This window comes from Ranitomeya imitator, chromosome 2 (genome assembly GCF_032444005.1).
Source record: "Ranitomeya imitator isolate aRanImi1 chromosome 2, aRanImi1.pri, whole genome shotgun sequence".
Lineage (NCBI taxonomy): Eukaryota > Metazoa > Chordata > Amphibia > Anura > Dendrobatidae > Ranitomeya > Ranitomeya imitator.
Window position 1 is genome coordinate 385,816,881 of NC_091283.1, and position 288,358 is coordinate 386,105,238.

Sequence of the window (288,358 nt, forward strand, 5' to 3'; positions counted from 1 at the left end):
AGATGCATAGTGAGCACTTTGAACTCCCAGGTGCTTCACAAATTGATCCGTAAAAATGAAAAAGTACTTTTTTTTTCACAAAAAAATTATTTTAGCCTCAATTTTTTTTCATTTTTACATGGGCAACAGGATAAAATTGATCCCAAAATATGTTGGGCAATTTCTCCTGAGTAGACCGATACCTCACATGTGGGAGTAAACCACTGTTTGGGCACACGGCAAGGCTATGAAGGGAAGGAGCGCCATTTGACTTTTGAATGAAAAATTAGCTCCAATTGTTAGCGGACACCATGTCACGTTTGGAGAGCCTCTGTGTGCCTAAACAATGGAGCTCCCCCACAAGTGACCCCATTTTGGAAATTAGACCTCCCAAGGAACTAATCTAGATGTGCGGTGAGCACTTTGAACCCCCAAGTGCTTCACGGAAGTTTATAATGCAGAGCCGTGAAAATAAAAAATAATTTTTCTTTTCTCAAAAATTATTTTTTAGCAAGCAATTTTTTTATTTTCACAAGGGTAACAGAAGAAATTGGACCCCAAAAGTTGTTGTCCAGTTTATCCTGAGTACGCTGATACCCCATATGTGGGGGGGAACCACTGTTTGGGCACACGTCGGGGCTCGGAAGGGAAATAGTGACGTTTTGGAATGCAGACTTTGATGGAATGGTCTGCGGGCATCATGTTACGTTTGCAGAGGCCCTGATGTGCCTAAACAGTAGAAACCCCCCGCCCCCCCCATCCCCACAAGTAACACCATTTTGGAAACTAGTCCTCCCAAGGAACCTATCTAGATGTGTGGTAAGCAATTTGAACCCCCAAGTGCTTCACAAAATTTTATAACGCAGAGCCGTGAAGATAAAAAATCTTTTTTTTTTCCACAAAAATAATTTTTTAGCACCAATTTTTTTTTTATTTTCCCAAGGGTAACAGGAGAAATTATACCCCCAAAGTTGTTGTGTAATTTTGTTAGGGCTAGCGGAACGCACCGAGTAAATATACTGTAGATGTTTATTATTATTGGTGCGTTCGCAGCCCGGGATCCACCGTGCAGGAGGAACCTGCTGCTAGTGAATGGTAGCACTATTTGGCGGTATAGGCTAGCTCTGTTACTTCACAGAGTAGCCGTGAAAGGAAACCACTGCGCCCTGTTAGACTCAAAGGAGCACAAGCTAACTGCAAAACTGATAGCAGTCAGTGGTAATGCAAACACACAATCTCCTCACCGGAGGTGCCGGTATTCTAGGGGCTTATTTCAGCCGGGTCCCTGAATACAATCACACAATCTCCTCACTGGTCCCTAGCACATAACTTGGATTGATACAAGCGCATGGCCGTGTGTTTATGCAAACCTTTTATAGCTGCAGCAAGTACAGGACCTTCCCAGAAGGACCAATGTGAGGCTGCCACAGAAGTTGAGCACCTTCAGGACCTTCCTAGAGGACCAATGGGTTTAGCTGCAGTATCTAAGCATGTGACCCTTGATCTCCAACAAGAGATCTTACCCTGGGCATGCTCAGAAGGGGAAAAGCAGGACTTAGTCCCAAAACCGTCTGCTCGCCGCTGCCCAGTACTGGCTACAATGGCAGAAGCTGGAAAGGCAGCAGTAACCCTTTGCACAGAGTCAGACTGAGCGGGACGCTGGGACCGACGTCTCCGCTGAGCAGACTCCACTGCGGCAGGAGAAGAATGGGAGACCGCAGCGGACATGGCCCGAGATTCCCCCTGTGCAGAGGCGGGAACTCGACCCCCAACATTACCCCCCCTAGGGCTCCCCCCTGAACCCCACCATGCTCGAAGGCAGCAATGAGGTGCGGAGCCTGAATGTGCTCAGCAGGCTCCCAGGACCTGTCCTCAGGACTATAACTCTTCCAGTTCTCAATAAAAAATTTTTTGCCACGTACCACCTTGCACCCCAAAATAGCGTTCACCTCGTAATCGTCCGTAGACGAACCCGATGTCCTTGCAGATGACTCGGAAAACCGGGACATGTATACGGGCTTCAGGAGGGACAAATGAAGGTGTCGGTGATACCCAAGCGTGGCGGAAAGGCCAAACGGTAGACCACAGGGTTGACCTGTTCGAGGACCTTGAAAGAGCCAAAGTAGCGAGCTGCAAACTTAGTGGACTCAACTCGCAGCCTGATGTTACGGGCGGAGAGTCACACTAAGTCGCCAGGAGCAAAAGTCGGAGCGGGGTGCCGATGTGCATCGGCGGAGGACCTCATTCTCTCCTTGGAGGCCCGAATGGCATCCTGAGTGCGGTCCCAAATGTCCCGTGCCTCCACAGCCCAGTCTGCCACCCTGGAGTCGGCGGAAGACACGGGCATAAGCACAGGTACCCGCGGATGCTGACCATAGTTAAGGAGGAATGGGGTCTGTCCAGTGGAGTCGGCTATGGCATTGTTCAGCGCAAACTCCGCCCATGATAGCAAGGACGCCCAGTCATCCTGCCGGGCTGAGACAAAATGTCGTAGATATGTGACCAAGGGCTGGTTGGCCCTCTCTACCAACCCATTTGTCTCGGGATGATATGCAGAAGAGAGATTCAACTCAATGCTGAGAAGACGACAAAGCTCTCTCCCGAACTGAGACGCCAACTGGAGATCCCGGTCACTGACAATTTTGTCCGGCATACCGTGTAAGCAGAAGATGTGTTTTATAAACAACGCTGCCAAGGCCCGTGCAGAAGGTAGCTGTGGAAGCAGCACAAAGTGCACCATTTTAGAAAAATGATCGGTGATAACCCAAATGATGGTACAGCCACGAGACTTGGGCAAGCCCACCACAAAGTCCATCCCGACCATCTCCCAGGGCCTGTCTACCACCGGCAAGGGATAAAGTAACCCAGCTGGCCGTTGTCAAGGAGACTTATTTTTGGCACAGGAGACACACGCCCGAATATAATCTCCAACGTCACTGACCATGTGCGCCCACAAATACGACCTCGCCAGCAGCTCAGATGTCCTCTTTGTCCCAAAATGTCCACCCACCCTGGACGAATGAGCCCAAGAGAGAACCTCCGGTCTCAAGTTAATAGGTACAAAGTCGTGCCCGGAGGCACTGACTCTAGCGAAACCGGAGCTACGGTTCTCAGGCTCTCAGAAGGGACAATAAGCCGAGGCTCCCCTTCCTCCTCCTCAGAAGACACAATGGAGCAAGAGAGGGCGTCAGCACGAATGTTCTTCTCCCCAGTGAGATAATGGAGGGTGAAGTGGAACCGGGAGAAGAACAAGGACCATCTAGCCTGACGAGAATTTAGCCACTGGGCTGTTTGTAAATATACCAAATTTTTGTGGTCCGTGAAGACTTGGAAGGGAAAGCGAGCCCCCTCCAAAAGATGTCTCCACTCCATAGTTACATAGTTATTAAGGTTGAAGGAAGACTATATGTCCATCTAGTTCAACCCATAGCCTAACCTAACATGCCCTAACATGTTGATCCAGAGGAAGGCAAAAAAAAACCATGCGACAAAGAGTAAGCTCCACATTGGGGAAAAAAATTCCTTCCCGACTCCACATACGGCAATCAGACTAGTTCCCTGGATCAACGCCCTATCAAGGAATCTAGTGTATATACCCTGTAACATTATACTTTTCCAGAAAGGTATCCAGTCCCCTCTTAAATTTAAGTAATGAATCACTCATTACAACATCATACGGCAGAGAGTTCCATAGTCTCACTGCTCTTACAGTAAAGAATCCGCGTCTGTTATTCTGCTTAAAACTTTTTTCCTCCAAACGCAGAGAATGCCCCCTTGTCCCTGTTTCAGGTCTACGATTAAAAAGATCATCAGAAAGGTCTTTGTACTGTCCCCTCATATATTTATACATTAAAATAAGATCACCCCTTAGTCTTCGTTTTTCCAAACTAAATAGCCCCAAGTGTAATAACCTATCTTGGTATTGCAGACCCCCCAGTCCTCTAATAACCTTGGTCGCTCTTCTCTGCACCCGCTCTAGTTCAGCTATGTCTTTCTTATACACCGGAGACCAGAACTGTGCACAGTATTGTGTGGTCGAACTAGTGACTTGTATACAGGTAAAATTATGTTCTCCTCATGAGCATCTATGCCTCTTTTAATGCATCCCATTATTTTATTTGCCTTTGTAGCAGCTGCCTGACACTGGCCACTGAATGAGTTTGTCATCCACCCATACACCCAGATCTTTTTCATTGACTGTTTTGCCCAGAGTTTTAGAATTAAGCACATAATTATACATCCTATTACTTCTACCCAAGTGCATGACTTTACATTTATCCCCATTAAAGCTCATTTGCCATTAATCAGCCCAAGCTTCTAGTTTACATAAATCATCCTGTAATATAAAATTGTCCTCCTCTGTATTGATTACCCTACAGAGTTTAGTGTCATTAATAAATATGTTAAAAAGAAGGCCCAATACTGACCCCTGTGGTACCCCACTGCTAACCGCTACCCAGTCTGAGTGTGCTCCATTAATAACCACCCTTTGTTTCCTATCCCTGAGCCAGCTCTCAACCCACTTGCACATATTTTCCCCTATCCCCATTATTCTCATTTTATGTATCAACCTTTTGTGTGGCACTGTATCAAAAGCTTTTGAAAAGTCCAATACACTACCTCAGGGCCAGACTGGACATTTGGCAATTCTGGCAAATGCCAGAAGGGCCAGTCTGGTTGTGGGCAGCCTTGTGTGCTACGTTGTTAACAGAATCAATGTTTTCAAGACCCCCATACTGTTAACAGTTGTGACGGAGCACAAAGCCGGTCACTCCATCACTTACCTCAGCATGCCGTGGGTATAATTAGAAATATTGGTCTTGTAGTAAATCTTCCTTTCCTCCATCCAGGGTAATATTAGTAACATATCCCATCTGGTTATTGGGGACGGGGACAATATGGGCCTGTGTGAGTTCAAACGCCAGGGCTGAATTTCATCCCCAGTCCGTACCTGCACTACCTCCACTGGGTTTCCTTGGTCCAATCCGGAACTTACCTCTTCATAGAAACTGATCAAATTAGTCTGACATGAACGGTCCCTAGTAAACCCGTGCTGATACTGGGTCATGAGGTTATTCCTCTTCAGATACTCCAGTATAGCATCCCTTAGAATGCCCTCCAGGATTTTACCCACAGTAGAGGTTAAGCTTACTGGCCTATAATTTCCGAGTTCAGTTTTTGTTCCCTTTTTGAATATTGGCACCACATTTGCTATACGCCAGTCCTGTGGTACAGACCCTGTTATTATGGAGTTTTTAAAGATTAAAAATAATGGTCTATCAATGACTGTACTTAATTCTTGCAGTACTCGAGGGTGTATCCCATCCGGGCCCGGAGATTTGTCAATTTTAGTGATTTTTAGACGCCGCCGCACTTCCTGCTGGGTTAAGCAGGTGACATATAATTGGGAATTTTTATCACTAGTCATTTTGTCTGCCATGGGATTTTCTTGTGTAAATACTGATGAAAAAAAGTCATTTAGCATATTGGCTTTTTCCTCATCTTCATCCACCATTTCACCCAGACTATTTTTAAGGGAGCCAACACTATCATTTTTTAGTTTCTTACTATTTATGTAGTTAAAGAATATTTTAGGATTATTTTTACTCTCTGGCAATGAGTCTCTCTGTCTCAATCTTTGGTGCCTTGATTTGCTTTTTACAGTATTTATTTAATTTTTTGTATTTATGTAATGCCTCCTCACTACCTACTTCTAATTCTCTAAATGCTTTCTTTTTGTCACTTATTGCGCCCCTTACAGCTCTATTTAGCCATATTGGTTTCCTCCTATTTCTAGTATGTTTATTCCCATACGGTATATACTGTGCACAGGTCCTATCCAGGATGCTAATAATAATAATAAATGTCTCCCATTTTCTTTGTGTATTTTTGTGTCTCAGGATATCAACCCAGTTAATTGCACCAAGATCCTCTCTCATCCGTTGGAAATTTGCCCTCCTGAAGTTTAGTGTCCTTGTAACCCCTCTATTACACATCTTTTTAAAGGATACATGAAAACTTATTATTTTGTGATCGCTATTTCCCAAGTGACCCCCAACCCTTACATTTGCTATGCGGTCTGGCCTGTTGGTTAATATTCGGTCTAGCAGTGCCCCCCTTCTTGTTGGGTCCTGAACCAGTTGTGAAAGGTAATTGTCTCTCATAGTTGTCAAAAACCGATTACCTTTGCTGGAACTACAGGTTTCTGTTCCCCAATCTATTTCAGGGTAGTTGAAGTCCCCCATAATAATGACTTCTCCTTGAGTCGCAGCTTCATATATTTGCTTTACGAGGATATTCTCCATTGCTTCCATTATTTTTGGAGATTTATAACACCCCTTTCAGTAATTTATTATTTTTCCCCCTCCCCTTATCTCCACCCACAGGGATTCTACATTTTCATTAAATTCACCTATATTATCACGCAGGATGGGTTTTAACCCCTTTCTGCCAGCTGACGGAATAGTACGTCAGCTGGCAGATCCCCTGCTTTGAGGTGGGCTCCGGCGGTGAGCCCACCTCAAAGCCGCGACATGTGAGCTGTTTTGTACAGCTGACATGTGCGCGCAATGAGCGCGAGCGGAATCGCGATCCGCCCGCACCCATTAACTAGTTAAATGCCGCCGTCAAGCGCTGACAGCGGCATTTAACTAGCGCTCCCGGCCGCGCGGCCGGAGGTGCTCGCACTGCGGACCCCCGTCACATGATCGGGGGTCAGCAGTGCATCGCCATAACAACCAGAGGTCTCCTTGAGACCTCTATGGTTGTTGATGGCCGATTGCTTTGAGCGCCACCCTGTGGTCGTCGTTCAAAGCAACCCTGCATTTCTGCTACATAGAGGTGATCTGTACTTCACCTCTATGTAGCAGAGCCGATCGAGTTATGCATGCTTCTAGCCTCCCACGGAGGCTATTGAAGCATGCCAAAATTTAAAAAAAAAAGTGATTAAAAATATAAAAAAAATAAAAAATATATAAAAGTTCAAATCACCCCCCTTTCGCCCCAATCAAAATAAAACAATTAAAAAAAAATCAAACATACACATATTTGGTATCGCCGCGTTCAGAATCGCCCGATCTATCAATAAAAACAAAGGATTAATCTGACCGCTAAATGACATAGCGAGAAAAAAATTCAAAACGCCAAAATTACGTTTTTTTGGTCGCCGCTACATTGCATTAAAATGCAATAACGGGCGATCAAAAGAACGTATCTACACCAAAATGGTATCATTAAAAACGCCAGCTCGGCACACAAAAAATAAGCCCTCAACCGACCCGAGATCACGAAAATTGGAGACGCTACGGGTATCGGAAAATCGCGCATTTTTTTTTATTTATTTTTTTTAGCAAAATTTGGAATTTTTTTTCACCACTTAGATAAAAAATAACCTAGACATGTTTGGTGTCTATGAACTCGTAATGACCTGGAGAATCATAATGGCAGGTTAGTTTTAGCATTTAGTGAACCTAGCAAAAAAGCCAAACAAAAAACAAGTGTGAGATTGCACTTTTTTTGCAATTTCACCACACTTGGAATTTTTTTCCCGTTTTCTGTTACATGGCATGGTAAAATCAATGGTATCGTTCAAAAGTACATCTCGTCCCGCAAAAAATAAGCCCTCACATGGCCATATTGACGGAAAAACAAAAAAGTTATGGCTCTGGGAAGGAGGGGAGCAAAAAACGAAAATGAAAAAGCAGAAAAAGCTCCGGAGGTGAAGGGGTTAAGGACGATTTTACATACAGACACACCCCTCCCCCACGCTTATCTGTACGGTCATTTCTGAACAGGCTATAGCCCTGCAAGTTAACAGCCCAGTCATGGCTCTCATCCAGCCACGTTTCAGATATCCCCACCATGTCATAATTATGCTCCAACAACATTAGTTCTAATTCGTCCATTTTGTTGGCGAGGCTTCTGGCATTAGTATACATGCACTTGATGTTCCTCTCTGTACCTCTATTTCTTAAATTATTAACTGTTCTAACCCCACCCCCCCATGCCACCGCCACCCACAACTTCCTTATTTGTGCCCAGGTCTCTATCTGCACTATCTTCCCCTCCTATAAAATGAATACACTCCCTCCCCCCACCCCCCCCCAATTCCTAGTTTAAACACTCCTCCAACCTTCTAGCCATTTTCTCCCCCAGCACAGCTGCACCCTCCCCATTGAGGTGCAACCCGTCCCTAGCGTAGAGCCTGTAGCCAACTGAGAAGTCGGCCCACTTCTGCAGGAACCCAAACCCCTCCTTCCTACACCAATTCTTGAGCCACTTGTTAACCTCCCTAATCTCCCATTGCCTCTCTGGCGTGGTACAGGTAGTATTTCGGAAAATACCACGTTGGAGGTCCTTGCTTTTAGCTTGCGGCCTAATTCCCTGAAATCATCTTTAAGGATCTTCCACCTACCTCTAACTTTGTCATTTGTGCCAATGTGCACCATGACCGCTGGGTCCTCACCAGCCCCTCCAAGTAATCTGTCCACCCGATCAGCGAGGTGTCGGACTCGAGCGCCAGGTAGGCAGCACACTGTTCGACGATCCCGGTCTTTGTGACAGATTGCCCTATCTGTTCCCCTAATAATTGAGTCCCCCACTACCAGCACCTGTCTGGCCTGCCCTGCTCTCCTATTTCCCTCCTTACTGGAGCAGTCACTCCTCCGGCTTTCAGAGGACATGCCTGGCTGCAGCAGTGCTACCCCTGTACTGGCACCCCCCTCATCTGCCAACTTAGCAAACTTATTGGGGTGTTCCAGATCAGGACTAGCCCTCCTGGCACTCTTCCCTCTACCCCGCTTCCTAACTGTCACCCAGCTTGCTGCTTCACCGTCCTGCAGCTCCATCCTACCACCCCCCCCCCCTCATCTATCCCATTGAGCGTCTGCTCCGTGAGCAGAAGACTCCTCTCCATATTGTCTATGGATCTCAGTGTTGCCAGCTGCACATTTAGATTCAGAATCTGGTTTTCCAAATGCACAACGTGCTCACATCTCGCACAGCAGTATGCACCCTCGATCGGCTGCTCAAGGACTGCATACATGTGGCAAGATGTGCACTGGATGGCTTTAACAAGAGAGGAAATGTGTTCCAAATAGGGATTGCACCAGACAGAAAAGTTAAATTAAAAAAAAAAAATAAAATAAAAAATAAATACAAAGTATTAATAAAAAACAGACAGCAATTCAGTAATTCCTCCCTTGGAAACTCCCTGAATCCAAAGTCACTGAATCACAAGTCACACTTACCGCCGTCCACACTTACGCTAAGCTCACACTCAGCTCGCTCACACTCGCTATGCTGAAGATTTATAGATTTTTTTTTTCTCTAGTTCCCTTAACAGCATTCCACCTTGCTGTTCAAATGCACTTCCAAAAAGTGCTATTAACTCCCTGTCCCCGATGGAATAATTCCTCTCCGCTGGTGTGAAGGTCTTGGAGAAGAAGAAGCAAGGATGCTTCTGACATTGAGCATCCTTTTGGAAGGGGACTGCTCCAGCAGCAACGGATGAGGCATCCACCTCCATTATAAACGGCTTATCAACATCGGGACGATGTAGAATGGGAGCGCTAGCAAAATGAGACTTAATAGAAGAGAAAGCCTTGGAGACCTCCTCAGACCACAATTTGGGATTTGCTCCCTTCTTGGTGAGGGCTACCAAGGGAGCTACCAAAGTTGAGAAGTGGGGAATGAACTGGCGATAGTAATTACTAAACCTCATAAAGCACTGCACCGCTTTAAGAGAATGGGGTTCTTGCCAGTCCATTACAGCCTGTAGTTTGGCAGGATCCATAGCCAATCCCTGGGCAGAGATGATATAGCCCAGAATAGGTAAAAACTCCTGCTCAAACATACACTTCTCCAACTTTGCATAGAGAGATTTTGCCCTTAAGAGGTCGAAGACTCTGCCAACATCTCTCCGGTGGGAGTCAATATCTGGAGAGAAGATCAGAATATTATCCAGATAGACTACGACCGAGGTGGAGAGCATATCCCGGAAGATATCGTTAACAAAGTCTTGGAAAACGGCTGGGGCATTACAGAGTCCAAAGGGCATCACTCATAGTGCCCATCCCTGGTATTAAAAGCCGTCTTCCATTCGTCCCCCTCATGGATGCGAATCAGGTTATAAGCACCCCGCAGATCTAATTTGGTAAATACCCTTGCTCCCCATAGCCTATCAAAGAACTCAGAAATCATGGGCAGCGGGTACTTATTCTTAACGGTGATGGCGTTAAGACCCCTGTAATCTATGCATCGGACGTAATTCTCTGTTCTTCTTATACACGAAGAAGAACCCTGCCCCTTCAGGTGACACTGACTTCCAAATGAACCCTCTTGCCAAATTCTCCTGGATGTATTGGGACATAGCCTCCGTTTCCAGGAGAGAGAGGGGATAGACCCATCCCCGAGGAGGTTTTGCTCCAGGCATGAGATCAATAGGACAGTCATAGGGGCGGTGAGGCGGAAGGGTCTCCACAGCCTTTTTGGAGAACACGTCTGCATAGGACCAATAGCACTTAGGAAGGGAAGAAAGATCTGCGGGTATCTCGGTAGTGGAAACCTGAACGCACTCCCTCACACATCTGCCCTTACATGATTCACTCCAACCCAATATCCTCCCAGAGGTCCACTCAATATGTGGGGAGTGGAAACGGAGCCAGGGTATTCCCAGCATAATCTCATCCATTCCCTCGGGAAGGACAAGAAGGAAAATAATCTCCTGGTGGGAAGGGGACATGGATAACGTGAAAGGGACAGTCTGGTGTGTGATTTGTGAGGGAAGTGTCGACCCATTCACTCCTCTAACAGTCACTGGTTTGGCGAGCATCACCGGAGGTATTGCATGGCGCAGAGCAAAAGCAGAGGACATGAAATTCCCCTCTGCTCCAGAGTCCACACAAAGCTCGACTGTTAGAGTGGATGAGCCAAACGTGATTGTCCCTTTAAAAGACAGCTTGGAGGAAAATGCCGCTGTGTCTAGTGAGCCTCCTCCAATGGTTACTAGACGCAATCGTTTCCCGACCGCCGTGGACATTTATTGACATAATTTCCTAGCTGTTGGCAATTTTTACAAACCACGGGTACTCGAGCGGTCCGAGACTTTGGTCCCGCTCAAGAAACCTCCATGGCCTCATGGGAATCGAACGCCTGAACGGAAGATTCTAGAGGTCTGGCGAAGGTGGGAGCCAGCCAAAACCTGCCTATACTGGGTCCGCTCTAACCTCCGCTCGTTAAAACGGAGGTCGATGCGGGTAGATATTGAAATGAGCTCCTCCAGTGTGGCGGGAATCTCCCTGGTGGCCAAGGCGTCCTTCAAATGGTCTGCCAGTCCTTTCCAGAACACCAGAATAAGGACTTTATCCGGCCACTCCAGCTCAGAGGTCAGAGTCCGGAATTGGACAGGCGAACTGGCTGACCATGGACGAACCCTGTGTAATTGCCAACAATTGGAGCACGGTATTATGGGTGACACCAGGTCCTAAAAAGACCTGTTTCAGAGCATCCAGGAAGAGAGGAGCACTCTGCACCATACGATCATCACGCTCCCACAGCGGCGTTGCCCACTCCAGCGCCCTGCCCGACAAAAGGGATAAAATAAATCCCACTTTCGCCCGTTCTGTAGGAAAATGTGCAACCAGGAGCTCTAGATGTATGGAGCACTGACTCATCAATTCCCGACATAGCTTACTGTCACCAGCAAACTTGTCTGGAAGCGGGAGAGGGGATAAAGTCGGAGCAGGGGTCGCAGAGGACAAACTGGCTGCAGCTACACTCGCAGCCTGAGCAACGACTGCGGTAACATCCACAGCTGAGGTTGTGCGTTCTAGAGCCGCCAACCTACCCTCCATCTGCTGGATGTACCGTTGTAGACGCTGATCGTCCGCCATTTACTAGCCAGACCCTGGCGCTAGTATTCTGTTAGGGCTAGCGGAACGCACCGAGTAACTATAGATGTTTATTATTATTGGTGCGTTCACTGCCCGGGGTCCACCGTGCAGGAGGAACATGCTGCTAGTGAATGGTGGCACTATTTGGCGGTATAGGCTAGCTCTGTTACTTCACAGAGTAGCCGTCAAAGGAAAGCACTGCGCCCTGTTAGACTCACAGGAGCACAAGCTAACTGCCGAACTGATAGCAGTCAGTGGTAATGCAAACACACAATCTCCTCACCGGAGGTGCCGGTATTCTAGGGGCTTATTTCAGCTGGGTCTCTGAATACAATCACAAATAACCACACTGGCGCAAGGCACATAATTTGGGTTGATAGTAGCGCATGGCCGTGTGGTCATGCGAACCTTTTATAGCTGCAGCAAGTGCAGAACCTTCAGAGAAGGACCAATGGGAGGCTGCCACCGAAGTTGAGCACCTGCAGGGGTGCTTTTGTGCACTATTATTCGTGTACATTTATTCAAAGTATTTTTCTAAGTGCTGACAGTTATAACATGGCAGTTAGACAGGGCAGGAGACAGGTAAGACAATCTAAATCTATTCCCTGTTCATTTAGAACAGAACAAATATTCACCATATACATTTATATAATATATATCCTCGCTGCCGCATTCACTCACATTCACCGCCCTTGCATTAAATCTCTACACTCCATCCATATTGGCCCCTCTGTCCTTGCCTCTCCTATGTATAGCACTCACGCTCTGTTCACATTGCTTAACAGCGCATATCCATTCAGTCCCACCATCCAACACAAGAGACGCTCTCACAAATCACTTAACCATCTGCTCACTCTTTCTATCCTTCTCCTAGTCGCTGGAGACATCTCTCCCAACCCCGGCCCCCCATGTTATAGCCAGTCAAACCTCCCAACTGCTACACTCAGAAACCCCTCTAACCTTAATAATATTCCATGCATGCCTTCTGTCTTTTTCAATTATGCCCTTTGGGATTCTAGCTCTGTGTGTAATAAACTCTCCTTCATCCATGACTTCTTCCTTTCTAATTCTCTTAATCTCCTGGCCCTTACTGAAACCTGGATCCAGCAGTCAGAAACCACCGCTGCTGCTGCTCTTTCATATGGTGGACTACATTTCTCTCATACCCCAAGATCGGACAACAGAGCAGGTGGAGGCTCTGGTCTGCTCCTTTCACCCAAATGTACCTTCCAAGTTATCCCCCAAGTACCCTCACTTGTCTTCCCTTCCTTTGAGGTCCATGCTGTCAGACTCTACATCCCCTTCGCCATGCGAGTGGCGGTGGTGTATCGTACTCCCGGCCCCTCTCATCAGTTCCTGGATCACTTTGCCACCTGGCTTCCACACTTTCTCTCCTGGACATTCCCCCCCTCATCATGGGTGATTTCAACATCCACATTGCTTCTCCCCATCTGCTTCTCACCTTTTATCTCTAAACTCCTCTTTCGGCCTCTCACAGCATACTAACTTTCCAACGCATGAAGATGGAAACTCCCTCAACTTGGTCTTCTCCCGGCTTTGCTCAGTTGATGATTTCACAAACTCCCCTCTCCCGCTCTGACCACAACCTTCTTTCATTCTCTATCAAGAACTGCAATCCCGCGTAGGTCACCCCCACTTTCCACACTTATAGAAACATACAGGCCATTAACACCCAGAAACTTATGAAGAACTTGCAGTCTTCATTGGCCCCAATCTCCTTCATCTCATGTCCTGATTCTGCTCTGATGCATTACAATGAAACCCTGCAAAGTGCCCTGGATGAAGCTGCTCCTCCTATACATAAAACAACTCAGCACAGACGGTGACAACCGTGGCACACGCTGCAAACACGTTTCCTTCAGCGGTGCTCCAGGTGCGCCGAACGTCTGTGGAGAAAATCTAATCTACCCGAAGATTTCATCCATTATAAGTTTATGCTTAAAACCTACAACTCTACCCTTCACCTCTCTAAACAAACCACCTCGCTATCCAAAAACCCTAAACGTCTCTTTGACACTTTCCAGTCCCTACTCAACCCACGAGTGCAGGCCCCAACCACGGATCTCCACGCTGACGATCTGGCCAATTACTTCAAAGAAAAAATTGACCACATTCAACAGGAAATCATCTCCCAATCTCTTCATACCATGCACTATCCTCCCTCCCCCACTGCATCTAGTTCACTCTCTGACTTTGAACCAGTTACAGAAGAAGAAGTAATCAGGCTCCTTGCATCTTCTCACCCAACCACTTGCACCAGTGACCCCATTCCGTCACATCTCTTCCAGTCCCTTTCCCCGGCTGTCACCTCTCACCTAACAAAAATATTCAACCTTTCTCTCACTTCTGGTATTTTTTCATCCTCATTTAAGCATGCCATCATACATCCATTACTTAAAAAAACCATCCCTCGATCAAAACTGTACCGCTAATTATAGACCTGTCTCTAATCTTCCCTTCATCTCTCTAAACTCCTCGAACACCTGGTCCACTCCCATCTTACCCGTTATCTCTCAGATAACTCTCTTCTCGACCCTCTTCAATCTGGTTTCCGCTCTTTACACTCTACTGAAACTGCCCTCACTAAAGTCTCTAATGACCTACTAACAGCTAAATCTAATAGTCACTACTTCATGCTAATTCTCTTGGATCTCTCCGCAGCATTCAACACTGTGGATCATCAGCTCCTCCTCACTATGCTCCGCTCTATCGTCCTCAAGGACACTGTTCTCTCCTAGTTCTCCTCCTATCTCTCTGACCGCTCCTTCACTGTATCTTTTGCTGGTTCCTCCTCCTCTCACCTTCCCCTTACTGTTGGGGTTCCTCAAGGATCAGTCCTAGGCCCCCTCCTCTTCTCTTTGTATACTGCCCCTATTGGACAAACAATCAGTAGATTTGGTTTCCAGTACCATCTTTATGCTGATGACACCCAATTATACACTTCTCCAGATATCACTCCGACCTTTTTAGTAAACACCAGTGATTGTCTCACCGCTGTCTCTAACATCATGTCCTCCCTCTATCTGAAACTGAACCTGTCAAAAACTGATCTCCTCATGTTTTCTCCCTCTATTAACCTACCTTTGCCTGATATTGCCATCTCCGTGTGCGGTTCCACCATTACTCCAAAGCAACATGCCCGCTGCCTTGGGGTCATACTTGATTCCAAGCTTTCATTCACCCCCCCACATTCGATCACTGGCTCGCTCTTCTTATCTGCATCTGAAAAACATTTCTAGAATTCGCCCTTTTCTTACTTTCGACTCTGCAAAAACTCTTACTGTTTCACTTATTCAGTCTCGTCTGGACTATTGTAACTCTTTACTAATCGGCCTCCCTCTTACCAAACTCTCCCTGCTCCAATCTGTCCTGAATGCTGCAGCCAGGATCATATTCCTCACCAACCGTTACACCGATGCCTCTACCTTGTGCCAGTCATTACACTGGTTACTCATCCACTCAAGAATCCAGTACAAAACTACTACCCTCATCCACAATGCACTCCATGGCTCAGCACCACCCTACATCTCCTCTCTGGTGTCAGTCTACCACCCTACCCGTGCCCTCCGCTCCGTTACTGACCTCAGGTTAGCATCCTCAATAATCAGAACCTCCCGTCTCCAAGACTTTACACGTGCTGCGCCGATTCTTTGGAATGCACTACCTAGGTTAATACGATTAATCCCCAATCCCCACAGTTTTAAGCGTGCCCTAAAAACTCATTTGTTCAGATTGGCCTACCGCCTCAACGCATTAACCTATCTATCCCTGTGTGGCCCATTAAAAAAAAAAAACAACCATAATCAGGTTCCTCGCATCATGTTCTCATACACTTTATTCAGTTAATAGCCCTCTGTGTCTATACTGCTACATACTTAGGCAGTTAACTGGTTCATGCAGCTTTACATGAACACCTGAACCTTAAACTATGGCTGGTCCGACTAAAGCAATTGTTACCATCCAACTCTTGTGTCTCCCCTTTTCCTCATAATGTGTAAGCTTGTAAGCAGGGCCATCATTCCTCTTGGTATCTATTTTGAACTTGATTTCTGTTATGCTGTAATGTCTATTGTTTGTACAAGTCCCCTCTATAATTTGTAAAGCGCTGCGGAATATCTTGGCGCTATATAAATACAATTATTATTATTATTTATTCAGGACCTTCCTAGAGGACCAATGGGTTTAGCTGCAGTATCTAAGCATGTGACCCTTGATCTCAAACGAGAGATCTTACCCTGGGCATGCTCAGAAGGGGAAAAGCAGGACTTAGTCCCAAAAACGTCTGCTCGCTGCTGCCCAGTACTGGCTACAATGGCAGAAGCTGGAAAGGCAGCAGTAACCCTTTGCACAGAGTCAGACTGAGCGAAACGCTGGGACCGACGTCTCCGCTGAACAGACTCCACTGCGGCAGAAGAAGAATGGGGGACTGCAGCGGAGATGGCACGAGATTTCCCCTGTGCAGAGGCGGGAAGTCGACCCCTAACAACGCTTATGTCCCATATGTTTGGGTAAACCACTGTTTGGGTGCTCGTCGGGGCTCAGAAGGGAGGGAGCACCATTTGACTTTTTGAACGCAAGGTTGGCTGGAATCAATGGTGGCGCCATGTCGAGTTTGGAGACCCCTGATGTGCCTAAACAGTGGAATCCCCTCAATTCTAACTCCAACATTAACTCCAACACACCCCTAACCCTAATCCCAACTCTAGCCATAACCCTAATCACAACCCTAACCCCAACACACCCCTAACCCTAATCCCAACCCTAACCACAACCCTAACCCTTAATCATAACCACAAGCCTAACCCCAACACTCCCCTAACCCTAATCTTAAACCTAATTCCAACCCTATGGCTATGTGCCCACCTTGCAGATTCGTGTGAGGATTTTTCCACACCGTTTTTTTAAATCCACAGGTAAAAGGCACTACGTTTTACCTGTGGATTTACCCCGGATTTCCAGTGTTTTTTGTGTGGATTTCACCTGCAAATTCCTATTGAGGAACAGGTGTAAAACGCTGCGGAATCCGCACAAAGAATTGACATGCCTCAGAAAATACAATGCAGCGTTTCCACGCGGTATTTTCCGCACTATGGGCACAGCGGATTTGGTTTTCCGTAGGTTTATATGGTACTGTAAACGTGATGGAAAACTGCTACGAATCCGCTGTGGATCCACAGCCAAATCCACACCGTGTACACATAGCCTAATTCTAAGCCTAACCCTAATTCTAACCCTAATTGCAACCCTAACCCTAATTGGAACCCTAACCCTAATTGCAACCCTAACCCTAATTTTAACCCTAACCCTAATTGCAACCCTAAACCTAACCCTAATTGCAACCCTAACCCGAGTTCTAACCATAACCCTAGTGGAAAAATAAAAGTAAATATATTTTCTTTCTTTCATTATTTTCCCTACCTATGGGGGTGATAAAGGGGGAGGTTATTTACTACTTTTTTATTTTGATCACTGTGATAGTTTGTCACAGTGATCAAAATGTACCTGGAATTAATCTGCCGTCCGGCAGATTCGGCGGGCGTACTGCATTTTGGAAAATGGCGGCACCAATGGAGAAGACGGACGGACACCGGAGCTCGGTAAGTATGGGGGGTGGGATCGGACCACAGGGGGTGAGATCGGACTGCTGGGGGAGCGTACAGGAGGACGGAGGGGAGCGGAGGACAGCAGAAGATAGGACGGGGGACGGAGGGGAGGATATCGGTGGCAGTGGCGGGGGCAGATCGTGTTCTCCAGCCATAGCCGATGATATTGCAGCATCGGCCGTGGCTGGACTGTAACATTTCACCACTATTTCACCACTCCCCCTGTTGTGAATTCTGCTTTTGGGCTCCCTCCGGTGGTTGTAGGTGGTAATGCAGTTGTCCCTGGGCTGCAGTCCTGGACAGGTGTATCTGCTGATTGCAATTCTGACTGGGGTATTTAGGTTTGCAGGACTCATTAGTCCTTGCCAGTTGTCAATGTTTCTTGGGAAGTGTTGGACCTCTGTCTGGCTTCTCCTGCTTAGCTGCCAATTCAGCAAAGATAAGTGTCTGTTTCTTTTTCTATGGCACACAAGCTATGTGCTTGTTTTTTGTTTGTATTCCTGCTCTGAGTGTAGGATTCTCTGGAGTTGCAGATATACGTTCCACGTATTTAGTTAGATGGAGGAATTTTTGTATAATCTGCTGTGGATATTTTTGGAAGGGTTTTAATACTGACCGCACAGTACTCTGTCCTATCCTTTCCTATTTTAGCTAGAGTGGCCTCTTGTGCTAAATCCTGTTTTCTACCTGTGTTTGTCTTTCCTCTCCTACTCACAGCCAATATTTGTGGGGGGCTTCCTATCCTTTGGGGTTCTGCTCTGAGGCAACGTAGAATTCCTATTTCCATCTATAGGGGTATTTAGTCCTCCGGCTGTGACGAGGTGTCTAGGGTTTGTTAGGTACACCCCACGGCTACTTCTAGTTGCAGTGTTAAGATCAGGATTTGCGGTCAGTATAGTGACCACCTACTCCAGTGAAAGTTTTCATGCTGCTCCAAGGTCACCGGATCATAACAGTACAACTGGCCCATAATGAGTTAAATGCATCTCAGAAGAAGGGAAGAAAGGTGTTGAGCCATTTTTTTTCTTCAGTCTGCTTTATCTTCTCTTCCCTCTTTATCTCTGGGTGGCTGAGGAGTCCTGTGCTAGCATGGATGTTCAGGAATTAACTTCTCGTGTAGACCAGCTTGCTGCTAGGGTACAGGGTATTTCTGATTATATTGTTCAGACTCCTGTTTTAGAACCGAAGATTCCTACTCCTGAATTGTTTTTTGGTGACCGGTCCAAATTTTTGAGTTTTAAAAACAACTGTAAACTGTTTTTTGCTCTGAGACTTTGATCCTCCGGTGATTCCATTCAGCAGGTTAAAATAGTCATCTCCCTGCTGCGTGGCGACCCGCAGGATTGGGCGTTTTCCCTGGAATCTGGGAATCCGGCTTTGCTTAATGTAGACTCCTTTTTTTCAGGCTTCAGGATTATTATATGATGAACCTAATTCTGTGGATCAAGCTGAGAAGACCTTGTTGGCCCTGTCTCAGGGTCAAGAGGCGGCAGAATTGTATTGTCAGAAATTCAGAAAATGGTCTGTGTTGACTAAATGGAATAATGATGCTTTGGCGTCAATTTTCAGAAAGGGTCTTTCTGAATCCGTTAAAGATGTTATGGTGGGGTTTCCCACGCCTTCCGGTCTGAGTGATTCTATGTCTCTGGCCATTCAGATTGACTGTCGCTTACGGGAGCGCAGAACTGTGCGCGCTGTGGCGTTGTCCTCAGAGCAGATTCCTGAGCTAATGCAGTGTGATAGGATTCTGTCTAGAACGGAACGACAAGGATTCAGACGTCAGAATAGGTTGTGTTACTATTGTGGCGATGCTTCTCATGTCATTTCAGTCTGCCCTAAGCGGACAAAGAAGATCACTAGTTCATTTACCATCAGTACTGTACAACCTAAATTTCTGTTATCTGTGTCCTTGATCTGCTCATTGTCATCATTTTCTGTCATGGCGTTTGTGGATTCAGGCGCCGCCTTGAACTTAATGGACTTTCCGTGGTTGCAGGTACATAATCCTGTGTTGGATTGGAAGTCCATGTCTGTGACTAGTTGGGGTTGTCAGGGGGTTCATAATGATGTTCCTTTGATGTCAATCTCCTCTTCTTCCTCTTCTGAAATTCCAGAGTTTTTGTCTGATTTTCAGGATGTATTCGATGAGCCCAAGTCCAGTTTCCTTCCACCACAGAGGGACTGCGATTGTGCTATTGACTTGATTCCAGGCTGTAAGTTTCCTAAGGGTCGACTTTTCAACCTGTCTGTGCCTGAACATACCGCCATGCGGAGCTATATTAAGGAGTCTTTGGAGAAAGGGCATATTCGGCCATCTTCACCGTTGGGAGCAGGGGTTTTTTTTGTTGCTAAAAAAGATGGTTCCTTGAGACCCTGTATTGATTATCGCCTCTTGAAAAAGATCACGGCCAAGTTCCAATACCCTTTACCTTTGCTTACCGATTTGTTTGCTAGGATTAAGGGAGCTAGTTGGTTTACGAAGATTGACCTTCGGGGGGCATATAATCTTGTTCGTATTAAGCAGGGTGATGAATGGAAAACTGCGTTTAACACGCCCGAAGGCCATTTTGAATACCTTGTGATGCCATTCGGGCTCACTAATGCTCCATCTGTTTTTCAGTCCTTCATGCATGATATTTTCCGAACTTATATTGATAAATTCTTGATTGTATATTTGGACGATATTTTGATTTTTTCCGATGATTGGGAGTCTCATGTGGAACAGGTCAGGATGGTATTTCAGATCCTTCGTGACAATGCCCTGTTTGTGAAAGGGTCTAAGTGTCTCTTTGGGGTGCAGAAGGTTTCTTTTTTGAGCTTCATTTTTTCTCCCTCGTCTATAGAGATGGATCCGATTAAGGTTCAGGCCATTCATGATTGGATTCAGCCCACATCCGTGAAGAGCCTTCAGAAATTTTTGGGTTTTGCAAATTTTTATCGCCGTTTCATTGCTAATTTTTCCAGCGTAGTTAAACCCTTGACCGATTTGATGAAAAAAGGTGCTGATGTGGCGAATTGGTCCTCTGCGACTGTCTCTGCCTTTCAGGAGCTTAAACGTCGATTTACTTCTGCTCCAGTGTTGCGCCAACCGGATGTTTCTCTTCCGTTTCAGGTTGAGGTTGACGCTTCTGAGATTGGGGCAGGGGCCGTTTTGTCTCAGAGGGATCCTGTTGGTTCCTTAATGAAACCGTGTGCCTTCTTTTCCCGTAAGTTTTTGCCTGCTGAACGCAATTATGATGTCGGCAATCGGGAGTTGTTGGCTATGAAGTGGGCGTTTGAGGAGTGGCGACATTGGCTTGAGGGAGCTAAGCACCGTATTGTGGTCTTGACCGATCATAAGAATTTGTTTTACCTCGAGTCTGCCATACGGCTGATTCCTAGACTGGCTCGATGGTCCTTGTTTTTGTCCCGTTTTGATTTCGTGGTCTCGTACCTTCCGGGTTCTAAGAACATTAAGGCTGATGCCCTCTCTAGGAGTTTTTTGCCTGATTCTCCTGAGGTCTTAGAACTGGTCGGTATTCTGAAAGAAGGGGTGGTCCTTTCTGCCATTTCCCCTGATTTACGACGGGTTCTTCAGGAATTCCAGGCTGACAAACCTGACCGCTGTCCTGTGGGGAAACTGTTTGTTTCTGACAGATGGACTAGTAGAGTGATTTCTGAGGTTCACTGTTCCGTGTTGGCTGGTCATCCTGGCATTTTTGGTACCAGAGACTTGGTTGGTAGGTCCTTTTGGTGGCCTTCTTTGTCGCGTGATGTGCATTCTTTTGTGCAGTCCTGTGGGACTTGTGCGTGGGCCAAGCCTTGTTGTTCCCGTGCTAGTGGGTTGCTTTTGCCATTGCCGGTCCCTGAGAGGCCCTGGACGCATATTTCTATGGATTTTATTTCTGATCTTCCGGTTTCCCAGAGGATGTCGGTTATCTGGGTTGTTTGTGACCGGTTCTCTAAGATGGTTCATTTGGTGCCTTTGCCTAAATTGCCTTCCTCTTTGGATTTGGTTCCGTTGTTTTTTCAGCATATGGTCCTTTTGCATGGTATTCCGGAGAATATTGTGTCCGACAGAGGTTCCCAGTTTGTTTCTAGGTTTTGGCGGGCCTTTTGTGCTAGGCTGGGCATTGATTTGTCGTTTTCTTCTGCGTTTCATCCTCAGACAAATGGTCAGACCGAGCGAACTAATCAGACTTTGGAGACGTATTTGAGATGCTTTGTGTCTGCTGATCAGGATGATTGGGTGGCTTTCTTGCCATTGGCCGAGTTTGCCCTTAATGATCGGGCTAGTTCGGCTACTTTGGTTTCGCCTTTCTTTTGTAATTTTGGTTTTCATCCTCGTTTTTCTTCTGGGCAGGTTGAGCCTTCTGACTGTCCTGGTGTGGATTCTGTGGTTGACAGGTTGCAGCAGATTTGGGCTCATGTGGTGGACAATTTGGTGTTGTCTCAGTAGGAGGCTCAACGTTTTGCTAACCGTCGTCGGTGTGTTGGTTCCCGGCTTCGGGTTGGGGATCTGGTCTGGTTGTCTTCCCGTCATGTTCCTATAAAGGTTTCTTCTCCTAAGTTTAAGCTTCGGTTTATTGGTCCTTATAGGATTTCTGAGATTATTAATCCGGTGTCTTTTCGACTGGCGCTTGAGGCCTCTTTTGCGATCCATAATGTCTTCCATAGATCTTTATTGCGGAAATATGTGGAGCCCGTTGTTCCCTCTGTTGATCCTCCGGCCCCTGTGTTGGTTGATGGGGAGTTGGAATATGTTGTTGAGAAGATTTTGGATTCCCGTTTTTCGAGGCGGAAGCTTCAGTACCTTGTTAAATGGAAGGGTTATGGCCAGGAGGATAATTCTTGGGTTTTTGCCTCTGATGTCCATGCCGCTGATTTGGTTCGTGCCTTTCATCTGGCTCATCCTGATCGGCCTGGGGGCTCAGGTGAGGGTTCGGTGACCCCTCCTCAAGGGGGGAGGTGTTATGGACCTGGTGGTTAGGAGCACCCGAAATGACCTGATGGTTAAACTCACACAGGACAAGCTCTGGGAAGTGGGAGCTCTGCTGACCACAACCCCTAATCCTATCACACAACTAGAAATAGCCGTGGAGTGTACCTGACCAGGCCTAGATGCCTATTCACAGCCTAAGAGCTAACTAGCCTCAGAGAAATTCCACAAAGGAAAAGGCAGCCCCCCACATATATTGACTGTGAGTAAAGATGAAAGTCACAAACACAGAAATGAAACAGGTTTCAGCAAAGGGAGGCCAGACTTACTAAACAGACTGAGGATAGGAAAGGTATCTTTGCGGTCAGCACAAAAAACTACAAAAGACCACGCAGAGTGTGTAAAAAGACCTCCGCACCGACTCACGGTGCGGAGGTGCCACTCTGCATCTCAGAGCTTCCAGCTAGCAAGGCAAAATCATGATAGCCAACAGGACAAGGAAACAATGAACAAATAATTAACTAGCAGGGACTTAGCTTCTGCTGGAGTAGACAGGTCACCAGAAAGATCCAAGAGCGAATTGAACCAGTACAAGAACATTGACAGCTGGCATGGAGTAACGATCTGAGTGGAGTTAAATAGAACAGCCAGCCAAAGAATAAACTACGTCACCTGTGGAAGGAACCTCAGAAGCAGCAGCTCCACTCACAGCCACCAGAGGGAGTCCATGGACAGAACTCGCTGAAGTACCATTCATGACCACAGGAGGGAGTTCGAAAACAGAATTCACAACAGGGAGGTACTGATGTGAATTCTGCTTTTGGGCTCCCTCCGGTGGTTGTAGGTGGTAATGCAGGTGTCCCTGGGCTGCAGTCCTGGACAGGTGTATCTGCTGATTGCAATTCTGACTGGGGTATTTAGGTTTGCAGGACTCATTAGTCCTTGCCAGTTGTCAATGTTTCTTGGGAAGTGTTGGACCTCTGTCTGGCTTCTCCTGCTTAGCTGCCAATTCAGCAAAGATAAGTGTCTGTTTCTTTTTCTATGGCACACAAGCTATGTGCTTGTTTTTTGTTTGTATTCCTGCTCTAAGTGTAGGATTCTCTGGATTTGCAGATATACGTTCCACGTCTTTAGTTAGATGGAGGAATTTTGGTATAATCTGCTGTGGATATTTTTGGAAGGGTTTTAATACTGACCGCACAGTACTCTGTCCTATCCTTTCCTATTTTAGCTAGAGTGGCCTCTTGTGCTAAATCCTGTTTTCTACCTGTGTTTGTCTTTCCTCTCCTACTCACAGCCAATATTTATGGGGGGCTGCCTATCCTTTGGGGTTCTGCTCTGAGGCAAGGTAGAATTCCTATTTCCATCTATAGGGGTATTTAGTCCTCCGGCTGTGACGAGGTGTCTAGGGTTTGTTAGGTACACCCCACGGCTACTTCTAGTTGCGGTGTTAAGATCAGGATTTGCGGTCAGTATAGTTACCACCTACTCCAGTGAAAGTTTTCATGCTGCTCCAAGGTCACCGGATCATAACATCCCCCTGTCTCTGCAGGTCAGGTGAAATTACAGTTAACCTTTTCACCCAATCTGCAGGAATGCGATCATTCTGTGACGCAGCATATGCGTCACAGGTCGGATTGACACCGACTTTCACTTTCATGACGCATATGCTGTGTCACAGGTCGGGAAGGGGTTAATGTTGTGAGTTATACATTAAACCTGTCAAGTGAACATATTAAAGAGACTTTTGTTTGGAACTTTGCTGGGTAACTGCCTCATCACTGCATAGCATGGATAATGCTGCACTACAAATTGTAGGTAGTGTACAGTGTTGTAAATTTTAACTGACTACATGACTGGTGTCCAACTAAGGCTGGTTTCACATTTGCGTTTTTTGGCGCAGCGTTTTAGCGCAAAAAAAGCATGCGTTTTTTTCCCTATATTTAACATTAAAAATGCATGCGTTTTTTTTGTATGCGTTTTGCCGCGTTTGACGACGCATGCGTCGTTTCTCTGCATGCCTTTTGTTGCAGAAATGCAACATGTAGTAATTTCTAGATGCGTTTTATTGCGGCAAAAAAACGTATTACTGTCTATGTAAACGCATGCGTTTTTAAGCACATGCGTTTGGTTGCATTTTTAAACGCATGCATTTCCATAGAAAAAAGCAAGTCTACACACTGATAAGCCACCCCCCACCATCAAGGTGATAAAGGGATCCAAACCCTAACCCTAAAGGGATCCAAACCCTAACCCCCCACCATCAAGGTGATAAAGGGATCCAAACCCTAACCCTAACCCCCCACCATCAAGGTGATAAAGGGATCCAAACCCTAACCCTAACCCCCCACCATCAAGGTGATAAAGGGATCCAAACCCTAACCCTAAAGGGATCCAAACCCTAACCCCCCCACCATCAAGGTGATAAAGGGATCCAAACTCTAACCCTAACTATTTCACATTTATAGTGTACTCTGCTTTCGACACAGTCGATCATTGCCTACTACTACAGATTCTTTCTTCCATTGGCATCAAAGACCTTGCCCTGTCCTGGATTGCCTCATACCTTTCCGACCGCACATTTAGCGTTTCCCACTCCCACACCACCTCCTCATCCCGCCCTCTCTCTGTTGGAGTCCCTCAGGGCTCTGTCCTAGGGCCCCTACTTTTTTCCATCTATACTCTTGGCCTAGGACAACTCATAAAGTCCCACGGCTTCCAGTACCACCTGTATGCGGACGACACTCAGATCTACCTCTCTAGCCCAGATGTCACCTCTCTGCTGTCCAGAATCCCGAAGTGTCTGTCAGCCATATCCTCCTTCTTCACCTCTCGCTTCCTAAAACTCAATGTAGACAAAACCGAACGCATCATCTTTCCCCCATCCCGCGTATCCCCCCTACCCGACCTATCTATTATGGTAAACGGCATCACGCTCTCTCCCGCACCTGAAATCTGCTGCCTCGGGGTAACTCTCGACTCTGCCCTGTCCTTCAAACCGCACGTCCAAACTCTTGCCACCTCCTGTCGCCTCCAACTCAAAAATATTGCCAGAATCCGTTCCTTCCTCAGCCCACAATCTACCAAACTCTTGTGCATGCCCTCATCATCTCCCGCCTCGACTACTGCAACACCCTCCTCTGTGGCCTCCCTGCTAACTCTCTTGCACCACTCCAGTCTGTCCTCAACTCTGCTGCCCGGCTAATCCACCTCTCTCCTCGCTACTCCCCTGCTTCTCCCCTCTTCAAATCCCTCCACTGGCTCCCCATTCCCCAACGAATCCAGTTCAAACTACTAACACTGATCTACAAAGCCATCCACAACCTGTCCTCTCCCTATATCTCTGAACTAATCTCCCAATATCTTCCCTCACGTAATCTCCGATCCTCCCAAGACCTCCTACTCTCCTCCACACTTATTCGTTCCTCACACAACCGCCTCCAAGATTTCTCCCGAATATCCCCCATCCTCTGGAATTCCATGCCTCAACACGTCCGACTATCCACCACCCTCGGCTCCTTCAGACGGAACCTGAAAACCCATCTCTTCAAGAAAGCCTGCAATAACCATTCTGCCGCCTCACCATCGCCAGAGCTGCCGCCTCGCCATCGCCAGAGCCGCCGCCTCGCCCCTACCTTCTGTCTCTTCCCCACTTTCCCATAGAATGTAAGTCCGCAAGGACAGGGTCCTCTCCCCTCTGTACCAGTCTGTCACTGTAAACCTGCTTACTGTAATCGATATCTATAACCCTGTATGTAACCCCTTTCTCATGTAAAGCACCATGGAATTAATGGTGCTATATAATTTAATAATAATAATAATAATAATAATAGTAAATAATAATAGTGGGTTTTCTAGTTGATTTTGATGATTGGCAGCTGTCACACACTTCTCATCATGCGTTTCAAAAACGCATACGCAGGAAAAAAACGCATGTAAACGCGTCAAAACGCAGCGTTTGCACGCATTTACATGCGTTTTTTCCACCACATGCGTTTGCGTTTTTAACGCTGCGTTTTTAATCTCAAATGTGAAACCAGCCTAATGTGTTTGAAATCACTCATTTTTCCTTGGCACAGATGGGCTATAACATCAGATGAATAGTTCCTGTGCCACCATCTATCATGTGTCATCATTTAAATGGAACCTGTCACCCCCAAAATGGAAGATGAGCTAAGCCCACCGGCATCAGGGGCTTATCTACAGCATTCTGTAAAGGTGGCTACTTTGAAGAACTTAGAATACAAGACATATTTTCAGTTGTTTCACACTTTTTTGTTAAGTATATAATTCCACATGTGTTAATTCATAGTTTTGATGCCTTCAGTGTGAATTTACAATTTTCATAGTCATGAAAATACAGAAAAATCTTTAAATGAAAAGGTGTGTCTAAACTTTTGGTCTGTACTGTAGTTGCTGGAGATTCCCCATTGCTGGGGCAGGGGACATTAACCCCCTCAGTGCTGAGCCTGTGTTAAATCTCTGTATGTGACTATAATGGGATTGTGTGTTATATCGGGGGCAGTACGGGGCCATGACTGGATGTAGTGATCGTGTGATGCCGGTAACAGCTCCGGAGGTTTATTACATCATCTTCTCCCCATTCAGGTCCCTACAATATCGGATCCTCTCAGTGGAGATCTTCTATATAAGAGAATTCTCCTGAGTGACCCTACAAGGATGGATAGGGACAGGGACAAGATGGCGGAGAGGATATTACACCTCACCCTAGAGATCCTCTTCCGGCTTACTGGAGAGGTGAGAGATTCTGATGACGTCACATTACATAATTCTTATCTATGGGAATAACAGATGGACAGAACTGGAGAGGTAAGGACTCTGGAAATGTCTGTAGTGAGATTTATTAATGTGTCTCTGCATAACCAGGATTACACAGTAGTGAAGAAGACCTCTAGTGAGCACTGTCAGGCCCCTGTGTCTGAGGGATGGGGAAGACTCCTGAGCCCACCTCACCCCCTGATACATAAGGACATCAATTACCTGAAGATCCTAGAACTCACCTACAAGATGATCGAGCTGCTGACTGGAGAGGTGACACTGCTGGGAATGCTGGGACTTTATACAGTAGCGCTATGGAGGGATCGGGGGATGACGGTATCATTGTATGTGTCAGGTTCCTATAAGGTGTCAGGATGTCGCTATCTATTTCTCCATGGAGGAGTGGGAGTATTTAGAAGGACATAAAGATTGGTACAAGGACATCAAGATGGAAGTTCCCCAGACCCTCACATCACCAGGTAATAGACAGGACTAAATACACACGGCCTATAATTATCTGTATGTAAAGAATGAATTCAGTCCTTGTATGTGTTTCTTCCAGTTCTATCCAGTGAGAGGACAACACCAGAGAGATGTCCCCTTCCTCTTCTTCCACAGGACTGTAAACAAGAAGATCTCAATGTTCCTCAGGATCATGAGGTAGATGGAGAGAAGGTGTCATGAAATCTCCCCTATGATGTGTATAAGGCTAAGAAGGTCTTGTGATCAGACTTGTTTTATCCCCCAGTATTATACACCGAACTGCCAATTTATTAGAAACATAGACACTTTCTTTATCAAAACTTTCCTGTATAGAGAATACTAATAACTAGTGTAATATAAAATAAAGTGATCATTTTTCAGTCTGAAACCACATTAGAATGGGAATTTTGAGCACTTTACCTAGGCATGGTTGTCAGGGAAATTTTGAAAAACTCCTAACCTCTTTAGTTTTTCTTCTCAAAAGTATTAGTACTGAGAACATTATGATTGAGGGAAAAATACAATGTAAGGGGATCCATAGAACATACACGATTTTTTAAGGAGGATATTAGTAATATGTGAGGCAGTGACTGGTGTTAAATGTGAGGGTCACTGTATTTTCCCCCAGGATGCGTTTGGAGGCGTATTTAGGCCAAGGGAGTGCATTGCAGTCACAGGCGTAGCTGTGATTGCAATGAAAAATAAAATTGAGTGTTAGTCTTGGACAAGCTATTTGTCCAGGGCAGATTTAAGAAAACCTGCTGGACTTTTGTTTTGAAACTGACTACAGAATGTTAGTGTGGCAGTCCGTTTCCTTCCTGGCCTGGTTTTCCATGTGGCCGAAGGCTCCAGGTTCTTTGGTTAAAAGCCTTGCAGTAAAGGGTTTGGTTGTGTCAGGGTCAGAGTTAGGCCTGGGTCAGTCATGCGAAAAACTTGCCCAAGTCTCGAATGTCAATACCTGGCACTGCCGCTGGCAATCGGGATCGGAGCGTGCTTCTGCATAGAAATACATGCAGTTGCACGCTGCTGTCCGAGTGCCGGCGGCAGTTCCGGGTATTGACATGTGAGACTCGTACGAGTACGGTAGAAGGACAATGCACCATGACACAATGATCCACTAGTCAAGGATTGATTCCAGGAATATTAGAGAGTTGTTGTTGCTTCCCTGGGCTCCATAGTCCTCATGTTTTAATCCTATAGCGCATCTTCAGGATGAGATGAAATAGACTGTTCACAACATATCAGTATCTCCATATTATTTCCGGATGTGCCAATTATCCCACAGAATTACTTCTTCATCTAGTGGAATCTATTACAATATGAATTGCTGAGGATCTGAATAGACATCGTGGGTGTCTCTAATAATGTGGCCATTCAGTGTGTGTTTTATGCTTGGTGGAGATGACAGGGTAAAGCTGATCATAGACATTAAATGTTGTCTGGATCTTCCCCCAGTTTTCTGGTTATGATTTTTTCATCTTTCTCTGACTCTTAATATTTTTCTTTCAGGGTAAATATCTGCCCCATATTAATACTACAGAGACATATATGAGAGGTGATGAGCGGTGTAAAGAGGAGATTCCCACAGATAACCGCACGGGTGAGTATAACCTAAAATCAATCAGTGCCAGGAGCGCACATTGGGTTGGCTCCATCCCAGAGGGAGCACAAATCCATTATGGGTATTTATTTATGCGCCATGATTGTGCTTATAATAATATATGATTATTTTGTGACATGTTCGGACATTTCATCTCTTGCACATATCTGGTCAGTTTACTTTATCTGTCTTGCAGCACATGATAATTATTATTATATTACATTATATGGTGATCTGCTGCAGACTTGTGCAATGTCCGGTATAACCCTGTTTTTTGTAAACCTACTACCATCCACTCTGATCATTACATAGTATATTTTTCCCTAATTAAACACGTTGATTATGTGTCTGTATTCCTAAATCCTAAACAGATTTTGGTTCCCTTCCTCATTTTTGTACAAAAATCATGTTCTTACATTCTGACATCTTCCCTCTTGTATGTAGTCATTTTTTTTACATTACACTTGATCCATTTTTTTACTTTATATTTTACATATGTGATAAAAGATATTGATGGCTTTTAATTCACTCTTTTACTTCTAGTAGTGATTTTTTTTTCAGTTATAGCTCTATAATCATGGCCCTCTTTTGGTAGCATGAAATGTCAGGCACTTAACCTTTTTAGGTCCTTTTATTTTTGCCACTTTTGAAGCAGAAGAGATACTTCTGTATTCACAGTCCTGTTTAATACAGGACACTCAGTGGATGTCTCTTAATATACTTTTGAAGCTTGACAGTGTTGGGGATCTGAACTCAAGACCCCTGATATGGAAGGTAGAAACATTACTAGGGAGCCACAGGCTGTACTGTTCTGGAGAATTTTCTCAGCCTAAAAACCTCAGAAGCATTCTTCTTTACATGAATAATATAACATTATATACAGATATCATGCCAGAACATTATAAGTGCTGAAAAGTAATCACCAGAGATTTCTAACTATAGAATTATTTTCAAAAATTATACAAAATCATCATAGTAAACATGGATATATGTTGAGTCCCTGTAATTGTAACAACATGTACAATATAGTGATTTATGGTGATCGGTAAATGGTGTAAATAAAAATGACACCTTTGTTTACATTCATATTATATAAATCCATATTTTTTAATGGCAAAAAAAACTTATCACTCTAAAGTTTGATTTCCATTCTAAAAAAGAACACATGTAATAAACAATAATAATAATAATAATAAAGGAACCCAGACGGACCACAATTAATAGGCCCACTCAGCTTCTGTTTGCTTCAGTTGTGCAACAGATCTATTTTGGACATAAATTCCATTTTCCTGAAAAGAACAGTCAAAACTCAGAAACTCAGGTGTGAACACACTTCAAAGCTGTCTGGCAAAAAATGGATACATGTCTGGGTTTGATCCGCTTGATTGAATTTGCCCATTCAAGGGAATGGGTCTGCATTTTCAGATCGTACTCGCATGTCATCCAGAATATCCTGGTTCATTAACTGACTCAGAATATTGTATGTTGACATTTCTTTCCTCGTGAACCACCAGACTCCAATATTTTTACGGTGGAGAATATAGTGTGAATATGTCCCATGGAGAGGGGAAGAATGACAGAGAAATCATATACCTGCCTGGCAGTGAGTGTGCTTGGTTGTGGTAAACAGCCATAGAAGTTGAAGAAGGTGGGGGATAATGTAACTTCAGCTGTGCTAGTTCATGAGAAATCTAAACATATCATATGAGCAGAGCTGGAGAAACATCCCGAGAGGAAAAAGGTTGAATGTGGAAGAAGTGAAAAAACAGCTAAGAAGGTTTCTGATGAGCAGAATAGTTCCATGCAAAAACAGATATGTGAAACTTTATTACCACAGAGGCTTAGTCACATATGTGGTTACCTATTTGTTGTGCACAAAGGTGTCCGTAGCCTTTAAGCTAGGTGATCTTTGAAAGAACCAACAACTGTGAACCATGGATTACAGAGGACACTGCTGCAAATTCATTTTCAGATGCCCAGTGCTCCCATATTCATGATGGAATCCAATGCTTTCTGTTGAGTTCCAATATATATATAAAATAGTATAAAAAACTTCTCATATCTTGTATCTATCGCTTAGTTTCTTTTAATAAAAAAAAAATACAAAACCTACACTTGCATAAAAGCCATTGCTTATTTTTACATGACCATACTGCTGTGCTCTCTGCTAGATGCAAGTATATACCTGTCAGGAAGTGTATGAGAGATGAACACTATCTATTAGCACTGACTTGAAGTTAAATTGATAAGGGTCCACTGAACATGAAACTGCAAATGATTGGTGACAGGTGAAGTGAAACCAGAACCTACAGAGAATACGGCTTCAACTAAGATGTGAAAATATTGAAAAAGCACAACTTGGTGGCCTAACATCATAATCTACTAGTCCTTGGGTAGTAGTCTCCTGTCTTAGTCATACTATATAGATAATATAAATATTAATATAATTTCAATGCAGTGTTATTGACAATTAACAATTTTATTCTTGGCAGATGACGGTACCAGGAGCTCAGAGGGACATCTGATATTTTCAGATTTTGCAGCAGGGGATCAAGGTATCACATCAGATACATATGAAGACCATGTAGTCATCACAGATATACCTCAAGCCCTTCTTAGGAAAAATCTATCATCTGATCCTTTTAAATGGGTCCTTTCTTCTACTTCATTAAAGGAAAATATGAAAAACAAAAACCACAAAAGTACTGATGAACATGAAGTAGCTCACATAGGGGAGAAATCATTTTCATGTTCACAATCTGGGAAATGTTACAATACTAAATCGAGATTTCTTTCACATCAGATGCGTCACTCAGGGAAGAAGCTATTTTCATGTTTAAAATGTGGGAAATATTTTAAAAGGAAATCAGATCTTGTTTCACATCAAAAACCTCACACAGGGGAGAAGCAATTCTTATGCTCAGAATGTGGTAAATGTTTTGGTGAGAAAAAAAATCTTGTTAAACACCAGAAAACTCACACAGGGGAAAAAACATTTTTATGTTCAGAATGTGGGAAATGTTTTATAGATAAATCAAATCTTGTTACACATCAGAGAACTCACACTGGGGAAAAGCCATTTTCATGTTCAAAATGTGGGAAATGTTTTTTACATAAATGCCATCTTGTTACACATCAGAGAACTCACACAGGGCAAAAGCCATTTTCATGTTCAGAATGTGGGAAATGTTTTATAGATAAACCACATCTTGTTGTACATCAGAGAACTCACACAGGGCAAAAGCCATTTTTATGTTCAGAATGTGGTAAATGTTTTATGGATAAAACACATCTTGTTACACATCAAAGAACTCACACTGGTGAAAAGCCATTTTCATGCTCCGAATGTGGGAAATGTTTCATTGAGAAAAAAGCTCTTGTGACACATCAAACAACTCACACAGGGGAGAAACCGTTTTTATGTTCTGAATGTGGGGATTGTTTTAATCAGAAATCAAATCTTGTTAGACATCAGAGAACTCACACTGGTGAAAAGCCATTTTCATGTTCAGAATGTGGGAAATGTTTTAGACATAAATTTGATCTTGTTACACATCAGAGAAGTCACACAGGGGAAAAGCCATTTTCATGTTCAGAATGTGGGAAATGTTTTATAAAGAAATCATATCTTGTTAAGCATCACAGAGCGCACACAGGGGAAAAGCCATTTTCATGTTCAGAATGTGGGAAATGTTATAAAGATAAATCACATCTTGTTACACATCAGAGAACTCACACGGGGGAAAAGCCATTTTCATGCTCAGAATGTGGGAAATGTTTTAATGAGAAAAAAGCTCTTGTGACACATCAAATAACTCACACAGGGGAGAAACCGTTTTTATGTTCCGAATGTGGGGATTGTTTTTATCAGAAATCACATCTTCTTAGACATCAGAGAACTCACACTGGTGAAAAACCATTTCCATGTTCAGAATGTGGGAAATGTTTTATAGATAAATCAAATCTTGTTAGACATCAGAAATCTCACACAGGAGAAAAGCCATTTTCATGTTCAGAATGTGGGAAATGTTTTATACATAAATCACATCTTGCTAAACATCAGAGAACTCACATATTGGAGAAGCCATTTTCATGTTCAGAATGTGGGAAATGTTTTAAAGGGAAATCAAATCTTGTTTCGCATCAAAAAACTCACAAAGTTCAGGTAGATGCTATTTGATTAAAATGGTCATCTTTCCAAAGTTGTTATACTTATTCCAAGCTATTCCGCTGCTATTGTCACAACCAGATATCAAACAATTAAATGCAGCATTTAGGAGGTTCATATAGGGTGAGAAGGCAAGAACGCTTATGGGATTGCTCAAGCTACAATTGCCCAGAAGAGAGGGAGGAATTAATTTTCTGGATATTGGAAGATACAATCTGGTAGCTAACTTTAGGTGCATTGTGGATTGGATTTTCGGGGTCTCCCATTTTGCCAACGTACAATTGGAGGAACCCTCGGGTGTCACTAACTGCTCTGATCTATCTGGGTAACGATGAGCTCCCTGATGATATTAGAGAGCACTCGGTTTTGTGGCAAACTATTTTGACATGGAGGAGGGGGAGAAAAACCTGTGGAGGGACAGGTGATCTGTCTCCCTTTCAGCCATTTCTAAGCAATCCTAAATTTATGAATAATTGTCTTACTGTACATTATGTAACCTTGGCAAAACAGGGATGCACTAAGTTGCTTACGTCTCTTCATCAGGCTATGAGGGCTGACATGTTGGATCAGAATTTCTCCCTACTATCTTTTGAAACAATAGCACAGCTCTTTCCTTTTTTTAGACACAGGCAATTCCTCTTCCTTTAGGCACGTAGCCTAACCTAAAAATATACTAGTGTTAGAAAAAATAACGCTTCCTTACTTTTTCAAGTAAGAGCACAGTGAGGATAGAAAGGAAAGCAATATTGAATTGTGTGGATAAAACAAATCTTGTTTAATGTCTATTCAAAAAGTGATTACAAAAATGAAGAAAAGTAAGTTCATATCACACAATATTAAGGTTCATCTGTTGCCTCTTGCCTTCCGTCTGAAAAGCGATGGACTAGGATCCTGAAAAGACTGTAAACAAGCATGAGTTTGTCTTTCATATTGCATAAATTGAGGAAGAACATATGTGGCCTTATAATCTACCTCAATTTGTATGGGAGACAATGACCGTAACCAATGAGCAAATCTCTGATGTGACACACCTGGGATATTATTCTCAAAGAGAAGTTTTAGTGTAGAATGAGGAGTTTGCAAAGTGATTTTGTTGAACCCAACAATGTGTTCAGTTGCTTTGACTGCAAAGTAAACACCAGGTGTCTTGCACATGTCTCAAACCCTCTTTCAGCAGGTGAGAGAAGCTTAGAAAAATAGCCCAAAATTCTCCACTCTTCTCCTTGCAACTGTAGCATTACAGCAGACACAGATGTCTCTGATGTGTGTACTTGCAAAGCAAATGGAGCCGAAGGGTCTACTGTGGACAAAATCTCTGTTTTTGGATGTTACTGTTGGTCTAGGTTTCAGCTGAACGTCTTCTTTCTCATGAACTACAGCTATTTTAGCCTTGACCTGATTTTGTTCCATGGATCTCCTTACTCTGTCGATAAAAACTGTTGCTTCTTGCAATGATCGCTGAGCACTAGCCAATTGCTCTGAGGCAGGATCTAAATATTTGAACTTTTTTACAAAAAATCTGATCGTGGATGCTGGCTCCTGATGAGGCCTAAGATCCATCACCATTCTATAGGCCTGCTCAAATTTTACCAAAAATGCAAATGGTTTATCTTTAATATTGGTTCGCAACTGTTCCAGAACATCAGCTGTGGGAGTGGATTCGCCTGTAAAGAACAAATTTAATTGCCTAAGTCTGTCTTCTTTTGTACTATGAATCAATTCATCCTCATTTTATCTGGGTGTGGTCTGTAACCTTTTTCCCATATGTAAGGGTAAACATACTTTGAATATTTAGTTTTTTTTGTTCATCATTAAGATTGAATTGATCTGTGTTTGATTAAAAACTCTCTGCATTATAAAAGGCATCCATCTTGTCATTGAAGTTTGGAATGTCTTTTACAATTTTCATTAACGTGTATTTTCAGAATATTGTTGTAATTCATCTGCCTGTAAATCTTCTACTGAAACATCTGGATCTTGTGTGTCTGGTATAAATGATGTGGTGGCATTGTCTTCATGTTTGTTTGATCATGTAACAACAGAAGCCTTTTTTATATCTTTGCGCAATTTGGACAATAATTATGTTCGAGTATCAATTTGATCTTCCAATTGTTTAATATGTTCTGACAATATCAAAAAATTTGGACAATCGAAGTAATCCCCGTCAGATTCTTGTGTGTCACCTTGTGTCATTATGACCAATGTCTTGTGTGATAGTACATGCTTTATGTATTTGTGTTTCAGTTTTCTCAAAAACTAAATTATTGTACACTCGGACCATGTGCATTACATTTTGAAGCTTCCTTTGTAACCTTTTTTACTGAAAAAAACCTCTTATCAATTTTAAGATTCTCTGCTTCACATTGGCTATACAAACTAGACCCTAATTGTGCATCTGTATGGCTATGAGCAAACTTAAACTTTATATTACTTTTCTTAGAATAATCATGAATAAAATCCATTTTCTTACCTATGGAATATCTTTTCCTCTCCTGGATTGATCCAACCGTCAATGGATGGTCCTCTGTAACTTTTTACTAATTCCTCAGACCTCCGTCTGTACGAGACGTGCAGCTCTTTGAAGACATAAATCCTCACTCGTCTGTAGGCTCTATCTGACCCTTGTGACGTGATATAGTGGAATTCTTGCGCTTTGAACAACAGGTGTTTAGCAAAACTCTCCTCTTTCCCCAGTGTGCAAGGGAAAGGATTGCACTAAAATAGCTAAAAAATAAGATGTGGCTGAAGCTCGCCAATATTGTTAGAAAAAAATAACACTTCCTTACTTTTTCATGTAAGAGCACGGTGAGGATAGAAAGAAAAGCAATATTGAATTGTGTAGATAAAACAAATCTTGTTTAATGTCCATTCAAAAAGTGATTACAAAAATGAAGAAAAGTAAGTTCATAGCACACAAAATTAAATATTAAAATTATAGAAGAGAAATCAAGCATTCATTGATCTTACATATGATGTGGTCCGTGTGGAGATTCTCAAGGTATGAGCCATCTCCTGAACAGAGTCGGGTCTGCTTTATATACCATTTTGACCCACTTACATTGATTTCTATTTTTCTATCTCATAACCATATATGGTGACCTATTGCTATGTTCATAACTCCTACTGTGGCACCCCAGGAGTTCGGGTACCACAGTAGTGCTGCCTTCCTCTCGGGGAGGGTAGTACTATGCCTGGAGACAAGTGAGATTCCCTTTGGTAGGTTACCACACACACAACACCTTCCAAATCCAGGCCAGAAGAGAGAGCTCAAAACCCTGTTTTAGGGCAGCTTCCCTGAATAAAGATCCTAGTTTGGAGGAGGAGCTAATTCAGTTAGTACAGAGAGTCTGTGTGCGAGGACAGACAGGGACGTACAGTGGAGATACTGGACTCCAGGAGGGGACTAGATAGGCCCCTAGGGAGTCAGAGCGCAGAGAATCCAGGTACCGGGAGCCAGAGCCTTTTGTGGAATATAGGACAGCAGAACCGGAGGGCATTAAATTACATGGACTTTGCCCATATTCACCTGTGGCACAGCAGCACCTTGGAGCCTGGAGTCGCCGTGAAAGGACCCCAGTAGGCACAGAGCTCAAGCTGCCTGCCATACAGGTACCTTTCCCTGGACAGGAGAACGATTAAGGACTGTGCTTAGGACACTTAGTGGAAGCAGGGACCTCATAGACAATAAACGCAAAGTGGAAGGCTCCTACATGACCTGCCAAGGAGATTACACTTGTCTCTGGACTACCCGGACTTCTACTTCACCTGTTGCCGGTGCCCTGGACTGTGGCCTGTCACCAACAAGTAAACCAGGTAAAGACAACCTGTCTCCTGCATTTATTCCCCGGCTATACCATCTGCGCCAAACACCATAGGACCCCTGGGGACCCCGCTTCACCTGGGGGAAGTGTAACATCTGCGCTGCCGCAACATCCCCCAGGGGACCCCTCTACTGCAGCGTCAGTCCCCCCTATTGACCAAACCCCACAGGTGGCGTCACAACAAACTTTGAACATTTAACCCCCTTTAACATTGATGTCCAGGGCCACGGACCGGGTCGCACCCACCGTTACGTCCCTCTTTGCGACCGGACCCGGTACCGAATACCCCACTGCCCTGTGGGCGTGTCACTACCATATTAGAAGAACACTAGTAACTTGCAGAATATGCATATCAGTTCTGTACATTACCTCATTTTAAAATGCTTAAGTATATTGCTTGTGTGACCTTTAAAAGAACCATTTGTTATCTCCATATAGCCACATTTTGGCAGTTCTGACAAGTGTCCTTTAAGTATGACATACAGAGCACAGATGTATCTGCTAAAATCCTCAAAATAACTCAGTCACAAACTACCCATAGTCTCTGCTAGTCTCTCTCTAGTTGGACTCTGTATCCTTTAAGTAATCTTCTATATTTTTATTATTGATATTAATATTTTACAACTAGTGGTAGGAAAGACACAGCTCAGATGAATAACATGGAGGTCTTTCTTAAAACCTTTAGATTGCAGAATGCTTCAACGAGCAAAATATACTCCATACTACGTCAGCGTTGGTCTTGGGAGGGGAGAGACACTGGGCCTTCTAGATGGGTAATTTAGATGCTACGATGACACAGAAGAAATTTATTCCCTATAGTAGATACGCGGACATGGCTTTATTGATTATCCAAAGGGCATACATCACTCCGTCAATGCAGGACAAAATTTCACCTACAACATTGTATGCATGCTCAAAATGTGGAAAACACAACACAGACATCCTCCATTACCTGTGGAGTTGTCCAGGAATACAAGATCTATGGCTTAGGATACATATAATGATGAGCGAGTATGCTCGTTACTTGAGATTTTTGAGCATGCTCGGGTGATCTCCGAGTATTTGGGGCGTGCTCGGAAAATTAGTTTGTGTAGCTGCAGCTAGATGATTGTTATGCTCGTGCCCTGACTTAGTGGCGTGAGTGTGGGAATGTGGCCCTAATGTGCCACAAACCAGACTACCATGGAAGGTGTTATGATCTGGTGGCCTAGCAGCAGCATGAGACGTACTCTGGAGAAGGTGGTACCTGTACTGAACGCAGACCCTGAACTTAACAACACAACTAGATGTAGCCGTGGGATGTACCTAACGCTCCCTAGACACCTCGACACAGCCGGAGGACTAAATACCCCTAAAGATAGAAACGGAAAACTATCTTGCCTCAGAGAAAATCCCCAAAGGAAAGACAGCCCCCCACAAATATTGACTGTGAGAGGAGAGGGAAAAGACATACGCAAACTGAAATCAGAATTTAGCAAAGGAGGCCATTCTAGCTAAATAGAAAGTATAGTACAGAGAACTATGCATTCAGTATTAAAACACTAGAAAATATCCACCACAGAAAATACAAAACTCCACATCTGACTAAAGACATGGAGGGTATATCTGCATCTCCAGAGATACCGCTTGGCTGCAAAAAATCCTTTCACAGACAAGCTGGACAAGACAATACATGAAAATGCACAGAACTATAAGGCCCACAGCATGTGGACAGCAAACACAAAGCCAGGACTTATCTTTGAAGAAAAGCACAGCAAACAGGAGAGACCAGAAAGGGATGTGAATCCTCCAAAAACAATGGACAACTGGCACTGACTAAAGGATCAAGCAGGTCTAAATAGCTGAGTTCAAATTGCAAAAAGTGAACACACCTGATAGATGCTGCGATCCACAGACAGCAGCACTACCACTCATAACCACCGGAGGGAGCCCAAGAGCAGAATTCACAACAGTACCCCCCCTTGAGGAGGGGTCACCGAACCCTCACCAGAGCCCCCAGGCCGATCAGGACGAGCCAAATGAAAGGCACGAACCAAATCGTCAGCATGAACATCGGAGGCAACAACCCAAGAATTATCCTCCTGGCCATAACCCTTCCATTTGACCAGATACTGAAGCTTCTGCCTCGAAAAACGAGAATCCAAAATCTTCTCAACCACATACTCCAACTCCCCATCAATCAACACCGGAGCCGGAGGATCAACAGAGGGAACAACGGGCACCACATATTTCCGCAACAAAGATCTATAGAAAACATTATGAATGGAAAAAGAGGCTGGAAGGGCCAAACGAAAAGACAGTGGATTGATAATCTCAGAAATCTTATAAGGACCAATAAACCGAGGCTTGAACTTAGGTTAAGAAACCTTCATAGGAACATGACGGGAAGACAACCAGACCAAATCCCCAACCCGAAGCCGGGAACCAACACACCGACGACGGTTACCAAAGCGCTGAGCCTCCTCCTGAGACAACACCAAATTGTCCACCACATGAGCCCAAATCTGCTGCAGCCTGTCAACCACAGAATCCACACCAGGACAATCAGAAGGCTCAACCTGCCCTGAAGGAAAACGAGGATGAAAACCAAAATTACAAAAAAAAGGCGAAACCAAGGTAGCAGAACTAGCCCAATTAGTAAGGGCAAACTCGGCCAATGGTAAGAAAGCCACCCAATCATCCTGATCAGCAGATACAAAGCATCTCAAATAGGTTTCCAAAGTCTGATTAGTTCGCTGGGTTTGGCCATTTGTCTGAGGATGAAATGCGGAAGAAAAAGACAAATCAATGCCCAGCTTAGCACAAAAGGCCCGCCAAAACCTAGAAACAAACTGGGAACCTCTATCAGACACAATATTCTCCGGAATGACATGCAAATGAACCACATGCTGAAAAAACAACGGAACCAAATCAGAAGAGGAAGGCAATTTAGGCAAAGGTACCAAATGAACCATCTTAGAAAACCGGTCACAAACCACCCAGATAACAGACATCCTCTGGGAAACCGGAAGCTCTGAAATAAAATCCATAGAAATATGCGTCTAAGGTCTCTCAGGGACCGGCAAGGGCAGAAGCAACCCACTAGCGCGGGAACAGCAAGGCTTAGCCCGTGCACAAATCCCACAGGACTGCACAAAAGAACGCACATCCCGCGACAAAGAAGGCCACCAAAAGGACCTACCAACCAAATCTCTGGTACCAAATATCCCAGGATGGCCAGCCAACACAGAACAATGAACTTCAGAAATCACTTTACTAGTCCATCTATCAGGAACAAACAGTTTCCCCACTGGACAGTGGTCAGGTTTATTAGCCTGAAATTCCTGAAGAACCCGTCCTAAATCAGGGGAGATGGCAGAAAGAACAACCCCTTCCTTCAAAATGCCGACCGGCTCAAGAACCCCAGGGGAATCAGGAAAATAACTCCTAGAGAGGGCATCCGCCTTAACATTCTTAGTACCAGGAATGTATGAGACCACAAAATCAAAACGGGAGAAAAACAGGGACCATCAAGCCTGTCTAGGATTCAGCCGTTTGGCAGACTCGAGGTAAATCAGATTCTTATGATCCGTCAGGACCACAATACGGTGCTTGGACCCTCAAGCCAATGTCGCCACTCCTCAAATGCCCACTTCATAGCCAACAACTCCCGATTGCCGACATCATAATTGCGTTCCGCAGGCGAAAACGTCCGAGAAAAGAAGGCTCACGGTTTCATCAAGGAACCATCAGAATTCCTCTGAGACAAAACGGCCCCTGCCCCAATCTCAGACGCGTCAACCTCAACCTGAAATGGAAGAGAAACATTCGGCTGACGCAACACAGGGGCAGAAGTAAATCGGCATTTAAGCTCCTGAAAGGCAGAAACAGCCGCGGAGGACCAATTCGTCACATCAGCGCCTTTCTTCGTCAAATCGGTCAGAGGCTTAACCACACTGGAGAAGTTGGCAATGAAACGGCGATAAAAATTAGCAAAGCCCAAGAATTTCTGAAGGCTCTTCACAGATGTGGGTTGAATCCAATCATGAATGGCCTGAACCTTAACCGGATCCATTTCTACAGATGAGGGAGAAAAAATGAAGCCCAAAAAAAGAAACCTTCTGCACTCCAAAGAGGCACTTCGACCCTTTCACAAATAAAGCATTATCATGGAGGATCTGAAATACCATCCTGACCTGCTTCACATGAGACTCCCAATCATCAGAAAAAATCAAAATATCATCCAAATATACAACCATGAATTTATCAAGATAACGCCGAAAAATATCATGCATGAAGGACTGGAACACAGATGGGGCATTAGAGAGTCCAAATGGCATCACAAGATATTCAAAATGGCCTTCGGCGTATTAAATGCAGTTTTCCATTCGTCACCCTGCTTAATACGAATAAGATTATATGCCCCTCGAAGGTCAATCTTAGTAAACCAGCTAGCCCCCTTAATCCTAGCAAACAAATCAGTAAGCAAAGGCAAAGGGTATTGAAATTTGACCGTGATCTTATTCAAGAGGCGATAATCAATACAGGGTCTCAAGGAGCCATCCTTCTTGGCAACAAAAAAAAAACCTGCTCCCAATGGTGAAGAAGATGGCCGAATATGCCCCTTCTCCAAAGACTCCTTAATATAGCTCCGCATAGCGGCATGTTCTGGCACAGACAGGTTGAAAAGTCGGCCCTTAGGGAACTTACAACCTGGAATCAAGTCATTAGCACAATCACAGTCCCTATGCGGTGGAAGGGAACTGGATTTGGGCTCATCGAATACATCCTGGAAATCTGACAAAAAGTCAGGAATTTCAGAAGAGGGGGAAGAGGAAATTGACATCAAAGGAACGTGACCATGAACCCCCTGACAACCCCAACTAGTCACAGACATAGATCTCCAATCCAACACAGGATTATGTACCTATAACCATGGAAAACCCAGCACAATATCATCATGCAAATTATGCAACACCAGAAAACGACAATCTTCCTGATGGGCTGGCGCCATGCGCATGGTCAGCTGTGTCCAAAACTTAGGTTTATTTATAGCCAACGGTGTAGCATCAATGCCCCTTAAAGGAATAGGGTTCTGCAAAGGTTGCAAGGGGAAACCACAACGTCTGGCAAATTCTAAGTCCATTAAGTTCAGAGCGGTTCCTGAATCCACAAATGCCATGACAGAAAATCATGATAATGAGCAGATCAAGGTCACAGATAACAGAAATTTAGGTTGTACAGTACTGATGGTAACAGAACTAGCGATTCTCTTAGTACGCTTAGGGCAATCAGAAATAACATGAGCAGAATCGCCGCAGTAAAAACACAACCCATTCTGAAGCCTGAATCCTTGACGTTCAGCTCTAGACAAAATCCTATCACACTGCATAGGCTCAGGACTCCGCTCAGAGGACAACGCCACAGTGTGCACAACTCTGCGCTCGCGCAAGCGCCGATCAATCTGAATGGCCAGAGACATAGAATCACTCAGACCAGCAGGCGTTGGGAATCCCACCATAACATCTTTAACGGATTCAGAAAGACCCTTTCTGAAAATTGCCGCCAAGGCATCCTCATTCCATTTAGTCAGTACAGACCATTTTCTAAATTTCTGGCAATACGATTCTGCCGCTTCTTGACCCTGACACAGGGCCAACAAGATCTTCTCAGCTTGATTCATAGAATTCGGCTCATCATACAATAACCCCAATGCTTGAAAGAAAAAGTCAACATTAAGCAATGCAGGATTGCCAGTTTCCAGGGAAAATGCCCAATCCTGTGGGTCACCACGCAGCAGGGATATGATGATCTTAACCTGTTGAATGGGATCACCAGAGGACCGGGGTCTCAATGCAAAAAACAGTTTACAGTTATTTTTGAAACTCAAAAATTTGGATCTGTCACCAAAGAATAAATCAGGAGTGGGAATCTTAGGTTCTAAGGCAGGAGTCTGAACAATATAATCTGAAATACCCTGTACCCTAGCAGAAGCTGATCCACACGAGAAACTAACTCCTGAACATTCATGTTATTACTAGGTTCCGTAGCCACCCAAAGATTAAGAGGGAGGAAAAGAAAAAACAGGCTAAGGAAAAAAAAATAGCTCAAAACCTGTCCTCCCTTCTTCTGAGATGCAATTAACTCATGGTTGGCCAGTTGTACTGTTATGATCTGGTGGCCTAGGAGAAGCATGAGACGTACTCTCGAGAAGGTGGTACCTGTACTGAACGCAGACCCTGAACTTAACAACACAACTAGATGTAGCCGTGGGATGTACCTAACGCTCCCTAGACACCTCAACACAGCCGGAGGACTAAATACCCCTAAAGATAGAAACGGAAAACTATCTTGCCTCAGAGAAAATCCCCAAAGGAAAGACAGCCCCCCACAAATATTGACTGTGAGAGGAGAGGGAAAAGACATACGCAGACTGAAATCAGAATTTAGCAAAGGAGGCCATTCTAGCTAAATAGAAAGTATAGTACAGAGAACTATGCGTTCAGTATTAAAACACTAGAAAATATCCACCACAGAAAATACAAAACTCCACATCTGACTAAAGACATGGAGGGTATATCTGCATCTCCAGAGATACCGCTTGGCTGCAAAAAATCCTTTCACAGACAAGCTGGACAAGACAATACATGAAAATGCACAGAACTATAAGGCCCACAGCATGTGGACAGCAAACACAAAGCCAGGACTTATCTTTGAAGAAAAGCACAGCAAACAGGAGAGACCAGAAAGGGATGTGAATCCTCCAAAAACAATGGACAACTGGCACTGACTAAAGGATCAAGCAGGACTAAATAGCTGATTTCAAATTGCAAAAAGTGAACACACCTGATAGATGCTGCGATCCACAGACAGCAGCACTACCACTCATAACCACCGGAGAGAGCCCAAGAGCAGAATTCACAACAGGAAGGGTCGTGACTAAGCAGCTACCTTGGTGTTCACTGGAGCCTCTGATGGTGAATTCAGGCTTGTGCGGCAGGTAGCTGCCAGGTACCACTCCAGGGCATTGTCTGGCTGTGGCAGCTGATCCCACTGAGGGTGAAACCCTAGTCACAGGTGCAATCTAGTACGGATGGGCACTGCTGGCACTCTGGCAGGCAGGCGGGCCCAGCTGGCACTCAAGGCAGGCAGGCGGGCATGGCTATCAGGACTGGAACTGGTCCGGGTAGGACAGGAGCATAGGAAGGCATGAGTAAGAATAAGATAGGAACTAGTTCAGACTGGAGAGACACGGGAACACAGGCAGGAATGAGTAGGATAAGGAAGCAGGCAGGAACCAGTACAGACTAGGGAAGCAGAACCACGGGAGGCAGAGCACAGCAAAACTGCAGGAGGCGGAGCAGGACCACAAGAGGTGGAGCAGAGCAGAACCAAAGGAGGCGGAGCAGAACAGAACAGGATGCACAGCAGAGAGCAGAGCCGCAGGTTGCGAAGCAAAGAGCAGAGCCGCAGCTTGCGGAGCAAAGAGCAGAGCCGCAGGTTGCAGAGCAAAGCAGTAGGTTGCGGAGCAGAAGGAGTCAACACAAAGGAACGCAGCAGGATAGAAAAGGCTACACACAGGGATACAAACAGACACAGTTATAGGACTTAGTTCAGACAGGGTCAGGTAAGGGACAAGGCACAGAAACAAGAATTCAGACCAGGGTATAAAGTCCCCCGCGTGGCTGAAACAAGAGACACAGGTACAGGCCAGGGTACGAAGTCCCCCTGGGTAGCTGAAACGAGAGACACAGCAAGACAGGACCTGGCAAGTCAGAAGCAAAACACTAACTGAGAAAGTACATTGCTCAGGCATCCCCCTAGGGGTGGAGATGCCTTAAGTACCTGATACTTCTTGTCAATTGGCTGGGGACACCTTAGGAAGGTGCACACAGTCTGTTCAAGAAACAGAAAGTCCCGGGGCTGCCCTAAGCATACATCAAGCAAGGACATGAGGCACAGAGCACGGAGCCGGCAGAAGACAGAACTCACAGCATGGCCCAGAGTGGTGACTAAGAGGGGAGATGGGAAGCCATGCAGTTATGCCAGCAGGGATGTTACAATGATTTGCTGCTGCTAGACAGCCTGAATACATGTATGGATTGCCTGTTTGTTAGGGAATCTCCACATTTGTTCAGGCTTTCTAGCAGACGCAAATCATGCAGCTGCGGCGACAGAAACTAAATCTCCGAGCACACCTAAAACACTCAAGAGATCACCAGCGCATGCTCGGAAATCTTGAGTAATGAGCACACTCGCTGATCACTAGATATATGTAGAACTAGAGACTACCTTTCATATTTCATTCTCACACCGCAGTGGGCAATCTTCAATATGTTGGAGGAATCTCAGCAATCTCTGCCCAAGCATATAAAAGCAATTTTTGCAATATGGGCTTCGGCAGTTAGGAAGAACATATTACACCATTGGTTGAAGTCTAATATACCATCCCAATCACTAATACAGACAAAAATAATGTTCCTATTCAAAATGGATTGGTTGGAAACATTAACCAACAGAGAGAGACTAACGGGGAAATTTCTCACGACTTGGTCTTTTCTTATTCCTACATTATCACCAGCTGAGAGCTCAGTTGAAGGACACCTGATGGTATCTCCTTAATGTATTGATGGACATTACCCAATTCCATGTTCAGAATGTGGGAAATGTTTTACCCAGAAATTCGATCTTGTTGGGTCACTTTGGTTTTAAATCATTACATTGTTACCATGTAACAGAAAAATTATCATCAAGTAACGTCACTTTTCTACAAGAGAAAGGGAAAGCAACTTAAAGCTCTAAATAATAGAAAATGAATATAATTACCAATGACCATTTGTTCAATAAAGTAAGTACAATCCTAATTTCTATAAAATATTGAATATTTCTATGTACTATTTAACTTTTAGTTGCGAGGAGTCCATTGGACCCCAATCAAATTTGTTTTGGTCATATTTCTGAAAGTATGGAAGTAAAAAAAAACAGTAAACAGCCAAAGATGCTTTTATCTGTCACACCTCCAAACAAATACACTATCCAAGGTGCAGCGGACCCAGTTTAAGATGGCAAATACACCGATGCAATAATACCGATATGGCAGCCAGCCTACAATCAGGGATTGGCCACTTGGTGTACCTGTGCAAACAAATAATCTGTATGTGGCATGTTCACACAGGAATGCAGAGCATATGGCTCAAAGCCTATTAACCCCTTCCCGACCCATGACGCCACGTAGGCGTCATGAAAGTCGGTGCCAATCCGACCCATGACGCCTATGTGGCGTCATGGAAAGATCGCGTCCCTGCAGATCGGGTGAAAGATTAACTCCAATTTCACCCAATCTGCAGGGACAGGGGGAGTGGTAGTTTAGCCCAGGGGGGGTGGCTTCATCCCCCCGTGGCTACGATCGCTCTGATTGGCTGTTGAAAGTGAAACTGCCAATCAGAGTGATTTGTAACATTTCACCTAAAAAACTGGTGAAATATTACAATCCAGCCATGGCCAATGCTGCAAAATCATCGGCCATGGCTGGAAACACTGATGTGCCACCCCCCCCACCCCACTGATCGCCCCCTTCCCCGTCCACCGATCTGTGGTCCGCTCCCCTCCGTCGCCCTGTTTCCTCCCCCGTCCTCCTGTCCGCTCCCCCGTGCTCCGATGCCACCCCCCGTGCTCCGATGCCCCCCCGTGCCCTGATCTACCCCCCCTCATACTTACCGAGGCTCCCGGTATCCGTCCGTCCTCCTCATGGGTGCCGCCATCTTCCAAACGCCACTACTTCCCTTCCGAGTCCCGACGTGTGCCCTATCAGTGGTTTACCCCCACATATGGGGTATCAGTGTACTCAGGACAAACTGGGCAACAATAAGTGGTGTCCAATTTCTCCTGTTACCCTTGTGAAAATAAAAAAATTGCTTGCTAAAACATCATTTTGAGGAAAGAAAAATTATTTTTTTATTTTCACGGCTCTGCGTTGTAAACTTCTGTGAAGCACTTGGGGGTTCAAAGTGCTCACCACATATCTAGATAAGTTCCTTGGGGGGTCTAGTTTTCAAAATGGGGTCACTTGTGGGGGGTTTCTACTGTTTAGGCACATCAGTGGCTTTGCAAACGTAACATGATGCCCGCAGACCATTCCATCAAAGTCTGCATTCCAAAACGTCACTACTTCCCTTCTGAGCCCCGACGTGTGCCCAAACAGTGGTTCCCCCCCACATATGGGGTATCAGCGTACTCAGGACAAACTGGACAACAACTTTTGGGGTCCAATTTCTCCTGTTACTCTTGTGAAAATTAAAAATTGCGGGCTAAAAAATAATTTTTGAGGAAAGAAAAATTATTTTTTATTTTCATGGCTCTGCGTTATAAACTTCTGTGAAGCACTTGTTGGTTTAAAGTGCTCACCACATATCTAGATAAGTTCCTTGGGGGGTCTAGTTTCCAAAATGGGGTCATATGTGGGGGAGCTCCAATGTTTAGGCACACAGGGGCTGGGCTCTCCAAACGCGACATGGTGTCCGCTAACGATTGGAGCTAATTTTTCATTCAAAAGTCAAATGGCGCTCCTTCCCTTCCGAGCCTTGTCATGTGCGCAAACAGTGGTTTGTGACCACATGTGAGGTATCGCTGTACTCAGGAGAAATTGCCCAACAAATTTTAGGATCCATTTTATCCTGTTGCCCATGTAGAAATGAACAAATTGAGGTTAAAAGAATTTTTTTGTGAAAAAGTACTTTTTCATTTTTACGGATCAATTTGTGAAGCACCTGGGGGTTCAAAGTGCTCGCTATGCATCTAGATAAATTCCTTGGGGGGTCTAGTTTCCAAAATGGGGTCACTTGTTGGGGAGCTCCAATGTTTAGGCACACAGGGGCTCTCCAAACACGACATGGTGTCCGCTAAAGATTGGAGCCAATTTTTCATTGAAAAAGTCAAATGGCACTCCTTCCCTTCCGAGCCCTGTCGTGCGCCCAAACATTAGTTCCCCCCCACATATGGGGTATCGGCGTACTCAGGACAAATTGTACAATAACTTTTGGGGTCCAGTTTATCTTTTTACCCTCTGGAAAATAAAAAAATTGTTGCTAAAAATCATTTTTGTGACTAAAAAGTTAAATGTTCCTTTTTTCCTTCCATGTTGCTTCTGCTGCTGTGAAGCATCTGAAGGGTTAATAAACTTCTTGAATGTGGTTTTGAGCACCTTGAGGGGTGCAGTTTTTAGAATGGTGTCACTTTTGGGTATTTTCAGCCATATACACCCCTCAAACTGACTTCAAATGTGAGGTGGTCCCTAAAGAAAAATGGTTTTGTAAATTTTGCTGTAAAAATTAGAAATCGCTGGTCAACTTTTAACCCTTATAACTTCCTAGCAAAAAAAAATTTTGTTTCCAAAATTGTGCTGATGTAAAGTAGACATATGGGTAATGTTATTTATTAACTTTTTTGTGTCACATAACTCTCTCGTTTAACAGAATAAAAATAGAAAATTTGAAAATTGCGAAATTTTCTAAATTTTTGCCAAATTTCCATTTTTTTTCACAAATAAATGCAAAAATTATCGACCTAAATTTACCACTAACATGAAGCACAATATGTCATGAAAAAACAATCTCAGAACCGCTAGGATTCGTTGAAGCGTTCCCAAGTTATTACCTCATAAAGGGACACTGGTCAGAATTGCAAAAAATGGCCAGGTCATTAATGTCAAAATAGGCTGAGTCATGAAGGGGTTAATGACGCCATATGGTGGGCTTAACCAGTGCTGACTAATGCATCCCGTGTGAACAGAGCCCACAGTTTACAGAGCCATCTGGGCCCAACTGCACCCTGACGGTGATAAGAAGAAGCTGGAAATAATAGACTTTTGCAATAAAACCCAGGGTGGCATTGATACAAATGTGAAACTGAGAAACTTAAAACTTTGTATGAAACAATAGGGGCACGTTTAAGTCTCCTCCTATTATTAGTGTACCTTCGACAAAGCTATCTACTTCTTTCATTACTCTAGAAAAAAAATGTCTTGTTTGATATTGGGCGCGTAGATATTACCGATTGTTACTAGTGTGTGTGCAATTTTACCCTTAATAAAAATAAATCTGCTCTCCTTGTCGCTAAAAGCTGTCAAACATCTGGAAGGGAGTGTTTTTAGATATACAGTAGCTATCGCTACTCCCCTGGCCTTCCTGGAAGTGAAAAAGGAGTGAAACCATCTGTTGTAATAATGTTTTTCAAAATTAGGAAGCTTGTCCTGGATGAAGTGGGTTTCTTGTAGTAATATAATATCTACCCCAAATTTATTGATGTGTGCGAGTACCTGAGCTCTCTTGATTGGTGCGTTTAAACCTCTTACATTGTACGACGCAATGGATGTCGCTTGAGTGGGATCGGCCATTTCAGATCTGAGTAGTGTCGGGACTCTGAGGATGGCGTAGAATCGTTTGTCGGCAGGGATAGGTCAGGTGGGGGGGAGAGTAAAGAATAGAAAAGAAAGATGAGAAAACATTAACTTTAAAACAAAAACGGGCATGTTGCCCAAACACATGTTATTTTTGCAACAGGAGGATCTACTAAATGATAATGTCACTTTTCTGGTGGGGTCCCCATAATTATGCACCTGTCAAATTTTGTTTGAATGCAGATTGCACATTTTCTGTTAGTACAATAAACCTCATTTCAAGGCAGAAACATTACTGTGTCCAACAGTTATTAGATACCGCATATGAAACTGAAATAACTGTTGCAAAAAATTTTTTTTTATAAAACATTAAGCTTAAGATTAATAGGGGTGCCCAAACTTTTTCATATAACTGTATATATATATATATATATATATATATATATATATATAATGAAAAATAGAATAAAAAAGGAAGGCAGCACTCCATTTCTTCAGTAAATGAGTAGGATTTATTTAGAACCACATATCAATGCGACGTTTCAGCTCTAGTGTGCCTTTCTCAAGCAGTGGATACAGCGTTTTAGGGCATATATAGTGTTAACCTCCCTTAATTGCAGCCATTTGTGATTAATTACATACATATGTTACATTATACTTAATAAAGTGCATCTGTGCATAGTTGTGCCATATATGTGTATAGACTGAACTGTTCTTACCACCGTATGGACCTGCTAATAATGGAGGACGCCATCAGGCTTGTCGGCGTTCTTAGACGCCTACTGCAAAAACAAAAAAGAAAGACTCCACTATAAAATGCACACCACCCAACACAATATAACAAAATACAAATTTTATTGGCTCAAAAAATTTAAAACACAATTAAAAACACAATAGTGCTTGCAATCTTACATGGTACAAAATAGCTACAAAACATCCATATTACAGCCTGAGGCACAGATACAAACTTAATAATCTGTATACCATATATGATTTAGAAGTGCCCTGCCTAATGGCTCATGGGGAGTCCAAATACATATAGACACTGCACATGTCTGTTACATCATAATACCATAATACCATGTTGGACTGCCGGCCAATAGCAGGGATCGGTGCATGCGCAGTAGCGCTAAATTTCGCCATCTTGGTGGTGGCATTATTCCTTTGCCTCTATAAAGATGTATAAACAGGCGAAAAAGCGTCCAGTGGCGCTGAGGGACTGAGGGGAGTGTTGAGGCGGAGGTTAAGTGAAGGTCTATTCTTGAGTAGGATTTTTGTGCTGGGGAGTAGTATGTGTACCCCCTTATGGCCCCATTCATCTCCCTCCACACGTCCGCAATGTGTCTCTCCCTCATCAGCTGGAGTATTTTCTTCCTATCAGTTTTTGTTATGTTTGTCCTTTTCAAAGAACTGCTATCGATTGATGGATTCATAGTGAGGTTAAAGTCTCCACACCACACAAGGTGGTGGTATGTAAGTGAGATCAGCTTAGATAGGATTAGCTGAAAGGTGTGGGTCTGGGCAGTTGCGGGGGAGTAACTATTAACGATGCAGATGTCTAGGCCCTGGGATGTACCAAGTAGAATGATGAATCTACCCTCAGGATCCAGATATGTGCTGGAATGATGGAATGGGAAATTATTTTTAATAAAGATGGCTACACCTCTTCTCTTACGGTCCCAAGATGACAGGTAGTGTTGTGAGTAGTGAGAGTCAAAGTATTTAGGGTATGAAGAAGTGGTGAAGTGGGTCTCTTGCAGGCAGATTATATCAGGCTTATGTTTCTGGTAGTCAAGGAAAGCCTTTCTACGCTTTAATGGTGAATTAAATCCCCGGACATTATGGGAGAGAACCCTACACATAATTAAACATGAGACTATTGCTAATAAGTGTGAGGCTAAGTGCTGTGATCAAAGCTTGGTTCACCCTATCTCTGCATTTGGTTAATCTGAGGGCAAAATATCTATTGTTGTAAGGAAACAGTAGGTGAGAGACAAATGCGGGGAAGACAACGACAAGCAAAACAAATAACATTTTCAAAAGGACTGTAAGTCCAACAAGTATGGCGATCTGGGTTCCCATATTAGGCAGCAAACCAGGGGTCGCCAGTTCTGGGCAGCATGCCATAACCCCAAGAGTCCCAACCCTTGATACATAAAGAAAAATAATAAAAAGAAAATAATAAAAGGGAAAATAATAAACACAAAAAAAAGAGAGAGGGGGGGGAGAGGGATTGGGGGGAATTTAGGGCGAGGGAGGTAAGAGGCGAAGGGAGGATTGGGGTGGGGGAGGGTAGGAAGGGGTAGATGAGGTTCAGGTGGGTTTAGTAAACCTGTAAAAAGTAGGTCAGGCGCAACATGGCTGATTACTCATCCGGGTTCAGAGTATTTTTCACAAAGGGGAGTTCAACCAAGACGGAGGTTTCTGTTTTCAATAAAGATGGTCTCAGTAGACCTAGTTCTCTTTCCTTCACTTAACTGCAGGTCCACATCAGGTGATCCGTGTATTTTGACTCCTTGTTCTGGGGGAGTCTTTCCATTCCCTTGTTGGTCTGGATTTTCTCTGGGGGAGCGAGGGGGTGTCAGTGTTGATCGGTATTCCTGCTTTAATCAAGGCCTGTTTTCCCTCCTCCAGAGGGAAATGATTGGGAGTTGGCTGTGAAGTTCAGTGCGAAAGGGAATCCCCAGCGGTATTTAACTTGGGCCTTCTGAAGAGAAGCCGTGATGGGTCTGAGAGATCTCCTCCTGGCTAGTGTGGCCGTAGCTATGTCCGCATATATATGCACAGAATTTGGCAAGTTAGGTAAAGGGGAGCGGTCCCTGGCCGCCATTAGGATCAAATCCCTCGTTTCCTCGTAGTGCAATTTCAAAATCACATCTCTAGGCATGTCAATAGAACGAGGCTTACCCAGAGCCCTGTGGATCCTGGTAATATGGAGGAGGGATGGATCTGTATCAGGCAGGAGAGCTGTGAAAAGTGCGGTCGCTGTGTTCTTAAGGGCAACAATGTGCTCAGGGAGACCTCTTATTCTCAAGTTGCTCCTGCAAGACCTGTTTTCGTAGTCCTCGCAGCGGAGTTCCAGTTCATTGATGCGATCTGTGTGATTTCTGAGTGCCTCGTGGTCCTCCTCCAAGGCGTCTGTCATTGCCTCCATTTTTTCTTCTAAGCTATTTGTACGCTGCATGATGTCCTGCAGCTGAGATGCAATGCCCTGCATGGCCGCAGAGAGTTCTGCTCTGAAGGTCTCCTGCAGTGATTTTGTGAGTGCTGCTGTGGAGATCACAGTCTCCATGTTTGAGGCAGTTTCCCCCTGGTCTGTGTCCTCCTCTGCCTGCGGTGAGGGGGACAGGGCTGCTGCGGCGGCTATCTTGGATATATTACTGCTCAGAAGAAGGTCCGTGATGGAGCGGCCTGCGGGCTGAGCTGCGTTCCCCTTCTTCGGCATCACCGGCGGCGCCACTCCAGGAGGTGTAGGCGATCTGGTGAGTCAGTTGTGCTCTGACGGCTAAATAGGGCTGCGTGGGATCGGTCGGGAAGCAGAGCTCAGTGCAACATGTCCACGCATGCGCCCACAGATGCACTTTTTTAAGTATAATGTAACATATGTATGTAATTAATCACAAATGGCTGCAATTAAGGGAGGTTAACACTATATATATGCACTAAAACGCTGTATCCACTGCTTGAGAAAGGCTCACTAGAGCTGAAACGTCGCATTGATATGTGGCTCTAAATAAATCCTACTCATTTACTGAAGAAATGGAGTGCTGCCTTCCTTTTTTATTCTGTTGAATGTGGATAACCATGGACAGGTTGCCTGGAGGCTCTGCACCCAGAGATAACTAGTGGTGTGCTGTTCCTTTTTTGTGAATATATATGTATATATATATATATATATATAGTGGGAATATGATTCAGCAGGGATCTTTTGCTTTGGCACAAGCAGGTGGCTATGGAGTCACAAATAACAGATTGGCGAGTTCCATGTAGGCATGAGCCAGTGGTATTTTATTGTGCATACAATGTTGCACTTATCAAACATAAAATAAATGTCTAAGGCCGTCTGGCCACTAACTAACAAGAAGATTCTAACTGCAAAATAAACCTACAAATAACAAAGAAGTTCATACAATCTTAGGCTGCCGTCACACTAGCAGTATTTGGTCAGTATTTTACATCAGTATTTGTAGCCAAAACCAGGAATGGGTGATAAATGCAGAAGTGGTGCAAATGTTTCTATTATACTTTTCCTCTTTTTGTTCCACTCCTGGTTTGGGCTTACAAATACTGATGTAAAATACTGACCAAATACTGCTAGTGTGACGGCAGCCTAAGACAATACGGTCCGTATATTACGGCCGTAATACGCTGAAAAGTCCCCAAAATAGTGGTCCGTAGCTCCTCCGTAGACAGGGTGTTTCAGCGTTTTTTGCGCATGGCATCCTCCGTATGTAATCCGTATGGCATCCGTACTACGTGTTTTTCTCGCAGGCTTGCAAAACCGACATACGGCTATACAAGGGATCCATGTGTTAAAAAAACCCCCAAAACATATATACTGTAAATATATATATATATATATATATATATATATATATATATATATATATGTCAGTAGACACATATATGTATATATATAAATATTTCATACAGCGCTAGATAGCTTTAAAGCCGGTAATTCAATTGCTGGCTTTTGCTATCTCCTTCCTAAAACCCGACATGATATGAGACATGGTTTACATACAGTAAACCATCTCATATCACCATTTTTTTTGCATATTCCACACTACTAATGTTAGTAGCGTGTATGTGCAAAATTTGGCCGTTCTAGCTATTAAAATAAAGGGTTAAATGGCGGCAAAAATTGGCGTGGGCTCCCGCGCAATTTTCTCCGCCAGAGTAGTAAAGCGCCTATTCTGGCACTTGGCCACTCTCTTCCCATTCCCGTGTAGCGGTGGGATATGGGGTAATGAAGGGTTAATGCCACCTTGCTATTGTAAGGTGACATTAAGCCAAATTAATAATGGAGAGGCGTCAATTATGACACCTATCCATTATTAATCCAATACTAGTAAAGGGTTAAAAAAACACAAACACATTATTAAAAATTATTTTAATGAAATAAAAACAAAGGTTGTTGTAATAATTTATTCTACGCTCAATCCATCTGAAGACCCTCGCTCTGTAACAAAAAAAAAATAATAAACCAACAATATACATACCTTCCGAAGATCTGTAAGGTCCCACGATGTAAATCCATCTGAAGTGGTTAAAATATTTTGCAGCCAGGAGCTCTGTTAATGCAGTGGTGCTCCTGGCTGCAAAACCCCGGGGAATGCAGGTAAAGTAGGTCAATGACAACCAGCAGAGGGAGCAAATGAAGGTAAATATAGGTCATTGACAGACAGAGCGAGGGTCTTCAGATGGATTGAGCGTAGAATAAATTATTACAACAACCTTTGTTTTTATTTCATTAAAATAATTTTTAATAATGTGTTTGTGTTTTTTTTTAACCCTTTACTAGTATTGGATTAATAATGGATAGGTGTCATAATTGATGCCTCTCCATTAGAGTTGAGCGACCTTGACCTTTTTAGAGTCGAGCCGGGTTTCGCGAAACCCGACTATGTCAAAAGTCGAGTCGAGTGGAATCTGCCGATTATCGCGAAAAGTCGGGGATCGACCGAAACACGAAACCCAATGCAAGTCAATGGGGGAGCATAGTCGGCAGTGAGTAGAGGCCAGGAAAACATGTACAGAGCCCATTGTATTGGCAAAAACATCCATTCTTGCTACTGAAGCTTGTCAATCGTAATTTAGATTATAATAATTGTAAGGCATTTGAAATTGGGGGTCATTTGGCTAAAGTTGTGGGGGGTACGGCTGGTTCAAGCAATTAGTGGGCCAAGGACATCAGGACCACGTCACGGCAGTGGAGCAGGGAGAGGTAAGTATTTCAACTTTGCAAGTGCTGTGATCCTGAGCAAGCAGGGGGGGCCCACTCGTTGGCATTGGCACTGGCACAGGGCCCATCAAAGTACAGCGGTGTGTTTGCACGGCGGGGGCGCCTCCCACCGGCAGCAACACTTTTGCGTACTATGAGAGGCCCTGTGCCAGTGACGTCGCCAACGAGTATTCCTCCCCCCACCTGATGAAGGAACCTGCACCTTCATCTGCACCTTCCTCTTTGTCCCCGTGTAATGTGGTATGGTATGCGGGAAGGGGGACCTGACTTTCAGCAGGGTCACAATCTTGCAGTGTAGCGTGCATGGGGAATGTTGCGTTATGGGTCAATGTACCAGCAGACTCATCTATCACTGGCTGGGCAATGGGCAGGATGAGGGGGAAACAGATATGGGCCCAAAGAATAAAGCTAAATGCAGTTCAAAATTGGTAACAGGACTAATCAGGGGGCATTGCTTTGTTCAGTGGAGGACAACTGGAATGAGAGGCTGACACAGAGAGTAGGCCCAAATCAGTAAGTAATCTAAATGCAGTTCAAAATTGGCAACAGTAGTAAACCGGCGGCACAGCTTTGTTCACTAGAGGAGAACAGCAAGGAGGGGCAGAAACTACTAAATGAGAGTCGGAAGACTGAAGCAATGGAGAGGAAACCTGGGGAACACCTTGGAGTGGAACACACCGTCTCTACACCCCATACCCAATTTGTAGGCCTAATGCAGTGTAGTTTTCAACAACTACTAAAGAGAGTCGGAAGACCGAAGCAATGGAGAGGAAACCTGGGGAACACCTTGGAGTGGAACACACCATCTCTACACCCCATACCCAATTTGTAGGCCTAATGCAGTGTTGTTTTCAACAACTGATAAACGAGAGTCGGAAGACCGAAGCAATGGAGAGGAAACCTGGGGAACACCTTGGAGTGGAACACACCGATTCTACACCCCATACCCAATTTGTAGGCCTAATGCAGTGTAGTTTTCAACAACTACTAAGCGAAAGTCGGAAGACCGAAGCAATGGAGAGGAAACCTGGGGAACACCTTGGAGTGGAACACACCGTCTCTACACCCCATACCCAATTTGTAGGCCTAATGCAGTGTTGTTTTCAACAACTACTAAACGAGAGTCGGAAGACCGAAGCAATGGAGAGGAAACCTGGGGAACACCTTGGAGTGGAACACACCGTCTCTACACCCCATACCCAATTTGTAGGCCTAATGCAGTGTTGTTTTCAACAACTACTAAACGAGAGTCGGAAGACCGAAGCAATGGAGAGGAAACCTGGGGAACACCTTGGAGTGGAACACACCGTCTCTACACCCCATACCCAATTTGTAGGCCTAATGCAGCGTAGTTTTCAACAACTACTAAACGAGAGTCGGAAGACTGAAGCAATGGAGAGGAAACCTGGGGAACACCTTGGAGTGGAACACACCGTCTCTACACCCCATACCCAATTTGTAGGCCTAATGCAGTGTAGTTTTCAACAACTACTAAACGAGAGTCGGAAGACTGAAGCAATGGAGAGGAAACCTGGGGAACACCTTGGAGTGGAACACACCGTCTCTACACCCCATACCCAATTTGTAGGCCTAATGCAGTGTAGTTTTCAACAACTTCTAAACGAGAGTCGGAAGACTGAAGCAATGGAGAGGAAACCTGGGGAACACCTTGGAGTGGAACACACCGTCTCTACACCCCATACCCAATTTGTAGGCCTAATGCAGTGTTGTTTTCAACAACAACTAAACGAGAGTCGGAAGACCGAAGCAATGGAGAGGAAACCTGGGGAACACCTTGGAGTGGAACACACCGTCTCTACACCCCATGCCCATTTTGTAGGCCTAATGCAGTGTAGTTTTCAACAACTACTAAACGAGAGTCGGAAGACCGAAGCAATGTAGACGAAACCTGGGGAACACCTTGGAGTGGAACACACCGTCTCTACACCCCATACCCAATTTGTAGGCCTAATGCAGTGTAGTTTTCAACAACTACTAAACGAGAGTCGGAAGACCGAAGCAATGGAGAGGAAACCTGGGGAACACCTTGGAGTGGAACACACCGTCTCTACACCCCATACCCAATTTGTAGGCCTAATGCAGTGTAGTTTTCAACAACTACTAAACGAGAGTCGGAAGACTGAAGCAATGGAGAGGAAACCTGGGGAACACCTTGTATTGGAACACACCGTCTCTACACCCCATACCCAAATTGTAGGCCTAATGCAGTGTTGTTTTCAACAACTACTAAACGAGAGTCGGAAGACCGAAGCAATGGAGAGGAAACCTGGGGAACACCTTGGAGTGGAACACACCGTCTCTACACCCCATACCCAATTTGTAGGCCTAATGCAGTGTAGTTTTCAACAACTACTAAACGAGAGTCAGAAGATCGAAGCAATGGCGAGGAAACCTGGGGAACACCTTGGAGCGGCAGACACCGTTAGTAGGCCCTACCGAAGTAGTAGCCCCAATGCAGTTTTCAGATTCCTAGAGGCTGAAAACAAGACTATTGACGCTCTGAATTTTTCAAAGGAGAACAGCTGTATTGAGTGGCGCAGACAGACACAGGTAGTAGGCCTTAAACCAAAAATGTGGCTCAATGCAATTTAAAAAAGGTTACAGGGGTACATAGGCAGCATTGCTATGGTCAGTGGAGGACAATTTCAATAGTGGACCGCAGACAGACTTTGTACGCCTACTATTAAAAAAAGGATGCTCTATGCAATTAAAAATAGGTTACAGGGGTCCACGGGCAGCAGTGGTGTGGTCAGTGGAGGAGTATTGGAAGGAGGGACCGCAGACAGGCGTAGTAGGCCTAACATAACAAAATTAGGCTGTAGGCACTTTAAAATTGGTTCCAGGGGTACACGGGCAGCAGTGGTGTGGTCAGCGGAGGACAATTTGAATTAGGGACTGCAGACAGACTTTGTAGGCTGTCCCCTGTGGACCATGCATCCAACACATTAACCCAGTGCGCCGTAATGGACACGTAACTTTTTGTGGGCATTAGGGTTGAGCGACCTTGACCTTTTTAGAGTCGAGTCGTGTTTCGCGAAACCCGACTATCTTAGAAGTCAAGTCGAGTGGAATCGGCCGATTATGGCGAAAAGTCGGGTATCGCTCGAAACACGAAACCCAATGCAAGTCAATGGGGGAGCATAGTCGGCAGTGAGTGGAGGCCAGGAAAACACCTACACTGCCCATTTTAATGGCAAAAACATCCATTCTTGTTACAGAAGCTTGTCAATCGTAATTTAGCTTATAATAATTGGAAGGCATTTGAAATTGGGGGTCATTTGGCTAAAGTTGTGGGGGGTAGGGCTGGTTCAAGTAATTAGTGGGCCCAGTAAATCTGGACCACGTCACGGCAGTGGAGCAGGGAGAGGTAAGTATTTCAACTTTGCAAGTGCTGTGATCCTGAGCAAGCAGGGGGGGCCCACTCGTTGGCATTGGCACTGGCACAGGGCCCCTCAAAGTACAGCGGTGTGTTTGCATGGCGGGGGCGCCTCCCACTGGCAGCAACACTTTTGCGTACTATGAGAGGCCCTGTGCCAGTGACGTCGCCAACTAGTATTCCTCCCCCCACCTGATGAAGGAACCTGCACTTTCATCTGCACCTTCCTCTTTGTCCCCGTGTAAGGTGGTATGGTATGCGGGAAGAGGAACCTGACTTTCAGCAGGGTCACAATCTTGCTGTGTAGCGTGCACGGAGAATTTTGCGTTATGGGTCAATGTACCAGCAGACTCATCTATCACTGGCTGGGCAATGGGCAGGATGAGGAGGAAACACAGATATAGGCCCAAAGAATAAAGTTGGCTAAATGCAGTTCAAAATTGGTAACACAGGACTAACCAGGGGGCATTGCAGTGGAGGACAACTGGAATGAGAGGCTGACACAGAGAGTAGGCCCAAATCAGTAAGTAGTCGAAATGCAGTTCAAAATTGGCAACCGTAGTAAACAGGCGGCACAGCTTTGTTCAGTGGAGGAGAACAGCAAGGAGTGGCAGACACCGATTGTAGGCCCCAACCCAACTAGTAGGCCAAATGCAGTCTAACATTAACAACTACTTAACAAGAGCCTGAAAATGGAATTTCAGGACAGGAAACCAGGAGAACAGCAAGGAGTGGCAGACACCGATAGTAGGCCCCAAACCAACTAGTACGCCAAATGCAGTTGTTCCATTTAACCACAATTTAATGAGAGCCTGAAGATAGAAGTTCAGGAAAGGCAACCTGGAGAACACCTTGGAGTGTAACACACCATCTCTCTACACCCCATACCCAATTTGTAGGCCTAATGCAGTGTAGTTTTCAACAACTACTAAACGAGAGTCGGAAGATCGAAGCAATGTGGACGAAACCTGGGGAACACCTTGGAGTGTAACACACCGTCTCTCTACACCCCATACCCAATTTGTAGGCCTAATGCAGTGTAGTTTTCTACAACTACTAAACGAGAGTCGGAAGACCGAAGCAATGTGGACGAAACCTGGGGAACACCTTGGAGTGGAACACACCATCTCTCTACACCCCATACCCAATTTGTAGGCCTAATGCAGTGTAGTTTCCAACAACTACTAAACGAGAGCATGAAGATCGAAGCAATGGACAGGAAACCTGGGGAACACCTTGGAGTGGAACACACCATCTCTCTACACCCCATACCCAATTTGTAGGCCTAATGCAGTGTAGTTTCCAACAACTACTAAACGAGAGCATGAAGATCGAAGCAATGGAGAGGAAACCTGGGGAACACCTTGGGGGTGGAACACACCATCTCTCTACACCCCATACCCAATTTGTAGGCCTAATGCAGCGTAGTTTCCAACAACTACTAAATGAGAGCCAGAAGATCGAAGCTCAGGAAAGGCAACCTGGAGAACACCTTGGAGTGGAACACACCATCTCTCTACACCCCATACCCAATTTGTAGGCCTAATGCAGCGTAGTTTCCAACAACTACTAAACGAGAGCATGAAGATCGAAGCAATGGAGAGGAAACCTGGGGAACACCTTGGAGTGTAACACACCATCTCTTTACACCCCATACCCAATTTGTAGGCCTAATGCAGTGTAGTTTCCAACAACTACTAAACGAGAGCCGGAAGATCGAAGCTCAGGAAAGGCAACCTGGAGAACACCTTGGAGTGGAACACACCATCTCTCTACACCCCATACCCAATTTGTAGGCCTAATGCAGTGTAGTTTCCAACAACTACTAAACGAGAGCATGAAGATCGAAGCATTGGCGAGGAAACCTGGGGAACACCTTGGAGTGGAACACACCATCTCTCTACACCCCATACCCAATTTGTAGGCCTAATGCAGCGTAGTTTCCAACAACTACTAAACGAGAGCATGAAGATCGAAGCATTGGCGAGGAAACCTGGGGAACACCTTGGAGTGGAACACACCATCTCTCTACACCCCATACCCAATTTGTAGGCCTAATGCAGTGTAGTTTCCAACAACTAGTAAACGAGAGCATGAAGATCGAAGCAATGGAGAGGAAACCTGGGGAACAACTTGGAGTGTAACACACCATCTCTCTACACCCCATACCCAATTTGTAGGCCTAATGCAGTGTAGTTTCCAACAACTACTAAACGAGAGCATGAAGATCGAAGCAATGGAGAGGAAACCTGGGGAACACCTTGGAGTGGAACACACCATCTCTCTACACCCCATACCCAATTTGTAGGCCTAATGCAGTGTAGTTTCCAACAACTACTAAACGAGAGCATGAAGATCGAAGCATTGGCGAGGAAACCCGGGGAACACCTTGGAGTGGAACACACCATCTCTCTACACCCCATACCCAATTTGTAGGCCTAATGCAGTGTAGTATCCAACAACTACTAAACGAGAGCATGAAGATCGAAGCAATGGAGAGGAAACCTGGGGAACACCTTGGAGTGGAACACACCATCTCTCTACACCCCATACCCAATTTGTAGGCCTAATGCAGTGTAGTTTCCAACAACTACTAAATGAGAGCATTAAGATCGAAGCAATGGCGAGGAAACCTGGGGCACACCTTGGGGAGGCAGACACCGTTAGTAGGCCCTACCAAAGTTGTACCCCCAATGCAGTTTTAAAATTCCTAGAGGCTGAAAACAAGACTATTGACGCTCAGCTTTTTTCAAAGGAACACAGCTGAATTGAGTGGCGCAGACAGACACAGGTAGTAGGACTTAAACCAAAAATGTGGCTCACTGCAGCTTAAAAAAGTTACAGGGGTACACAAGCAGCAGTGCTCTGGGCAGTGGAGGACAATTTCAATAGTGGACCGCAGACAGACTTTGTACGCCTACTATTAAAAAAAGGATGCTCTATGCAATTAAAAATAGGTTCCAGGGGTCCACGGGCAGCAGTGGTGTGGTCAGTGGACGAGTATTGGAAGGAGGGACCGCAGACAGGCGTAGTAGGCCTAACATAACAAAATTAGGCTGTAGACACTGTAAAATTGGTTCCAGGGGTACACGGGCAGCAGTGGTGTGGTCAGCGGAGGAAAATTGGAATTAGGGACTGCAGACAGACTTTGTAGGCTGTCCCCTGTGGACCATGCATCCAACACATTAACCCAGTGCGCCGTAATGGACACGTAACTTTTTGTGGACATGCCTACTGGTCCATGCGTCTCTTGTCAGGTGCACCTTTCTACTGTTTGATTGCCTGAGTGCTATGATAATGCAGACTTTTTTATGCCGCTGGAGGGCTGGGATGGCTTTTCTCGCAAAAGAAATGTCGACTGGGTAGCTTGAACCGTTGCACAGCGTAGTTCATCTGGGCTTTCTAAATATAAAACAAAGAAAAAAAGGAGGCTACATGCACTTTCAGCTGGGTTCCAGGGGTACACGGCCAGCATTGGTCTGGTCAGTGGAGAACTATTGGAAGGAAGGACCGCAGACAGGCTTCGAAGGTCTAACATAATAACAGATGGCTGTAGGCAATTTTAAATTGGTTCCAGGGGTACACGGGCAGCAGTGGTGTGGTCAGTGGAGGCCTAGTGGAAGGAGTGACCTCAGACAGGCATCGAAGGCCTAACATAATAACAGATGGCTGTAGGCAATTTTAAATTGGTTCCAGGGGTACACGGGCAGCAGTGGTGTGGTCAGTGGAGGCCTAGTGGAAGGAGTGACCGCAGACAGGCATCGAAGGCCTAACATAATACCAGATGGCTGTAGGCAATTTTAAATTGGTTCCATGGGTACACGGGCAGCAGTGGTGTGGTCAGTGGAGGCCTAGTGGAAGGAGTGACCGCAGACAGGCATCGAAGGCCTAACATAATAACAGATGGCTGTAGGCAATTTTAAATTGGTTCCAGGGGTACACGGGCAGCAGTGGTGTGGTCAGTGGAGGCCTAGTGGAAGGAGTGACCGCAGACAGGCATCGAAGGCCTAACATAATACCAGATGGCTGTAGGCAATTTTAAATTGGTTCCATGGGTACACGGGCAGCAGTGGTGTGGTCAGTGGAGGCCTAGTGGAAGGAGTGACCGCAAACAGGCATCGAAGGCCTAACATAATAACAGATGGCTGTAGGCAATTTTAAATTGGTTCCAGGGGAACACGGGCAGCAATGGCCTGGTCAGTGTAGTAGTACTAGAAAGAACGGACCGCAGACAGGCTTCGAAGGCCTAACATAAAAAAATTGGGCTGGATGTAGGCAATTTTAAATTGGTTCCAGGGGTACACAGGCAGCAGTGGTCTGGTCAGTGTAGTAGTAGTAGAAAGAACGGACCGCAGACAGGCTTCGAAGGCCTAACATAATAACACATGGCTGTAGGCAATTTTAAATTGGTTCCAGGGGAACACAGGCAGCAGTGGCCTGGTCAGTGTAGTAGTAGTAGAAAGAACGGACCGCAGACAGGCTTCGAAGGCCTAACATAATAAAATTGGGCTGGCTGTAGGCAATTTTAAATTGGTTCCAGGGGTACACGGGCAGCAGTGGTGTGGTCAGTGGAGGCCTAGTGGAAGGAGTGACCGCAGACAGGCATCGAAGGCCTAACATAATAACACATGGCTGTAGGCAATTTTAAATTGGTTCCAGGGGAACACGGGCAGCAGTGGCCTGGTCAGTGTAGTAGTAGTAGAAAGAACGGACCGCAGACAGGCATCGAAGGCCTAAAATAAAAAAATTGGGCTGGCTGTAGGCAATTTTCAATTGGTTCCAGGGGTACACGGGCAGCAGTGGTGTGGTCAGTGGAGGCCTAGTGGAAGGAGTGACCGCAAACAGGCATCTAAGGCCTAACATAATAACAGATGGCTGTAGGCAATTTTAAATTGGTTCCAGGGGAACACGAGCAGCAGTGGCCTGGTCAGTGTAGTAGTAGTAGAAAGAACGGACCGCAGATAGGCTTCGAAGGCCTAACATAATAAAATTGGGCTGGTGTTGTGAATTTGCTTTTTGGCTCCCTCTAGTGGTTACTAGTTTTTTGACTCTGGTTTTTCTGTCTTTCCTTTTATCCGCACCTGGGTCGTTAGTTAGGGGCGTTGCTTTATAAGCTCCCTGGACACTCAGTTCTATGCCTGGCAACGTAGTTATCAGAGCTAATCTGCTGTGCTCTTGTCTACTGATCCTGGTCCGGTTTTTCAGCTAAGTCATTTATTTTGCTTTTTGCTATTTGTTTTTGGTTTTGTATTTTTGTCCAGCTTGTTCCTAATCTGTATCCTGACTTTTGCTGGAAGCTCTAGGGCGCTGGTGTTCTCCCCCCGGACCGTTAGACGGTTCGGGGGTTCTTGAATTTCCAGTGTGGATTTTTGATAGGGTTTTTTGTTGACCATATAAGTTACCTTTCTATATTCTGCTATTAGTTAGCGGGCCTCTCTGTGCTAAACCTGGTTCATTTCTGTGTTTGTCATTTCCTCTTACCTCACCGTTATTATTTGTGGGGGGCTTCTATCCTGCTTTGGGGTCCCTTTCTCTGGAGGCAAGAGAGGTCTTTGTTTTCCTCTACTAGGGGTATTTAGATTCTCCGGCTGGCGCGAGTCATCTAGGATCAACGTAGGTATGACCCCCGGCTACTTCTAGTGTTGGCGTTAGGAGTAGATATATGGTCAACCCAGTTACCACTGCCCTATGAGCTGGATTTTTGTATCTTGCAGACTTCCACGTTCCTCTGAGACCCTCGCCATTGGGGTCATAACAGGCTGGCTGTCGGCAATTTTAAATTGGTTCCAGGGGTACACGGGCAGCAGTGGTGTGGTCAGTGGAGGCCTAGTGGAAGGAGGGACCGCAGACAGGCTTCGAAGGCCTAACATAAAAAAATAGGGCTGTTGGCAATTTAAAATTGGTTCCAGTGGTACAAGGGCAGCAGTACAATGGTCAGTGGAGGCCTAGTGGAAGGAGGGACCGCAGACAGGCTTCGAAGGCCTAACATAAAAAAATAGGGCTGTTGGCAATTTAAAATTGGTTCCAGGGGTACACGGGCAGCAGTACAATGGTCAGTGGAGGCCTAGTGGAAGGAGGGACCGCAGACAGGCTTCGAAGGCCTAACATAAAAAAATAGGGCTGTTGGCAATTTAAAATTGGTTCCAGTGGTACAAGGGCAGCAGTACAATGGTCAGTGGAGGCCTAGTGGAAGGAGTGACCGCAGACAGGCTTCGAAGGCCTAACATAAAAAAATAGGGCTGTTGGCAATTTAAAATTGGTTCCAGTGGTACAAGGGCAGCAGTACAATGGTCAGTGGAGGCCTAGTGGAAGGAGGGACCGCAGACAGGCTTCGAAGGCCTAACATAAAAAAATAGGGCTGTTGGCAATTTAAAATTGGTTCCAGGGGTACACGGGCAGCAGTACAATGGTCAGTGGAGGCCTAGTGGAAGGAGGGACCGCAGACAGGCTTCGAAGGTCTAACATAACAAAAATGTCAATACAATGGTATTGTCAGTGCCAGGCATTGAAGGATGTCAGCGCATAGACTAAACATTGGTGGAGCTGTGAGAGATAATTTTGCAAGTGGTAGAGCACTGTTTGAGCTGGGGGAAGGGGGGGAACTGTCTTGTGGCCGGCGGTACAGGCCCAGGGCCCCTCATATTACAACGGTGTGTCTGACGTTGGGTGCGCACCACCACCACCAGAGACACTTTATTATACTATGAGGGACCCAGTGGCAGTGCCATTGACCAAAAGCGGGCACACCCACCTCTTCAGACAAACAGCACTCTCACGGGTGCTGGCGCCAAGTGGCGATACCACGGCCCTGTGTGGGGAGTTTGGCCATTTAGTGAGGTGTAAACATGTCGTATGCTGGACAGTCAGGTGCAGAAAATTACGAGATTGGAAAAGTCATTCAGAATAGTCCACAGGCAAGACCTTTTCATAGGAAAGCTAGGTGTCAGCCGGGCAAGGTGGGGCAAAAGATTTCGAAATCCAGTTGTGGTTCATTTTAATGAAGGTTAGATCATCTACATTTTGGGTAGCCAGACGAGTCCTTTTTTCTGTTAGCATTGAACCTGCAGCACTGAATACTCTTTCTGATAGGACACTAGCTGCCGGGCAAGCAAACTCCTGCAATGCATATTCTGCCAATTCTGGCCAGGTGTCTAATTTGGATGCCCAGTAATCAAATGGGAATGACGGTTGAGAGAGAACGTCGATAAGGGATGAAAAATAGTTTGTAACCATACTGGACAAATGTTGTCTCCTGTCACTTTGAATTGATGCTGCAGTACCTGTCCTGTCTGCGGTCATAGCAAAATCACTCCACAACCTGGTCAGAAAACCCCTCTGGCCAACGCCACTTCTGATTTCTGCACCTCTAACACTTCTGGTCTGCTGCCCCCTGCAGCTCATGTGAGAACGATCACGGGCGCTGTGTGCAGGGAATGCCAGAAGCAAACGGTCAACAAGAGTTGATTGTTTGGTTGCTAATATTAGTTCCAAGTTCTCATGTGGCATAATATTTTGCAATTTGCCTTTATAGCGAGGATCAAGGAGGCAGGCCAACCAGTAATCGTCATCGTTCATCATTTTAGTAATGCGTGTGTCCCTTTTGAGGATACGTAAGGCATAATCCGCCATGTGGGCCAAAGTTCCAGTTCTCAAATCTGCGGTTGTGCTTGGTTGAGGGGCAGTTTCAGGCAAATCTACGTCACTTTGGTCCCTCAAAAAACCAGAACCCGGCCTTGCCACGCCACCAATTTCTAGTGGCCCCGGAGAAGCTTCCTCATTAAAAAAATACTCATTCCCATCATCCTCCTCGTCCTCCTCCTCCTGTTCGCCCGCTACCTCGTCCTGTACACTGCCCTGGCCAGACAATGGCTGACTGTCATCAAGGCTTTCCTCTTCCTCAGCTGCAGACGCCTGATCCTTTATGTGCGTCAAACTTTGCATCAGCAGACGCATTAGGGGGATGCTCATGCTTATTATGGCGTTGTCTGCACTAACCAGCCGTGTGCATTCCTCAAAACACTGAAGGACTTGACACATGTCTTGAATCTTCGACCACTGCACACCTGACAACTCCATGTCTGCCATCCTACTGCCTGCCCGTGTATGTGTATCCTCCCACAAAAACATAACAGCCCGCCTCTGTTCGCACAGTCTCTGAAGCATGTGCAGTGTTGAGTTCCACCTTGTTGCAACGTCTATGATTAGGCGATGCTGGGGAAGGTTCAAAGAACGCTGATAGGTCTGCATACGGCTGGAGTGTACGGGCGAACGGCGGATATGTGAGCAAAGTCCACGCACTTTGAGGAGCAGGTCGGATAACCCCGGATAACTTTTCAGGAAGCACTGCACCACCAGGTTTAAGGTGTGAGCCAGGCAAGGAATGTGTTTCAGTTGGGAAAGGGAGATGGCAGCCATGAAATTCCTTCCGTTATCACTCACTACCTTGCCTGCCTCAAGATCTACTGTGCCCAGCCACGACTGCGTTTCTTTCTGCAAGAACTCGGACAGAACTTCCGCGGTGTGTCTGTTGTCGCCCAAACACTTCATAGCCAATACAGCCTGCTGCCTGGTGTGCAACAGTGGCAGCTGCGGATGGAGTGGTTGGGCGACTGCGGTCTGTGGACGAGCTCTCGCTTCTGCAGAAGGACGAGGAGGAGGAGGAGGGGGGTGCGAACACCTACAGCCAACTGTTTCCTAGACCGTGGGCTAGGCAGAACTGTCCCAAAATTGATGTCCCCTGTGGACCCTGCATCCACCACATTCACCCAGTGTGCCGTGATGGACACGTAACGTCCCTGGCCATGCCTACTGGTCCATGCATCTGTTGTCAGGTGCACCTTTGTACTCACAGATTGCCTGAGTGCATGGACGATGCGCTCTTTAACATGCTGGTGGAGGGCTGGGATGGCTTTTCTCGAAAAGAAGTGTCGACTGGGTAGCTCGTAGCGTGGTTCAGCGTAGTCCATCAGGGCTTTGAAAGCTTCGCTTTCAACTAACCGGTAGGGCATCATCTCTAACGAGATTAGTCTAGCTATGTGGGCGTTCAAACCCTGTGTACGCGGATGCGAGGATAAGTACTTCCTTTTTCTAACCAGAGTCTCATGTAGGGTGAGGTGGACTGGAGAGCTGGAGATCATGGAACTAGCGGGTGTGCTGGTGGACATGGCAGAATGAGAGACGGTTGGAGACGGTATTGTTTCTGCCGGTGCCCTAGATGCAGTGTTTCCTACTACGAAACTGGTGATTTCCTGACCCTGACTGCTTTGGCCTGGCAAAGAAACCTGCACAGATACTGCAGGTGGTGCGGAAAATGGTGGCCTTACAGTGACGGCAGGGATGTAGCGTTGCTGACTAGCTTCATTGGCCGAGGGTGCTACAACCTTAAGGGACGTTTGGTAGTTAGTCTAGGCTTGCAAATGCATGGTGGTTAAATGTCTATGCATGCAACTTGTATTGAGACTTTTCAGATTCTGACCTCTGCTTAAGGTAGTTGAACATTTTTGACAGATGACTTTGCGCTGATCAATTGGATGTTGTTTAAAAAAAATGCCAGACTGCACTCTTTCGAGCCTCGGATCCCTTTTCAAGCATTGCAGACTGAGCTTTAACCGGATGGCCACGCTGTCCTCCAACAGGTTTTGGCTTTGCCACGCGTTTTGTCCCATCTACGGGCCCGGCAGATGGAACCTGTTGCGATGTTGATGCCTGCTGCGGCCCCTCCTCCTCCGCTTCAGAACTACTGCCGCCTGCACCCTGTTCCCCCAATGGCTGCCAATCGGGGTCAACAACTGGGTCATCTATAACCTCCTCTTCTAGCTCGTGGGCAACTTCGTCTGTGTCACCGTGTAAGTCGGTGGTAGAGCATTCGTGACGGGGCAACATAGTCTCATCAGGGTCTGATTCTGGATCAGTACCCTGCGAGGGCAATGTTGTGGTCTGAGTCAAAGGACCAGCATAGTAGTCTGGCTGTGGCTGTGCATCAGTGCACTCCATGTCAGATTCAACTTGTAATGGGCATGGCATGTTAACTGTTTCACTTTCTAAGCCAGGGACGGTATGTGTAAAGAGCTCCATGGAGTAACCCGTTTTGTCGTCTGCTGCATCCTTCTCTGTTGTTGTTTTTGCTGAAGAGGACAAGGAAGCGACTTGTCCCTGACCGTGAACATCCACTAACGACGCGCTGCTTTTACATTTACCAGTTTCAAAAGAGGAGGCAAAAGAGCTAGAGGCTGAGTCAGCAAGGTAAGCCAAAACTTGCTCTTGCTGCTCCGGTTTTCCTACTCCCAGAAAAGGGAGCGTTCGAGGCCTTCTTTAGCCAGTCGACGAACCTGGCTCCACAGCTCCAGACTTAGGTGCAATATTTTTTTTCCCACGACCACCTGATGCTCCACTACCACTACCATCATTACCAGCTGACAATGAACGCCCACGGCCACGACCTCTTCCACCAGACTTCCTCATTGTTTTAAAAACGTAACCAAAGTAACGGTATTTGTTGCTGTCAAACAACTTACACGGTGAGCTATAACTTCAGTATGATTTAGATATCCCTTTACAGGTGGGTGAGACCGCAAGGAAAATCAGGCACAATGTTACACACTCTGTTTTCGGTGGCACCAAATGAGAGAGATGCCACACACGCAGGACTGTCACTCAAGCACAAATGTCAATATTAATCTCCCACTTTTTATTTTTTTATTTAGGCTTTCTATGGCCCACTATTTGAGAGAGAGATATGGCACACCCAGGAGTCAAGACTGGCACACAAGCAGAAAGGCCAATATTAATCTCCCACTGGTTTTTTTTTTTTTTTTCAGGGAGAATTTAGAAACCAAATAAAAAAAATTGATTTTTTCAGGGAGAATTTAGAAACCAAATTAAAAAAAAAAAATAGGCTTTCTATGGCCCACTATTTGAGAGAGAGAGATGGCACACCCAGGAGTCAGGAGTGGCACACAAGCAGAAAGGCCAATATTAATCTCCCACTGTTTTTTTTAATTTTTTCAGTGAGAATTTAGAAAACAAATAAACATAAAAAAATAGGCTTTCTATGGCCCACTATTTGAGAGAGAGAGATGGCACACCCAGGAGTCAAGACTGGCACACAAGCAGAAAGGCCAATATTAATCTCCCACTGATTTTTTTTTATTTTTTCAGGAAGAATTTAGAAAGCAAATAAAAAAAATTAAAAATAGGCTTTCTATGGCCCACTATTTGAGAGAGAGAGATGGCACACCCAGGAGTCAGGAGTGGCACACAAGCAGAAAGGCCAATATTAATCTTCCACTGTTTTTTTTTTTTTTTTTCAGTGAGAATTTACAAAAGAAATAAAAAAAAATAGGCTTTCTATGGCCCACTATTTGAGAGAGAGATATGGCACACCCAGGAGTCAGGAGTGGCACACAAGCAGAAAGGCCAATATTAATCTCCCACTGTTTTTTTTTATTTTTTCAGTGAGAATTTAGAAAGCAAATAAACATAAAAAATAGGCTTTCTATGGCCCACTATTTGAGAGAGAGAGATGGCACACCCAGGAGTCAAGACTGGCACACAAGCAGAAAGGCCAATATTAATCTCCCACTGATTTTTTTTTATTTTTTCAGGGAGAATTTAGAAACCAAATAAAAAAAATTGTTTTTTTTCAGGGAGAATTTAGAGACCAAATAAAAAAAAAAAAATAGGCTTTCTATGGCCCACTATTTGAGAGAGAGAGATGGCACACCCAGGAGTCAAAACTGGCACACAAGCAGAAAGGCCAATATTAATCTCCCACTGATTTTTTTTTATTTTTTCAGGGAGAATTTAGAAAGCAAAAAAAAAAAAATTAAAAATAGGCTTTCTATGGCCCACTATTTGAGAGAGAGAGATGGCACACCCAGGAGTCAAGACTGGCACACAAGCAGAAAGGCCAATATTAATCTCCCACTGTTTTTTTTTTATTTTTTCAGTGAGAATTTACAAAAGAAATAAAAAAAAATAGGCTTTCTATGGCCCACTATTTGAGAGAGAGATATGGCACACCCAGGAGTCAGGAGTGGCACACAAGCAGAAAGGCCAATATTAATCTCCCACTGTTTTTTTTTATTTTTTCAGTGAGAATTTAGAAAACAAATAAACATAAAAAAATAGGCTTTCTATGGCCCACTATTTGAGAGAGAGAGATGGCACACCCAGGAGTCAGGACTGGCACACAAGCAGAAAGGCCAATATTAATCTCCCACGTTTTTTTTTTTATTTTTTCAGTGAGAATTTACAAAAGAAATAAAAAAAAATAGGCTTTCTATGGCCCACTATTTGAGAGAGAGATATGGCACACCCAGGAGTCAGGAGTGGCACACAAGCAGAAAGGCCAATATTAATCTCCCACTGTTTTTTTTTTATTTTTTCAGTGAGAATTTACAAAAGAAATAAAAAAAAATAGGCTTTCTATGGCCCACTATTTGAGAGAGAGATATGGCACACCCAGGAGTCAGGAGTGGCACACAAGCAGAAAGGCCAATATTAATCTCCCACTGTTTTTTTTTATTTTTTCAGTGAGAATTTAGAAAACAAATAAACATAAAAAAATAGGCTTTCTATGGCCCACTATTTGAGAGAGAGAGATGGCACACCCAGGAGTCAAGACTGGCACACAAGCAGAAAGGCCAATATTAATCTCCCACTGATTTTTTTTTTTATTTTTTCAGGGAGAATTTAGAAACCAAATAAAAAAAAAATAGGCTTTCTATGGCCCACTATTTGAGAGAGAGAGATGGCACACCCAGGAGTCAGGACTGGCACACAAGCAGAAAGGCCAATATTAATCTCCCACGGTTTTTTGTTATTTTTTCAGGGAGAATTTAGAAACCAAATTAAAAAAAATAAATAAATAGGCTTTCTATGGCCCACTATTTGAGAGAGAGATGGCACACTCAGGACTGGCACACAAGCCCAAAGGCCAATATTAATCTCCCACTGTTTTTTTTTTTTTCAGGGAGAATTTATAAACCCCCCCAAAAAACAACAGAAAAATAAAAAGGCTTTCTATGGCCCACTATGTGAGAGAGATGGCACACACAGGGATGGCACTCTAACAGAAATGCCAATCTTAATCTCACACAACTTATTTTTTTAGGGAGAATTAAAAAAACAAAAAACAAAAAAAAAAAAACAGGGACTGTCCTACAATTACTATCTCCCTGCGGTAATCTCAGCCACGTATGGCAGGCAGCAATAAGGAGTGGACTGATGCACAAATTAAATCAAAAGTGTGGACAAACAAACAAGATAGCTGTGCAGAAAGGAAGGAACAACAGGATTTGTGCTTTGAAAAAAGCAGTTGGTTTGCACAGCGGCGTACACACAGCAATGCAGCTATCAGGGAGCCTTCTAGGTCAGCCCAATGAGCTACAGCGCTGAGGAAAAAAAAATTTAGCTTCCACTGTCCCTGCAAACAAAAGGTGGTGTTGGACAGTGGAAATCGCTACAGCACAAGCGGTTTGGTGGTTAATGGATCCTGCCTAACGCTATCCCTGCTTCTGACGAAGCGGCAGCAACCTCTCCCTAGGCTCAGATCAGCAGCAGTAAGATGGCGGTCGGCGGGAACGCCTCTTTATAGCCCCTGTGACGCCGCAGACAGCAAGCCAATCACTGCAATGCCCTTCTCTAATATGGTGGGGACCAGGACCTATGTCATCACGCTGCCCACACTCTGCGTCCACCTTCATTGGCTGAGAAATGGCGCTTTTCGCGTCATTGAAACGCGAAAGTCACGTACCGCATGGCCGACCCCATACAGGGGTCGGGTCGGGTTTCATGAAACCCGACTTTGCCAAAAGTCGGCGACTTTTGAAAATGAACGATCCGTTTCGCTCAACCCTACTCTCCATTATTAATTTGGCTTAATGTCACCTTACAATAGCAAGGTGGCATTAACCCTTCATTACCCCATATCCCACCGCTACATGGGAATGGGAAGAGAGTGGCCAAGTGTCAGAATAGGCGCATCTTCCAGATGTGCCTTTTCTGGGGTGGCTGGGGGCAGATGTTTTTAGCCGGGGGAGGGGGGCAATAACCATGGACCCTCTCCAGGCTATTAATGTCTGCCCTCAGTCACTGGCTTTACTACTCTGGCGGAGAAAATTGCGTGGGAGCCCACGCCAATTTTTTTCCGCCATTTAACTCTTTATTTTAATAGCAAGAACGGCCAAATTTTGCACATACACGCTACTAACATTAATTGTGTGGAATATGCAAAAAAAATGGTGATATGAGATGGTTTACTGTATGTAAACCATGTCTCATATCATGTCGGGTTTAGGAAGGAGATAGCAAAAGCCGGCAATTGAATTACCGGCTTTAAAGCTATCTAGCGCTGTATGAAATAATAATATATATACATATATGTGTCTCACTGACATATATATATATATATATACCTATTCCATGTGTACACATTTATTCTACCTATTCTACTGTAAGCTGTCAGTGTGATTTTACTGTACACCGCACTGAATTGCCGGCTTTTCTCTCTAACACCGCTGCGTATTTCTCGCAAGTCACACTGCTGGTCCGTGTGTAATCCGTATTTTTCTGGCTTCCATAGACTTTCATTGGCGTTTTTTTGCGCAATACGGTGACAAACGCAGCATGCTGCGATTTTCTACGGCCGTAGAAAGCCGTATAATACTGATCAGTAAAATACGGCGGATAGGAGCAGGGGCATAGAGAATAATTGGGACATTTGTTAGGCGTGTTTTACGGACGTATTTTATGCGCTCATACGTCCGTAAAACTCGCTAGTGTGACGCCGGCCTTACTGTGTCAGCTCTCCCAGACCAGCGGATCCCCTCAGAGCCCAGCAGTTCCTGATTATATCAGCTGAAAACAGTCAGAAATCAAAACCTGGATTGTATGTGTGGAGGGGAGGCACCAGTCCTTTTCCACGCTGATCACTAAAGAAACCAAGAGCGGATTACATTGAAAAAACAGCTTAACAACTAATACCTGGAAACATAGGAAATGAAACGGGGAGAAACATATCTGTTATCTAGTACTTCTCCCCTTGATACCTCACACAATATATATATACTAGATGTTGGCCCGATTCTAACGCATCGTGTATTCTAGAATATGCATGTCCACGTAGTACATTGCACAGCTCACGTAGTATATTGCCCAGCCACGTAGTATATTGCCCAGCCACGTAGTATATTACCCAACCACGTAGTATATTGCCCAACCACGTAGTATATTGCCCATCCACATAGTATATTGCCAAGCCACATAGTATATTACTTAATTGAGCAGGCCACGAGTATAATTAGAAATGTTGGTCTTGTAGAAAGTCTTCCTTTCCTCCATCCTGGGTAATATTAGTAATATATCCAATCTGGTTCATGGGGACGGGGACAACATGGGCCCAGGGCTGCCACTAGAAATTTTGGGGCCCCATACTGGCAACATTTTCGGGGTCCCCTTGAGACTCCGTCAGGCTCCACTCCAGCCCTGCCTCCACCTATCGAACTGTCCACAGTACCCCCACCCTCTCTTGGAAAAAACTCCACTTCTCACCTATCACACATTAACAGTTCCCATCACCAGATCACACATATAGCCAGCAGCCTTTGATTTGGCCAAAAGATTTTTTAAGCCACCACCATAACATGGTAGACACTTTTGGCCGGGCCCTATTCTACTGTAACCTACTAAATATTTGCTAAAATTTGCAATACAATTTGGGTATATTTTTATTTATTTTTCAATTTTTAAAATGACCAATAATATCACATACAATGAACAAATACCACCGCACCATGTCCAGACCACATATTACCACCAGTGACCGAATAATATCACATACAAAGAACAAATACCACAACACCATGATCAGACACCATATTACTACCACAGTGATCGAATAATATCAAATACTGGGAACAAATACCACCGCACCATGACCAGATCACATATTACCACCACAAAGTGACCAAATAGCACATACGAGGGACAAATACCGCAACACCATGTCCAGACCACATATTACCACTAGGGTTGAGTGAAACGGATCGGACAAATTCAAAAATCAACGACTTTCGGCAAAGTCAGTTTTCATGAAACCCGATCCTAGTGTGGGATCGGCCACGAGGTCGGAGATCTTCGCGCCAAAGTCGCGTTTCATATGACGCGTTCAGCACCATTTTTCAGCCAATGAAGGAGGACGCAGAGTATGGTCAGCGTGATGACATAGGTCTTGGTCCCCACCATCTTAGAGAAGGGCATGACAGTGATTGGCTAGCTTTCTGCGGCCTCACAGGGGCTATAAAGGGGCGTGCACGCCGACCGCCATTGTCATGGGGCTACCGCAACAGAGAGGTTCCAGAGAACCGCAGCGCTATGGGCCTTGTTCACACACAGTGAACAGAAGCTCTTCTCCTGTATTCTGAACTGGCTGCTTTGTGCCAGCAGTGCAGGAGTTAATCTTGTTGCTGAGTTGCTGTGAGCTGGGTCTCCCAGCTGAAGGTGAATTTGTAATCGCCTCCTCTATATAGACCCAGCCTTGACTTCAGCTATTGTCAATGATCAGTTCAGATGCCTGGCTTGGAGGTTGAAGGAGCCTGGTGTATTAGGAGCTTGGAGGTTTATTTACAGAGAATGGTGTCTGCTGTTTTGGTTGCTTGTTAAACCTGTTTTCCTTCCTAGTTTTTTCCTTCTCTTTCCTTCTATGTGTTACCTCTGTGGGTGTGTGAGCATTTGGTGAGTTTGAGACTTTTAGTTAGCTTGTCTGTATACCCTGTTTATTGTTGTATTTATACACTGGTGCAGTCCACCTCCTTTGGGGGGTGAGGGGGCCATTGATAGGGCCTGCACAGGAGACAGGGATACGCTGGCGGCTCAGGCCTCCTAACCATCATAGGTACCCCTGAGATAAGGGAAAGTCAGGGCCCCATTATAGTGGCAGGGACAGGGGCAGGTCCCAGTACGCCGTCCTGCCCCTTTATCGCCGTTAACGGCGTGACAGCCATCTTCCTTCTGCTAATGTTAGCATAGGGAGAGGTTGCTGCAGCTTCATCAGAAGAAGGGATATAGTTAGAGAGGGAAGATTAACCCCCAAACCACTTGTGCTGTAGCGATTTCCACTGTCCAACACCACCTTTTCTTTGCAGGGACAGTGGAGGCTATATTTTTGTGCATCAGCTCTGTAGCTTATTAGGCTGCCTTATATGGCTCCCTGATAGCTGCATTGCTGTTTGTACGCTGCTGTGCAAACCAACTGCTTTTTCTTTTTTAAAAGCAAAAATCCTGTTGCTTCTTTCTGCACAGTTATCTTGTTTATTTGTCGACACTTCTGTGTGCAGCAGGCCTTTTCATTGCTGACATACTTGTCCTGAGATCATTGTAGGGAGATTGAAATTGTACTATAGTCCTTGTATTTTTTCATATATCTTTCAGCCACGTTCTGCCACTTGCATTGTGTTGTGTTATACACTGGGCCTGAGTTTTGGTGCAGTCTCCCCCCCAAAAAAGGGAGATTCAAATTGTCACAAAGTGGATCTAGGTCAATTCTGTCAGTTTGTTGTATATCATCCAGCCACGTTCTGCCACTTACATTGTGTAGTGTTATACACTGGGCCTGAGTTTTGGTGCAGTCTCCCCCCCAAAAAAAAGGGAGATTCAAATTGTCACAAAGTGGATCTACGTCAGTTCTGTTAGTTTGTCATATATCAGCCAGCCACGTTCTGCCACTTACATTGTGTATAGTTATACACTGGGCCTGAGTTTTGGTTCAGTCTCCCCAAAAAAAGGGAGATTTAAATTCTCAACAAGTTTATATACACCTTCTACCATTTTACAGTACCATATAACGGTTGTCATTTTGGTTAGATTTTCCCAAAAATGAGGAAGTCTGGTGGAAGAGGCCGTGGGCGGTCGTTGCCAGCTGGTACTGATGGTGGTGGTGGTGATGGAGCATCTGGTGGTAGTGGGAAAAGCAAAATAGCACCTAAGGCTCGAGGTGTTGAGCCAGCGTCATCGTCTGGCTGCACAAGGCCTCGAAGGCTCCCTTAACTGGGAGTAGGAAAACCGCTTTTAAAGCCGGAGCAGCAGGAAAAAGTTTTGGCTTTCCTTGCTGACTCAGCCTCTTGCTCTTTCACCTCCTCTTCAGAAAGTTCCAAATATAAAAGCAGCGAGTCGTCAGTGAATGCTCCCGGTCAGGAACAAGTCGCTTCCTTGTGTCCTTCACCCAAACTAAAAGTGAAGGATGTGGCAGGCGACACTACAGTTTACTCCATGGAGCTCTTTACACATACCGTGCCTGGCAGGCTCGGACTGGCCCACCGGAGAACCGGAGGATTCTCCGGTGGGCCCAGGCACTGACCCAGCAGCTGCCTAGGGCCCCCAATGCTTCAAGGGCCCCCACTGCTCCTGGGGCCCCAAGCCACTGGCTATGGGGCCCCTGAGTCAAGGGGGCCCGCTCTGTGCCAGCCTAGAAGCAGCTGGAGACAGGATCCTGTCCCCGCTGCTAAAGCCAAATGAATATTCACGCTTCCCCACGCCCCTATGGGCGTGGAGAGGCGTCAATACCATTTCTCTTTAATAGCGGGCAGCGTTAGCCACAGGGTGAGGCTAACACTGCCCGCGTGTAAAGCCTCACCACCGCACCACATACACACAGCACCGCAAAAGCACCGTCCGCACCGCATACACAGGCACAGCCGCACACATAGTCAGACACACAGCAGTTCACCTCCTGGCAGTAGCAGCACATTCCGGCATCCTGCTTCCCTGTGTGAGAGCCCAGCTGGATGACGTCATCATCCAGCATGTTGTCTCACACAGAAAGCTGCCGGCAAAGAACAGGCTGCAGGGAGGTGAGCTGTGTTGTGTGAGTGTGCCTGCGTGTCTGTCTGTGTGTGAGTGTGCCTGCGTGTCTGTGTGTGAGTGTGCCTGCGTGTCTGTGTGTGAGTGTGCCTGCGTGTCTGTCTGTGTGTGATTGTGCCTGCGTGTCTGTCTGTGTGTGAGTGTGCTTGCGTGTCTGTCTGTGTGTGAGTGTGCCTGCGTGTCTGTGTGTGAGTGTGCCTGCGTGTCTGTGTGTGAGTGTGCCTGCGTGTCTGTCTGTGTGTGATTGTGCCTGCGTGTCTGTCTGTGTGTGATTGTGCCTGCGTGTCTGTGTGTGAGTGTGCCTGCGTGTTTGTGTGTGAGTGTGTCTCTGTGTGAGTGTGTTTGTGTGAGTGTGCCTGCGTGTTTGTGTGAGTGTGCCTGCGTCTTTGTGTGAGTGTCTGTGTGTGAGTGTGTCTGTGTGTGTGTCTGTGTGTGAGTGTGCCTGCGTGTCTGTGTGTGTGTGTCTGTGTGTGTGTGTCTGTGTGTGAGTGTGCCTGCGTGTTTGTGTGTGAGTCTGTCTGTGTGTGAGTGTGTGTGTGAGTGTGCCTGAGTGTGTCTGTGTGTGAGTATGTTTGTGTGTGAGTGTGCCTGCGTGTTTGTGTGTGAGTGTGCCTGCGTGTTTGTGTGTGAGTGTGCCTGCGTGTTTGTGTGTGAGTGTGCCTGCGTGTTTGTGTGTGAGTGTGCCTGCGTGTTTGTGTGTGAGTGTCTGTGTGTGAGTGTTTGTGTGTGTGTCTGTGTGTGAGTGTGCCTGCGTGTTTGTGTGAGTGTGTCTGTGTGTGAGTGTGTGTGTGTCTGTGTGTGTGTGCCTGCGTGTTTGTGTGTGAGTGTGTCTGTGTGTGAGTGTGTCTGTGTGTGAGTGTGCCTGCGTGTTTGTGTGTGAGTGTGTGTGAGTGTGCCTGCATGTTTGTGTGTGAGTGTGTCTGTGTGTGAGTTTGTCTGTGTGAGTGTGTGTGTGTGCCTGCGTGTCTGTGTGTGAGTGTGCCTGTGTGGCCAGGACATGGTTAAAGGTACAGATGACCAGATTGCTGCTATGATCAGAACTTCAGAAGCAAATTAAGGTTTTTTCCAAGGCTACAATATTAATGACCCACCTGCTTTTACCAGGTCCCTGCAGAGTGGGAACAACACAGGTCCGTACACGTAGTGGCCATTCTCGAGTATTGTAGCTCAGCTCTTATTAAAGTGATTGGGCGCAGAGCTGCAATAGCTGGGAAAGGTGAATACACAGTATACAAAGCATGTACAGGAGTACTTCCGGTGGTAGTGGGGGCTGCTAACAGCTGATCAGTGGGGGTCCCCAGCCAGTTGGATATTGATCACCTATCCGTAAAGTGGCTGAGCACTACTTGGACAACTCTTCCATAAATACTATATTGTCTACTGTAAAATAAATATATATTCACCTCCCGCACTGGCAGCGTTCCAGTGATGTTGGGGCTGGATCTCATTGTTATGAGCACTGATGGGCGGCTTTGGTCTTGGGCAATCCCTTTCAACTGAGTGATACATAATTGTGATTATACTGCGTTTTACATGTTTGGAAAGGTTGTACTGTCAGAAGCTGTGTGCCTCAATGACTCCCCTTGTAATGTCACTCACCCGAAATATTACAGCATCTCCCCTGACCACAATGGGCTGTGATATCACAACAGCTCCATAACTGATGCCAACCTCATAAAACGACATATGTGATGAGTTATCTGCCGTGATGACCAGGTAGTGCCAGTCATAGATCCCTATGACATTTCTTGTATCTGCAACCATATAGGTATTTGGATATAGCTGTAGAATGGGCCCCTAGGGTCAATTCCTCCTGTGGGCCCCAGACACCCCAGTCCGACGCTGGTGCCTGGGTTAGAAAGGGAAATTGTTAACAGCCCATTACAAGATGAATTGGACATGGAGTGCACTGATGCACAGCCACAGCTAGATTATTATGCTGTTCCATTGACTCAGATCACTACATTGCCCTCGCAGTGTACTGAGCCAGAATCTGACCCTGATAAGACTATGGTGCCCCGTCCCGAACGCTATAGCACCTTACACGGTGACACAGAGGAAGGTGCACATGACATTGAAGAGGAGGTGATAGATGACCCAGTTGTTGACCCAGATTGGCAGCCATTTGGGGAAGAGGGTGCCGCTGCCAGTAGCTCAGAAGCGGAGGAGGATGATCCGCAGCAGCCATCTACATCGCAACAGCTTTCATCTGGCAGGCCCCTATCTGGCCAATAACGTTTGTCAAAAACAAAAACAGTTTTAGGACAGCGTGGCCATCCGGTGAAAGTAGCACAGCGTGCAATACCTGAAAAGGTATTCCATAGTAGGAAGAGTGTAGTGTGGTAATTTTTTAACCAAGATCTGAATGATCAGTGCAAAGTTATCTGTAAGAAATGCTCAAAGACCTTTAGCAGAGGGAAGAATCTCCAAAATTTAAATACAACATGCATGCTTAGACATTTAACCAGCATGCACTTGCAAGCCTGGACTAACTACCAAACGTCCCGTACCATTGGGGCACCTGCTCAGAATGAAGGTAGTCAGCAACGCTACATTGCTTCCCTCACTGTAAGCCCACCGGTTAGGACACCACCAGCAGCAAATGTGGAGGTATCGTCGCAAGGCCAAAGCTGTCAGGGAATCACAAGGTTCTTGGTAGGAAACACTGTATGTAGGCCAACATCAAGTATACCTTCACCAACCCTCTCTCAATCTGCCATGTCCGCCACCACCCCCGCTAGATCTACCATATGCAGCTCTCCAGTCCAGCTCACCCTACAAGAGACTCTCGTTAGGAAAAGAAAGTACTCATCCTCTCATCCGCGTACACAGGGTTTGAACGCCCACATTGCTAGACTAATCTCGTTAGAGATGATGCCCTACCGGTTGGTTGAAAGTGAAGCTTTCAAAGACCTGATAGCCTACGCAGTACCACGCTATGACCTACCCAGTCGGCACTTCTTTGCGAGAAAAGCCATCCCAGCCCTCCACCAGCATGTCAAAGACCGCATTGTCCATGCACTGAGGCAATCAGTCAGTGGAAAGGTGCACTTTACAACAGATGCATGGACCAGTAGGCATGGCCAGGGACATTACGTGTCAATCACGGTGCACTGGGTTAATGTGGTGGATGCAGGGTCCACAGGGGACAGCCATAGTGGGACAGTTCTGCCTAGCCCACGGTCTAGGAAACAGTTGGCTGTAGGCGTTCGCCACCCCTCCTCTTCCTCCAGAAGCGAAAGCTCGTCCACAGAGCGCAGTCGCACGACCACTCCATCCGCAGCTGCCAGTGTTGCACACAAGGTGTCCCATTATGGAACAGCTAATGGTAAGCTTCAGCAGGATGTGTTAGAAATGAAGTGTTTGGGCGACAACAGACACACCGTGGAAGTACTGGCCGAGTACTTGCAGCAAGAAACTCAGTCATGGCTGGGCAGTGTACATCTTGAGGCAGGCAAGGTAGTCAGTGATAACGGAAGGAATTTTATGGCTGCCATAGCCCTTTCAGAACTGAAACACATACCTTGCCTGGCTCACACCTTGAACCTGGTGGTGCAGTGCTTCCTGAAAAATTATCCGGGGTTACCAGCCCTGCTCCTGAAGGTGCGAAGACTTTGCTCGCACATGAGCCGGTCGCCCATACACTCCAGCCGTATACTGAACCATCAGCGATCGCTGAATCTTCCCCAGCACCGCCTAATAATCAACGTTGCAACAAGGTGGAACTCCACACTGCACATACTTCAGAGGCTGTGCGAACAGAGGCGTGCTGTAATTTATTTGTGGGAGGATACACATACACGGGCAGGCAGTTGGATGGCAGACATGGAGTTGTCTGGTGTGCAGTGGTCAAAGCTACAAGACCTATGTCAAGTCCTTCAGTGTTTTGAGGAATGCACATGGCTGGTAAGTGCAGACGACGCCATCATAAGCATGAGCATCCCACTAATGCGTCTGCTGATGCAACGTTTGACGCACATTAAGGAGCAGGCGTCTGCAGCCAAGGAGGAGGGAAGCCTTGATGACAGTCAGCCATTGTTTGTTCAGGGAACTCTCCTGGACGAGGTGGCGGACGAAGAGGAGGAGGAGGGATTTATGGGAGGAGAATGCTTCTCAGGGGGCAATAGAAACTGGTGGCGTTGCAAGGTCAGGTACTGGGTGTTAGCTGGCCACAAGTGATGTTGATTTGCAAGAAAGTGCTCCTCAACCCAGCACAAGCAGTGAATTGACACCTGGAACATTGGCCCACATGGCTGAGTATGCCTTGCGTATCCTAAAAAGGGACCCCCGCATTATCAAAATGATGACCGATGACGATTACTGGTTGGCCGGCCTCCTGGATCCACGATATAAAGGAAAATTACAAAATATCATGCCACATGAGAACCTTGAGCAAATATTGGCTACCAAACAAGCAACTCTTGTAGACCGTTTGGTTCAGGCATTCCCAGCACACAGAGGCGGTGATGGTTCTCACATGAGCTGTAGGGGGCAACATGGCAGAGGTGTTAGAAGTGCACAAATCCGAAGTGGCGTTGGACAGAGGGGTTTTATGACCACTTTGTGGAGTGATTTCGCAATGACCGCAGACACGACAGGTACTGCTGCATCGATTCAAAGTGACAGGAGACAGCATTTGTCCAGTATGGTTACCAACTATTTTTCCTCCCTTATCGATGTTCTCCCTCACAGGTCATTCCCCTTTGATTACTGGGCATCTAAAATAGACACCTGGCCTGAATTGGCAGAATATGCATTACAGGAGCTCGCTTGCCCTGCTGCTAGTGTGCTATCAGAAAGAGTCTTCAGTGCTGCTGGTTCATTACTGACCGAAAAAAAAGACACGTCTGTCTACCCGAAATGTTGATGATCTAACATTCATTAAAATGAACCAATCATGGATTTCAAATTATTTTGCCCCACCTTCCCCTGCTGACACGTAACTTGCCTGAAAAATGTTTTGCTTTTGGCCTCCTCTTACTGACTGCTCCAATTCCTCCATTTGCAGCTGCTGAATGTCCACCATAGGCCATTTTTATACCTCCCTAAATGGGCTGACTCCCCCCACAGGGCCGTGGTCACCACTTGGCGTAAGCACCCGTGCAAGTGCCATTTGTCTGGACAGGTGGGTGTGCCCACTCTTGGGCGACGGCACTGGCACAGGGTCCCTCATAGTACAATGAAGTGTCTCTGATGGTGGTGGTGCACAACCAACGTCAGACACACCGTCGTAATATGAGGGGCCCTGTGCCAGTACTGCCGCGCACGAGAGAGTGTTCCTCCCCAGCTCGAACAGTGAGCTACCACTTGCAATGTCTGTGCTGTTAAATCCTTCAATGGCACTGCCAATACAAATTTGTTGAAATGATAGATGATAGTTAAAATATACAGGGGCCCTGGCCTCCATTTAGACCAGTTAATACTTTGCGCCAACTACCACTGTCTGCTACTCAGCAGAGGAGCCCACCCCTGTACCTAGCTATGCCACCTGTTTACTTATGAACAATGTTTGGCAGACATTTAGCACACTTTATTATTTGGGCCTGCTAACTGTGTCAGCCACTCATTACAGTTGTCCTCCACTGAATAAATCAATGCCGCCTGTTTAGTCCTATTAGCAATTTTGAACTGCATTTAGCCTACTTACTTTTTTGGGCCTACTAACTGTGTCAGCCTCTCATTACAGTTGTCCTCCGCTGAACAAAGCAATGCCGCCTTTTCAGTCCTGATACCAATTTTGAACTGCATTTAGCCTACTTACTTTTTGGGCCTACTAACTGTGTCAGCCACTCATTACAGTTGTCCACCGCTGAACAAAGCAATGCCGCCAGTTTAGTCCTGTTAGCAATTTTGAACTGCATTTAGCCTACTTACTTTTTTGGGCCTACTAACTGTGTCAGCCTCTCTTTACAGTTGTCCTCCGCTGAACAAAGCAATGCCGCCTTTTAGTCCCGTTACCAATTTTGAACTGCATTTAGCCTACTTACTTTTTGAGCCTACTAAATGTGTCAGCCACTCCTTACAGTTGTCCTCCCCTGAACAAAGCAATGCCGCCAGTTTAGTCCTGTTACAAATTTTGAACTGCATTTAGCCTACTTACTTTTTTGGGCCTACTAACTGTGTCAGCCTCTCATTACAATTGTCCTCCGCTGAACAAAGCAATGCGCCAGTTTAGTTCTGTTAGCAATTTTGAACTGCATTTAGCCTACTTACTTTTTTGGGCCTACTAACTGTGCCAGCCTCTCATTACAGTTGTCCTCCGCTGAACAAAGCAATGCCGCCAGTTTAGTCCTGTTACCAATTTTGAACTGCATTTAGCCTACTTACTTTTTGGGGCCTACTAAATGTGTCACACTGAACAAAGCAATGCCGCCTGTTTAGTCCTGTTACCAATTTTTAACTGCATTTAGCCTACTTACTTATTTGGGCCTAGTAACTGTGTCTGCCACTCATGACAGTTTTCCTCCACTGAACAAAGCAATGCCGCCTTTTTAGTCCTGTTACCAATTTTGAACTGCATTTAGCCTACTTACTGTTTTGGGCCTACTAACTGTGTCAGCCCCTCATTCCTCATTACAGTTGTCATCCACTGAACAAAGCAATGCCGCCTGTTTAGTCCTGTTAGCTATTTTGAACTGCATTTAGCCTACTTACTTATTTGGGCCTAGTAACTGTGTCTGCCACTCATTACAGTTTTCCTCCACTGAACAAAGCAATGCTGCCTTTTTAGTCCTGTTACCAATTTTGAACTGCATTTAGCCTACTTACTTATTTGGTAATACAGGAGAAAAAACGAGTCAGAAGCTCATAATATACAAACGTACACAAAACTTTTATTAAATATCCATATACATAAAACTAGAACTGTTAAAGTGTGCCAGTGCATACAGTTCTTGGAGCAATCAGTAATATTTATAACAATATGAGGTACATGACAAAAATTCCAAATAAATGAGTGCCGGTAGGTCCCGCCTGCACAACAGGGCCAGCATAATATAGTAAACATACCAAATCAAAGTGCCATAGTAAATTTATAAAAATATCACAGCAGTAGTAATAAGTTTAAAGCCTTTCTGTATGCTGGTAGCACAAAGGGTTAAATTTGGAAGCACATTATACATCCCTGTGAATGCTAACCACTCCCATTAGCTCCTAATAGAGCCTACATAGCATGCCGAAAATGCTGAGAGCAATAGAGTTAAAGGATACTATATGTCCCTGTGGACTCCAACCACTCCCACCTACTCCCAGATAGTTCAGCATGTGCACATACCAGACTTGTCAAATCATGCCAGCTACTGATGCAAGAAACATGAATAAAACAATGGCACTGCAGATAAACGTAGTATTTACCCATAGCGTGTTAGGCAGGTGTCCCGGGACTCACTCCCCAACGCACGTTTCGGTGCGAGTCCACCTTCTTCAGGGGGCCCCTGCCTAACACGCAGGCGGGACCTACCGGCACTCACTTATTTGGAATTTTTGTCATGTACCTCATATTGTTATAAATATTACTGATTGCTCCAAGAACTGTATGCACTGGCACACTTTAACAGTTCTAGTTTTATGTATATGGATATTTAATAAAGTTTTGTGTACGTTTGTATATTATGAGCTTCTGACTCGTTTTTTCTCCTGTATTATTATATATATTTGTGTCGCTCTGCCCTTTATAATATGCAATTTAGCATATTTGCTACTTCATGCATGGTATTTTTGTAGGAAGAATGTCTTTGGGGTTATTTTTCAAATACTTACTTATTTGGGCCTACTAACTGTGTCAGCCTCTCATTACAGTTGTCCTCCGCTGAACAAAGCAATGCCGCCAGTTTAGTCCTGTTAGCAATTTTGAACTGCATTTAGCCTACTTACTTTTTTGGGCCTACTAACTGTGTCAGCCTCTCATTACAGTTGTCCTCCGCTGAACAAAGCAATGCCGCCAGTTTAGTCCTGTTAGCAATTTTGAACTGCATTTAGCCTATTTGCTTTTTTGGGCCTACTAACTGTGTCTGCCCCTCATTACAGTTGTCCTCCACTGAACAAAGCAATGCCGCCAGTTTAGTCCTGTTACCAATTTTAAACTGCATTTAGCTTACTTACTTATTTGGGCCTACTAACTGTGTCTGCCCGTCACTACAGTTGTCCTCCACTGAACAAAGCAATGCCGCCTGTTTAGTCCTGTTAGCTATTTTGAACTGCATTTAGCCTACTTACTTTTTTGGGCCTACTAACTGTGTCAGCCCCTCATTACAGTTGTCCACCACTGAACAAAGCAATGCCGCCTGTTTAGTCATGTTAGCTATTTTGAACTGCATTTAGCCTACTTACCTATTGGGGCCTACTAACTGTCAGCCTCTCATTACAGTTGTCCACCGCTGAACAAAGCAATGCCGACTTTTTAGTCCTGTTACCAATTTTCAACTGCATTCAGCCTACTTACTTTTTTGGGCCTACTAACTGTGTCAGCCTCTCATTACTGTTGTCCTCCGCTGAACAAAGCAATGCCGCCAGTTTAGTCCTGTTAGCAATTTTGAACTGCATTTAGCCTACTTACTTTTTTGGGCCTACTAACTGTGTCAGCCTCTCATTACAGTTTTCCTCCACTGAACAAAGCAATGCCACCTGTTTAGTCCTGTTACCAATTTTCAACTGCATTTAGCCTACTTACTTATTTGGGCCTAGTAACTGTGTCCACCACTCATTACAGTTTTCCTCCACTGGGCAAAGCAATGCCGCCTGTTTAGTCCTGTTACCAATTTTGAACTGCATTTAGCCTACTTACTTATTTGGGCCTAGTAACTGTGTCTGCCACTCATTACAGTTCTCCTCCACTGAACAAAGCAATGCCGCCAGTTTAGTCCTGTTACCAATTTTAAACTGCATTTAGCTTACTTACTTATTTGGGCCTACTAACTGTGTCTGCCCGTCACTACAGTTGTCCTCCACTGAACAAAGCAATGCCGCCTGTTTAGTCCTGTTACCAATTTTGAACTGTATTTAGCCTACTTTCTTAATTGGGCCTACTAACTGTGTCAGCCCCTCATTACAGTTGTCCTCCACTGAACAAAGCAATGCCGCCAGTTTAGTCCTGTTACTAATTTTGATCTGCATTTTAGCCTACTTACTTATTTGGGCCTACTAACTGTGTCAGCCTTTCATTACAGTTGTCCTCCACTGAACAAAGCAATGCAGCCTGTTTAGTCCTGTTACCAATTTTGAACTGGATTTAGCCTATTTTCTTATTTGGGCCTATATCTGTGTTTCCTCCTCATCCTGCCCATTGGCCAGCCACTGCTAGATGAGTCTGCTGGTACATTGACCCAGACCACTACATTCCTCTTTCACTCTACACAGCCAGAATCTGACCCTGCTGAAAGTCAGGTTCCCCTTCACGCATACTATACCACCTTACACGGGGACAAAGAGGAAGGTGCAGATGAAAGTGCAGGTTCCTTTATCAGGTGGGAGGCATACTCGTTGGCGACGTGACTGGCACAGGGCCCCTCATAGTACGCAAAAGTGTCTCTACCGGTGGGAGGCACCACTCGCCGTCAAACACACCGCTGTACTATGAGGGGCCCTGTGCCAGTGCCAATGACAATGAGTGGGCCCTCACTGCTTGCTCAGGATCACAGCACTTGCAAAGTTTAAATACTTACCTCTCCCTGCTCCACCACCGTGACGTATTCCGCATTTCCTGGGCCCACGAAAATCTTGAGCCAGCCCTACCCCCCACAACTTTAGCCAAATGACCCCCAGTTTTCAATGCCTAACTATTATTATAAAGTAAATTAAGATTGACAAGCTTCAGTAATACGAATTGATGTTTTTGGCATTAAAATGGGCACTGTAGGTGTTTTCCTGTCCCCCACTCACTGCTGACTTTGATTCCCCATTGACTTGCATTGGGTTTCGTGTTTCAGTCGGCCCCCGACTTTTCGCAATAATCGGCCGATTTCACCCAACCCGACTTTTGACAAAGTCGGGTTTCGTGAAACCCGACTCGATCCTAAAAAAGTAAAAGTCGCTCAACTCTAATTACCCCCACATAGTGACTGAATACTACAATACTGATCAGTAATAATAAAAAAAAACCAATACTATCACCATAACTGCCATTATACACAGGAGATCTGTACTTAATATGCAGTGTCTGTGTACAGGTAATATAGTGATCATTGGTGACATTATACACAGGACCTCTGTATATAGTATACAGTGTCAGTGTATAGGTAACACACTGACTCACCAGTGACGTCTCTAGGTGAAGTCCTTCATCTTTCATCCCGCACAGACCGCCATCACTTCTTCCAGCCAGGACTCGTCTCTGCAGGAGATAACACAGGTATCTCGAGCTCCGCTTGCAGAACACATTACTTAACTTTTCCCAACTTCTACATTACAATACATGCAGAAAAAAGGCGACATTGTATCACTCTACACAGTAACAGGACTGCCCCCCCCATTTAAAACAGTATACTCAAAAACTAAAATAAATACGTCCCTGCAGTAATAATATCCCTTAATTAGCCCCTATGGTAATAATATTCCCCATCTTGGCCCTCATGAGTATTCATTCTGCCCCATATGATCTCCCCATCCTGCCCCATCTGTCTCCATCGTATCCATCCTGCCCCATGATCCAATCCTGCCCCCATGTCTTTCATTCTGCCCCGTGTCTCCGATCATGCCCCGTATCTCCATTCTTGCCCCACCTGTCTCCAGTCCTGCCCCCAGTGTGTCCAGCATTCTGCCCCCAGTGTGACCAGCATTCTGCCCCCAGTGTGTCCAGCATTCTCTCCCAGTGTCTCTTGCATTCTGCCCCCAGTACTCCAGCATTCTGCTCCCAGTGCTCCAGCATTCTGCCCCCAGTGTCTCCAGCATTCTGCCCCCAGTGTGTCCAGCATTCTGCCCCCAGTGTCTCCAGTCCTGCCCCCAGTACTCCAGCATATTGCCCCCAGTGTGTCCAGCATTCTGCCCCCAGTGCTCAAGCATTCTACCCCCAGTGTGTCCAGCAATCTGCCCCAGTGTGTCCAGCATTCTGCCCTTGGTGTGTCCAGCATTCTGCCCCCATTGTGTCCACCATTCTGCCCCAGTCTGTCCACCATTCTGCCCCCAGTGCTCCAGCATTCTGCCCCAGTGTGTCCAGCATTCTGCCCCATTGTGTCCAGCATTCTGCCCCAGTGTGTCCAGCATTCTGCCCCCAGTGTGTCCAGCATTTTTCTTCCAGTGTTCCAGCATTCTGCCCCCAGTGTGTCCCGCATTCTGCCCCAGTGTGTCCAGCATTCTGCCCCCAGTGCTCCAGCATTCTACCCCCAGTGCTCCAGCATTCTGCCTCAGTGTGTCCAGCATTCTGCCCCAGTGTGTCCAGCATACTGCCTCCAGTGCTCCAGCATTCTGCCCCAGTGTGTCCAGCATTTTGCCCCCAGTGCTCCAGCATTCTGTCCCCCCAGTGCTCCAGCATTCTGCCCCAGTGTGTACAGCATTTTGCCCCCAGTGCTCCAGCATTCTGCCCCAGTGTGTCTAGCATTCTGCCCCAGTGTGTCCAGCATTCTGCCCTCATTGTGTCCAGCATTCTGCCCCAGTGTGTCCTTCATTCTGCCCCAGTGCTCCAGCATTCTGCCAGCAGTGCTCCAGCATTCTATCCCCAGTGTGTCCATCATTCTGCCCCAGTGTGTCCAGCATTCTGCCCCAGTGTGTCCAGCATTCTGCCCCCAGTGTGTCCAGCATTCAGCCCCAGTGTGGCCAGCATTCTGCCCCAGTGTGTCCAGCATTCTGCCCCCAGTGCTCCAGCATTCTGCCCCAGTGTGTCCAGCATTCTGCTTCAGTGTGTCCATCATTCTGCCCCAGTGTGTCCAGCATTCTGCCACAGTGCTCCAGCATTCTGCCCCCAGTGCTCCAGCATTCTACCCCCAGTATGTCCATCATTCTCCCCCAGTGTGTCCAGCATTCTCCCCCAGTGTGTCCATCATTCTGCCCCAGTGTGTCCAGCATTCTGCATCAGTGTATCCAGCATTCTGCCCCAGTGTGTCCAGTATTCTGCCCCAGTGCTCCAGCATTCTGCCCCCAGTGCCCTAGCATTCTACCCCCAGTGTGTCCATCATTCTGCCCCAGTGTGTCCAGCATTCATCCCCCAGTGTGTCCAGCATTCAACCCCCAGTGTGTCCAGCATTCAGCCCCGGGTCCCCAAGATCGCCGCTCTCAATAATAATAATAAAAAAAACTCTTCTTACCTGACGACGCTGCGGCGGCGAAGGCGAAGCTCCGTACACTCAGCTGAAGAGCGCACTTGTCGGCAACTGACACTGACGTCAGACGCGGGCAACGTGCGCGCTGCTGCTGACGTCAGATGCCAGACTCAGATTGGCTGGCGGCTGTTAACTATTGACATGCGGGCCCATTAGCATTTCCGCAGCACCGCTAAAGGCCTCGTTCAGCTTGCTGGTAGGGGCCCGGTGAGCAGATGAGACGGGGCCCGATGCGGGCCCCCTCTGCCCACCGGGCCCCATACACCAGTCAGGGCAGTAATGCCCTGATGGCGGCCCTGCATGGGCCTGTGTGATTTCAAAAGCCAGGACTGAATTTCAGGCCCAGTCTGTACCTGCTCCTGACTGAGCCCTCACCCACAATATGACCCCTGACTGAGCTCTCTCCCACAGTGTGACCCCTGACTGAGCCCTCTCCCACAATATGACCCCTGACTGAGCTCTCTCCCACAATATGACCCCTGACTGAGCCCTCTTCGACAATTCAAAATAAAACAATTAAAAAAAATCAAACCTACACATATTTGTTATCACCGAGTTCAGAATCGCCTGATCTATCAAAAAAAAGGATTAACCTGGTCGCTAAACAGCGTAGCGATAAAAAAGTCAAAACACCAGAATTTTTTGGTCGCTGCGACATTGCATTAAAATGCAATAACGGGTGATCAAAAGATCGTATCGGCACCAAAATAGTATCATTAAATACGACAGCTCGGCACACAAGAAATAAGCCCTCACGCGACCCAAGATCACGAAAAATAGAGACGCTATGGGTATCGAAAAATGGCACAATTTTAAAGATAATAAAGGATGATGTCAAATATACTATGGGTAACCCGAACAGCATCGCAGGCCAAATATATTTACTCTGCAGGCCAGATTTGGCCCATGGCTCAGAGTTTGACATATGTGGGCTAACCCAAAGACAGGTTAGATGGTCAATGTTTTTTTTTAGATTCAATTTTTCTATTATGTTCAGGCCAGGGTCCAATAATGTGAGGGCTGATGCTTTATCACGCTGCCTTGATTCAGTTTCTCCTCCAAAACCTCCACACGGGCCAAATATATTTACTCTGCGGGCCAGATTTGGCCCATGGCTCAGAGTTTGACATATGTGGGCTAACTCCAAGACAGGTTAGATGGTCAATGTTTTTTTTAGATTCAATTTTTCTATTATGTTCAGGCCAGGGTCCAATAATGTGAGGGCTGATGCTTTATCACACTGCCTTGATTCAGTTTATCCTCCAAAACCTCCACTCTCTATTCTTCCTCAGGCTATTATGTTTTCTATGGTATACCGGAGTCGGAAGAGGAGATCCGTAGAGTTCCGTCGTTTGCTCCTTCCACTACTAGAAGGTCCAAATTATTTGTGCCTGTGTACTTAAGATTATGTCTGTTGTAGGAGTTTCATGATTCTGTCTTGAGTGGTGATCCTGGGTTCACAGCTACATAGAAAGCTATTTCTAGACTCTTTTGGTAGCCATGCATGCTTAATGATATTAAAGATTTTGTATCCACTTGTGAAATTTGTGCACGCGCTAAAGTCTGTCGTAACCGGCCGGGGATTTGGCTCCATTGCCAATTCCAGAAGTACCATGGACTCATTTGTTCATGGATTTCATCATGGATTAGCCTTTGTATGGAAGTAAAACTGTTAGTTGGTTGGTAGTTGACCTAATTAGTAGTTGGCTAATTTTTTTCCGTTAACGGGGTTACCAAATACTAAAACACTTTTCAGGTTCTTTATCATCAGTTTTCAATTTTTCCAACAAACTTTGCACATCCTATTTTTTAGGGACCACATCACATTTGAAGTGACTTTGAGGGGCCTGTGTGACAGAAAATACCCAAAAGTGACAACATTTTAAAAACTGCATGTGATGTATCACTGGAATGAAAAACAATGTGGAAGGAAAAAATGAAAATGTTACTTTTTCCAGCAAAAATGTTGCTTCACATTTTTCATTTCCACAAGAGTTATAGGAGAAAATGGACCCTACAATTTGTTGTGCAATTTCTCCCGAGTACGATACCCCAGATGTGATGTAAAACTACTGTTTGGGCACACGGCAGGGCTCCGAAAGGGAAGGAGATGCTAAACACTTATAAACTGGTAACAATCACTTCTTCCAACTATAATTTCCAGTGTTTTTTAGTCTTAGACCAAATCAGATTATCTACAATAGGTAAGAGATTTGAATATAACACACAGTAGCCAACCATGCCCAGGAACCAGTCAGCAGCGTTGAGATGTGTCTTTATTTAATTGGTGGATATCTAATTGTGAGTATTTAGGGTCCTCTATCAGTTAATTGAAGCTTTGCTGTACACAGATTGGACCTGTAACCTCGGAGAGTAATATAACAGTAAGTGATCATTTTTCAGTGTGAAATCACATTAGACTAGGAATATTGAAATTTTGAAAAACTCCAAACATCAAGAGGGTTTTTGTCAAAACTACGGAGAATGTTTTGAGGTAAAAATACAATGAAAAGAATAATGTCGATGTAAACAACTCATCGAGGAAGTTATTAATAATTGTGCGGAGGAGCAGGTAGTGCACATTGTTGTAAATTTCAACTGAATACAGAACTGGAGTCCAACTAACGTGTTAGAATACAATCATTGGTCCTTAGCACAGGTGAACTATAACACCAGATGACCAGTTCCAGTGCCGCCATTATCTGAGGGAAATAGATGGAAAAAACTTAATTGAACAAAGCTGACCTCACTGAGCAGTGGAAACATTGTGCAGTCAGATGACTCCAGATTTCTGTTGTGCTGATTAGTGGGTCAGAATCTCCTACAAGCAGCAGGAATCCATGTCTCCTTCCTGTCAGGGGCAGTAATGGCGGAATGTGTTCTTGGCTCATCCTGGGCCCTTTATTATCTCGGGATAGATGTTTGGACATTACGGCTTACAGAAGCATTTTGGCCAATCAAGATCATCACTTCATGGCAGCTGTTTCCCTACAGTAAAAGGACAATGCACCTTGTCACAATGGCCACTAGTCATAGAGGCCCCTGATCATGTGACCCCTGACTCCTCCCCTCCTGTGACCTCATCACAGGTCCTGTGCACACAGAACAGCCATATATGTGGTGTGCGGCTCTACAGGTGGAGGTAGGTGCTGGAGATTCCCCATTACTGGGCGGAGGGAACATTAACCCCCTCAGTGCTGGGCCTGTGATAAATCTCTATATGTGACTATAATGGACAGTGTGTTATACCGGGGGCAGGACAGGGCCATGACTGGATGTAGTGATCATGTGACACCGGTAACAGCTCCGGAGGTTTCTTACATGGGATCTTTATGATGTTACATCGTCATCTTCTCCCCATTCAGGTCCCTACAATATCGGATCCTCTCAGTGGAGATCTTCTATATAAGAGAATTCTCCTGAGTGACCCTGCAAGGATGGATAGGGACAGGGACAAGATGGCGGAGAGGATATTACACCTCACCCTAGAGATCCTTTTCCGGCTTACTGGAGAGGTGAGAGATTCTGATGACGTCACATTACATCATTCTTATCTATGGGAATAACAGATGGACAGAGCTGGAGAGGTGAGGACTCTGGAAATGTCTGTAGTGAGGTTTATTAATGTGTCTCTCCATAACCAGGATTACACAGTAGTGAAGAAGACTTCTAGTGAGCGCTGTCAGGCCCCTGTGTCTGAGGGATGGGGAAGACCCCTGAGCCCAATCACGGGCCCTCCACCTCACTCCCTGATACATGAGGACATCAATGACCAGAAGATCCTAGAACTCACCTACAAGATGATTGAGCTGCTGACTGCAGAGGTGACACTGCTGGGAATGTTGGGACATTATACACAGGGCCGGCGTCAGCACCCAGCGTACCCGGGCAAATGCCGGGGCCCTGGCGAGACGGGGGGCCCATTTATGGTAGTACACACTGTCACTGTCTACATTGCTGCTGTGTGTGTACAGTAATCAAATCCCTCATCATCCCCGGCACCCGGCGGCACCTCGGCAGCAGGGGGCAGACAACAGAGCTCTGTCTGAGCCGTTTTGCTGGCGCCTGGCGCTGCGCAGCTGCAATAGCAGCAATACTCACCTCCGCCGGCCCGTCACCATGGATACACAATACAGAGAGAGTCACTTCCGGGCGGCACTGGGTCATCTGTCCTGTTACTTCCGGTCGGCTTGTCATCCTAAGAGCAAGAAGACAGAGCCACCATCCAGGACAAGAGGACAGGTCTAGCAGCGCCAAGCAGGAGAAGTCGAGCAGCAGCTGCAGTGAGTGAGGAGGTGCACGGTCGGTGCCCTCTCCTGTGTATCCACAACGAGGGCGACGGGCCGGCGAAGGCTAGCAGCAGTGACTGTGAGTGACTCGTCTTCGGTGACGGTCCCTGACCCCAACGCTGCGCATTGCGGGGGCTGGGGGGGAATGAATCGGAATGGGATGCAGGCAGCCTGCTGCTGACTGAGCCTGGGTCTGCTGCGTGACTGACCCTTTTACTTTCCAAATCTGATCTCAGCCAGTGTCACCCATTTTAGGTGTTGCCGCGGTTATATACTACGTCACGGGGCTGTGCTGTGTTATATACAGTGGGGCAAAAAAGTATTTAGTCAGTCAGCAATAGTGCAAGTTCCACCACTTAAAAAGATGAGAGGCGTCTGTAATTTACATGATAGGTAGACCTCAACTATGGGAGACAAACTGAGAAAAAAAAATCCAGAAAATCACATTGTCTGTTTTTTTATCATTTTATTTGCATATTATGGTGGAAAATAAGTATTTGGTCAGAAACAAACAATCAAGATTTCTGTCTCTCACAGACCTGTAACTTCTTCTTTACGAGTCTCCTCTTTCCTCCACTCATCACCTGTAGTAATGGCACCTGTTTAAACTTGTTATCAGTATAAAAAGACACCTGTGCACACCCTCAAACAGTCTGACTCCAAACTCCACTATGGTGAAGACCAAAGAGCTGTCAAAGGACACCAGAAACAAAATTGTAGCCCTGCACCAGGCTGGGAAGACTGAATCTGCAATAGCCAACCAGCTTGGAGTGAAGAAATCAACAGTGGGAGCAATAATTAGAAAATGGAAGACATACAAGACCACTGATAATCTCCCTCGATCTGGGGCTCCACGCAAAATCCCACCCCGTGGGGTCAGAATGATCACAAGAACGGTGAGCAAAAATCCCAGAACCACGCGGGGGGACCTAGTGAATAAACTGCAGAGAGCTGGGACCAATGTAACAAGGCCTACCATAAGTAACACACTACGCCACCATGGACTCAGATCCTGCAGTGCCAGACGTGTCCCACTGCTTAAGCCAGTACATGTCCGGGCCCGTCTGAAGTTTGCTAGAGAGCATTTGGATGATCCAGAGGAGTTTTGGGAGAATGTCCTATGGTCTGATGAAACCAAACTGGAACTGTTTGGTAGAAACACAACTTGTCGTGTTTGGAGGAAAAAGAATACTGAGTTGCATCCATCAAACACCATACCTACTGTAAAGCATGGTGGTGGAAAAATCATGCTTTGGGGCTGTTTCTCTGCAAAGGGGCCAGGACGACTGATCCAGGTACATGAAAGAATGAATGGGGCCATGTATTGTGAGATTTTGAGTGCAAACCTCCTTCCATCAGCAAGGGCATTGAAGATGAAACGTGGCTGGGTCTTTCAACATGACAATGATCCAAAGCACACTGCCAGGGCAACGAAGGAATGGCTTCCTAAGAAGCATTTCAAGGTCCTGGAGTGGCCTAGCCAGTCTCCAGATCTCAACCCTATAGAAAACCTTTGGAGGGAGTTGAAAGTCCGTGTTGCCAAGCGAAAAGCCAAAAACATCACTGCTCTAGAGGAGATCTGCACGGAGGAATGGGCCAACATACCAACAACAGTGTGTGGCAACCTTATGAAGACTTACAGAAAACGTTTGACCTCTGTCATTGCCAACAAAGGATATATTACAAAGTATTGAGATGAAATTTTGTTTCTGACCAAATACTTATTTTCCACCATAATATGCAAATAAAATGTTAAAAAAACAGACAATGTGATTTTCTGGATTTTTTTTTTCTCAGTTTGTCTCCCATAGTTGAGGTCTACCTATGATGTAAATTACAGACGCCTCTCATCTTTTTAAGTGGTGGAACTTGCACTATTGCTGACTGACTAAATACTTTTTTGCCCCACTGTACTGCGTGCGTGGGCTGTGTGTTATTATGACACACAGCCCACGCACACAGTATATAACACACAGCCCACGCACGCAGTATATAACACTGTTATATACTGCGTGCGTGGGCTGTGTGTTATATACTGCGTGCTTGGGCTGTGTGTTATATACTGCGTGCGTGGGCTGTGGGTTATATACTGCGTGCGTGGGCTGTGGGTTATATACTGCGTGCGTGGGCTGTGGGTTATATACTGCGTGCGTGGGCTGTGGGTTATATATTGCGTGCGTGGGCTATATACTACGTGCGTGGGCTGTGGGTTATATACTGCGTGCGTGGGCTGTGGGTTATATACTGCGTGCGTGGGCTGTGTTAGTGTGTTATATACTGCGTGGCGTGGGCTGATTCTTATCTGTGCATCATGAATCGTGGTATGTGTTAAAGGGGGGGCCCACTGAGACTCGTTCGCCTGGGGCCCTCAAAAACCTGAAGCCGGCCCTGATTATACAGTAACGCTATGGAGGGATCGGGGGATGACGGTATCATTGTATGTGTCAGGTTCCTATAAGGTGTCAGGATGTCGCCGTCTATTTCTCCATGGAGGAGTGGGAGTATTTAGAAGGAAACAAACATCTCTACAAGGACGTCATGATGGAGGTTCCCCAGCCCCTCATATCACCAGGTAATAGATAGGACTAAATACACACGGCCTATAATTATCTGTATGTAAAGAGTGAATTCAGTCCCTGTATGTGTTTCCTCCAGTTCTATCCAGTGAGAAGACAACACCAGAGAGATGTCCCCGTCCTCTTCTCCCACAGGAATGTAAACAAGAAGATCTCGATGTTCCTCAGGATCATCAGGTAGATGGAGAGAAGGTGTCATGAGATCTCCCCTATGATGTGTATAAGGCTATGAAGGTCTTGTGATCAGATTTGTTTTATCCCCCAGTATTATACACTGAACTGACAATTTATTAGAAACACTGACAATTTCTTTATTGAAACTTTCCTGCATAGAGAATACTAATAACTAGTGTGATATAAAATAAAGTGATCATTTTTCATTCTGAAACGACATTAGAATGTGAATTTTGAGCACTTTACCTAGGCATGGTTGTCAGGGAAATTTTGAAAAACTTCTAACCTCTTCAGTTTTTCTTGTCAAAAGTATTAGTACTGAGAATATTGTGATTGAGGGAAAAAAATACAATGAAAGGGGATCCATAGGACCCACACGATTTGTTGCGGAAGATATTAATAATATGTGAGGCAGTGACTGGTGTTACATGTGAGGGTTGCTGTTTGTTTCCACCAGGAACCAGGATGTGCAATGAGGCGCATTGAGGCCATGGGAGTGCATTGCAGTCACAGGCGTAGCTGTGATTGCAATGAAAAATAAAACTGAGTATTAGTCTTGGACAAGCTATTTGTCTAGGGCAGACGGACTTTTGTTTTGAAACTGATTACAGGATGGTAGTGTGGCAGTCCGTTTCCTTCCTGGCCTGGTTTTCTATGTGGCCGAAGGCTACAGGTTCTTTGATTAAAAGCCCTGCAGTAAAATATTTGCGTGTGTCAAGTTCAGAGTTAGTGTCAGTCTGGTGTTTGCTAGAGTGCAGAGCAGTCGGCTCTGCAGAGCTCCACCTGTGTGAGGCAACACAGGCAAGCGGAGCCAAACAGCCAGGGGAGCTGTGATGCCAGGCACTCACAGCGTACATAGCATAGCTGAGCAGTCGCCCACGGCAACTGGTCTTGGAGTTGGACTGGCATGTTTATTGACTGCAAACTGGAGGGTATATTTCTTGGCTGCGATCCAGGGGATATCGTGTATTGTGTAATGCTGTGAGTTGGACATCAATGCTGTGAGGTGGACACTAATGCTGTCAAGTGAACACATTAAAAGACTTTGGTCTGAAACGTTGCTGGGTCACTGCTTCGTCACTGCGTAGCATGGATACTACTGCACTACAAATTGTAGGCAGGGCTGCCATTAGGAATTTCAGGGCCCCATACTGGCAAAATTTTCGGGGCCCCTTGAGACTCCGCCCAGGCTCCACCCCAGCCCCGCCTCCACCCCCTTAAACTGTCCACAGTCCCACCTCTCTTTCTTGAAAAAACTTCACTTCTCACCAATCACACATTAACAGTTCCCATCACCAGATCACACATATAGCCAGCAGCTTTTGTTTTAGCCAAAAGATTTTTCTAATCTGCCACCACAACAAGGCAGACTCTTTTGGCTGAGCTCTACTCTACGCTAACCTATTAAAAATTTGTTAAAATATGCAATACAATTTAGGTATATTTTTATTTATTTTTCAATTTTTAATATAACCAATAATATCATATACAAGGGACAAATACACTGCACCATGACCAGATCACCTATTACCACCACATAGTGACCTGTAATACCACATACAAGGAACTCATACTGCCACACCATGTCCAGATCACATATTACCACCACGGTGACCGAATAATACCAGATACAAGAGACAAATACCACCACACCATGACCAGACCACATATTACCACCACAGTGACCTATACCACATACAAGTAACAAATACCGCCACACCATGACAAGACCACATATTACCACCACATGGTGACGAAAAGAGTTGAGCGACTTTTACTTTTTTAGGATTGAGTCGGGTTTCGCGAAACCCGACTTTGTCAAAAGTCGGGTTTGGTGAAATCGGCAGTGAGTGAATGACAGGAAAACAGCTACAGTGTCCATTTTAATGCCAAAAACATCAATTCTTATTTCTTAAGCTTGTCAATCTTAATTTACTTTATAATAATAGATAAGCATTGAAAACAGGGGGTCATTTGGTTAAAGTTGTGGGGGGTAGGGCTGGCTCAAGATTTTCGTGGGCCCAGGAAACGCGGAATACGTCACGGCGGTGGAGCAGGGAGAGGTAAGTATTTCAACTTTGCAAGTGCTGTGATCCTGAGCAAGCAGGGGGGGCCCACTAGTTGGCACTGGCACAGGGCCCCTCATAGTACGGCGGTGTGTTTGACGGCGGGTGGCGCCTCCCACTGCCAGAGACACTTTTGCTTACTATGAGGGGCCCTGTGCCAGTGCCAATGAGTATGCCCCCCCACCTGATGAAGGAACCTGCACTTTCATCTGCACCTTCCTCTTCGTCCCCATGGAAGGTGGTATAGTAAGCGGAACCTGGCTTTCAGCAGGGTCAGATTCTGGCTGTGTAGAGTGCAAGGGGAATGTAGTGGTCTGGGTCAATGTACCAGCAGACTCATCTAGCAGTGGCTGGGCAATGGGCAGGATGAGGAGGAAACACAGATATAGGCCCAAAATAAAAAAGTAGGCTAAAAGCAGTTCAAAATTGGTAACAGGACTAAACAGGCGGCATTGCTTTGTTCAGTGGAGGACAATTGTAACAAGTGGCGCAGACACAGTTAGTAGGCCCAAACTAAAAAAGTAGGCTAAATGCAGTTCAAAATTGGTAACAGGAGTACACAGGCAGCATTGCTTTGTTCTGTGGAGGAGGACAACTGTAATGATTGGCTGACAGCCAGACACAGGTAGTAGGCCCAAATGATAAAGTAGGCTAAATGCAGTTCAAAATGGTAACAGGAGTACACAGGCGGCATTGCTTTGTTCAGTGGAGGAGGACAACTGTAATGAGTGGCGCAGACAGACTTAGTAGGCTCAAAATAAAAAAGTAGGCTAAATGCAGTTCAAAATTGGTAACAGGACTAACAAGGCGGCATTGCTTTGTTCAGCGGAGGACAACTGTAATGAGTGGCTGACACAGTTAGTATGCCCAAATAATAAAGTGTGCTAAATGTCTGCCAAAAAATTGTTCATAAATAAACAGGTGGCATAGCTAGGTACAGGGGTGGGCTCCTCTGCTGAGTAGAAGACAGTGGTAGTTGGCGCAAAGTATTAACTGGTCTAAATGGAGGCCAGGGCCCCTGTATATTTTAACTATCATCTACCATTTCAACAATTTGTATTGGCAGTGCCATTGAAGGATTTAACAGCACAGACTACACAGTTGTGGAGCAGGGAGAGGTAAGTATTGCAAGTGGTAGAGCACTGTTCGAGCTGGGGGGGAACACTCTCTCGTGGGCGGCGGTACTGGCACAGGACCCCACATATTACGATGGTGTGTCTGACGTTGGTTGTGCACTACCACCGCCAGAGACACTTCATTGTACTATGAGGGACCCTGTGCCAGTGCCGTCGCCCAAGAGTGGGCACACCCACCTGTCCAGGCAAACGGCACTCGCACGGGTGCTTGCGCCAAGTGGTGACCACGGCCCTGTGGGGGGAGTCAGCCCATTTAGGGAGGTATAAAAATGGCCTATGGTGGACATTCAGCAGCTGCAAATGGAGGAATTGGAGCAGTCAGTAAGAGGAGGCCAAAAGCAAGACATTTTTCAGGCAAGCTTCGTGTCAGCAGGGGAAGGTGGGGCAAAATAATTTGAAATCCATGCTTTGGTTCATTTTAATGAAGGATAGATCATCAACATTTCGGGTAGACAGACGTGTCCTTTTTTCGGTCAGTAATGAACCAGCAGCACTGAAGACTCTTTCTGATAGCACATTAGCAGCAGGGCAAGCGAGCTCCTGTAATGCATATTCGGCCAATTCAGGCCAGGTGTCTATTTTAGATGCCCAGGAATCAAAGGGGAATGACCTGTAAGGGAGAACATCGATAAGGGAGGAAAAATAGTTCGTAACCATACTGGACAAATTCTGTCTCCTGTCCTTTGAATCGATGCAGCAGTACCTATCGTGTCTGCGGTCATTGCGAAATCACTCCACAACCTGGTCATAAAACCCCTCTGTCCAACGCCACTTCGGATTTGTGCACTTCTAACACCTCTGCCATGTTGCCCCCTACAGCTCGTGTGAGAACCATCACCGCCGCTGTGTGCTGGGAATGCCTGAACCAAACGGTCTATAAGAGTTGCTTGTTTGGTAGCCATTATTTGTTCAAGGTTCTCATGTGGCATGATATTTTGTAATTTTCCTTTATATCGTGGATCCAGGAGGCAGGCCAACCAGTAATCGTCATCGGTCTTCATTTTGATAAATGGGATCCCTTTTTAGGATACGCAAGGCATACTCAGCCATGTGGGCCAATGTTCCAGGTGTCAATTCACTGCTTGTGCTGGGTTGAGGAGCAATTTCTTGCAAAAGAACATCACTTGTGGCCCGCAAAAACCTTGTACCTGACCTTGCAACGCCACCAGTTTCTATTGCCCCCTGAGAAGTATCCTCCTTCTATAAATATTCATCCCCATCATCCTCCTCCTCTTCGTCCGCCACCTCGTCCAGGAGAGTTCCCTGACTAGACAATGGCTGACTGTCGTCAAGGCTTCCATCCTCCTTGGCTGCAGACGCCTGCTCCTTAATGTGCGTCAAACTTTGCATCAGCAGACGCATTAGTGGGATGCTCATGCTTATGATGGCTTCGTCTGCACTTACCAGCCGTGTGCATTCCTCAAAACACTGAAGGACTTGACAGAGGTCTTGTAGCTTCGACCACTGAACACCAGACAACTCCATGTCTGCCATCCAACTGCCTGCCCGTGTATGTGTATCCTCCCACAAATAAATTACAGCACGCCTCTGTTCGCACAGCCTCTGAAGCATGTGCAGTGTGGAGTTCCGCCTTGTTGCAACGTCGATTATTAGGCGGTGCTGAGGAAGATTCAGCGATCGCTGATGGTTCAGCATACGGCTGGAGTGTATGGGCGACCGGCGGATGTGCGAACAAAGTCTTCGCACCTTCAGGAGCAGGGCTGGTAACCCCGGATAAATTTTCAGGAAGTACTGCACCACCAGGTTCAAGGTGCGAGCCAGGCAAGGTATGTGTTTCAGTTCTGAAAGGGCTATGGTAGCCATAAAATTCCTTCCGTTATCACTGACTACCTTGCCTGCCTCAAGATGTACACTGCCCAGCCATGACTAAGTTTGTTGCTGCACGTACTCGGCCAGTACTTCCGCGGTGTGTCTGTTGTCGCCCAAACAGTTCATTTCTAACACAGCCTGCTGACGTTTATCACTAGCTGTTCGATAATGGGACACCTGCACACTGGCAGCTGCGGATGGAGTGGTCGTGCGACTGCGCTCTGTGGACGAGCTTTTGCTTCTGGAGGAGGAGGGGTGGCGAACGCCTACAGCCAACTGTTTCCTAGACTGTGGGCTAGGCAGAACTGTCCCACTTTGGCTGTCCCCTGTGGACCCTGCATCCACCACATTAACCCAGTGCACCGTGATGGACACGTAACGTCCCTGGCCATGCCTACTGGTCCATGCATCTGTTGTGAGGTGCACCTTTCCACTGACTGATTGCTTCAGTGCATGGACAATGCGGTCTTTGACATGCTGGTGGAGGGCTGGGATGGCTTTTCTCGCAAAGAAGTGCCAACTGGGTAGGTCATAGCGTGGTACTGCGCAGGCTATCAGGTCTTTGAAAGCTTCGCTTTCAACCAACCGGTAGGGCATCATCTCTAACGAGATTAGTCTAGCAATGTGGTAGTTCAAACCCTGTGTACGCGGATGAGAGGATGAGTACTTTCTTTTCCTAACGAGAGTCTCTTATAGGGTGAGCTGGACTGGAGAGCTGCATATGGTGGAACTAGCGGAGGTGGTGGTGGACATGGCAGATTGAGAGAGGGTTGGTGATGGTATTATTGTTGTTGGCCTACATACAGTGTTTCCTACCAAGAACCTTGTGATTCCCTGACAGCTTCGGCCTTGAGATGATACCTCCATATTTGCTGCTGGTGGTTTAACCGGTGGGCTTACAGTGAGGGAAGCAATGTAGCGTTGCTGACTACCTTCATTCTGAGCAGGTGCCCCAATGGTACGGGACGTTTGGTAGTTAGTCCAGGCTTGCAAGTGCATGCTGGTTAAATGTCTAAGCATGCATGTTGTATTTAAAGTTTGGAGATTCTTCCCTCTGCTAAAGGTCTTTGAGTATTTCTTACAGATAACTTTGCACTGATCATTCGGATCTTGGTTAAAAAATTGCCACACTACACTCTTCCTACTATGGAACACCTTTTCAGGCATTGCAAGCTGTGCTACTTTCACCGGATGGCCACGCTTTCCTAAAACTGTTTTTGTTTTTGACAAACGTTTTTGGCCAGATACGGGCCTGCCAAATGAAAGCTGTTGCGATGTAGATGGCTGCTGCGGATCATCCTCCTCCACTTTTGAGCTACTGGCAGCGGCACCATCTTCCCCCAATGCCTGCCAATCTGGGTCAACAACTGGGTCATCTATCACCTCCTTTTCAATGTCATGTGCACCTTCCTCTGTGTCACCGTGTAATGTGCTATAGCGTTCGGGACAGGGCACCATAGTCTCATCAGAGTCAGATTCTGGCTCAGTACACTGCGAGGGCAATGCAGTGATCTGGGTGAATGGAACAGCATAATAATCTAGCTGTGGCTGTGCATCAGTGCACTCCATGTCCGATTCATCTTGTAATGAGCTGTTAACAATTTCCCTTTCTAACCCAGGCACCAGCGTCGGACTGGGGTGTCTGGGGCCCACAGGAGGAATTGACCCTGGGGGCCCATTCTACAGCTATATCCAAATACCTATATGGTTACAGATACATGAAATGTCCCTTTCTAACCCAGGCACGGTATGTGTGAAGAGCTCCATGGAGTAAACTGTAGTGTCGCCTGCCGCATCCTTCACTTTTGGTTTGGGTGAAGGACTCAAGGAAGCGACTTGTTCCTGACCGGGAGCATCCACTGACGACTCGCTGCTTTATATTTGGAACTTTCTGAAGAGGAGGTGAAAGAGCTAGAGGCTGAGTCAGCAAGGACAGCCAAAACTTTTTTCTGCTGTTCCGGCTTTAAAAGCGGTTTTCCTACTCCCAGATAAGGGAACCTTCGAGGCCTTGTGTAGCCAGACGATGACGCTGGCTCAACACATCGAGCCTTAGGTGCTATTTTGCTTTTCCCACTACCACCAGATGCTCCGCCACCACCACCACCATCAGTACCAGCTGGCAACGACCGCCCACGGCCTCTTCCACCAGACTTCCTCATTTTTGGGAAAATGTAACCAAAATAACAACCGTTATATGGTACTATAAAACAAGGTAGAAGGTGTATATAAACTTGTTGAGAATTTAAATCTTCCTTTTTTTGGGGGGGAGACTGCACCAAAACTCAGGCCCAGTGTATAACACTACACAATGTAAGTGGCAGAGTGTGGCTGGCTGATATATGACAAACTAACAGAACTGACGTAGATCCACTTTTTGACAATTTAAATCTCCCTTTTTTGGGGGGGGGAATGCACCAAAACTCAGGCCCAGTGTAGAATACTACATAATGTAAGTGGCAGAACGTGGCTGGCTAATGTACGACAAACTAACAGAACTGACGTAGATCCACTTTGTGACAATTTTAATCTCTTTTTTTTGGGGGGGGAGGGAGACTGCACCAAAACTCAGGCCCACTGTATAACACTGCACTATGTAAATGGCAGCACGTGGCTGGAAGATATACGATAAACTAACAGAACTGACGTAGATCCACTTTGTGACAATTTTAATCTCCCTTTTTTGGGGGGGAGACTGCACCAAAACTCAGGCCCAGTATATAACACTACACAATGTAAGTGGCAGAACGTGGCTGGCTGATATACGACAAACTAACAAAACTGACGTAGATCCACTTTGTGACAATTTGAATCAGACAATTGAAGCAGTTTCGGGGTTAATCCCTCCCTAACTATATCCCTTCTTCTGATGCAGCTGCGGCAACCTCTCCCTATGCTACGATCGGCAGAAGCAAGATTGCGGTCGGCGTGCATGCCCCTTTATGGCCCCTGTGATGCCGCAGAAAGCAAGCCAATCACTGTCATGCCCTTCTCTAAGATGGTGGGGACCGAGACCTATGTCATCACGCTGCCCACACTCTGCAACCTCCTTCATTGGCTGAAAAATGGCGCTGAAAGCGTCATACGAAACGCGACTTTGGCGCGAAGATCGTCAACCTCATGGGCGATCCCACACTATGATCGGGTCGGGTTTCACGAACCCCACTTTGCCGAAAGTCGGCGATTTTTTTTTTTTTCAAATTTGTCCGATCCGTTTTGCTCAACCCTAGTGACGAATAATACCACATACAAGAAACAAATACCGCTACACCATGGCTGGACAACATATTACCACCACATAGTGACTGAATATTAAAATACTAATCATTTATTAAAAAAACACAATACTATCACCAAAAGTGCCATTATACACAGGAGATCTGTACTAAGTATGCAGTGTCTGTGTACAGGTAATACAGTGATCATCGGTGACATTATACACAGGAGCTCTGTATATAGTGTCAGTGTAAAAGTAATACAGTGATCACTGGTGACATTGTACACAGGACCGCTGTATATAGTATACAGTGTATAGTGTCAGTGTACAAGTAACACACTGACTCACCAGTGATGTCTCTAGATGTATTCCTTCAGCTTCGCTTTTCTGTGTAAATCAAGTTTATTAAATGATATCACTTATACAGATACCGTTAGGGTGAAATAATAGCAAATTGGTACAATTTAGGAAGACATATGAATTCTTAACATTGTAATCAAAAGAAATGCAATAAACATTACTCTACAATCACATACAAAGAATCCATTGCCCCTCTTTGGAAGAAAAAAAAAGGGGGGGCTGTTTTAGTAACATTTGAAAGAGGAATCTTATTCATATCCATAACACATTTATAACTAATACAACAATTAACGGACAAAGAGAGGAAAGTAAGAGGAGACAGAGAGAGAAGAAGAGACAAGAGGGGGAAAGGTGTGTGGGGGGGGTGATCCGGCCTCCGCAATTCCGTCCAACTCAACCTGGAAATAATATTAATGCGTATTAATTCACAGCCCAAGAGACCATATCCAAAGAAATTAATGGTTTGAGTCAGATACTCCACTGAGCCACGTGGTCAGTCCTGCGGACTCCCTAAACATTATCCAGGGGGCCCATATGTTCAGGACCTTATCCAAAGTCCCGGTGTCCTGACCAACCAGTTGCTCCATTCTAAAGAGGTGGTTCAACTCCGCCACAAGCTCGGATCTTGAAGGGAAATTCGTCTGCTTCCAGTAGCAGGGTATTAAATTGCTTGCCGCTGTCAGGAAATGTCTGAGGAGGCCTTTCTTAAATTCGGCTATGGAAAGATCACAGATAGATAGCAGGGCCACCTCTATTGTGGGTCGAGCTTTGTGCATAGATAACTTATTATGAAGGTCAAAAACATCCTCCCAGAAACCTTTAATGGATGGGCAAGACCACCAAATGTGTATGTACGAACCCCTCTCCTTCCAACACCTCCAACACGTATCAGGGGTATTTGGGAACATAGTATGAATGTTATCTGGGCATCTGTACCACTGAGCCAATAGTCTATAACCTCTCTCTTGATAGTCCGCGCATAATGAGGATCTGAGTGTATAGAGAAGACTCTTATCCCTGTCATCTGACATTAATGATTTATTTAAATCGATTTCCCATTTCTGAAAGAAAGCCGGAGGATCCAATTTGGATGTCTGGTATCCTTGGAACATTTTATATAAGAGAGATACTGTTTGTGATGGAGGGTCTCCACCCAGGCAAGCCGACTCGAAAGAAGTAAGCAGTCGAAATAGATCAACCTGTGTGGATACCCTGAGAACATAGCTTTTGATTTGTTCATAAAGTAGCCATACCCCAGGCAGGGTTTCTGATCCCTCAAAAAGGGAATGCAGAGGTTTTACTGATGAAGGGGTGATGTAATCATAGACTATTGGATGACTATCTTTATGTTTATGGAGGAATATGATTTTATCTAGGCCCGCAGGGAAATCCGGATTGTCAGAGATCGGGGTCAAGGGACCTGGTATAGATGACATATTAAGCTTTAGATTATTGTGTTTAACAAAAAGAGTCAGATTTCTAGTAAGAAAGGGAAGGCTCCCCCCTGAACCCCTGTACCCCCACCCTGCCAGATGTTAACTCTGGGCAGCTTCGCTTTTCATCTTAATCCAGCACAGATCGCCATCACTTCTTCCAGCCAGGAGTCGTCTCTGCAGGAAATAACACAGTTATCTAGAGCTCCGCTTGCGGAACACATTACTTAATTTTACTTAACATAGTGTTGCTCTGCACAGTAACAGGACCCCCACATTTAAAACAGTATCCTCAACAAATAAAATAAATACATCACTGCAGTAATAATATCCCTTAATTAGCCCCTATGGTAATTATATCCCCCAGCCTGGCCCCGTGTATCTCATTCCTGGCTCCAGCTATATGTTTTCCCATTCTGCCCTCATAAGTATCCATCCTGCCCCATCTGTCCCCATGTTCCTGCCCCATATGTCCCCATGATCTTGCCCCATCTGTCCCCATGATCCTTGTTATAAACAGGTAATTCAGAACCACAATGGACATTGAAGTTCAGAGCACACAAAGTGACCTGACAATAACCAAAAAACATAGGACGAGCTCTGAGACGTGGGAACTCTGCTGACCGCAATCCCTAATCCTATCCAACCACACTAGAGGTAGCCGTGGAGCGCTCCTGACCAGACCTATGCGCCTCGAGCACAGCCTGAGAAACTAGCTAGCCCTGAAGATAGAAAAATAAGCCTATCTTGCCTCAGAGAGATACCCCAAAGGAAAAGGCAGCCCCCCACATATAATGACTGTGAGTTGAGATGAAAATACAAACGCAGAGATGAAATAGATTTAGCAAAGTGAGGCCCGACTTACTGAACAGACCGAGGATAGGAAAGATTGCTTTGCGGTCAACACAAAACCCTACAAACAACCACGCAGAGGGGGCAAAAAGACCCTCCGCACCGACTAACGGTACGGAGGTGCTCCCTCTGCGCCTCAGAGCTTCCAGCAAGCAAGAAAAACCAATAATGCAAGCTGGACAGAAAAAATAGCAAACAAAAATAACACAAGCAAAGCTTATGCAGAGCAGACAGGCCACAGGAACGATCCAGGAGGAAGCAAGACCAATACTAGAACATTGACTGGAGGCCAGGAGCAAAGCACCAGGTGGAGTTAAATAGAGCAGCACCTAATGACTTCACCACATCACCTGAGGAAGGAAACTCAGAAGCCGCCGTACCACTCACATCCACCAACGGAAGCTCAAAGACAGAATCAGCCGAAGTACCACTTGTGACCACAGGAGGGAGCTCTGCCACAGAATTCACAACAGATCCTGCCCCATCTGTCCTCATAATCCTGCTCCATCTGTCCCCATGATCCTGCCCCATCTGTCCCCATGATCCTGCTCCATCTGTCCCCATGATCCTGCTCCATCTGTCGCCATGATCCTGCCCCATCTGTCGCCATGATCCTGCCCCTTCTGTCCCCATGATCCTGCCCCATCTGTCCCATGATGCTACCGCCCCATCTGTCTCTATCGTATCATCCTGCCCCCGTGTCTCCCATCCTGCACCCGTGTCTCACATTCTGCTGTCTCCTATCCTGCTCCCGTGTCTCATTCTGCCCCCTGTGTCCCACATTCTTCCCCTGTGTTGTTTCCATTCCTTCTCCCTGTGTTTTCATTCTGCCTCCTGTGTTTTCATTCTGCCCCGTGTTGTTTTCATTCGGCCACATTTTCATTCTGCCCCCTGTGTTTTCTTCATTCTGCCCCCTGTGTTTTCTTCATTCTGCCCCCTGTGTTGTTTTCATTCTGCCCCCAGTGTTGTCTTCATTCTGCCCCGTGTTGTTTTCATTCTGCCCCCTGTGTTTTCTTCATTCTGCCCCCTGTGTTTTGTCCATACTGCCCCCTGTGTTGTTTTCATTCTGCCCCCTGTGTTTTCTTCATTCTGACCCCTGTGTTTTCTCCATACTGCCCCGTGTTTTCTTTCTGCCCCCCTATGGTTTCTTCATTCTGCCCCCTGTGTTTTCTTTATTCTGCCCCGTGTTTTCTTCATTCTGCCCCCGTTTTTAAATTCTGCCCCCTGTGTTTTCATTCTGCCCCCTGTGTTTTCTTCATTCTGCCCCCTGTGTTTTCTTCATTCTGCCCCCTGTGTTTTCTTCATTCTGCCCCCTTTGTTTTCTTCATTCTGCCCCCTGTGTTTTCTTCATTCTGCCCCCTGTGTTTTCTCCATACTGCCCCGTGTTTTCTTTCTGCCCCCCTATGGTTTCTTCATTCTGCCCCCTGTGTTTTCTTTATTCTGCCCCGTGTTTTCTTCATTCTGCCCCCATTTTTAAATTCTGCCCCCTGTGTTTTCATTCTGCCCCCTGTGTTTTCTTCATTCTGCCCCCTGTGTTTTCTTCATTCTGCCCCCTGTGTTTTCTTCATTCTGCCCCCTGTGTTTTCTTCATTCTGCCCCCTGTGTTTTCTTCATTCTGCCCCCTGTGTTTTCTTCATTCTGCCCCCTGTGTTTTCTTCATTCTGCCCCCTGTGTTTTCTTCATTCTGCTCCCTGTTTTCTTCATTCTGCCCCGTGTTTTTTTCATTCTGCCCCCTGTGTTTTCTTCATTCTGCCCCCTGTGTTGTCTTCATTCTGCCCCCTATGTTGTCTTCATTCTGCCCCCTGTGTTTTCTTCATTCTGCCCTCTGTGTTTTCTTCATTCTGCCCCCTGTGTTTTCTTCATTCTGACCCGTATTCATTCTGCCCCCTGTATTGTCTTCATTCTGCCCCCTGTGTTGTCTTCATTCTGCCCCCTGTGTTGTCTTCATTCTGCCCCCTGTGTTTTCTTCATTCTGCTCCCTGTGTTTTCTTCATTCTACCCCGTGTTTTCTTCATTCTGCACCCTGTGTTGTCGTCATTCTGCCCCCTGTGTTGTCGTCATTCTGCCCCCTGTGTTTTCATTCTGCCCCCTGTGTTTTCATTCTGTCCCCTGTGTTGTCTTCATTTTGCCCCCTGTGTTTTCTTCATTCTACCCCGTGTCTCCAATCTGCCCCGGGATTGCCGCATTCAGTGTAAAGAAAACCCACTTTCTTCTTACCTGGCCGTGCTCCAGCACCGATGTCCATCCCAGACATTTCAGCGCGGACTCGCCGGCGAATGACAATGACGTCATACGCTGGTGACGTGCGCACTGACGTCAGCTGCCAGCCTCCGATTGGCTGGCGGCTTTAACTATTGCCTTGCGGGCCCTCAAAACAATAGAACCTGCGTCTTCGGGGCCGGGCTTGATGGGCAGATAAGACGGAGCCCGATGCGGGCCCCCTCTGCCCACAGGGCCCCATATGCCAGTCAGGGCAGTAATGCCCCGATGGCGGCCATGATTGTACAGTCATGGCCAAAATTTTTGAGAATTACACCAAAATTATATTTTCACATGATCTGCTGCCCTCTGGTTTTTATTAGTGTTTGTCTGATGTTTATATCACATACAGAAATATAATTGCAATCATATTATGAGTACCAATAGGTTATATTGACAATTAGAATGTGTTAATGCAGCAAGTCAATATTTGCAGTGTTGACCCTTCTTCTTCAAGACCTCTGCAATTCTCCCTGGCATGCTCTCAATCAACTTCTGGACCAAATCCTGACTGATAGCAGTCCATTCTTGCATAATCAATGCTTGCATTTTGCCAGAATTTGTTGGTTTTTGTTTGTCCACCCGTCTCTTGATGATTGACCACAAGTTCTCAATGGGATTAAGATCTGGGGAGTTTCCAGGCCATGGGCCCAAAATCTCTATGTTTTGTTTCATGAGCCATTTAGTTATAACCTTTGCTTTATGGCAAGGTGCTCCATCATGCTGGAAAAGGCATTGTTGGGCGCCAAACTGCTCTTGGACGGTTGGGAGAAGTTGCTCTTGGAGGACATTCTGGTACCATTCTTTATTCATGGCTGTGTTTTTAGGCAAGACTGTGAGTGAGCCGATTCCCTTGGCTGAGAAGCAACCCCACACATGAATGGTTTCAGGATGCTTTACAGTTAGCATGAGACAAGACTGGTGGTAGCGCTCACCTCTTTTTCTCCGAATAAGCTGTTTTCCAGATGTCCCAAACAATCGAAAAGGGGATTCATCAGAGAAAATGACTTTGCCCCAGTCCTCAGCAGTCCACTCCCTGTACCTTTTGCAGAATATCAGTCGGTCCCTGATGATTTCTGGAGAGAAGTGGCTTCTTTGCTGCCCTCCTTGAAATCAGGCCTTGCTCAAAGAGTCTCCGCCTCACAGTGTGTGCAGAAGCACTCACACCAGCCTGCTGCCATTCCTGAGCAAGCTCGGCACTGCTGGTAGTCCGATCCCGCAGCTGAAACAGTTTTAAGATACGGCCCTGGCGCTTGCTTGTCTTTCTTGGGCGCCCTGGAGCCATTTTGACAACAATAGAAGCTCTCTCCTTGAAGTTCTTGATGATGCGATAGATTGTTGACTGAGGTGCAATCTTTGTAGCTGCGATGCTCTTCCCTGTTAGGCCATTTTTGTGCAGTGCAATGATTGCTGCACGTGTGTCTTTAGAGATAACCATGGTTAACTGAAGAGAAACAATGATACCAAGCACCAGCCTCCTTTTAAAGTGTCCAGTGATGTCATTCTTACTTAATCATGACTGATTGATCGCCAGCCCTGTCCTCAACACCCACACCTCTGTTAATGGATCAATCACTAAAACGATGTTAGCTGCTCCTTTTAAGGCAGGACTGCAATGATGTTGAAATGTGTTTTGGGGGTTAAAGTTCATTTTCTGGGCAAATATTGACTTTACAAGTACAGTAATTGCTGTTAACCCCTTCACGACATGCGCTGTACTAGTACTGCGCATGCCGTGAATCCCCCTTTGATGTGGGCTCCGGCGGTGAGCCCACATCAAAGTCGCGACATGTCAGCTGTTTTGTACAGCTGACATGTGCGCGCAATAGCGGCGGGTGAAATCGCTATTCACCCGCCGCTATTAACCTGTTAAATGCCGCTGTCAAACACAGACAGCGGCATTTAACTACCGCATCCGGCCGGGCGGCCGGATATGACGTCATCGCCGACCCCGTCACATGATCGGGGGTCGGCGATGCATCAGGAAGGTAACCATAGAGGTCCTTGAGACCTCTATGGTTACTGATGCAGGCCTGCTGTGAGCGCCCCCCTGTGGTCGGCGCTCACAGCACACCTGCATTTCAGCTACATAGCAGCGATCTGATGATCGCTGCTATGTAGCAGAGCCGATCAGGCTATGCCAGCTTCTAGCCTCCCATGGAGGCTATTGAAGCATGGCACAAGTAAAAAAAAAATGTTTTTAAAAATATGAAAAAAATATAAAAGTTTAAATCACCCCCCTTTCGCCCCATCCTAAATAAAACAATAAAATAAAAATCAAACATACACATATTTGGTATCGCCGTGTTCAGAATCGCCCGACCTATCAATTAAAAAAAACCATTAACCTGATCGCTAAACGGCGTAGCGAGAAAAAAATCCGAAACGCCAGAATTACGTTTTTTTTGGTCTCCGCGACATTGCATTAAAATGCAATAACGGGCGATCAAAAGAACGTATCTGCGCAAAAATTGTATCATTAAAAACATCAGCTCGGCACGCAAAAAATAAGCCCTCACCCGACCCCAGATCACGAAAAATGGAGACGCTACGGGTATCGGAAAATGGCACTTTTTTTTTTTTTTTTTTAAGCAAAGTTTGGAATTTTTTTTCACCACTTAGAAAAAAAATAACCTAGTCATGTTAAGTGTCTATGAACTCGTAATGACCTAGAGAATCATAATGGCAGGTCAGTTTTAGCATTTAGTGAACCTAGCAAAAAAGCCAAACAAAAAACAAGTGTGGGATTGCACTTTTTTTGCAATTTCACCGCACTTGGAATTTTTTTCCCGTTTTCTAGTAAAAGACATGCTAAAACCAATGGTGTCGTTCAAAAGTACAACTTGTCCCGCAAAAAATAAGCCCTCACATGACCATATTGACGGAAAAATAAAAAAGTTATGGCTCAGGGAAGGAGGGAAGTGAAAAACGAAAACGCAAAAATGAAAAAGGGCCGCGACTTGAAGGGGTTAAGCTGATCACTCTGACATTCAGGAGTATATGCAAATTGCCATTAGAAAAAATGAAGCAGTAGACTTTGGAAAAATTAATATTTATCTCATTCTCAAAATTTTTGTCCATGACTGTAGGTAGTGCACAGTGTTGTAAATTTTAACTGACTACAGGACTGTTGTCCATCTAATGTGTTTGAATTCCCTAATTTTTCCTTGGCACAGATGGGCTATAACATCAGATGAACAGTTCCTATGCCACCATCTAGATTAATGGCAGGGGATTTTTTCTTGGATCATCCTAGATCCTTTGTTATCTGTGGATAGATGTTTTGGACATTAGGGCTTACATAAGCATTTTGGCCAATCAAGTTCATCACTGCATGGCAGCTGTTTACCCTACTGTAGAAAAACAATGCACCATGATAATAATAATAATAATCTTTATTTATATAGCGCCAACATATTCCGCAGCGCTTTACAGTTTAATAGTTTCAAACACAAAAGTCATAAGTAACAACGTTAACAATACAGTAATTAAAGCAAAATAAGACGACCCTGCTCGTGAGAGCTTACAATCTACAATGAGGTGGGGAAGATACAAAGTACAGGTGTGTATTTACAATGATATATTTACAATGATGGTCCAGCCATCTTCAGGGGTTGGGGAATAGATAGGGATAGTGAATGGGCTACACACACACACAAACATAAAATGACTTTGATTAGTGAACGTGATAGGCCGCTCTGAACAAATGTGTTTTGGGCGAGCGCCTAAACCTATGCAAATTGTGGATGGTCCTAATATCTTGGGGTAGAGCATTCCAGAGGATTGGTGCAGCACGGGAGAAGTCTTGGAGTCGGGAGTGGGAGGTACGGATTAGTGCAGAGGTTAGTCGAAAGTCATTTGCAGAGCGGAGTGGTCTGTTAGGCCGATAGACAGAAATGAGGGAGGAGATGTAAGGGGGTGCCGCACTGTGGAGAGCTTTGTGGGTGAGAACAAGTACTTTGAATTGTATCCTGTAATGAATGGGTAGCCAGTGTAACGACTGGCGAAGAGCGGACGCATCCGAGTAACGATTAGCCAGATGGACGACCCTGGCTGCTGCATTAAGGATGGACTGGAGAGGGGAAAGTCGAGTGAGGGGGAGGCCAATTACTAGAGCATTACAGTAGTCCAGGCGGGAGTGGATCAGGGCGACAGTGAGGGTTTTTGTTGTTTCCATGGTGAGAAAAGGGCGGATTCTAGAGATGTTCTTTAGGTGTAAACGGCACGAGCGGGCAAGAGATTGTATATGAGAGGTGAAGGAGAGATCGGAGTCAAACATAACACCCAGACAGCGCGCCTGCTGCCGGGGTGTTATTCTGGTGCCACACACGGAGAGGGAAATGTCAGATTTAAGGAGGTTAGTAGATGGTGGGAGCAGAAGTAGTTCAGTTTTGGAGAGGTTGAGTTTCAGATAGAGAGCTGACATGATGTTGGAGACTGCGGACAGACAGTCATTGGTGTTCTGTAGTACAGCAGGAGTAAGGTCAGGGGATGACGTGTATAGGTGTGTGTCATCAGCATAAAGATGGTACTGAAAGCCAAATCTGCTGATGGTCTGTCCAATTGGGGCCATGTAGAGGGAGAACAGAAGAGGGCCAAGGACTGAGCCTTGAGGTACCCCGACAGCGAGAGGAAGAGGAGATGAAGTGGAGCCAGAGAACAGAACACTGAAGGAGCGGTCAGAAAGATAGGAGGAGAACCAGGAGAGAGCAGTGTCCTTAATGCCTAATGACTGGAGCCTAGAGAGCAGGAGAGGGTGGTCAACAGTGTCAAAAGCTGCAGAAAGGTCGAGAAGAATGAGCAGAGAGTGGCCACTGTTACGTTTTGCTGTCAGAAGGTCATTGGTCACTTTGAGTGCAGTTTCTGTCGAGTGTAGGGGGCGGAAACCGGACTGTGAAGGGTCTAGGAGGGAGTGAGTGGAGAGGTAACGGGTAAGGCGGGAGTATATCAGGCGCTCCAAGAGTTTAGAGATGAAGGGGAGATTGGAGACCGGTCTGTAGTTGTTTGTGCAGGATGGGTCGAGGGTAGGTTTCTTTAGCAATGGAGTAATGATAGAGTGTTTAAAGGAAGAGGGGAAAATGCCAGAGGAGAGGGAGAGATTAAAGATTGTTGTTAGGTGACTTGTGATGACTGGAGAGAGAGACTGGAGGAGATGTGAGGGAATGGGGTCGGTAGTGCATGTAGTCGGACGAGAAGAGGAGAGGAGCTTGGAGACTACTTCTTCTATGATGGGATCGAATGTGGATAGTGAGCCAGGGGCAATGAGGGGAGGGATGGGAGTCACTGAACTTAGTGGTTGGGAGCGGATTTCCTGACGGATATTGTCTATTTTCTCTACAAAGTGGGAGGCCAGGTCATCAGCACAAATGTCTGTGATAGGGGCTTGTGCCTGAGGAGGGAGTGAAAGGTGTCAAAAAGTTTCTTGGGGTTGTTTTATAGTGAGGAGATTAGGGTGGTAAAGTAGGTCTGTTTAGCGAAGTGAAGGGCAAAGTTATAGGTCCTTAACATAAATTTGAAGTGTATGAAGTCTTCTGGTGTGCGAGTTTTCCTCCATAAGCGTTCAGCACACCTAGAGCATCGCTGAAGAAATCGGGTTTGCGATGTGAGCCAGGGCTGTTTCACTCTGTGCTTGGAGGTTCTGAGGGTGAGGGGAGCTACTTGGTCAAGGGTGCTTCTAAGAGTGTCATGACCATAGTGACCATGACCATGACACAATGGTCACTAGTCATAGAGGCCCCTGATCATGTGACCCCTGAATCCTCCCCTCCTGTGACTTGATCACAGGTCCTGTGCGCACAGAACAGCCATATATGTGGTGTGTGGCTCTGCAGGTGGAGGTAGGTGCTGGAGATTCCCCATTACTGGGCGCACATAAACCCCCTCCGTGCTGAGCCTGTGATAAATCTCTGTATGTGACTATAATGGGACTCTGTGTTATACCGGGGGCAGGAAGCGGCCATGACTGGATGTAACATAGTAACATAGTAACATAGTTAGTAAGGCCGAAAAAAGACATTTGTCCATCCAGTTCAGCCTATATTCCATCATAATAAATACCCAGATCTACGTCCTTCTACAGAACCTAATAATTGTATGATACAATATTGTTCTGCTCCAGGAAGACATCCAGGCCTCTCTTGAACCCCTCGACTGAGTTCGCCATCACCACCTCCTCAGGCAAGCAATTCCAGATTCTCACTGCCCTAACAGTAAAGAATCCTCTTCTATGTTGGTGGAAAAACCTTCTCTCCTCCAGACGCAAAGAATGCCCCCTTGTGCCCGTCACCTTCCTTGGTATAAACAGATCCTCAGCGAGATATTTGTATTGTCCCCTTATATAGTGTAGTGATCATGTGACGCCGGTAACAGCTCCGGAGATTTCTTACATAGGATCTTTATGATGTTACATCGTCACCTTCTCCCCATTCAGGTCCCTACAATATCGGATCCTCTCAGTGGAGATCTTCTATATAAGAGAATTCTCCTGAGTGACCCTACAAGGATGGATAGGGACAGGGACAAGATGGCGGAGAGGATATTACACCTCACCCTAGAGATCCTCTTCCGGCTTACTGGAGAGGTGAGAGATTCTGATGATGTCACATTACATCATTCTTATCTATGGGAATAACAGATGGACAGAACTGGAAAGGTGAGAACTCTGGAAATGTCTGTAGTGAGGTTTATTAATGTGTCTCTCCATAACCAGGATTACACAGTAGTGAAGAAGACCTCTTGTGAGCGCTCTCAGGCCTCTGTGTCTGAGGGATGGGGAAGACCCCTGAGCCCAATCACGGGGCCTCCACCTCACCCCCTAATACATGAGGACATCAATGACCAGAAGATCCTAGAACTCATCTACAAGATGATTGAGCTGCTGACTGGAGAGGTGACACTGCTGGGAATGCTGGGACATTATACAGTAAAGCTAAGGAGGGATCGGGGGATGACGGTATCATTGTATGTGTCAGGTTCCTATAAGGTGTCAGGATGTCGCCGTCTATTTCTCCATGGAGGAGTGGGAGTATTTAGAAGGACACAAAGATCTGTACCAGGACGTCAGGATGGAGGTTCTCCTGCCCCTCACATCACCAGGTAATAGACAGGACTAAATATACACGGCCTATAATTATCTGTATGTAAAGAATGAAGTCAGTCACTGTATGTTTTTCCTCCAGTTCTATCCAGTGAGAGGACAACACCAGAGAGATGTCCCCTTCCTCTTCTTCCACAGGACTGTAATCAAGAAGATCCCGATGTTCCTCAGGATTATCAGGTAGATGGAGAGAAGGTGTCATGAGATCTCCCCTATGATGTGTATACATCTGTGAAGGTCTTGTGCTCAGTCTTGTTTTATCCCCCAGTATTTTACACTGAACTGACAATTTATTAGAAACACTGACACTTTCTTTATTGAAACTTTCCTGCATAGAGAATACTAATAACTAGTGTAATATAAAATAAAGTGATCATTTTTCAATCTGAAACCACATTAGAATGTGAATTTTGAGCACTTCACCTAGGCATGGTCGTTAGGGAAATTTAGAAAAATTCCTAACCTCTTCAGTTTTTCTTGTCAGAAGTATTAGTACTGAGAATATTGTGATTGAGCGAAAAAATACTGTGAAAGGGGGTCCATAGGACATTATTGATTTGTTGAGGAAGATATTAATAATATGTGAGGCAGTGACAAGTGTTACATGTGAGGGTCACTGTATGTTCCCCCTGATGCGCATGGAGGCGTATTGAGGCCATGGGAGTGCATTGCAGTCACAGCCGTAGCTGTGATTGCAATAAAAAAATAAAAGTGAGTGTTAGTCTTGGACAAGCTATTTCTCCAGGGCAGATTTGAGAAAAGCTGCTGGACTTTTGTTTTGAAACAGACTACAGGATGGTAGTGTGGCAGTCCGTTTCCTTCCTGACCTGGTTTTCCTTGTTGCCGAAGGCTCCAGGTTCTTTGGTTAAAAGCCCTGCAGTAATGGGTTTCGGTGGGTCAGGGTCACAGTTAGGCCAGGGTCAGACAATCAAGAAACTCGCACGAGTCTCACATGTCAATACCTGGCACTGCCGCCAGCACTCTGGACCGGAGCGTGCTGCTGCATAGAAATACATGCAGCCGCACACTCCTGTCCGAGTGCCGGCGGCAGTGCCGGGTATTGAAATGTGAGACTCGTGCGAGTTTCTCGCATGTCTGACCCCTGCATTAGTGTCAGCCTGGTGTTTGCTAGAGTGCAGTGCAGTCGGCTCTGCAGAGCTCCACCTGTGTGAGGCAACACGGGCAAGTGGAGCGAAGCAGCGAGGGGAGCTGAGATGCCTGGCACCCACAGTGTACATAGCGGTGCAGTCACTCATGGCAACTGGAGTTGGAGGTGGACTGGCGTGTTTATTGGCTGCAAACTGGAGGATATGATTCCAGGCTGGGATGCGGAGGATATTGTGTACTGTGTAATGCTGTGAGTTGGACATTAATGCTGTCAAGGAAACGCATTAAAGAGACTTTTGTTTGGAACTTTGCTGGGTCACTGCCTCATCGCTGCATAGCGTGGATACCGCTCACTACAAATTGTAGGTAGTGCACAGTGTTGTAAATTTTAACTGACTACAGGACTGGTGTCCAACTAATGTGTTTGAAATCACTCATTTTTCCTTGGCACAGATGGGCTATAACATCAGATGAACAGTTCCTGTGCCACCATCTATCAGGTGTCATCATTTAAGGCGGCTGGAGGTAGAGTAATGGCAGGCTATTTTTTCTTGGCTCATTCTGGATCCTTTGCTATCTGTGGATGGATGTTTGAACATTAGGGATAACATACGCATTTTGGTCAGCCAAGATCATCTCTTCATGGCGGCTGTTTCCCCTATGGTTGAAGGACAATGCACCATGACATAATGATCCACTAGTCATGGATTGATTCCAGGAACATTAGAGAGTTTTTGTTGCTTCCCCGGGCTTCATAGTCCTCATGTTTTAATCCTATAGCGCATCTTCAGGATGAGATGACAGAGACTATTCACAACATATCAGTATCTCCATTTTATTTGCGGATGGGCCGATAATCCCACAGAATGAGGCCGGGGTCACACCAAGCGTAGTAAAATACTGTCCGTATTTTACATGCGTAATGATCCCAAAATAGTGATCCGTATGTCATCCATAGGCAGGGTTTGGCAGCTTATTTTGCGTATGTAAATCTCCATATGTAATCCGTATGGCATACGTACAGCGAGATTTTCTCGCCGGCTTGCAAAACAGACATACAATGGATCCATGGGCTGAAATATTCATGAAAACATGAATATGTTTTCTAGGTAGCTACGTTCCCCTGCTTTCCATTCAATCCCCAGATTTTACAGTCAGGAGCACAGCTGCATTAGCAGGCTCCTGGCTGTAAAAATCTTTAACCTCTTCAGATGGATTTACAGCGTGGGACAAGACTGAACGACGGAAGGTATGGGATATTGTTGATTTTTTATTTTAACTTTCAGGTGACAAGGGTCTTCAATTGTATTGAGAGTATAATAAACTATTACAACACCATGTGTCTTTATTTCATTGAAATACTTTTTTCATAATGTGTGTGTGTTTTATTAACCATTTACTACTATTGGATTAATAATGGATAGGTGTCTTATTGACACTTCTCCATTATTAACCTGGCTTAATGTCACCTTACAATAGCAAGGTGACATTAACCCTTTATTACCCCATATCCCACCGCTACAGGGGAGTGGGAAGAGAAAGGCTAAGTGCCAGAATAGGCGCATCTTACAGATGTGCCTTTTCTGGGGTGGCTGGGGGCAGATGTTTTTAGCAGGGGGGGCCAATAACCATGGTCCCTCTCTAGGCTATTAATATTTGCCCTCAGTCACTGGCTTTCCCACTCTGGCGGAGAAAATTGCACGGGAGCCCACGCCAGTTTTTTCCACGATTTAACCCTTTATTTTAACAGCTAGAGCCCCAAAATTTTGCACACACACACTACTAACATTAGTAGTGAGGAATAGGCAAAAAAAAGGGATATGAAATGGTTTACTGTATGTAAACCATGTCTCATATCATGTCGGGTTTGGGAAGGAGATAGCATAAGCCAGCAATTGAATTACCGGCTTTTCTGCTATCTAGCGCTGGATGAAAAAAAAAAAAAAAAAAAAATATATATATATATATATATATATATATATGAAGAAAAGGAACAGCACAACGCTTGTACTTATCTTCAGGTGCAGGGCCTCAGGCAACCAGTCCAACGATTGCACCAGATTCACAACGGCTATGTGGGTTGATTAAACCTTCCACATTTTTTTTCACTTTAACAATGGAGTGCTGCCTCTTTTTTGAATCTCTCTCTCTCTCTCTCTCTCCCCCTCCCTCCCTCCCTCTCCCTCTCTCCCTCTCTCCCTATACTATTTGTAGACATTAATTTAATCTGTTCTATTCTAACCTGTCAGTGTGATTTTACTGTACACCGCGCTGAATTACCGGCTTTTCTCTAGAACACCGCTGCGTTTTTCTCGCAAGTCACACTCATGGTCCGTGTGTAATCCGTATTTTTTTCGCCCCCATAGACTTTCATTGGTGGATTTTTTGCGCAATACGCTGACAAACGCAGCATGCTGTGATTTTCTACGCCCGTAAAATACAGCTGAGAAATATACGGCAGATAGGAGCTGCCCCATAGAAAATAATTGGTCCGTGTGCAATTCGTAGTTTTTGCGCCTCTCATACGTCCGTAAAACTCGCTAGTGTGACCCCGGCCTTTCTTCTTCGTCTAGTGGAATCTATTACAGTCTGAATTGCTGAGGATCTGAATAGACAACGCGGGTGTCTCTAATAATGTGGCCATTCAGTGTGTGTTTTATAGTTGGTGGAGATGACAGGGTAAAGCTGATCATAGACATTAAATGTTGTCTGGATCTTCCCCCAATTTTCTGGTTATGATTTTTTCATCTTTCTCTGACTCTTAAAAATTTTCTTTCAGGGTAAATATCTGCCCCATATTAATACTACAGAGACATATATGAGAGGTGATGAGCGGTGTAAAGAGGAGATTCTCACAGATAACTGCACGGGTGAGTATAACCTAAAAAAAATCAGTGCCAGGAGCGCACATCGGGTTGGCTCCATCCCAGAGGGAACACAAATCCATTATGGGTATTTATTTATGCGCCATGATTGTGCTTATAATAATATATGATTATTTTTGTGACATGTTCAGACATTTCATCTCTTGCACACATCTGGTCAGTTTACATTATCATTCTTGCAGCACATGATAATTATTATTATATTACATTATATGGTGATCTGCTGCAGACTTCTGCAATGTCCAGTATAACCCTGTTTTTTGTAAACCTACTACCATCCACTCTGATCATTACATAGTATATTTTTTCCCTAATTAAACACGTTGATTATGTGTCTGTATTCCTAAATCTAAAACACATTTTGGTTCCCTTCCTCATTTTTGTACAATCATGTTCTTACATTCTGACATCTTCCCTCTTACATCTAGTGATTTTTTTACGTTACACTTCATCCATTTTTTTACTTTATATTTTACATATGTGATAAAATATATTGATGGTTTTTAACTCACTATTTTTAGTAATGATTTTTTTTTCAGTTATAGCTCTATAATCATGCCCCTTTTTTGTTACTATGACATATCATGTACTTTTTTTTAGATTTTTGCCACTTTTGAAGCAGAAGAGATACTTATGTATTCACAGCCCTGTTTTATACAGGACACTCAGTGGATGTCTGGGGATCTGAACTCAAGACCCCTGATATGGAAGGTAGAAACATTACTACTGAGCCACAGGCTGTACTGTTGTGGAGAAACTTCTCAGCCTGAAAGCATCAAAAGCATTCTTCTTTACATGCATAATATAACGTTATATGCAGATATCATGCCAGAACATTATAAGTGCTGAAAAGTAATCACCAGAGATTTCTAACTATAGAATTATTCTCAAAAATTATACAAAATCATCACAGTGAACATGGACATATGTTGTGTCCCTGTAATTGTAACAACATGTACAATATAGTGATTTATGGTGATCGGTAAATAGTGTGAATGAAAATGACACCTTTGTTTTCATTCACATTATACATTTATATATATATATATTTTTTTTATCGGCAAAAAAAGCTTATCATGCATCACACAGAACTTTGATTTCCATTCTCAAAAAAGAACACAAATAATAATAATAACTAGATGGGCATTTTCCTGAAGGAAATACATGGTGCTTGAACAGCGCTGCCAGCTTTAGAGCAGTGTATCAGGTGTCGACTGTAAGAAAGTAAAGTTAGAATATGAATATTGTGTATAGCGATGGCACAACATGGGATGGGTTGTATATGCAGCCAATGGGAGGGATGTAGCGATTCCCCCCCCCCCCCCCCTTCTCCCATTGATTTCAATGGGCAGTGTAACACCTGTCAAATCATGTGACTGGTGTCAAAAGTTGCAAAGTCAAATGAAGGTTGCAAGCAAAAAGTCGACTGAGTATCACAATCACTAATGTGCTTAACCCCATTTAAGTGCGTTAGTGCTGGGAAATTGCCCATTATAACCTATGGGAGCCTTGAAAATCGCTTGCAAAAACATCTGGCTGGGCATTTTTGCAGGTGATTTTAACATCGACGTTTACAAAGGGGCCATGAAAGGCCCTAGAAAAGCATCAGGAGTAGGTGCAAAATACAAAATTGATGCAAATCTTTCCAGCATAAATCTTGTCTTTGAGTTTGACTCCTGGTTTTCGCCTCCAAACGGAATTGAAAAATCAATGATCAAACTCTGCTGTATGCCTGAGACCTATGGATGTTTTCCGAAATTTACTGCAGACTGCAAAATTGTTGCAGACACGCAGCAAATCCACAGCATTAGGTCCGTTTCACAGGGGCGATTTTTTTTTTGTTTTTTTTTGTTTTAGCATGAGAATTACAGACAATTTTCTCGCTAAAAATCATGACCCATTGTTATCAATGGGCATATTCACATGTGGCCATGTGATGTCATGTGTTCATGTGAATACGGTCATTGAAAATAATAGGCTGTGATTTGTAGAGCTAAAATGTCCGGCAATATTCGCGCCAAAGAATCACCTGTGTGAAACGACTTTATTGCCACAAAACCTGTAGCAAATCTGGTGGAATAAGCATGGCATAGTCCCCCCATGGAAATTAATAACATAGGTGAAATACTGTATTTTAGGGCTGCGGGAAAGAAACAATGACATGCCCTATTCTTTGGCTCCCAGCCCTTACATAATACTGTATGGCAAAATTTGCTGTGAGAAAAAAATGGCAGTGATTTGTTAACTGCTCCTCTCACACGTGTGAATACACCCTTAGGGGCAGATTTACCTCAGTGGAAATTCCTTCAGAAATTCTGCTTTATGTTGTTCACCGAACACAGAAATTAGAGGATGACTAGCAGATTAGGAAGAATAGGCCTCACACAGTGAAACTGCCTAACAGACAGTTCTAGTTGCCCCGACAACCAATCAGAGGTCAGCTTTCACTTTACCTCAGCAGTTTCAAATCTGAAAGCTGACCTCTGGTTGCTCTGGACAACCAAAATGGTTTTACTCTGAGGCAATTTTCATTAATCAGGCCACTAATATTTATTATAGAAATCAGGGAACCTTGTCACATACATTTCTTATAGCAGTGCAGTGGTCCCTATTTACTCAATAAAATTGTACAATTAGTGGACTAGTAAGTCCTTAAGGTCCCTTCACACTGAATGATACCGCTGACGATTGTGACGCTGCAACGTCGCAAACCCGACATCGCAGCGTTGCAAGCGCAGCGGTCACAGTGAACAATTTTCTTCACTGGGAGTGAATGATGCATGACACCCCAGCGATGAAAACGGCCGGGACTGGGATCTGCCATGCTCAGGAATCCCCCTTGCGATGTTGTATCCCACTGTCACATGCAGCAATTGCCACAGTCACAGCGGGGTATCGCTGAAACGTTATGGATCGGATGCTCGTTCAGTGTGATGGGGACCTTAGTAATGATAGCAACTATTTAATTGCAGGTGTACCCCTGAAAAATAAAAATGGACAAAAGCGCATATCGCATTTTCATGGAAATATTTTGTGGACATTCTTGTGGTGCGAATCATCTCAGGTTGGTAAAAGCCAGAGCGACTGCATAGTGCAGCCCCTCACAAGCCACATTGGCATGGTGTGGCCCCTCAGCAGCCACTATGATGTCGGGACCTTTATGGAGCCAGTCTGGCATGCGAGGCCTTTCAGGGACCACTTTAGCATGTGAAGTCCAAGACCCACTTTGTTGTGCGGGCCCCCTCAGGAGCCAGTCTGGTTCCCAGGGCCCCTCAGGAACCACTTTGGTGCCAATGAATCTCAGGAGCAAGTCTGGCATGCAGGGCCCTGCCCCTGGGTAGCCATTTTGGCCCCTTGGTAGCCACTTTGATGTGCGGGGCCCCATGTTAGCCACTTTGGCCCCTTGGTAGCCATTTTGGCATGCAGGAATCCTTGGTAGCCACTTTGGTGCACACAGCCCCTTGGTAGCCACTTTGGCACGGCACCTTGGTAGCCACTTCAGCCACAGGCTAGCCACTTTGGCACGTTCGGCACCTCTGTAGCCACTTTGGCCACTTGATAGCCACGTTAGCACATTAGGCACCTCGGTAGCCACTTTTGCCACTTGGTAGCCACTTTGGCACATTCGGCACCTCGGTAGCCACTTTGGCCACTTGGTAGCCATTTTGGCTACCATTTTGGCTACTGTATATACATTATATATATATATATGTATATATATATAATTATTATTAATTTATATAGCACCATTGGTTCCATGGTGCTGTACATGAGAAGGGGTTACATACAAATTACAGATATCACTTACATTAAGCAAACTAACAATTACAGACTGATACAGAGGGGTGACGACCCTGCCCTTGCAGGCTTACATCCTACAGGATGGTGGGGAAGGAGACAGTAGGTCGAGGTTTGCAGGAGCTCCGGTGTTGGTGAGGCGGTAGCTCCGGTAGTGGTGAGGAGGCAGCGGGGCCAGTGCAGGCTGTAGGCTTTTTTGAAGAGGTGGGTGTTCAGGTTCCATCTGAAGGATCCAAATGTGGTTGATAGTCGGACGTTTTGGGGCAAAGAATTCCAGAGGATGGGGGATATTCGGGAGAAGTCTTGGAGGCGGTTGGGTGAGGAGCAAATAAGTGTGGAGGAGAGGAGGTCATGGGAGGACTTGGGGTTACGTGAGGGAAGATATCGGGAGATTAGTTCAGAGATATATGGAGGAGACATGTTATGGATGGCATTGTAAGTCAGTATTAGTAATTTGAACTGGATACGCTGAGGGAATGGGAGCCAGTGAAGATATTAGCAGAGGGGGGAAGTGGAGGAGTAGCGAGGAGAGAGATGAATTAGTCGGGCAGCAGAGTTAAAGGGAACCTGTCACCTGTTTTTTCGATAGGAGATAAGAATATAGTTCAATAGGGCCTGAGCTCTGCTTTACATTAGTACCTTTATTATCCCCTGATTCCCCACCTTTGCAGAGAAAATACCCTAGTAATCTCGCCGTTTTTCGCTGTCAATCACCCCAGTCCGGTCCGATGGGTGGGGCCTAATCACCGATTCTCCCCACCTCTTGCTTTTCACTACGAATCTTCTTCCCGGCGTTGGCATTGTATTTAGCACCTGTGCATTAAAGTGTCATCTCGTGCCTGCGCAGTATGCTTTGCCCAACTGTGGGCAAAGCATACAACACATTACTGCGCATGTGCCGGCTTTTCACGCTAACCTCTGTGCCCCGGAAGTCTGGATATGCAAATTGTGCTGTCCTGGACGCCGGAAAACTTTTTCCATCCAGGACATAACGCCGTAACCCACTGCTAGCGTAAGTTTTCTGACAAAATTGCTAATCTATCTATCTATCTAACTATCTCTTTACATCTATTTATCTGTCTCTCTATTTCTTTACATCTATCTATCTCATTCTATCTATGTTATTCCTTCTAACTTTCTGATTCCTTCTATCTATTTATCTATCTCATCTATCTAAGAGGAGAGTACATACAACATACACCCTGCAACATACCACATGTGACATGCAACATATGACATGCTGCATGCGACATTCAATATAGCACATGCAACATACCACATGCGACATGCAACATACCACATACCCCGTGCAACATGCAACATATGACATATGACATGCTGTTTGCGACATGCAACATGCTACATACCACATGCAACATACGACATGCTGCATGCGACATGCAACACACCACATGCGCCATGCGACATACTACATGTGCCATACTACATGTGCCATGCAACATACTATATGCGACATGCAACATACCACATGCGACATGCAACATACCACATGCGACATGCAACATACCACATGCAAAATGCAACATACCACATCACATGCAAAATGCAACATACCACATGGGACATGCGACAAACTACATGCACCATACTACATGCGACATGCAACATGCGGCATGCAACATACCACATCCTACATGCGACATGCAACATACCACATGCGACATACCACATGTGACATGCAACATACCACATGTGACATGCAACATCCTACATGCGACATGCAACATGCAACATGCTGCATACAACAATCAACATACTGTACATACATACAGAACATGCAACATACATGACATACATACAGTACATACATACAGACATACAGTACATACAACATAGAGTACATATTCACCATCACCTTGATCCCAGAAGCCACTGTCACCTGTATCAAATAATAAAATAACAAACACTATACTCCCTGATTCACAGAAATCCAATTAAAACGAGTGTCCCTCGACGATCTCCCGTGGAGAGCAGCAGCATCAGCTGATGTGACCGCTCTCCAGGGGCACCAGGAATACAATGATGGAAGATATCCTTCCACAATGTATTCCTACGCCCCTGTGAGAAAATAGTCCCTAGTCACACGTCTGGCACTGCTGTGTGGGAAAAATCCCAGGCAGCTTTGCCATAAAGTGAGACTCTGAACTAAGGTAACCTCAGTGATACACAGCAGGAGCCATTGTCTCCTGTCAGTGTGTCACTGGAGGTCTATAGAGCAGTGACATCACCCAATGTCACTGTTCTATAGGGGAGATCGTCGTGGGACTCTCCTTATTAATTGAACTACTGCGGAAAGCAAGCACACGGTTTCTTCATTATTTTTACCCTTTTTGCAGGCGCTTGAGTATGGTAAGTATGGTGAAACTAAGGACAATAAAATTCTTTTTTCTGGCTGTGTCTCCATTTCTCTTTTCACACCCTCACCACAACAGGATTAGCAATGGATAGGCGTCCCACTGACGCCTCTCCATTATCAACCGCTCTCAATGTCACCCCACATCAGCAAGGTGACATTAACCCCCTACCACCCCATATCCCACCACTACAGGGGAGTGGGAATAGAGGGGCCAAGCTCCAGAACCGACACATCTCACAGATATATATATATATATATATATATATATATACACATACATATACTAAGGGACTGTGCTATACATAAGTGAGTACACTATATACTAAGTGACTGTGGTATACATAAGTGTATAGTGATGAGCCAGTATACTCGTTGCTCGGGTTTTCCCGAGCACGCTCAGGTGGTCTCTGAGTATTTGTGACTGCTCGGAGATTTCATTTTTGTTGACTCGGCTGCATGATTTACGACTGCTAGCCAGCCTGAGGACATGTGGGGGTTGCCTGGTTGCTAGGGAATCCCCACATGTACTCAAGCTGGATAGCAGCCGTAAATCATGCAGCTGCGGCGATGAAAACTAAATCTCCGAGCGGTCACAAATACTCGGAAACCACCCGAACGTGCTCGGGAAAACCTGATCAAAACGCTCATCACTTGTGAGTACACTTTATACTAAAGGACTGTGTTAGACAAAATAATTGATAATAATGTATTCCTCCACCTCCCCCTGTTCCTAAATCCATTATAAATCCCCTTTCCTCCCATCCCAATCCCCCACACCCCTCATTGTCCTCCTCCCCCTGCATCCCATTATTGCCCTCACCCCCATGATTGCCCTCATCACCACCTCCATTATTGCTTTCTCCACACCACCCCATTATTGCCCATTCCACCACCTCCATCATTGCCTCCTCCCCACCACCCCCATCATTGTCCTTTCCACTTCCACCATCATTGCTCTCTCCCCCACCACCCCATCATTACCCATTCCACCACCTCCATCATTACCTCCTCCCACCCAACACCCCCATCATTGTCCTTTCCACTGCCACAATCCATGCCTTCTCCCCCACCACCTCCATCATTTCCTCCTCCCCCCACCACCCCATCATTGTCCTTTCCACTGCCACCATCATTGCCTTCTCCCCCACCACCTCATCATTACCCATTCTACCACCTCCATCATTTCCTCCTCCCCCACCACTCCCATCATTGTCCTTTCCACCACCATCATCGTCTTCTCCCCACCACCCCCATCATTGCCTTCTCTCCCACCACCTCATCATTACCCATTCCACCACCTCCATCATTTCCTCCCCCACCACCCCATCTTTGTACTTTCCACCGCCATCATCATTGTCTTCTTCCCCACCACCCGATCATTACACATTCCACAACCTCCATCATTTCCTCCTCCCCACCACCGCCATCTTTACCCATTCCACCACCTCCACCATTGCCTCCTCCTCCATCATCCCCATCATTTCCCTTTCTACCACCATCATCATTGTCTTTTCCCCACCACCCCATCATTGCCCATTACACCACCTCCATCATTTCCTCCTCCCCATCCCCCATTATTGCCCATTCACCACCTCCATCATTTCCTCCTCTCCATCCCCCATTATTGCCCATTCACCACCTCCATCATTTCCTCCTCTCCATCCCCCATTATTGCTCATTCACCACCTCCATCATTTCCTCCTCCCCCACCACCCCTGTCATTGCCCTCTCCATCAACCCAATCATTGCCTTCCGCCCCATCACCCCATTATTGCCCTCTGTCAACCCAATCATTGCCTTCTGCCCCATCACCCCCATCATTGCCCTCTCCTCCACCTACACACAGACACAGCACCATTCACCTCTATACACACAGCACTATTCACCTCTTTGCATATACATACATACACACACCTCACCTCTGCGCTCAGTATTCTGAAGCCACAGCATCGCCAGCAGCTTCCTGTCTCACACAGCCGCAGTGCTCAATGATGTAATTCAGCCGCTGCTGTGTGTGAGCAAGGAAGCAGGATGGATCCATTCCCTGCAGCTCTGCTCCGCTGCCATTTTATCCTGCAGGCAGCAGAGCTGCAGAGATTGCTCCCTGCCCACCGCACATGAGCGCAATCTGGCCAGGGGCCCCTCGGAGCCGGATACACTAGCCAGATTGCCCTCAATATTAGCCACCCTACAGGCAGGGCTGGTTTTAGGCAAAGTGGAGCCCTAGGTAAAGTTTAAAATGGGGCCCCAAATGCTAACATATTGCACATCACACAGAAGCATTTTGGTTGTATTTATTTGCGCTGAGTTCAGGCCGCTAAATGAGTGCAATCGACAATATTGAAACCATTCAATGCTTGTTTCCCGGCCTTTTTACACCAACTGATAAGGAATGATGTCGACAGAATGATCACTATTAGATCACTAACAGAGCACCATACAGTATCATGTTATCAGCAGCACATCTACAGTTTACACCGGCGATGTGCTGCTGAGAACAATGATTTTTGTTTCAGCATAAACAATCCAATCACTCGATGAATATGCAGCATTTTGCTTGTTTAGTATAATACACCCCATAGTCCTCCATATGTTATAATGTGCACCACAGTCCTCCATATTGTAAAATGCACACTCCATAGTCCTCCATATAATATAATATGCCCCATATTTCTCAACATTGTATAATACACTCCTCAGTCCTCCATATAGTATTATATACTTCCCATAGTCCTCCATATAGTATAACACACTCCTCATAGTCCTCCATATAATAAATGCACTGCTCAGCCCTCCACATAGTATAATACACTCCTCTTAGTGCTCCATATAGTATAATGCACCGCCATAGTCATCCATGTAGTACAATTCACTTCCCATAGTATAATTCACCCCATACGTCTTCATATAGTATAATGTATTCCCCATAGTCCTCGATACAGTATAATGCAGCCCACATATAGTATAATGCAGCCATCCCATAGCATAGAGCATGATTCAGCCACCCCACAGAGTATAATATAACCCCATAGAATATAATGCAGCCCCCCTTATATAGTATAATGTAGCCCCCTCATAGGGTAGAGTGCAATCACCTCTCATCTATATATATAATTGTCTAAGGGTCTGTTTGTCTGTAACCGAAATCCCGCGTCGCTGATTGGTCGAGGCCAGACGGGCGCAACCAATCAGCGTTCATAAATAAACTACATACATATACTAGAATGAGAATAACATGAAGGACAGTCTGTGAGTGAGAGAATAACATGGAGAACAGTCTGTGAGGGAGAGAATAACATGGAGGACAGTCTGTGAGGGAGAGAATAACATGGAGGACAGTCTGAGGGAGAGAATAACATGGAGGACAGTCTGTGAAGGAGAGAATAACATGGAGGACAGTCTGTGAGGGAGAGAATAACATGGAGGACAGTCTGTGAGGGCGAGAATAACATGGAGGTCAGTCTGTGAGGGCGAGAATAACATGGAGGACAGTGTGTGAGGGAGAGAATAACATGGAGGACAGTGTGAGGGAGAGAATAACATGGAGAACAGTCTGTGAGGGAGAGAATAACATGAAGGACAGTCTGTGAGGGAGAGAATAACATGGAGGACAGTGTGTGAGGGAGAGAATAACATGGAGGACAGTCTGTGAGGGCGAGAATAACATGGAGGACAGTGTGAAAGAGAGAGAATAACATGGAGGATAGTCTGTGAGGGAGAGCATTAACATGGAGGACAGTCTGTGAAGGAGAGAATAGCATGGAGGACAGTCGGTGAGGGAGAGAATAATATGGAGGACAGTGTAAGGGAGAGAATAAAAATTTTTCCCCGTTTTTAAGTTTATCATATGGTAAAATAAAAGGTGTCTTTGAAAACTATGTCATCCTGTAGAAAACAAGCTGTCATACAGCTATAGATGACTAATAAAGTTTTGACTCTTAAAATAAAGACAGGAGAAAAACAATGTCAGTGTGTCCAATGGGTTAAAACATAAATGTAAGCACCAATGTTTATATGAATACTAGATGGTGGCCCAATTCTAACGCATCGGGTATCTATATATATCTAATATATAATTGCCTAGAATACTACTTCCTGCAATTTGTGCCAACTTCCTGTCCGGAGCTAATGTCCGGAGCTAATGTCCGGAGCTAATGTCCGGAGCTAATGTCCGGAGATAAGTGACGTCAACAGTGTCCAGTGTCTGATTGGTTGCCGCCTGCTGCGAGCGACCAATCAGAAACGTGCCGTACTGTGACACACTCCGCCCGCCATTTTGGTGTGATTTTTGAATTTTTACCTCACAGCAAGTTTCTACTGCGTGGAGGCGGGCCCAGTGACGTTGCTCTTCAAGCTCCTGCCGAATTTCGTCAAAAAAATGATAATACCATTTACCAAAACTATATATATTTAGTTGTGAAGTGGTTCAGTGACATTTTCACACCAATTTTGAACTTTTGTTTGGTGTTTTCTCCATATACTGCCTATTATTCACTGACTGTTATACTGAGAGACTGCCGTTTATTAACCTCTTCTTTGCCACATTGGGTATATTGCTCTATTATTTGCCACATAAGGACATTGTCCATTATTGCCCAGCAATTTCTCTGCAATATAAACTGCCTATTTATTAATATCTGCATTCCTGCAAAGAACTATTGCCTATTATTAACTGGCTATTTTCCTACTACCTGACACTGCCTCTTATTAACCTGTTGTTTGCCACCACCACGCTTAAAGCTGTTTAGCTTAGCCAACATGAGCTCTAATAGTAAGGATACTAATGACACAGAGCCCAAAGCTGCTGATGGTGCACGTAAGATTAGGTCTGATAGAAAGTATACTAATAATGCAGAGCAAAAAGACGCCGATGCCGCACGTAAGCGCAAACCGCGTGCTAACAAGAGTACAGAGGATAGATGCAAGCGCATGGACACTGTTAAGTATACTAATGACACAGAGTCCAAAGCTTATGATGGCGCACGTAAGATCAGGTCTGATATAAAGTATGGTAATGATGCAGAGCGAAAAGCCGCCGATGCCGGACGTAAGCGCAAACAGCGTGTTAACAAGAGTACAGAGGATAGATGCAAGTGCCTGGATACTGTTAAGTATACTAATGACACAGAGCCCAAAGCTGCTGATGGCGCACGTAACATCAGGTCTGATATAAAGTATGGTAATGATGCGGAAAGTTGTCGTCTGATGTCTTTCATCCCTCCCCTCATAAGCATGTTCATGGATCCTGTGTAACTGTACCTTAAATAACAAGAATTGTCAAGAGCTGGTGAGTGCAGCCATTTTTTGTTCTTTCTTACTATTATTTATTAATTGTATTATTCTTACATTTGAATAAATAAAGTATATATGGATTCTAGACTCCCGATTCTTTAGAATCGGGCTGCCATCTAGTATATATATAATTGTCTAAGGTCCACTTCCGTCTGTTTGTCTGTAACGGAAATCAGGGGTTGCTGATTGGTCGCGCCCAGCTGGCCGCGACCAATCAGCGATATTGTGGCGGGATTTAAACACCGCTTCACTTTTTACTATTCATGCGGCCATGCACTAGTATAAACTTGATAACCTGTGTGTGTAGATGAATGTCTGTCGATGGATGAAAGCTCCTTAATCATTCCCATTCCTAGTGATGATGACTGCTCGCAAATGGTGGAAGCTACCTAGCGCCCGACAGTGCTACCTGCACACTTAGCACACGTTTCTGCGTCTATTCGCAGTGCCCGCCTGTATGGCACTGTGCGCAATCAGTGCGCTTTCCTGACAGCCGGTCAGTGTAGGGTGGGAACTCCCGCTTGGACTCTGGATCTGACTCAGGGTGTCCTCAGGCGCGGGCTCAAAAAGCCACCGAGGGTCAGAGCGAGTCCAATCACCAGTTTAGTGGGGGTGATTCATAGGGATCCCACTAGTGTCTTTCAGCTGCACCCTGTGACTGCTGACAGGGCGCAGCATATTTATGGCGACTCTGTGAAGCAACAGAGTTCGCTTCCATTCACACTGGGTGAGGTCAAACCCACGTGTGAGCAAGCGTCCATCTGCCATTACTCAGCTGCAGGTGTCATCTCTGCACAGTGGACCCCGGACTGAGAATGCACATCATATTCTCTAATAATATTATTTGGTGCGTTCCGCAAGTCCTAACACCCCCCATAGTATATAGCACAGCCCGCATAGTATATAGCACAGGCCGCATAGTATATAGCACAGCCCGTATAGTATATAGCACAGCCCGCATAGTATATAACACGGCCCGCATAGTATATAGCACAGCCTGCATAGTATATAACACAGCCCGCATAGTATATAGCACAACCCGCATAGTATATAGCACAGCCCGCATAGTATATAGCACAGCCCGCATAGTATATAGCACAGCCCGCATAGTATATAACACAGCCCGCATAGTATATAACACAGCCCGCTTCTCCCCCCCTTTCCCCGAGAATGGCCCCACAGTCCAGTACTCACTGTTATAGTAAATAAAAACAAAAACCACACACCTCACCTCTCCTCGTGCCTGCGCTGCTCCGGTCTCTGCGACTGCACTGCTTGGCACATAGTGAGTGCGCGATGACGTCATCGCGCACCTGCAGTGTCAGAGGCAGAGCGGGAATGATGGGAGAGGGAGCGTCAGCTGACCCTCTCTCCACCATCAATTCTTTGAACTGTACCTGCAGACGCCGATATAGTTCAATGCGGCGGCGGTGGGGGAGTCGGCACTGGAGGCAGGCAGGCCACCCTGCCTCATTAGGGCCCCATAGCGGCTGCGTGATGTGCCGATAGCTGGGGGAGCGGGGGCCCAAGGCAGCTGCCTGCCCCTAACGCCGCCCTGCCTGCAGGGGCCCTCGGAGCCTCTGGGCCCCGATGCTACTGCATCGGTTGAACTGGTTGTATGTCCGCCAATGAACTGATATGTTTTGGACATAAATTCCATTTTCCTGAAAAGAACAGTGAAAACTCAGGTGTGAACACACTCCAAAGCTGTCCTACAAAAAATGGCTACATGTCTGGGTTTCATCCGCTTGATTGAATTTGCCCATTCAAGGGAATGGGTCTGCATTTCCGCATAGCACTCACATGTCATCCAGAATATCCTGGTTCATTAACTGAATCAGAATATTGTATGTTGACATTTTTCCTCGTGAACCACCAGACTCCAATATTTTTACGGTGGAGAACTTCATAGTGTGAATATGTCCCATGGAGAGGGGAAGAATGACAGAGAAATCATATACCTGCCTGGCAGTAAGGCCGGCGTCACACTAGGCATATGAAAATACGGTCCGTTTTTTACGGCCGTAATACGCAGTAATTGTCCCAAAACACTGTTCCGTATTCAATACGAGGATGTGATTTTCACGCTCAAATTTATCTGTGTGTCATCCGTATGGCGATTTTTTTTTTTCTCGCAGGCTTGCAAAATGGACATACCATGGATCCATCGGCTCAAATATTCTTAAAAACATATATACAGTCTACATGTCGGGGTCGTCACGACAATACCCTTCATCCACCAGTCATTCCAAATCAGATTAAAAGCAGTGGTACCGGAGTGAAGAATGAGTCAGACAAAAGCTGGTTCAAACTCAGAGTCTGCTTATGCTTCCACACGTAGTGGTAACCTCACAGCAACTGAACTGTTTATTTCATATACACAACATTATATGGTCCATTGGGGGAAGGTGTGCAGAGGGCAGGGTTAGGCGGGGTTTAAGCAATGTATCTAGTATTCAGTCCCTCTGGTTGGCCTGACATCATCTGATGAATCTTCCTTTGTCCACATCTTGTTAAGTTTCGATTTCCAGAGAAATGATACTTTAGCTTCAGAAACGAAAGTAGATTCTTGGCAAGAACAAAAAGTAGGGCAAAGGTGAATACTGGCAGCCATCTTAAATACAGTTAAATTTGCATTTGGCAAGTATGAAGGGAAAAACTTATTGTTTCACAGCATAAGAATATATAAAAGTACAAAAGTGTATAAAGACATATATTTTCACCTTGACAATCCCCCCTAAACACTAAGTTTTTCCCTAAAAAGAAAGTTCCTTCGAGACTGTCCATGTGATGGGGAAAGGGGAGGTGGATTTCTTCATCCAGACACCTCAGAAGCTCTCCCCTTGTGAGAGGCCTCCAGGCAGCTGAACCCTTCACTAGCTTCACATGGAGTTCTCCTACTGTCCCTAAACTAAATCTTTTTACATCATCTGAAAATAGAGGGTTTTGTCTAATTTCTTGAAGGGGACGTACTTAGGGATTTCCCCTGGATCAGTACCATCGTACTCTGGTGGGTCTACTTCTTGGTTGAGGAAGGTGCCAGTCGGAGTTGCCTCAGTGATAACCTTTTTATACAGGGGAATAATACAACAGAGGATTATCGATCCAACTACAAGAAGGGCAATCAGTACTAGACAAGCTTGTTGAAGGAATCCTTTGAGCCCACCCAACCAACCGGAAAAGAAAGATGTGTCTACTCCAGCATTAGTTTTTAATTCTGCTGCTAACCCATTTATCTTTTTAAGGGCTATCATGGTCTTTCCATTTACCCCAGAGTTCTGAGGGATATAGGTACAACATTCCTCTCCCACCATTCCACAGACTCCTCCTTTCTCAGCTAAAATCATATCTAGGGCTAGTCGGTTTTGGAGGGTCATTCTAGTGTTAGGGCCCAACTCCTCAACTATACCCTGGAAAGCATCACAGATAAAATTGACAAACCTTTGTTCACTGTAATATATGTAATTGATCCAATCAATATTTTTATTAATCTGCACCTGTGGATTAAAGAAGCAAAGCCAGCATAGATCTGGTTCTGGGCTTTAAACTGGTCAGGCACCCCCCTTGGCACTCCAATGCCATCGACATATACCAATGGATTTTCTTCGTAACTCATGTGGAGCTGATCGAGACTTCTCCTCTTTCTGGTATATTCATCAGGTGTCTCTGGATCCCAAGGTAAAATCTTGAACTGCATAGCTAGTTTAACAAGGGTGCACTGACCTGTCCAGGCATTAGGCAACCTAGGATGGAGCTTACCATCTCCACATAACCAATAAATATCGTACATATACTGTGTATGATTAGCTAGCAAATCAGTAGGGAACTGTTCTCTTTGCAGAACCCTGTCTCGAAGACCCCTACTGGTGTACCTGTAGTGTCGTGGGAATTATAGCAGGTATAATTATCAGCTAATACGGTTATTCCCCCTGGGACCTTTAGTTTAGGTGCTTCATGAATTAGTGGGACATAATCTGAGCAATCAGTGGGCTTTAGACCCTTCAACAGATTCATAACACAGGCAGTGGTATTGTCATCAGGAAAAAACAATGCATGTGTGTATAGATGTGTATTCGCTGCAGCACAAGCAATACATCCTACAGAGATATTCTGGACTCGTACATTGTATCTTACCCATTCTAACCATACATTTTTTCCTTGGGACTGTTTGTGTTTCTATAGAGAAGACTTCTTGCCAACTAAGACCTGGAATGGGGATTACTTCGTTAACTATATTTTGCAAACGTTCACCTGGGCCTGTTTTAGCTGTACTGGTAACAGGGGCCTTGGTTGGTCTGAAGCTAATATCCTGGAGCTGTATATGGCCTAAATTCCCATAGTATCCACCATTAAACACATTATGAAAATATCTTCCCAGCACAATTGTTATCTCTGGTAACACATATATAATACTGGATAATTCCCTCTACCACCCGCTGAGTCTCGGGGCACTTGACTACATTGCAGAAATCAAATCACCAGATATTTACCGGGGCCGTTAGGTTTACCCAGAGAATAGTAGCACCGGTATTCTTATTTACAATAGGGGCCGAGGAGGTAGGGGTGAGGATGACCCCCTGCCTCAGGACCAAAAACAACAGCAACATTTTCCTTCGATCATCACTGTTCTTCAACTATATCAATAGTAAAAGAATAAAAACTGAAAATGTAGGCCCCTTAAAAAATAGTGAGGAAAGAATGGTTGTAGATGACGAGGAAAAAGCTAACATATTAAACACCTTCTTCTCCACGGTATTCACGGTGGAAAATGAAATGCTAGGTGAAATCCCAAGAAACAATGAAAACCCTATATTAAGGGTCACCAATCTAACCCAAGAAGAGGTGCGAAACCGGCTAAATAAGATTAAAATAGATAAATCTCCGGGTCCGGATGGCATACACCCACGAGTACTAAGAGAACTAAGTAATGTAATAGATAAACCATTATTTCTTATTTTTAGTGACTCTATAGCGACAGGGTCTGTTCCGCAGGACTGGCGCATAGCAAATGTGGTGCCAATATTCAAAAAGGGCTCTAAAAGTGAACCTGGAAATTATAGGCCAGTAAGTCTAACCTCTATTGTTGGTAAAATATTTGAAGGGTTTCTGAGGGATGTTATTCTGGATTATCTCAATGAGAATAACTGTTTAACTCCATATCAGCATGGGTTTATGAGAAATCGCTCCTGTCAAACCAATCTAATCAGTTTTTATGAAGAGGTAAGCTATAGACTGGACCACGGTGAGTCATTGGACGTGGTATATCTCGATTTTTCCAAAGCGTTTGATACCGTGCCGCACAAGAGGTTGGTACACAAAATGAGAATGCTTGGTCTGGGGGAAAATGTGTGTAAATGGGTTAGTAACTGGCTTAGTGATAGAAAGCAGAGGGTGGTTATAAATGGTATAGTCTCTAACTGGGTCGCTGTGACCAGTGGGGTACCGCAGGGGTCAGTATTGGGACCTGTTCTCTTCAACATATTCATTAATGATCTGGTAGAAGGTTTACACAGTAAAATATCGATATTTGCAGATGATACAAAACTATGTAAAGCAGTTAATACAAGAGAAGATAGTATTCTGCTACAGATGGATCTGGATAAGTTGGAAACTTGGGCTGAAAGGTGGCAGATGAGGTTTAACAATGATAAATGTAAGGTTATACACATGGGAAGAGGGAATCAATATCACCATTACACACTGAACGGGAAACCACTGGGTAAATCTGACAGGGAGAAGGACTTGGGGATCCTAGTTAATGATAAACTTACCTGGAGCAGCCAGTGCCAGGCAGCAGCTGCCAAGGCAAACAGGATCATGGGGTGCATTAAAAGAGGTCTGGATACACATGATGAGAGCATTATACTGCCTCTGTACAAATCCCTAGTTAGACCGCACATGGAGTACTGTGTCCAGTTTTGGGCACCGGTGCTCAGGAAGGATATAATGGAACTAGAGAGAGTACAAAGGAGGGCAACAAAATTAATAAAGGGGATGGGAGAACTACAATACCCAGATAGATTAGCGAAATTAGGATTATTTAGTCTAGAAAAAAGACGACTGAGGGGCGATCTAATAACCATGTATAAGTATATAAGGGGACAATACAAATATCTCGCTGAGGATCTGTTTATACCAAGGAAGGTGACGGGCACAAGGGGGCATTCTTTGCGTCTGGAGGAGAGAAGGTTTTTCCACCAAAATAGAAGAGGATTCTTTACTGTTAGGGCAGTGAGAATCTGGAATTGCTTGCCTGAGGAGGTGGTGATGGCGAACTCAGTCGAGGGGTTCAAGAGAGGCCTGGATGTCTTCCTGGAGCAGAACAATATTGTATCATACAATTATTAGGTTCTGTAGAAGGACGTAGATCTGGGGATTTATTATGATGGAATATAGGCTGAACTGGATGGACAAATGTCTTTTTTCGGCCTTACTAACTATGTTACTATGTTACTGTGACTAAGCGCTGGTCCGGTCTCTTTTGCAGTGTGAAGTGTAGATCCAGGTGCTCTTTCCTTCAAGTTTTACTGACATAGCTTTTCACGACCATAAGACCACCAGACTTCAAGTTATGACAAATATCGGTTTCTGCTGAATCTGGAAAGGGAAGAAAAAACTAAAACATGGGTGTTAGCAACATTTTTTTACTAAACTGAATAACATATTGAACAGCACGGTAAGTTTCTTCTGACAACTACTGAGACTGGAAATTTACAACTGAGAACCTAGCACCAAACAATATCTCATATGGGGACAGGCCATATTTTGCAATAGGGGTAGTACGAATGTGTAAGAGCCCTGGCCATGGAGCCGTAGTCTCCTGCATCATTTTGGTCAATTGTCCCTTCAGTGTGCCGTTCAGCCTCTTAACTTTCCCACTAGATTGTGGATGGTACGGAGTATGGAGGGCTACAGTGGATCCAAGCATTGTCAGAACCTCCTGACACACATGAGAAGGAAAGTCCGGGCCTTGGTCACTTTCAGCAACTTCTGGAACACCATATCTGCATATAACTTCCATCACCAGTTTCTTTGCTGTGGTCTTTGCAGTCACGTTAGTAACGGGGAATGCTTCTGGCCAACTGGAGAACATGTCGACAACCACCAGACAATATTCATACCTTCCAGACTTAGGCAACGTGATGTGGTCCTGTCGTCCACCTGGAGCTTTTGGAAAGGATAATCGGGCTTAGCAAGATGCTTCGGGGGTACACGTTGAAGTTGACCGGGTTTGCAGGTCTGACAGATACCTCGATGTGTGGGCCCATGCGCCCACGTGACAATAGCAGGGTACATCCGCTTAGGGAGACACACAAGTTGGTCCTTTTTCCAGCGACCATGTCCATACGTGCTCCATCAGCTTTCCACTGCTTCACTTCTTCCTTTGGAGACATTCTCTGCATCGTCATTAAGCGGTCTTGCGGGGTCCGACAGAAAACCTCAGTCTGGCATAGATCATCAGGTTCCTGTAGAGTCAGTGTTTCTTGTAACTGTTTACGCAGAGCGTGTGGTCACCATAGCTGGTATGGTCTGTTCAACGGGCAGAGGAGCAGCGGCTTTTGCTTGCATATCCGCAAAGGTGTTACCAACAGTCTGTGGACTGTTCCATGGTACCGTGCTCCTTAACTTTGATAATGGCCACCTGGGTAGGTAATTTGATTGAGTCCATGAAGGCTTTAACAGCTTCAGCATTCTTCACCGAGTCCCGGCAGTAGTAACAAACCCTCGATTGGCTCATAGGGCTCCTAAATCATGAGCAATACCAAATGCATACTGTGAGTCCGTGTATATATCAGCCCGCCTGTCTTTGGCCAAAGTACATGCAGTAGACAGAGCCTGACGTACTGCTTCTTGTGCTGACAGGGAGGGAGGGAGTGCAGCTCCGTGCACTACAGTGTCTTCCGTAGTAACAGCGTATCCAGTGTGGAATCTGCCAAAATCATCAGCATATCTTGAACAGTCTTTCAGGGCCTTGTAGAGAAATTGCATTATGCGGGGTGTGTCCGGTATCCACTGACAACAATAAGTACATAGTCCAAGGAAACGCTGGAGCTCAGTCTCATCTTTTGGGAATGGAAGGGAGCTGACGGCTATTTTTCTTTCTTCTGTGAGGTGTCTGGCACCCTGAAGGAGACAGTGACCCAAAAATATCACTTGACCAAGGCAGAACCGAAGTTTCGAGGCCGAAACCCGACAGTTCAGATCTGCCAGATACTTGCGAAAACTAACAGTGGCAACAATGGCTTCCTGCTCTGTCTGTGCACACAACAAAAAAAACAAAAAATTACCCACATACTGAAGAAACGTGACATAGGGATATTCTAATTGACAGGGTTAACAACACTATCCCCCCTATTTATTTTTTTTTCTACAGGCATTATTGGGGGTGGATCTGGGCCTATCAGGGCCAGCATAACTGTGGAAAGGGCATGTAAGATATACATCTCATTATACTCATCTACATAGGGGTTATATAACGTAAGGACCATCTGACCATCATCTTGGCTCACCAACTCTCTAGGTCTGCTCAGGTGCACTTATACGTCCATCATATTGTCTTTGTCTGTATAATGGGAAAGGTTTGTTCTCAGGGTCAGCCAATTATTTTAGCGTAGCTAGCTACTCAGAGGGCTTCCAGGGATAATATTCCTGTATCTGTCTTACACTACCTGATGTGGTTGGTTCTCTGGTGGTGGGGGTGACATGATGACCAGTTGGGGGTGACATGACATGCTGGTCTACAGCTCCTTCCCAAAAGGATTACTGTCAGCTTACTCCCAAAGTTAATGTCCCCACTACCCACAATCCTGTGTCAGCTTCTTATATCACTACATGTGATCTTATCTGGACAGGAATCAGTGTAATTCACTTAGGTTGGGTTGCAGCACAGATTATACAAGTATTTCTCCAGTCTGGGTTTGTCTGACCGTAATATTTACAAATCCATCTGTCTTGTCCTGGTCTGAAAATTAACATGGCGAGGGAGATTTCCAGACACAGGGTTAAAATGAATATTGGAATATGAGACTGGATTTGTGTAAGGGAGGGGGGCTGGAGTCTTTCTCTTGGGCCACTGATAAGGAATGGAGCTGCGAGCTGTGTCCTTGCAGCTGTGGCGGGGGGGGGGGGGGGAGGGGGACTAGAGAGCGAGTAAAGATCGCTGCAGCTGCTGATACAGAATAGGTTAAGTTATTCTGAAAACTTTGGCCCCCCTTTCTCTGGCCCGCAGCACAAAGAGGAAAAATAAAAAAAAAACAATTCGCGCAGGGGTTCACCCCTCCCATCAGCTTTAAACACAGAAATAAGAATTTACAGCATTCCTCAACACAAAAGAAAACAATAACGCAGCTATTTGACTCCCCCCTCCCATGGGGTGTTTTGGAAAACCACAGTAACGGAATACAGCAATTCTCAGACTCAATTAATTTCTACAAAACCTTCACACAATTCCTATGCCAGAACACCTTAGAAAAACCAATGATTGAGGTATTTTATAACCAAACACGGGCTCTGCATCCTTTCATCTTTCCTCTCCATCAACCTTTCTCCATTCCTCGTTCTTTAAACCTTGCGCAACTCGCAGATGAGCTTGCGCTTGTTCTAACAGTCCTTTATCTTTCAATATTCTTGACTGCCTTCTTGCCCTCCCGTGACTCTACTATTGTCTTGACTTCCACAGCATCCTCATCTAACTCGTGGGGCACGGACTTCTGCTTCAAGAGACGCAACATGACTCACATAATACTATGCCCTGCTGCAGCCCAGGATCACTGACAGCGGTAACAACACAGGTTTCCCAACAAAAAAACACGGAGCCTCTCGTTCGACGTGCTGTCCCTAACCTCTGAACACCAGTGATTAACAGTCTACCCTGTCACGATATTCTAACCAGTCGGGAGGCGGTCTCCTAGTGAGAGCCCTCCACAGTAAAAACAGGTGGTCCCCTCTCGGGACGTCTTAATTACCTAGTTGGTACAATATCACAGAGGCTGCGTCTCCTGTCCCTTTCTCAAAGCCGCCCCCAATCCACAACTTCTTCAATCTTTCACTCTATCACTACTAGGCAATAGTCACGGGTAGGGTGGTTGAATGGAGTACAATGACCGGTGGAGGAGGTGTGGTGTACACGAGGACGCGCAGAGTGCGACGTCTCTCAGTTGCTGGTTCGAAGCGTGGCACGGGATCGCGCTCGGTCTCACCACTCGACCGGTCACCCCCCAGACCCAAAGAGACCACAGACTAACCAATAACGGCTGAAACACTAGCAAGTGTGACACATACAGAATGTATGATCTCCACTTACCGTGTTTGGAGGGTGATCAGTCCTCGAGGTCAGCCACTACGGGTGTCGTCCACGGACGTCCAGGCATGGGTCCAGGGGGTCTCGGATCGCGGGCCACGCCCCACGTTGGTTGCGCCAAATTGTCGGGGTCGTCACGACAATACCCTTCATCCACCAGTCATTCCAAATCAGATTAAAAGCAGTGGTACCGGAGTGAAGAATGAGTCAGACAAAAGCTGGTTCAAACTCAGTCTGCTTATGCTTCCACACATAGTGGTAACCTCACAGCAACTGAACTGTTTATTTCATATACACAACATTATATGGTCCATTGGGGGAAGGTGTGCAGAGGGCAGGGTTAGGCGGGGTTTAAGCAATGTATCTAGTATTCAGTCCCTCTGGTTGGCCGGACATCATCTGATGAATCTTCCTTTGTCCACATCTTGTTAAGTTTCGATTTCCAGAGAAATGATACTTTAGCTTCAGAAACGAAAGTAGGGCAAAGGTGAATATTGGCAGCCATCTTAAATACAGTTAAATTTGCATTTGGCAAGTATGAAGGGAAAAACTTATTGTCACCTGCATGGAGAGCTCCTTTGACCACATGTTTACTTCACAGCAAAACCTTCCAAATGCAAGCACCACACCTCAAATCAACTCCAGGCCTTTTATCTGCTTCATTGAGAATGACATAACGAAGGGATTGCCCGCACCTGTCCATGAAATGGCCTTGGAGTCAATTGTCCAATTACTTTTGGTCCCTTTAAAAACAGGGTGGCATATGTTAAGGAGCTGAAACTCCTAAACCCTTCATCCTATTTTAATGTGGATACCCTCAAATGAAAGCTGAAAGCCTGAACTTCAACTGCGTCTGAATTGTTTTGTTTAAAATTCATTGTGGTAATGTCTATAACCAAAATTAGAAAAATGTTGTCTCTGTCCAAATATATATGGACCTAACTGTATATATGTATATATGTATGTATATATATATATTTAATTCAGCGCTAGATAGCAGAAAAACTGGTAATTCAATTGCCGGCTTTTGCTATCTCCTTCACAAACCCAACAGGATATGAGACATGGTTTACATACAGTAAACCACCTCATATCCTTCTTTTATTACATATTCCTCTTTAGTAATGTAAGAAATGTCTTTCTTTCTCGTCTTTTCTCAATGCCAAAAAAATTGGCTTGGGCTCCCGTGCAATTTTCTCCGCCAGAGTGGGAAAGCCAGTGACTGAGGGAAGATATTAATAGCCTAGAGAGGGACCATGGTTATTGCCCCCCCTCCCACCCCCTGGCTAAAAACATCTGCCCCTAGCCACCCCAGAAAAGGCACATCTGTAAGATGCGCCTATTCTGGCACTTAGCCTCTCTCCTCCCACTCCCCTGTAGCGGTGGGATATGGGGTAATGAAGGGTTAATGTCACCTTGCTATTGTAAGGTGACATTAAGCCAGGTTAATAATAGAGAGACATCAATTATGACACCTATCCATTATTAATCCAATAGTACGAAATGGTTAATAAAACACACACACATTATTAAAAAGTATTTTAATGTAATAAATACACATGGTGTTTTAACATTTTATTATACTCTTAATCCACCTGAAGACCCTTGTCACCTGAAACAAAGTTAAAAAAAAAACCAAACAACAATATTCCATACCTTCCGTCGTTACAGTCTTGTCCCACACTGTAAGTCCATCTGAAGGGGTTAAATCATTTTACACCCAGGAGCTCTGCTAATGCAGCTGTGCTCCAGGCTGTAAAACTTGGTGAATGAATGGAATGCAGGGGAATGTACTGTAGTTACCTCGAGTCGCGGTGTTGCGCCCTCTGCTGTATGAACTCATATGAACTCGAACTTGGGAAAATATTCTGAAAAGTGCAATTCTTGCATAAAAGCCATTGCTTATTTTTACATGACCATACTACTGTACTCTGTGCTAGATGCATGTACATACAGATGGCGAAGTGTATGAGAGATGAACACTATCTAATAGCACTGACTTGCAGTTAAATTTATAAGGATCCACTGAACATGACACTGCAAATGATTGGTGACAGGTGAAGTGAAACTAGAACCTATAGAGAATGTGGCTTCAACAGAGAAGAGAAAATATTGAAAAAAGCACAATCTGACGGCCTAACATCATAATCTACTAGTCCTTGGGTAGAAGTCTACTGTCTTTGTATGGAAATTATATAGATAATATAATTTCAATGCAGTGTTATTGACAAATAATAATTTTATTCTTGGCAGATGACGGTACCAGGCGCTCAGAGGGTCATCTGATATTTTCTGATATTGCAGCAGGGGATCAAGGTATCACATCAAATACATATGAAGAAGATATGATTATCACAGGTATACCTCAAGCCCTTCTTAGGAAAAATCTATTATCTGATCCTTCTAAACAGGTCTTTTATTTGACTTCGTTAAAGGAAAATCTGAAAAGCAAAAACCACAACAGTTCTGATGAACATGAATTAGCTCCCACAGTGGAGACACCATTTTCATGCTCAGAATGTGGGAAATGTTTTAGTAAGAAAAAAATTCTTGTTAAACACCAGAGAACTCACACAGGGCAAAAGCCATTTTCATGTTCAGAATGTGGGAAATGTTTTATGGATAAAACACATCTTGTTGTACATCAGAGAACTCACACAGGGCAAAAGCCATTTTCATGTTCAGAATGTGGTAAATGTTTTATGGATAAAACACATCTTGTTACACATCAAAGAACTCACACTGGTGAAAAGCCATTTTCATGCTCAGAATGTGGGAAATGTTTTAGTGAGAAAAAAGCTCTTGTGACACATCAAATAACTCACACAGGGGAGAAAACGTTTTTATGTTCCGAATGTGGGGAATATTTTAATCAGAAATCAAATCTTGTTAGACATCAGAGAACTCACACTGGTGAAAAGCCATTTCCATGCTCGGAATGTGGGAAATGTTTTAGACGTAAATTCAATCTTGTTACCCATCAGAGAAATCACACAGGGGAAAAGCCATTTTCATGTTCAGAATGTGGGAAATGTTTTATAGATAAATCAAGTCTTGTTAAACATCAGAGAAGTCACACAGGGGAAAAGCCATTTTCATGTTCAGAATGTGGTAAATGTTTTATAGATAAATCACATCTTGTTACACATCAGAGAACTCACACAGGGGAAAAGCCATTTTCATGCTCAGAATGTGGGAAATGTTTTTGTGAGAAAAAAACTCTTGTTAAACATCAGAGAACTCACACAGGGGAAAAGCCATTTTCATGTTCAGAATGTGGGAAATGTTTTATAGATAAATCAAATCTTGTTAAACATCAGAGAACTCACACAGGGCAAAAGCCATTTTCATGTTCAGAATGTGGGAAGTGTTTTAGGACTAAAACACATCTTGTTACACATCAGAGAAATCACACAGGGGAAAAGCCATTTTCATGTTCAGAATGTGGGAAATGTTTTATAGAGAAATCAACTCTTGTTAAACACCAGAGAAATCACACAGGGGAAAAGCCGTTCTCATGTTCAGAATGTGGGAAATGTTTTAGTGCAAAAAAAACTCTTGTTAAACATCAAATCACTCACACAGGGGAGAAACCGTTTTTATGTTCCGAATGTGGGGGTTCTTTTAAACAGAAATTAGATATTGTTAGACATCAGAGAACTCATACTGGTGAAAAGCCATTTTCGTGTTCAGAATGTGGGAAATGTTTTTTAGATAAATCAAATCTTGTTAGACATCAGAGAACTCACACTGGTGAAAAGCCATTTTCATGTTCGGAATGTAAGAAATGTTTTTTAGATAAATCATATCTTGTTAAACATCAGAGAACTCACACTGGTGAAAAGCCATTTTCATGTTCGGAATGTGGGAAATGTTTTTTAGATAAATCATATCTTGTTAAACATCAGAGAATTCACACTGGTGAAAAGCCATTTTCATGTTCGGAATGTGGGAAATATTTTTTAGATAAATCATATCTTGTTAAACATCAGAGAACTCACACAGGGGAAAAGCCATTTTCATGTTCAGAATGTGGGAAATGTTTTACCCAGAAATTCGATCTTGTTAAACATGAAATAACTCATACAGGAGAGAAGCCGCTTTTGTTTTAAATCATTACATTGTCACCATGTAACAGAAAAATTACAAGTTATAATCAAGTAAAGTCAATTTTCTACAAGAGAAAGGAAAATCAACTCAGATCACTAACTGATTAATAGAAAATGTATATAATTATCATTGACCATTTGTTTTATAAAGTAAGTACAATCCTAATGTCTATAAAATATTTAATATTTATATGTATTATTTAACCTTTTGTCGCGTGGAGTCTATTGGACCCCAATCAAGTTTGTTTTTGTCATATTTCCACAAGTATGGAAGGCAGTTAACAGTCTGTTTTGGTAGCTTCCTGGTACTTAATAATCAACTACATCAGCTGCATCAACTACATGTGCTAGAGTAAAAAAAAAAATCCCAAGGCATTTCTAGTATTTATTTTACTCACTTATATAGCGCCATTTATTCCATAGCGTTTTAAAGACATTATTGGCACAATCTAAAATTCCTATCAGTATATCTCTGGAGTGTGGGAGGAATCCGAAGTACTTGGAGGAAACCCACGCAAACACAGGGAGGACATGCAAACTCTTTGCAGATGTTGTCCTTGGTTGGATTTGAACCCAGGACCATAGCGCGGCAAGGATGTAGTGCTAACTACTGAGCCACCATACTGTCCACTATGCATCATGATAAAGTTATGTGTGATGATGATAACAAGAAGCTGGAAATAATAGACTTTTACCATAAACCCCAGGGTGGCACTGATACAAATGTCAAACTGTGCGAAACTTAAAACGTTGCTCGAAACAATAAGAGATGGCCAATGGTCATATTTTTTGTCTCTTCAATGTATCAGCTATAAATGCTTACATTATTTATAACATGATTAATAAGACTATAATTACCCCCCAAAAAATTCTGAAACTGTTTTTCCAATGTAAATTGTAAGAGATCATAAAAGTATGAAAGCATTAATGTAGAAATAACCAAGTTGACTGAAAACATGACTCAATGATGACACCGAGCCTTCTTTTCTGAAAGTAGGTCGATGTCAATTGTATGTGAGATCTAGTGACCGAAAATAGACAAAACCAGATGTGATAATTGCAAGAAATGTATGTGCAATGAGCACAATAAGAAGATATGTGATTCCAAATAATTACGTGTTTTTTTTTCATAGTATATAAGTAGCCATTTACATTTTGTTGATTTACTAAAAATGTTATATTTTTTGTTTAGCTAAGATGTTTTACCTTAAGTTCCTAATTAAAGTAAAAATTCTTCTTTAATTTATTGTTGTTGTTTTTTTCAATATGAAAACTGAGGTCCAATGAACCCAACGCAAATAATAGGGTAAATATTTTGACACAGCTAACTGAAGGTTAATAAAGTGCAAAACTTTAAAAAATATTGTCACCATTAGCAGTTCCATATATATGTTGAGCAGTCCTGAAATCTGCAGAGAAACCTTGTCAGCTTCAGCAAGTGAATATAAAAATAGAAAAAGTGCCGCTGGATTTATATAAAAAATCCATAACATCCTTCTCCAGCACCACACTTCTTCTGTCTTTTTTTTATTGTCCATGTTTGGGATCAGTATGTTACCACAAAAAGAATGAAAACTAAGTTAAAAGCCTTGTCTTTGTCGCCAGTGAAATGTTACTTGTGCAATTTGATTTCCTCCTGTTAGATAATATGGGTCATAACTTCTAAGGAACATTTTGATAATATATTTGTCACGATTCTGTCTATCAATGTCCCTGTTGAAGGAGTTTGTCCCATCAGTGTTTTCTGCCTCTTCTCTGCCTCCACCAGTTTATGTCAATGGAGGTTTGGAGTATGAGGTGTGCATCAGAGGCGTAGCTAGAGCTTTTGCCGCCTGGGGCTGTTCCCGAGTTTGGCGCCCCCCCCCCGGCTCAATACACACAAAGGTTACCAAAAATGGTTTTCCTGTTTTGTAGAACTTAAACTGGGCCTAATGGTGTCACCCCCACATGCCACACCTGTGACTTAATACCACCACACCATGACCAGGCCACATAGTGACCGAATAATACTACATACAAGGGACAAATACCACAACATCATTTCCAGACCACATATTACCACCACATAGTGACTGAATACTACAATACTGATCAGTAATAAAAAAAAAACCACAATACTATCACCATAAGTGCCAGTATTCACAGGAGATCTGTACTTAGTATGCAGTGTCTGTGTAGAGGTAATACAGAGATTACTGGTGACATTATACACAGGACCTCTATATAGTATACAGTGTATAGTGTCAGTGTATAGGTAACACTGACTCACCAGTGACGTCTCTAGGTGAAGTCCTTCATCTTTCATCCAGCACAGACCGCCATCATTCCTTCCAGCCAGGACTCGTTTCTGCAGGAAATAACACAGTTATCTCGAGCTCCGCTTGCAGAACACATTACTTAATTTTTCACAACTTCTACATTACATCACATGAAGAAAAAAAGGCGATATAGTGTCACTCTGCACAGAAACAGGACCGCCCCCCCATTTAAAACAGTATACTCAAAAAATAAAATAAATACATCACTGCAGTAATAATATCCCTTAATTATCCCCTATGGTAACACTATTCCCCACCCTGGCCCCGTTTATCTCATTCCTGGCTCCAGCCATATGTTCTCGCATCCTGCCCTCATGAGTATCCATTCTACCCCATATGATCTCCCCATCCTGCCCCACCAGCCTGCCCCATGATCCAATCCTGCCCCGTGTCTCCAATCATGCCCCGTGTCTCCAATCATGCCCCCAGTGTGTCCAGCATATTACCCCCATGTTGTCCAGCAATCTGCCCCAGTGTGTCCAGCATATTACCCCCATGTTGTCCAGCAATCTGCCCCAGTGTGTCCAGCATATTACCCCCAGTGTGTCCAGCAATCTGCCCCAGTATGTCCAGCACTGCCCCCAGTGTGTCCAGCAATCTGCCCCAGTGTCCAGCCTTTCCCCAGTGTGTCCAGCAGTCTGCCCCAGTGTGTCCAGCATATTACCCCCAGTGTCCAGCATTGCCCCAGTGTGTCCAGCATATTACCCCCAGTGTGTCCAGCAATCTGCCCCAGTGTCCAGCATTGCCCAGTGTGTCCAGAAGTCTGCCCCAGGGTCTCCAGCATTGCCTCAATGTGTCCAGAAATCTGCCCCAGGGTCTCCAGTATTGCCCCAGTGTGTCCAGCAATCTGCCCCATGGTCTCCTGTATTGCCCCAGTGTGTCCAGCATTCTGCCCCATGGTCTCCAGTATTGCCCCAGTATGTCCAGAAGTCTGCCCCAGGGTCTCCAGCATTGCCTCAATGTGTCCTGAAATCTGCCCCATGGTCTCCAGTATTCAGTGAGTCGAGCATTCTGCCCCATGGTCTCCAGTATTGCCCCAGTGTGTCCAGCAATCTGCCCCATAGTCTCCTGTATTGCCCCAGTGCGTCCAGCAATCTGCCCCATGGTCTCCTGTATTGCCCCAGTGTGTCCAGCATTCTGCCCCATGGTCTCCTGTATTGCCCCAGTGTGTCCAGCATTCTGCCCCATGGTCTCCAGTATTGCCCCAGTGTGTCCAGCAATCTGCCCCATGGTCTCCAGTATTGCCCCAGTGTGTCCAGCAATCTGCCCCATGGTCTCCAGTATTGCCCCAGTGTGTCCAGCATTGCCCCCAGACAGTCAGACATAAAGAAAAAAAAAGTAAAATCCTCACCTCTCTCGTTCCTAGCGCAGGTCCGGTGCAGTCAGCGTCTCTCCGGCTCTGCGACGCTCAGGACAGAGAGGCAGAGCGGCGCACACAGTAGTGACGTCATCGCGCCCTCTGCTCTGAGACGTCGCAGAGTCAGAGGACGCTGAAGCCGCAGGAACCAGGAGAGGTGAGTATTAGAGCAGGGTCCGGGGGTGGGGGGAGCTGGCCCTGGTCGTGGCGGTGGACGGCGCCGCCCGAAGATTTAAAGGGGCGTCTTTTTTTTTTTTTTTCTTCTTCTGCAGCGCCGGCCGCCCCCCGCATTGTGCCGCCCGGGGCGGACCGCCCCCCCCGCACCCCCTTTCCTATGCCACTGGTGTGCATGGATTCTCAGAAGGTCAGAAACTCCAATATCTCGTTGATTGGAGTGGATATGGATCCGAGGAGGGATCTTGGGTTCAGGCTCATTCGATCTGGTCAGAGCCTTCCGTAGAAGGTTTCCCGGGAAGCCTGGGGGTCTGGTGGCCCCCCTAAAAGAGGAGGTATGTCATGATTCAGCCTGTCAGTGTGTCTGGATGCAGAGAATGAGAGTTCTGCCATCCAATCTAGGACAGAGTGTGATGACTGTCAGTGTCTTGAGGGACAATTTAGCCATCCAATCAGGTCCACGGCGTGCCAAAGCTTCATCCATGTGCCCCCTGTTATGAATAATTATCTGGCTATTTAGTCAGCTCTGTTCCTTAATTTACGGCCAATTGTAGCTTTGTGAACAGGGGTGTGTGGTCTGGGTTCCTAGTCTTGTATTCTGATCTTTGTTGCTCAACCTTCAATTTGCTTCTGACCTTGCATTTGACTTGCCCTTTGTTCATAATCCGCTACCCTCTTGGAATTCTGATCCAGTACTCCGGACTGTGACATGACTATGCCTTTGTTTCACCCCTCTGTCTGTGATGTACCCCCTGATTTCACCTTGAACTCCTAGACTACTCAGCCTAAGGGCTTCTCGTTGAGTAGTGACTAGCGTCACTTTATGTGTTCACATGCTCTGTGACCAAGTGGCAAACCTGACACAGATGATGCAGGATCTTGTCAAGTAATGCCAGAGTATTGAATCGTCACAATATCGGTTGCAGTGTCAGATAATTAGTTTGATGAAAACTTCCCATTGCTCTCCACTACTGGCAGTGGCTGTGATGTCAGTATCCTCTAATATGCAATTGGTTTCTCCCTAATCAGTAATGGCCTTTCCTGACAAATTTTCAGGGGCAAAAGACCTGTTTTGGGTGTTCAGGGAGAACTATTTTTTACCCTGCAACCCTGCTAAGTCCCAGTGGGTGGGAAAAATTATGTTCTTCCTGCGAGGGGGTCTCCAGATTTGGGCATTTTCTTTGTCTTCCCAAACCACAGAACGGTCATCTGTTGATGCTTTTTTTATTCCTTTTGGTTAATCTACAATGAACTTGACATAATCCTGGTTGCGGTGGCAAAGATAATAAACCTAAGTATAGTACCAAATTCTGGCAATGGACTTCTGAAGTTCTGAATGATGCAGCTCTCAGGTGTCAGTTTCGCTGTGGCCTTTCAGATACACTTAAGGAAGCTTTATTCTGATAGTCTCCATAGAGACTGCCAGCACCAAGATGGCTGCAGGGTCCTGCAGGGAGGTGGCTTGTCAGTGCCTGCTAAGAGCAGGACCTGAGAAGCCTCCTTCCCTGCCTGTCTGATCGCTGGTCTGATACTCAGCAGTGCTAAGTGTCAGATAAGCGATCTGACATTATATAGTAATGTCCCATACTGGGACAATGTAATAAAGTTAAAAAAAAATATTTATAATGTGTAAAAATATTTTTCTTTAAAATCCCCAAATAAAGAAAAAAATAAAATAAATATTTTACCAATAAATACATTTATGTAAATTAAAAAAAAAAACATTAATTAACCCCTTCAGTGAACACCGTAAAAAATAAATAAATAAAAAATGAGGCAAAAAGCAATGCTTTATCATCATACTGCTGAACAAAAAGTGCAATAAAACGCGATCAAAATGATGTATGTAAATAAAAATGGTACTGATGAAAACGTCATCTTGTCCCGCAAAAAATAAACCACCATAAAGCTCCATCAGCAAAAAAATAGAAAAGTTTTAGCTTTCAGAATAAAGTGATGCAAAAATAATTATTTTATCTATAAAATTGTTTTTATTGTGTAAAAGCACCAAAACATAAGAAAATGATATAAATGAGGTATCGCTGTAATCGTACTAACCCGAAGAATAAAGCTGCTTTATCAATTTTACCACATGCGGAACGGTATAAAAAAAGCAATTCCTGATTTGCTGGTGTTTGTTCATTCTGTCTCCCAAAAATCGGAATAGAAAGTGACCAAAAAATGTCAAGTGCCCGAAAATGGTACCAACAAAAACGTCAGCTCGCCACGCAAAAAACAAGCCCTCACATGACTGTCAGCCATAATATGTAAAAATTATAGCTCTCAAAATATGGTGATGCAAAAACTAGTTTTCGCAATGAAAAGCCTCTTTTAGTGTGTGACAGCAGCCAAACGTAAAACCCTGATATAAATCTGGTATCGCTGTAATTGCACCGACCGAAAGAATAAAGTCGCCTAATCACTTATACCGCATGAGGAACGGCATAAAAAATAAATAAAACCAAGTCTTCACATCCTGTTGATTTTTTTAATTTGGTCTCCAAATGATCGCATTAAGGCTCGGCACACATTTATCCTGCGCTCTGCGCTGAGCACTTACACCGGGGCTTCCGTATAAATCTCTGAAATACATGATTCAGAAAGAGCCGCTGGCGGAAAACATCTTATAATGAGGCAGATGGAATCACTGGTTGCCATAGGACCTGTGATCCGGCTGTGTCCATCTTTTTAGGACTGCATAAAAGTGCTGTCAGCCACAGTTTTGTGCACTTCTGGAAAAAAAAGGAAACCGTGGAACAGAGGCCAGACGGAGTCCAGAGTAACTCTGCTACCTCATTATAGTGAATGGATCCCTCAGAGATTTAGATGGAAACCCCAAAGTGAGTGCTCAACATAGAGCGTCGGTTAAATATGATCCCAAGCATAATGTAAAATGCTCACAATAAAAGCTTCCGCTCAATCCACAGAAAAAGAAAGTCCACACTCAGATCTGTCATCTGTTAGCTGAAATACAAGGGGCCGCCACATTACTAGTGGTACAAATGCTCTGGAAAAGTGAAATGACTCCTCACTTGCCAAAAGAAATTCAGCAAATTCTTTGCTCCCAAATCCAAATGCCCCCCTCCATTCTGAGCCCCAGTGTGCCTAAACCACATATAGCGCCCACATGTTTGGCATTTCTGTAGTGATGAGTCTGCCTAATTTACAGGTGCCTGGATGCCTGGTGCGAGGATGCGATTTTCTCACATATAAGCATCCGTGTGACATCCGTATGGCTAGATTTTCTCACCGGCTTGCAAAATGGACCCATGGGCGCAAATATTCATAAAATATATATATATATATATATATATATATATATATATATATATACAGTTATATGAAAAAGTTTGGGCACCCCTATTAATCTTAAGCTTAATGTTTTATAAAAATTGTTTTTTTTTGCAACAGCTATTTGTTTCATATACTGTATCTAATAACTGTTGGACACAGTAATGTTTCTGCCTTGAAATGAGGTTTATTGTACTAACAGAAAATGTGCAATCTGCATTCGAACAAAATTTGACAGGTGCATAAGTATGGGCACCCTTATCATTTTCTTGTTTTAAATACTCCTACCTACTTTTTACTGACTTACTAAAGCACATTTTTTTGGTTTTCTAACCTCATTGAGCTTTGAACTTCATAGTCGGGTGTATGCAATCATGAGAAAAGCTACTTAAAGTGGCCACTTGCAAGTTGTTCTCCTGTTTGAATCTCCTCTGAAGAGTGGCATCATGGGCTCCTCAAAACAAGTGTCTAATGATCTGAAAACAAAGATTATTCAACATAGTTGTTCAGGGGAAGGATACAAAAAGCTGTCTCAGAGATTAAACCTGTCAATTTCCACTGTGGGGAACATAGTAAGGAAATGGAAGAACACAGGTACAGTTCTTGTTAAGGTCAGAAGTGGCAGGCCAAGAAAAACATCAGAAAGGCAGAGAGGAAGAATGGTGAGATCAGTCAAGGACAATCCTCAGACCACCTCCAGAGAGATGCAGCATCAACTTGCTGCAGATGGTGTCACTGTGCATCGGTCAACTATACAACGCACTTTGCACAAGGAAAAGCTGTATGGGAGAGTGATGGCGAAAGAAGCCGTTTCTGCAAGCACACCACAAACAGAGTCGGCTGAGGTATGCAAAAGCACATTTGGAGAAGCCAATTTCTTTTTGGAAGAAGGTCCTGTGGACTGATGAAACCAAGATTGAGTTGTTTGGTCATACAAAAAGGCGTTATGCATGGCGGCCAAAAAACACACCATTCCAAGAAAAACACTTGCTACCCACAGTAAAATTTGGTGGAGGTTCCATCATGCTTTGGGGCTGTGTGGCCAATGCCGGCACCGGGAATCTTGTTAAAGTTGAGGGATGCATGGATTCCTCTCAGTATCAGCAGATTCTTGACAATAATGTTCATGAATCAGTGACAAAGTTGAAGTTATGCAAGGGATCTTTCAGCAAGACAATGATCCAAAACACCGCTCCAAATCTACTCAGGCATTCATGCAGAGGAACAATTACACTGTTCTGGAATGGCCATCCCAGTCCTCAGATTTGAATATCATTGAACATCTGTGGGATCATTTGAAGAGGGCTGTCCATGCTCGGCGACCATCAAACTTAACTGAACTGGAATTGTTTTGTAAAGAGGAATGGTCAAAAATACCTTCATCCAGGATCCAGGAACTCATTAAAAGCTACAGGAAGCGACTAGAGGCTGTTATTTTTGCAAAAGGAGGATCTACTAAATATTAATGTCACTTTTCTGGTGGGGTGCCCATACTTATGCACCTGTCAAACTTTGTGCAGATTGCACATTTTCTGTTAGTACAATAAACCTCATTTCAAGGCAGAAACATTACTGTGTCCAACAGTTATTAGATATATGAAACTGAAATATCTGTTGCAAAAAAAAACAATTTTTATAAAACATTAAGCTTAAGATTAATAGGGGTGCCCAAACTTTTTCATATAACTGTATATATATATATATATATATATATATATATATATATATATATATATACTAGATGGTGGCCCGATTCTAACGCATCGTGTATTCTAGAATAAGCATGTCCACGTAGTATATTACCAAGCCACCGAGTATATTGCCCAGCCATGTAGCATATTGCCCAGCCACGTATATTGCCCAGCCACGTAGTATATTGCCCAGTCACGTAGTATATTGCCCAGCCACGTAGTATATTGCCCAGCCACGTAGTATATTGCCCAGTCACGTAGTATATTGCCCAGTCACGTAGTATCTTGCCCAAACACGTAGTATATTGCCCAGTCACGTAGTATATTGCCAAGCCACGTAGTATATTGCCCAGCCACGTAGTATATTTCCCAGCCACATAGTATATTGCCCAGCCATGTAGTGTATTGCCCAGCCACATAGTATATTGCCCAGCCACATAGTATATTGCCCAGTCACGTAGTATACAGCACAGAGCCACGTAGTATACAGCACAGACACGTAGTCACGTAGTATATTGCCCAGCCACATAGTATATTGCCCAGCCACATAGTATATTGCCCAGCCACATAGTATATTGCCCAGTCACGTAGTATACAGCACAGAGCCACGTAGTATACAGCACAGTCATGTAGTCACGTAGTATATTGCCCAGCCACATAGTATATTGCCCAGCCACGTAGTATATTGCCCAGTCACGTAGTATATTGCCCAGCCACGTAGTATATTGCCCAGCCACGTAGTATATTGCCCAGTCACGTAGTATATATTGCCCAGTCACGTAGTATCTTGCCCAAACACGTAGTATATTGCCCAGTCATGTAGTATATTGCCAAGCCACGTAGTATATTGCCCAGCCATGTAGTGTTTTGCCCAGCCACATAGTATATTGCCCAGCCACATAGTATATTGCCCAGCCACATAGTATATTGCCCAGTCACGTAGTATACAGCACAGACACGTAGTCACGTAGTATATTGCCCAGCCACATAATATATTGCCCTGCCACATAGTATATTGCCCAGCCACATAGTATATTGCCCAGTCACGTAGTATACAGCACAGAGCCACGTAGTATACAGCACAGTCACGTAGTCACTTAGTATATTGCCCAGCCACATACTATATTGCCCAGTCACGTAGTATACAGCACAGACACGTAGTCACGTAGTATATTGCCCAGCCACATAGTATATTGCCCAGCCACATAGTATATTGCCCAGCCACATAGTATATTGCCTAGTCACGTAGTATACAGCACAGACACGTAGTCACGTAGTATATTGCCCAGCCACATAGTATATTGCCTAGTCACGTAGTATACAGCACAGACACGTAGTCACGTAGTATATTGCCCAGCCACATAGTATATTGCCCAGCCACATAGTATATTGCCCAGCCACATAGTATATTGCACAGTCACGTAGTATACTGCCCAGTCATGTAGTGTATTGACCAGTCACGTAGTATGCACCATATCCCTGTTAAAAAAAAGAATTAAAATAAAAAATAGTTACATACTCACCTTCCGGATCGAAGCGGCCGGTTACCGAGGCTCGTCGCGCGCTCCGGTCTGAAGAGTGCATTGCGGGGGGGAAGGAGCGGCCATTTTCTTCCAGACTGTGCCTGTCGCTGATTGGTCGTGGCTGTTTTGCCGCGACCAATCAGCGACGTGGATTTCCATGACAGACAGAGGCCGCGACCAATGAATCTCTGTGACAGAAAGAGAGACAGACAGACGGAAGTGACCCTTAGACAATTATATAGTAGATATATATAGTATGTTTTTTGTTATAAGATGCACCTGATTGGAACAATTTGAAAAAAAATTTCTGTTGAGTTAGGTGTTTGAGCTGATTTATACTAAAATTGGCATGCTGATTCCAAAAATGTAGTCAGTTTTTTTCTAGCACGTCAAGTTTTTCCTACACAACTTACCTGCCAGAGAAGCACAATTGCACTGATATCTGTAATAAGACTTGTTATCTGATTACAATTCGACTCATATAGAGCTACGTGGCAACTTGTAAGAGTAGTCACAACTTTGTCATGCCTATTTCTTATATATTTCATTTTTTGTTCATATTTGTACTATTTAAAAAAAACAAAACACTTTTTAGGTACAGTAGTTTACATAGTTTTGAGAAGACAAAAATGCTATAGTTCAAAAACTTGACGTGATAGACAAAAACTGAGATCATTTCTGGATTCAGCATCCAAAAATTAAGAACAGTTGTCTGACCTAACTCTTAAAAAATTGTGTTCCCCAGTGTTATAAGATGCACCTAGATTTTAGAGGAGGAAAATCAGAAAAATAATATTTTGAGCCAAATGGTGTGCAAAAAACTTTTATCAAATAACAAAATATTATTTTAACATAGTAGACTCAACAGCAGTTAACAGCAGCATTGTGGGTAACGTAAGAACAGTCCCATGTACCGTAAGTAGCAGCAAGAACCATGCTCTGGCTAACAAGTAAGGAGAAACTTTAATCCTCAGGCACTGCAATCTTCTAGTCAGAGAATCTCAGGAATTCCTCATCCCTGCCAAATAGTGTGCAAAAACTTTTAATTAAATAGCAAAATATTATTTTAACATTGTAGACTCAACAGCAGCATTGTGGGTAATGTAAGAACAGTCCCATGTACCGCAAGTAACAGCAAGAGCCATGTTCTGCCTAACAAGTGAGGAGAAACTTTAATCCTCAGGCACTGCAATCTTCTAGTCAGAGAATCCCAGGAATTCCTCATCACTGCTGTCAGAGTCTAAGGCCTCTTTCACATTTCCGTCTTTCATTTCCCGTCATAATGCGTCGTTTTGTGAAAAAAAAAACGGATCCTGCAAATTTGCCCGCAGGATGCGTCTTTTTCTCATATACTTGTATTAGCAACGGATCGCGACGTATGGCCACACGTTTCGTCCGTCGTGCACTGGAGCCATTGGAATTTGTTGATACGTCGTCTGGAAAAAACGTACAAAGAAACGTTTTTTGTCTGCGATGGAAAAACTTGCCTCGACGGATCCTGCGGCATACGTCGTTGGCTAGAATGGAAGCCTATGGACGCAGGATCCGTCGTAGTTCGTCACATGACGGAATCCAGCTCTGGATTCTGTTTTTTGACACTGATCATGCTCCAAATCAGTATTTAGTAGCCAATTGGCCAGACAGCCCCAAATCTATATAAACCTGCTATGTGACTTCATTCATCAATGTGCCAGCAAGAAGCCTACATGCCAGCAAAACTCCTGCCAGCCATCAAGACTCCTGCCAGCCTACCAGCAAGAGGCCTGCCAACCAGAGGACTACCAGCCAGCGTCTTGCCATTTTTTTTTGTGTGTATATGTGCGTGCGTGCGTGCAGCAGTGTTTTTTTTTATTTTTTATTACTGTCATGTATTTCCAAAGTAGTTTGGTGTGTGTGGCATGTGTGTGTAAAATGTGGTGTCTGTTTGAGTGGCGTGTGTGTAATGGCGGTGTGTGTGCTGCGTGTCTATGCTTTTTTTTTTTTTTTTTTTTTTTTTACAATTTACTTGTATTGGTTACAAAATTTGCATTTAATGTACTGGTATTTAAAATAAAGAGCATTGTTGCTCCTACCTGTGATGTTTAAAAAAAATAAATACAAAAATAAAAATTTATCTTCAAACTGTGTGTAGTATCATTTCACAAAGGTAAATTTTACAGTGTGGTGTATGTAAAACTGGAAAAGACAACATACAATACAGAGTTGGTTTTCAACTGGGGTTTAGGCATTTAAACTTTGAAGGATGGTATTTTTGCAAGGTTTATTTTTTTTTGGGGGGTGGGGGGGTGAGGGTTTGCCCGCTTGCGCATATTATGGAAGGAGGATATCAAGCTCAGACTTGTGTGCCTTTGGTATATTTTTGGGGGTTACAGAACGGTGTTTTTTTGCCTGCTTGCACATTGCTCAGATATAACATTTGTGCAGGGTGGTTTATAAATCTATTAAATTACTTAGCTTTTTTTTTGGTTGTGCGTCCTATGGGAATTATTTTAGAGGGGAGGTGTTTAAATCATACTAGCTGTGGAGCAACTTTTTATGTTCTAATTCCGCTACCTACACATCATTTTATAATTGTCTTCATACTTGCAGTACCAGGCCGAAGATAAAGGATCAACCAGGCCAGCCAAAAGAACTCCTGATGTAAGTATTAGGGTATGTGTCCACGTTCAGGAAACGCTGCGTTTTTGATGCTGCGTTGAGCCGCAGTGTCAAAAACGCGGCGTCCAGATGTTACAGCATAGTAGAGGGGATTTCATGAAATCCCGTCTCCACTATGCATTAAAAGATGCATGCGGCATTCCCGCGAAAACACACATGTGGCGCGTCTTTTAAGAACGCAGCATGTCCTTACATTGCTGAAAAAGCACAAGGACAGCGCAGGAGACCTGCCAGTGACCTCAGGTGCAAGAATCTGCAAAAACCCTAGTCCATGCCCTCATCATCTCTCGCCTTGACTACTGCAACCTCCTGCTCTGTGGCCTGTTATGACCTGGTGGTCAGGACAATAATGGACCTGGTGGTTAAGAGCACACGGAATGACCTGATAGTTACTGATAATATAGGACGAGCTCTGAGACGTGGGAACTCTGCTGACCGCAATCCCTAAACCTATCACACACACTAGAAATAGCCGTGGAGCGCTCCTGACGCTCCCTAGGCGCCTCGTCACAGCCTAAGGAACTAGCTAGCCCTAAAGATAGAAAAATAAAGCCTAACTTGCCTCAGAGAAATTCCCCAAAGGAAAAGGCAGCCCCCCACATATAATGACTGTGAGTAAAGATGAAAATTACAAACACAGAGATGAAATAGATTTAGCAAAGTGAGGCCCGACTTACTGAACAGACAGAGGATAGGAAAGGTAGCTTTGCGGTCAGCACAAAAAAGTACAAAAAGACCACGCAGAGGGCGCAAAAAGACCCTCCGCACCGCCTCACGGTGCGGAGGCGCTCCCTCTGCGTCCCAGAGCTTCCAGCAAGCAAGACAACAATCAAAATAGCAAGCTGGACAGAAAAATAGCAAACCAGAGAAAAACAAGCAGGAACTTAGCTTCTGCTGGGAACACAGGTCACAAGAACGATCCAGGAGTGAACTAGACCAATACTGGAATATTGACAAGTGGCATGGAGCAATGATCTAGGTGGAGTTAAATAGAGCAGCCAGCTAACGAATTAACCTCGTCACCTGTGGAAGGAATCTCAGAAGCCGCAGCCCCACTCACCACCACCAGAGGAAGCCCATGGACAGAACCAGCCGAAGTACCATTCATGACCACAGGAGGGAGCTTGACAACAGAATTCACAACAGTACCCCCCCTTGAGGAGGGGTCACCGAACCCTCACGAGAGCCCCCAGGCCGACCAGGACGAGCCAAATGAAAGGCACGAACCAGATCGGCAGCATGAACATCGGAGGCAAAGACCCAGGAATTATCTTCCTGACCATAACCCTTCCATTTGACCAGGTACTGGAGTTTCCGCCTCGAAATACGAGAATCCAAAATCTTCTCCACCACATACTCCAACTCCCCCTCAACCAACACCGGGGCAGGAGGATCAACGGATGGAACCACAGGCGCCACGTATCTCCACAACAATGACCTATGGAATACATTATGGATGGCAAAAGGAGCTGTAAGGGTCAAACGAAACGACACAGGATTGAGAACCTCAGAAATCTTATACGGACCAATGAAACGAGGCTTAAACTTAGGAGAGGAAACCTTCATAGGAACATAACGAGACGACAACCAAACCAAATCCCCAACACGAAGTCAGGGACCCACACAGCGCCAGCGGTTAGCGAAACGTTGAGCCTTCTCCTGGGACAATGTCAAATTGTCCACTACATGAGTCCAAATCTGCTGCAACCTATCCACCACAGTATCAACACCAGGACAGTCCGAAGACTCAACCTGCCCTGAAGAGAAACGAGGATGGAAAACAGAATTGCAGAAAAACGGCGAAACCAAAGTAGCCGAGCTGGCCCGATTATTAAGGGCGAACTCAGCCAAAGGCAAAAAGGACACCCAATCATCCTGATCAGCAGAAACAAAGCATCTCAGATATGTTTCCAAAGTCTGATTAGTTCGTTCGGTTTGGCCATTTGTCTGAGGATGGAAAGCCGAGGAAAAAGACAAATCAATGCCCATCCTAGCACAAAAGGCTCGCCAAAACCTCGAAACAAACTGGGAACCTCTGTACAAAACGATGTTCTCTGGAATGCCATGTAAACGAACCACATGCTGGAAAAACAATGGCACCAAATCAGAGGAGGAAGGCAATTTAGACAAAGGTACCAAATGGACCATCTTAGAGAAGCGATCACAAACCATCCAAATGACCGACATCTTTTGAGAGACAGGGAGATCCGAAATAAAATCCATAGAGATATGCGTCCAGGGCCTCTTCGGGACCGGCAAGGGCAAAAGCAACCCACTGGCACGAGAACAGCAGGGCTTAGCCCGAGCACAAGTCCCACAGGACTGCACAAAAGAATGCACATCCCGCGACAAAGACGGCCACCAAAAGGATCTAGCCACCAAATCTCTGGTACCAAAGATTCCCGGATGACCAGCCAACACCGAACAATGAACCTCAGAGATAACTCTACTAGTCCATTTATCAGGGACAAACAGTTTCTCTGCTGGACAACGGTCAGGTCTATCAGCCTGAAATTTTTGCAGCACCCGCCGCAAATCAGGGGAGATGGCAGACAAAATTACCCCCTCTTTGAGAATACCCGCCGGCTCAGGAACACCCGGAGTGTCGGGCACAAAACTCCTTGACAGAGGGCATCAGCCTTCACATTCTTAGAGCCTGGAAGGTACGAAACCACAAAATCAAAACGGGAGAAAAATAGCGACCAACGAGCCTGTCCAGGATTCAACCGTTTGGCAGACTCGAGATAAGTCAAATTCTTGTGATCCGTCAAGACCACCACGCGATGCTTGGCTCCTTCAAGCCAATGACGCCACTCCTCGAATGCCCACTTCATGGCCAACAACTCTCAATTGCCAACATCATAATTGCGCTCAGCAGGCGAAAACTTTCTAGAAAAGAAGGCACATGGTTTCATCACCGAGCCATCAGAACTTCTTTGCGACAAAACAGCCTCTGCTCCAATCTCAGAAGCATCAACCTCGACCTGAAACGGAAGCGAAACATCTGGCTGGCACAACACAGGGGCAGAAGAAAAACGACGCTTCAACTCCTGAAAAGCTTCCACAGCCGCAGAAGACCAATTGACCACATCAGCACCCTTCTTGGTCAAATCAGTCAACGGTTTAGCAACACTAGAAAAATTACTGATGAAGCGACGATAAAAATTAGCAAAGCCCAGGAACTTTTGCAGACTCTTCACAGATGTCGGCTGAGTCCAATCATAAATGGCCTGGACTTTAACAGGGTCCATCTCGATAGTAGAAGGGGAAAAAAATGAAACCCAAAAATGAAACCTTCTGAACTCCAAAGAGACACTTTGACCCCTTCACAAACAAAGAATTCGCACGAAGGACCTGGAACACCATTCTGACCTGCTTCACGTGAGACTCCCAATCATCCGAGAAGACCAAAATATCATCCAAATATACAATCAGGAATTTATCCAGGTACTCTCGGAAGATGTCATGCATAAAGGACTGAAATACTGATGGGGCATTGGAAAGCCCGAATGGCATAACCAGGTACTCAAAATGGCCCTCGGGCGTATTAAATGCTGTTTTCCATTCATCGCTCTGTTTAATACGCACAAGATTATACGCACCATGAAGATCTATCTTGGTGAACCAACTAGCCCCCTTAATCCGAGCAAATAAATCAGACAGCAGCGGCAAAGGGTACTGAAATTTGACTGTGATCTTATTAAGAAGGCGGTAATCAATACAAGGTCTCAGCGAACCATCCTTCTTGGCCACAATAAAGAACCCTGCTCCCAATGGTGACGACGACGGGCGAATATGACCCTTCTCCAAGGATTCCTTTACATAACTCCGCATAGCGGCGTGCTCTGGCACAGATAAATTGAACAGTCGGCCCTTAGGAAACTTACTACCAGGAATCAAATTGATAGCACAATCGCAATCCCTATGAGGAGGTAGGGCACTTGATTTGGGCTCATCAAATACATCTCGGTAATCCGACAAAAACTCCGGGATTTCAGAAGGGGTGGATGACGAAATAGACAAAAATGGAACATCACCATGTACTCCCTGACAACCCCAGCTGGACACAGACATAGATTTCCAATCCAATACTGGATTATGGACCTGTAGCCACGGCAACCCCAAAACGACCACATCATGCAGATTATGCAACACCAAAAAGCGAATATCCTCCTGATGTGCAGGAGCCATGCACATGGTCAATTGGGTCCAGTACTGAGGCTTATTCTTGGCCAAAGGCGTAGCATCAATTCCTCTCAATGGAATAGGATACTGCAAGGGCTCCAAGAAAAAACCACAGCGCCTAGCAAACTCCAAGTCCATCAAATTCAGGGCAGCGCCTGAATCTACAAATGCCATAACAGAATAGGATGACAAAGAGCAGATCAGAGTAACGGACAAAAGAAATTTCGACTGTACCGTACCAATGGTGGCAGACCTAGCGAAACGCTTAGTGCGCTTAGGACAATCGGAGATAGCATGAGTGGAATCACCACAGTAAAAACACAGCCCATTCCGACATCTGTGTTCTTGCCGTTCAGCTCTGGTCAAAGTCCTATCACATTGCATAGACTCTGGTTTATGCTCAGATAATACCGCCAAATGGTGCACAGCTTTACGCTCACGTAAGCGTCGATCGATCTGAATGGCCAAAGACATAGACTCATTCAGACCAGCAGGCATGGGAAATCCCACCATGACATCCTTAAGGGCTTCAGAGAGACCCTTTCTGAAAATTGCTGCCAGGGCACATTCATTCCACTGAGTGAGTTCAGACCACTTCCTAAACTTCTGACAATATATCTCTACCTCATCCTGACCCTGACACAGAGCCAGCAAGATTTTCTCTGCCTGATCCACTGAATTAGGTTCATCATAAAGCAATCCGAGCGCCAGAAAAAACGCATCAACATCACGCAATGCCGGATCTCCTGACGCAAGGGAAAATGCCCAGTCTTGAGGGTCACCACGCAACAAAGAAATAATGCTTTTCACTTGTTGAACAGGGTCACCTGAGGAGCGAGGTTTCAAAGCAAGAAACAATTTACAATTATTTTTGAAATTCAGAAACTTAGATCTATCCCCAGAAAACAAATCAGGAATAGGAATCCTAGGCTCTAACATTGGATTCTGAACCACAAATTCTTGAATGTTTTGTACCCTTGCAGTGAGATTATCCATACAAGAGGACAGACCTTGAATGTCCATATCTACACCTGTATCCTGAACCACCCAGAGGTAAAGGGGAAAAGAGAGACAAAACACACTGCAAAGAAAAAAAAATGGTCTCAGAACTTCTCTTATCCCTCTATTGAGATGCATTAGTACTTTGGGCCACCTGTACTGTTATGACCTGGTGGTCAGGACAATAATGGACCTGGTGGTTAAGAGCACACGGAATGACCTGATAGTTACTGATAATATAGGACGAGCTCTGAGACGTGGGAACTCTGCTGACCGCAATCCCTAAACCTATCACACACACTAGAAATAGCCGTGGAGCGCTCCTGACGCTCCCTAGGCGCCTCGTCACAGCCTAAGGAACTAGCTAGCCCTGAAGATAGAAAAATAAAGCCTACCTTGCCTCAGAGAAATTCCCCAAAGGAAAAGGCAGCCCCCCACATATAATGACTGTGAGTAAAGATGAAAATTACAAACACAGAGATGAAATAGATTTAGCAAAGTGAGGCCCGACTTACTGAACAGACAGAGGATAGGAAAGGTAGCTTTGCGGTCAGCACAAAAAACTACAAAAAGACCACGCAGAGGGCGCAAAAAGACCCTCCGCACCGACTCACGGTGCGGAGGCGCTCCCTCTGCGTCCCAGAGCTTCCAGCAAGCAAGACAACAATCAAAATAGCAAGCTGGACAGAAAAATAGCAAACCAGAGAAAAACAAGCAGGAACTTAGCTTCTGCTGGGAACACAGGTCACAAGAACGATCCAGGAGTGAACTAGACCAATACTGGAACATTGACAGGTGGCATGGAGCAATGATCTAGGTGGAGTTAAATAGAGCAGCCAGCTAACGAATTAACCTCGTCACCTGTGGAAGGAACCTCAGAAGCCGCAGCCCCACTCACCACCACCAGAGGAAGCCCATGGACAGAACCAGTCGAAGTACCATTCATGACCACAGGAGGGAGCTTGACAACAGAAATCACAACAGTGGCCTCCCCTCGAGCACTCTTGCACCTCTCCAATTTATTCTAAACTCGGCTACCTGACTAATCCACCTGTCCCCCCGCTATTCCCCAGCTTCTCCCCTCTGTCAATCCCTTCACTGGCTCCCCATTGCCCAGAAACTCCAATACAAAACCCTAACCATGACATACAAAGCCATCCACAACCTGTCTCCTCCATACATCTGTGACATCGTCTCCCAGTACTTTCCTGCATGCAACCTCCGATCCTCACAAGATCTCCTTCTCTATTCCCCTCTTATCTCCTCTTCCCACAATCGCATACAAGATTTCTCTTGCGCATCACCCCTACTCTGGAACTCTCTACCACAACATATCAGACTCTCATCTACCATCGAAACCTTCAAAAAGAGCCTGAAGACCCACCTCTTCCGACAAGCCTATAACCTGCAGTAACCACCGATTGACCAAACCCATCCCTTGTAGATTGTGAGCCTTCGCGGGCAGGGTCCTCTCTCCTCCTGTACCAGTTATGACTTGTATTGTTTAAGGTTATTATACTTGTTTTTATTATGTATACCCCTCCTTACATGTAAAGCTCCATGGAATAAATGGCGCTATAACAATAAATAATAATGATAATTTGGTCAGGATTTTACCTGCATAAAATCCTGACCAAATCCTGATGCAATCCTGAACGTGGAAACATACCCTTAAAGAACTCAAAGCTTTGCATATAATTTGTATAGTAGCTAACAAGTGTCTTTATACTTGCAGATAAAAAAAGCCTGTCTTCTTCTGGCCCTCCTTCACAGCGTAGGCGTATTGAGGTAATTTAAACATTTATTTTTTTTCTTTTTGTTCTTGTTAAAATTTTGATTTAATACTATATGCATTAATTATGTTTTCACAGGAAGCTGAAGCAGCAGAGGGCCTAGCAGAAGGATACAGGGTGGGTTGAGAAATGCCCGGAGCGGCCGCACAGAATGTAAGTTGTGCAGAAAAGTTCCTTCAGACATCACAGTGCACCCAACACATAAAAAAACAGATCATTGTACATCACAGTACACACAAAACATGCCTACATCCAACATAAATAAATTATGTTTTTCTAGTCTCCTGCACGTTCTGGACAACGCCGTCAAGGTCCTTCCAGCAGCTTCCAGGGTCGACGTCGTGATCACCGCAGCGGTCAGCCTCTAGTAAGTGCCTTTTTTTATTAGATGTGTATTTCAGTTTAATAATTTTTTTAAACATTTTTAACAGTCTTCACAGCGTGCTCCCGACTCGGACGTTGAGGACGGTGCTATCGATGTGGACCGCCTCATCGAAGAGGTATGCGAGCGGGAGCCGCTGTGGAACATGGCTGACCGCAGCCATGCTGATCAGTTCATCACCAGTCAGCATTGGGAGCAAGTACGCTTCATCGTTGTGGACAGCGGAGAAGACCTCGAACCTAGGCAGCAGACTCCAGCGCGTAAGTATTCACATTTCAGTAATTTCGGTTGCAGGACGGAATGTGTTGCAACTAAATATTTATTTTTCTTCTCTTTACAGGTGAAAGGGTAATGAAGTGGTGGCGGTCATTCAGAGATTGTTTCAAGAGGGAGTTCAACAAGGAGATGCAGGCCCCGAGTGGATCAGGAGGACGCAGGAGCAGATACAAATACGGACGAGCCCTGTCATTTCTCCGGTTGCCGATGGTTAGCAGAAGGTAAATATTCCACAGCCCATTTATGAAGTCACCATGTTTACCTGTCTAACCTTTCTTTTTTTTCAGCCTAGGCTTTGTAATATCAATATATTAATTTTACTTTTTCTTTTCTTTCACAGCACCATCTACAGCACTCGGGAGCCTGCTGCTTCCTTGGACCCCTTTGGAGCAATCCCACAGGAGTCTGCCACTGGAGGCCACGTCGATACACCCCACCCCTCTGACCCATTGTCTGACCCTTCCCTCATTTCCGTTCCCTCGGCCCCATCCACCAGTGTTGGAGCATCATCGCAGACTTCATCACATGAAGATGCTGGTGACGAGTTAGCTTTCCCTTTACCCCACCCCTCTGATGATCCCACCTCTAGAACACCTTTAGGTTCTGGGCGGCCGCAACAGAGGGGTCAGGAAAGGAGCTATGCACCCGAATTCCTGCACCTGAATGCAGCCTTCCAGAACGCGATCAAGCTTTTGGCCGAGCAAATGACTGCTGGGTTCATCATGTTGAATAAAAGCATCGTTGAACTCAGCAGTCGTCTGGATAGGATGCATTCAGATGCAAGTCAGTCTCCAAATAATATTTTTTTTCAGGCAGTACTTGTGCGCATGGAAAATCTAAATCCTGACCAGCAGATGCATGTTATGCAAGGCTGCCATGCTGCTCCAGCGCAGGCCACCTCCCCCGATAGTTGCTCCCACACCTCCTGCCCAGCCACTGCCTCTCCTACCAATCCTTCCCAGTACCAAAATCCTTCCCAGTACACAAACCCTTGCCATTTCCAAAATCCGTCCCAGTTTCAAAATCCGTTCCAGTTCCAAAGTCCATCCCAGTTCCAAATGCCTTCCCCACTGTTTCCTTCCCCGTTACATATTCCTTCCCCATCACAGCTGTCTGTACCTTATAATTTCTCACCTCCACCAAACCAACCCCCCGCCCAACCTGTCCTCCCTGCTCAACCTCATGTTTTGTCCCCCCCTTTCACTTCTGATCAACCCCAACCCAGTCGCCTTTCCCCCACTATCCACGTGGTCCACCCTGCCAGCCCCTCTGATACTGTCTCCACCCCATAGTTTACAGATTTATAAATTTGTTTAATGAAACATTTTTTTTGTTTAAAACGATTTTATTGTCAAGTATCTTCATATAAATATTTGTAAAAAAGGTACAAAAAATACAACTCTATCTGTAAAGGTATAAAATGGTTGGTTTATTAAAAAACATACAAAACTTTAGGGAAAGGTATAAAACTTGGTGTAAAACAAAACATGGTAAAATCACAAGTGTAACTTCAGCAGGTATAATCAGAAGAGTGACTTCAGCAACAAGTGTTGTAATCAAATCATACATTATATAAAAACACAATACATATTAATCAATGTCATCCTGCCATTCAACTCTGCCTTGAGGTGACCTAAAGTAATTGACAAATTTGTTCCTCATTCTGGAAACTGCAACAGCACTACGAAAAGATATACTTTGATTGTCACGCAAGGTGGTTTCAGACTCATTTTCCTCCATGGCAATCGGTTCCTAGGATATGACAAAATTATGCAGCACAACACAAGCCTTGACAACCTCATCCACAGTCTCAGTTTTCAGTTTGATAGCAGTCAACAGAACTCGCCATTTTGCAGTTAAAATCCCAAAGGCATACCCCACCACTCGTCTTGCTCGAGTTAACCGATAATTAAATACTCTTTTCCTTAGTGTTAATCCACTACTTGAACATGGTCTGAGCAGGTGTGCTGAAAGCTGGAAGGCTTCACCGACACACACAAATGGCATTGGTGGGCCAGAGGTTCCAGGGACTGGTCTTGGAGGTGGGAACTGATATGTGTCTCCGTATAAACAGTGCCCCATTGCAGACATTTTAAAAACCTGCGAATCATTTGAGCGGCCATAGGCACCAATATCCACCGCTATGAATTTGCATTTGGCATCCGCTATGGCCATCAGCACAATAGAAAAATATTTATTATAATTGAAATATTCTGAGCCCGATCCTGCAGGTTTAACAATTAGTGATGAGCGCACATACTCGTTACTCGAGATTTTTCAAGCATGGTCGGGTGACCTCTGAGTATTTTTTAGTGCTCGGAGATTTAGTTTTCTTTGCCGCAGCTGAATGATTTACAGCTATTAGCCTGCTTGATTACATGTGAGGATTCCCTAGCAACCAGGCAACCCCCACATGTACTTATGCTGGCTAATAGCTGTAAATCATTCAGCTGCGGCGAAGAAAACTAAATCTCCGAACACTAAAAAATACTCGCAGGACACCAGAGCGTGCTCGGGAAATCTCGAGTAACGAGTGTATTCGCTCATCACTATTAACAATCCTTATGTGCTTGCCATCCACGGCACCCAAGTAATTTGGGAAATATTCAAATCTTTTCAAAATTATCGGCAATCTCCAGCCTCCTCTCCGTTGATAGATTTGGGATGTACTCCTCCTGTAAACAATCCCACAATGCCCAGCAGGTATGTTTTACTATACCTGATATTGTCGAAATACCAAGCCGAAATTGATAATGGAGGGAGGAAAAGGATTCTCCAGTTGCAAGGAATCTGTAAAAAAAAAAAAAAGACACAGAAGGTAATTATTACAAACTACCAGCAACAACATTACAGTTTAAGGCCGGCGTCACACTATCGAGTTTTAGAGATGTATGAGAGGCGCAAAAAATACGGATTGCGGTACAATGATTCTCTATTGCCCAGCTCCTATCTGCCGTATTTTACGGATCCGTATTATACGGTTTTGTACGGCCGTAGAAAATCGCAGCATGCTGCGTTTGTCAGCGTATTGCACAAAAAATACACCAATGAAAGTCTATGCGGGCGAGAAAATTACGGATTACACACGTGAGACACACACATATATATATATATATATATATATATATATATATTTATATTTAATTCAGCGCTAGATAGCAGAAAAGCCGGTAATTCAATTGCCGGCTTTTCCTATCTCCTTCACAAACCTGACAGGATATGAGACCTGGTTTACATACAGTAAACCATCTCATATCCCTTCTTTTTTACATATTCCTCTTTAGTAATGTAAGAAATGTCTTTGTTTCAAATTTGGGGTCTCTAACTCCCGTGCAATTTTCTCCACCAGAGTGGTAAAGTCAATGACTGAGGGCAGATACTAATAGCCTAGAGAGGGACCATGGTTATTGGCCCCCCCTGGCTAAAAACATCTGCCCCCAGCCACCCCAGAAAAGGCACATCTGTAAGATGCGCCTATTCTGGCACTTGGCCACTCTCTTCCCACTCCTGTGTAGCGGTGGGATATGGGGTACACCCAGGAGCTCTGCTAATGCAGCTGTGCTCCTGACTGTAAAACTTGGTGAATGAATGGAATGCAGGGGAATGTACTGTAGTTACCTCGAGTCGCGGTGATGCGCCCTCTGCTGGATGAACTCATATGAACTCGAGCGTGGGAAAATATTCTGAAAAGTTCCCAGGCTCGAGTTCATACGAGTTCATCCAGCAGATGAATTTAATAGCTAGAGACACCATATTTGACACAAAAACACTTCTTACATTAGTAAAGAGGAATATGTAATAAAAGAAGGGATATGAGATGGTTTACTGTATGTAAACCATGTCTCATGTCCTGTCGGGTTTGTGAAGGAGATAGGAAAAACCGGCAATTGAATTAACGGCTTTTCTGCTATCTAGCGCTGAATTAAATATAAATATATATATATATATATATATATATATATATATATATATATATATATATGTGTGTCTCACTGACATACAGTACAGACCAAAAGTTTGGACACACCTAATTTAAAGATTTTTCTGTATTTTCATGACTATGAAAATTGTACATTCACACTGAAGGCATCAAAACTATGAATTAACACATGTGGAATTATATACTTAACAAAAAAGTGTGAAACAACTGAAATTATGTCTTATATTCTGGGTTCTTCAAAGCAGCCACCTTTTGCTTTGATGACTGCTTTGCACACTCTTGGCATTCTCTTGATGAGCTTCAAGAGGTAGTCACTGGAAATGGTTTTCACTTCACAGGTGTGCCCTGTCAGGTTTAATAAGTGGGATTTCTTGCTATATAAATGGGGTTGGGACCATCAGTTGTGTTGTGCAGAAGTCTGGTGAATACACAGCTGATAGTCCTACTGAATAGACTGTTAGAATTTGTATTATGGCAAGAAAAAAACAGCTAAGTAAAGAAAAACGGGTGACCATCATTACTTTAAGAAATGAAGGTCAATCAGTCCAAAAAATTCGGAAAAATTTGAAAGTGTCTGCAAGTGCAGTGGCAAAAACGATCAAGCACTACGAAGAAACTGGCTCACATGAGGACCGCCCCAGGAAAGGGGCCTCTGCTTCTGAGGATAAGTTTATCCGATTCACCAGCCTCAGAAATCGCACGTTAACAGCAGCTCAGATTAGAGACCAGGTCAATGCCACACAGAATTCTAGCAGCAGACACATCTCTACAACAACTGTTAAGAGGAGACTTTGTGCAGCAGGCCTTCATGGTAAAATAGCTGCTAGGAAACCACTGCTAAGGACAGGCAACAAGCAGAAGAGACTTGTGTGGGCTAAAGAACACAAGGAATGGACATTAGACCAGTGGAAATCTGTGCTTTGGTCTAATGAGTCCAAATTTGAGATTTTTGGTTCCAACCACCGTGTCTTTGTGCGACGCAGAAAAGGTGAACGGATGGACTCTACATGCCTGGTTCCCACCGTGAAGCATGGAGGAGGTGTGATGGTGGGGGTGCTTTGCTGGTGACACTGTTGGGGATTTATTCAAAATTGAAAGCATACTGAACCAGCATGGCTACCACAGCTTCTTGCAGCGGCATGCTATTCCATCCGGTTTGCATTTAGTTGGACCATCATTTATTTTTCAACAGGACAATGACCCCAAACACACCTCCAAGCTGTGTAAGGGCTATCTGACCAAGAGGGAGAGTGATGGGGTGCTACACCAGATGACCTGGCCTCCACAGTAACGAGGCCTGAACCCAATCAAGATGGTTTGAGGTGAGCTGGACTGTAGAGTAAAGGCAAAAGGGCCAACAAGTGCTAAGCATCTCTGGGAACTCCTTCAAGATTGATGGAAGACCATTCCCGGTGACTACCTCCTTGAAGCTCATCAAGAGAATGCCAAGAGTGTGCAAAGCAGTCATCAAAGCAAAAGGTGGCTACTTTGAAGAACCTAGAATATAAGACATAATTTCAGTTGTTTCACACTTTTTTGTTAAGTATATAATTCCACATGTGTTAATTCATAGTTTTGATGCCTTCAGTGTGAATGTACAATTTTCATAGTCATGAAAATACAGAAAAATCTTTAAATGAGGTGTGTCCAAACTTTTGGTCTGTACTGTATATATATATATATATATATATAGATATATATATATATATATATACTGTATATACTCCTATGTGTACACATTTATTCTATCAGTTAATTGAAGCTTTGCTGTACACAGATTAGACCTGTAACCTCGGAGAGTAATATAACAGTAAGTGATCATTTTTCGGTGTGAAATCACATTAGACTGGGAATATAAAAAATACAATGGAAAGAGATAGTGTCGACGTAAACAACTAAACAACTCATCGAGGAAGTTATTAATAACTGTGGTGAAGAGCAGGTAGTGCAGTGATGGAAATTTCAACTGAATACAGAACTGGAGTCCAACTAACGTGTTAGAATACAATCATTGCTCCTTAGCACAGGTGAACTATAACACCAGATGAATAGTTCCAGTGCCGCCATTATCTGAGGGAAATAGAGAGAAAAAACTTAATTGAACAAAGCTGACCTCACTGAGCAGTGGAAACATTGTGCAGTCAGATGACTCCAGGTTTCTGTTGCGCTGATTAGTGGGTCAGAATCTCATACAAGCAGCAGGAATCCATGTCTCCTTCCTGTCAGGGGCAGTAATGGCGGAATGTGTTCTTGGCTCATCCTGGGCCCTTTATTATCTCGGGATAGATGTTTGGACATTACGGCTTACAGAAGCATTTTGGCCAATCAAGTTCATCACTTCATGGCAGCTGTTTCCCTACAGTAAAAGGACAATGCACCTTGTCACAATGGCCACTAGTCATAGAGGCCCCTGATCATGTGACCCCTGACTCCTCCCCTCCTGTGACCTCATCACAGGTCCTGTGCGCACAGAACCGCCATATATGTGGGGTTGTGGCTAAATCCAAGTCGGCTAAAGGACCTGGTCCCTCTGTGCACTGGGATTTAGCTTTCACACACAGAGTCGGCTATTTCCAAGTTGGCAGAGGGACCAGGTCCTTTAGCCGACTTGGATTTAGCTTCCTCTATATAAGATGTGACTGAGCCTGTGATAAGTTTCTGTGTGACTATAATAGGACTGTGTGTTATACCGGGGGCAGGACGGGGCCATGACTGGATGTAGTGATCATGTGACGCCGGTAACAGCTCCGGAGATTTCTTACATGGGATCTTTATGGTGTTACATCGTCATCTTCTCCCCATTCAGGTCCCTACAATATCGGATCCTCTCAGTGGAGATCTTCTATATAAGAGAATTCTCCTGAGTGACCCTACAAGGATGGATAGGGACAGGGACAAGATGGCGGAGAGGATATTACACCTCACCCTAGAGATCCTCTTCCGGCTTACTGGAGAGGTGAGAGATTCTGATGATGTCACATTACATCATTCTTATCTATGGGAATAACAGATGGACAGAACTGGAGAGGTGAGGACTCTGGAAATGTCTGTAGTGAGATTTATTAATGTGTCTCTCCATAACCAGGATTACACAGTAGTGAAGAAGACCTCTGGTGAGCGCTGTCAGGACCCTGTGTCTGAGGGATGGGGAAGACCCCTGAGCCCAATCACAGGGCCTCCACCTCACCCCCTGATACATGAGGACATCAATGGCCAGAAGATTCTACAACTCACCTACAAGATGATTGAGCTGCTGACTGGAGAGGTGACACTGCTGGGAATGCTGGGACATTATACAGTAACACTATCGAGGGATCGGGGGATGACGGTATCATTGTATGTGTCAGGTTCCTATAAGGTGTCAGGATGTCACCGTCTATTTCTCCATGGAGGAGTGGGAGTATCTAGAAGGACACAAAGATCTGTACAAGGACGTCATGATGGAGGTTCCCCAGCCCCTCACATCACCAGGTAATAGACAGGACTAAATACACACGGCCTATAATTATCTGTATGTAAAGAATGAATTCAGCCCTGTATGTGTTTCCTCCAGTTCTATCCAGTGAGAAGACAACACCAGAGAGATGTCCCCGTCCTCTTCTCCCACAGGACTGTAAACAAGAAGATCTCGATGTTCCTCAGGATCATCAGGTAGATGGAGAGAAGGTGTCATGAGATCTCCCCTACGATGTGTATAAGGCTATGAAGGTCTTGTGATCAGACTTGTTTTATCTCCCAGTATTATACACTGAACTGCCAATTTATTAAAAACACCGACACTTTCTTTATTGAAACTTTCCTGTATAGAGAATACTAATAACTCGTGTAATATAAAATAAAGTGATTATTTTTCAGTCTAAAACCACATTAGAATGTGAATTTTGAGTACTCCACCTAGGCATGGTTGTCAGGGAAATTTTGAAAAATTCCTAACCTCTTCAGTTTTTCTTGTCAAAAGTATTAGTACTGAGAATATTGTGATTGAGGGAAAAATACAATGAAAGGGGATCCATAGGACATTCATGATTTGTTGAGGAAGATACCAATAATATGTGAGGCAGTGACCAGTGTTACATGTGAGGGTTGCTGTTTGTTTCCACCAGGATGCGCAAGGAGGCACATTGAGGCCATGGGAGTGCATTGCAGTTACAGGCGTAGCTCTGATTGCAATGAAAAATAAAAGTGAGTGTTAGTCTTGGACAAGCTATTTGTCCAGGGCAGATTTTAGAAAAGCTGCTGGACTTTTGTTTTGAAATGGACTACAGGATGGTAGCGTGGCAGTCCGTTTCCTTCCTGGCCTGGTTTTCTATGTGGCCGAAGGCTCCAGGTTCTTTGGTTAAAAGCCCTGCAGTAAAGGGTTTGGCTCTGCAGAGCTCCACCTTTGTGAGGCAACACAGGCAAGTGGAGCCAAACAGCCAGGGGAGCTGAGATGCCTGACACCCGCAGTGTACACAGAAGTGCAGTCGCCCACGGCAACTGGTCTTGGAGGTGGACTGGCGTGTTTATTAGCTGCAAACTGGAGGATATGGTTCTCGGCTGCGATCCGGAAGATACCATGTGCTGTGTAGTGCTGTGAGTTGGAAATTAATGCTGTGATTTGGACATTAATGCTGTCGAGGAAATGCATTAAAGAGACTTTTGTTTGGAACTTTGCTGGGTCACTGCCTCATCACTGCATAGCGTGGATACCGCTGCACTACAAATTGTAGGTAGTGCACAGTGTTGTAAATTTTAACTGACTACAGGACTGGTGTCCAACTAAGGCTACGTTCACATTAGCGTCATGCGACGCAGCGTCGCCGACGCACGACAACGCATGCGTCATGCGCCCCTATCTTTATCATTGGGGACGCATGCGTTGCGTTGTCGTGCGTTTTCGGTAAAACGCACGACGCATGCGTCGTTTCACCGCACCTGGGTGGCGTCGGAGACGCTACCTTGTTGCATTTTTCTAGCGTCCAAAAAACGCACGCTTCGCACTTGCGTCGCTCGTGCATCGTCAATGCGTTCAATTTCCCATTGAAACCTATTGACAACGCACTTGCGTCGCGGGTGTGCGTCGTGCGTGCGTTGTGCGACGCATGCGTCGTTAGATAAAATAAAACAAAAAAGTGTCTAGACAGTGCAAACAGTGAGAAAAACATCCCCCATATATAAAGAAAATGTTGGATTGTTTGTCACTTCTGCTGCAGCATCTTGAGGCAAGACACCAGAGGCACATCTCCAGAATATCTAGAGGCATCACACCAGAAAACCAGACGACTTCTACTATTCATCCGCTGTCCAGAGATGTAAGTATAGAATTATTCTGTGCATTTTCTACATGTTTTTTAAAATTATTTTTGCAAGTTGTGTTTTATATTCTGCACTGTGGTTAAAGATATTGTGGTATTTTTAGTCTGGTTGTGATGTATGGCGTGGTATAGGATGGCGTTTCATTGTCTGCGGCCTTGATTATTGTTACAGGATAGATTTTTCGTTTCCATTTTTTGGTTTGGTGGTGTTTTTTGTATTCAGTTGTGATGTTTTATTCTTGCGTTATATGATGGCGTTTAATAGTCTCCGGCCCTGTCGGTTTAATTGTAAAGTATGGTAGTATAGAATGATTCTGCGCCCTTTTATTACATTTATTAATTTTTTATTGCAAGTTGTGTATTATGTTCAGCACTGTGGTTGTGTAAAGACATTGTTGTATGTTTTCTGGTTGTGATGTATGGCGTTGTATGGCCCTTTTATTGTCTCCGTCCCTGTCGGTTTTATTGTAAATTATGGTAGTATAGAATGATTCTGCGCCCTAAATGTAATAATTTATATTGCAAGTTGTGTATTATGTTCAGCACTGTGGTTGTGTAAAGACATTGTATGTTTCTGGTTGTGATGTATGGCGTTGTATGGCCCTTTTATTGTCTCCGTCCCTGTCGGTTTGATTGTAAAGTATGGTGTGTTATTAATGTTTCTGCCCTTAATTTTTGGGGGTTGTTAATTTTTTACTTTCAAAAAACTATTGTGTTTTTAGGGTTGCTCCATGCATACTGTACTTTTTTAAAAAAAAACAAAAAACACTCTTTTGGGATTACTACATAGGGTCTGTTGTAGATTAGTTTTCTTATCTTTAGGCTTTTGTACTCTGCCATTGGGTTGTCTCTGCCATTGTTTCTTTAATTTAATCAATGTGGCAGTGTTGTTTGCTCAGCGTTAGTTCAGTTGGAGTGCAATGTTCTTTGTGGTTTAAATGATTTTTTTTTTTTATTTATTGCTGGATTGTGCATAGGAGCATAGTATCAATGTTATTTTGTTCTTTATTTCAGAATTGCATTAGTCATGGCCAGCGGCAGCGACTCGAGTCACACCCCACCGCTGAGGAGTCTGGTGAGTACATGATCTACTATTGCTTATATTCGCTGTCATTAGTAGATGGGTCACTCAACTTTTTGGTAAACTATTTTGCAGGCTTCTTCAAGTGAGGAGGAGAACCAGGAGGAACAGAGGGAGCAGGAGCAGGGACCACGGGGCCAAGCTGTGGTTGCAGGACGGAGAGTAAGTATTTATTTCAAACCTATTCATTTTTTTTGTTTAATTTTTTTGTTTTTGCGGTTATGGGGGGTGGTGGGAGGTTGTGGTGTTGTGTGTAGTAGGTGGCGGTGGAGGAGGTAGGGACCATTGTTTTTATCTTTCAAACATTAATATTTTCCATTTTTTCTAGGTTTCACAACGGGCCCTGGATGAACCACTCAATATTGACATGATGGTGGCATCCATTGAAGCACGGGGCCCGTTGTGGGACAGCCGTGACCCCCGGCACACGGACCAGGGCATATTGCGGCGTCTGTGGATAGAGGTGGCACAATCGCTGTGGGATGGCTTCGACAGCGCTTCACCAAAGGCCAAAACTAGTTTCCGTAAGTATTTACAAAATGCTGCTGTGACCCATCATGCCAGGATTACACAACCGTCTGTGATGTCTTCTATTGGGATTGCACACGGTTGCGTAATCGTTTTCAATATATTATCTAAAACCTTTTTTATTTTTTCAATTTATACACAGTTAAACAATTGAAGACCAGATGGCGCTCCATGAAGGACCGCTTCTGGAGGGGCCTGAAAAAGGAGGGACAGACTCGTAGTGGTGCTGCCGCTTCAAGGACCTCGGTGTATAAGTACAACCGTATACTGCAGTTCTTGCGACCAGTCCTTGAAAGCAGAGAGTAAGTATAGTACTTATGCACACACCTAGTTTTTACAACATGCATATTCACATACTACATTCCAGCCACGTAGCTTATTGCACAGCCAGTTATTTTGGCAAGTACAAAGTATAGAAATGAAGAAAAAAATGCAAGCTCACCGAGGCGTGAAAAGTAAAAAATACATACTTTTATCCTCTTCAATCATAAGCAGAGGATGAAACATCAGCACAATACAATAGACACTATCTACGCGTTTCAGGTGACAGGGAACATCAGACCTGAAACGCGTAGATAGTGTTTTTATTGTATTGTGCAGATGTTTCATCCTCTGCTTATGATTGAAGTGAATAAAGTATTTTGTTTTTACTTTTCACGCCTCGTTGACCTAGAATTTTTTATTCATTTCTGGTCTTCTCACACTTGACACAGCGGCTCCGTGCTCCGAGCCTTCTGGGATTACTACAATGTTGAGCTTGACTTACTAGCAATTTCACTGAAATCTGAAGTATACAGAACACAGAAAAATAGTAGATTGGCCATGTCCAGCCAATATTTAATAGTGTAGTAGTATAGTGGCTATCCAGGTGTATCCCCGATTTTTTATACACAAAAAAGTAAAATATAATAGATACGGCATACATTCCACTGCAAAGCAGGTTATGTTCCCATGGTTGCTCAGCTCGCAGGACCTGTGATGACTAGGGTTGAGCGAAACGGGTCGAACATTTTCAAAAGTCGCCGACTTTTGGCTAAGTCGGGGTTTCATGAAACCCGATCCGACCCCTGTGCGGGGTCGGCCATGCGGTACGCGACTTTCGCGCCAAAGTCGCGTTTCAATGACGCGAAAAGCGCCATTTCTCAGCCAATGAAGGTAAACGCAGAGTGTGGGCAGCGTGATGACATAGGTCCTGGTCCCCACCATCTTAGAGAAGGGCATTGCAGTGATTGGCTTGCTGTCTGCGACGTCACAGGGGCTATAAAGAGGCGTTCCCGCCGACCGCCATCTTACTGCTGCTGATCTGAGCTTAGGGAGAGGTTGCTGCCGCTTTGTCAGAAGCAGGGATAGCGTTAGGCAGGGTCCATTAACCACAAAACCGCTTGTGCTGCAGCGATTTGCACTGTCCAACACCACCCTCGGTGTGCAGGGACAGTGGAAGTTTTTTTTTTTTTTTTTCCCCTCAGCGCTGTAGCTCATTGGGCTGCCCTAGAAGGCTCCCTGATAGCTGCATTGCTGTGTGTACGCCGCTGTGCAAACCAACTGCTTTTTTCAAAGCACAAATCCTCTTGTTCCTTCCTTTCTGCACAGCTATCTTTTTTGTTTGTCCACACTTTTTATTTGATTTGTGCATCAGTCCACTCCTTATTGCTGCCTGCCATACCTGGCTGAGATTACTGCAGGCAGGGAGATAGTAGCTGCCTGCCATACCTGGCTGAGATTACTGCAGGCAGGGAGATAGTAATTGTAGGACATTCCCTGTTTTTTTTTTTTGTTTTTTTTTTTGGTGGGAGATTAAGATTGGCAATTTGGCATTTCTGCTAGAGTGCCATCCCTGTGTGTGCCATCTCTCTCACATAGTGGGCCATAGAAAGCCTTTTCATTTTTCTGTATTTTTTTTTGTGGGGTGTATAAATTCTCCCTGATAAAAATACAGTGGGAGATTAATATTGGCCTTTGGGCTTGTGTGCCAGTCCTGAGTGTGCCATCTCTCTCACAAATAGTGGGCCATAGAAAGCCTATTTTTTTTTTTTTTGGGTTTTATAAATTCTCCCTGAAAAAAAGGGAGATTAATATTGGCCTCTGGGCTTGTGTGCCAGTCCTGAGCGTGCCATCTGTGCCAGCCCTGAGCGTGCCATCTCTCTCACAAATAGTGGGCCATAGAAAGCCTATTTAATTTTTTTTTTGGTTTTATAAATTCTCCCTGAAAAAAAGGGAGATTAATATTGGCCTCTGGGCTTGTGTGCCAGTTGTGAGCGTGCCATCTGTGCCAGTCCTGAGCGTGCCATCTCTCTCACAAATAGTGGGCCATAGAAAGCCTATTTAATTTTTTTTTTGGTTTTATAAATTTTCCCTGAAAAAAGGGAGATTAATATTGGCCTCTGGGCTTGTGTGCCAGTTGTGAGCGTGCCATCTGTGCCAGTCCTGAGCGTGCCATCTCTCTCACAAATAGTGGGCCATAGAAAGCCTATTTAATTTTTTTTTTGGTTTTATAAATTTTCCCTGAAAAAAGGGAGATTAATATTGGCCTCTGGGCTTGTGTGCCAGTTGTGAGCGTGCCATCTGTGCCAGTCCTGAGCGTGCCATCTCTCTCACAAATAGTGGGCCATAGAAAGCCTATTTAATTTTTTTTTTGGTTTTATAAATTCTCCCTGAAAAAAAGGGAGATTAATATTGGCCTCTGGGCTTGTGTGCCAGTTGTGAGCGTGCCATCTGTGCCAGTCCTGAGCGTGCCATCTCTCTCACAAATAGTGGGCCATAGAAAGCCTATTTAAATATTTTTTTGGTTTTATAAATTCTCCCAGAAAAAAAGGGAGATTAATATTGGCCTCTGGGCTTCTGTGCCAGTCCTGAGCGTGCCATCTGTGCCAGTCCTGAGCGTCCCATCTCTCTCACAAATAGTGGGCCATAGAAAGCCTATTTTTTTTTTTTTTGGGGTTTTAGAAATTCTCCCTGAAAAAAAAAGGGAGAATAATATTGCCCTTTGGGCTTGTGTGCCAGTACTAAGCGTGCCATCTCTCTCTCTCTCTCAGTCAGTGGGCCATAGAACGCCTATTTTTGGTTTTATTTGTTTTCTAAATTCTCCCTGAAAAAATCATTTTATTTTATTTGGTTTCTAAATTCTTCCTGATAAAATCATATTTTTTTTATTATTTTTTTTTCTAAAGTCTCCCTGAAAAAAACAAAACAAAAAAAAAAACAAACAAAAAAAACAGTGGGGGATTAATATTGGCCTTTCTGCTTGTGTGCCAGTCTTGACTCCTGTGTGCGTCATCTCTCACTCAGTGGGCCATAGAACGCCTATTTTTTGTTTTATTAGTTTTATAAATTCTCCCTGAAAAAATCATTTTATTTTATTTGGTTTCTAAATTCTTCCTGATAAAATCATATTTTTGTTATTATTTTTTTTTCTAAAGTCTCCCTGAAAAAAAAAAAAAAAAAAACAACCAAAAAAAACAGTGGGAGATTAATATTGGCCTTTCTGCTTGTGTGCCAGTCTTGACTCCTGGGTGTGCCATCTCTCTCTCTCTCTCTCTCTCTCTCTCTCTCTCCAATTGTGGTCCATAGAAAGCCTATATTTTTTTTCCTTGATTTGGGTTCCAAAATCTACCAGAGAAAATAACTACATCAATCATTGGTAGAAAAATATTGGCCTCTGGGCTTGTGTGCCACTCCTGACTCCTGTGTGCGTCATCTCTCAGTCAGTGGGCCATAGAACGCCTATTTTTGTTTTTATTTGTTTTATAAATTCTCCCTGAAAAAATCATTTTATTTTATTTGGTTTCTAAATTCTTCCTGATAAAATCATATTTTTTTTATTATTTTTTTTTCTAAAGTCTCCCTGAAAAAAAAAAAAAAAAAACAAACCCCCCAAAAAATGGGAGATTAATATTGGCCTTTCTGCTTGTGTGCCAGTCTTGACTCCTGGGTGTGCCATCTCTCTCTCTCTCTCTCTCTCTCTCTCTCTCTCTCTCCAATTGTGGTCCATAGAAAGCCTATATTTTTTTTCCTTGATTTGGGTTCCAAAATCTACCAGAGAAAATAACTCCATCAATCATTGGTAGAAAAATATTGGCCTCTGGGCTTGTGTGCCACTCCTGATTCCTGTGTGCGTCATCTCTCACTCAGTGGCCCATAGAAAGCATATAGTTTGTTACATTTGTTTTCTAAATTCTCCCTGCAAAAATCTATTTTTTTTTTTTGGGGGGGTTTCTAAAGTGTTCCTGAAAAAAATAAAAATAAAAAAAAAATAATAGTGTGACATTAATATTAACATTTGTGCTTCAGTGACAGTCCTGCGTGTGGGGCATCTCTCTAATTTGCAGCCACCAAAAACAGAGTGTGTAACATTGGGCCTGATTTTCGCTGTGGTCTCACCAACCTGTAAAGGGGTAGCTAAATCATACTGAAGTTATAGCTCACCGTGTAAGTTGTGTGACTGCAACAAATAACGTTAGTTTGGTTACGTTTTTAAAACAATGAGGAAGTCTAGTGGAAGAGGTCGTGGCCGGGGGCGTTCATTGTCAGCTGGTAATGAGGGTAGTGGTAGTGGTGGAGCATCAGGTGGTCGTGGGGAAAAAAATATTGCACCTAAGTCTGGAGCTGTGGAGCCAGGTTCGTCGTCCGGCTACACAAGGCCTCGAACGCTCCCTTTTCTGGGATTAGGAAAACCGCTTTTAAAGCCGGAGCAGCAAGAGCAAGTTTTGGCTTATCTTGCTGACTCAGCCTCTAGCTCTTTTGCCTCCTCTCGTGAAACTGGTAAAAGTAAAAGCAGCGCGTCGTTAGTGGATGTTCACGGTCAGGGACAAGTCACTTCCTTGTCCTCTTCAGCAAAAACAACAACAGAGAAGAATGCAGCAGGCGACACAACGGGTTACTCCATGGAGCTCTTTACACATACCGTCCCTGGCTTAGAAAGTGAAGCAGTTAACAGTCCATGCCCATTACAAGTTGAATCTGACATGGAGTGCACTGATGCACAGCCACAGCCAGACTACTATGCTGGTCCTTTGACTCAGACCACAACATTGCCCTCGCAGGGTGCTGATCAAGAATCAGACCCTGATGAGACTATGTTGCCCCATCACGAACGCTATACCACCGAACGACACGGTGACACAGACGAAGTTGCGCAGGAGGTACAAGAAGAGTTATTAGATGACCCAGTTCTTGACCCCGATTGGCAGCCATTGGGGGAACAGGGTGCAGGCGGCAGCAGTTCTGAAGCAGAGGAGGAGGAGGGGCCGCAGCAGGCATCAACATCGCCACAGGTTCCATCTGCCGGGCCCGTATCTTGCCCAAAACGCGTGGCAAAGCCAAAACCTGGTGGAGGACAGCGTGGCCATCCGGTTAAAGCTCAGTCTGCAATGCCTGAAAAGGTATCCGATGCTAGAAAGAGTGCAGTCTGGCATTTTTTTAAACAACATCCAATTGATCAGCGCAAAGTCATCTGTCAAAAATGTTCTACTTCCTTAAGCAGAGGTCAGAATCTGAAAAGTCTCAATACTAGTTGCATGCATAGACATTTAACCACCATGCATTTGAAAGCTTGGACTAACTACCAAACGTCCCTTAAGGTTGTTGCACCCTCGGCCAATGAAGCTAGTCATCAACGCAACATCCCTTCCGGCAGTGTAGGACCACCATTTAGCGCACCACCTGCTGTATCTGTGCAGGTATCTTTGCCAGGCCAAAGCAGTCAGGGTCAGGGAATCACCAGTTTCGTAGTAGGAAACACTGCATCTAGGGCACCGGCGGCAACAATACCATCTCCCACCGTCTCTCAGTCTGCCATGTCCACCGGCACCCCCGCTAGTTCCACGATCTCCAGCTCTCCAGTCCAGCTCACCCTACATGAGACTATGGTTAGAAAAAGGAAATACTTAGCCTCGCATCCGCGTACACAGGGTTTGAACGCCCACATAGCTAGACTAATCTCGTTAGAGATGATGCCCTACCGGTTAGTTGAAAGCGAAGCTTTCAAAGACCTGATGGACTACGCTGTACCACGCTACGAGCTACCCAGTCGACACTTTTTTTCCAGAAAAGCCATCCCAGCCCTCCACCAGCATGTTAAAGAGCGCATCGTCCATGCACTCAGGCAATCTGTGAGCATAAAGGTGCACCTGACAACAGATGCATGGACCAGTAGGCATGGCCAGGGACGTTACGTGTCCATCACGGCACACTGGGTAAATGTGGTGGATTCAGGGTCCACAGGGGACAGCAAGTTTGGGACAGTTCTGCCTAGCCCACGGTCTAGTAAACAGTTGTCTGTAGCCGTTCGCACCCCCTCCTCCTCCTCCTCCTCCTCGTCCTCCTGCAGAAGCAAGAGCTCGTCCACAGACCGCAGTCGCACAAACACTCCATCCGTACCTGCCACTGTTGCACACCAGGTGTCCCATTATGGGGCAGCTACTGGCAAACGTCAGCAGGCTGTATTGGCTATGAAGTGTTTGGGCGACAATAGACACACCGCGGAAGTTCTGTCCGAGTTCTTGCAGCAAGAAACGCAGTCGTGGCTGGGCACTGTAGATCTTGAGGCAGGCAAGGTAGTGAGTGATAACGGAAGGAATTTCATGGCTGCCATCTCCCTTTCCCAACTGAAACACATTCCTTGCCTGGCTCACACCTTAAACCTGGTGGTGCAGTGCTTCCTGAAAAGTTATCCGGGGTTATCCGACCTGCTCCTCAAAGTGCGTGGACTTTGCGCACATATCCGCCGTTCGCCTGTACACTCCAGCCGTATGCAGACCTATCAGCGTTCTTTGAACCTTCCCCAGCATCGCCTAATCATAGACGTTGCAACAAGGTGGAACTCAACACTGCACATGCTTCAGAGACTGTGCGAACAGAGGCGGGCTGTTATGTTTTTGTGGGAGGATACACATACACGGGCAGGCAGTAGGATGGCAGACATGGAGTTGTCAGGTGTGCAGTGGTCGAAGATTCAAGACATGTGTCAAGTCCTTCAGTGTTTTGAGGAATGCACACGGCTGGTTAGTGCAGACAACGCCATAATAAGCATGAGCATCCCCCTAATGCGTCTGCTGATGCAAAGTTTGACGCACATAAAGGATCAGGCGTCTGCACCAGAGGAAGAGGAAAGCCTTGATGACAGTCAGCGATTGTCTGATCAGGGCAGTGTACATGACGAGGTACCGGGCGAAGAGGAGGTGGAGGATGAGGAGGATGATGGGGATGAGTATATTTTTAATGAGGAAGCTTTCCCGGGGGCACGGGAAATTGGTGGCGTGGCAAGGCCGGGTTCTGGTTTTTTGAGGGACACAAGTGACGTAGATTTGCCTGCAACTGCCCCTCAACCAAGCACAACCGCAGATTTGACAACGGGAACTTTGGCCCACATGGCGGATTATGCCTTGCGTATCCTCAAAAGGGACACACGCATTACAAAAATGATGAACGATGACGATTACTGGTTGGCCTGCCTCCTTGATCCTCGCTATAAAGGCAAATTGCAAAATATTATGCCACATGAGAACTTGGAACTAATATTAGCAACAAAACAATCAACTCTTGTTGACCGTTTGCTTCTGGCATTCCCTGCACACAGCGCCCGTGATTATTCTCACACGAGCTCCAGGGGCCAGCAGACCAGAGGTGTTAGAGGGGCAGAAATCAGAAGTGGCGTTGGCCAGAGGGGTTTTCTGACCAGGTTGTGGAGTGATTTTTCTATGACCGCAGACAGGACAGGTACTGCAGCATCAATTCAAAGTGACAGGAGACAACATTTGTCCAGTATGGTTACAAACTATTTTTCATCCCTTATCGACGTTCTCCCTCAACCGTCATTCCCATTTGATTACTGGGCATCCAAATTAGACACCTGGCCAGAATTGGCAGAATATGCATTGCAGGAGCTTGCTTGCCCGGCAGCTAGTGTCCTATCAGAAAGAGTATTCAGTGCTGCAGGTTCAATACTAACAGAAAAAAGGACTCGTCTGGCTACCCAAAATGTAGATGATCTAACCTTCATTAAAATGAACCACAACTGGATTTCAAAATCTTTTGCCCCACCCTGCCCGGCTGACACCTAGCTTTCCTATGAAAAGGTCTTGCCTGTGGACTATTCTGAATGACTTTTCCAATCTCGTAATTTTCTTCACCTGATTGTCCAGCATACGACATGTTTCCACCTCACGAAATGGCCAAACTCCCCACACAGGGCCGTGCTATCGCCACTTTGCGCTTGGACCCTTGAGAGTGCTGTTTGTCTGAAGAGGTGGGTGTGGCCGCTTTTGGTCGACGGCACTGCCACTGGGTCCCTCATAGTACAATAAAGTGTCTCTGGCGGTGGTGGTGCGCACCCAACGTCAGACACACCGTTGTAATATGAGGGGCCCTGTGCCTGTACCGCCGGCCACAAGACAGTTCCCCCCCCCCAGCTCAAACAGTGCTCTACCACTAGCAAAATTATCTCTCACAGCTTCACCAATGTGTAGTCTAGGCGCTGACATCCTTCAATGCCTGGCACTGACAATACCATTGTTTTGACATTTTTGTTATGTTAGGCCTTCGAAGCCTGTCTGCGGTCCCTTCTTTCTACAACTACTACACTGACCAGGCCACTGCTGGCCGTGTTACCCTGGAACCAATTTAAAAGTGCCTACAGTTAGCCCAATTTTGTTATGTTAGGCCTTCGAAGACTGTCTGCCGTCACTCCTTCCACTAGACTTCCACTGACCATACACTGCTGCCCATGTACCCCTGGAACCAATTTAAAAGTGCCTACAGCCAGCCCAATTTTGTTATGTTAGGCCTTCGAAGCCTGTCTGCGGTCACTCCTTCCACTAGACTTCCACTGACCAGACCACTGCTGCCCGTGTACCCCTGCAACCAATTTAAAAGTGCCTACAGCCAGCCCAAGTTTGTTATGTTAGGCCTTCGAAGCCTGTCTGCGGTCACTCCTTCCACTAGACTTCCACTGACCAGACCACTGCTGCCCGTGTACCCCTGGAACCAATTTAAAAGTGCCTACAGCCAGCCCAAGTTTGTTATGTTAGGCCTTCGAAGCCTGTCTGCGGTCACTCCTTCCACTAGACTTCCACAGACCAGACCACTGCTGCCCGTGTACCCCTGGAACCAATTTAAAAGTGCCTACAGCCAGCCCAAGTTTGTTATGTTAGGCCTTGGAAGCCTGTCTGCGGTCACTCCTTCCACTAGACTTCCACTGACCAGACCACTGCTGCCCGTGTACCCCTGGAACCAATTTAAAAGTGCCTACAGCCAGCCCAAGTTTGTTATGTTAGGCCTTGGAAGCCTGTCTGCGGTCACTCCTTCCACTAGACTTCCACTGACCATACACTGCTGCCCATGTACCCCTGGAACAAATTTAAAAGTGCCTACAGCCAGCCCAAGTTTGTTATGTTAGGCCTTCGAAGCCTGTCTGCGTCCCGTTCTTTCAACTACAACTACACTGACCAGGCCACTGATGGCCGTGTTCCCCTGGAACCAATTTTAACTTGCCTACAGCCAGCCCTATGTTATTATGTTAGGCCTTCGAAGCCTGTCTGCGTCCCGTTCTTTCAACTACAACTACACTGACCAGGCCACTGATGGCCGTGTTCCCCTGGAACCAATTTTAACTTGCCTACAGCCAGCCCAATGTTAGACCTTTGATGCCTGTCTGCCGTCACTCCTTCCACTAGGCCTCCACTGACCTGTCTATTGCTGCCCGTGTACCCCTTGAACCAACATCATTAAATATAAAAAAAATTAATTTGATTATAAAAAATAAGATCGTGTTGAGATCTCAAATGCAGACATTTTAACAATCAAAACAAACACACAACAAATATCTGGAACTGTACTACAAAGGTCCAACAGCTACAATTTCTTTCTCCTGCAAGAAGTTAACTGAAAGTTTTTTGGAGTTGTTAACACAGATATGGCATCCACCGAGTGTTGTCCTGTCGCGTCTCCTTTAAATTATTTCCAATAAGATGTTAAACTATTAATTTAATAAAATCAATAATTAAAAAAATAATTGAGTAAGTCAAAAGCACATTGCAAATAAACATTAATTACAAATCAAGAAGCATGGCGCGTCCGAGGGTGAGTAGATACCGAATAAGAATATAATCACCCTCGGACGCGCAATGCTTATTTACAACAGCCTTCCTTCCTAAGAATCAGCCCTTCCGTGGTGTAGAGAGAGGTTGTGTTACACTCCAAGGTGTTCCCCAGGTTGCCTTTCCTGAGCTTCGATCTTCCGGCTCTCGTTTAGTAGCTGTTGGAAACTACGCTGCATTAGGCCTACTAATTGTGTATGGGTGAAACAGTGGCGCATCTGCGGTCCCTCCTTCCACTAGGCCTCCACTGACCTGTCTACTGCGGCCCGTGTACCCCTTGAACCAACCTAATAAAATATTTAAAAAATTAATTTGATTATAAAAAATAAGATCGTGTTGAGATCTCAAATGCAGACATTTTAACAATCAAAACAAACACACAACAAATATCTGGAACTGTACTACAAAGGTCCAACAGCTACAATTTCTTTCTCCTGCAAGAAGTTAACTGAAAGTTTTTTGGAGTTGTTAACACAGATATGGCATCCACCGAGTGTTGTCCTGTCGCGTCTCCTTTAAATTATTTCCAATAAGATGTTAAACTATTAATTTAATAAAATCAATAATTAAAAAAATAATTGAGTAAGTCAAAAGCACATTGCAAATAAACATTAATTACAAATCAAGAAGCATGGCGCGTCCGAGGGTGAGTAGATACCGAATAAGAATATAATCACCCTCGGACGCGCAATGCTTATTTACAACAGCCTTCCTTCCTAAGAATCAGCCCTTTCGTGGTGTAGAGAGAGGTTGTGTTACACTCCAAGGTGTTCCCCGGGTTGCCTTTCATGAGCTTCGATCTTCCGGCTCTCGTTTAGTAGTTGGTGGAAACTACGCTGCATTAAGCCTACAAATTTGGTATGGGGTGTAGAGACAGGTTGTGTTACACTCCAAGGTTTTCACCAGGTTGCCTTTCCTGAGCTTCGATCTTCATGCTCTCGTTTAGTAGTTGTAGAAAAGTACGCTGAATTAGGCCTACAAAATGGGTATGGGGTGGAGAGAGATGGTGTGTTACACTCCAAGGTGTTCCCCAGGTTGCCTTTCCTGAGCTTCGATCTTCCGGCTCTCGTTTAGTAGCTGTTGGAAACTACGCTGCATTAGGCCTACTAATTGTGTATGGGTGAAACAGTGGCGCATCTGCGGTCCCTCCTTCCACTAGGCCTCCACTGACCTGTCTACTGCGGCCCGTGTACCCCTTGAACCAACCTAATAAAATATTTAAAAAATTAATTTGATTATAAAAAATAAGATCGTGTTGAGATCTCAAATGCAGACATTTTAACAATCAAAACAAACACACAACAAATATCTGGAACTGTACTACAAAGGTCCAACAGCTACAATTTCTTTCTCCTGCAAGAAGTTAACTGAAAGTTTTTTGGAGTTGTTAACACAGATATGGCATCCACCGAGTGTTGTCCTGTCGCGTCTCCTTTAAATTATTTCCAATAAGATGTTAAACTATTAATTTAATAAAATCAATAATTAAAAAAATAATTGAGTAAGTCAAAAGCACATTGCAAATAAACATTAATTACAAATCAAGAAGCATGGCGCGTCCGAGGGTGAGTAGATACCGAATAAGAATATAATCACCCTCGGACGCGCAATGCTTATTTACAACAGCCTTCCTTCCTAAGAATCAGCCCTTTCGTGGTGTAGAGAGAGGTTGTGTTACACTCCAAGGTGTTCCCCGGGTTGCCTTTCATGAGCTTCGATCTTCCGGCTCTCGTTTAGTAGTTGGTGGAAACTACGCTGCATTAGGCCTACAAATTTGGTATGGGGTGTAGAGACAGGTTGTGTTACACTCCAAGGTTTTCACCAGGTTGCCTTTCCTGAGCTTCGATCTTCATGCTCTCGTTTAGTAGTTGTAGAAAAGTACGCTGAATTAGGCCTACAAAATGGGTATGGGGTGGAGAGAGATGGTGTGTTACACTCCAAGGTGTTCCCCAGGTTGCCTTTCCTGAGCTTCGATCTTCCGGCTCTCGTTTAGTAGCTGTTGGAAACTACGCTGCATTAGGCCTACTAATTGTGTATGGGTGAAACAGTGGCGCATCTGCGGTCCCTCCTTCCACTAGGCCTCCACTGACCTGTCTACTGCGGCCCGTGTACCCCTTGAACCAACCTAATAAAATATTTAAAAAATTAATTTGATTATAAAAAATAAGATCGTGTTGACATCTCAAATGCAGACATTTTAACAATCAAAACAAACACACAACAAATATCTGGAACTGTACTACAAAGGTCCAACAGCTACAATTTCTTTCTCCTGCAAGAAGTTAACTGAAAGTTTTTTGGAGTTGTTAACACAGATATGGCATCCACCGAGTGTTGTCCTGTCGCGTCTCCTTTAAATTATTTCCAATAAGATGTTAAACTATTAATTTAATAAAATCAATAATTAAAAAAATAATTGAGTAAGTCAAAAGCACATTGCAAATAAACATTAATTACAAATCAATAAGCATGGCGCGTCCGAGGGTGAGTAGATACCGAATAAGAATATAATCACCCTCGGACGCGCAATGCTTATTTACAACAGCCTTCCTTCCTAAGAATCAGCCCTTTCGTGGTGTAGAGAGAGGTTGTGTTACACTCCAAGGTGTTCCCCGGGTTGCCTTTCATGAGCTTCGATCTTCCGGCTCTCGTTTAGTAGTTGGTGGAAACTACGCTGCATTAGGCCTACAAATTTGGTATGGGGTGTAGAGACAGGTTGTGTTACACTCCAAGGTTTTCACCAGGTTGCCTTTCCTGAGCTTCTATCTTCAGGCTCTCATTAAATTGTGGTTAAATGGAACAACTGCATTTGGCGTACTAGTTGGTTTGGGGCCTACTATCGGTGTCTGCCACTCCTTGCTGTTCTCCTGGTTTCCTGTCCTGAAATTCCATTTTCAGCCTCTCGTTAAGTAGTTGTTAATGTTAGACTGCATTTGGCCTACTAGTTGGGTTGGGGCCTACTATCGGTGTCTGCCACTCCTTGCTGTTCTCCTCCACTGAACAAAGCTGTGCCGCCTGTTTACTACGGTTGCCAATTTTGAACTGCATTTCGACTACTTACTGATTTGGCCCTACTCTCTGTGTCAGCCTCTCATTCCAGTTGTCCTCCACTGCAATGCCCCCTGGTTATTCCTGTGTTACCAATTTTGAACTGCATTTAGCCCACTTTCTTCTTTGGGCCTATATCTGTGTTTCCACTTCATCGTGCCCATTGCCCAGCCAGTGATAGATGAGTCTGCTGGTACATTGACCCATAACGCAACATTCCCCGTGCACGCTACACAACAACATTGTGACCCTGCTGAAAGTCAGGTTGCTCTTCCCGCATACCATACCACCTTACACGGGGACAAAGAGGAAGGTGCAGATGAAAGTGCAGGTTCCTTCATCAGGTGGGGGGAGGAATACTAGTTGGCGACGTCACTGGCACAGGGCCTCTCATAGTACGCAAAAGTGTTGCTGCCGGTGGGAGGCGCCCCCGCCGTGCAAACACACCGCTGTACTTTGAGGGGCCCTGTGCCAGTGCCAATGCCAACGAGTGGGCCCCCCCTGCTTGCTCAGGTTCACAGCACTTGCAAAGTTGAAATACTTACCTCTCCCTGCTCCACTGCCGTGACGTGGTCCAGATTTCCTGGGCCCACTAATTACTTGAACCAGCCCTACCCCCCACAACTTTAGCCAAATGACCCCCAATTTCAAATGCCTTCCAATTATTATAAGGTAAATTACGCTTGACAAGCTTCGTTAAGAAGAATGGATGGTTTTGACATTAAAATGGGCACTCTAGGTGTTTTCCTGGCCCCCACTCACTGCCGACTATGCTGCCCCATTGACTTGCATTGGGTTTCGTGTTTCAGTCGATCCCGACTTTACGTCATAATCGGCCGATTTCACTCGACCCGACTTTGGACATAGTCGGGTTTCGCAAAACCCGGCTCGACTCTAAAAAGGTCAAGGTCGCTCAACTCTAGTGATGACGTCTCGGTCACATGACCGTGACGTCATGGCAGTTCCAACGTAAGCATAATTGTCTGGAGTTGCAAACCACAACCATGGGTGACTATTGTGAATTAAATAAATACCTTTTTTTTTAATATTGATGGTGCATATGCAGTGTCAATATTAAAAATAGGTTAATATTAATGGCGGCAATGGATACCTGGCGGTAAAGTTAATTAATGACACATGTGAAATGTGATATTTAGTATACTAATGGTTTCCTTATGTTTTCACAGAACACACAGCAGCACCCGCGAGACTGTCCGACCCTCTGGAGCGGTCCTTTGTGAAGCGCCATCTGAACAGTCGCAGCCATCCCACAGCGAGAGCAGGTCTGCACCACCACAATCTGGCGAACCGGCAGCCGGTCCATCAGATGTTCCCCTGGCCGAGGCCTCTGTCGCTCCTATTGGGTCTTCCCGACAGCGTCAGCGGGCCTTGGACAGGGCGCCCATGCCCGAATTTTTACATCTGAGCACCGTATTTCAGAATGGTTTCAAGGCGCTGTGCGATAAAATGTGCAATATCGAACGGCGTCTTGAAAACATCGAAACGGATCTCTCGAGGCCGGCCAAACATTTTTTTACTGCCATTCACAACGGCATGGTTGAACATCTTACGCCGGAACTCCAGATTTCGGTCATGCAGGGCTGCAACAATGTATATGTCAGTGCTCTGCAGCAGGCTCGGGTCATGCAGTCAGCGACAAATATGCCCGCAGTACCATCGCTGGCTGCCATGACTCCGACTCCTGCTGCAGAGCACCACCACAGAGCTCCGCGTGCCGAGGGCCACCGCCACCGCCACCACAGAACAGAGCCCCAAAGTTCAGAGCCTGACAGGCCTTCAAGGGGACACAGACGGGATGCCGACCCACACCCAGAGGGAGAGAGGAGGAAAAAGAAGAAGAAGATGACGACAAGTACTACGACCTTGGCTATGGCTGCTCCCAAAAGTACCACCAGAAAACACCCCGGGTCGACCCGGAGCACACCAAGTACCCAGGCTGGGTCTACACGGAGTACACCCAGTACCCAGCCTGGGTCTACAAGGAGTACACCATCACAGCCTGGGTCTACCCGGAGCCGGAGTAGCCAGCCAAGGTCGTCCCTCCTCCTCCCTCACCTCCTGCTTTGCTAATCTCGCCACCATCCACTGCCTGGATTGATGTCGGCATCCCGTCTAGTGTCATAGAGTATGCTGCTTCCTCCCCCTCGTCCTCCTCCTCGGTCTCCTCAACACCCCCAAAAAGTGTGGGATATCAATCCCCTTTAATTGCGGATGTTGGTACCCCCTAATAACATTTCCCAATTTTTTTTTTTGTACCCTAAATAAATGTTATTTTTTTTAAAAAAAATTAGTTTTTATTGTCTCAAATAAAGTTTGCACCAAATCACACCTTGCGCCGTATACACAAATCTTGTCTTTGTAACACCTGATGTGCAATGTCTGACAATATTTATCAATTTGTTTTTTTCATTGTTTTATAGGGCTGTCGCTCATTGTACTCAGATGTTACAAACACAAACAGCATTGCTCAATATGTCAAGTTTACAATGTACCATCACACAACAATTTCAGTATAGATAAAGTTGGTTTTTGTGTGTAACCAACGTTATCTTTTCTGAAATCGTAAAACGATTGAGCCCCTGCTGTGAGTTTTTTGGTGTCAGCGAATGATTTGGAATTTTTTTGGGGTAACTGATCAGACGCTGTCATTGTTGGATCGGCGAGTTTAGACCGATCCAGCGATGTCTTTGTTTTAAACAAGGGAATATTGGGTGACTAGCGCACTGTTTTAAACACTCAAATAAAAAGTGAACAATACCCCACAAATATAAAAAGGTGTCTACCACGTCCCTCGCCGTCATCTTTCCGCACTGACACTGTGATTCCCGCCCGTAAAGCTGAGCACACCGTTGACTTAATAATAAACGCTGTGCTGTGCTTTAGGGCTGCCACAGTACGGGAAGTTGACGGCGATGGACGTTTCACACACCGGAGTGTAAGGGTTTTTTGTATTTTTTAAAATTACATTTACAATGGTAAACATCGTGAGTGTGGCAAAGCGCTTCATAACATTACCCAGATTACACGGGACTTGCTCTTTTTTGGTCGCTGGAGAGCTGTCTGTGTGACAGCTCTCCAGCAACCACGCGACAACTAAACAACGATCTCGGTCCAGTCGTATCACTGGTCGGTATCGTTGGGTAATAGTTTTATTAATGTACCTTAAGAATATTGGTCAGGTGAGGTGGAAGCAATGTTCACAGTGTCGCCACTATTTGACTCTGGACAAATTCTATCATCCTGAGTACAATAGTGTTAACTCTGTAGAGTTTTGCAAACATGATCGTCTCCCTCCTTGTCTAGCCTGGTTCCATATGCAAATAGTCTGCAGGATTAAAAATGGTTGACAAGGTGGAAGCCGATTATGTAATTATACGTCAAAACTATGGAACACACAAATTTTGTGTGACACACATTACTTTCAATAAAATTGGATTTTACAATTCTATTACTATGGAAAAACGTATGGGAGATTTGTTTGGTGAAAACGGAAAGGCACAATAACTTTATTTCAAAACACAACGCATTATACAATCGGGACATTTTAACAATAACCATACATAGTATGGTTAAATGACATGGACTACACAGTGTTTACATGACATCATAATAACACGAAGAATTAAACCATTTGATCTTGCCATGAAACACGGCCAACATCAGAAACAAAGTATGCAGCAAATTGGTCCCTCATATGAGCAATCTCCACAGTTGTCCACAGAGGATGAGCTTGATAATCAGGCAATGGATTTTGTATGGGTTCATCGAGTTCCACGTTGACTCTCTCTTTATCAATAATAAAATTGTGGAGAACCACACACGCCTTCACCACCTCATCCACTGTCTCAATTTTCAAATTTATGGCGGATCCTAAGATACGCCATTTGGAGACCAGGATGCCAAAGGCGCACTCCACAGTTCTTCTGGCCCTGGACAGTCTATAATTAAATATAGTTTTGGTGCGGTCCAACCCACGACTTGAGTAAGGTTTAAGTAGGTTGCCACTCATTTGAAAAGCCTCATCACCAACAACAACAAATGGCAGGGCCGGGCCGTCGGTGTTGGGAAGAGGTCGTGGATGGGGGAAATTAAAATTGTTATTGGACAATCTTCGGCCCATATCAGACTCCTTCAATGTCCGTGAATCATTTGCACGACCAAACGCTCCAATGTCCACAGCGAGAAACCTGCAGTCCGCACCTGCAATTGCCATCAGCACGGTGGAAAAGTATTTTTTATAATTAAAAAAAAAGAGATCCACTTCTTGAAGGCTTGGTAATCCTAATGTGCTTCCCATCCACGGCTCCAATACAGTTAGGGAAAGAACACACTTGTTCAAATTTTTGGGCGTTGGCAAGCCATATTTCTCTTGTAGGGATGGGTAAAAATTCCTCCCGGAGGTTGTCCCACAATGCGCGGCAAGTGTCGGCAATAATACCCGACAGTGTTGAGACTCCAATCCGAAACTGGAAATGCAGTGATCTCAATGTCTCTCCGGTAGCCAGGAAACTGACAAGAAGAAAAATAAATAAATATAATTAATAAAATTGTTATGAAAGAATTTTTCATTTTTAATAACAATACCCCCACCCCACAAAACAAAAACACGTTACTTTAAAAAATGGCAAGAACATATAAATCCTTCACATTCCATTACGTACCGTAGAGTCACCAGCAGACGTTCCTCAGGGGAAATCGATTTACGGAGCTGCGTGTCCTGCCTGGAAATGGTTCCTTCCACCAGACGCAGCAGATATCGGAAGCTGTCTTTTGACATCCTGGTGTATTCAAAGTATTTGTCCTGGTTCTCATTTAATTCGCCAAACAGACAATGGTAGGCTCCACGACTCTCTCGGACTTCCACTATAGGGTGTAGCCAAAAACGCCGACGACTCCTTCTCCGTAGTTTGTCTCTTTTCCTCTGTTCATGACAGGCAATAGCATAAGCAATAGCAAGGGCTAATTCCCGCTGAAAATTGAGGTAGATACTCTCCATGGAACGATCCATCTTGATGCTCTATGGTTGGAAATAATCTATGCCGGGGTATATATACCACTATTACATTAATACCCACCCCCATTTACCCATTGGTGGCATTATCGATTGTCTAGACACTAGACCCACCCTCTTCTATTCATTGGTGGTGTTATCTAGTGTCTAGACACTAAATTGTGTGTAAAGCTCTAATCAGTGTTTGACAACGCATGCGTCGTAAAACGCTGCATTTTTTGTAAAAACGCAACAAAAACGCAACAAAAACGCTGCGTTTTACGACGCATCCGTCCGACGCTTGCGTCAAAAAAGGTGCGTTTTTGCGTGCGTTTCCGATGCGTCGTGCGTTGCGTCGGCGACGCTGCGTCGCATGACGCTAATGTGAACGTAGCCTTATGTGTTTAAAATCACTCATTTTTCCTTGGCACAGATGGGCTTTAACATCAGATGAACAGTTCCTGTGCCACCATCTATCAGGTGTCATCAGTTCAGGCGGGTGGAGGTAGAGTAATGGCAGGGGATTTTTTTCTTGGTTCATCCTAGATCCTTTGTTATCTGTGGATGGATGTTTGGACATTAGGGATTACATAAGCATGTTGGGTATGGCATGGGTATTTATTTATGCGCCATGATTGTGCATATAATATTATATGATTATTTTTGTGACATGTTCGGATATTTCATCTCTTGCACATATCTGGTCAGTTTACATTATCTGTCTTACAGCACATAATTATTATATTACATGATATGGTGATCTGCTGCAGACTTCTGCAATGTCTGGTATAACCTTGTTTTTTGTAAACCTACTGCCATGCACTCTGATCATTACATAGTATATTTTTCCCCTAATTAAACACGTTGATTACCGTATTTTTCAGACTATAAGACGCACCGGACCATAAGACGCACCCCAAATTTGGGGTGAAAATTGCAGAAATAAAGATTTTTATAATATGGGGGTCCATCTTATTCTCCAACTTTAAGGTACGGTATCTTACCTGAGGGCTGGCGGTGGCAGAGCAGGGTCACAGGAGGCATGGTGTTGGCAGAGGTGCGGTGATGATGAGGTGCGGTGGGCAGAACAGCGTGCACCTGAGCAGGGTCCCTTCCTGCTTAGGTGGGCGTTGCCATGGCCCGGTGTCCATAGGGGGGTTGCGGCAGTGCTGTGGCTGCGGCAAACGTGCGGTCACCACCTCAGGTGAGGTGACGCCGCGGCCTGGTAGCCAAGGCGAGCAGCAGAGCTGTGTTAATCGCCGGTTTCTCGGTGGCAGCGGCCATATTCCTGAGACCGTGCGTGCGCAGATTGAGTGCTCTGCTTCCTGGAGCTACACCAGATGACCTGGCCTCCACATTCACCAGACCTGAACCCAATCGAGATGGTTTGGGGTGCACTGGACCGCAGAAGGCAAAAGGGCCAACAAGTGCTAAGCATCACTGGGAACTCCTTCAAGATTGTTGGAAGACCATTTCCGGTGACTGTCTCTTGAAACTCATCAAGAGAATGCCAAGAGTGTGCAAAGCAGTCATCAAAGCAAAAGGTGGCTAATTTGAAGAACCTAGAATATAAGACATATTTTCAGTTGTCTCACACTTTTTTGTTAAAGGGGCTGTCCACTACTTAATTAACCCCCCAATGTATCCCCCGGGGCCCCTAAAGAATTGTGTAACTTCCTTCTATTGCCGTTTTCACCTGTGAGCGGCGCTATGCCGGCGGCTGAGTCCGGGTGACTCCCAGACTGCGGCCGCCGCTAATTTCTGCCATCGTCACTTCATTTTCCAGACTCTGGAAATTGATGTGACGTCATGAGCAGGCGTGACCCAGCCTCCACAGACAGGGGTCACTCATCAAGAGTAACTGGGCTGTGGGCGGGGCTGCGGGGCTGTGCTGGGGCGGGTGGAGCTAGAGAGGAATGTACATGCTGTGATGGGATGGGCGGGCACGGGTGGTCTGCGTGCCGGTTCCGGCGGTGGGGCTGCTCCGAGATGTGCTGGGCGGTGCGGTGGGGATCTGTTGGCGCCGGGCGGTGCAGTGGGGCTGCGCCGGAATGTGCCAGCACCGGGCAGTGCAGTGGGGATGTGCCAGCGGTGCGGTGGGGCTGCGCCGGGATGTGTGGGCGCCTCGCGGTGCTGGGGTCTGCGGGTGTGTGCAGTGGATCCACTGGCCATGCTTGGGTATGCTTCTGGTGGGCAGGCGGCCGGGGTGTGTGTGGTGTCTCTGTGTTCATTGGTGTGTGTGTGTCTCTGTGTGCAGGCATCGTTCGATGGGACTACAAGTCCCATCGGGCTCTGCCTGCTACAGTGACAGTGAGTGACACATTAGCCAATGATGGGACAGTAGTAGTCCCATCATCCGGCTACTGTGTTGAATGTAAAAAAAAAAAAAAAAACACATACACACATATACAGTACATACAACATACATACAGACATACACCATGCGACATGCAACATGTGACGTGCGACACACAGCATGCGACATGCAACATGTGGCAACATGTGACATGTAACATGCGACATGGGACATGCAACATGTAACATGCGACATGGGACATGCAACATGTAACATGCGACATGCAACATGTGACATGCAACATACAGTACATACATACAGTACATACATACAACATACATATAGACATACAGTACATTAAACATAGAGTTCATACTCACCATCACTTGTCACTTTGATCCCCGAAGCCAGTGTCACCTGAACAAAATATTAAAATAATAAACAAACTCTATACTCCCTGATTCGCAGATATCCAATTAAAACGAGTGTCCCACGACGATCTCCCATGGAGAGCAGCAGCATCAGCTGATGTGACCGCTCTCCATGGGCTCCAGGAACTAGTGATGTGTCCTTAGTGAAAGATCCCATACAAAGAGCCGGCTCCCTGCTGTGAATGAAAGGAGCTCTGCAGTGTGAGTGAGCAGAGTCTTTTTTTTTTCCTTGGCTGGTGCCTGCAGCTTATCACTTATCAGATTCAGGGTAGTGAAGTGTGACTCATGTGGGAGGAGCAGTGAGGAGAGAGGCAGATGTGGACTGTTAGTAAATGCATGTGAGTACTAGAGAAATGGTGCAGACAAAGCACAGGACAGGGTGGATGGGAAAAGAAAAAAAAGGCTTCCTATTGTTAACCCTTAAGTGCCCCCAGACTGCAAGCATTAGTGTTACACCATCTGTCAGTGCTGGAGTCAGGATGTGAGTTTCCTTAGGCTACTTTCATATTTCCATTTATTTGGATTCGTCACAATGCGTTGTTTTGGTAAAATAACGCATCCTGCAAATTTCCACGCAGGATGCGTTTTTTTTCCCATAGACTTGTATTGCCGACGGATCGTGACGTATGGCCACACGTCGCGTCCGTCGTGCACTGGATGCATCGGGTTTTGGCAGCCCGTCGTCTCAGAAAAACGTTCAAGGGAACGTTTTTCCGTACGTCGCATCCAGTGTTTCACACTGCGCATGCCCAGCAGGAAAGATCGCTCTCGCGATCTTTCCTGCTGGGCAACGCAGACGGAAATGTGAAAGAAAACACTTCCGTCGGTTCCTCGCGCCGACGCTTCGTGACGCCCCGTACCGACAAAAGTGTGAAAGAAGCCTTAGTCCGAAATAAAGATATACTGGCCTCATCCATGGCATATACATATATAGTGTATATAGGAGGAGGGAGTCAGCAGATTGTTTGGTATCATAGTAATAGTCAGGACTGAGGAGGATTCTGGACAGGAACATACAGGGAGGAGGATGGACGATGTCGGTTGTTGCTGCTGAGGATAGGATAGTATAAAGTGATTTTAGGCAGAACCTGTGGCAAGATCTAGTACAGCTCCAATCATATAGAGTTATGCTGGTTTCACACTTGCATATTTCGCAATCTGTGTGACAATGGCTGCACACGGATCTGTTTTTGTCTCCATTGACTTCCAGTTTTGACAGATGGGCCTTGCGTGTGCATCCAGTTGTCACCGTTTTCCCACGGATCCGTGTGTCTGCATATTTTACCAGACGCACAAAAACGCAACTTGTTGCAGTTTTGTGTCGTCTTAAAAACACGCACAGGGACATGGACACGCACGGATCCGTGGCTACACGTCTGGAATTACCATGGAGCACAGATCCTGGACAACACGGATCCATATTATTCCATGTGCAGGAATCCGTTATGCAGAACTGAGCATGCTCAGAAGCAAGGGATGTGCTGTATGGGAAAGTGATGAAACTGTATGGGAACAGTGTGCAGACATAATGTAGACTATGCATGCTGAGCTGTCAGTTAATCGCCTCACTAGCAGGGCTTGTGCCCTATGTTATTGCGTGCTAATGTTAATAAAATGTTTTGGGAGCATGTATATAACATGGGGCTCCTGGTTAGGGGCTGCACGGGTGGGTCTGCTTTCACACTAGCGCTTTGGTGCGTTGTGATATGTAGCAATCCTGATGCATCCCGATCCAGATTGCATACCTATACTTAACATAGGGACGCATGGACCTGCATTTGCATCAGGATTTTTCATGTGCTCCCAAAACGCAGCTTGTTAGGAATTTTGGTTGTTAAAAAAAAAAATCGGCAAATATCCTGGTACTTGGCAGCGCGTCCAAAAAACATCTGATTGTCAATCTAGACGCCCCGAATCAGGATGCCTGCGTCCCTCCAGCCTGGCCCAAGTGGGTTCTGGGCACCAGAACTGGCATCAAAGTGGGCAAACAGCCCATTTTCACAGATTTGAATAAGTAACTGACGTATTTAAGGGGTTAAAAGCCTTTGGGCCACTGATACAACACTTAAAATAAACAGATAGTGATGCCCTGCATCAAACCAAGGTTCCTCCAGCCTGGCCCAAATGGTTTCTGGGCACCAGAACTGGCATCAAAGTGGGCAAACAGCCCATTTTCACAGATTTGAATAAGTAACTGATGTTTTTAAGGGGTTAAATGCCTTTGGGCCACTATACGACACTGAAAATACACAGAAAGTGATGCCCTGCATCAAACCCTGGTGCACTCAGCCTGGCCCAAATGGGTTCTGGGCATCAGAACTGGCATCAAAGTGGGCAAACAGCCCATTTTCACAGATTTGAATAAGTAACTGATGTTTTTAAGGGGTTAAATGCCTTTAGGCCACTGATACAACACTTAAAATACACAAAAAGTGATGCTCTGCATCAAACCAGATCCCTTCAGCCTGGCCCAAATGGGTTCTGGGCATCAGAACTGGCATCAAAGTGGGCAAACAGCCCATTTTCGCATATTTTAATAAGTAACTGATGTTTTTAAGGGGGTTAAATGCCTTTGAGCCACAGGTCTGACGCTTAAAATACATAGACAGTGATGCCCTGCATCAAACCCAGGTCCCTCCAGCTTGGTCCAAATGGGTTCTGGGCATCAGAACTGGCATTCACGTGGGCAAACAGCCCATTTTCACAGATTTGAATAAGTAACTGATGTTTTTAAGGGGTTAAATGCCTTTGGGCCACTGATACCACAGTGCATACATATAGAACAGGGAGCTCCACATCAAAAACAGGCCTCTTCAGCCTGGCCCAAATGGGTTCTGGGCATCAGAACTGGCATCAAAGTGGGCAAACAGCCCATTTTCACAGATTTGAATAATTAACTGATGTTTTTAAGGGGTTAAATGCCTTTGGGCCACTTATATGACACTTACAATACACAGAAAGTGATGCCCTGCATCAAACCCAGATCCCTTCAGGCTGGCCCAAATGGGTTCTGGGCATCATAACTGGCATCAAAGAGGGCAAACAGCCCATTTTCACAGATTTTAATAAGTAACTGATGTTTTTAAGGGGTTGAATGCCTTTGAGCCACTGATACCACAGTGCATATGTCAGGAAATAGTAAGAAGTCCTGATTACTTCAATTACACATACAGCTGCAATATTTTCTGCCTGCCCGCACAAGGCTGGAATTCTAAGCCACTCTTTCTCCCTCCTCCCACCATACAGCCTTAATGTACGACGAGCCTGCCAGCGTCATTGAAGAATTTATATGGCCCTGTGCTGCTGTCACGATAATGCCAAAAAATGTCTTATTGTGAGTGTAGTTTCAGAAGGACATGGCTACCTACACACACACACTCACAATGCAGCTGCGACCCATTTCTCTTCCCCCCCCCCCCCCCTCAGCTTCACTCCTACCCGAAACAAAGCCTATGATAGAGACTGGGCAACCTGATACTAATGGTGGGCAGGGTGTGGCTTTAAACTGCAGGTGACCAATCCGGCAAAGCCACCCGTTGTCCCTCCCCTCTCACTCAGGAATGCCTTTGTCTGAGACCTTGGAATAACGTTCTCTGGCGCCCCCTTACCCTCAGGTCAAACAGGGTACTGCACCTAGGGTAATTAGTCGCCAAAAAGGCTTCCTGCTATGTACTGGCTATTGGGCACACTGCAGCGAGGGTGATATAACTACTCCCACACAGGCGGGAACAATAATTATCAACGCTGCCATCGCTGCAAAGATTCCCAATCGCACAGAACAAAGTATGCTGCCACCAACTCCAATTAACGGGTCCAGAGCCAACCCAAATCAGTAGCGCAATTCACTTCAGAGGACACAGTTCGTTATAGAGCAGAAGAGACAAGCTAGCAATTAAATATTTTACTCCATGAAAAATTAAGCAGTGTTTACAAAGTGTAAAAAGATATTAGAAAGGAGACAATTCATATATACCGTATTTTCTTGTGTATAAGACGAATGGGCATATAAGACGACCCCCAACTTTTCCATATAAAATATGGAGTTTGGGATATATTCGCCGTATAAGACGGGGGACATGTTATACGCCCAGTCATCTTATACGGCATGTGCGGTGCGGATGGTTCCCAGGGTCTGGAGGAGAGGAGACTCTCCTTCAGGCCCTGGGATCCATATTCATGTAAAAAAAAAAGAATAAAAATAAAAAATATGGGATATACTTACCCTCCGACGGACCGCGGCTCTCAGCGGCGCAAGTGGCGGCCTCCATTCCTAAGGATGCATTGAACGAAGGACCTTTAATGACGTCGCGGTCGCGTGACCGGTCGGGTGACCGTGACGTCACCGAAGGTCCTTCGATCAATGCATCCTTAGGATTGGAGGCCGGCCCTTGCACCGATGAGAGCCGCGGGCCGTCCAAGGGTAAGTGTATCCCATATTTTTTATTTTTATTCTTTTTTTTTACATGAATATGGATCCCAGGGCCTGAAGGAGAGTCTCCTCTCCTATAGATCCTGGGAACCAACAGGACCGCTCCCTGCACATGCCGTACCGGGCATATAAGACGACCCCCGACTTTTGAGATGCTTTGCAGGGGTTAAAAAGTCGTCTTATACGCCGGAAAATACGGTACATTGCAGATTACAAAATAAAAAAGGATTAACAATGAAAAGAGAACTTACAGGTTATGTCATGGTATCATCTTGGCTGGCCTGTGGCTTAGGCTACTTTCACATTAGCGTCGGGCTCGGCCCGTCGCAGAGCATCGGGCCCAGGTACCGACGCATGCTGTGGAAGCGCCGCACAACGGGGGCAGCGGATGCATTTTTTCCACACATCCGCTGCCCCATTGTGAGTTGTGGGGAGGAGGGGGCGGAGCTTCGGCAGCGCATGGCGGACACAACGCACAAAAAAAGTTACATTGAATGTTTTTTGTGCCGGCGGTCCGCCACAACACGGCGCAACCGTCGCACGACGGTTGCGATGTGTGGCAATACGTCTGTAATGTTAGTCTATGGGGAAAAAACGCATCCTGCAGACAACTTTTTCATCTTGGCTGGCCTGTGGCTTAGGAGGATAAATACATCCAGATGCATGGAACAGCTTTGCCAAGCTGTGTTAGATCGCTTCCCGGCCAAGACTGAAGGCTGGTCTAAGACTATAGTGACTTATACTTCTGAACTTGTGACATCACTAAAGGGCTGGTTAATGATATGCACTGATCGGATAGTTCTTTACCTTATTCCAAGGTGTCAGACAAAGGCATTCCTGAGTGAGAGGGGAGGGACAACGGGTTGCTTTGCCGGATTGGTCACCTGCAGTTTAAAGCCACACCCTGCCCACCATTAGTATCAAGTTGCCCAGTCTCTATCATAGGCTTTGTTGTAGGAGTGAAGCTGGGGGGGGGGGTGGGAAGAGAAAGGGGTCGCAGCTGCATTGTGAGTGTGTGTGTGTGTGTAGTTAGCCATGTCCTTCTTAAACTGCACTCACAATATGCCAATTTTTGGCATTATCGTGACAGCAGCACAGGGCCATATAAATTCTTCAATGAAGCTGGCAGGCTCGTCTTACATTACGGCTGTATAGAGGAGGGAGGGAGAAAGAGTGGCTTAGAATTCCAGCTTTGTGTGGGCAGGCAGATGAAATTGCAGCTCAGAGCGCTGTATGTGTAATTAAAGTAATCAGGACTTCTTCCTATTTCCTGACATATGCACTATGGTATCAGTGGCTCAAAGGCATTTAACCCCTTAAAAACATCAGTTACTTATTCAAATCTGTGAAAATGGGCTGTTTGCCCACATGAATGCCAGTTCTGGTGCCCAGAACCCATTTGGGCCTGGCTGGAGGAACCTTAGTTTGATGCAGGGCATCACTTTCTGTGTATTTTAAATGTCGTATCAGTGACCTCAAAGGCATTTAACCCCTTAAAAACATCAGTTACTTATTCAAATCCGTGAAAATGGGCTGTTTGCACACTTTGATGCCAGTTCTGATGCCCAGAACCCATTTGGGCCAGGCTGAAGAGACCTGTTTTTGATGTGGGGCTCACTGTTCTATATGTATGCACTGTGGTATCAGTGGCCCAAAGGCATTTAACCCCTTAAAAACATCAGTTACTTATTCAAATCTGTGAAAAAGGGCCGTTTGCCCACGTGAATGCCAGATCTGGTGCCCAGAACCCATTTGGGCCAGGCTGGAGGGACCTTGTTTTTGATGTGAGGCTCCATGTTCTATATGTATGCACTGTGGTATCAGTGGCCCAAAGGCATTTAACCCCTTAAAAACATCAGTTACTTATTCAAATCTGTGAAAATGGGCTGTTTGCCCACGTGAATGCCAGTTCTGGTGCCCAGAACCCATTTGGGCCAGGCTGGAGGAACCTTGGTTTGATGTAGGGCATCACTTTCTGTGTATTTTAAGTGTCGTATCAGTGACCCAAAGGCATTTAACCCCTTAAAAACATCAATACTTATTCAAATCTGTCAAAATGGGCTGTTTGCCCACTTTGATGCCAGTTCTGGTGTGCAGAACCCATTTGGGCCAGGCTGAAGGGACCAGTTTTTGATGTGGGGCTCCCTGTTCTATATGTATGCACTGTGGAATCAGTGACAAAAAGGCATTTAACCCCTTAAAACATCAGTTACTTATTCAAATCTGTCAAAATGGGCTGTTTGCCCACTTTGATGCCAGTTCTGTTGCCCAGAACCCATTTGGGCCAGGCTGAAGAGACCTGTTTTTGATGTGGGGCTCACTGTTCTATATGTATGCACTGTGGAATCAGTGACAAAAAGGCATTTAACCCCTTAAAACATCAGTTACTTATTCAAATCTGCATAAATGGGCTGTTTGCCCACTTTGATGGTGCCCAGAACCCATTTGGGCCAGGCTCAAGGGACCTGGGTTTGATGCAGGGCATCACTTTTTGTGTATTTTAAGTGTCGTATCAGTGGCCCAAAGGCATTTAACCCCTTAAAAACATCAGTTACCTATTCAAATCTGTGAAAATTGGCTGTTTGCCCACTTTGATGCCAGTTCTGATGCCCAGAACCCATTTGGGCCAGGCTGAAGGCAACGGGGTTTGATGCAGGGCATCACTTTCTGTGTATTTTAAGTGTCGTATCAGTGGCCCAAAGGCATTTAACCCCTTAAAAACATCAGTTACTTATTCAAATCTGTATAAATGGGCTGTTTGCCCACTTTGATGCCAGTTCTGGTGTCCAGAACCCATTAGGGCCAGGCTGGAGGGACCTGGGTTTGATGCAGGGCATCACTGTCTGTGAATTTTACGTGTCGTATCAGTGGCCCAAAGGCATTTAACCCCTTAAAAACATCAGTTACTTATTCAAATGGACAAAATTGACTGTCTGCCCACTTTGATGCCAGTTCTGATGCACAGAACCCATTTGGGCCAGGCTGGAGATAACTGTTTTGGATGTGGGGCACCCTGTTCTATATGTCTCTAGTGTGAGATCAGTGGCCCAAAGGTATTTAACCCTTTCTTCAGCGCTCTTTGGTGCCCACTTTGATGCCCATTTTTGTGCGAGTTTTATTGTTTTTGTAGCCATTTTTAAGTGTATTCACATCAGGGCTCCTCGCTGCATTGTCTTTTATTATTGTGATGATTATTTTTTGTTCGTAAACCTATAAAAAACAGAAAAGAAAAAATTGCCGAATAAGAAGTCGACGAATAAGAAACTGAACGAATAAGAAACCAACCTCAGCCTCGTTCTATAATGAGGCCCTCACTGTACAGGGAAAGACCGGGAACAATGACTGTGGAAAACGGATTTCTATTAAAAAAAAAGAGCCGTTCTGTGAGTCGGACGGCCCATCATGTGACCTCTGACTACTCCCCTCCTGTGACCTCATCACAGGTCCTGTGCGCACAGAACAGCCATATATGTGGTGTGCGGCTCTGCAGGTGGAGGTAGGTGCTGGAGATTCCCCATTACTGGGCACAGGGGACATTAACCCCCTCAGTGCTGAGCCTGTGATAAATCTCTGTATGTGACTATAATGGGACTGTGTGTTATACCGGGGGCAGGACGGTGCCATGACTGGATGTAGTGATCATGTGACGCCGGTAACAGCTCCGGAGATTTCTTACATGGGATCTTTATGATGTTACATCGTCATTTTCTCCCCATTCAGGTCTCTACAATATCGGATCCTCTCAGTGGAGATCTTCTATATAAGAGAATTCTCCTGAGTGACCCTACAAGGATGGATAGGGACAGGGACAAGATGGCGGAGAGGATATTACCCCTCACCCTAGAGATCCTCTTCCGGCTTACTGGAGAGGTGAGAGATTCTGATGATGTCACATTACATCATTCTTATCTATGGGAATAACAGATGGACAGAACAGTAGAGGTGAGGACTCTGGAAATGTCTGTAGTGAGGTTTATTAATGTGTCTCTCCGTAACCAGGATTACACAGTAGTGAAGAAGACCTCTAGTGAGCGCTGTCAGGACCCTGTGTCTGAGGGATGGGGAAGACCCCTGAGTCCAATCACGGGACCTCCACCTCACCCCCTGATACATGAGGACATCAATGACCAGAAGATCCTAGAACTCACCTACAAGATGAATGAGCTGCTGACTGGAGAGGTGACACTGCTGGGACATTATACAGTAACGCTATGGAGGGATCAGGGGGATGACGGTATCATTGTATGTGTCAGGTTCCTATAAGGTGTCAGGATGTCGCCGTCTATTTTTCCATGGAGGAGTGGGAGTATTTAGAAGGACACAAAGATCTGTACAAGGACGTCATGATGGAGGTTCCCCAGCCCCTCACATCACCAGGTAATAGACAGGACTAAATACACACGGCCTATAATTATCTGTATGTAAAGAATGAATTCAGTCCCTGTATGTGTTTCCTCCAGTTCTATCCAGTGAGAGGACAACACCAGAGAGATGTCCTCTTCCTCTTCTTCCACAGGACTGTAAACAAGAAGATGTCGATGTTCCTCAGGATCATCAGGTAGATGGAGAGAAGGTGTCATGAGATCTCCCCTATGATGTGTAGAAGGCTGTGAAGGTTTTGTGATCAGACTTGTTTTACCCCCCAGTATTATACACTGAACTGACAATTTATTAGAAAACACTGACACTTTCTTTTTTGAAACTTCCCTGTATAGAGAATACTAATAACTAATAATAATAATTTTTATTTCTATATCGCTGACATATTCCGCAGCACTTTACATTATAGAGGGGACTTGTACAGACAATAGACATTACAGCATAACAATAAACACAGATCAAAACAGACACCAAGAGGAATGAGGGCCCTGCTCTCAAGCTTACAATCTATGGGAAAAGGGGAGACACCAGAGGTGGATGGTAACAAAACATGATGCAAGGAACCGGATTATGGTTTAAGTTTTTTGAATGGGCCACACAGGGATAGTTAGGTTAATGCGTTGAGACGGTAGACCAGTCTGAACAAATGCATTTTTAGGGCACGCGTACAACTGTGGGGATTAATTGTATTAACCTGGTTATTACATTCCAAAGAATTGGTGCAGCACGTGAAAAGTCTCGGAGAAGGGAGGTTCTGGTTATTGAGGATGCTAACCTGAGGTCATTAGCACAAGGAAGAGCACAGGTAAGGTGGTAGGCTGAGACCAGGGAGGAGATGTAGGGTGGTGCTGAGCCATGGAGCGCTTTGTGGATAAGGGTAATAAGTTTGTACTGGATTCTGGAGTGGATGGGTAACCAGTGTAATGACTGGCACAAGGTAAAGGCATCCGTGTAACGGTTGGTGAGGAATATGATCCTGGCTGCAGCATTCAGGACACATTGGAGCGGGGAGAGTTTGGTAAGAGGGAGGCTGATTAGTAGAGAGTTACAATAGTCCAGACGAGAGTGAGTAAGAGAAACTGTAAGAGTTTTTGCAGAATCGAAAGTAAGAAAAGGTCGAATTCTAGAAATGTTTTTGAGGTGCAGATAACAAGAGCGAGACAGTGATCGGATGTGGGGAGTGAATGAAAGATCGGAATCAAGTATGACCCCAAGGCTGTGGACATGTTGCTTTGGAGTAATGGTGGAACCACACACGAAGATGGCAATGTCAGGCAAAGGTAGGATAGTAAAGGGAGAGAACATGAGGAGTTCAGTTTTTGACAGGTTCAGTTTCAGATAGATGGCGGACATGATGTTAGAGACAGCGGTAAGACAATCACTGGTGTTTTGTAAAAAGGCAGGCGTGATATCAGGAGCAGAAGTGTATAATTGGGTGTCATCTGCATAGAAATGGTACTGGAACCGAAATATACTTATTGTCCAATAGGGGCGGTATACAAAGAGAAGAGGAGGGGCCCTAGGACTGATCCTTGAGGAACCCAAACAGTAAGGGGAAGATGAGAGGAGGAGGAGCAGGGTGGCTCAGTGGATAGCACTGCAGCCTTGCAGCGCTGGAGTCCTGGGTTCAAATCCCACCAAGGACAACATCTGCAAAGAGTTTGTATGTTCTCCCTGTGTTTGCATGGTTTCCCTCCTGGTACTCCGGTTTCCTCCCACATTCCAAAGACATACTGATAAGGAATTTAGATTGTGAGCCCCATCGGGGACAGCAATGATAATGTTTGCAAACTGCAAAGCGCTGCGGAATCTGTTAGCGCTATATAAAATTAAAGATTATTATTATTATTAACTAGCAAAAGATACAGTGAAAGAGCAGTCAGAGAGATAGGAGGAGAACCAGGAGAGAACGGTGTCCTTAAGGCCGATGGAGTGGCGCATAGTGAGGAGGAGCTGATGATCCACAGTGTCGAATGCTGCGGAGAGAGCCACGAAAATTAGCATGGAGTAGTAGTGACTATTAGATTTAGGTGTTAGTAAATCATTAGAGACTTTAGTGAGGGCAGTTTCAGTAGAGTGTAAAGAGCGGAAACCAGATTGAAGAGGGTCAAGAAGAGAGTTATCTAAGAGATCGCGGATAAGACGGGAGTGGACCTGGCGTCGAGGAGTTTAGAGATGAAGGGAAGATTAGAGACAGGTCTATAGTTAGCTGCACAGTTTTGGTCGAGGGATGGTTTTTTAAGTAATGGATGTATGATGGCATGCTTAAATGAGGAGGAAAAGATACCAGAAGAGAGAGGTTGAATATTTTTGTTAGGTGAAAGGTGACAGCAGGGGAAAGGGACTGTACGAGACTGGTGCAAGTGGTCAGGCGAGAAGATGCAAGGAGCCTGATTACTTCTTCTGTGACTGGTTCAAAGTCAGAGAGTGAGCTAGATGCAGTGGGGGAGGGAGGACAGTGCATAATATGAGGAGATTGGGAGATAATTTCCTGTCGGATGTGGTCAATTTTTTCTTTGAAGTAATTGGCCAGATCGTCAGCGCGGAGATCTATGGTTGGGGCCTGCACTCTTGGTTTGAGTAGGGAATGAAAAGCGTCAAAGAGATGTTTAGGGTTATTGGACAGCGAGGTGATGAGGGTGTTGAAATAGGTTTGTTTGGAGAGGTGAAGGGCACAGTTGTATGTTTTAAGCAAAAACTTATAATGATTGAAATCTTCGGGTAGATTAGATTTTCTCCACAGGCGTTCGGTGCACCTGGAGTACCTCTGTAGGAAACGTGTTTTCAGTGTGTGCCACGGTTTTCGCCGTCTGTGCCGAGTTGTTCTATGTATAGGAGGTGCAATTTCATCCAGGGCACTTTGCAGGGTTTCATTGTAATGCTTCAGTGCAGAATAGGGACATGAAAGGGAGGAGATAGGGGCCAATGAGGACTGTAAGTTCTTCATAAGTTTCTGGGTGTTAATGGCCTGTATGTTTCCAAAAGTGGAAAGTGAGGGTGACCTGAACGGGATGGCAGTTCTTGATAGAGAATGAAAGAAGATTGTGGTCAGAGCGGGAGAGGGGATTTTGTGAAATCATCCACTGAACAAAAACGGGAGAAGACCAAGCCGAGGGAGTTTCATGAGTTGAAGAGTTAGTATGCTGCGAGAGGCCGAAAGAGGAGGTTAGACGGTTAGAAATGAAAGGTGAGAAGCAGATGGGGAGAAGGAAAAAGCAATGGGGATGTTGAAATCACCCATGATGAGGGTGAGGATGTCACAGGAGAGAAAGTGTGGAAGCCAGGTGATAAAGTGATCCAGGAACTTATGGGAGGGCCCGGAGGACGATACACCACCACCACTCGCATGGAGAAGGTGATGTAGAGTCTGATCGCATGGACCTCAAAAGAAGGTAAGACAAGTGAGGGTACTTCGGGGATAACCTGAAAGATACATTTGGGTGATAGGAGCAGACCAATGCCTCCACCTGCTCTGTTGTCCGATCTTGGGGTATGAGAAAAGTATAGCCCATCATATGAAAGAGCAGCAGCGGTGGTGTCTGACTGCTGGATATAGGTTTCAGAAAGAGCCAGGAGGTTAAGAGAATCAGAAAGGAAGAAGTCATGTATGAAGGAGAGTTTATTACACACAGAGCGAGAATTCCACAGGGCACAATTGAAAGAGGCAGAAGGCATGCAGGCAATGTTAATAAGGTTAGAGGGGTTTCTAAGTGTAGCAGTTGGGAGGTTTGACTTGCTATAACACGGGGGGCCGGGGTTTAGAGATGTCTCCTGTGACTTGGAGAAGGAGGATAGAAAGAGTGAGCAGATGGTTAAGTGATTTGTGAGACCGTCTCGTGTGTTGGATGGTGGGACGGAGTGGATCTGTGCTGTTTAGCAATATGAACAGAGTGTGAGTGCTATACATAGGAGAGGAAAGGACAGAGGGGCCGATATGAATGGAGTGTAAAGAATTAATGCAAGGGCGGTGAATGTGAGTGAATGCAGCAGCCAGGATATAGATTATACAAATACATATGGTGAATATTTGCTGTGTTCTAAATGTACAGGGAATAGATTTATTTAATTGTCTTACCTGTCTCCTGCCCTGTCTAATTGCCATGTTATAACTGCCAGTACTTTGATAAAATGTGCTTCCATTAAATGTGCATAAATGCCTCCCTAAGTTGAGACAGCAGGACACAATAAATGTAGTGAACAGATAAACAAATGTCCAGGCCTACATGGATCATAAACCACTTTGAGAAGTTAGTTCACCTCATAGCATAAGAGGACAAACAGAGTAAGTTGTAATAACTTAATACCATTATCTAAGCAGCTAAGATGAATAACATTTGCGGACTCATGCAGGAATTGTGTGCAGTAGCTGGAATTATATACCATTAGAATATATTGCAGGACATGAGACAGCAATCAGAGGTGGGAAGTTGTACCATTAGAATATATTGCAGTGTAATATAAAGTAAAGTGATCATTTTTCAGCCTGAAACCACATTAGAATGGTAATTTTGAGTACTCCACCTAGGCATGGTTGTCAGTGATATTTTGAAAAACTCCTAACCTCTCCAGTTTTTCTTGTCAAAAGTATTAGTACTGAGAACATTATGATTGAGGGAAAAAATACAATGAAAGGGGATCCACAGGACATACACGATTTGTTGAGGAAGATATCAATAATATCTGAGGCAGTGACCAGTGTTACATGTGAGGGTTGCTGTATGTTCCCCCAGGATGCGCAAGGAGGCACATTGAGGCCATGGGAGTGCATTGCAGTCACAGGCGTAGCTGTGATTGCAATGAAAAATAAAAGTGAGTGTTAGTCTTGGACAAGCTATTTCTCCAGGGCAGATTTGAGAAAACCTGCTGAGCTTTTGTTTTGAAACTGACTACAGGATGGTAGTGTGGCAGTCTGTTTCCTTCCTGGCCTGGTTTTCTATGTGGCCGAAGGCTCCAGGTTCTTTGGTTAAAAGCCCTGCAGTAAAGGGTTTGGGTGTGTCAGGGTCAGAGTTGTTGTCAGTCTGGTGTTTGCTAGAGTGCAGAGCAGTCAGCTTTTCAAAGCTCCACCTGTGTGAGGCAACACAAGCAAGCAGAGCCAAACAGCTAGGGGAGCTGAGATGCCTGGCACCCACAGCGTACATAGCTGTGCAGTCACCCACGGTAACTGGTCTTGGAGTTGGACTGGCATGTTTATTGGCTGCAAACTGGAGGATATGGTTCCAGGCTGGGATCCGGATGATATCGTGTACTGTGTAATGCTGTGAGTTGGACATTAATGCTGTCAAGTAAACGCATTAAAGTAAACGCATTAAAGAGACCTTTGTTTGGAACTTTGCTGGGTCACTGCCTCATCACTGCATAGCATGGATACCGCTGCACTACAAACTGTAGGTAGTGCACAGTGTTGGAAATTTTAACTGACTACATGACTGGTGTCCAACTAATGTGTTTGAAATCACTTATTTTTTCTTGGCACAGATGGGCTATAACATCGGATGAACAGTTCCTGTGCCACCATCTATCAGGTGTCATCTTATAAGGCTTGTGGAGGTAGATTAAGGGCGGGGGATTTTGTCTTGGCTCATCCTGGATCTTTTGTTATCTGTGGATGGATGTTTGGAAATTATGGCTTACATAAGCATTTTGGCCAATCAAGTTCATTACTTCATGGCAGCTATTTACCCTACCCTAGAAGAACAATGCACCATGACACCATGGTCCACTAGTCATAGAGGCCCCTGATAATGTGACCCCTGACTCCTCCCCTCCTGTGACCTCATCACAGGTCCTGTGCGCACAGAACAGCCATATATGTGGTGTGCGGCTCTGCAGGTGGAGGTATGTGCTTGAGATTCCCCATTGCTGGGCAGGGGACATTAACCCCCTCAGTGCTGAGCCTGTGATAAATCTCTGTATGTGACTATAATGTGACAGTGTGTTATACCGGGGGCAGGACGGGGCCATGACTGGATGTAGTGATCATGTGACGCCGGTAACAGCTCCGGAGATTTCTTACATGGGATCTTTATGATGTTACATCGTCATCTTCTCCCCATTCAGGTCTTTACAATATCGGATCCTCTCAGTGGAGATCTTCTAGATAAGAGAATTTTCCTGAGTGACCCTACAAGGATGGATAGGGACAGGGACAAGATGGCGGAGAGGATATTACACCTCACCCTAGAGATCCTCTTCCGGCTTACTGGAGAGGTGAGAGATTCTGATGACGTCACATTACGACATTCTTATCTATGGGAATAACAGATGGACAGAACTGGAGAGGTGAGGACTCTGGAAATGTCTGTAGTGAGATTTATTAATGTGTCTCTCCATAACCAGGATTACATAGTAGTGAAGAAGACCTCTAGTGAGCGCTGTCAGGACCCTGTGTCTGAGGGATGGGGAAGACCCCTGAGCCCAATCACAGGGCCTCCACCTCACCCCCTGATACATGAGGACATCAATGAGCAGAAGATCCTAGAACTCACCTACAAGATGAATGAGCTGCTGACTGGAGAGGTGACACTGCTGGGAATGCTGGGACATTATACAGTAACGCTATGGAGGGATCAGGGGGATGACGGTATTATTGTATGTGTCAGGTTCCTATAAGGTGTCAGGATGTCACCGTCTATTTCTCCATGGAGGAATGGGAGTATTTAGAAGGACATAAAGATCTGTACCAGGACGTCAGCATGGAGGTTCCCCAGCCCCTCACATCACCAGGTAATAGACAGGACTAAATACACACGGCCTTTAATTATCTGTATGTAAAGAATGAATTCAGTCCCTGTATGTGTTTCTTCCAGTTCTATCCAGTGAGAGGACAACACCAGAGAGATGTCCCCGTCCTCTTCTTCCACAGGACTGTAAACAAGAAGATCCCAATGTTCCTTGGGATCATCAGGTAGATGGAGAGAAGATGTCATGAGATCTCCCCTATGATGTGTATAAGGCTATGAAGGTCTTGTGATCAGACTTGTTTTATCCCCCAGTATTATACACTGAATGGCCAATTTATTAGAAACACTGACACTTTCTTAATCAAAACTTTCCTGTATAGAGAATACTAATAATTAGTGTAATATAAAATAAAGTGATCATATTTCAGTCTGAAACAACATTAGAATGGGAATTTTGAGCACTTCACCTAGGCATGGTTGTCAGGTAAATTTTGAAAAATTCCTATCCTCTTCAGTTTTTCTTGTCAAAAGTATTAGTACTGATGATAATTTTGTGACTGAGGGAAAAAATACAATGAAAGGGGATCCATAGGACATACACGATTTGTTGAGGAAGATATTAATAATATATGAGGCAGTGACCGGTGTTACATGTGAAGGTCACTGTATGTTCCCCCCAGGATGCGTTTGGGGGATAATTGAGACCATGGGAGTGCATTGCAGTCACAGGCGTAGCTGTAATTGCAATGAAAAATAAAAGTGAGTGTTCTTTTTGGACAAGCTATTTGTCCAGGGCAGATTTAAGAAAACCTGCTTGAAATGGACTACAGGATGGTTGTGTGGCAGTCTGTTTCCTTCCTGGCCTGGTTTTCCATGTGGCCGAAGGCTCCAGATTCTTTGGTTAAAAGCCCTGCAGTAAAGAGTTTCGGTGTGTCAGGGTCAGAGTTAGGCCTGGGTCAGACATGCGAGAAACTCGCACGAGTCTCGAATGTCAATACCTGGCACTGTCGCTGGCACTCGGGACTGGAGCGTGCTGCTGCATAGAAATACATGCAGCCGCACGCTCCTGTCCGAGTGCTGGCAGCAGTTCCGGGTATTGACATGCGAGACTCGTGCGAGTTTCTCGCATGTCTGACCCTGGCTTAGTGTCAGTCTGGTGTTACAGTGCAGTCGGCTCTGCAGAGCTCCACCTGTGTGAGGCAACACAGGCAAGCGGAGCCAAACAGCCAGGGGAGCTGAGATGCCTGGCACCCACAGCGTACATAGCAGTGCAGTCGCCCACGTCAACTGGTCTTGGAGGTGGACTGGCGTGTTTATTGGCTGCAAACTGGAGGATATGGTTCTCAGCTCCTATCCGGAGGATATTGTGTACTGTGTAATGTGGCGAGTTGGACATTAATGCTGTCAAGGAAACGCATTAAAGAGACCTTTGTTTGGAACTTTGCTGGGTCACTGCCTCATCACTGCATAGTATGGATACCGCTGCACTACAAGTTGTAGGTAGTGCACAGTGTTGTAAATTTTAACTGACTACAAGACTGGTGTCCAACCAATGTGTTTGAAATCACTAATTTTTCCTTGGCACACATGGGCTGTAACATAAAATGAACAGTTCCTGTGCCACCATCTATCAGGTGTCATCATTTAAGGCTTGTGGAGGTAGAGTAATGGCGGGGGATTTTTTCTTGGCTCATCCTGGAATCTCTGTGGATGGATGTTTGGACATTAGGGCTTACATAAGCATTTTGGCCAACCAAGATCATCACTTCATAGCAGCTGTTTCCTTACGGTAGAAGGACAATGCACCATGACACAATGATCCACTAGTCATGGATTGCTTCCAGGAACATTAGAGAGTTTTTGTTGCTTCCCTGGACTTCATAGTCCTCATGTTTTAATCCTATAGGGCATCTTCAGGATGAGATGAAATAGACTGTTCACAACATATCAGTATCTCCATATTATTTGCGGATGGGCCAATAATCCCACAGAATTACTTCTTCATCTAGTGGAATCTATTACAATCTGAATTGCTGAGGATCTGAATAGACAACGCGGGTGTCTCTAATAATGTGGCCATTCAGTGTTAGTTTTATACTTGGTGTAGATGACAGGGTAAAGCTGATCATAGACATTAAATATTGTCTGGATCTTCCCCCAGTTTTCTGGTTATGATTTTTTCATCTTTCTCTGACTCTTAATATTTTTGTTTCAGGGTAAATATCTGCCCCATATTAATACTACAGAGACATATATGAGAGGTGATGAGCGGTGTAAAGAGGAGATTCCCACAGATAACCGCACGGGTGAGTATATCCTAAAAAACAATCAGTGCCAGGAGCGCACATCGAGTTGGCTCCATCCCAGAGGGAACACAAATCCATTATGGGTATTTATTTATGCGCCATGATTGTGCATATAATAATATATGATTATTTTGTGACATGTTCGGACATTTCAACTCTTGCACACATCTGGTCAGTTTACATTATCTGTCTTGCAGCACGTGATAATTATTATTATATTACATTATATGGTGATCTGCTGCAGACTTCTGCAATTTCTAGTATAACCCTGTATTTTGTAAACCTACTACCATCCACTCTGATCATTACATAGTATATTTTTCCCTAATTAAACACGTTGATTATGTGTCTGTATTTCTAAATCTTAAACAGATTTTGGTTCCCTTCCTCATATTTGTACAATCATGTTCTTACATTCTGACATCTTCCCTCTTGTATCTAGTGATTTTTTTTTTTACATTACACTTGATTCATTTTTTTACTTTATATTTTACATATGTGATAAAAGATATTGATGGTTTTTAATTCACTCTTTAACTTCTAGTAGTGATTTTTTTTTCAGTTATAGCTCTATAATCATGGCCCTCTTTTGGTACCATGAAATGTCAGGCACTTAACCTTTTTAGGTCCTTTTGTTTTTGCCACTTATGAAGCAGAAGAGATACTTCTGTATTCACAGTCCTGTTTAATACAGGACACTCAGTGGATGTCTCTTAATATACTTTTGAAGTTTGTCAGCACCGGGGATCTGAACTCAAGACCCCCGATATGGAAGGTAGAAACATTACTAGGGAGCCACAGGCTGTACAGTTCTGGAGAATTTTCTCAGCCTAAAAACCTCAAAAGCATTCTTCTTTACATGCATAATATAACGTTATATACAGATATCTCGCCAGAACATTATAAGTGCTGAAAAGTAATCACCAGAGATTTCTAACTATAGAATCATTTTCAAAAGTCATACAAAATCATCACAGTAAATATGGACATATGTTGTGTCCCTGTAATTGTAACAACATGTACAATATAGTGATTTATGGTGATCGGTAAATAGTGTGAATAAAAATGACACCTTTGTTTACCATTTATATAAATATATATTTTTAACGGCAAAAAAAGCTTATTACTCAGAACTTTGATTTCCATTCTAAAAAAGAACACATAATAAATAATAATAATAAAGGAACCCAGATGGACAACAATTAACAGGCCCACTCAGCTTCTGTTTGCTTCAGTTGTGCAACAGATCTATTTTGGACATAAATTTCATTTTCCTGAAAAGAACAGTCAAAACTCAGAAACTCAGATGTTAACACACTCCAAAGTTGTCCGGCAAAAAATGGAAAAATGGACACATGTCTGTGTTTGATCCGCTTGATTGAATTTTCCCATTCAAGGGAATGGGTCTGCATTTCCAGATCGTACTCGCATGTCCTCCAGAATATCCTGGTTCATTAACTGAATCAGAATATTGTATATTGACATTTTTTCCTCCTGAACCACCAGACTCCAATATTTTTACATAAATATGAAGAAAAAGATGCGGCAGATCTTGTTTCACATCAAAAACCTCACACAGGGGAGAAGCTATTTTTATGCTCAGAATGTGGGAAATGTTTTAGTGATAAAAAAATTCTTGTTAAACACCAGAGAACTCACACAGGACAAAAGCCATTTTCATGTTCAGAATGTGGGAAATGTTTTATAGGTAAATCAAATCTTGTTGTACATCAGAGAACTCACACAGGACAAAAGCCATTTTCATGTTCAGAATGTGGTAAATGTTTTATGGCTAAAACATATCTTGTTACACATCAAAGGACTCACACTGGTGAAAAGCCATTTTCATGCTCAGAATGTGGGAAATTTTTTATACATAAATCACATCTTGTTAGACATAAGAGAATTCACACTGGGGAAAAGCCATTTTCATGTTCAGAATGTGGGAAATGTTTTATAGATAAATCACATCTTGTTATACATCAGAGAACTCACACTGGGGAAAAGCCATTTTCATGTTCAGAATGTGGGAAATGTTTTATACATAATTCACATCTTGTTAGACATCAGAGAACTCACACTGGGGAAAAGCCATTTTCATGTTCAGAATGTGGGAAATGTTTTATAGATAAATCATGTCTTGTTGTACATCAGAGAACTCACACTGGGCAAAAGCCATTTTCATGTTCAGAATGTGGGAAATGTTTTAAAAGGAAATCAACTCTTGTTTCGCATCAAAAAACTCACAAAGTTCAGGTAGATGCTATTTGATTAAGATGGTCATCTTTCCAAAGTTGCTATACTTATTCCAAGCTATTCCGCTGTTATTGCCACAACCAGATATTAAACAAATGCGGTGTTTAGTGGTTCATATGGGGTGAGAACGCGTATAAGATTGCTCAATCTACAATTGCCCAGAAGAGAGGGAGGAATTAATTTTCTGGATATTGGAAGATACAATCTGGTAGCTAACTTTAGGTACATTGTTCATTGGACTTGCGGGGTCTCCCATTTTGCCAATGTACAATTGGAGAAACAGTTGAGCCCTCAGGTGTCACTAACCGCTCTGATCCAACTTGGTAACGATGAGCTCCCTGATGATATTAGAGAGCACTTGGTTTTGTGGCAAACTATTTTGACATGGAGGAGAGGAAGAAAATCTGTGGAGGGACAGGTGATCTATCTCCCTTTCAGCCATTTCTAAGCAATCCTAAATTTATGAATAATTGTCCACCTGTACATTATGTAACCTTGGCAAAACAGGGATGTATTAAGTTGTTTACGTCTCTTCATCAGGCTATGCGGGCTGACATGTTGGATCAGAATTTCTCACTACTATCTTTTGAAACAATAACACAGTGCTTTCCTTTTTTAGACACCGGCCATTCCTCTTCCTTCAGGCACGTAGCCTAGCCCAAAAATATACTAGAGGTAGGAAAGACACAGCTCAGATGAATAACATGGAGGTCTTTCTTAAAGCCTCAAGATTGCAGAATGCTTCAATGAGCAAAATATATTCCATACTACGTCAGCTTTGGTCTTGGGAGGGGAGAGACACCCGGCCTTCTAGATGGGTAATTTGGATGCTACGATGTCACAGAAGAAATTTATTCCCTATAGTAGTTACACGGACATGGCTTTATTGATTATCCAAAGGGCATATGTCACTCCATCAATGCAGGACAAAATTTCACCTACAAAATTGTATACATGCTCAAAATGTGGAACACACAACACAGACATCTTCCATCACCTGTGGAGTTGTCCAGGAATACAAGATCTATGGCTTAGGATACATATAGTGATGAGCGAGTATGCTCGTTACTTGAGATTTCCGAGCATGCTCGGGTGATCTCCGAGTATTTTGGGTGTGCTCAGAGATTTAGTTTGTGTCGCTTCAGTTACATGATTGTTATGCTCGTGCCCTGACTGGGTGGGTCTCAGACCCGTAGAAGCGCTTGGATCAGCGCGAAACGGCCGTCGTCGTTCCCTTCTCACCTCCCCCCTGTCTGCACTCCCTCGGGCCGTGAAGCTGTATTTTTTCATGTCTTAAATAAAGAACTGGACCACACGAAGTTGGGTGAGTGCTGCCGCATCTTTTTCTTCATATTTATGACATGTGCATCTGGTTTCCATGCGAGCACCTCCACTGCTGAAGTCAGACTTTTTCTACTCACCGCGATTGATTCACTTAAAGCAGTGAGGCTGTGCAGCACCACTTTTTTCTTTGTTCCAATATTTTTGCTGTAAAGAACTTCATAGTGTGAATATGTCCCATGGAGGGGGGAAGAATGACGGATAAATCATATACCTGTCTGGCAGTAAGTGTGCTTGGTTGTGGTAAACAGCCATAGAAATTGAAGAAGGTGGGGGGGGGGGGGGTAACGTAACTACAGCTGTGCTAGTTCATGAGAAATCAAAACATATTATGCGAGCAGAGCTGGAGAAACATCCCGAGAGGAAAAAGTTTGAATGTGGAAGAGGTGAAAAAACAGCTATGAAGGTTTCTGATGAGCAGGATAGCTCCATGCAAAAACAGATATGTGGAACTTTATTACCACAGAGGCTTAGCCACATATGTGGTTACCTATTTGTTGTGCACAAAGGTGTCCGTAGCCTTTAAGCTAGATGATCTTTGAAAGAGCCAACAACTGTGAACCATGGATTACTGAGGACACTGCTGCAAATTCATTTTCAGATCCCCAGTGCTCCCGTATTCATGATGGAATCCAATGCTTTCTGTTGACTTCCAATACATATAAAATAGTATAAAAAACTTCTCATACCTTGTTACTATCGCTTAGTTTCTTTTTATAACAAAAATGCAAAACCTACACTTGCATAAAAGCCGTGGCTTATTTTTACATGACCACACTTCTGTGCTCTGTGCTAGATGCAAGTATATACCTGTCAGGGAGTGTATGAGAGATAAACATTATCTAATAGCACTGACTTGCAGTTAAATTTATGAGGGTCCACTGAACATGAAACTGCAAATGATTGGTGACAGGTGAAGTGGAACCAGAACCTACAGAGAATACGGCTTCAACAGAGATGTGAAAATATTGAAAAAGCACAACCTGGTGGCCTAATATCATAATCTACTAGTCCTTTGGTATTAGTATCGTGTCTTAGTCAGTCTACATAGATAATATAAATATTAATATAATTTCATTGGAGTGTTATTGACAAATAATAATTTTATTCTTGTCAGATGACGGTACCAGGAGCTCAGAGGGACATCTGATATTTTCAGATTTTGCAGCAGGGGATAAAGGTATCACATCAGATACATATGAAGACCATGTAATTATGCCAGATATACCTCAAGCCCTTCTTAGGAAAAAGCTATCATCTAATCCTTTTAAACGGGTCCTTTCTTCTACTTCATCTAAAGAAAATATGGAAAACAAAAAGCACAAAAGTACTGATGAACATGAAGTAGCTCATACAGGGGAGAAACCATTTTCATGTTCACAATCTGAGCAATGTTACAATACTAAATCAAGATTTCTTTCACATCAGAGAAGTCAATCAGGGAAGAAGCTATTTTCATGTTTAAAATGTGGGAAATATTTTAAAAGGAAATCAGATCTTGTTTCACATCAAAAACCTCACACAGGGGAGAAGCTATTTTTATGCTCAGAATGTGGGAAATGTTTTAGTGATAAAAAAATTCTTGTTAAACACCAGAGAACTCACACAGGACAAAAGCCATTTTCATGTTCAGAATGTGGGAAATGTTTTATAGGTAAATCAAATCTTGTTGTACATCAGAGAACTCACACAGGACAAAAGCCATTTTCATGTTCAGAATGTGGTAAATGTTTTATGGCTAAAACATATCTTGTTACACATCAAAGGACTCACACTGGTGAAAAGCCATTTTCATGCTCAGAATGTGGGAAATTTTTTATACATAAATCACATCTTGTTAGACATAAGAGAATTCACACTGGGGAAAAGCCATTTTCATGTTCAGAATGTGGGAAATGTTTTATAGATAAATCACATCTTGTTATACATCAGAGAACTCACACTGGGGAAAAGCCATTTTCATGTTCAGAATGTGGGAAATGTTTTATACATAATTCACATCTTGTTAGACATCAGAGAACTCACACTGGGGAAAAGCCATTTTCATGTTCAGAATGTGGGAAATGTTTTATAGATAAATCATGTCTTGTTGTACATCAGAGAACTCACACTGGGCAAAAGCCATTTTCATGTTCAGAATGTGGGAAATGTTTTAAAAGGAAATCAACTCTTGTTTCGCATAAAAAAACTCACAAAGTTCAGGTAGATGCTATTTGATTAAGATGGTCATCTTTCCAAAGTTGCTATACTTATTCCAAGCTATTCCGCTGTTGTTGTCACAACCAGATATTAAACAAATGCAGTGTTTAGTGGTTCATATGGGGTGAGAACGCGTATAAGATTGCTCAATCTACAATTGCCCAGAAGAGAGGGAGGAATTAATTTTCTGGATATTGGAAGATACAATCTGGTAGCTAACTTTAGGTACATTGTTCATTGGATTTGCGGGGTCTCCCATTTTGCCAATGTACAATTGGAGAAACAGTTGAGCCCTCAGGTGTCACTAACCGCTCTGATCCAACTTGGTAACGATGAGCTCCCTGATGATATTAGAGAGCACTTGGTTTTGTGGCAAACTATTTTGACATGGAGGAGAGGAAGAAAATCTGTGGAGGGACAGGTGATCTATCTCCCTTTCAGCCATTTCTAAGCAATCCTAAATTTATGAATAATTGTCCACCTGTACATTATGTAACCTTGGCAAAACAGGGATGCACTAAGCCATGCACGTCTCTTCATTAGGCTATGCGGGCTAACATGTTGAATAAGAATTTCTCCCTACTATCTTTTGAAACAATAACACAGTGCTTTCCTTTTTTAGACACCGGCCATTCCTCTTCCTTCAGGCACGTAGCCTAGCCCAAAAATATACTAGAGGTAGGAAAGACACAGCTCAGATGAATAACATGGAGGTCTTTCTTAAAGCCTCAAGATTGCAGAATGCTTCAATGAGCAAAATATACTCCATACTACGTCAGCTTTGGTCTTGGGAGGGGAGAGACACCCGGCCTTCTAGATGGGTAATTTGGATGCTACGATGTCACAGAAGAAATTTATTCCCTATAGTAGTTACACGGACATGGCTTTATTGATTATCCAAAGGGCATATGTCACTCCATCAATGCAGGACAAAATTTCACCTACAACATTGTATACATGCTCAAAATGTGGAACACACAACACAGACATCTTCCATCACCTGTGGAGTTGTCCAGGAATACAAGATCTATGGCTTAGGATACATATAGTGATGAGCGAGTATGCTCGTTACTTGAGATTTCCGAGCATGCTCGGGTGATCTCCGAGTATTTTGGGTGTGCTCAGAGATTTAGTTTGTGTCGCTTCAGTTACATGATTGTTATGCTCGTGCCCTGACTGGGTGGTGTGAGCGTGGGAATGTGGCCCCACTGTGCCACAAACTAGACTACCATGGAAGGGGCATGACTAAGCAGCTACCTTAGTGTTCACTGGAGCCTCTGATAGTGAATTCAGGCTTGTGCGGCAGATCGCTGCCAGGTGCCACTCCAGGGCTTTGTCTGGCTGTGTCAGCTGATCCCACTGAAGGACAAAACCCTAGTGACAGGTGCGAGCTAGTATGGACAGGCACGGCTGGCACTCTGGCAGGAAGGCTGGCCCAGCTGGCAATCTAGGCAGACGGGCATGGCTGGCACTCAAGGCGGGCACGGCTATCGGGACTGGAACAGGTTCGAGTAGGACAGGAGCATAGGCAGGTTTCAATAGGGATCTGATAGGAACCAGTTCAGACTGGAGGGACACGAAAACACAGGTAGGAATGAGTAGGATAAGGAAGCAGGCAGGAACAAGTACAGACTCAAGAAGCAGAACCACGGGAGGCAGAGCAGAACCACAGGAGGTGGAGCAGTGCAGAACCAAAGGAGGCGGAGCAAAGCAGAAGCGCAGTAGGTGGAGCAGAGCAGATCCACAGGAAGCGGAGAAGAATAGAATTGCATGATGTGCAGCAGAGAGCAGAGCCGCAGATTGCGGAGCAAAGAGCAGAGCCACAGGTTGCGTAGCTAAGGGCAGAGCTGTAAGTTGCGGAGCAAAGCGCAGAGCCGCAGGTTGTGGAGCAAAGCCACAGGTTGCGGAGCAAAGAGCAGAGCAACAGGTTGCGGAGCAAAGAGTAGAAGGAGTCAACACAAGGAAACACAGCAGGATAGAAAATGCTACAGATGGATACAAACTGACACACGGGACAAGGCACAGAAACAAGGATTTAGACCAGGGTATAAAGTCCCCCGGGTGGCTGAAACAAGGGACACTGGACACAGGTGCAGCCAAGGGTACGAAGCCCCCCTGGGTGGCTGAAACAATAGGCACAGGTACAGGCCAGGGTACGATGTCCCTCTGGGTGGCTGAAACGAAAGACACAGCTAGACAGGACCTGGCAACTCAGCAGTAAAACACTAACTGAGAAAGTATATTGCTCAGGCATCCCCCTAGGGGTGGAGATGCTTAAGTACCTGATGCCTCTTGGCAATTGGCTGGGGACACCTTAGGAAGGTGCACACAGTCTGTACAAGAAACAGGAAGTGCCGGGGCCACTGCCCTAAGCATACAGCCAGGCAGCATGCAGCAAGCAAGGACATGAGGCCCAGATCATGGAGAGTGGTAAGTAAGAGGGGAGATGGGAAGCCATGCAGTTATGACGGTAGGGATGTTACAATGATTTGCTGCTGCTAGACAGCCTGAATACATGTGGGGATTGACTGTTAGGAAATTTCCACATGTGTTCAGGCTGTCTAGCAGCCGCAAATTATGCAGCTGTGGCGACACAAACCAAATCTCCGAGCACACCCAAAATACTCGGAGATCACCCGAGCATGCTCGGAAATCTTGAGTAACGAAAACACTCACTGATCACTAGATATATGTAGATTTAGAGACTACCTGTCATATTACATTCCCACTTACACTGCAATGGGCAATCTTTAATATGTTGGGGGAATCTCAGCAATCACTGCCCAAGCATATAAAAGCAATTTTTGTAATATGGGCTTTGGCAGTTAGGGAGAACATATTACACCATTGGTTGAACCCTAATATACCATCCTAATCACTAATACAGACAAAAATAATGTTCCTATTCAAAATGGATTGGTTGGAAACATTAACCATCAGAGAGACTTGGTCTTTCCTTATTCCTACATTATAACCAGCTATCAAAGATAGACTGAGAGCCCAGTTGAAGGACACCTGATGGTATCTCCTTAAATGTATTGTTGGACATATCCCGATTCCATAAACTCTAGATTTTTATGGATGCACAAAGAGAAGTGAGGGGGGGGGGAAATTACAGAATAAGTGGCGTTTGAATGAGTTTATTGTTTTGATGAAAAAAGTCAAAATGCCAGAAGTATGCTTTTTGGTCGCCGCCACATTGCATTCAAATGCAATAATAGGCGAACAAAAGATTGTATCTGCATGAAAATGGTATCATTAAATATGTCAGCTCAGTGCGCAAAACAAAGCCCTCACGCGACCAAAGATCACGAAAAATGGAAACACTACAGAAAAATGGCGTTTTTTTTTTTTTTTTTTAAACAAAGTTTGGAATTTTTTTCACCACTTAGATAAAAAAGAGCCTAGACTTGTTTGGTGTTTATGAGCTCATAATGACATGGAGAATCATAATGGCAGGTCAGTTTTAGCATTTAGCGTACCTAGTATGTTTCCAAACCTACGTAGAGTTTAGGTGAGTTTATTGTTTTGATAATGTCATATTGAACAGAATGGAAAAGACAACTTGACATGGATTCTATGACATGTTACTGGTTTGATATGTAGTGTTTTAAACTAATAAAAAGAGTTTGAAAAACAAAAACTCACAAAGGAGAGAAGCCATTTTCGTGTTCAGAATGTGGGAAATGTTTTACCCAGAAATTCGATCTTGTTATATATGAAATAACTCACACCATTGTTACCATGTGACAGAAAAATTACAAGTTATTATCAAGTGAAGTCACTTTTCTACAAGAGAAAGGGAAAGCAACTTAACACACTAAATAATTAATAGAAAATGTATATAATTACCAATGACCATTTGTTCTATAAAGTAAGTACAATCCTAATTTCTACAAAATATTGAATAGTCGCGTGGAGTCCATTGGACCCCAATCAAATTTGTTTTGGTAATATTTCTGCAAGTATGGAAGTCAGGTAACAGTCTGATTTGGTAGCTTCCTAGTCCTTAATGAGACTTCATCAACTATACGTGCTACAGCAAAAAAAATCCCAAGGCATTTCTAGTATTTATTTTACTCACATATATGGGTATGTGCACACGTATATTGGTCCACTGCGGATTTTTCCGCAGTGGATTTGATAAATCTGCAGGGCAAAAACGCTGCGATTTTGCTGCAGATTTATCGCGGATTTACCGCGTTTTTTCTGCGGATTTCACTGCGGTTTTACAACTGCGGTTTTCTATAGGAGCAGCTGTAAAACCGCTGCGGAATCCGCAGAAATGAGTGACATGCTGCGGAATGTAAACCGCTGCGTTTTTTTCCGCAGCATGTGCACAGCCTTTTTTGTTTCCCACAGGTTTACATTGTAATGTAAACTCATGGGAAACTGCTGCGGAAACGCTGCAGATCCGCAGCTTTTTCTGCATCGTGTGCACATACCCTATAGCGCCATTTATTCCATGGTGCTTTACATAAAGTATCATTTCTCCTTGTGGAGAGTGACATGTTAAGCATGTCGAGGTGAGGAGACTTAAAGCCGCAATGCTCCTCTGGGAAATATGCTAATTATGACAATTGTCTCTTCAGAGAGGAAGAGAACTAGAACTTTAGTGCCACCTATTGGAAGGTAGCAATCCTACAAGTCAATGTCGACCCTTTAACGAGCCTTGTCACATGACTTAGGATAATAGCCAAACCACAATCTCAATTTGCATATACTGTGTTTCGGGGTAGTGCCCCTCGTCAGTGCAAAGTGGAGATCTGGTTTGGCTGATTGAGAGGCGTTTATGTTATATTTATCAATAAAGATTGAATTTTAATGATTATACTCTATGACAGTGGTCCAGTCAATTCCTCTTCTTAGTGTTCGATTATTGGCAAATTCTAAAATTCCTATCAGTATATCTTTGGTGTATGGGATGAAACCCCCGCAAACACGGGGAGGACATACAAACTCATTGCAGATGTTGTCCTTGGTTGGATTTGAACCCAGTACCATAGGGTGACAAGGCTGCAGTGCTAACTACTGAGCCACCATACTGTTCACTATGCATCATGGTAAAGTTATATGGGACGGTGATAAGAAGAAGCTGGAAATAATAGACTTTTGCAATAAAACCCAGGGTGGCATTGATACAAATGTGAAGCTGTGAGAAACTTAAAACTTTGTACGAAACAATAAGGGTATGTGCACATGTCAGGATTTATTCCTGACAAAATCCTGAGAATTCTGCCAGAAATCCGCGTTTTTTTTTCGCGCGGATTTTGCGCTGATTTTTTGCGGATTTTTTTTTTTTTTTCAGAATGTCATTTTTGCTAGGAAATCCGCAAAAAATATGAGCATGTCAGTTTTTTTTGCGGAATGCGTTTTTTTTGCGGAAAAAAACGCTAACATATGCACAAAAAATGCGGAATACATTCTAAAAGATAGGATGCATAATGTTAGCGTTTTTTTACCGGATTTATAGCGTTTTTATGGGGAAATTCCGCAAAAAAAACGCTAAAAATCCTGACGTGTGCACATACCCTAAGAGATGGCCAATGGTCATATTTTCTTATATCTTCAAAATATCAGCTATAAATGCTTATATTATTTATTTATAACATGAGTAATAAGACTAAAATTACTCCAAAAGAATTTCTGATACTATTTTTTCGACAAAATTTGTAAAAGCTCTTAAAAGTATGAAAGCATTAATTTAGAAATGACCATGTTTCCTGAAAAGATGACTCAATAATGACACCGAGCCTTCTTTTCTGGAAGTAAGTTGATGTCAATTGTATGTGAAATCTAGTGACCGAAAAAAACTAAATCAGATGTGATAATTGCAAGAAATTTATGTGCAATGAGCACAATAAGAAGATATGTGATTATTGTGCCAAATAATTACTTGCTTTTTTCATAATATATAAGTAGCGTTTACATTTTGTTGATTACTAAAAATGTTATATTTTTTGTTTAGCTAACATGTTGTACCTTAAGTTCCTAAATAAAGTAAAAAATCTTCTTTAATTTATTGAGGTTTTTTTTCAATATGAAAACTGAGGTCCCATGAACCCAACACAATAGTGTAAATATTTTGACACGACTAACTGAAGGTTAATAAAGAGCAAAACTTAAAAAAATATTCTCACCATTACCAGTACCATATATATGTTGAGCAGTCCTGAAATCTGCAGAGAAAACTTGTCAGCTTCAGCAAGTGAATATAAAAATGGAAAAAGTGTTGCGGGATTTATATAAAATATCGATAACATCCTTCTCCTGCACCACACTTCAAAGGCTTCAATTCTTCTTCTTTAAAAAAACAGACAATGTGATTTTCTGGATTTTTTTTCCTCAGTTTGTCTCCCATAGTTGAGGTCTACCTATGATGCAAATTACAGACGCCTCTCATCTTTTAAGTGGTGGAACTTGCACTATTGCTGACTGACTAAATACTTTTTTGCCCCACTGTATTTGTCACGATTCTGTCTATCAGTGTCCTTGTTGAAGGAGTTTGTCCCATCAGTGTTATTTGCCTCTTCTCCGCCTCCACAAGTTTATGTCAATGGTGGTTTGGAGTATGAGGTGCAGAGGATCGTGGATTCTCAGAGGGTAAGAGACTCCAATATCTTGTTGATTGGAGGGGATATGGACCTGAGGAGGGATATTGGGTTCAGGTTCATTCAGTCTGCTCAGAGCCTTCCGTCGTAAGTTTCCTGGGAAACCTGGGGGTCTGGTGGCCCCCTGTAAAAGAGGAGGTACTGTCATGATTCTGCCTGTCAGTGTGTCTGGATGCAGTGAATGAGAGTTCTGTCATCCAATCTAGGACAGCGTGTGATGACTGTCAGTGTCTTCAGTGACAATTTAGCCATTCAATCAGGTCCACGGCATTCCAAAGCTTCCCCCATGTGCCCCCTGTTATGAGTACTATTTAGCCAGCTCTGCCAAATATAGCTTTGCTCTACAGGTGTGTGTGTGGTCTGTGCTTCTAATCTTGTATTCTGATCTTTGTTGCACGACCTTCGATTTGCTTCTGACCTTGCATTTGACTTGCTCTTTTTTCATACTCTGCTACCTTCTTGGAATTCTGATCCAGTACTCCAGACTGTGAAATGACTATGCCTTTATTTCACCCCTCTGTCTGTGATGTACCCCCTGGCTTTTACCTTGAACCTCTTGAATACACAGCCTAAGGGCTAGTCTTTGAGTAGTGATTAGTAGGGTTGAGCGAAACGGATCGGACATTTTCATAAATCGCTGACTTTTGGCAAAGTCAGGTTTCGTGAAACCCGACCCGATCCCACTGTGGGATCGGCCATGAGTTCGGCAATCTGCGCACCAAAGTCGCGTTTTGTCTGATGCTTTAAGCGCCATTTCTCAGCCAATGAAGGTGCACGCAGAGTGTGGGCAGCTTGATGACATAGGTTTCGGTCCCCACCATCTTAGAGAAGGGCATGGCAGTGATTCGCTTGCTTTCTGCGGCGTCACAGGGGCCATAAAGGGGCGTGCACGCCGACTGCCATCTTACTTCTGCTGATCTGATCATAGGGAGAGGTTGCTGCAGCTTCGTCAGAAGCAGGGATATACTTAGGGAGGGAATATTAACCCCCAAACCGCTTGTGCTGTAGCAATTTCCACTGTCCAACACCACCTTTTCTTTGCAGGGACAGTGTTTTTTTTGGGCGGTGCATCAGCTCTGTAGCTTCTTAGGCTGCATTCTAAGGCTCCCTGATAGCTGCATTGCTGTGTGTACGCCGCTGTGCAAACCAACTGCTTTTTTCAAAGCAAAAATCCTGTTGCTTCTGTCTGCACAGTTCTAAGAACAGATACCACTGATACATATCTTAGACAAAAGTACCGGGATAACATCCCATAAAAATTAGGACATTAGCACAGTAACAAGGACACTCCGAAACTACTAATCCTACAAAAATCCATGGAGTAAGAAGTCCCATATACACATGTAAAAAAATCAATAATTTTATTAATAATCACATAGAGAAAGTAACTACAGACTAACAACACAAAATCCAGAAATGATGCTTGTACAGGGGACACAGACAGCTGTAATAACACCATGGGCATGTAGAGCGATTAACCCCATACTACATATAATACAACGTATAACGGGAAAGTGCTTAGTGCAGCATAAGGTGCCAGAGTGTATATAGCTAGATCCCTGTCTGGGGTAAAAACTCCGTGTATGTTGTATCACCTATAGGGCCAAAAAACGCGCGTCGGGGCTGCTGAAGGGACAGACACTAGCACATATTAATGGGTAAGACGAGCGTTGCACTTTTCCCATTTGTTTACTTTTTGGCCCTATAGGTGATACAACGTACACGGAGTTTTTACCCCGGACAGGGATCTAGCTATATACACTCTGGCACCTTATGCTGCACTAAGCACTTTCCTGTTACACGTTGTATTATATGTAGTATGGGGTTAATCGCTCTACATGCCCATGGTGATATTACAGCTGTCTGTGTCCCCTGTACAAGCATCATTTCTGGATTTTGTGTTGTTAGTCTGTAGTTACTTTATGTGATTATTAATAAAATTATTGATTTTTTTCTGCACAGTTCTGTTGTTTCTTTGTTCATACTGTTTTGTGTGCACTGTGCAGCAGTCCTTTTTATTGCTGCCATACTTGTCCTTTGATCATTGTAGGGAGATTGAAATTCTACTACAGCCCTTGTATTTTTTGATATATCTGCCAACCACGTTCTGCCTTGTACATTGTGTGGTGTCATACACTGGGCCTGTTTTTTTCCTGCAGTCTCCCACAAAAACAAAAAAAAGGGAGCTTTAAATTGCCACTAAGTGGATTAACGTGAGTTCTGTTTGGCGTATATCTGCCACCCACGTTCTGCTTTGTACATTTCTGTTTGGCGTATATCTGCCACCCACGTTCTGCTTTGTACATTGTGTATAGTTTAACACACAGGGCCTGTTTTTTTCCTGCAGTGTCCCACAAAAAAACAAACAAAGGGGGCTTAAAATTGCCACTAAGTGGATTAATGTGAGTTCTATTTGGCGTATATCTGCCACCCACGTTCTGCCTTGTACATTGTGTATAGTTTAACACACAGGGCCTGTTTTTTTCCTGCAGTCTCCCACCCAAAAATAAAAAGGGAGCTTTAAATTGCCACTAAGTGGATCAACGTGAGTTCTGTTTGGCGTATATCGGCCACCCACGTTCTGCTTTGTACATTGTGTGTAGTTTAACACACAGGGCCTGTTTTTTACTGCAATCTCCCACCCAAAAATAAAAAGGGTGCTTTAAATTGCCACTAAGTGGATTAACGTGAGTTCTGTTTGGCGTATATCTGCCAGCCACATTCAGCCTTGTCCATTGTGTGGTCTAATACACAGGGTCTGTTATTTCCTGCAGTCTCCCCCCAACAAAAATAAAAGGAAGCTTTGAATAGCCACAAAGTGGATCTATGTGAGTTCTGTTTGGCGTATATCTGCCAGCCACGTTCTACCTTGTCCATTTTGTGGTCTAATACACAGGGCCTGTTCTTTCCTGCAGTCTCCCCCAAACAAAAAAAAAGGGAGCTTTAAATAGCCACTAAGTGGATCTACGTGAGTTCTGTTTGGCGTATATCTGCCAGCCACGTTCTGCCTTGTCCATTGTGTGGTGTAATACAAAGGGCCAGTTTTTTCCTGCAGTCTCCCCCCAACAAAAATAAAAGGGAGCTTTAAATAGCCACAAAGTGGATCTACGCGAGTTCTGTTTGGCGTATATCTGCCAGCCACGTTCTGCCTTGTCCATTGTGTGGTGTAATACACAGGGCCTGTTTTTTCCTGCAGTCTCCCCCCAACAAAAATAAAAGGGAGCTTTAACCCCTTAGTGACCGCCGATACGCCTTTTAACGGCGGCCGCTAAGGGTACTTAAACCACAGCGCCGTTAATTAACGGCGCTGTGGAAAAAGTCAATAGCGCCCCCCCAGAGGCCGATTTTCTCCGGGGTCTCGGCTGCCGAGGGTAGCCGAGACCCCAGAGAACATGATTCGGGGTTTTTTTAACCCACCCCGCATTTGCGATCGCCGGTAATTAACCGTTTACCGGCGATCGCAAAAAAAAAAAAAAAAAAAAAGCGATCTCTTTTTAATTTCTCTGTCCTCCGATGTGATCGCACATCGGAGGACAGAGAAAAGGGGTCCCAGGTGGCCCCCCAATACTCACCTAGCTCCCCCGATGCTCCTCGTGTCTCCCGGTGGGCGCCGCCATCTTCAAAATGGCGGGCGCATGCGCAGTGCGCCCGCCGGCCGGCACCGGGAGAATCTTTGGGGTCTCGGCTGCCGGGGGTAGCCGAGACCCCAAAGAGCATGATCGGGGTCGGTATTACCGACCCCTGTTTTGCGATCGCCGGTAATTAACTTTTTACCGGCGACCGCAAAAAAAAAAAAAAGTAAAGTGTAATTCTCTGTCCTCTGATGTGATCGCACATCAGAGGACAGAGAAATAGGGGGATTCGGGGACCCTAGCATACTCACCTAGGTCCCTGGATCCTCTTGCTGCTCCTCCTGGCCGCCGGCAGAAGAACATGGCGGACGCATGCCCAGTGCGCCCGCCATCTGTCTCCATCTGCCGGCCGGCAGGAGAACAGCAGTTGGGGCTAAAATTAGGGTTAGGGGTAGGGTTAGGGGTAGGGTTAGGGCTAGGGTTAGGGCTAGGGTTAGGTTAGGGGTAGGGTTAGGTTAGGGGTAGGGTTAGGTTAGGGGTAGGGCTAGGGTTGGGGCTAAATTTAGGGTTAGGGTTGGGGCTAAATTTAGGGTTAGGGTTGGGGCTAAATTTAGGGTTAGGGTTGGGGCTAAATTTAGGGTTAGGCTTCTTTCACACTTACGTCGGTACGGGGCCGTCGCAATGCGTCGGCCCGACATACCGACGCACGTTGTGAAAATTGTGCACAACGTGGGCAGCAGCTGTAGTTTTTCAACGCATCCGCTGCCCAATCTATGTCCTGGGGAGGAGGGGGCGGAGTTACGGCCACGCATGCGCGGTCAGAAATGGCGGATGCGACGTACAAAAAAAGTTTCATTGAACGTTTTTTTGTGCCGACGCTCCGCCAAAACACAACTGATCCAGTGCACGACGGACGCGACGTGTGGCCATCCGTCACGATCCGTCGGCAATACAAGTCTATGGGCAAAAAACGCATCCTGCGGGCACATTTGCAGGATCCGTTTCTTGTCCAAAACGACGGATTGCGACGGAATGCCAAACGACGCAAGTGTGAAAGTAGCCTTAGGGCTAGGGTTAGGGCTGGGGCTAAAGTTAGGGCTAGGGTTGGGGCTAAAGTTAGGGTTAGAGCTGGGATTAGGGTTAGGGTTTGGATTAGGGTTGGTATTAGGGTTAGGGTTGGCATTAGGGTTACGCTTGGGATTAGGGTTAGGTTTGGGATTAGGGTTAAGGTTAGGGTTGTGATTAGGGGTGTATTGGGATTAGGGTTAGGTTTGAGGTTAGGGTTGAGATTAGGAGTAGGCAGGGCCGGCGTCAGCACCCGGCACAGCGGGCAAATGCCGGGGCCCTGGGGAGAGAGGGGGGCCCACTCATGCTGTGATAGATACAGCTGGGAGAGCAGAGCAGGAGATAACATGCTCTCTCCGCCTACAAAGTCACTGCTGGCTGCGTTCTCTTAACCCCTATGTGCCAGCTCTGACACAAGCATCTTATCACTCAGTGAGTGCAGCCAGGCAGGCACACATAGGGGTTAAGAGAAGGCAGCCAGCGTGACATTGTTTGTGGGGGGAGAGAGCACGTTCTCTGCTCTGATCTCCGCCCCTGGCTGGCTGCCGTGCTGCTGAATTTATGAGGCAGATTCAGGAGGAGCTCATAGTCCTACCAGTGCATGAGTGAGTGGCGCTGCTATATACTATGTGGGCTGCGCTGCTATATAATACGTGGGCTGCTATATGCTACGTGGGCTGCTATATACTACATGGGCTGCTATATACTACGTGGGCAGTGTTATATACTACATGGCTGTGTTTATATGCGATCATGAATCAGGGTATGTGTTAAAGGGGGGGGCCCACTGAGACTCTTTCGCCCGGGGCCCTCAAAAACCTGGAGCCGGCCCTGGGAGTAGGGGTGTGTTGGATTTAGGGTTTTGATTAGGGTTATGGTTAGGGTTGACATTAGGGTTGTTTTGGGGTAAGGGTTGTGATTATGGTTAGGGTTAGTGATTAGGATTATGGATCAGGTTGGGATTAGGGTTAGGGGTGTGTTGGGGTTAGGGTTGGAGCTAGAATTGGGGGGTTTCCACTGTTTAGGTACATCAGGGGGTCTCCAAACACGACAGCCAATTTTGCGCTCAAAAAGTCAAATGGTGCTCCCTCCCTTCTGAGCTCTGCCGTGCGCCCAAACAGTGGGTTACCCCCACATATGGGGCATCAGCGTACTCGGGATAAATTGGACAACAACTTCTGGGGTCCAATTTCTCTTATTACCCTTGTGAAAATAAAAACTTGGGGGCTACAAAATCTTTTTTGTGAAAAAAAAAAATATTTTTTATTTTCACGACTCTGCATTCTAAACTTCTGTGAAGCACTTGGGCATTCAAAGTTCTCACCACACATCTATATAAGTTCCTTGGGGGGTCTAGTTTCCAAAATGGGGTCACTTGTGGGGGGTTACTACAGTTTAGGTATATCAGGGGCTCTGCAATCGCAACATAATGCCCACAGAACATTCTATCAAAGTCTGCATTCCAAAAAGGCGCTCCTTCCCTTCCGAGCTCTGCCGTGCGCCCAAACAGTGGTTTACCCCCACATATGGCGCATCAGCGTACTCGGGATAAATTGGACAACAACTATTGCAGTCCAATTTCTCTTGTTTCCCTTGTGAAAATAAAAACTTGGGGGCTAAAAAATCTTTTTTTGTGGAAAAAAAAAATATTTTTTATTTTCACGGCTCTGCATTATAAACTTCTGTGAAGCACTTGGGCATTCAAGGTTCTCACCACACATCTAGATAAGTTCCATGGGGGGTCTAGTTTCCAAAATGGGGTCACTTGTGGGGGATTTCTACTGTTTAGGCACATCAGGGGCTCTCCAAACGCGACATGGCGTCCGATCTCAATTCCAGCCAATTCTACATTGAAAAAGTAAAACGGCACTCTTTCTCTTCCAAGCTCTGCGGTGCGCCCAAACAGTGGTTTACCCCCACATATTGGGTATCGACGTACTCAGGAGAAATTGCACAACAACTTTAGTGGTCTAATTTCTCCTGTTACCCTTGTGAAAATAAAAATTTGTGGGCAAAAAGATCATTTTTGTAGAAAAAATGCAATTTTTTTTTTTCACGGCTCTACGTTATAAACTTCTGTGAAGCACATGGGGGTTCAAAGTGCTCGCCACACATCTAGATAAGTTCCTTAAGGGGTCTAGTTTCCAAAATGGTGTCACTTGTGGGGGGTTTCCACTGTTTAGGCACATCAGGGGCTCTCCAAACGCGACATGGCGTCCAATCTCAATTCCAGCCAATTCTACATTGAAAAAGTAAAACGGCGCTCCTTTACTTCCAAGCTCTGCGGTGCGCCCAAACAGTGGTTTACCCTCACATATGGGGTATCGACGTATTCAGGAGAAATCGCACAACAACTTTTGTGGTCTAATTTCTCCTGTTACCCTTGTGAAAATAAGAATTTGTGGGCGAAAAGATCATTTTTGTGTAAACAAAAGCGATTTTTTTATTTTCACGGCTCTACGTTATAAACTTCTGTGAAGCACTTGGGGGTTCAAAGTGCTCACCACATCTAGATAAGTTCCTTAAGGGGTCTAGTTTCCAAAATGGTGTCACTTGTGGGGAGTTTCCACTGTTTAGGCACATCAGGGGCTCTCTAAACGTGACATGGCGTCCGATCTCAATTCCAGCCAATTCTGCATTGAAAAAGTCAAACGGCGCTCCTTCACTTCTAAGTTATGCGGTGCGCCCTAACAGTGGTTTACCCCCACATATGGGGTATTGGCGTATTCAGGAGAAAATGCATAACAAAATTTATGGTTACATTTCTGTTTTTACACTTGTGAAAATAAAAAAAATGGTTCTGAATTAAGATGTTTGCAAAAAAAAGTTAAATGTTCATTTTTTCCTTCCACATTGTTTCAGTTCCTGTGAAGCACGTAAAGGGTTAATAAACTTCTTGAATGTGGTTTTGAGAACCTTGAAGGGTGTAGTTTTTAGAATGGTGTCACACTTCATTATTTTCTATCATATAGACCCCTCAAAATGACTTCAAATGTGATGTGGTCCCTAAAAAAAAATGGTGTTGTAAAAATGAGAAATTGCTGGTTAACTTTTAACCCTTATAACTCCCTAACAAAAAAAAATTTTGTTTCCAAAATTGTGCTGATGTAAAGTAGACATGTGGGAAATGTTATTTATTAACTATTTTTTCGTGACATATCTCTCTGATTTAAGGGCATAAAAATACAAAGTTTGAAAATTGCAAAATTTTAAAAATTTTCGCCATATTTCCGTTTTTTTCATAAATAATCGCAAGTAATATCGAAGAAATGTTACCAATAACATGAAGTACAATATGTCACGAAAAAACAATCTCAGAATCAGCGGGATCCGTTGAAGCGTTCCAGAGTTATAACCTCATAAAGTGACAGTGGTCAGATTTGCAAAAATTGGCCTGGTCATTAAGTACCAAATTGGCTCTGTCACTAAGGGGTTAAATAGCCACTAAGTGGATCTATGTGAGTTCTGTTTGGCGTATATCTGCCAGCCACGTTCTGCCTTGTACATTGTGTTGTGTAATACACAGGGCCTGTTTTTTCCTGCTGTCTTCTTGCCAAAAAAAGGGAGATATAAATTCTCCAATAGTTAATATACACCTTCTACCTTGTCTAACACTAGCATACAACGGTTGTTATTTTGGTAACATTTCCACAAAAATGAGGAAGTCTGGTGGAAGAGACTGTGGGCGGTCGTTGCCAGCTTTTACTGATGGTGGGGGTGTAGGGGAGCATCTGGTGGTACTGGGAAAAGCAAGATAGCACCAAAGGCTCGAGGTGTAGAGGCAGCGTCATCGTCTGGCTACACAAGGCCTTGAAGGCTCCCTTATCTGGGAGTAGGAAAACAGCTTTTAAAGCCGGAGCAGCAGGAACAAGTTTTGGCTTTCCTTGCTGACTCAGCCTCCAGCTCTTTCACCTCCTCTACCAAAGCTTCGAAATCTAAAACCAGCGAGTCGTCAGTGGATGCTCCATGTCCGGAAAAAGTTGCTTCCTTGTGTCCTTCACCCAAAACAAAAGTGAAGGATGCGGCAGGCAACACTACACTTTACTCCATGGAGCTCTTTACACATACCGTGCCTGGGTTAGAGAGGGAAATTGTTAAAAGCCCAATACAGGAAGAATCGGACATGGAGTGCACAGATGCACAACCACAGCTTGATTATTATGCTGTTCCATTGACTCAGATCACAGCTTTGCCCTCGCAGTGTACTGAGCCCGAATCTGACCCTGATGAGACTATGGTGCCCAGTCCTGAACGCTATAGCACCTTACACGGTGACACAGAGGACGGTGCACATGACATTGAAGAGGAGGTGATAGATGACCCAGTTGTTGACCCTGATTGGCAGCCATTGGGGGAAGAGGGTGCCGCAGCCTGTAGCTCAGAATCGGAGGAGGATGATCTGCAGCAGCCATCTACATTGCAAAAGTTGTCATCTGGCAGACCCGCATCAGGCCCAAAACAAGTGTCAAAAGCCACAACAGGTGTAGGACAGTGTTGCAATCCGGTGGCAGTAGCACGGCGTGCAAAGCCTGGAAAGGTATTCCATAGTAGGACAAGTGCAGTGTGGCAATTTTTTAACCAAGATCCAAATGATCAGTCCAAAATTATATGTAAGAAATGCTCCAAGACCTTGGGAAGAGAGAAGAATGTTCAAAATTTAAATACAACGTGCATGTGTAGACATCTAACCAGCAGGCACTTGGAAGCATGGACTAACTACCAAACGTCCCGTACCGTTGGTGCACCAGCTCATATTGAAGCTAGTCGGCAATGCAACATTGCTTCCCTAACTGGAAGCCCACCGATTATGACACCACCAGTAGCAAATGTGGAGGTATTGTCGCAAGGCCAGAGCAGTCAGGGAACCGCAAGGTTCTTGGTTGGAAACACTGTAGGTAGGCCCACATCAAGAATACCATCGCCAAGCCTCTCTCAATCTGCCATGTCCACCACCACCCCCGCTAGTTCCACCATATGCAGCTCTCCAGTCCAGCTCAGCCTAAAAGAGACACTCGATAGGAAAAGAAAGTACTCTTCCTCTCATCCGCATACACAGGGTTTAAATGGCTGCATTACTCAACTAATCTCGTTAGAGATGATGCTCTACCGTATGGTTGAAAGCGAAGCTTTCAAAGCCCTGATGGCCTACGCAGTATCACGCTATGACCTACCCAGTCGACACTTCTTTGCGAGAAAAGCCATCCCAGCACTCCACCAACATGTCAAAGAACGCATTGTCCATGCACTCAGGCAATCGATCAGTAGAAAGGCGCACCTCACAACAGATGCATGGACCAGTAGGCATGGCCAGGGACGTTACGTGTCTATTACCGCACACTGGGTTAATTTGGTGGATGCAGGGTCCACAGGGGACAACAATACTGGCACAGTTCTGCCTAGCCCACAGTCTAGGGAACAGTTTGCTGTAGGCGTTTGCTCCTCCTCCTCCAGAAGCGAAAGCGTGTCCACAGAGCGCAGTCGCATGACCACTCCATCCGCAGCTGTCAGTCTTGCACCCGTGGTGTGCCATTATGGAACAGCTAGTGGGAAGTGTCAACAGGCTGTGCTGCAAATGAAGTGTTTGGGCGACAACAGACACACCGCGGAAGTACTGGCCGAGTACTTGCAGCAAGAAACTCAGTCATGGCTGGGCAGTGTACATCTTGAGGCAGGCAAGGTAGTCAGTGATAACGGAAGGAATTTTATGGCTACCATAGCCCTTTCAGAACTGAAACACATACCTTGCTTGGCTCACACTTTGAACCTGGTGGTGCAGTGCTTCCTCAAGAATTACCCAGATTGGGGGCGTGGCCTATCTGCTGATGGAGTAGGTTGCACAGAGCGGGAGCTCCGCGGCTGGGAACCTTAAAGCGGCTCATACCTTCTTCTCCGGCGGCCACTCTCACCCTCACGGAGTCGGCACCGGTCCCTGGAGCGGCTGTGAGTGCATGGGGAAAACTGTTATGACCTGGTGGTTAAGAGCACAAGGAATGACCTGATAGTTACTGATAATATAGGACGAGTTCTGGGACGTGGGAACTCTGCTGACCGCAATCCCTAATCCTATCGCACACACTAGAAATAGCCATGGAGCGCTCCTGACGCTCCCTATGCGCCTCGTCACAGCCTAAGGAACTAGCTAGCCCTGAAGATAGAAAAAATAAGCCTACCTTGCCTCAGAGAAATTCCCCAAAGGAAAAGGCAGCCCCCCACATATAATGACTGTGAGTAAAGATGAAAATACAAACACAGAGATGAAATAGATTTAGCAAAGTGAGGCCCGACTTACTGAACAGACCGAGGATAGGAAAGGTAGCTTTGCGGTCAGCACAAAAACCTACAAAAAACCACGCAGAGGGCGCAAAAAGACCCTCCGCACCGACTAACGGTGCGGAGTCGCTCCCTCTGCGTCCCAGAGCTTCCAGCAAGCAAGAAAAAACAAAATAGCAAGCCGGACAGAAAAAACAGCAAACAAAATAAACCCAAGCAGAACTTAGCTTATGCAGGAAAGACAGGCCACAAGAACGATCCAGGAGAGAGCAAGACCAACACTGGAACATTGACTGGAGGCAAAGAGCAAAGAACTAAGTGGAGTTAAATAGAGCAGCACCTAACGACTTAACCTCCTCACCTGTGGGAGGAAACTCAGAAGCCGCAGCCCCACTCACATCCACCAGAGGAAGCCCATGGACAGAACCAGCCGAAGCACCACTCACGACCACAGGAGGGAGCTTGACCACAGAATTCACAACAGTACCCCCCCTTGAGGAGGGGTCACCGAACCCTCGCCAGAGCCCCCAGGCCGACCAGGACGAGCCAAATGAAAGGCACGAACCAGATCGGCAGCATGAACATCGGAGGCAAAGACCCAGGAATTATCTTCCTGACCATAACCCTTCCACTTAACCAGGTACTGGAGTTTCCGTCTCGAAATACGAGAATCCAAAATCTTCTCCACCACATACTCCAACTCCCCCTCAACCAAAACCGGAGCAGGAGAATCAACGGATGGAACCACAGGTGCCACGTATCTCCGCAACAATGACCTATGGAATGCATTATGGATGGAAAAAGAAGCTGGAAGGGTCAAACGAAATGACACAGGATTAAGAACCTCAGAAATCCTATACGGACCAATGAAACGAGGCTTAAACTTAGGAGAGGAAACCTTCATAGGAATATAACAAGACGACAACCAAACCAAATCCCCAACACGAAGTCGGGGACCCACACAGCGCCAGCGGTTAGCGAAACGTTGAGCCTTCTCCTGGGACAACGTCAAATTGTCCACCACATGAGTCCAAATCTGCTGCAACCTATCCACCACAGTATCTACACCAGGACAGTCCGAAGACTCAACCTGCCCTGAAGAGAAACGAGGATGGAAACGAGAATTGCAGAAAAACGGCGAAACCAAAGTAGCCGAGCTGGCCCGATTATTAAGGGCAAACTCAGCCAAAGGCAAAAAGGACACCCAATCATCCTGATCAGCAGAAACAAAGCATCTCAGATATGTTTCCAAAGTCTGATTGGTTCGTTCAGTTTGGCCATTTGTCTGAGGATGGAAAGCTGAGGAAAAAGACAAATCAATGCCCATCCTAGCACAAAAGGCTCGCCAAAACCTCGAAACAAACTGGGAACCTCTGTCCGAAACTATGTTCTCCGGAATGCCATGTAAACGAACCACATGCTGGAAAAACAATGGCACCAAATCAGAGGAGGAAGGCAATTTAGACAAGGGCACCAAATGGACCATCTTAGAGAAGCGATCACAAACCACCCAAATGACCGACATCTTTTGAGAGACAGGGAGATCCGAAATAAAATCCATAGAGATATGCGTCCAGGGCCTCTTTGGGACCGGCAAGGGCAAAAGCAACCCACTGGCACGAGAACAGCAGGGCTTAGCCCGAGCACAAGTCCCACAGGACTGCACAAAAGAAAGCAGATCCCGCGACAGAGACGGCCACCAAAAGGATCTAGCCACCAAATCTCTGGTACCAAAGATTCCAGGATGACCAGCCAACACCGAACAATGAACCTCAGAGATAACTCTACTCGTCCATTTATCAGGGACAAACAGTTTCTCCGCCGGGCAACGGTCAGGTCTATTAGCCTGAAATTTTTGCAGCACCCGCCGCAAATCAGGGGAGATGGCAGACAAAATTACCCCCTCTTTGAGAATACCCGCCGGCTCAGGCAAACCCGGAGAGTCGGGCACAAAACTCCTAGACAGGGCATCCGCCTTCACATTCTTAGAACCTGGAAGGTACGAAACCACAAAGTCAAAACGGGAGAAAAACAGCGACCAACGAGCCTGTCTAGGATTCAACCGTTTGGCAGACTCGAGATAAGTCAAATTCTTGTGATCAGTCAAGACCACCACGCGATGCTTAGCTCCTTCAAGCCAATGACGCCACTCCTCGAATGCCCACTTCATGGCCAGCAACTCTCGATTGCCAACATCATAATTACGCTCAGCAGGCGAAAACTTCCTGGAAAAGAAGGCACATGGTTTCATCACAGAGCCATCAGAACTTCTTTGCGACAAAACAGCCCCTGCTCCAATCTCAGAAGCATCAACCTCGACCTGAAACGGGAGCGAAACATCTGGCTGGCACAACACAGGGGCAGAAGAAAAACTACGCTTCAACTCCTGAAAAGCTTCCACAGCAGCAGAAGACCAATTGACCACATCAGCACCCTTCTTGGTTAAATCAGTCAACGGTTTAGCAATACTAGAAAAATTATTGATGAAGCGACGATAAAAATTAGCAAAACCCAGGAACTTTTGCAGACTCTTCAGAGATGTCGGCTGAGTCCAATCATAAATGGCCTGGACTTTAACAGGGTCCATCTCGATGGTAGAAGGGGAAAAAATGAAACCCAAAAATGAAACCTTATGAACTCCAAAGAGACACTTAGACCCCTTCACAAACAAAGAATTCGCACGCAGAACCTGGAACACCATTCTGACCTGCCTCACGTGAGACTCCCAATCATCCGAGAAGACCAAAATATCATCCAAGTATACAATCAGGAATTTATCCAGGTACTCTCGGAAGATGTCATGCATAAAGGACTGAAATACTGATGGAGCATTGGAAAGCCCGAATGGCATAACCAGGTACTCAAAATGGCCCTCGGGCGTATTAAATGCTGTTTTCCATTCATCGCCCTGTTTAATACGCACAAGATTATACGCACCACGAAGATCTATCTTGGTGAACCAACTAGCCCCCTTAATCCGAGCAAACAAATCAGACAGCAGCGGCAAGGGGTACTGAAATTTGACTGTGATTTTATTAAGAAGGCGGTAATCAATACAAGGTCTCAACGAACCATCCTTCTTGGCCACAAAAAAGAACCCCGCTCCCAATGGCGATGACGACGGGCGAATATGACCCTTCTCCAAGGATTCCTTTACATAACTCCGCATAGCGGCGTGCTCAGGCACAGACAAATTGAACAGTCGACCTTTAGGAAACTTACTATCAGGAATCAAATCGATAGCACAATCGCAATCCCTATGAGGAGGTAGGGCACTGGATTTGGGCTCATCAAACACATCCCGGTAATCCGACAAGAACTCTGGGACTTCAGAAGGGTTGGATGATGAAATAGACAGAAATGGAACATCACCATGTACCCCCTGACAACCCCAGCTGGACACAGACATAGATTTCCAATCCAATACTGGGTTATGGACCTGTAGCCATGGCAACCCCAAAACGACCACATCATGCAGATTATGCAACACCAAAAAGCGAATATCCTCCTGATGTGCAGGAGCCATGCACATGGTCAGTTGGGTCCAGTACTGAGGCTTAATCTTGGCCAAAGGCTTAGCATCAATTCCTCTCAATGGAATAGGATACTGCAAGGGCTCCAAGAAAAAAACACAGCGCCTAGCAAACTCCAAGTCCATCAAATTCAGGGCAGCACCTGAATCCACAAATGCCATGACAGAATAGGATGACAAAGAGCAAATCAAAGTAACGGACAAAAGAAATTTCGACTGTACCGTACCAATGGTGGCAGACCTAGCGAAACGCTTAGTGTGCTTAGGACAATCGGAGATAGCATGAGTGGAATCACCACAGTAAAAACACAGCCCATTCCGACGTCTGTGTTCTTGCCGTTCAGTTCTGGTCAAAGTCCTATCACATTGCATAGGCTCTGGTTTATGCTCAGATAATACTGCCAAATGGTGCACAGTTTTACGCTCACGCAAGCGTCGATCGATCTGAATGGCCAAAGACATAGACTCATTCAGACCAGCAGGCATGGGAAATCCCACCATGACATCCTTAAGGGCTTCAGAGAGACCCTTTCTGAAAATTGCTGCCAGAGCACATTCATTCCACTGACCACTTTCTAAACTTCTGACAATATATCTCTACCTCATCCTGACCCTGACACAGCTCCAGCAAGATTTTCTCTGCCTGATCCACTGAATTAGGTTCATCATAAAGCAATCCGAGCGCCAGAAAAAAACGCATCAACATCACGCAATGCAGGGTCTCCTGGCGCAAGGGAAAATGCCCAGTCTTGAGGGTCACCATGCAACAAGGAAATAATGATTTTTACCTGTTGAACTGGGTCACCAGAGGAGCGAGGTTTCAAAGCTAGAAACAGTTTACAATTATTTTTGAAATTCAGAAACTTAGCTCTATCTCCAGAAAATAAATCAGGAATAGGAATTCTAGGTTCTAACATAGGATTCTGAACCACAAAGTCTTGAATGTTTTGTACTCTTGCAGTGAGATGAGCCACACAAGAGGACAGACCTTTAATGTCCATCACTACACCTGGGTCCTGAACCACCCAAATGTCTAGGGGAAAAGAAAGACAAAACACAGTGCAAAGAAAAAAAAATGGTCTCAGAACTTCTCTTTTACCTCTATTGAGAAGCATTAGTACTTTGGGCCTCCAGTACTGTTATGACCTGGTGGTTAAGAGCACAAGGAATGACCTGATAGTTACTGATAATATAGGACGAGCTCTGGGACGTGGGAACTCTGCTGACCGCAATCCCTAATCCTATCGCACACACTAGAAATAGCCGTGGAGCGCTCCTGACGCTCCCTATGCGCCTCGTCACAGCCTAAGGAACTAGCTAGCCCTGAAGATAGAAAAAATAAGCTTACCTTGCCTCAGAGAAATTCCCCAAAGGAAAAGGCAGCCCCCCACATATAATGACTGTGAGTAAAGATGAAAATACAAACACAGAGATGAAATAGATTTAGCAAAGTGAGGCCCGACTTACTGAACAGACCGAGGATAGGAAAGGTAGCTTTGCGGTCAGCACAAAAACCTACAAAAAACCACGCAGAGGGCGCAAAAAGACCCTCCGCACCGACTAACGGTGCGGAGTCGCTCCCTCTGCGTCCCAGAGCTTCCAGCAAGCAAGAAAAAAACAAAATAGCAAGCCGGACAGAAAAAAACAGCAAACAAAATAAACCCAAGCAGAACTTAGCTTATGCAGGAAAGACAGGCCACAAGAACGATCCAGGAGAGAGCAAGACCAACACTGGAACATTGACTGGAGGCAAAGAGCAAAGAACTAAGTGGAGTTAAATAGAGCAGCACCTAACGACTTAACCTCCTCACCTGTGGGAGGAAACTCAGAAGCCGCAGCCCCACTCACATCCACCAGAGGAAGCCTATGGACAGAACCAGCCGAAGCACCACTCACGACCACAGGAGGGAGCTTGACCACAGAATTCACAACAGAAATCTAGAGCCGGCGCCCGTGATCCCTCCAGGAGAATTATTGATTTCTTCGCGGCCCCTCCTCAGCCGCCGCTGAGTTCCAAGATGGCGCCGTCCTCCCCCAGGGCTTCCCGCTCCTCACAACGTGGCGCTCAAGCGTCGCTTTTGGGCGATGCAGCGCCAGATCCTGCCGATGCCCCAGTGACTGCCGCTCTACTTAAGGGTCTGCTTGGAGACCTTAGAACCTCCATACAGGAGGATATGCGTGCCATGCTGGCTGAACTGAAGGGGGAGGTGGTGGAGCTGGGCAATCGCACCGACCGCCTGGAGCGCAAGATGGCGGAGCTGGTCTCCTCTCATAATGAACTTTGGGACGCACATGAGACCCTGCAAAGCCTGGCAGCGAAAACCCACTCCAAAGCCCTGGACCAGGAAGATAGGTCCAGGAGGAATAACGTTAAACTCAGAGGCATTGAGGAATTTATCTTGGCAGGGGATTTGAAACTGTTTCTGCAGGATTTTATTGCGGCTGCTCTCCCTCAGTTTGCCCCAAAATATATCATAATTGACCGTGTGCATCGGATCCCTAAACCGTCTGGCCTTGGGCCCTCGGTTCCGAGAGATGTACTTGCTCGCATACACTTCTATGAAATGAAGGGGGACTTTATTCAGGCACTAAGGAAGAACCCAGTTTTACCTGAAAGATTTGTCGGCATCACTGTCTTTCCAGACCTTTCTCCGGGTAGTTTGGCCCTCCGGAGGGCTTTTGGGCCTTTTACTGCTATTCTCAGAGAAAAGGGCATTCTGTATCGCTGGGGGTTTCCCACCAAGCTCCTCATTCGTAAAGATGGGTCAATCACCACCTGCCTGACTCCGTCTCACGCAGCAACTGCCCTCTCCAAGTGGGGACTGTCGGCTCCTGGCTCTCCGGTCTCCGCGAACCTTCCAAAGCCTGGGAATGGTAGAAGCCTTCGGGCCCACATTGTACCGGACTGGGAGGTGGCCTGAAGTTTACTACATTTCTGGTTCCCGGCTATTTTCTCGCATGGATTGGTTTTGTTTTTATCTCTTTTTTTCTTTTCTTAAGCTGCGCTGGTTTCTCTTTGTGAGTATCCGCAGCGTTTTTCTGCCCCACAGGTGAACTGTTTTTTTTAATCTCACCTTTTGGACTCAGGGTATTCCTGAATGGACCTCGGTCTACTGGTTTATTTGTTGTCTTTTTTGTCTGTCTTTCCCCCTTTTTTTTCCCTCTTCCTGGTTTTCCCTTACTTGTGTTCTGGCCCGCTGGCCACATGCCATCTGTTTTTTCGCACAGTTCATTGGTGCTCAGAATATTATAAAACTGTTTATATATCTTTGCTATGAGTATTTTGTTATATTCAATTAATGTTAATGGCCTCAACTCCCCGGGAAAGAGGTCTATTGTCTGGCGTCAGCTGGGTAAATCCCGTCACGACATTTTGTGTCTTCAAGAAACGCATTTGTTGGAATGTGATAATGCCAGAATGTACTCAGGTCTATATCCGCACCAATTCTTTGCCAATGGCCCATCAAAAAAGGCGGGAGTAGCCATTTTCCTTAGCAAAGCCAACTCTTTTCAATTGATCCGTTCCATAGCGGATCCGTTGGGTAGGTTCATTGTAGTTCTCTAAGTAAATAGGGCAGCACACTGCAGCGCCAAAACATGCAAACTTGAAAACACAAAATTTGAACTGCATTACTGCACTGAAAATATGAAAAATGAGAGCTTTTAGCGCATAAAAATGGCCAATTTTATGTGTACCTCGTAGCCACGATAAGGCATCTCTCTTATACGAGGCCCTACGCTTGACCTACCTCTCTGAGAATAAACGTCTCCATCTGAATGGGTACATGTGAAACCTCTCCTTGGACTCAAATTCTCTCTCACTGTGGAGGGGTATTGGACCTATTATAATTAAAACACCTGAAGCTAGGAGGCGGGGAGTGCACGATCAGAAGGCTAGAGAATACATTACAAAAAACCTGATCTGCACATCCAAACATAGACACAGTGTGAACAGGTGCTGAACCCAGAGTCGCCAACTCGTATATATTTAAGTAAATAGGGCAGCACACTGCAGCGCCAAAACATGCAAACTTGAAAACACAAAATTTGAACTGCATTACTGCACTGAAAATATGAAAAATGAGAGCTTTTAGCGCATAAAAATGGCCAATTTTATGTGTACCTCGTAGCCACGATAAGGCATCTCTCTTATACGAGGCCCTACGCTTGACCTACCTCTCTGAGAATAAACGTCTCCATCTGAATGGGTACATGTGAAACCTCTCCTTGGACTCAAATTCTCTCTCACTGTGGAGGGGTATTGGACCTATTATAATTAAAACACCTGAAGCTAGGAGGCGGGGAGTGCACGATCAGAAGGCTAGAGAATACATTACAAAAAACCTGATCTGCACATCCAAACATAGACACAGTGTGAACAGGTGCTGAACCCAGAGTCGCCAACTCGTATATATTTAAGTAAATAGGGCAGCACACTGCAGCGCCAAAACATGCAAACTTGAAAACACAAAATTTGAACTGCATTACTGCACTGAAAATATGAAAAATGAGAGCTTTTAGCGCATAAAAATGGCCAATTTTATGTGTACCTCGTAGCCACGATAAGGCATCTCTCTTATACGAGGCCCTACGCTTGACCTACCTCTCTGAGAATAAACGTCTCCATCTGAATGGGTACATGTGAAACCTCTCCTTGGACTCAAATTCTCTCTCACTGTGGAGGGGTATTGGACCTATTATAATTAAAACACCTGAAGCTAGGAGGCGGGGAGTGCACGATCAGAAGGCTAGAGAATACATTACAAAAAACCTGATCTGCACATCCAAACATAGACACAGTGTGAACAGGTGCTGAACCCAGAGTCGCCAACTCGTATATATTTAAGTAAATAGGGCAGCACACTGCAGCGCCAAAACATGCAAACTTGAAAACACAAAATTTGAACTGCATTACTGCACTGAAAATATGAAAAATGAGAGCTTTTAGCGCATAAAAATGGCCAATTTTATGTGTACCTCGTAGCCACGATAAGGCATCTCTCTTATACGAGGCCCTACGCTTGACCTACCTCTCTGAGAATAAACGTCTCCATCTGAATGGGTACATGTGAAACCTCTCCTTGGACTCAAATTCTCTCTCACTGTGGAGGGGTATTGGACCTATTATAATTAAAACACCTGAAGCTAGGAGGCGGGGAGTGCACGATCAGAAGGCTAGAGAATACATTACAAAAAACCTGATCTGCACATCCAAACATAGACACAGTGTGAACAGGTGCTGAACCCAGAGTCGCCAACTCGTATATATTTAAGTAAATAGGGCAGCACACTGCAGCGCCAAAACATGCAAACTTGAAAACACAAAATTTGAACTGCATTACTGCACTGAAAATATGAAAAATGAGAGCTTTTAGCGCATAAAAATGGCCAATTTTATGTGTACCTCGTAGCCACGATAAGGCATCTCTCTTATACGAGGCCCTACGCTTGACCTACCTCTCTGAGAATAAACGTCTCCATCTGAATGGGTACATGTGAAACCTCTCCTTGGACTCAAATTCTCTCTCACTGTGGAGGGGTATTGGACCTATTATAATTAAAACACCTGAAGCTAGGAGGCGGGGAGTGCACGATCAGAAGGCTAGAGAATACATTACAAAAAACCTGATCTGCACATCCAAACATAGACACAGTGTGAACAGGTGCTGAACCCAGAGTCGCCAACTCGTATATATTTAAGTAAATAGGGCAGCACACTGCAGCGCCAAAACATGCAAACTTGAAAACACAAAATTTGAACTGCATTACTGCACTGAAAATATGAAAAATGAGAGCTTTTAGCGCATAAAAATGGCCATATTTATGTGTACCTCGTAGCCACTTTACGGCATCTCTCTTATACGAGGTCCTACGCTTGACCTACCTCGCTGAGAATAAACGTCTCCATCTGAATGGGTACATGTGAAACCTCTTCTTGGACTCAAATTCTCACTCTCTGTGGAGGGGTATTAGACCTACTATAATTAAAACACCTGTGGCTAGGAGGCGGGAGTGCTCGATCATGTATGTATTCTTTAGCCTTCTGATCGAGCACTCCCGCCTCCTAGCCACAGGTGTTTTAATTATAGTAGGTCTAATACCCCTCCACAGAGAGTGAGAATTTGAGTCCAAGAAGAGGTTTCACATGTACCCATTCAGATGGAGACGTTTATTCTCAGCGAGGTAGGTCAAGCGTAGGACCTCGTATAAGAGAGATGCCGTAAAGTGGCTACGAGGTACACATAAATATGGCCATTTTTATGCGCTAAAAGCTCTCATTTTTCATATTTCTTGTGCAAAAATGCAGTTCAAATTTCGTGTTTTCAAGTTTGCATGTTTTGGCGCTGCAGTGTGCTGCCCTATTTACTTAAATATATACGAGTTGGCGACTCTGGGTTCAGCACCTGTTCACACTGTGTCTATGTTTGGATGTGCAGATCAGGTTTTTTGTAATGTATTCTCTAGCCTTCTGATCGTGCACTCCCCGCCTCCTAGCTTCAGGTGTTTTAATTATAATAGGTCCAATACCCCTCCACAGTGAGAGAGAATTTGAGTCCAAGGAGAGGTTTCACATGTACCCATTCAGATGGAGACGTTTATTCTCAGAGAGGTAGGTCAAGCGTAGGGCCTCGTATAAGAGAGATGCCTTATCGTGGCTACGAGGTACACATAAAATTGGCCATTTTTATGCGCTAAAAGCTCTCATTTTTCATATTTTCAGTGCAGTAATGCAGTTCAAATTTTGTGTTTTCAAGTTTGCATGTTTTGGCGCTGCAGTGTGCTGCCCTATTTACTTAAATATATACGAGTTGGCGACTCTGGGTTCAGCACCTGTTCACACTGTGTCTATGTTTGGATGTGCAGATCAGGTTTTTTGTAATGTATTCTCTAGCCTTCTGATCGTGCACTCCCCGCCTCCTAGCTTCAGGTGTTTTAATTATAATAGGTCCAATACCCCTCCACAGTGAGAGAGAATTTGAGTCCAAGGAGAGGTTTCACATGTACCCATTCAGATGGAGACGTTTATTCTCAGAGAGGTAGGTCAAGCGTAGGGCCTCGTATAAGAGAGATGCCTTATCGTGGCTACGAGGTACACATAAAATTGGCCATTTTTATGCGCTAAAAGCTCTCATTTTTCATATTTTCAGTGCAGTAATGCAGTTCAAATTTTGTGTTTTCAAGTTTGCATGTTTTGGCGCTGCAGTGTGCTGCCCTATTTACTTAAATATATACGAGTTGGCGACTCTGGGTTCAGCACCTGTTCACACTGTGTCTATGTTTGGATGTGCAGATCAGGTTTTTTGTAATGTATTCTCTAGCCTTCTGATCGTGCACTCCCCGCCTCCTAGCTTCAGGTGTTTTAATTATAATAGGTCCAATACCCCTCCACAGTGAGAGAGAATTTGAGTCCAAGGAGAGGTTTCACATGTACCCATTCAGATGGAGACGTTTATTCTCAGAGAGGTAGGTCAAGCGTAGGGCCTCGTATAAGAGAGATGCCTTATCGTGGCTACGAGGTACACATAAAATTGGCCATTTTTATGCGCTAAAAGCTCTCATTTTTCATATTTTCAGTGCAGTAATGCAGTTCAAATTTTGTGTTTTCAAGTTTGCATGTTTTGGCGCTGCAGTGTGCTGCCCTATTTACTTAAATATATACGAGTTGGCGACTCTGGGTTCAGCACCTGTTCACACTGTGTCTATGTTTGGATGTGCAGATCAGGTTTTTTGTAATGTATTCTCTAGCCTTCTGATCGTGCACTCCCCGCCTCCTAGCTTCAGGTGTTTTAATTATAATAGGTCCAATACCCCTCCACAGTGAGAGAGAATTTGAGTCCAAGGAGAGGTTTCACATGTACCCATTCAGATGGAGACGTTTATTCTCAGAGAGGTAGGTCAAGCGTAGGGCCTCGTATAAGAGAGATGCCTTATCGTGGCTACGAGGTACACATAAAATTGGCCATTTTTATGCGCTAAAAGCTCTCATTTTTCATATTTTCAGTGCAGTAATGCAGTTCAAATTTTGTGTTTTCAAGTTTGCATGTTTTGGCGCTGCAGTGTGCTGCCCTATTTACTTAAATATATACGAGTTGGCGACTCTGGGTTCAGCACCTGTTCACACTGTGTCTATGTTTGGATGTGCAGATCAGGTTTTTTGCATTGTAGTTCTCTGTCTTATTAATAATGCTCCCTACACCATTGCTTCGGTTTATGCTCCCAATGTAGGTCAGCTTAAATTCTTGGAGGGCTTTTTCAAAATTTTACACGACATTCAACTTGGTCACAAACTGATTGCTGGAGATTTTAATTCCCCAATGTCTAAAGGGCTAGACTGTTCTGCCTCCTCCCTGTCAAGATGTGAGGCAGGACCCCTAATTAACTCTTTTAATTTACATGATTTGGAGAAATCTGCATTGCGGCGAGAGGGATTACACGTTCATGTCACCTACATGGTTCCTACAGCAGGATTGACTATGTGCTGGTGAATGACATGGCTCTTCCTCACTGCATTTCAGCAGATATAGGTAGTATCACTTGGTCGGACCATGCCGCGGTGTCCCTCACTTTGAGAGACCCACTGGTTATCAGGCCTCCTGCACATTGGCGTCTCAACGCTCATCTCCTTACAGATCAATCAAATTCTCAGTTTGTAAAGAAAGCCTTGCAGGAATTTTTTTCCTCCAATGACACTCCAGACGTGCGTGATGATACCCTGTGGTTTGCCCACAAGGCGGTGATCAGGGGATGTCTCATCAAGATGGTGGCTACGGCCAAGAGGAAGTATAATTCAGCTCTTCAGTCTGCCCTAGATGAAATAGCTCGCCTCGAGTCTGCCCACAAACTATCCCCTACCCCAGTGCTCTTTTCTGATCTTTCTAGGACCCGCATGCATGTTCGAAACCTGCTTCTCTGTAAGGCTGAGAATGCCCTGAGGAAAACCAGAGCCAAATTTTATGCAATGGGAGAGCGGGCGGGTGCTGTTCTGGCTAGACGCATCAGGAAAAGAGAGGCTCAATCCAAGATCCCATTCCTGCTTGGGTCTGACGGTTCCCGGGTTTATAATCCTATTCATATTGCTGAGGAGTTTGCCTCCTACTATTCCTCTCTCTATGATCTTGGATCTGATCCAGGGGTTCCCCAGCCTTCGCGGGAGCTAATTTTGGCGTTCTTGGAGAGGGCTAATCTTCCCTCGGTCAGCGCGGAGCAGCTCTCCTACCTGAATTCTCCTATTGTTGAGTCTGAATTATCTTAAATCGTCAGGGACGCTAATAAGGGTTCCTACCCTGGGCCAGATGGCTTTCCTTTTTTTTTATTATGCTCAGTTTTTTTCTGTCCTCTCCCCTTATCTTCTGCGCCTTTTTAATAACTGGTTGTCGGCAGGTAGCATTAGAGCTGAGGGGTAGGAGGCTTCCATCGCGACTCTCCCAAAACAGGGGAAACTGTTATGATTAGGTAATTCAGTACCACAATGAACATAGAAGTCAGAGCACATACAGTGAGCTGACAATAACCCAAAAACATAGAATGAGCTCTGAGACGTGGGAACTCTGCTGACCGCAATCCCTAATCCTTTCCAACCACACTAGAGGCAGCCGTGGATTGCGCCTAACGCTCCCTATGCAACTCGGCACAGCCTGAGAAACTAGCTAGCCTGAAGATAGAAAATAAGCCTACCTTGCCTCAGAGAAATACCCCAAAGGAAAAGGCAGCCCCCCACATATAATGACTGTGAGTTAAGATGAAAAGACAAACGTAGAGATGAAATAGATTTAGCAAAGTGAGGCCCGACTTTCTGAACAGAGCGAGGATAGGAAAGGTAACTTTGCGGTCAACACAAAACCCTACAAACAACTACGCAAAGGGGGCAAAAAGACCCTCCGTACCGACTAACGGCACGGAGGTACACCCTCTGCGTCCCAGAGCTTCCAGCAAGCAAGAAAAACCAAATAAACAAGCTGGACAGAAAAAACAGCAAACAAAAATAACACAAGAGCAACTTAGCTATGCAGAGCAGCAGGCCACAGGAACGATCCAGGAGGAAGCAAGTCCAATACTAGAACATTGACTGGAGGCCAGGATCAAAGCACTAGGTGGAGTTAAATAGAGCAGCACCTAACGACTTCACCCCACACCTGAGGAAGGAAACTCAGAAGCCGCAGTACCACTTTCCTCCACCAACGGAAGCTCATAGAGAGAATCAGCCGAAGTACCACTTGTGACCACAGGAGGGAGCTCTGCCACAGAATTCACAACAGTACCCCCCCTTGAGGAGGGGTCACCGAACCCTCACCAGAGCCCCCAGGACGACCAGGATGAGCAATATGAAAGGCACAAACAAGATCAGGAGCATGGACATCAGAGGCAAAGACCCAGAAATTATCTTCCTGAGCATAACCCTTCCACTTAACCAGATACTGGAGTTTCCGTCTTGAAACACGAGAATCCAAAATCTTCTCCACAATATACTCCAACTCCCCCTCCACCAAAACCGGGGCAGGAGGATCAACAGATGGAACCATAGGTGCCACGTATCTCCGCAACAATGACCTATGGAATACGTCATGGATGGAAAAAGAATCTGGAAGGGTCAAACGAAAAGACACAGGATTAAGAACCTCAGAAATCCTATACGGACCAATGAAACGAGGTTTAAACTTAGGAGAGGAAACCTTCATAGGAATATGACGAGAAGACAACCAAACCAAATCCCCAACACGAAGTCGGGGACCCACACAGCGTCTGCGATTAGCAAAACGTTGAGCCTTCTCCTGGGACAAGGTCAAATTGTCCACTACATGAGTCCAAATCTGCTGCAACCTGTCCACCACAGTATCCACACCAGGACAGTCCGAAGACTCAACCTGCCCTGAAGAGAAACGAGGATGGAACCCAGAGTTGCAGAAAAACGGCGAAACCAAGGTAGCCGAGCTGGCCCGATTATTAAGGGCGAACTCAGCCAAAGGCAAAAAGGACACCCAGTCATCCTGATCAGCAGAAACAAAGCATCTCAGATATGTTTCCAAGGTCTGATTGGTTTGTTCGGTCTGGCCATTAGTCTGAGGATGGAAAGCCGAGGAAAAAGACAAGTCAATGCCCATCCTTGCACAAAAGGCTCGCCAAAACCTCGAAACAAACTGGGAACCTCTGTCAGAAACGATATTCTCTGGAATGCCATGTAAACGAACCACATGCTGGAAGAACAATGGCACCAAATCAGAGGAGGAAGGTAATTTAGACAAGGGTACCAAATGGACCATCTTAGAGAAGCGATCACAAACTACCCAAATGACTGACATTTTTTGAGAGACGGGAAGATCTGAAATAAAATCCATAGAGATATGTGTCCAAGGCCTCTTCGGGACCGGCAAGGGCAAAAGCAACCCACTGGCACGAGAACAGCAGGGCTTAGCCCGAGCACAAATCCCACAGGACTGCACAAAAGAACGCACATCCCGCGACAGAGATGGCCACCAAAAGGATCTAGCCACTAACTCTCTGGTACCAAAGATTCCAGGATGACCAGCCAACACCGAACAATGAACCTCAGAGATAACTTTATTCGTCCACCTATCAGGGACAAACAGTTTCTCCGCTGGGCAACGATCAGGTTTATTAGCCTGAAATTTTTGCAGCACCCGCCGCAAATCAGGGGAGATGGCAGACACAATTACTCCCTCTTTGAGAATACCCGCCGGCTCAGACAAACCCGGGGAATCGGGCACAAAACTCCTAGACAGGGCATCCGCCTTCACATTTTTAGAGCCCGGAAGGTACGAAATCACAAAGTCAAAACGGGCGAAAAACAGCGACCAACGAGCCTGTCTAGGATTCAACCGCTTGGCAGACTCAAGATAAGTCAAGTTCTTATGATCAGTCAAGACCACCACGCGATGCTTAGCTCCCTCAAGCCAATGACGCCACTCCTCGAATGCCCACTTCATGGCCAGCAACTCTCGATTGCCAACATCATAATTTCGCTCAGCAGGCGAAAACTTCCTGGAAAAGAAGGCGCATGGTTTCATCACCGAGCAATCAGAACTTCTCTGCGACAAAACAGCCACCGCTCCAATCTCAGAAGCATCAACCTCGACCTGGAACGGAAGCGAAACATCTGGCTGACACAACACAGGGGCAGAAGAAAAACGACGCTTCAACTCTTGAAAAGCTTCCACAGCAGCAGAAGACCAATTGACCACATCAGCACTCTTCTTGGTCAAATCGGTCAATGGTTTAGCAATACTAGAAAAATTGCAGATGAAGCGACGATAAAAATTAGCAAAGCCCAGGAACTTTTGCAGACTTTTCAGAGATGTCGGCTGAGTCCAATCATGGATGGCCTGGACCTTAACAGAGTCCATCTCGATAGTAGAAGGGGAAAAAATGAACCCCAAAAATGAAACCTTCTGAACACCAAAGAGACACTTTGATCCCTTCACAAACAAAGAATTAGCACGCAGGACCTGAAACACCGTTCTGACCTGCTTCACATGAGACTCCCAATCATCCGAGAAGACCAAAATATCATCCAAGTATACAATCAGGAATTTATCCAGGTACTCTCGGAAGATGTCATGTATAAAGGACTGAAACACTGATGGAGCATTGGCAAGTCCGAATGGCATTACTAGGTACTCAAAATGGCCCTCAGGCGTATTAAATGCAGTTTTCCATTCATCGCCTCGCTTAATACGCACAAGATTATATGCACCACGAAGATCTATCTTGGTGAACCAACTAGCCCCCTTAATCCGAGCAAACAAATCAGATAACAGCGGCAAGGGGTACTGAAATTTAACCGTGATCTTATTTAGATGGCGGTAATCTATACAAGGTCTCAGCGAACCATCCTTCTTGGCCACAAAAAAGAACCCCGCTCCCAATGGCGACGATGACGGGCGAATATGCCCCTTCTCCAAGGACTCCTTCACGTAACTCCGCATAGCGGCGTGCTCAGGCACAGATAAATTAAACAGTCGACCTTTTGGGAATTTACTACCAGGAATCAAATCGATAGCACAATCGCAATCCCTATGCGGAGGTAGGGTATCGGACTTGGGCTCATCAAATACATCCCGGTAATGGTGGCAGACCTAGCGAACCGCTTAGTGCGCTTAGGACAATCAGAGATAGCATGAGTGGAATCACCACAGTAGAAACACAGCCCATTCTGACGTCTGTGTTCTTTCCGTTCAACTCTGGTCAAAGTCCTATCACACTGCATAGGCTCAGGTTTATGCTCAGATAATACCGCCAAATGGTGCACAGATTTACGCTCACGCAAGCGTCGGCCGATCTGAATGGCCAAAGACATAGACTCATTCAGACCAGCAGGCATAGGAAATCCCACCATGACATCCTTAAGGGCTTCAGAGAGACCCTTTCTGAAAATAGCTGCGAGCGCACCTTCATTCCATTGAGTGAGCACGGACCACTTTCTAAATTTCTGACAATATACCTCTATCTCATCCTGACCCTGACACAGAGTCAGTAAATTTTTTTCTGCCTGATCCACTGAATTAGGTTCATCGTACAGCAATCCAAGCGCCAGGAAAAACGCATCAATATTACATAATGCAGGATCTCCTGGCGCAAGAGAAAATGCCCAGTCCTGAGGGTCGCCACGTAAAAAAGAAATAATGATCCGGACTTGTTGAACTGGGTCACCCGAGGAGCGAGGTTTCAAAGCCAGAAATAGTTTACAATTATTTTTTAAACTCAGAAATTTAGTTCTATCTCCAAAAAAACAAATCAGGAATAGGAATTCTTGGTTCTAACATAGAATTCTGAACCACAAAGTCTTGAATATTTTGTACTCTTGCCGTGAGCTGATCCACACATGAAGACAGACCTTTAATGTCCATCGCTACACCTGTGTCCTGAACCACCCAAATGTCTAGGGGAAAAAAAAGGCAAAACACAGTGCAAAGAAAAAAAATGGTCTCAAAACTTCTTTTTTCCCTCTATTGAGAATCATTAGTACTTTGGGCCTCCAGTACTGTTATGATTAGGTAATTCAGTACCACAATGGACATAGAAGTCAGAGCACACACAGTGACCAGACAATAACCCAAAAACATAGAACGAGCTCTGAGACGTGGGAACTCTGCTGACCGCAATCCCTAATCCTCTCCAACCACACTAGAGGCAGCCGTGGATTGCGCCTAACGCTCCCTATGCAACTCGGCACAGCCTGAGAAACTAGCTAGCCTGAAGATAGAAAATAAGCCTACCTTGCCTCAGAGAAATACCCCAAAGGAAAAGGCAGCCCCCCACATATAATGACTGTGAGTTAAGATGAAAAGACAAACGTAGAGATGAAATAGATTTAGCAAAGTGAGGCCCGACTTTCTGAACAGAGCGAGGATAGGAAATGTAAGTTTGCGGTCAACACAAAACCCTACAAACAACCACGCAAAGGGGGCAAAAAGACCCTCCGTACCGACTAACGGCACGGAGGTACACCCTCTGCGTCCCAGAGCTTCCAGCAAGCAAGAAAAAACAAATAAACAAGCTGGACAGAAAAAACAGCAAACAAAAATAGCACAAGAGCAACTTAGCTATGCAGAGCAGCAGGCCACAGGAACGATCCAGGAGGAAGCAAGTCCAATACTAGAACATTGACTGGAGGCCAGGATCAAAGCACTAGGTGGAGTTAAATAGAGCAGCACCTAACGACTTCACCACATCACCTGAGGAAGGAAACTCAGAAGCCGCAGTACCACTTTCCTCCACCAACGGAAGCTCATAGAGAGAATCAGCCGAAGTACCACTTGTGACCACAGGAGGGAGCTCTGCCACAGAATTCACAACAGCCCCCCACAAATATTGGCGGTGAGTCGGAGAGGAAAAAACATACACAGGCAGAAAACAGAATTTAGCACAGGAGGCCACACTAGCTAGATAGGACAGAATAGGACAGAGTTCTGTGCGGTCAGTAAAAAACCGTTCAAAAACATCCACAGCAGAAATTACAAAAACTTCCTACATCTAACTAATAGATATAGGAGCGTAAATCTGCAACTCCAGTGAATCCTACAATCAGAGCAGGAATAAAACTGAAACAAGCACACAGCAGTGAGCCACAGATACAAAAAACCAAACACTTATCTTTGCTGAAATTGGCAACAAGCAGGAGAAGCCAGAAAGTGATCCATCACTTCACAAGGAACATTGACAACTGGCAAGGGCTAAAGGATCCTGCACACCTAAATCTCCCAGTCCGAATTGTAATCATCAGATACACCTGGCCAGGACTGTGACTCAGAGACAACTGCATTCCCACCTACAACCACCGTAGGGAACCCAAGAGCAGAATTCACAACAGGTAGCAGCTATGGAGGCGGTCCCATTCGCTCAACTACACCTTCGCCCCTTACAGCATGCTCTCCTGGCTGTGAGGGACAGGAACCCTTTATCGGTCAATCGTTGTTTTCTTCTTCCCCAGCGAGTCAGGCAGTCTCTCAGGTGGTGGACTTTGAAGTCCTCCCTGAATCAAGGGAGGTCCTTTCTCCCAGTACATTGGCTAGTTGTGACAACAGATGCCAGTCTTCTGGGCTTGGGAGCAGTGTTCCACCATCACACTGCCAAGGGTGTCTGGTCCCTTCAGGAAGCTCGTCTGCCCATCAAGATCCTGGAAATACGGGCAATCAGGTTGGCTCTTCTTTATTTTCATCCCTTCCTGACGGGTCGTCCAATCAGGATTCAGTCCGACAATGCCACGGTAGTGGCATACATCAACCGGCAGGGAGGAACACGCAGCAAGGCAGCCATGACCGAAGTAGCCCACATCCTTCGTTGAGCCAAGGAAAACCGCTCAATGATATCAGCGGTTCACATCCTGGGAGTGGAAAATTGGGAGGCAGATTTCCTCAGCCGCCAAGGTCTCGACTCCAGAGAGTGTTCTCTCCAACCGGAGATCTTCCACCAGATCTGCTGTTGTTGGGGAACGCCGGACGTGGATCTGATGGCTTCATGGCTAAATTCCAAGGTTCCCAATTTCATAGCTTAGTCCCACGATCCGGCAGCCATCGGGGCAGATGCACTCATTCACTCGTGGCATCAGTTCTAGCTCCCATACATATTTCCCCCGCTTCCCTTGCTGCCGAGAGTCATCAAGAAGATCAGAGCGGAGGGGATGCCAGATTGGCCACGTAGGGCTTGGTACGCCGAACTAGTTCAACTAGTCGCCGATGTCCCCTGGTGATTACCGAATTGCACAGACCTGTTGTCCCAGGGCCCCATTTACCACTAGAACTCTGAGGCCCTGTGTTTGATAGCATGGCTGTTGAGTTCTGGGTGCTGACATAGGCAGGCTTCTCTCAGAAAGTCATTTCTACCATGATCAGTGCTAGAAAGCCTACGTCTATGCATATATATCATCGCATTTGGAATACCTTCTTCTCATGGTGCCAGGACCGTGGATGCTCTCCTCTTGAATTTTCTGTTCCTTCCATCCTCAAATTCCTTCAGTCGGGCTTGAACTTAGGTCTCGCCCTTAGTTCTGTTAATGGGCAGATTTCAGCCTTGTCAGTCCTGTTCCATTGTAAAATTGCCAACAGATTACAGGTGAAGACGTTCATTCAGGGAGTCTCCCATGTTGTGCCGCCCTATAATATGCCATTGGAACCATGGGACCTTAATTTGGTCCTCGGAGTCTTGCAGGAGGCTCCTTTTGAATCTCTGCAGGATGTTTCCCTGTCTCTTCTCTCATGGAAAGTTGCATTCCTGGTTGCGGTCACGTCCATTCGACGAGTCTCAGAACTGGCGGCCTTGTCTTGCCAAGTTCCTTTCCTCAATTTTCATCAGGATAAGGTGGTTTTGAGAACATCCCCATCTTTCCTACCGAAAGTTGTCTCATCTTTCCACCTCAATGAGGAAATTGTTTTGCCTTCACTTTGCCCGGCGCCAGTACATCGCATCGAGAAGGCTTTCCACACACTGGACTTAGTCAGAGCTCTTAGGAGATACGTCTCGAGGATGGCATCTTTCCGCAGGTCAGATGCCCTGTTTGTGCTCCCAGAAGGGCCAAGGAAACGTCTAGCCGCTTCCAAAGCTACAATAGCCAAGTGGATTCGTTCAGCTATCCAGGAGTCCTACCGAGTCAGAGGTCACTCTGTCCCAGCAGGGATTAAGGCTCATTCTACTCAGTCAGTGGGTGTGTCCTGGGCCATCCGGCACCAGGCGTCGGCAGCACAAGTCTGCAGAGCTGCGACTTGCTCCAGCCTGCATACGTTTACAAAACATTACCATGTCCATTCTCAGGCCTCGGCAGATGCGTCCGTCGGCAAAAGAATTTTGCAAGCGGCAGTGCTGCATCTGTAACTTGTGGGTACAAGGAGCAATTGCAGTGGTACAAGGAGCAATTGCAGAGGATTGTTTTCCCACCCAGGGACTGATTTAGGACGTCCCATGGTCCTATGTCCCCCAATGAGGCGTAGGAGAATTATGGATTTTTATGTACTCACTGTAAAGTCCTTTTCTCCGAGCCAATCATTGGGGGACACAGCACCCACCCTGTTAGCCTATTGGCTCTAGTTTTTTTCTGTGTTGACTTGGTTTTGACATAGTTCATTCTTGTTAATTGTTAAGTTCCTACTGCTTTGTTACCAAACTGGCTCACTTAGAGCCAGCAGGAGGGTGTATACTGCAGGGGAGGAGTTATTCTTTATGTGTTAACTTAGTGTCCTCCTAGTGGCAGCAGCATAACACCCATGGTCCTGTGTCCCCCAGTGATTGGCTTGGAGAAAAGGATTTTACGGTGAGTACACAAAAATACCTATTTTCATGGCTCTACGTTATAAACTTCTGTGAAGCACTTGGGGGTTCAAAGTCCTCACCACTAGTGATGAGCGAATTTACTCGTTGCCCTGGTTTTCCCGATTACGCTCAGGTGGTTTCCGAGTATTTGTAAGTGCTCGGAGCTTTAGTTTTCATCTCTGCAGCTGAATGGTTTACAGCTACTATCCAGGCTAAGTACATGTGGGGGTTGCCTGGTTGCTAGGGAATCCCCACATGTAATCAAGCTGTCTATTAGCTGCAAATCATTCAGCTGCAGCGATGAAAACTAAATCTCCGAGCAGTCATAAATACTCGGAGATCACCCGAGCATCGAGTATATTCGCTCATCACTACTCACCACACAGCTAGATAAGTTGCTTAAGGGGTCTAGTTTCCAAAATGGTGACACTTGTGGGGGGTTTCCACTGCTTAGGCACATCAGGGTCTCTCCAAATGAACGCGACATGGTGTCTGATCTCAATTACAGCCAATTCTACATTGAAAAAGTCAAACGGCGCTCCTTCCCTTCCGAGCTTTGCTGTGTACCCAAACAGTGGTTTTCCCCCACATAACGTGTATGCGCATACTCAGAACAAATTGCACAACAACATTGTGGTCTAATTTCTCCTGTTGCCCTTGGAAAATAAAAATTTTGGGGCGAAAAATAATTTTTGTGGAAAAACGATTTTTTATTTTCACGGCTCTATGTTATAAACTTCTGTGAAGCACTTGGGGGTTCAAAGTTCTTACCACACATCTAGATAAGTTCCTTGGTCTAGTTTCCAAAATGGTGCCACTTGTGGGGGCTTTCCACTGTTTAGGCACATCAGGGGCTCTCCAAACGCAACACCATCCGATCTCAATTCCAGCCAATTCTGCATTGAAAAAGTCAGACGTCACTCCTTCTCTTCCAAGCTGTGCCTTGCGCCCAAACAGTGGTTTACCCCCACAAATGGGGTATCGGCGTATTCAGGAGAAATTGCACAACACATTTTGTGGTTCATTTTCTATTTTTACACTTGTGAAAGTAAAAAAAATGGTTCTGAAGTAAAATCTTTGTAAAAAAAGTTAAATGTTAATTTTTTCCTTCTCATTGCTTCAGTTCCTGTGAAGCACGTAAAGAGTTAATAAACTTCTTAAATGTGATTTTGAGCACCTTGAGGGGTGCAGTTTTTAGAATGGTGTCACTTTTGGGTATTTTCTGTCATATAACCCCTCAAAGTGACTTTAAATGTCAGATGGTCCCTAAAAAAAAGGTTTTATGAATTTTGTTGTAAAAATGAGAAATCGCTGGTCAACTTTTAACCCTTACAACTTCCTAACTAAAAAAATGTTGTTTCCAAAATTGTGCTCATGTAAAGTAGACAAGTGGGAAATGTTATTTATTAACTATTTTTTTGTGACATACTGTATATCTCTCTGATTTAAGGGCATAAAAAAATCAAAGTTTGAAAATTGCAAAATTTTAAACATTTTTGCCATATTTCCGTTTTTTCATAAATAAACACAAGTAATATCAAATAAATGTTACCACTAACAGGAAGTACAATATGTCACAAAAAATCAGACTCAGAATCAGCAGGATCCGTTAAAGTGTTCCAGAGTCATAACCTCATAAAGTGACAGTGTTCAGAATTGTAAAAATTGGCCTAGCCTTTAACTCCTTTACCCCCAAGGGTGGTTTGCCACGTCCTCTTCCTTTATTAGCGTCCCCAGCGCAGGTGACGGGGACGCTAATGAAGGAAGAGGAGGCGGAGCCCGGAGCGCAGAGGCCCTGAGTGACGGATGGGAGGCGTTTGTGCCAGGGGGAAAAGACATGCCCCCCTGACAAATTCAGGTATGAGGGGCACATTATAAAAGCGATTATTGCAGCGTTGACAGAGACCAGAACTAAAAGAGCCACCTTGGCAGCATGCAGCATTAGTGGTGCACAAGATGGCTCTTTTAGTTAAAAACGCCTGGGGGGGTGACAGGTTCCCTTTAATGACCGGGCTAATTTTTACCATTCTGACCACTGTCCCTTTATGAGGTTATAACTCTGGAACACTTCAACGGATCCTGATGATTCTGGCATTGTTTTCTTGTGACATATTGTACTTCATGGTAGTGGTAAAATTTACTTGACATTACTTAAGTTTATTTGTGAAAAAATGGAAATTTTGCAAAAAGTTTGCATTTTTCCAAATTTGAATTTTCATGCTCTTAAATCACAGAGATATGTCACACAAAATACTTAATGAGTAACATTTCCCACATGTCTACTTTACATCGGCACAATTTTGGAACCAACATTTTTTTTTGTTAGGGAGTTATAAGGGTTAAAAGTTGACCAGCAATTTCTCATTTTTACAGCACCATTTTTTTAGGGACCACATCACATTTGAAGTCACTTTGAGGGGTCTATATGATAGAAAATACCCAAGTGTGACACCATTCTAAAAACTGCACCCCTTAAGGTTCAGATCCAATTTGTTTTATTTTACCAAGAGTAACAGAAGAAATTAGACCCCAAAAGTTATTGTACAATTTGTCCTGAGTAGGGTTGAGCGAAACGGATCGGACATTTTCATAAATCGCCAACTTTTGGCAAAGTCGGGTTTCGTGAAACCCGACCCAATCTCACTGTGGGATTGGCCATGAGGTCGGCGATCTGCGCGCCAAAGTAGCGTTTCGTATGACGCTTTAAGCGCCATTTCTCAGCCAATGAAGGTGCACGCAGAGGGTGGGCAGCGTGATGACATAGGTCTCTGTCCCCACCATCTTAGAGAAGGGCATGGCAGTGATTGGCTTGCTTTCTGCGGCGTCACAGGGGCTATAAAGGGATGTGCACGCAGACCGCCTTCTTACTTCTGTAGATCTGGGCATAGGGAGAGGTTGCTGCAGCTTCGTCAGAAGCAGGGATATAGTTAGGCAGGGAATATTAACCCCCAAACCGCTTGTGCTGTAGCGATTTCCACTGTCCAACACCACCTTTTCCTTGCAAGGACAGTGGAGGCTAGATTTCTGTGCATCAGCTCTGTAGCTTATTAGGCTGCCTTATAAGGCTCCCTGATAGCTGCATTGCTGTGTGTACGCCGCTGTGCAAACCAACTGCTTTTTTCAAAGCAAAAATCCTGTTGCTTCTTTCTGCACAGTTCTCTTGTTCCTTTGTCCACACTCTTTTTGTGTGCAGCAGTCCGTTTTATTGTTGCCATACTTGTCCTTTGATCATTGTAGGGAGATTGAAATTCTACTACAGCCCTTGTATTTTTTGATATACAGTTAGGTCCATATATATTTGGACAGAGACAACATTTTTCTAATTTTGGTTATAGACATTACCACAATTAATTTTAAACAAAACAATTCAGATGCAGTTAAAGTTCAGACTTTCAGCTTTCATTTGAGGGTATCCAAATTAAAATTGGTTTAAGGGTTTAGGAGTTTCAGCTCCTTAACATGTACCACCCTGTTTTTAAAGGGACCAAAAGTAATTGGACAGATTAAATAATTTTAAATAAAATGTTCATTTTTAGTACTTGGTTAAAAACCCTTTGTTGGCAATGACTGCCTGAAGTCTTGAACTCATGGCCATCACCAGACACTGTGTTTCCTCCTTTTTGATGCTCTGCCAGGCCTTCACTGTGGTGGTTTTCAGTTGCTGTTTGTTTGTGGATCTTTTTGTCTGAAGTTTAGTCTTTAACTAATGAAATTCATGCTCATTTGGGTTGAGATTAGGTGACTGACTTGGCCATTCGGGAATATTCCACTTCTTTGCTTTAACCCCTTCATGACTCAGCCTATTTTGACCTTAAAGACGTTGCCGTTTTTTGCAATTATGACCAGTGTCCCTTTATGAGGTAATAACTCAGGAACGCTTCAACGGATCCTAGCGGTTCTGAGATTGTTTTTTCGTGACATATTGGGCTTCATGTTAGTGGTAAATTTAGGTCAATAAATTCTGCGTTTATTTGTGATAAAAATGGAAATTTGGCGAAAATTTTGAAAATTTCGCAATTTTCACATTTTGAATTTTTATTCTGTTAAACCAGAGAGTTATGTGACACAAAATAGCTAATAAATAACATTTCCCACATGTATACTTTACATCAGCACAATTTTGGAAACAAAATTTTTTTTTGCTAGGAAGTTATAAGGGTTAAAATTTGACCAGCGATTTCTCATTTGTACAACGAAATTTACAAAACCATTTTTTTTAGGGACCACCTCACATTTGAAGTCAGTTTGAGGGGTCTATATGGCTGAAAATACCCAAAAGTGACACCATTCTAAAAACTGCACCCCTCAAGGTACTCAAAACCACATTCAAGAAGTTTATTAACCCTTCAGGTACTTCACAGCAGCAGAAGCAACATGGAAGGAAAAAATGAACATTTAACTTTTTAGTCACAAAAATTATCTTTTAGCAACAATTTTTTTATTTTCCCAATGGTAAAAGGAGAAACTGAACCACGAAAGTTGTTGTCCAATTTGTCCTGAGTACACTGATACCTAATATGTGGGGGTAAACCACTGTTTGGGCGCAGGGCTTGGAAGGGAAGGAGCGCCATTTGACTTTTTGAATGAAAAATTGGCTCCACTCTTTAGCGGGCACCATGTCACGTTTGGAGAGCCCCCGTGTGCCTAAAAATTGGAGCTCCCCCACAAGTGACCCCATTTTGGAAACTAGACGCCCCAAGGAACTTATCTAGATGCATAGTGAGCACTTTAAACCCTCAGGTGCTTCACAAACTGATCTGTAAAAATGAAAAAGTACTTTTTTTTCACAAAAAAAATCTTTTTGCCTCAAATTTTTCATTTTCACATGGGCAATAGGATAAAATGGATCATAAAATTTGTTGGGCAATTTCTCCCGAGTACGCCGATACCTCATATGTGGGGGTAAACCACTGTTTGGGCACACGGCAGGGCTCGGAAGGGAAGGCGCGCCATTTGACTTTTTGAATGGAAAATTAGCTCCAATTGTTAGTGGACACCATGTCGCGTTTGGAGAGCCCCTGTGTGCCTAAACATTGGAGCTCCTCCACAAGTGACCCCATTTTGGAAACTAGACCCCCCAAGGAACTTATCTAGATGCATATTGAGCACTTTAAACCCCCAGGTGCTTCACAGAAGTTTATAACGCAGAGCCATGAAAATAAAAAATAATTTTACTTTCCTCAAAAATGATTTTTAGCCTGGAATTTCCTATTTTGCCAAGGGTAATAGAAAAAATTGGACCCCAAATGTTCTTGTCCAGTTTGTCCTGAGTGTGGTGAGGACTTTGAACCCCCAAGTGCTTCACAGAAGTTTATAACGCAGAGCCATGAAAATAAAATTTAAAAATTATTTTCTCAAAAATGATCTTTTAGCCTGCAATTTTTTATTTTCCCAAGGGTAACAGGAGAAATTTCACCCCAAAAGTTGTTGTCCAGTTTCTCCTGAGTACGCTGATACCCCATGTGTGGGGGTAAACCACTGTTTGGGCACACGTCGGGGCTCAGAAGGGAAGTAGTGACTTTTGAAATGCAGACTTTGATGGAATGGTCTGCGGGCGTCACGTTGCATTTTCAGAGCCCCTGGTGTGCCTAAACAGTAGAAACCCCCCACAAGTGACCCCATTTTAGAAACTAGACCCCCCAAGGAACTTATCTAGATATGTGGTGAGCACTTTGAACCCCCAAGTGCTTCACAGACGTTTACAATGCAGAGCCGTGAAAATAAAAAATCATTTTTCTTTCCTCAAAAATGATGTTTTAGCAAGCATTTTTTTATTTTCCCAAGGGTAACAGGAGAAATTGGACAACCAGTAATTGTTGCGCAGTTTATCCTGAGTACGCTGATACCCCATGTGTGGGGGTAAACCACTGTTTGGGCACACGTCGGGGCTCGGAATTGAGGGAGCACCATTTGACTTTTTGAATACAAGATTGGCTGGAATCAATGGTGGCGCCATGTTGCGTTTGGAGACCCCTGATGTGCCTAAACAGTGGAAACCCCTCAATTCTACCTCCAACACTAACCCCATCACACCCCTAACCCTAATCCCAACTGTAGCCATAACCCTAATCACAACCCTAACCCCAACACACCCCTAACCCTAATCCCAACTGTAGCCATAACCCTAATCACAACCCTAACCACAACCCTAATTCCAACCCTAAGGCTATATGCCCACGTTGCGGATTAGTGTGAGATTTTTCAGCATCCGCGGGTAAAAGGCACTGCGTTTTACCTGCGGATTTTCCGCGGATTTCCAGTGTTTTTTGTGCGGATTTCACCTGCGGATTCCTATTGAGGAACAGGAAAAACGCTGCAGAATCCGCACAAAGAATTGACATGCTGCGGAAAATACAACGCAGCGTTTCCGCGCGGTAATTTCCGCACCATGGGCACAGCGGATTTGGTTTTCCATAGGTTTACATGGTACTGTAAACCTGATGGAACACTTCTGCGAATCCGCAGCGGCCAATCCACTGCGGATCCGCAGCCAAATCCGCACCATGTGCACATAGCCTAATTCTAAAGGTATGTGCACACGCTGTGGAAAACGCTGCGGATCCGCAGCAGCTTCCCATGAGTTTACAGTTCAATGTAAACCTATGGGAAACAAAAATCGCTGTACACATGCTGCGGAAAAACTGCACGGAAACGCAGCGGTTTACATTCTGCAGCATGTCACTTCTTTGTGCGGATTCCGCAGCGGTTTTACAACTGCTCCAATAGAAAATCGCAGTTGTAAAACCGCAGTGAAATGCGCAGAAAAAACACGGTAAATCCGCCATAAATCCGCAGCGGTTTAGCACTGCGGATTTATCAAAACCGCAGCGGAAAAATCCGCAGAGGACCAGAATACGTGTGCACATACCGAAACCCTAACCCTAACCCTAGCCCTAACCCTAACCCTAGCCCTATTCTAACATTAGTGGAAAAAAAAATCTTTATTTTTTATATTGTCCCTACCTATGGGGGTGACAAAGGGGGGGGTGTCATTTATTATTTTTTTTATTTTGATCACTGTGATAGATTCTATCTCAGTGATCAAAATGCACTTTGAACGAATCTGCCGGCCAGCAGATTCGGCGGGCGCACTGCGCATGCGCCCGCCATTTTGGAAGATGGCGGCGCCCAGGGAGAAGACGGACGGTCCCCGGCAGGATCGGTAAGTATGATGGGGCAGGGGGGGAGCACGGGGGGGGGGATCGGAGCATGGGGGGGTGGATCGGAACGCGGGAGGGATGGAACGGAGCATGGGGGGGTGGGGGTGGAACGGAGCACGGGGGGGTGGAATGGAGCACGGGGGGGTGGATCGGAGTGCAGGGGGGTGATTGGAGCACGGGGGGGTGATTGGAGCACGGGGGTGTGCGGACAAGAGCACGGGGGGGCGCGGACAGGAGGACAGAGGGGAGCGGGGCAGTGTACCGGACAGATCGGAGGGCTGGGGGGGGCGATCGGTGGGGTGGGGTGGGGGCACATTAGTGTTTCCAGCCATGGCCGATGATATTGCAGCATCGGCCATGGCTGGATTGTAATATTTCACCCGTTATAATAGGTGAAATATTACAAATCGCTCTGATTGGCAGTTTCACTTTCAACAGCCAATCAGAGCGATCGTAGCCACGGGGGGGTGAAGCCACCCCCCCTGGGCTAAACTACCACTCCCCCTGTCCCTGCAGATCGGGTGAAATGGGAGTTAACCCTTTCACCCGATCTGCAGGGACGCGATCTTTCCATGACGCCACATAGGCGTCATGGGTCGGATTGGCACCGACTTTCATGACGCCTACGTGGCGTCATGGGTCGGGAAGGGGTTAATAAACTCCTGGGTTGCTTTGGCTTTATGTTTTGGGTTATTGTCCATCTGTAGTATGAAACGACGACCAATCAGTTTGGCTGCATTTGGCTGGATCTGAGCACACAGTATGGCGGCTCTGAAGACCTCAGAATTCATTCGGCTGCTTCTGTCCTGTGTCACATCATCAATAAACACTAGTGACCCAGTGCCACTGGCAGCCATGCATGCCCGCGCCATCACTCTGCCTCCGCCGGGTTTACAGATGAGGTGGTATGCTTTGGATCATGAGCTGGACCACGCCTTCGCCATACTTTTCTCTTTCCACCATTCTGGTAGAGGTTGATCTTGGTTTCATCTGTTCAAAGAATGTTCTTCCAGAACTGTGCTGGCTTTTTTAGATGTTTTTTAGCCTTTTTCTTCTTGATGCTTATGAGTTGCTTGCACCATGCAGTGAACCCTCTGTATTTACTTCTCTTTATGTAGATTAGGATATTGATACGCCGACCTCCTGGAGAGTGTTGGTCACTTGGTCGGCTGTTGTGAAGGGGTTTCTCTTCACCATGGAGATTATTCTCCGATCATCCACCACGGCTGTCTTCCGTGGGCGCCCAGGTGTTTTTGCATTGATGAGTTCACCAGTGCTTTCTTTCTTTCTCAGGATGTACCAAACTGTAGATTTTGCCACTCCTAATATTGTAGCAATTTCTCGGATGTTTTTTTTCTGTTTTCGCAGCTTAAGGATGGCTTGTTTCACCTGCATGGAGAGCTCCTTTGACCGCATGTTTACTTTACAGCAAAACCTTCCAAATGCAAGCACCACACCTCAAATCAACTCCAGGCCTTTTATCTGCTTAACTGAGAATGACAAAACGAAGGGATTGCCCAAACCTGCCCATGAAATAGCCTTGGAGTCAATTGTCCAATTACTTTTGGTCCCTTTAAAAACAGGGTGGCACATGTTAAGGAGCTGAAACTCCTAAACCCTTCATCCAATTTTAATGTGGATACCCTCAAATGAAAACTGAAAGTCTGAACTTCAACTGCATCTGAATTGTTTTGTTTAAAATTAGAAAAATGTTGTCTCTGTCCAAATATATATGGACCTAACTGTGTCTGGCAGCCACGTTCTGCCTTGTACATTGTGTGTTGTCATACACTGGGCCTGTTGTTACCTGCAGTCTCCCACAAAAACAAAAAAGAGTGCTTTAATTTGCCACTAAGTGGATTAACGTGAGTTCTGTTTGGCGTATATCTGCCACCCACGTTCTGCTTTTTACAGTGTGTAAACAGGAACACATGGGCTACTTGCACAGTGAACAAGTCTGTATGATCATGTTCACACACCACCAAGAAACCTGAAGACACAAAAGAGAATAGTAAAACCAAAAACACTCAGTTTGAAAAAATGTTGCAGTAATCCGCAAGTGCTAGTAAAAGATGTAAAAAACAGGGTTTTTGTTTGATACGTTTTTTGCAAAAAATGTATACTAAGCTGCTCTACCAATCTTCACGGTATACCCTTATCAGAGCAGTCCTAACTAATGTATGCAATCCCTATCTGATGTATTTAAAAACCTGATCATCTGTATATAACCTGTGTGAACAGGGTTCAGAGAGGAAAAATCCATGTGTGCATACAGGGTAGAACAGCTTTTGTGCAGATAGCCCAAGAGGAGTGGGCTATGATGATCAGGTTTTTAAATACATCAGATAGGGATTGCATACATTAGTTAGGACTGCTCTGATAAGGGTATACCGTGAAGATTGGTAGAGCAGCTTAGTATACATTTTTTGCAAAAAACGTATCAACCAAATACCCTGTTTTTTACATCTTTTACTAGCACTTGCGGATTACTGCAACATTTTTTCAAACTGAGTGTTTTTGGTTTTACTATTCTCTTTTGTGTCTTTTGGTTTTACTATTCTCTTTTGTGTCTTTTTACAGTGTGTGTAGTTTAACACAGAGGGCCTGTTGTTACCTGCAGTCTACCACAAAAAAAGGGAGCTTTAGATTGCCACTAAGTGGATTAACGTGAGTTCTGTTTGGCGTATAACTGCCACCCACGTTCTGCTTTTTACAGTGTGTGTAGTTTAACACAGAGGGCCTGTTGTTACCTGCAGTCTACCACAAAAAAAAGGGAGCTTTAAATTGCCACTAAGTGGATTAACGTGAGTTCTGTTTGGCGTATATCTGCCACCCACATTCTGCTTTTTACAGTGTGTATAGTTTAACACAGAGGGCCTGTTGTTACCTGCAGTCTCCCACAAAAAAAAAGGGTGCTTTAAATTGCCACTAAGTGGATTAACGTGAGTTCTGTTTGGCGTATATCTGCCACCCACGTTCTGCTTTGTACAGTGTGTGTAGTTTAACACAGAGGGCCTGTTGTTACCTGCAGTCTCCTACAAAAAAAAGGGTGCTTTAAATTGCCACTAAGTGGATTAACGTGAGTTCTGTTTGGCGTATATCTGCCACCCACGTTCTGCTTTTTACAGTGTGTGTAGTTTAACACAGAGGGCCTGTTGTTACCTGCAGTCTACCACAAAAAAAAGGGAGCTTTAAATTGCCACTAAGTGGATTAAAGGTGAGCTCATACACGTACCTTGCTTGGCCCATGTGCTTAACCTCTTGGTTCAACGTTTTTTGAAAAGCTACCCGGAGCTGCCGGATCTGCTAGTGAAAGTACGCCGTCTGTCTGCCCATTTTAGAAAGTCAGCTACAGCTTCAGCCGCCCTTGCCGTGCTTCAGCAGCGTTTTCAGATTCCAGCTCACGGACTGTTGTGTGATGTCCCCATCCCCACGCACTGGAACTATCCGCTGCATATGTTGGAAAGGTTTTGTGAGCAGAAGAGGGCCGTTGTTGACCACCAACATTAACAAGGCCATCGAATTTCAGGTCGGAATCCACACATAAGACCTCAGGAGTGGACATGGATGTCAGACATATGTAACATCCTCCAAAACTTTGAGGACTGCACTAAGATGGTGAGTGGCGATGATGCCTTAAGTAGCATCACTATCCCGCTTTTCAGCATTCTGAAAAACTCTCTGCTCACTATCAAAGAGGATGCATTGCAGGCGGAGCACAAGGACATGGAGGAAGGAAACATACAGGGGGTTACACTCAGCCCATCCTCATGTCTTCTCAACGTAGATTGGTAGGCAATGAGGAGGAGGAAGAACAGGAGCTACTTTCATGTGCTATAGATGGTACCACAAACACATCTGTATTAGCTTCTGTTCAGCGGGGATGACCTGAGGACAGGGAGGACAGCATCGTCAGTCGTCCTGTTGGTAAGGACACGGAAGTCTTGCCTGTTAACAGTCTGGCATGCATGGCTGACTTTATGTTGCACTGCATTTCACATGACCCTCGGATTATCAAAATTTTGGGTGACACTCATTACCGATTGGTGACACTTCTAGACCCACGCTACAAGGAGAACTTTCAATCTCTTCTGCCTGAGGCAGAGAGGTGTACTAAAATTTTGCAGTACCACAGGGCCCTTGCAGCGGAATTACTTAGAAAATTCCTATGTGAGATCACTGGCAGTAGACATCAGACTTTGTTGTACAACCAAGGACTCGAGAGAGAGAGAGACAGAAGTACAATCCAGCTCAGGCAGGGGAACAATGGCAAGTTCTGGGACAGTTTTCTCAGATCCTCCCATCGTGGCAGCACAGAGGCAAGGGGTGCTGTCTGTTATGACCTGGCGGTTAGGCCAATAATGGACCTGGTGGTTAAGAGCACCCGAAAAGACCTGATAGTTATAATAACATAGGACAAGCTCTGGGAAGTGGAACCTCTGCTGACCGCAATCCCTAAGCCTATCACACACACTAAAAATAGCCGTGGATTGCTCCTAACGCTCCCTATGCAACTCGTCACAGCCTCAGAAACTAGCTAGCCCTAAAGAGGAAAACCTTGCCTCAGAGAAATTCCCCAAAGGAAAAGGCAGCCCCCCACATATAATAACTGAGTTAAGATGAAATCACAAACACAGAGATGAAATAGATTTAGCAAAGAGAGGCCCGACTTACTGAGCAGACAGAGGATAGGAAAGGTCACTTTGCGGTCAGCACAAAAACCTACAAAAGCCACGCAGAGAGTGCAGGAAAAAAAACCTTCCGCACCGACTCACGGTGCGGGGGGCGCCCCTCTGCGTCCCAGAGCTTCCAGCAAGCAATGGCAATATTTACAATAGCAAGCTGGACAGAAAAAATAACAAACAAGCAAAATAGCAAAGAGGAACTTAGCTTCTGCTGGAGTAACGGGAAACCAGAACGATCCAGGAGCAAACAAGAGCCATAGTACAACATTGACAGCTGGCATCTAACAATGATCCAAGTGGAGTTAAATAGAGTAGTCAGCTAACGAATTAAGCTCGTCACCTGTGGAAGGAAACTCAGAAACACCCACAGCCACCAGAGAAAGTCCATGGACAGAACCAGCCGAAGTACCATTCCTGACCACAGGAGGGAGCCCAACAACAGAATTCACAACAGCTGTCACAAGAAGTGCAATGTTTGAGAAGATGGTGAGGGAGTACCTTGCAGATCGTACAAACGTCCTCCGTGATTCCTCTGTGCCTTTGAATTATTGGGTATCCAAGCTGGACACGTGGCATAAACTGGCTCTCTATGCCTTGGAGGTCCTGGCCTGCCCTGCTGTTAGCGTTCTGTCAGAGAGGGTTTTTAGTGCCGCTGGTGGAATTATAACAGATAAGTGCATCCGCCTGTCAACTGAAAATGCTGACAGGCTGACTCTTATAAAAATTAACAAGGCCTGGATTGGGAAAGACTTCTGTACACCACCAAGTGAAAACAGCGAAACATAACCTCAAATACATTCTCTGTTTTGGGGAGGCGTATTCTCATGCACCTCTTCACAACTCCACATGGGTATACGCTTCCAGATTTGGTCTGTTTGTTCTTATCCTCCTTATCCTCATCCAGAACCAATATATCACTAGGGTAAATGTGGTCTGTATGGTGCATTTTGGCCAAGGGTGCTGTGATGGCACTCTTTTATTTTTTTAAAAGAGGACAACACATTGGGGAACTGGGCATGACATTACATTGGGCCTACTTCCTAACTCGGTCTCCTGCAAACTGTCCTGTACCTGCCAGTAGATCACTAGGGTGAACGTGCTCTGTACTGTTATAGGCCAGTGAATTTTGGGCAAAGGGGCTGTAATGGCACTATTTTTTTAAGTCCAAAAAGGACAACACATTGGGAAATTGGGCATGACATTACATTGGGCCTACTTCTTAACTCGGTCGCCTGCAATCTGTCCTGTACCTTCCAGTAGATCACCAGGGTGAACGTGCTCTGTACGGTGCATTTTGGCCAAGGGGGCTGTGATGGCACTTTTATTTTTTTTAAAAAAGGATCCCACATTGGGGAATTGGGCATGGCATTCCATTGGACCGACTTCTTAACTCGGTCTCCTGCAATCTAAAATGTTCCTGCCACTAGATCACCAGGGTAAATGTGCTCAGTACTGTTATAGGCCGTTAATATTTTGGCTAGGGGCATGGCATGGCACTAGTGTATTTTTAGAAAATGTACCCCCATTGGGGAATTGTTTGGCAGATCATGCACTGCATTACAAGTCTCAGAGACCCACACCACTACATTGGCCCTAATTCTTAACTCTGTCTCCTGCAATGTCTCTTCCTTATCTCCGACGACATGACCTGGGTGAACATGCTTTGTATTGTTATAGGCCCGTGACGTTTGGGCAAGGGTGGCTGTGATGGCAATAGTATACACTTCAATAGTACACTTCACATTTCTGTACCTTAAAGAGCTCACTGGAAAAGCTCCTTTTTGTGTTGCCTGGTTGCTCAAATTGGACACAATACACTTCATATAAATTTGATAATGCAATGATGTTAGTTTGGCTCAGTAGTTTATTACAAATATTTCTTTGTCCACTATATTAGTTTCTCTCCTTGAGAGCCATAAATTTGGCTGCCTCAAATGTACAAATGGCGAATATACAAATGGCGATTTGTAAACAAGATTGAAATACTGTACACTAAATGCATTCAGACAATCACATAGCTGCATGTCTTGTAAAATATTTACAGATGTGACAGACAATGCTCATAATATAGAAAAAGGAGCAGCATCCGTTCCAGGTGAAAGATATAAAGTCTTTATTCCACCACTATCATACAATGTTTCGGCCTGGCATGGCCTTTGTCAAGTACAAGTACAAGTACTTGACAAAGGCCATGCCAGGCCGAAACGTTGTATGATAGTGGTGGAATAAAGACTTTATATCTTTCACCTGGAACGGATGCTGCTCCTTTTTCTATATTGTGAGTATTGGTCCAGTGGATCCATGGACGTTGGAGCGTGCATCCTGGCTGATTGAGTGCTACTGGTTGCTGTTTTTTTTAGACAATGCTCATAGTGACACAATCTTGATAAATGTTTGTTTTCTCACTTCAGAAACATTTCAAAGCCTCTATGTGTTTGCTGTTTGTCATTGTAAAACATTAAGGTTTACTGAAACTCTGCCTGTGGTGGTTTGATCTAAATCCTTGTGGCTTTTATTTTCTAGTGGTTTATGGCCCCTCGTCTGATGACTTCATGATATCTCAGTTTCATACAACCTTGAAAGCTGGCCACTTGAATGTCTGGGTGAAACTAGAGTTACTACATAGTGTAAATCACTATATAAGACCAGAGAAACATGACTAAGACAGATGCCAAAACTCGGGTACCTGTACATGTACAGTGTGCTGATACCTGCATAATTGGGTTGCCCATGCAGTGTATGTAATCTCCCAGGGGTTCTCTGTCTTGGTGTTGCTTCTCGGATATTCCAGATGGATGATATTTAAAAGCCTCTTGGTGATGATCTAAGTAGACTGTATTAAGTTAATCTTCATATATATGTAATCAGTATATTTATGTAATCCTTATATGTAATTATTAACCTTTGTATGTTATTGTTAACATATACAAAAATGTACGCACTCACACTATTCAATCTTAATAGTCCTTGAATTTTGTAGTTTGCAATGAAATTGCTTTGTATTGCAAGGATTAGACTTTTTTAAAGCCGAATCTGAACCTTAGTGTTAAAATCATGGTAAACACAATTGCCAAATTCTCCTGTAAATAATTCTGCAAAGAGGGAACCATCATACCATAAAAAATATGAGTGGATTTTCATGGGCACATCCAGTATGTGGGTTCCAAGGCTTAATGGGGTGCATATGACTATGCAGCAGGGCTGGCCTTGCCGCCAATGTGTAAAACAAAGGAGTACGGGGTACAAAATGCAAATTATGAAGTGGATTTTCCTGGGTCCATCCACTATGTGGGTTCAAAGGCTTATTGGGGTGCATATGAATTGGTAGCAGGGCAGGCCTTGAATTCAATGCAACACTTTTCCATGAGTTTCCCCTGGACATCTTATGACAGGGGTATTGTGGTGCGTCGTAATTCTTGGCAGCCCATCCACTCACAGCATAGGCTACAACAGCTTAGAAGACCCACTGTTTCATAATGGCCCTTTAAGAAGATTAATGCCGCCTGATGCACCAGTAAAAATAGGCACTGTGACTTTAAGAGTCCCTCCTTTGTAAATGAAACAAGATGGGTCTGCTTATGTGTCACACACCACATGGCCACCTAGGGGTGTTTAATGTTACAATGACATTTCCCAGTGAATGCATTTGTTAAAAGCAATGATAAAGTTGAAAAACGCTTCAAAAACGCTGTGTCTGAACTAAGCCTAAGAGGGAGAGGAAATTTTCGGTCTGGGGTTAAATATTTGACCTCACAGGCAAGTCATTAACCTACAAAGGATGTACCTTGACATATTTCCCAGCAAAACACGTTTTGGTTTCGTTTTAATGTGTCTTTTGTGGCACCGGGAAAAATGGCATGAATCTCGGAAAAAAATGATTAAGGCTGTGAACTAGGAGTCAGGAATGCTTCCAGGGGCGATCCCCATGATGTTCCTGTGTCATTTGAGAAGTGTTTCCATCATTTTCAGATGTTTTTAGACCTTAAAAGACCCCCGGGGATCGCAGTAAAAATACTCGGGTCTCCCATAGACTTAAGGTACCTTCACACATAACGATATTGTTAACGATATCGTTGCTATTTGTGACGTAGCAACGATATCGTTAATGAAATCGTTATGCGTGACAGCGACCAACGATCAGGCCCCTGCTGGGAGATCGTTGGTCGCTGAATAAAGTCCAGAACTTTATTTCGTCGCTCGATCTCCCTGCTGACATCGCTGGATCGGCGTGTGTGACACCGATCCAGCGATGTCTTCACTGGTAACCAGGGTAAACATCGGGTAACTAAGCGCAGGGCCGCGCTTAGTAACCCGATGTTTACCCTGGTTACCATGCTAAAAGTAAAAAAAAACAAACACTACATACTTACCTACAGCCGTCTGTCCTCCAGCGCTGTGCTCTGCAGTCCTCCTGTACTGGATGTGAGCCGGAAAGCAGAGCGGTGACGTCACCGCTCTGCTTTCCGGCTCCCAGACAGTACAGGAGGAGAGCAGAGAAGCAGAGCGCAGCGCTGGAGGACAGACGGCTGTAGGTAAGTATGTACTGTTTGTTTTTTTTTACTTTTAGCATGGTAACCAGGGTAAACATCGGGTTACTAAGCGCGGCCCTGCGCTTAGTTACCCGATGTTTACCCTGGTTACCGGCATCGTTGGTCGCTGGAGAGCGGTCTGTGTGACAGCTCTCCAGCGACCAAACAGCGACCCTGCAGCGATCCGGATCGTTGTCGGTATCGCTGCAGCGTCGCTAAATGTGAAGGGGCCTTTACATTGGGTTCGTTCAGGGGCTGACTGGCAAATTTTGGCCTGGGGGGCAAGCACACAGCAGTGGCCCATGAGTAGCGGCTCATCCTTAAAGGGGTTGTCGGATCTTATGCTACATGTCTACAGACACTATGTGTGAATCCTCATATCATGCGCTATGAAGATTCTCTGGTGCCAGCAACAGGTGGTCTTGTGACTGCAAGCATGCGATATATATTCCCAGCCACATTTCAACTAGACTGTTTTGGGCCTTGTTCAAAACAGTTGCATTAGGCCATGCAAGTCTAGTCGGCATGTGACCGCATGTATGCAAATCACAAACTTACAGCCACACACCTGCCAAATGACCACAGCACTGCCAGCAATGTGAGAAGCCCAAGTCTGCAGTCCAAAGAATGAGAGTGAATGCACCAATGACACACACACATATGCACAGCCCCACTGTATAATGACACACACACAGCCACAATGTATAATGACACACAGCCACACTGTATAATGACACACAGCCCCACTGTATAATGACACACACAGCTCCACTGTATAATGACACACGGACAGCCCCACTGTATAATGACACACACACACAGCCACACTGTATAATGACACACAGCCCCACTGTATAATGACACACAGTCCCACAGTATAATGACACACGCACAGCCCCACTGTATAATGACACACACACGCACAGCCCCACTGTATAATGACACACACACAGCCCCACTGTATAATGACAGGCACATGCACAGCCCCACTGTATAATGACAGGCACATGCACAGCCCCACTGTATAATGACACACACACACGCACAGCCCCACTGTATAATGACACACACACACAGCCCCACTGTATAATGACACACACACAGCCCCACTGTATAATGACACACACACGCACAGCCCCACTGTATGACACACACGCACAGCCCCACTGTATAATGACACACACACACAGCCCCACTGTATAATGACAGGCACACGCACAGCCCCACTGTATAATGACACACACACGCACAGCCCCACTGTATAATGACACACATACACAGCCCCACTGTATAATGACAGGCACACGCACAGCCCCACTGTATAATGACACACACACGCACAGCCCCACTGTATGACACACATGCACAGCTCCACTGTATAATGACACACACACACATACACAGCCCTACTGTATAATGACACACACACACATACACAGCCCCACTGTATAATGACAGGCACACGCACAGCCCCACTGTATAATGACACACACACGCATGGCCCCACTGTATGACAGGCACACGCACGGCCCCACTGTATAATGACACACACACACAGCCACACTGTATAATGACACACAGCCCCACTGTATAATGACACACACAGTCCCACTGTATGACACACACAGCCCCACTGTATAATGACACACGCACAGCCCCACTGTATAATGACACACACACGCACAGCCCCACTGTATAATGACACACACACAGCCCCACTGTATAATGACTGGCACATGCACAGCCCCACTGTATAATGACACACACACACAGCCCCACTGTATAATGACACACACACACAGCCCAACTGTATAATGACACACACACGCACAGCCCCACTGTATGACACACACGCACAGCCCCACTGTATAATGACACACACATGCACAGCTCCACTGTATAATGACACACACACACATACACAGCCCCACTGTATAATGACACACACACACACATACACAGCCCCACTGTATAATGAAAGGCACACGCACAGCCCCACTGTATAATGACACACACACGCATGGCCCCACTGTATGACAGGCACACGCACGGCCCCACTGTATGACACACACACGCAGCTCACACACGCACGCAGCTGTCACACGCATGCAGCTCACACACACGCAGCTCACACACATGCACAGCCCCACTGTATAATGACACACACAGCCCCACTGTATAATGACACACACAGCCCCACTGTATAATGACACCCACACAGCCCCCACTGTATGACACACACACACAGCCCCACTGTATAATGATACACACACGCACGGCCCCACTGTATAATGACAGACACACGCACGGCCCCACTGAATAATGACACACACACACACGCACGGCCCCACTGTATAATGACACATACACGCACGGCCCCACTGTATAATGACACACACACGCACGGCCCCACTGTATAATGACAGACACACGCACGGCCCCACTGTATAATGACAGGCACACGCACGGCCCCACTGTATAATGACACACACTCGCACGCAGCTCACACACGCACGCAGCTCACACACGCAGCTCACACACACGCACAGCCCCACTGTATGACATACCCACACAGCCCCACTGTATGACGCACATGTACAGCCCCACTGTATAATGACACACACGCACAGCCCCACTGTATAATGACACACACACGCACAGCCCCACTGTATAATAACACACAGCCCCACTGTATAATGACACACACAGCCCCACTGTATAATGACACCCACACAGCCCCACTGTATGACACACACACAGCCCCACTGTATAATGACACACACACGCACGGCCCCACTGTATAATGACACACACACGCACGGCCCCACTGTATAATGACAGGCATACGCACGGCCCCACTGTATAATGACAGGCACACGCATGGCCCCACTGTATAATGACACACACACGCACGCAGCTCACACACACACGCACAGCCCCACTGTATAATGACATACCCACACAGCCCCAACTGTATGACACACATGTACAGCCCCACTGTATAATGACACACACGCGCACAGCCCCACTGTATAATGACACACACGCACAGCCCCACTGTATGACACACACATGCACAGCCCCACTGTATAATGACACACACACGCACAGCCCCACTGTATAATGACACACACACGCACAGCCCCACTGTATAATGACACGCGCACAGCCCCACTGTATAATGACACACGCACAGCCCCACTGTATAATGACACACACACGCACAGCCCCACTGTATAATGACACACACACAGCCCCACTGTATAATGACAGGCACATGCACAGCCCCACTATATAATGACACACACATGCACAGCCCCACTGTATAATGACACACACACACAGCCCCACTGTATAATGACACACACACGCACAGCCCCACTGTATGACACACACAGCCCCACTGTATAATGACACACACAGCCCCACTGTATAATGACACCCACACAGCCCCACTGTATGACACACACACAGCCCCACTGTATAATGACACACACACGGCCCCACTGTATAATGACACACACACGACCCCACTGTATAATGACAGGCATACGCACGGCCCCACTGTATAATGACAGGCACACGCACGGCCCCACTGTATAATGACACACACACGCACGCAGCTCACACACGCACGCAGCTCACACACACACGCACAGCCCCACTGTATAATGACATACCCACACAGCCCCAACTGTATGACACACATGTACAGCCCCACTGTATGACACACACGCGCACAGCCCCACTGTATAATGACACACACGCACAGCCCCACTGTATAATGACACACACATGCACAGCCCCACTGTATAATGACACACACACGCACAGCCCCACTGTATAATGACACACACACGCACAGCCCCACTGTATAATGACACGCGCACAGCCCCACTGTATAATGACACACACACGCACAGCCCCACTGTATAATGACACACACATAGCCCCACTGTATAATGACAGGCACATGCACAGCCCCACTATATAATGACACACACACACATGCACAGCCCCACTGTATAATGACACACACACACAGCCCCACTGTATAATGACACACACACGCACAGCCCCACTGTATAATAACACACACACACATACACAGCCCCACTGTATAATGACAGGCACACGCACAGCCCCACTGTATAATGACACACACAGCCCCACTGTATAATGACACCCACACAGCCCCACTGTATAATGACACACACACGCACGGCCCCACTGTATAATGACAGGCATATGCACGGCCCCACTGTATAATGACAGGCACACGCACGGCCCCACTGTATAATGACACACACGCACGCAGCTCACACACGCATGCAGCTCACACACACACGCACAGCCCCACTGTATAATGACATACCCACACAGCCCCAACTGTATGACACACATGTACAGCCCCACTGTATAATGACACACACACGCACAGCCCCACTGTATGACACACACGCACAGCCCCACTGTATAATGACACACACACACAGCCCCACTGTATAATGACACGCACACAGCCCCACTGTATGACACGCACACGCACAACCCCACTGTATAATGACACGCACACGCACAACCCCACTGTATAATGCCACGCACGGCCCCACTGTATAATGACGGGTACATGCAGCTCACACACACACACGCAGCTCACGCGCACACGCAGCTCACACACACGCAGCTCACACACACGCAGCTCACACACACGCACGGCCCCACTGTATAATGACAGGCACACGTACAACCCCACTGTATAATGACAGGCACACGCACAACCCCACTGTATAATGACACGCACACGCACGGCCCCACTGTATGACGGGCACACGCAGCTCACACGCACACGCAGCTCACACGCACACGCAGCTCACACACACACGCAGCTCACACACACGCAGCTCACACACACACGCAGCTCACACACACGCAGCTCCACTGTATAATGACATACCCACACAGCCCCACTGTATGACGCACATGTACAGCCCCACTGTATAATGACACGCACACATGCACAGCCCCACTGTATAATGACACGCACACACGCACAGCCCCACTGTATAATGACACGCACACACGCATAACCCCACTGTATAATGACACTCACACGCACAACCCCACTGTATAATGACATGCACACGCACAACCCCACTGTATAATGACACGCACATGCACAACCCCACTGTATAATGACACGCACACGCACGGCCCCACTGTATAATGACAGGCACATGCAGCTCACATGCACGCAGCTCACACGCACGCAGCTCACACGCACATGCAGCTCACGCGCACGCAGCTCACACACACACGCAGCTCACACGCACACAGCTCACACACGCACGCAGATCACACGCACGCAGCTCACACACGCACGCAGCTCACACGCACGCAGCTCACACATGCACGCAGCTCACACACGCATGCAGCTCACACACGCACACACTCTCCTCATACACACACACTCTCCTCACACACACTCTCTCCTCATGCACACACACACACTCTCTCCTCATATACACACACACACTCTCCTCATATATACACACACTCTCCTCATATATACACACACACTCCTCATACACTCACACACTCTCCTCATACACACACTCTCCTCATATACACACACACTCTCCTCATATATACACACACACACTCTCCTCATATATATATACACACACACACTCTTCTCATATACACACACACACACTCTCCTCATATATACACACACACACTCTCCTCATACACACACACACACTCTCCTCATATATATACACACACACACACACTCTCCTCATACACACACACACACACACTCTCCTCTGTGGTGCAGGGGCGGCTGATGTCCATGTGCAGCTCTTCAGTTTCTCCTGCTCACAGCTCTGCACTGTCCCGGCACCTCCCCCGTCTCTCCTTCTCTGCCGGGATAGCAGATAAGAGCAGAAGAAGCCGGAGCTCCGTGCACACACAGGCCGGTATGCTGACCTTTCATCTTGGCTGCTGGCTCTCTCCCTCAGAGTGGCAGTGGCGCATAGGAGCCTGCTCATCACATACCCCTGCAGCCTACATGTCAGGGCTGCTGGCGGGATGACACCACCGTGCACTACAGGTGCGCTATGTATTAGTCACTGCCAGTCCTCCAGCGGCCCTGTGCAGCTGCTTAGACACCGGCCCGGGGGGCATATGCATTTCTGCCACCCGGCCCAGCCCGCGCCTGGGTTCGTTGTTCTGGCCGAGTACCCGAGTATTCCAATTTGCTCGACCCGAGCAACAAAGCATTTTAGTGCTTGCCCATCACTATTCAGAAATTAATATTTTGTGGAATAACCATGATTTTTAATCACAGCTTTCATGCATATTGGCATGCTTTCCAGCAGTGTTTCACACTGCTTCTGGCGCAAAAATGGAAGCAGTTCTTTGTTTGATGGCTTATGACTATCCATCATCCTCTTGATTACATTCCAGAGGTTTCCAATGGGGTTCAGGTCTGGAGAATGGGCTGCCCATGACAGGGTTTTGATGTGGTGGTTTCTTAATTTTTGCCAGAGCTGTATACATTACCCCAATTGCCACTGCACAAAGCAATCAGGAAGAGCTGAGTCGATGCTCAAGAATTAGCGCTTCTAATAGATGCTCTGTTATGGCCGGCAATCAGGCAACACAGCGTGCAGTAATCAGCGCACATACAGAGATCTGGCAATAACCAAAAACAATAGGACGAGCTCTGAGACGTGGAATCTCTGTAGACTGCAGTACCTGATCTATCCTCACACAACTATAAGCAGCAGTGGATTGCGCCTATCACTACCTATGCAACTCGGCACTGCCTGAGGAGCTGACTAGCCTGAAGATAGAAATACAAGCCTGACTTACCTCAGAGAAATACCCCAAAGGAATAGGCAGCCCCCCACATATAATGACTGTTAGCAAGATGAAAAGACAAACGTAGGAATGAAATAGATTCAGCAAAGTGAGGCCCGATATTCTAGACAGAGCGAGGATAGCAAAGAGAACTATGCAGTCTACAAAAAACCCTAAAACGAAAACCACGCAAAGGGGCAAAAAGACCCACCGTGCCGAACTAACAGCACGGCGGTGCACCCCTTTGCTTCTCAGAGCTTCCAGCAAAAGTTAATAGCAAGCTGGACAGAAAAAACAGAAAACAAACTAGAAGCACTTATCTAGCAGAGCAGCAGGCCCAAGGAAAGATGCAGTAGCTCAGATCCAACACTGGAACATTGACAAGGAGCAAGGAAGACAGACTCAGGTGGAGCTAAATAGCAAGGCAGCCAACGAGCTCACCAAAACACCTGAGGGAGGAAGCCCAGAGACTGCAATACCACTTGTGACCACAGAAGTGAACTCAGCCACAGAATTCACAACAGTACCCCCCCTTGAGGAGGGGTCACCGAACCCTCACCAGAACCCCCAGGCCGACATGGATGAGCCACATGAAAGGCACGAACAAGATCTGGGGCATGGACATCAGAGGCAAAAACCCAGGAATTATCTTCCTGAGCATAACCCTTCCATTTGACCAGATACTGGAGTTTCCGTCTAGAGACACGAGAATCCAAAATTTTCTCCACAATATACTCCAATTCCCCCTCCACCAAAACAGGGGCAGGAGGCTCCACAGATGGAACCATAGGTGCCACGTATCTCCTCAACAACGACCTATGGAATACATTATGTATGGAAAAGGAGTCTGGGAGGGTCAGACGAAAAGACACCAGATTGAGAATCTCAGAAATCCTATACGGACCAATAAAACGAGGTTTAAATTTAGGAGAGGAAACCTTCATAGGAATATGACGAGAAGATAACCAAACCAGATCCCCAACACGAAGTCGGGGTCCCACACGGCGTCTGCGATTAGCGAAAAGCTGAGCCTTCTCCTGGGACAAGGTCAAATTGTCCACTACCTGAGTCCAGATCTGCTGCAACCTGTCCACCACAGAATCCACACCAGGACAGTCCGAAGACTCAACCTGTCCTGAAGAGAAACGAGGATGGAACCCAGAATTGCAGAAAAATGGAGAGACCAAGGTAGCCGAGCTGGCCCGATTATTAAGGGCGAACTCAGCCAACGGCAAAAATGACACCCAATCATCCTGGTCAGCGGAAACAAAACATCTCAGATATGTTTCCAAGGTCTGATTGGTTCGTTCGGTCTGGCCATTAGTCTGAGGATGGAAGGCCGAGGAGAAAGATAGGTCAATGCCCATCCTACCACAAAAGGCTCGCCAGAACCTCGAGACAAACTGGGAACCTCTGTCAGAAACAATATTCTCAGGAATGCCATGCAAACGAACCACATGCTGGAAGAACAAAGGCAGCAAATCAGAGGAGGAAGGCAATTTAACCAAGGGCACCAGATGGACCATTTTAGAAAAGCGATCACAGACCACCCAAATGACCGACATTTTTTGAGAAACGGGAAGGTCAGAAATGAAATCCATCGAAATATGTGTCCAAGGCCTCTTCGGGACCGGCAAGGGCAAAAGCAACCCACTGGCACGTGAACAGCAGGGCTTAGCCCTAGCACAAATTCCACAGGACTGCACAAAAGCACACACATCCCGTGACAGAGATGGCCACCAGAAGGATCTAGCAACCAACTCCCTGGTACCAAAGATTCCTGGATGACCGGCCAGCACCGAACAATGAAGTTCAGAGATAACTTTACTAGTCCACCTATCAGGGACGAACAGTTTCTCGGCCGGACAACGATCAGGTTTATTAGCCTGAAATTTCTGCAACACTCTCCGCAAATCAGGGGAGATGGCAGACACAATGACTCCTTCCTTGAGGATACTCGCCGGCTCAGATAACCCCGGAGAGTCGGGCACAAAACTCCTAGACAGAGCATCCGCCTTCACATTTTTAGAGCCCGGAAGGTATGAAATCACAAAATCAAAACGAGCAAAAAATAACGACCAACGGGCCTGTCTAGGATTCAAGCGCTTGGCAGACTCAAGATAAGTAAGGTTCTTATGATCAGTCAATACCACCACGCGATGCTTAGCACCCTCAAGCCAATGACGCCACTCCTCGAATGCCCACTTCATGGCCAGCAACTCTCGGTTGCCCACATCATAATTACGCTCAGCAGCAGAAAATTTCCTGGAAAAGAAAGCACATGGTTTGAACACTGAGCAACCGCCCCTGCACCAATCTCAGAAGCATCAACCTCGACCTGGAACGGAAGAGAAACATCAGGTTGACACAACACAGGGGCACAGCAAAAACGACGCTTCAACTCCTGAAAAGCTTCCACGGCAGCAGAAGACCAATTAACCAAATCAGCACCCTTCTTGGTCAAATCGGTCAATGGTCTGGCAATGCTAGAAAAATTACAGATGAAGCGACGATAAAAATTAGCAAAGCCCAGGAATTTCTGCAGACTTTTTAGAGATGTCGGCTGAGTCCAATCCTGGATGGCCTGAACCTTAACCGGATCCATCTCGATAGTAGAAGGGGAAAAGATGAACCCCAAAAATGAAACTTTCTGCACACCGAAGAGACACTTTGATCCCTTCACGAACAAGGAATTAGCACGCAGTACCTGGAAAACCATTCTGACTTGCTTCACATGAGACTCCCAATCATCTGAGAAGATCAAAATGTCATCCAAGTAAACAATCAAGAATTTATCCAGATACTCACGGAAAATGTCATGCATAAAAGACTGAAAAACAGATGGAGCATTGGCAAGTCCGAACGGCATCACCAGATACTCAAAATGACCCTCGGGCGTATTAAATGCCGTTTTCCATTCATCTCCCTGCCTGATTCTCACCAGATTATACGCACCACGAAGATCAATCTTAGTAAACCAACTAGCCCCCTTAATCCGAGCAAACAAGTCAGAAATCAATGGCAAGGGATACTGAAACTTAACAGTGATCTTATTAAGAAGGCGGTAATCAATACACGGTCTTAGCGAACCATCC

General features: G+C 45.1%; 4 protein-coding genes and 1 long non-coding RNA gene across 6 annotated transcripts in view; 4 read left to right on the plus strand and 1 right to left on the minus strand.

Moving 5' to 3' along the window:
• LOC138664099 (zinc finger protein 665-like) overlaps positions 1 to 35,911 on the plus strand; it is a 356,580-nt gene extending 320,669 nt beyond the window's left edge. For both annotated transcript variants that reach the window (XM_069750526.1, XM_069750525.1), the window contains exons 6-11: positions 27,021 to 27,170; positions 27,300 to 27,464; positions 27,547 to 27,670; positions 27,754 to 27,851; positions 29,184 to 29,274; positions 31,767 to 35,911. In XM_069750526.1, the coding sequence (XP_069606627.1) occupies positions 27,021 to 27,170; positions 27,300 to 27,464; positions 27,547 to 27,670; positions 27,754 to 27,851; positions 29,184 to 29,274; positions 31,767 to 33,454 (2,316 nt within the window). In that variant the 3' untranslated portion in view covers positions 33,455 to 35,911. The remainder of the gene's footprint in view (positions 1 to 27,020; positions 27,171 to 27,299; positions 27,465 to 27,546; positions 27,671 to 27,753; positions 27,852 to 29,183; positions 29,275 to 31,766) is intronic.
• Positions 35,912 to 93,192: 57,281 nt separating this feature from the next.
• LOC138664107 (zinc finger protein 585A-like) lies at positions 93,193 to 225,805 on the plus strand. The gene is made up of 13 exons (XM_069750534.1): positions 93,193 to 93,246; positions 93,470 to 93,619; positions 93,749 to 93,928; positions 96,842 to 96,965; positions 97,049 to 97,146; positions 116,724 to 116,873; positions 117,003 to 117,182; positions 117,265 to 117,388; positions 117,472 to 117,569; positions 121,276 to 121,366; positions 145,402 to 147,069; positions 219,083 to 219,650; positions 222,858 to 225,805. Exons 1-13 carry the CDS (start codon positions 93,220 to 93,222, stop codon positions 223,231 to 223,233), a joined length of 3,834 nt encoding a protein of 1,277 aa, XP_069606635.1. The 5' UTR covers positions 93,193 to 93,219; the 3' UTR covers positions 223,234 to 225,805.
• On the minus strand, positions 169,266 to 174,209 carry LOC138664109 (uncharacterized). Its single transcript, XR_011318291.1, has 3 exons — positions 173,958 to 174,209; positions 170,624 to 170,694; positions 169,266 to 169,656 (listed from the first exon to the last, which is right to left on the minus strand). It is a non-coding gene; the product is annotated as an uncharacterized lncRNA (long non-coding RNA).
• On the plus strand, positions 175,192 to 194,186 carry LOC138664105 (uncharacterized). Its single transcript, XM_069750531.1, has 8 exons — positions 175,192 to 175,315; positions 175,398 to 175,495; positions 177,037 to 177,135; positions 178,153 to 178,213; positions 178,295 to 178,381; positions 178,548 to 178,743; positions 178,890 to 179,049; positions 193,074 to 194,186. Exons 2-8 carry the CDS (start codon positions 175,476 to 175,478, stop codon positions 193,975 to 193,977), a joined length of 1,527 nt encoding a protein of 508 aa, XP_069606632.1. The 5' UTR covers positions 175,192 to 175,315; positions 175,398 to 175,475; the 3' UTR covers positions 193,978 to 194,186.
• On the plus strand, positions 207,780 to 209,315 carry LOC138664106 (gastrula zinc finger protein XlCGF66.1-like). Its single transcript, XM_069750533.1, has 4 exons — positions 207,780 to 207,923; positions 208,053 to 208,232; positions 208,307 to 208,430; positions 208,514 to 209,315. Exons 1-4 carry the CDS (start codon positions 207,846 to 207,848, stop codon positions 208,633 to 208,635), a joined length of 504 nt encoding a protein of 167 aa, XP_069606634.1. The 5' UTR covers positions 207,780 to 207,845; the 3' UTR covers positions 208,636 to 209,315.
• Positions 225,806 to 288,358: the final 62,553 nt, after the last annotated feature.

What these genes read in the sequence shown, in the direction of transcription:
- LOC138664107 (XM_069750534.1), top strand. Translation starts at nt 93,220, where the DNA reads ATGTGGTGTGCGGCTCTACAGGTGGAG. An exon ending in ACATCAGAGAATTCACACTG is followed by an intron (nt 147,070 to 219,082) that starts GTGAAAAGCCAT and finishes GAACTCACACAG; the next exon opens with GACAAAAGCCATTTTCATGT. An exon ending in AGGAAATCAACTCTTGTTTC is followed by an intron (nt 219,651 to 222,857) that starts GCATCAAAAAAC and finishes ACATCTTGTTAG; the next exon opens with ACATAAGAGAATTCACACTG.
- LOC138664105 (XM_069750531.1), top strand. Translation starts at nt 175,476, where the DNA reads ATGTTCCTCAGGATCATCAG. An exon ending in ATGTTCCTCAGGATCATCAG is followed by an intron (nt 175,496 to 177,036) that starts GTAGATGGAGAG and finishes CTTCTGCTGCAG; the next exon opens with CATCTTGAGGCAAGACACCA. An exon ending in CCCCACCGCTGAGGAGTCTG is followed by an intron (nt 178,214 to 178,294) that starts GTGAGTACATGA and finishes ACTATTTTGCAG; the next exon opens with GCTTCTTCAAGTGAGGAGGA.
- LOC138664106 (XM_069750533.1), top strand. Translation starts at nt 207,846, where the DNA reads ATGGATAGGGACAGGGACAAGATGGCGGAGAGGATATTACCCCTCACC. An exon ending in TCTTCCGGCTTACTGGAGAG is followed by an intron (nt 207,924 to 208,052) that starts GTGAGAGATTCT and finishes CTCCGTAACCAG; the next exon opens with GATTACACAGTAGTGAAGAA. An exon ending in CCAGCCCCTCACATCACCAG is followed by an intron (nt 208,431 to 208,513) that starts GTAATAGACAGG and finishes TGTTTCCTCCAG; the next exon opens with TTCTATCCAGTGAGAGGACA.